The following is a 243,793-nucleotide window of genomic DNA, read 5'->3' on the forward strand; positions in this document are numbered from 1 at the left end:
GACTGGAAGAATTGGATCAGCCCACGACTGAATGGCGAAGCAGACTCGATGGGCCGAATGGCCTACTTCTGCTCCTATATCTTATGGTCTTCATTATGATCATTGAGTCATCGACTGTATCCACACCGATCATCAGCAACCCAGGTACGTTAATCCTATACCGATCCCCCATAGTCTCCCTGTACACCCAGCATCAACTATTCCCAGATTCCACTCCTTCACCCGCACACTAGGGGCAATTTCCATACCAATCTGTATCTTCTTAGGATGTAGAAGGAAACCACGTAGCATAGCACCACGCTATTACAGCTCAGGATGTCGGAGTTCGGAGTTCAGTTCTGGAATCCTCTGTAATAAATGTTTCTACGTTCCTCCCTGTGAATATATGGGTTTCCTCCAGGTACTGCTGTTTCCTCCCACAGTCCAAAGACGTACCAGTTAGTAGATTAATTGGTGATAGTAAATGTCCTGCGGTTAGGATAGGGTTAAATAGGTGTGTTGTTGGGCAGTGCAGCTCGTTGAGCTGGAAGGGCCTGTTCCACTCTGCATCTCTAAGTAAATAACTAAGAACCAGGAGCATCCGAGGGAAGCCCACGTTGTCATAGGGGAGTATGCAGACTCCACATTGATGTTAGCGGTTAGCACTCAAGTCTGGGACTCTGGTTCTCTGAGGCAGCTTCTCTGTTAGTCCCTGTGTAGTTACCTGTCACAACCATGGACTCTGCCCTGGGGTGTGGGTGCTCTCGCAGGCAGACTGTGGAACGGGGTCAGCAATCACGCTCCTGGGTACGCATGTACCAGCCAATTGTGGTGGCACTTAACTCTGTTCCTCTCATTTCAGTCTTGTTGAAACTTAACTAAAAGCACAGCAACATCAACGCTTCCTGCTTACCCTGGTCCAGGTTCCAGGATAGAAGACTACATTTTACACTGATGCTGTTAGGAAGTGAATTTTACGTGGGCATGTGGCCAAGTGGTTAAGACTAGCGACCTGAAGGATGTGAGTTCCAGCCCCAGCCGAGGTAACGTGTTGTGTCTGTGAGCAAGGCACTTAATCACACATTGCTCTGCGACGACACTGGTGCCAAGCTGTATGGGTCCTAATGCCTTCCCTTGGACAACATCGGTGTTGTGGAGAGGGGAGACTTGCAGCATGGGCAACTGCTGGTCTTCCATACAACCTCGCCCAGGCCTGCGCCCTGGAGAGTGAAGACGTTCTACACGCAGATCCATGGTCTCGCAAGACTAACAGATGCATTATTTATTTATTTATTTATGTATTATTTTATAATTTATATATTTATTTATTTATTTATTTATTTATATCCTTTACAAAAGGATTGTAAGGGATAAAATTGGTCCTCTTGAAGATCAGAGTGGTCGGCTTTGTGCGGAACCAAAGGAAATGGGGGAGATCTTAAATAGGTTTTTTGCGTCTGTATTTACTAAGGAAGCTGGCATGAAATCTATGGAATTGAGGGAATCAAGTAGTGAGACCATGGAAACTGTACAGATTGAAAAGGAGGAGGTGCTTGCTGTCTTGAGGAAAATTAAAGTGGATAAATCCCCGGGACCTGACAAGGTGTTCCCTCAGACCTTGAAGGAGACTAGTGTTGAAATTGCAGGGGCCCTGGCAGAAATATTTAAAATGTCGCTGTCTCCGTGTGAAGTGCCGGAGGATTGGAGAGTGGCTCATGTTATTCCGTTTGACCAATCTGTTGGAGTTTTTCGAGGAGGTTACCAGGAAAGTGGATGAAGGGAAGGCAGTGGATATTGTCTACATGGACTTCAGTAAGGCCTTTGACAAGGTCCCGCATGGGAGGTTAGTTAGGAAAATTCAGTCGCTAGGTATACATGGAGAGGTGGTAAACTGGATTAGACATTGGCTCGATGGAAGAAGCCAGAGAGTGGTGGTAGAGAATTGCTTCTCTGAATGGAGGCCTGTGACTAGTGGTGTGCCACAGGGATCAGTGCTGGGTCCATTGTTATTTGTCATCTATATCAATGATCTGGATGATAATGTGGTAAATTGAATCAGCAAGTTTGCTGATGATACAAAGATTGGAGGTGTAGTAGACAGTGAGGAAGGTTTTCAGAGCCTGCAGAGGGACTTGGATCAGCTGGAAAAATGGGCTGAAAAATGGCAGATGGAGTTTAATACTGACAAGTGTGAGGTATTGCACGTTGGAAGGACAAACCAACGTAGAACATACAGGGTTAATGGTAAGGCACTGAGGAGTGCAGTGGAACAGAGGGATCTGGGAATACAGATACAAAATTCCCTAAAAGTGGCGTCACAGGTAGATAGGGTCGTAAAGAGAGCTTTTGGTACATTGGCCTTTATTAATCGAAGTATTGAGTATAAGAGCTGAAATGTTATGATGAGGTTGTATAAGGCATTGGTGAGGCCGAATCTGGAGTATTGTGTTCAGTTTTGGTCACCAAATTACAGGAAGGATATAAATAAGGTTGAAAGAGTGCAGAGAAGGTTCACAAGGATGTTGCTGGGACTTGAGAAACTCATTTACAGAGAAAGGTTGAATAGGTTAGGACTTTATTCCCTGGAGCGTAGAAGAATGAGGGGAGATTTGATAGAGGTATATAAAATTATGATGGGTATAGATAGAGTGAATGCAAGCAGGCTTTTTCCACTGAGGCAAGGGGAGAAAAAAAACAGAGGATATGGGTTAAGGGTGAGGGGGGAAAAGTTTAAAGGGAACATTAGGTGGGTCTTCTTCACACAGAGAGTGGTGGGAGTATGGAATGAGCTGCCAGACGAGGTGGTAAATGCGGGTTCTTTTTTAACATTTAAGAATAAATTGGACAGATACATGGATAGGAGGTGTATGGAGGGATATGGTCCGTGTGCAGGTCAGTGGGACTAGGCAGAAAATGGTTCGGCACAGCCAAGAATGGCCAAAGGGCCTGTTTCTGTGCTGTAGTTTCTATGGTTCTATGGTTAGTATTAAGCTACTGCTGTATGGGAATTGGCTTTAGTTTGAAAATTCTAGCTAATGGCCTTGTTGGCTTAGCGTTTATTGTTTTTTCCTTTAGTTCTGTACAGCTCCTATTAAGTTAGAGAACTGTTGATCTTCTTCAGTCTCTCCCTCTTGGCACTTGGGCCATAATCACACACCCTTGTCATTACCAAGTGCAGTCAATTGTTGCCTGCAGTGCAGGAAATGGACAAAATTGGAGAGATACCTGAAGCAGAGTGGAACAATCAATCCTGTCCATGAATCTATGAACACTACCTCATTATTCCTTTCTATGTATTATTTATTTAGTTACGTAACTAAAAGTAGTTTATATGTCTTGCACTGAACTGCTGCCACAAAACAACAAATTTCACGACATACAAATGTCAGTGATAATAATCTGATTCTGATTTTGGGACTGCAGATGCTGAAATTCAGAGCAACACATCAACTACCAGAGGAACTCAGTGGGTCAGGCAGCATCTGTGGAAGAGAAATAGACAGTTGATGTTTTGGGTTGAGACCTTTCATCAGAACTAGAAAGAAAGAGGGGAGATAGCTGGAATGAAAAGGTGGGGGGGAAGGGTGGAGCAAGATTTGTTGGGTGACCGATGGATCCAGGCGAGAGGGTGATAGGCAGGAGTGGGAACGATGTCAAAAGCTGGGAGGTGATAGGTGGACTAAGGACTGGGGAAGATAGAAGACAGCAGACCATGGAATAAAGGGAAGGAGGTGGGGAGGGGAATGATTTGGAGAAAAGTGTGGGTGATGGGCAGATTGAGAAGGTGAGTGAGGGGCAAGAGATGGGGTTGGGTGGGATTAGGGAAAGAAAGGGACAGAGTGGTTACCAAAAGTTAGAAAAGGCAATGCTCATGTCATTAGAGTTGAAGACTTCCAATGCAGAATGTGAGGTAAGAGGAAGGAGTCTGTTGTTCATTGCAGATACTGAGTTTGTACAGTGTACCGAACTTCATCTGAATTTCTCATGTGCATGGGGAGAAATCTCCCCATCGTGCCTTAAGTAAGATGCTGACTGTCACCCAATTTTTAACCAAGGAATCCCCCCTGCTCCCAACTTCTGAAACTATTTGGTTTATCCTAGCGCCAGTTTGTCCACAAGTCTGAGCGGCGAGAGCTTCACTTTAACCATCTATCGTCCATCTTTACTCATCTGAATGAGTAGCACGAAGGCCCTTCTCCGTGTGAGTCAACAGGTAGGTGAAACCAACGTCCATCTTTGGCAAGGACAGTGGATGTTCACCCCTGGAGAACCAGAGGGGTTACTAATGACAATCCAGTGGTATTATAGTCACGGATACTAATACAAGCATTGTAGTCCAGATTTACACTCAGGGGCCAGTTTGTTAGGTAGAGGAGGTACCTAATGTATGGAGTGTATTTCTATATGTTCGTAGTCCTCTGCTGCTCTGCTACTCTCTTCAGCCTTTACGTTCTGAGGAGGTAGAGAGAGCTAGACGATGCACATCTATACTCACATCCTTCTACAGATGCACAGTGGAGAGCATCCTAACATGCTGCAAACCTGCATGGTATGGAAACTGCACCGCGGCTGACAGGAAGGCTCTACTACGGTAATCAATGCATCAAAGCTGACAGATAAAGGATGGCAACATCATGAAGGATCTCACCCACCCTGCTCATGGACTGTTTGTCCCACTCTCATCAGGGAGGCGACTACACATCATCTATGCCAGGAACACCAGATTCAAAAACAGTTACTTCCCCCAAGCAGTAAGTCTGACCAACATAGAGCCTGGCAGCGATGACAATGTGGGCGTCACTGAGACACTTCAGAAAGAAGATCATAGTTGGGAACTTAACCTCCAAGGATACACCTTGAATCAAAAGGACAGGGAGGTAGGTGGGGTGGGGGAGGGTGGCTCTGTTGATAAAAAGTGAAATCAAATCCTTAGAAAGAGGTGACACTGCTGTTATAGAAAGAAGATGTAGACTCCTTGTCAGTAGAGTTAAGAAACTGTGAGAGTAAAAAGCCCTTATGGTCCCCAAACAGTAACACGATGTGGGACATAAATTTAACATATATAATACTTGGGATATAATTTTCAACAGGAACTAGAAAAGGCATGTAATAAGGGCAATGTCACGATTAGTCATGGGGGAATTTGAAAATGCAGGTAGATTGGGAAAATCAGGTTGTTGCTGGATCCCAAGAGAGAGAATTTGTAGAATGCCTACAGGATGGCTTTTTAGAGCAGTTTGTTCTTGAGCCCACTAGGGGAAAGGCCATTCTGGGATTGGATATTTTCTAATGAATCAAATTTGATTAGGGAACTTAAGGTAAAGGTAAGGGAGACAATGATTATAATATGATAGAATTCACCCTGCAGTTTGAGAGGGAGAAGATCAAGTCAGATGTATCAGTATTACAGTGGAGTAAAAGGAATTACAGAAACATGAGCGAGGAGCTGGCCAAAGTTGATTAGAAGCGACACAAGCAAGGATGACAGCAGAACAGCTGGAGTTTCTGGGAGCAAGTCAGAAGGCACAGAGATAGATCTATCCCAAAGAAGAAGAAGTATTCTAAAGGGAGGATGAGGCAACCGTGGCTGACAAGGAAAGTCAAAACAACATAGAAGCAAAAGAGAGGTCATATAATACAGCAAAAATTAGTGGGAAGTTAGAGGATTGGGAATTGTTAAAAATCATCAGAAGGCAACAAAAAAAACATAAGGAGAGAAAAGATAAAATATGAAGAAAAGCTAGCCAAAAATATCAAAGAGAATACCAAAAGTTTTATTCAGATGTATTAGGAGTAAAAGAGAGATTAGAGTGGATATTGGACCGCTGTAAAATGAAGTGGAGAGGTAGTATTGGGGGTGGGGAGGCAAGGAAATGGCGGATGAACTTAATAAGTACGTTGTGACAATCTTCACTGTAGAAGACACTAGGTAGTATGCTGGAAATTCAAGAATGTCAGGGGGCAGAAGTGAGTGTAGTTGCTATTACTAAGGAGAAGGTGCTTGGGAAGCTGAAAGGTCTGAAGGTAGTTAAGTCACCCGGACCAGTCCTGTCCTGTCCCACCTTGAAAATGGGGTCTCATATGACAGACTGCTGTTATAGACTTTAGTTTGGATTCAACACCATTATACCCCAGAACTGGTGGGGAAACTGTCCTCACTGGGTCTCAACACTGGATTTCTTAACAGTAAGGTCAAAGTCAGTCCTTATGGACAGCAACGTCCCTTGTCCTATTATGCTGAGCACTGGTGCTCCCCAAGGCTGTGTGCTCAGTCCACAGCTGTTCACACATGAGTGTGTCACAGGATCCATCTCAAACCATGTCATCAACTTTGTGAATGACAGTAGTTGGTCTTATCAAGAATGATAATGAGACGGAGAGTAGTGAGGAAGTGGAGCGGCTGGAAGATTGGTGTGAGAAGACAGCTTAAGCCTGAACAAAGAGAAGACCAAGGAAGTCATTGTGGACCTCAGGAAGGTGCAGATGAGCCACCCCCTCTGCAAATACATGGCTCCTCCATAGAGAGAGTTAAGTGTACAAAGTTCACGGATGACCTCACTTGGTCGCTTCATATCATCTCCCTGAACAAGAAGGCACAGCAGCGTCTCCACTTCCTAAGAAGATTGAGGCGAGCAAGCCTCCCTCCCACCCCACCCCGCCAATTTTACAGGAGCACCATTGAGAACACCCTGACAAGTTGCATCTCCATCTGGTCTGGGAGCAGCTGAGCATCGGACCATAAGTCCCTACGGAGGACTGTGAGAACATCTGTGAGAAGTCTCCTTGCCATCCATCGGGGACATTTATCAGGTGCGCTGTGTACACAGGGATCTTACTGTTATTAAAGATCCCACCCATCTATCTAGCATCCTCTTTGACTTTCTACCATCAGGCAGGAGACTACAATGCATAAAAACAAGAACAGTCAGGATTAGAAACAGTTTTTTCTGCCAGGTTATTAGGCTTCTGAACTCTAGCCACATCGTTTTCGAAGTGTCACACTTCCATACCTTACAATATTTAATATTAATGCACTTTAGTTTATTATTTATGTGTGATTCATGTGGAGATTTTATCCTTACCTTCATAAATTATTATGTGTTATGTGTGTTACTGTGGTTTACACCCTGGTTCACAGAAATGTCTTGTTTTTATATACATTATATGGTTATATAGATGTACATAGTTGACTTGACTTGAAGAGATTGTGGAGGCATTAATAATGATGTTTCAAGAACTTCTAGAATCTGGAATGGGTCTGGAGGACTGGAAAATTGAAAATGTCACTCCACTCTTTAAAAAGGGAGGGAGGCAGAAGAAGGAAAATTATAGGTCAGATAATCTGACTTCAGTGGTTGTGAAGATATTGGAGTCCATTATTATGGATGAAATATCGGGATACCTGGAGGCACATGATAAAGTCGGCCAGAGTCAGCATGGTTTCAGTGAGGGGAAATCTTGGCTGACAAATTTGTTAAAATTCTTTGAGGAAATAACAGGCAAAGGAGAATCAGTGAATGTTGTGTCCTTGTTTTTCAGAAAGTCTTTGACAAGGTGCCGCAGATGAGGATTGTTAAACCAGATAAGAGCCCGTGATATTACAGAAAAGATACTAGCATGGAGAGAGGATTGGCTGATTGGCAGGAGACAAAGAGTGGGAATAAGGGGGCCTATTCTGATTGGCTGCTGGTGACAAATGGTGTCTGCAAGGGTCAGTATTGGGACTGCTTATTTTCATGCTATATGTCGACAATTTGGATAACAGAATTAATAGCTTTGAGGCCATGTTTGCAGACAATACAAAGATAGGTGGAGGGGCAGGTAGTGTTGAGGAAGCATAGAGTTTGCAGAGGACTTAAGATAGATCAGGAGAACTGACAGATGGAATATACTGCAGTGAAGTGTATGGTTATGTGCAGTGGTAGAGGGATAAAGGTGTAGACTATTTTCTAAACCGGGATAAAATTCAAAAATCGGAGGTGCAAAGGGAGTTGAGCAGGATTCCCTAAAGGTTGACTTGCAGGTTGAGTCTGTGGTAAGGAAGACAAATGCAATGTTAGCATTCATTTCGAGAGGACTCGAATATAAGAGCAAGGATGTAATGCTGAGAATTTATAAGGCACTGAATAGACCACACTTGTGAGTGTTGTGAGCAGTTTTGTGCCCCTTATCTGAGAAAAGATGTGCTGGCAAAGCAGAGTGTTCAGAGGAGGTTCACGAGGATGGCTCCAGGAATGAAACGGTTAATGTATGAAGAGCATTTGGGCCTGAACTTGCTGGAGTTTAGAAGAATAAGGGGGAGGGGGGGATGGAATCTTATTAAAACCAATCAAAAATTGAAAAGCCTAGACAGTGGATGTGGAGAAAATGTTTCCTATAGTGGGTGAGTCTAGGACCAGAGGGCACAGCATCAGAATAGAAGGACGTCCATTTAGAACAGTAAAAATTTCTTTAGCCAGAGGGTGGTGAATCTATGGAATTCATTGCCACAGATGACTGTGGAAGCCAAATCATTGAGTGTATTTAAAGCAAAGGTTGATAGGTTAGCCAGGGCACCAAAGGGCACATGGAGAAAGCAGGAGAATGGGGTTCAGTGGGAAAATAAATCAGCCATGATGGAATGGGAGAACAGATTCGATAGGCCAAGTGGCTTAATTCTGCTCCTATATCTTATGGTCAAATAGTCCAACAGCCCCACCCACTAATCCACCCCTTCACAGCGCCCCCCCCACCACCATTACTTTATCATTTCCTGTCAGTCACCTTCCGTACAGACATTCCTGTGCCTAGTGTCACTTTATGGACATACAATCAGTTTATATATGTAAGCTATCTTATGCATTTATATCTATTGTGGTTTTTTATTGTTGTATTCTTTACCTTAGTGTATGTTTTATTTTGCGCTATATCAGGGTAACAATGACTTTGTTCTCCTTTACACCTGTATACTGGAAATTACATTAAACAGTCTTGAATCTTGAATCCTGCCGTGGTAACCCACTTCAAGGTTTGATGTGTTGTGTGTTCAGAGATGCTCTTCTGCACACCACTGTTGTAACATGGTTTGAGTCACGGTTGCCCTCCTGTCAGCTTGATTCAGTCTGCCCAATCTCCTTTGACCTCTCTCATTAACAGGGTGTTTTTGCCCACAGAACTGCTGCCCACTGGATGTCTTTTGTTTTTTGCACCATTCTCTGTAAACTCGAGAGACCGTTGTGCATGAAATCACAGGAGATCAGTAGTTTCTGAGATATTTAAACCACCCCGTCTGGCACCAACAATCATTCCACGATCAAAGTAATTTGGATCACATGTCTTCCTCATTCTGATGTTTGGTCCGAATAACAATTGAACCTCTTGACCATGTCTGCATGCTTTTATGCATTGAGTTGCTGCCACGTGATTGGCTGATTGGATATTTGCATTAATAAGCAGGTGTACAGGTGTACCTAATAAAGTGGCCACTGAGTGTATGTAACCTGGATTAAATTCCTCAGTGACTTGCTGGGATTCAAGTTCATACCTCATCTTCTTCATCCAGATCTGCCAACATAACAAGACCATAAAAGCCACCATATTGCCTGAATTCTGATGACAACCCAGTTTTACTCAGTGTAGCTGAGAAAGAAGTTCTCAGTCTCTTCCTTTACTCCCAGCCACCATTTCATGCCTTGCTCAATAGCTTGTCCTGAGTTTTCACTTTGGTTTCAGTCACTTTCCTAATCCAGTTTACAAACTTTGATACTTTAGTGTAAACTCCAGGAGAATCTCTTCTTCCACAACCATATCCCCAGGAGGTAACCCCCAGAATAACCCAGCGCCCCTCTGTTCGCTGACACACCAGGGGACCACCACTGTCTCCTTGGCAACTGTCCACGCGTTTGTGTTCGGACAGATTGCCAGCACAGAGCATCCGGGACGTAAACTTGCTCCTGTAGCGCCTTTGACAGATGTCCTTTGGTAGTAAGGGAACAGCACCTTGAAGTAATGTCCTTGAGTAGGATTGTCCTGAAAGGAAGAAAAATGATAAGTTACTGTATTAATTCAAAGTTGAAAATAAATTTATTATCAAACTGCAAGAGTAAAATGGCAATTATATACTGGCCTCCCAACAGTAGCAGGGAAGTGGACCACAAATTACAACAGGAAATAGAAAAGGCATGTCAAAAGGACAATGCTATGATAGTCATGGGAGATTTTAACATGTAAATCAATTGGGAAAATCAGGTTGGTAATGGATCTCAAGAGAGTGAGCTTGTTGAATGCCTATGAGATGTTTTTTTAGAGCAGTTTGTTATTGAGCTGACGAGGGGATTAGTTATACTGGATTGGGTGTTGTGTAATGTACCAGAGGTGATTAGGGAGCTTAAGGTAAAGGAACACTTAGGAAGCAGTGATCACAATATGATGAGTTAAACTTGAAATTTGATGGTGAGAAAGTAAAGTCTGAAGAAGCTGCATTTTTCAGTGGAGTAAAGGAGATTACAGCAAAATGTGAGAGGAGTTGGCCAAAGTAAATTGGAAGGAGATGCTGGCAGGGATGACAGCAGAGCAGCAATGGCATGAGTTTCTGGGAAAAATGAGGAAGGTGCAGGATAGATGTTTTCCAAAAATGAAGAAATATTCAAATGGCAAAATAATACAACCATGGCTGACAAGGAAAGTCAAAGTAAAAGCAAATGAGAGGGCATACAACTATGTAAAAATAAGTGGGAAGATAGAGAATTGGGAAGCTTTTACAAACTTACAGAGAGCAACTAAAAGAATCATCAAGAGGGAAAGGATGAAATATGAAAGCAAGCTCGCAAACAACAACAAAGTGATAGTAAAAGCTTTTTCAAGTATGTAAAAAATAAAAGAGAGATGACTGTGGATATAGGGCAACTGGAAAATGAGGCCAGAGAAATAATAACGGGTACAAGGAGATGGCAGATGAACCAAATGAGTATTTTGCATTAGTGTTCATTGTGGAAGAGACTAGCAGTGTGCCAGATGTTGAAATGAATTGAATTGGCTTTATCACTTATATCCTTCATATACGTGAGTAAAAATCTTTACATCTCTGTTCAAATGTGCGATATGTGCGATGTGTATTATAGTCATTTATAATAAATAATATGTACAACAGGATAGTCAATATAACATAAAAATACAGTTGCATCAGCATGAATTAATCAGTCTGATGGCCTGGCGGAAGAAGCTGTCCTGGAGCCTGTCCATCCTGGCTTTTATGCTGCAGTACTCCTTTCTGGATGGTAGTAGCTGGAACAGTTTGTGGTTGGGGTGACTCGGGTCTCCAATGATCCTTAGGTCCCTTTTTACACACCTCTCTTTGTAAATGTTGTGAAAATGGGAAGTTCACATTTACAGATGCGCTGGGTTGTCCACACCACTCTCTGCAGAGTCCTGTGATTGAGGGAAGTACAGTTCCCATTCCAGGCAGTGATGCAGCCAGTCAAGATGCTCTCAAACATGCCTCTACAGACAGTTCTTAGAATTTAAGGGGCCATACCAAACTTCTTCAACCACCTGAGGTGAAAGAGGCGCTGTTATGCCTTTTTCACCACACAGCTGGTATGTACAGACCACATGAAGTCCTCAGTGGTGTTTTTGCTGAGGAACTTAAAGCTGTTCACCTTCTCAACCCCAGATCCATTGACGTCTCTAGGGGTTAGCCCGTCTCCATTCCTCCTGTAGTCCACAACCAGCTTCTTTGGTTTTGCGACATTGAGGGAGAGATTGTTTTCTTGACACCGATGTGTCAGGGTGATGACTTCTTCTCTGTAGGCTGCCTCATTATTATTTGAGCTTAGGCCAATCAGTGTAGTGTTGTCAGCAAATTTAATTAGCAGATTGGAGCTGTGGGTGGGGACACAGTCATGGGTATACAGAGAGTAAAGGAGGGGATCCCCTGAGGGGCTCCTGTGTTGAGGGTCAGAGGGGCAGAGGTGAGGGAACCCACTCTTACCACCTGCTGGCGATCTTACAGGAAGTCCAGGATCCAGCTGCACAAGGCAGAGTGAAGGCTGAGGTCTTTGAGCTTCTTGTCGAGCCTGGAGGGAATTATGGTGTTGAATGCTGAACTGTAGTCCAAGAACAGCATTCTCACATAAGCATCCCTCTTCTCCAGATGTGTAAAGATGGTGTGTAGAGCTGTTGCTATTGCGTAGTCTGTTGATCGGTTGTGTTGGTAGACAATTTGTAGAAGGTCCAGTGTGGATGGCAGCATGTTGCAGATGTAGTTCTTGAACAGCCTTTCAAAGCATTTGCTTATTATTGAGGTGAGCAAGACAGAACGCCCGTCAGGGAAGAGAAGTGTGTGAGGGAAGAGAAGTGAGTGCAGTTACTATTACAAGGAAGAAGGTGCTCAAAAAGCTGAAAGATCTGAGGGTACATAAGTCAACCAGACCATAAGACATAGGAGCAGAATTAGGCCACTTTCTTGCCCATTCTCCTAACCATCTAAGTCTTTCTGCATCCTACCTGTTTCCTCAACACTACCTGCCTCTCCGCCAATCTTCATATCATCTGCTAACTTTGCAACAAAGCCATCTATTCCATCATCTAAATCATTGATATACAGTATAAAAAGAAATGGTCTCAACACTGACCCCTGCGGAACACCAAAATCACTGGCAGCCAACCAGAAAAGGATCCTTTTATTCCCACTTGCTGCCTTCTTCCAATCAGCTAATGCTCTAAGCATGTTAGTAACTTTCCTGTAACTTTCCATGGGCTCTTAACTTGGTAAGCAGCCTTATGTGTGGCACCTTGTCAAAGGCCTTCTGAAAGTCCAAATATACAACATCTTCTACATCCACTTTGTCTATAATAATTGTAATCTCTTCAAAGAATTCCAACAGGTTCTCAGCCAGGATTTGCCCTGAAGGAAACCAAGCTGATTTTGTCCTGTGTCACCAAGAACTCCATCACCTCATCCTTAACAATTGACTCTAACATCTTCCCAACCACTGAGGTCAGGCTAACTGGTCTATCATTTCCTTTCTGCTGCCTTCCTCCTTTCTTAAAGAGTGGAGCGACGTTTGCAATTTTACAGTCCTCTGGCACCATGCCAGAGTCCAATGATTTTTGAAAGGTCATTTCTAACGCCACCACAATCTCTAACATTACCTCTTTCAGAACACTAGGGTGCAGTTCATCTGGTCTGGGTGACATATGCACCTTTAGGTCTTTCAGCTTTTTGATCACCTTCTCTCTTGTAATAGTAACTGCACTCACTTCTCTTCCTTCACACACTACAACTTCAGGCAAACTGCTAGTGTCCTCCACAGTGAAGACTGATGCAAAATGGTCATTTCATCCGCCATCTCATTGTCCCCCGTTATTATTTCTCCTGCCTCATTTTCTAGCGGTCCTTTATCCACTCTCATGTCTTTTTTATTTTTAACATACTTGAAAAAACTTTCACTATCCACTTTGATATTATTTGATTATTTGAAATGATCCCTGGGATGGCAGGACTTTCATATGATGAAAGACTGGATCGACTAGGTTTATATTCGTTGGAATTTAGAAGATTGAGGGGGGATCTTATTGAAACATATAAAATCCGAAAGGGATTGGACAGGCTAGATGCAGAAAGATTGTTCCCGATGTTGGGGAAGTCCAGAATGAGGAGTCACAGTTTGAGGATAAAGGGGAAGCCTTTTAGGACTGAGATTAGGAAAAACTTCTTCACACAGAGAGTGATGAATCTATGGAATTCTCTGCCACAGGAAACAGTTGAGGCCAGTTCATTGGCTATATTTAAGAGAGAGTTAGATATGGCGCTTGTGGCCAAAGGGATCAGGGGGTATAGCGGGAAGGCTGGTACAGGGTTTTGAGTTGGATGATCAGCCATGATCATACTGAATGGCGGTGCAGGCTCGAAGGGACGAATGGCCTACTCCTGCACCTATCTTCTATGCTTCTATTTACTAGCTTGCTTTCATATTTCATTTTTCCTTTTTTTAGTTTCTCTCTGTGGGTTTTTAAAAGCTTCCCAATCCTCTATATCACCACTGTGTCAGGGTGATGACTTCCTCTCTGTAGGCTGCCTCATTATTATTTGAGATTAGGCTAATCAGTGTAGTGTCGTCAGCAAATTGAATTAGCAGATTGGAGCTGTGGGTGGCGACACAGTCATGGGTATACAGAGAGTAAAGAAGGGGGCTCAGTACGCAGCCCTGAGAGAAGGGGGGGGAAGGGCTTTGGGGTTCTAACATTTAACTGTTATTCATTCTTTGGGGCACTTCTCTATTTTTGTGGATGTTTGCGAAGAAAAAGAATTTCAGGATGTATATTGTATACATTTCTTGATATTAAATGTACCTATTGAAACTATTGAAACATCCACTACTTCCTCTGGCAGCATGATGCACACTCGCATCACCCTCTGACTGAAGAAAGTCCCCCTTAGGTCCCCCTTAATTACTTCACCTTTCAGCCTTAACCTCCAGTTCTAGTCTCACCCAACTGCAGTGGAAAAAGCCTGCTGATATTTACCCTATCTATATCCCTCACAATTTTGTATAACTCTATCAAATCACTCCTCATTCTCCTACGCTCCAGGGAATCACGTCCTAACCTACACAACCCAGGTCCCTATAACTCAGGCCCTCAAGTCCTGGCAACTTCCGAGTAAATTTTCTCTGCACTCTTTTAATCTCATGCCATCTTTCCTGTAGGTATGCGACCAAAACTGCACACAATACTCCAAATTAGGCCTCCTATACAGATCCATAAGACCATAAGACAGTGCAGCAGAACTAGTCCATTCAGCCCATCGAGACTGCTGTGTCAATATATCATGGCTGATTTATTTTCCAAGGACTGACAGGGGAAGTGGTTGTGGCAGGTATGTACATTAATGATATTTAAAAGACACTTGGACAAGTACATAGAAAGGAAAAATTTTGAGGGAAATGAGCTCGGCCTAGATGGGAATCTCGGTCGCAAGGGTGAGTTGTGCTGAAGAGCCCATTTCTATGCTGTGTGACTGCATGATCTTCTTTTGTTTTACCCAGTGAGTTGTGAATACATTACCCAAGCTATTCAATAACTTCAGAAAGAGATTTTTCTGTAAAGGATAAAATGACAGAAGTGTACATCATGTTGTCTCTGAAATGGTGTCGCATATTGCCCTGTTCAAGGGTAACTGGGGAACCTGTCAAAACTCCAACCCAGATATGACATCTGTCCTGCTGCTCTGGGTTCGCTGGGTTCACTGGAAATTTCGTTATACTATTGTGTAAACAGAGTGAAATAAAGGTAAGCCGGGGTACCAATCCTCCAAGTGGACCACAAACTTGCCGTAGGGTTTGGAGGCTTGCGTGACTCAAGGACCCAGAGAGCTATGTTAGTTGGAGTCAGGGCTTTGTGCTTTGGCACTTGGTACGGTCACCCACGCTAAACAGGTCAAAGGGTAGAGGCCAAACTAAGAGTGGTCCACCAGTCCTGCAGGTTCGGGGGTTCATCTTAGGGCTAACAACTCTGACCGGTCAAACAAAATTGTTACGGAAACAGCAATGAAGAATCCTTCTACATCTGAGTGTGACAGTATTGCTGTGACTCCACCCAGGACCTGTGTGGCTGGCACTAGTGAAAACCAAGAGGAAGCTACTGACGTGATGAAGGAAGCCCTGAGCACTGCCAGAGATGGAGGACTTAATTGCTGCCCTAAACACCAGCGGTGTAAAGGGCAGTGAGTAAGTAAGAGGTATCAATAGGATTATGCCCAATAATCTGGCTGCATCTTGGCCTGGTCTGCAAACACTAATGCCCAGGAACAGAATACGCCCCAGTCCATTGCAGGCAAAGCTCTCCCCGTCATTGGGCACATTGGGAAGAAAGCAGCTTCCATCATCGAGAACCCCCACCACCATCCAGACCATGCTCTCTTCCCACTAAAGGCAGCACAGGAGCCTGAGGACCCACACCACCATGTTCAGGAACAGTTATACCCACAACCATCAGACCCCTGAACCAGCATGGATATCTTCATTTACCTCAATACTGTACAGATTCTAAACCTATAGACTTGCTTTCAAGGACTCCACAACTTACATTTTGAATACTTTTTTTTGCACACTTTTTTTCTTGAACAAAAGAGGACAACTACACTCATTCCATTTCTGGAATTCCCACAGCCAATGGTTTCACGTTGAAAACTCCTTATCTTGTAATTTCATGTTATTGTTATTTATTGCTATTTATTTATATTTGCATTTGCACAGTTTGTTGTTCATTGATCCTGTTTACATTACTACTGTTTTATAGATTTGCTAAGTATACCCACAGGAAAAAGGATCTCAGGGTTGTATGTGATGACACATATGTACTCTGATAATAAATTTTACTTTGAACTTTGTCTTCTTTTGCATTGGTTGTTTGGCCAACTCCTCTCTCATACCACTGTAATTTCCCTTACTCCAATGAAATACGCTACATTAGATTTTACTTTCTCCCTATCAAATTTCAAGTTAAACTCAATCATATTGTGATCATTGGTTCCCAAGGGTTCTTTTACCTAAACTCCCTAATCGCCTCCAGTTCATCACATAACACCCAATCCAATACAGTATAGCTGATCCCCAGTAGGCTCAACGACAAACTGCTGTAAAAAGCCATCTCTTAGCATTCAACAAACTCACTCTCTTGAGATCCATTACCAACCAGATTTTCCCAATCGACCTGCATGTTAAAATTTCCCATGACTACCATAACATCGCCCTTTTGACTCGCCTTTCCTAATTCCTGTTGTAATCTGTGGTCCACCTCCCAGCCCATGTTGGGAGGCCTGCAAATAACTGCCATCAATGTCCTTTTACCCTTGCAGCTTCTTAACGGAACACACAAGGATTCAACATTTTCCGATCCTATGCCACATCTTTCTACTGATTTGATGCTATTCTTTACCAATACAGCCACATCACCCCCTCTACCTACCTTCCTATGCCTCCAACATAATGTGTAACCATGGACATTCAGCTCCCAACTACAATCATTCTTCAGCCACGATTCAGTGATGGCCACAACATCATACCTGGCAATCTGTAATATTGCAACAAGATCATCCACCTTATTTCTTATACTACGTGCATTTAGATACATCATCTTGAGTACCGTATTTGCTATCCTTTCTGACTCTGCATCCCTAATGATTTGATACTCAGCCTGTTGGCTGCAACTAAGTCCCATCAACTGCCTGCCCTTCCTGACAAACTGTCTAGATGCTATCTCTGCTTTTTTACCATCCGTCCTTTCCTGAGTCCCTTCACTCCAGTTCCCACCCCCCTGCCAAGTTAGTTTAAACTCTCCCCAACAGCTCTAATAAACTTGCCTGCAAGAATATCGGTTCCCCTCGGGTTCAGGTACAACCCGTCACTTTTGAACAGGTCATACTTCCCCAGAAGAGATCCCAGTGATCCAAGGACCTGAAGCCCTGCCCCCTGCACCAGCTTCTCAGCCACACATTTATGATGCTAAAATTATGTCCCCTTGTGTTAGCCTTTTTCACCCTAGCAAAAAGTCTCTGGGTGTCTACTCGATCTATGCCTCTTATCACGTTATACACCTTTATCAAGTCACCTCTCATCTTCCTTTGCTTAAAGAGAAAAGCCCTGGCTCGCTCAAACTACCCTCATTAGACATGCTCTGCAATCCAGGCAGCATCCCGGTAAATCTCCTCTATACTCTCGCTAAAGCTTACATCCTTCCTATAACGAGGTGACCAGAACTGAACACAATACTTCAAGTGTGATCTAACCAGTGTTTTATCGAGATGCAACATAACCTCGTGAGTCTTGAACTCAATCCCCTAATTCTTAATATCCTGTCAACTTGTGAAATATTATAGCAAGGATGTGGAAGCTTTAGAGAGGGTGCAGAGCAGTTTCTACACAGTACATTCCATGTAGGTCGAAGAAGAACTCTGAGCTCAGAAACCATTTACCTGTGTCTCCCCAGCCGGTAATGTAACAGGATTGCCTGTTGATTCTGATCTTCTCCTTTCTGCCTGGTAAGCAGATAGGTGATGCGTACTGATTAAATGTCACACAGTGTCCTTCCCTGCCCCTCATTCTGACCAGTGCTATGTCATTATCGTTGCTGTCTGGCCTGTAGTTCCTGTGCATGACAATTCTCTCCACAGGAATCTCTCGCTCGTATTCATCCTCCACGGCTGTGTGGTAGTCACCGACCCGAATAAAGTAGCGACTTGTGTCATTACCAAACCTGTGAAAGATGGATGAGCAATGAAATTGGCACTTTCAAATCTAAAATATCTCAGGATATTTCAATGGAAGAACATCAGAAGAAAATTGATACAAGGTACAGGATCATCAGGACTAGGATTGCCAGACTGGATTACAGGTCTTTCCCCCAGGCGGTGAGACTCCCTCCACCGACGTCTCATCACGAGGAAAGCGAGCCGATTACTGTATTGTTTACAGTTTACCTGTGCATCAGGAAGGAGGCACAGAAACATCAGGAGCATCAGAACTAGGACTGCCAAACTGGGTAACAGCTTCTTCCCCCAGGCTGTGAGACTAATGAATACCCTGCCACCACCGAGGGCCCGTCACTAGGGCAGCGAGCTGTTGACTGTATTGTTTATTGATTTATTTATTTTTATTTATTGCGATACAGTGCTGAATAGGTCCTTCTGGTCCTTCAAGTCGTGCCACCCAGCGATCCCCTGATTTTAATCCGAGTCTGACCACGGGACAAGTTACAATGACCAATTAACCTACAAACCGGTAGGTCTTTGGGTTGTGAGAGGAAACCAGAGCACCCAGAGGAAACCTTTATGGTCACAGGGAAGAAGTACAAACTCCTTACAGACAGTGGCGGAAATTAAACCCAGGTTGCCTGTACTGTAAAGCGTTGTGCTAACCACTACACCACTGTGCTGTCCCACTCTAGAGCTTGATTTGGCCCATCAGCATTTGTACAGGCAAAGTTATAGTCAAGTTTTGGGTTGAGAACTTAAAGTTTCACTCTAGATTTCAGCATCTGCCACCTCTTGTGTCTTTATTCTCTGCTACATTGGGGGATCCAAGAGATTCTGCAGATGCTGGAAATCCAGAGCAACACACACAAAGTGCTAGAGGAACTCAGCACAGCAGGCAGCATCCACAGAGGGGAATAAACAGTTGGCGTTTTGGTCTGAGACCCTTCATCAGACCAAAAGTAAACTTCATGCATCTTAGAGCTTTGAGAAGAGACCAAACTTTCTTTTTGAATGAAAACAAGGGATTGACTGCTTACAAACCTCTTAAAACAGTGAGCTGCTGTCAGCACCCAGCAATTGCTGATCAATGTGGCTCCGCACAGCAACCGGCTCCCGCGGTGGAACATCTTGAGTCTCAGTGAAGCCTGCCAAGGCCATCCACCCCTGGAAGGAGATCCCACAAACATTTTCACTGCAAAACCTTTAATGCTGTGTCCAGGGGACACAAAAAGGAATTGATTCAAGAGAGTAACCTACTGCTAAAGATTAAAGATTAGCTTTATTTATCACGTGTACATTGAAACATACTGGGAAATGCATCATTTTGTATCAAATCAAATCAGCGAGGATTGTAAGGGGGGCAGCCACAGAAGTCACTACACTTCCAGCACAAACATAAGACTATAAAATATAGAAGCATAATTAGGCATTTGGCCCATCAAGTCTGCTCCAGCATTCAATCATGGGTGATTTATTATCCCTCTAAACCCCATTCTCCTGCCTTCTCCCCCTAACCTTTGACACGTTTACTAATGAAGAACCTATCAATCTCATATCGACAACACAGTACTATAACCCTAACCCATATGTCTCTGGAATGTGGGGAGGAAACGGAAGGACCCAGAGCAATCCTACACAGTCATAGAGAGAACCGTATAGACAGCAATGGGAATTGAACCCCGATTGGTAATTGCTATCGCTGTAAAGTGATCGCACAACTGCTGCACTACTGTCTCGTGCATAGAGCAACCTGCCCCTTTACAATGGTGCCTAGCTTTAGACATTAGGACAGAGTTCAAAAGTACTGAGTAAGACTTAGAACAATTTATTTATTTAGAGTTACACATGGAACAGGCCCTTCCAGCAATCCACCGATTTAACCCTAGCCAATCACAGAACAACTTACAATGACCGATTAACTGGTACATCACTGGAATGTGGGAGGAAACTGGAGCACCCGGAGGAAACCCATGCAATCACAGGGAGAACATACAAACTCCTTACAGATGGTTGGCCACAGTTGGGCAGCATCCATAGAGGGAAATGGACAGTGGAAATTTCAAGTCGAGACTCTTCACTTGGACTGAAAGGTAGAATCAAAGTTCAAAACAAATTTATTATGGAAGTACGTATACTGCATGTCACTAAATACTAACTTGAAATTCATTTACCTGCAGTGACTTACAGGAAAGTAAAAGAAAATACAATAGCATTTGTGAAAAACTATGCATAAGATTGACACACAACCAATGTGCAGAAGAAGACAAACTGCAAATATAAAAAGTGGAAGTGTGTGTAGGCTGTGGAGTCAGTTCACAGCTAAGGAGAGTGAAGTTATTCATGTTGCTTCAGGAGCATTATAGTCATAGGGTAATAACTGTTCCTGAATCTGGTGGTGTGGGACCTAAGGCTTCTTTACCCTCTTCCTGATGGTAGTAGCGAAAATAAAGCATGGGCTGGCTACAGTATGGGGAGATGGCCATACTGTCTGTTGTAGCTTGTACAGCGGTCCCTTCTACTTTCTAGCTACAAAGAGGGATTCCAGATAATACTGAGTACTGTGTCTTCACTCCACTGGTGTTGAGACAGCAGCATTCAGAACTCACAACCTTCAAAATCAGAGGTATCACAAGTCAATAACACACTCTCAAATCTGGAGACACTTCACTCTCTGCCTTGGTCCCAATGATTAGATTAGATTAGATTAGATTCCACTTCATTGTCATCGTGCTGAGTACAGATACAAAGCCAATGAAATGCCGTTAGCTTCTCACCAGAAATGCAAAGAATAGTGTTATTTACAAAATAACTGCGAATAAAAAGTAAGTGCTACAGCACACAAATATAAAAGTACTGAGACAGTACAATATGGGTGCAATACTGCTTGGTGCTGTGATGTGAGGTTCAGCAGGGTCACAGCCTCAGGGAAGAAGCTCTTCCTGTACCTGCTGGTGCGGGAGCGGAGGCTCCTGTAGCACCTACTGGATGGGAGGAGAGTAAAAAGTCCATGGTTAGGGTGAGATGCATCCTTGATAATGCTTTTCACCCTGCCCAGGCAGCGTTTATTGTAGATGTTCTCAATGGTGGGCAATTGGGTGCCAATAATCCGCTGCGCAGTTTTCACCACACACTGGAGTGCTTTGCGATCTGATACGGGACAATTGCCATATCACTCTGAGATGCAGTTGGTGAGTATGCTCTCAATGGTACAGCGGTAAAAGTCTGTCAGTATCCTGGGACAAGAGGTGAGCTTTCTTGATGCTCCGCAGGAAATCAAGGCGCTGTTGCGCCTTTTTGATCTGTGTGTGAAAGCTTATAATGAACCATGATAGTGATGTTTTAGAATAAAGAGGCAAGGAAATACACAGGTATTCACTTGTGCACCAGCAGAGGCAAGGAATTGTACAAGTATTCACCCGTACGCCACAGCACCCAGCAAGCGTCAAGACAACATGAAGGCACCATTTAGTTTCCATCACTTCTTTAGACAGGACGTCAGCCTGGTGGGAACTGGGTCACAAGCTCTCGGAGACCAGCACTAGTTAAGACTGATACAGCCAGTAGTGAGCAGGAAAATAATGAGGGGATCCTGAGAAACCAAAGGAACAGTCCATTCATTACTCCAAAAAGGCAATGACAGCACTAAACGGCAGCCATTACATCGAGCATCTTCTTAAAGTCCAGTGAGAGCCACAAACTCTCTCTGTCACAGAAACAGGCCATTCAGCCCATCTAGTCCATGCTGAACCATTTAAACTGCCTAGTCCCATTGATCTGAACCTGGACCATAACCATCCATACCCTTCCTATCCACGTACCTATCCAAAGTTCTCTTAGACATTGAAATCAAGCTTGCATGAGCCACTGGCAGCTCATTCCACATTCTCATGATCCTCTGAATGAAGATTAAAGATTAACCCTCTTAAACTTTTCACTTTTCACCCTTACCCCATGACCTCCAGTTGTAGTCCCACCTCAGGGGAAAAGGCCTGATTACATTTACCCTATCTATATCACTCATAATTGTTCCTCATGTCCAAATCTTTGTGACCTCTTCTTAATTCACACCAAACCAAAAGACCATAAGATAAAGGAGCAGAATTAAGTCATTTGGCCCATCACATCTGCTCTGCCATTTCATCATGGCTGATCCAATTTTCCTCTCAGTCCCAATCTCCTGCCTTCTCCTATACCCTTTCATGCCCTGACCAATCAAGAATCTATCAACCTTTGCCTTAAGTATACATAAAGGCTTGTCATCTACAGATGCCTATGGCAAAGAATTCCACAGAAACATCCACCAAAATCTTGAGAACACTTCTTACTACAGAAATTGATCCTGTTAATCTTAAAGGTGAGCAACTGACCAATATTGCATGGAACCATAAAGGCTACAGGTAATGGTGGACAGAGCCTAGTCCATCACAAATATAGCCCTCGCACCATTGAGCACATTTACAAGGAGCACTGCCGCAAGAAAGCAGCATCCATCATCTAGGACCCCACCATCCAGGGCATGCTCTGGTCTTGCTACTACCATCAGGCAGGACGAGGAGAAGCCTTAGGTCCCAAACAGCTAGGTTCAGGAACAGTTATAAGATCATAAGATATAGGAGCAGAAGTAGGCCATTTGGCCCATCGAGTCTGCTCTGCCAATCAATCATAGGCTGATCAATTCTTCCAGTCATCCCCACACCCCTACTTTCACCCCATACCCTTTGATGCCCTGGGTAACCAGGAACCTATCTATCTCTGCCTTAAATACACCCAATGACTTGGCCTCCACAACCACTCGTGGCAACAAATTCTACAGATTTACCACCCTCTGACTAAAGTAATTTCTCTGCATCTCAGTTCTAAAAGGATCTCCTTCAATCCTGAAGTCGGTTCCTCTTGTCCTAGAATCCTCTACCATGGGAGATAACTTTGCCATATCTAATCTGTTCAGGCCTTTTAACATTCAGAATGTTTCTATGAGATCTCCCCTCATCCTCCTGAACTCCAGGTAATACAGCCCAAGAACTGCCAGACGTTCCTCATACAGTAATCCTTTCATTCCTGGAATCATTCTTGTGAATCTTCTCTGAACCCTCTCCAATGTCAGTATATCCTTTCTAAAATAAGGAGCCCAAAACTGCACACAATATTACCCTACAACTGTCAGAATCCTAAACTGACGTGAATAACTTCACTCACCTCAACTCTGAATTCATTGCACAACCCATGGACTGATTGTCAACGACTCTATAATTCAAGTTTTCAGTGTTATTTGTTTTTATTTGCACAATTTGTCTTCTTTTACACAACAGTTGCTTGTCAGTCTTTGTTTACATATAGTTTTTCAAAAATTTTATTGTATTTCTTTATTTTCCTGTAAATGCCTGCAAGAAAATAAATCTCAAAGTAAAAGATGGTAACATGTATGTACTTCGATAATAAATTTTACTTTGACTTTGAATATTAACAAATAGTAATCTGGTGGTAAATGGACCTTCACCAAAGACAAGTCCCCAATGTGGCCTCCAATCTCTTCTGCCAGTTGGTTGACGCTGTCTCCACCAAGGAGAGCAGAAAGTGTGAGCCAACATCCCCAGCTCCTACCTGATAGACTTGTTCCCCCCAATGATCCGCTTTTTGCGACGATTCATTGAACGCAGGCCGCACACTGAATGCAAAGAACCTGGAGATCACGCAAGAACAGATAGATTAGTAGTTAGGGTGGGAACGGAGTATGGTAGTTCAGTACCAAATCTGTCAATTCGTTCAAGGATCAAGGTTCAGAGATCATGTTTATTCACCATAAACATTTACATGTATTGTAAATTGGCTGTGGTGTGTTGGATAGGGCATGCATGCAACAAAAAAACAACATTCAACAATTATACAGAATATAGAATTATGTATATAAAAATAAAGTTAGAGATTAAAGCGCAGATATGGAATAAAATGTGTGTAAATACGTAAATACCAGCATGTAATTACAATGTAAGCAGCTTTGTAAAAAGTGGTTTAAGGTGTTTACAGTGCAGTGCAGTGATGGGAGTGATAGATAGAGGGGATGGGGGAGTAATTAGAATGGTTGATCAGATTAACTGACTAAGGAAAAAAACTTTTAAGATAGCATGAAATTTTCGTTTTAATAGGTTTAGAGCACTTTCCAGAAGGGAGACTTTGCAATGTGGATAATGGCCGCAATGCCCACTTCTTTGTCCGGGATGCAGACAAATCCTAAAGTGTCGGTAGACTGCAGTCAATGAGCTTTTCAGCTAACCTGACAGTTCATTGTAGATTTCTATTATTGTGAGAGGATGCTGCTGCAAACCAGACAGTAATGGCTGATGTGAGGATGCTCTCTACGATGGTAATGTGGAATTGCACTGGTATGTCACAGGTAGAAGGATCTGAAGCAACACGCGAAACGCTGGGGGGGATTCAGTGGGTCAGGCAGCATCTTTGGAGGGAAGTGGACAGTAAATGTTTTGGGTTGAGACCCTTCACATGGATCAGGTGGAGTATTTATGAATTTATTTCATTTATTTAGAGATACAGTGTGGAATAGACCCCTCCAGTTCGTCAAGCCATGTCTTCCAGCGATCACGAGGAAATGTGTAGATGCCGGAATTTCAAGCAACACACATCAAAGTTGGTGGTGAACACAGCAGGCCAGGCAGCATCTCTAGGAAGAGGTACAGTCGACATTTCGGGGCGAGACCCTTCGTCAGGACTAACTGAAGGAAGAGCTAGTAAGAGATTAGAAAGTGGGAGGGGGAGGGGGAGATCCAAAATGATAGGAGAAGACAGGAGGGGGAGGGATGGAGCCAAGAGCTGGACAGGTGATTGGCAAAAGGGATATGAGAGGATCATGGGACAGGAGGCCCAGGGAGAAGGAAAAGGGAGGGGGGAAACCCAGAGGATGGATAAGGGGTATAGTCAGAGGCACAAAGGGAGAAAAAGGAGAGAAAGAAAAAGAATGTGTGTATATAAATAAATAACGGATAGGGTACGAGGGGGAGGTGGGGCATTAGTGGAAGTTAGAGAAGTCAATGTTCATGCCATCAGGTTGGAGGCTACCCAGATGGAATATAAGGTGTTGTTCCTCCAACCTGAGTGTGGCTTCATCTGGACAGTAGAGGAGGCCGTGGATAGACATGTCAGAATGGGAATGGGATGTAGAATTAAAATGTGTGGCCACTGGGAGATCCTGCTTTCTCTGGCGGACAGAGCGTAGGTGTTCAGCAAAGCGGTCTCCCAGTCTGTGTTGGGTCTCGCCAATATATAGACCACATCGGGAGCACCGGACTCAGTATATCACCCCAGCCGACTCACAGGTGAAGTGTCGCCTCACTTGGAAGGACTGTCTGGGGCCCTGAATGGTGGTAAGGGAGGAAGTGTAAGGGCACGTGTAACACTTGTTCCATTTACAAGGATAAGAATCCCCGATTTAGCCCTAGCTGAATTACAGGACAATTTACAATGACCAATTAACCTACTAATCGGTAGGTCTTTGGACTGTGGGAGGAAACTAGAATGATTAGGGACAGCTGAACTGCAAAGGGAGGAGAGGGGACATCTGTGGTGCACCATAGGTCCACTAACAAATAGAATTTAAAATTTCTGGTTTCATCAACTCAAAGTAGTTGCAACAGAACAGGGGTTGAACTGTTGAGAGAGAGAAATGAGACAAACCAAGATCATGTATTTGGTAACTCGGTCCAAGTTCTTCAAAGACGCGCACTGGGAGTGTGTCCCACTTATCTCCAAGCTGCCATCATCACTCACCGCTGCTGCCGAGCTCCTCCAGCGCATCCTCCTCGTAATCGCAGATCACGCCTGCATCCTCGCTGTGCCAGCAGTTATGGACGCCGAATCCTAGTGTGTCACATTCATCCAGTGAGCGCTCGTGGCCCGTGCACTTCACATTGTCCAGATGAATGGGTCCGTGACCCTCCCCAAAGTAGGCCATCGTTCTCGCTTTGGACTGGCCACTGGAAGAGCAAGGGTGTTCAGTCAATGCTCAGTGAGGCACAGAAGGAGGACCTTCAGCCCCTCAAGTCTTTATCAAGTATCAACTATCCATTTGCATTAAGCCATTGCTGATTCTCCCCATGATGGTGCAGTGGTTAGTAGGATGATAACCGCTCCAGCAACCAGGGTACAGGTTCACTGCTGTCCATTAGGAGTTTGCACCTTCTCCTCATGGGAACATGACTGACCGCATTCACCCTTGTCCCTTGTCCCTTGTGATTTTACACCTTGATAAGATCACCTCTCAGTGTCTGACTCTGCAAGGAATATAGTCCCAGCCTGTCCAATCTCTCCCTGTAACTCAGTCCCTGAAATCCTGGCAATGTCCTTGTAAATCTTGTCTGCATAGCTTCCATAATATATTTCCTATAGCAGGGCGACCAAAACTGAATACTCCAAGTGTGGCCTCACAAGCGTCCTGTATAATCGGATCGTGACCTCTCAACTTTTATATTTTATGTCTTAATGTAAGAAGGACAATATTCCAAACACCTTCTTCACCATCTTATGACTCAACTTTCAGTGAACCATGTACTTGCACTCCCAGGTCCCTCTGTTCCTCTGTTCTACAACGCTCCCCAGAGCCCTGCCGTTCACTCTGAAAGACCATGTACTTGTGCTCCCAGGTCCCTCTGTTCCTCTGTTCTACAACACTCCCCAGAACCCTGCTGTTCACTCTGAAAGACCTTCCGTGATTTGACTTTCTAAAACACAGCACCTCACACTTACACAAATTCAACTTCATTTGCCATGCCTCGGTCCACTTCCTCAGCTGATCAAGATCTCCCTGTAACTTTTGATAATCTTCTTTGTTCTCCACTGCACCTCCTACATCTGCAAACATATTAAACGTGCCCATTACAGGCTTATCCAAACTGACAATGCACCCATCAGTGATGCCTAAAGCACACCATTAGTCACGGTCCAAGAAACATAGCACATCACAGTACAGCCCCTTCAGCCCACGATATTGTGCCAAGATTTTAACCTGTGCTTTAGGAGCTATGTATCTACTTTCTGTCTGTCAGTGTTGTATTTTGTGTTGCACATTTTATTATGGGTTACAGTAATTTGTCACGTGGGTTGGGGCGTGGTGGAAGTAGTTGAGTGTAGTCACATATTCACCCTTTGTCCTCGTTAGCTTAGTTAGAGGTATACCAAGCAGGGGGCGGATATTTTTGTTAACTGCTTATTATGCTAATTGTGTTATCACTAATATTACTAATGTCTCTCAGTCCAACCCTATGTCCCCGTCGTGAAAGGTGGAAACAGGTAAGGCTGGCCATCAAGGCTCTGGTGAAGCTGTGTAGGTCAATCACTTGTACAGAGGTTGCAGAAGCATTGATGGACTCCAACCATACCATTGACTTCAGAGGACGATGGAGACGGAGGTCGGCAATGGGAGCAAGGGTCCAAGTCAAGTCAAAGTAATAACACTGATAACGTTAATTTCATTATTGCTATGCTAGTTACATTGGTTTTGTCACTATATAAGATCATTGGTCTCTGCTGGTTTCGTAACAAAGAATCAAACATACATTTTTTGACTTGGGATTCAGTTATTTGGAAACGTGTTACAAAGTGTCAATTCCCTCACTCAGACTCTCAGCAGTTTTAGTTTGTTTTTTTAAATAGCCGCTTCATAGTCTAAGATCAAGTTAACCCCCCCATTTTTCTTTCATCTATGGTAGCATAGTGGTGAGCATAATGCTTTACAGTACAGGCGACTGGGGTTAAACTCCTGACACTGCCATGAGGAGTTTGTATGTTCTCCCCATGACCACGTGGGTTTTCTCTGACTGTTCCGGTTTCCTCCCGCAGTGCAAAGACATACCGGTTGGTAGATTAATTGTTCATTGTACTGTCTCCTGTGATTAGGCGAGGGTTAAATCGGGGAATGAGAATCAGAACCAGGTTTATAACTCTTGTCACGTGTTGTGAAATTTGTTAACTTAGCAGCAGCAGTTCAATGCAATACATAATATAGAAGAAAAAATAATAATCAATAAATAAATAAATCAATTACCATACAATTACGGTATATGTATATTGAATAGATTAAAAATCATGCAAAAAGCAGAAATAACATATATTCAAAAAGTGAGGTTGTGTTCACTGGTTCAATGTCCATTTAGGAATCGAATGGCAGAGGGGAAGAAGCTGTTCCTGAATCACTGAGTGTGTGCCTTCAGGCTTCTGTACCTCCTGCCTGATGGTAACACTGAGAAAAGGGCATGCCCTGGGTACTGGGGGGTCCTTAATAATGGACACTGCCTTTCTGAGACACCGCTCCTTGAAGATGTCCTCGGTACTATGTAGGCTAGCACCCAAGATGGAGCCATCTAAATTTACAACCTTCTGCAGCTTCTTTCGGTCCTGTGCAGTAGCCCCCACCATACTAGACAGTGATGCAGCCTGTCAGAATGCGCTCCACTGTACATCTATAGAAGTTTTTGAATGTACTTGTTGACATACCAAATCGCTTCAAACTCCTCATGAAGTATAGTCGCTATTTTGCCTTCTTCATAACTGCATCGATATGTTGGGACCAGGTTAGGTCCTCAGAGATCTTGACACCCAGGAACTTGAAACTGCTCACTCCCTCCACTCCTGATCCCTCTATGAGGATTGGTATGTGTTCCTTCGTCTTACCCTTCCTGAAGCCAACAATCAGCTCTTTCGTCTTACTGACATTGAGTGCCAGATTGTTGCTGTGACACGACTCCACTAGTTGGTATATCTCACTTCTGTACACCCTCTCGTCTCCATCTGAGATTCTACCAACAATGGTTGTATCATCAACAAACTTATAGATGGTGTTTGAGCTATGCCTAGCCACACAGTCATGGGTATAGAGAGAATAGAGCAGTGGGCTAAGCACACACCCCTGAGGTGCACCATTGTTGATCGTCAGGGAGGAGGAGATGTCATCACCAATCCGCACAGACTGTGGTCTTCCGGTTAGGAAGTCAAGGATCCAGTTGCAGAGGGAGATACAGAAGCCCAGGTTCTGTAACTTCTCAATCAGGATGGTGGGAATGATGGTGTTAAATGCTGAGCTATAGATGATGAACAGCATCCTGACATTGTGTTGTCCAGGTGGTCTAAGGCCATGTGAAGAGTTATTGAGACTGCGTCTGCCGTTGACAATTGTGGCCTTAGGCAAATTGCTGGGCAGCGTGGCTCAAAGGGCTGGAAGAGCATCCTCTCTGCTATATCTCAATAAAAATGAGCTAACAACCTTCCACTCTCCCCACGTGCTATCTACCATCAAGCCAATCGGGTATCCAGTTAGTCAACTAATCCAAGATTAATCCCATTTCTTCTCCCAAGATTCCCATCAACCATTCATTTACACACTAGGGACAATTTACAGTGGTCGATTGATCTGCTCAGAAAGTACACAGGACTAGGATTGAATCCAGGTTGCTGGAGCTGTGTGCAGCTTCTTTGCTGGCTTTGCCCTTGCTTTGCCTTCATCTCTAAATAATGTAGTTTTAATTCATGATTCTTCCTTCTCCATTGTGCTCTGGTGTGGTGCTTGGAGGGATATGGGACAACCACAGGCAATTTGGACTAGTTGTGTGGGTATGGCCAGAGTGGAAATATACTTTACTTGTAGTAACAAAATGGAACCTGTATTGTACCAGAGTGCTTTGCTATTGGATCCATGCAACATTATGCTGATGGAACCTGACTCCTTTACAAACAGCAGACCAGCAAACATGTACACTGCCAAGTACACTGATTAAGCAGAAGATTGGAATGCAACCTTTGCTTAAACTTCGTGGGTAGCTGTACCTGTGCATAAAGGAGAGTGACTATTGTGTTTTTTTTTTGGAAGTTATTGCCAGCTCTTGTGTGGAGCGAGTCTTCCCTTGCTGCAAGTAAAATAAATGTGCTTATGATTGATCCACTTTGAATTAATTGTTGTTTGATATAAGATGTAGCAAAGAGTTGATCGCCATCAGCATAGACTCAATGTGCTGTAATGCTCTATACCAATAAAGATTCTTATGAAAAATTTTGAGGATCAGCTGGAAAGACAGACACAGTAACACCAGTGTACTGAAGGAGGCCAACATGAATAGCATCTGCACCACATTAAAGCAACACCAACTCCAACGCAAACAACAGGAATTCTGCAGATGCTGGAAATTCAAGCAACACACATCAAAGTTGCTGGTGAACGCAGCAGGCCAAGCAGCATCTGTAGGAAGAAGTGCAGTCGACGTTTCAGGCCGAGACCCTTCGTCAGGACTAACCTTCTTCCTACAGATGCTGCTTGGCCTGCTGCGTTCACCAACAACTTTGATGTGTGTTACCAACTCCAATGGATAGGTCATGTCATCCAGATGCTGAATTCATGTCTCCCCAAACAGATCCTTTACTCCCAATTGAAGGAAGGTCAGTGAGGCCCTAGTGGGCAAGGGAAACGTTTCAAAGATAACTTCAACATCATTTTTCATTTTGAAATTCAACATTACATCTAAAGACTGGAAAGACCTTGCACTCAACAGATGCACCTGGAGGAAATCTGTTCAAGAGGGAGCTGCGCTACATATGAATGATCTTTGCGGTGCCGTGGAGAACAAGCAGCAGCTGTGAAAGGAGAGACTGAACCACTAACCAAAGCCACTACGTACTCTTGCCCAACTGTACCAGAATATGTGGATCTGGATTGGCTTCCACAGCCTCCTGAGGACCCACCAGTAGACAAGCCATTGGGAGAACATCATATTCAACTCGAGTGATCACAGTACCTACCTACTGGTCTATGAATAAGTGACTATTATTCTTCAGATACGGGATACCTCGAGTAGTACTGACATTCACACCAACACCAATTGACAACTTTGAGCAAAAAAGAACAAAATGCAACTTGCATCATTTTAAAAGGTACTTGTTCAGACAAGTTCTCAGTCTGATTCTGGGCAGTAGAATTCATTTCCACAGTCATTGAGTATATTTAAAGCGGAGGTTGATAGATTCTTGATTAGTCAAAGGTTATGGGGAGAAGGCAGGAGAATGGAGTTGAGAGGGATAATAAATCAGCCACAATGGGATGGTGGAAGCAACTCGATGGGCTGAATGGGCTAATTCTGCTCCTATATCTTATGGATTTAATAAAAGGGTTCCAATACATTACCAGATGTTTCTGAATGCTGCCAATGCACTCACTAATTACTTTAAGATGATCAAAGTCTCCCTGACTCACCTGTAACCCAACTGTCTGCAGACAACCCTCGCATCTACGTCAGTCCAGCCGTCATCGCAGACACTTCCCCACTCTCCACCGAGGTACACTTCCACTCGCCCCTCCTTCCTATTCTCTCCATCCACTAGTCTGATGACTGGCCCTGTGAACACACAAAACCAGCCACGGTCAGAGAGGTTAAAATGTGCACAGAAACCTGAAGCAAAACAAAAGCTTCGCTTGCTGGAAATCAGAAAAAAATGCCAGAAATGCTCAACAAATTAGACAGCATCTGAGGAGTGGGAAGCTGAGTTGTAACCGGTAACATAGAATACTGCAAGTCTGGTTCATTGTTGAGACCAATGGCAGGGGAGCTGCTCTGCCGTGGTTGTTGCATGAACCAGGCCTTCATGAACATAGAACATAGAATAGTACAGCATAGTACAGGCCCTTCAGCCCACAATGTTGTGCCGACCCTCAAACCCTGCCTCCCATATAAGCCCCACCTTAGATTCCTCCATATACCTGTCTAGTAGTCTCTTAAACTTCACTAGTGTATCTGCCTCCACCACTGACTCAGGCAGTGCATTCCACGCACCAACCACTCTCTGAGTAAAAAACCTTTCTCTAATATCCCCCTTGAACTTCCCACCCCTTACCTTAAAGCCATGTCCTCTTGTATTGAGCAGTGGTGCCCTGGGGAAGAGGCGCTGGCTATCCACTCTATCTATTCCTCTTATTATCTTGTACACCTCTATCATGTCTCCTCTTATCCTCCTTCTCTCCAAAGAGTAAAGCCCTAGCTCCCTTAATCTCTGATTATAATGCATACTTTCTAAACCAGGCAGCATCCTGGTAAATCTCCTCCGTACCCTTTCCAATGCTTCCACATCCTTCCTATAGTGAAGTGACCAGAACTGGACACAATACTCCAAGTGTGGCCTAACCAGAGTTTTATAGAGCTGCATCATTACATCGTGACTCTTAAACTCTTTCCCTCGACTTATGAAAGCTGACACCCCATAAGCTTTCTTAACTACCCTATCCACCTGTGAGGCAACTTTCAGGGATCTGTGGACATGTACTTCGAGATCCCTCTGCTCCTCCACACTACCAAGTATCCTGCCATTTACTTTGTACTCTGCCTTGGAGTTTGTCCTTCCAAAGTGTACCACCTCACATTTCCCCGGGTTGAACTCCATCTGCCACTTCTCAGCCCACTTCTGTATCCTACCAATGTCTCTCTGCAATCTTTGACAATCCTCTACACTATCTACAACACCTCCAACCTTTGTGTCGTCTGCAAACTTGCCAACCCACCCTTCTACCCCCACATCCAGGTCGTTAATAAAAATCACGAAAAGTAAAGGTCCCAGAACAGATCCTTGTGGGACACCACTAGTCACAATCCTCCAATCTGAATGTACTCCCTCCACCACCACCCTCTGCCTTCTGCAGGCAAGCCAATTCTGAATCCACCTGGCCAAACTTCCCTGGATCCCATGCCTTCTAACTTTCTGAATAAGCCTACCATGTGGAACCTTGTCAAATGCCTTAGTAAAATCCATATAGATCACATCCACTGCACTATCCTCATCTATATGCCTGGTCACCTCCTCAAAGAACTCTATCAGGCTTGTTAGACACGATTTGCCCTTCACAAAGCCATGCTGACTGTCCCTGACCAGACCATGATTCCCTAAATGCCTATAGATCCTATCTCTAAGAATCTTTTCCAACAGCTTTCCCACCACAGATGTAAGGCTCACTGGTCTATAATTACCCGGACTATTCCTACTACCTTTTTTGAACAAGGGAACAACATTCGCCTCCCTCCAATTCTCCGGTACCATTCCCGTGGACAACGAGGACATAAAGATCCTAGCCAGTGGCTCAGCAATCTCTTCTCTCGCCTCGTGGAGCAGCCTGGGGAATATTCCGTCAGGCCCCGGGGACTTATCTGTCCTAATGTGTTTTAACAACTCCAACACCTCCTTTCCCTTAATATCAACATGCTCCAGAACATCAACCTCACTCATATTGTCCTCACCATCATCAAGTTCCCTCTCATTGGTGAATACCGAAGAGAAGTATTCATTGAGGACCTCGCTTACTTCCACAGCCTCCAGGCACATCTTCCCACCTTTATCCCTAATCGGTCCTACCTTCACTCCTATCATCCTTTTTTTTCTTCACATAATTGAAGAATGCCTTGGGGTTTTCCTTTACCCTACTCGACAAGGCCTTCTCATGCCCCTTCTTAAGCTCCTTTCTTGCTTCCCTATATTGCTCAATAGATCCATCTGATCCTTGCTTCCTAAACCTCATGTATGCTGCCTTCTTCCACCTGACTAGATTTTCCACCTCACTTGTCACCCATGGTTCCTTCACCCTACCACTCTTTATCTTCCTCACCGGGACAAATTTATCCCTAACATCCTGCAAGAGATCCCTAAATATTGACCACATGTCCATAGTACATTTCCCTGCAAAAACATCATCCTAATTCATACCCGCAAGTTCTAGCCTTATAGCCTCATAATTTGCCTTTCCCCAATTAAAAATTTTCCTGTCCTCTTTGATTCTATCCTTTTCCATGATAATTATAAAGGCCAGGGAGCGGTGGTCACTGTCCCCCAGATGCTCACCCACTGAGAGATCTGTGACCTGACCCGGTTCATTATCTAGTACTAGATCTAGTATGGCATTCCCCCTGGTCGGCCTGTCCACATACTGTGACAGGAATCCATCCTGGACACACCTAACAAATTCTGCCCCATCTAAACCCTTGGAACTAATCAGGTGCCAATCAATATTAGGGAAGTTAAAGTCACCCATGATAACAACCCTGTTATTTTTGCACCTTTCCAAAATCTGCCTCCCAATCTGCTCCTCTGTATCTCCGCTGCTACCAGGGGGCCTATAGAATACCCCCAGTAGAGTAACTGCTCCCTTCCTGTTCCTGACTTCCACCCATATTGACTCAAAAGAGGATCCTGCTACATTACCCACCCTTTCTGTAGCTGTAGTGACCTGAGGTGGGGTTGCCTGTTCCAGCCACCTCCTCCAGAGGAGGAGATGCCAGAGGCAGTGTGGCACGGCAGGTATCCATGCTGGGTTGGGGGCTTGCTCTCCAGGGTTCGCTTGGTGGAAGACAAGCTGGATTATGTTTCTCTGCAGCTGCACTAGTATGTGATGCTGCAGGCTTGTTCTTGTCGACAACATCCCATACACCATCAACCTCTAGAACCTGACACTCAGGGACTTGAGATAGATTATTATCTTGTGTGACTCTATATTTACTGTTATCTTATATGCACTATATGCACCCTGCACTGTGTACGACTATTGGTACTGTGTGTTGCACCTCAGTCCCAGAGGAACACTGTTTCGGTTTGGCTGTATTCATGGTGTTTGTGGATATTCGTGGGTACTTATGGGTTCATGGGCATTCATGGGTATGGTTGAATGATAATTAAACTTCAAACTTAAACTTATTGGCAAAGTGTGAACACAAGTTTGCTTTACATTGATGGAATTAAGTGAACAGAATGCACGGTGAAGAGAATAAAGGGAATATCTGCACTTGGATGCAAACCAAGCTTGTCTGGGTAACAATTCCTTTTGATCAAAGAGGGCTTTCATCTATTAACTAGACCCAATCTAATTTAGATTTATCTATTAAAAGTAATAGATTTCACCTAACACCATCCCATTCTGCCATGTTGGTTCATGGCCTCCTCTACTGCCATGATGAGGCCAATCTCAGGCTGGAGGAGAAACACCTCATATTCCATTTGAGTTGCCTCCAATCTGATGGCATGAACATGGGTTCTCTAACTTTAAGTAATTTCTCCCCCCCCACTCTCTTTTTATCCATCCCCAATTCCAGTTACCCTCTCACCCCTTCTCTTCTCCTCGTCTGTCCTTTACCTCCGTCTAGTGCCCCTCCTCCTTCTCTTTCTTCCATGGGCCACAATCCTCTCCCATCAGATCCCTTCTTCTTCAGCCTTAACTTCTTCCACCTATCACCTCCCAGCTTCTTACTTCAGCCCCCTCCTTCACCTGGCTTCACCTTTATCCTAGCAACACACACAAAATGCTGGAGGAGCTCAGCAGGCCGGATGGCATCTATGGAAAACGGTACAGTCGACATTTCAGGCCGAAACCCTTCAGCAGGACTGGAGAAACAAAGCTAAAGAGTAGATTTACCTTTATCCAGCCCCCTCCTTCACACTCTTATTCTGGCTTCTGCCTCCTTTCTTTCCAGTCCTGATGAAGGATCCCAGCCAAAAACCTTGACTGTTTACTCCACTCCATAGATCCTGCCCGACTTATTAAATTTCTCCAGCATTTTGTATGCATTGGCCAAGATTTCTGATATCTACAGAATCTCTTGTGTGTAGATAAAGCAGGCATTAACTTTTAGATATCCAGCAATTCCTATGTTGTATATCTCTGAATGAATTTCTTAAGTTTAGAAGAATGAGGGGGATCTCATTGAAACCCACCAATACTAAAAGGCCTAGATAGAGTAGATGTGGAGAGGATGTTTCCTATTGTGGGGGAGCCTAGGACCAGAGGGAACACCCTCGGAATAGAAGGATGCCTATTTAGAAACAGATTTGAGGAGGAATTTCTTCAGCAAGAGGTGAATCTGTGGAATTAATTGCCACAGACGGCTGTGGAGGCCAAGTCTTTGGGTATATTTAAAGTGGAAGTTGATAGGTCTTGATTAGTTAGGGTGTCAAAGGTTATGGGAAGAAAGCAGGAGAATGGGATTGAGAGGGATAATAAATTAGCTATGATCAAAAGGTGCAGCAGATTCATTGGGCTGAATGGCCTAACTTTGCTCTCACTGCATGTCTTATGGTCTTAGAGTAGGACTTCCTTTCCTGGAAGGAGATTGAGGGCTGACTTGATAAGATCATCAGGGGCACAGATGGGGTGAAAGCACTTAGTCTTTTAGCCAGGGAGGGAACGCTAAAGACATGAAGGCATAAATTTCAGGTCATTGGTGAGAGATTTAAACGGGACATCAGGGCAGCGTTTTCCTACTGCAAAGGGGCTACATTTTAAATTGGAAGGTACCATAGTGGTTGGTGTATTGCTTTATAGCACTGGCTGTAAGATCAGGGATCAATTCGTACTGCTGTCTGTAAGGAGTTTGCACATTCTCCCCATGACTCTCTGGGTTTCCTCCAGGTGCTCCAGTTTCCTCCCACAGCCCAAAGTCATTTGGTATATTTATAGCAGAAGTTGATAGATTCGTGATTAGTCAGGGTGTCAAAGCTTATGGAGCAAGGAAGGAGATGGAGTGGAGAGGGATAATAAATCAGCATTAATGGAATGGTAGAGCAGACTCGATGGACTGAATGGCTTAATTCTGCTCCTATGTCTGATGGTCTTGTGGTCAATGTCTCTTCAAGTTCTGGTGTTTCCCTTCTCTCTCCAATTGTTCTAATAATCAATTAATTAAACAAGTAATATCACTGACATGATTTAACCTGAGCGCTGAGCACTTGAGTTGCTGAGGAACAGAGGGCTCTGGACTAAGTGTTAAATGTGGAAGGGTGCTCACTGATCAACATGGACAGGTGGAGCTGAACGGCCCTTTCCGGACAGAATGATTCTTTCCTAAATCTAGGAGTAGGAAACAACACTATAAAGATAAAAATTAACTTTATTTGTCACATACGCATGAAAACAAAGGATGAAATGCATTGTTTGCATCAAATTAAATCAGCAAGGATTGTGCTGAGCATCTAGTAAGTGTTGCCACACTTCTGACACCATCACAGTACGTCCACAGCTTACTGACCCTAATCCGTATGTCTTTGGAATGCGAGGGGAAACTGGAGCACCTGGAGGAAACTCAAACAGTCACAAGGGCAACATACAAACTCCTTACAGACAGTGGTAGGAATTTAACCCCTATAGCAGTAATGGTGACGTGAAGCACTGAAGTTACCGTGCAGGTACAGGTAGTTTGGAAGATGGGCTGTTCACAAGGGGTATGGAGTCTATAAGTAGGGAAGTTATGACTTGATTTTACAAGACACTGGAGAGACCATCTCACGAATCTCCTGGGAAAGCAGGGCAGGCAGACTCAAGGGCAATAGCAATTCATTTAAAACTCAAAGGAGCTACATTTTAAATTAAAAGGTAGCGTAGTGGTTACTACATTGCTTTATAGTACCGGCTGTAAGATCAAGGTTCAATTCCCTCTGCTGTCTGTAAGGAGTTTGTTCATTCTCCCCGTGACTACGTGGGTTTCCTCCAGGTGCTCTGGTTTCCCCCCACCGTCCAAAGACATAGACTTAGGGTTAATAAATTGTGTACGTATTGTGTTGGTGTCAGAAGCATGGCAACATGGCTGTCCCAGTACAATCCTCACTGATTTGATTTGACACAAACAATGTACTTCACTGTATGTTTTGATGCACACATTGCAAATAAAGCTAATCTCTAACCTTTTATAGAGTCTGTGTGGCAGTAAAGTGGGAACGTTTGGATGGGATTGGCACTGGTCTAATTTAAGGGTGGAGTACACTTGAGAGGCCAGTTGGCCAATTCCTGCTCTCGCTTTGTATGTTCTTTTACAACAATAAGCAAAAATTGTCAGCACTGCCCACACCCTTGAAGAAATAAGAGGAAAAATGAACAATGTAGAAATCAGTCATCGTACCCAATGGTGCACGGTAGTTCGTACTATCCCCATCTAACCCCTCGCTGTATCCTCTCATTCCTCTCCCCATGTGTTTATCCTGGGGAAATTGCAGTAAAGCAAAGGTTTACATGATGTCCAGTCAAGGATGGAGTGCAGATAGTGTGTAGAAAGTCCAGGCAGGAAAGGTCTTTGAAGAGAATAGTTTCTCTTTGCATAGCAGGAGGCCTGGAGCCATTTCGCTTACAGAGCCAAACTCACACTAAGAGACAATTACTTTGCTCACTTCAAAATATCATCTGTTATTAGCTTGAAGTTTCTATTCACTTTTAACGTCTGTGTTGTGAATGGTGATTGATCTTGGAAATAAGGAATTTGAACATACCCAGTTTACCAAATGGACAATATCTGTAACTGCTAGTCTATTCTGTTTAAAAATGGTATTTCTCTGTTCAGAATTCAGAACAGGGAGGGTGACAGGGGCCATGCTGCTCTCCTTGTGCACAAGTAAGATAAAGTATGGTTGAGGAATGAGTGCAGCTAACAACCCTGCTGAACGGTGAAAGGTGAATGGGAAACTGCCTTTCACCTCTTACCTGTATGGGTCACTGTTATTTTGTTGGTCTCTTTCTGTGCACAAATCACACCCACATCTTCATGGTGGGAGCAGTCGTGCTGACCCCAGTTGCTCCGAGCACACTCCAGAAGATCATTTTCAGTTCCCAGGCAGACCACGTCATCCAGGAATATGAAGTCAGTTCCCTGTCCAAATTTGCCCTCTGATGCCACCAGTCCAGGGCCTCTGATCGATGTAAACACAAGCAACCGGGGGGAGTAGAGGCAAATTAGCTAACAGAACTTCGCCACAACACAACCTTCAACTTCAAAGCCATCTTGGGCTGGGAAATCATTTCAATTATCCCAAACAGATTAAGCAATTTAATTAAGCAAGAAATTTATTTTTCTTTTGCATGACTTCAATTTGGATTCAGAGAATATTAGACTTCAGTGACTATGAATTAAGACTGATTCCACAGCCCACAGACTCCCTTTCAAGGACTCTATAACTCACGTTCTCAATATTATCTATCTATCTATATGCATTTAAACATTTATATACAATTTGTCTTCTTTTGTATCTTGGCTATTTGTCAGTCTTTTATATGTATAGTTTTTGTAACTTATATTGTATTACTTTATTTTCCTGTAATTGCATTCAAGAAAATGAATCTCTAGGTAGTATATGATGATATACAGTGTATGCATTTTGATAATAAATTTACTTTGAATTGCCTTTCATTGATGGCACATGGTACTCCCATTTTAAGCACCCAGGTGAGAAGAATCTATTTACTGTGAGAGCCCAATCGTAACTGTGATCACACACAGCGATGACGTTACATTAAAGTGACAATCACCTTTGCAATTCCTGTCACAATCTGCTGTATCACAATTATAACTGCTTTACAAAGAGTGGTGGAATGAATTGGAGCTTTCAATGAGCTAGCACTGTGCTGAGGGGCCAAAAGCCCTCATCACTGGGGAACAGAGCACAGCAATACACCTAGTAAAGCTGCTGGTTCGCAATGGCTGCAATCTGGCATCCAAGCTGACCCTGGGCACTCTCCCTGTGGAGTTTGCATCTTCCCCCTGTGGCCATCTGGGTTTCCCCAGGTGCTCCAGTTTCTTCCCACATTCCAAAGACAAGAAGGTGGCCCAGGTTAACTGGCCACTGGAATAGGCTGTCCCTGGTGTAATTGATGGTGAAACAGAGTCCAGGAAAAGTTAGTAGGGGAAAGGCATCGTTCTCTGAGCTGCCATTAGCTTGAGGGGCTGAATAACTGATTAAGGATATCAGTTCATCGCTTGTTTGTGGCATTGAGATGTCACAGACATTGAAAGAATTTGAAACTACCTGAATCCCAGCTGTCTGCAGACAACCTGCGCGTTCAGTTCAGTCCACATATCATCGCACACCGTGCCCCACACCCCATTCCGATAGATTTCCAATCTTCCCTCAGTGGAATCTCTGCCTCCAACCAGCCGCACAGCACCATCTGCAGTAAGCACCCAACAGACAGTCCATTTTAGTTGCTTGTTTTGTTTAGAGAAGGCCAAAATGCAGAACTGCGGTGAGGAACGGTTGCTGTTAGGCAGAGCAACACACACAAAATGCTGGAGGAACTCAGCAGGCCAGCAGTGCTTCGGGCCGAGACCCGTCATCAAGACTGGACGGGGTACTGTTAGACAGGAACTTGTCATTCCAAAATATCAGAATCAGTTTTTTATCACTGATACAGATGGTGTGGAATTTGTTGTTTTGTGGCAGCAGTACAGTGCAAGGCACAAAAACAATACTGTAAGTCACATTAATAAATAAATTCTAAATCGCAAAAATAAATAGATAGATAAATTAAAAACAGTGCAAAAAAAGGAATAACAAGGCAGTATTCACGGGTTCAGGACTGTTTAGAGGGGAAGAAGCTGTTCCTAAAACAGGCATCTTGAGATCTAACTCCCACAGATACAGGGACGAGCCAGAGTGGGGGTTGCTTGTGAAAACAATGTTTTTGTTGGCTTGGTACATAATGAATATTATCTAGCTTGAACATAGAACAGCACAGCACAGGAACAGGCTCGTTGGCCACAATGTTGTGCCAAACCAAATAAATTAATAATCAAATGGCCAAGTAAGCTAATCCCTTCTGCCTGTACAATGTCCATATCCCTCCATTTCCCTTACATCCATGGCCTATCTAAATCTAAGTATTTCTTAAAAGTCCCCAGTGTTTCTGCCTCTAATACCACCACCCCCCAACCCCAGCCAGTGTGATCCAGGCACCCAACACTCTGTGTGAAAAACTTAACCCTCACATCTCCTTTGAAATTACCCCCTCTCATCTTAAATAAATGCCCTCTGGTATTAGATATTTCAAAAAACATAAACTTTGGGCAGTTTCTTTAATCTTGACGTATAATAACTTTTTTCACATCTGGTTGTCTTCAAGATTTCCTGTTCTACCTGTCAACTTCCACGTTGTTGTCACTGCTGTCTCTCGGCAGTGGTTTGAAAATAATAGAACACCGTGTTTTCCTGGATTTTCTCTAGGCTTTGCAGGTTATGACATCATTGGCATGAATGTTTTCCTTCAACAAAAACCTGACAGAATGCAGGCACTTTCATTGTGAGATGTTTACATGATTGTTCAAAGGAGGGTAATAAAATAAAGACTGAAATTAAGTCAGATGAGATTTGACAAAAGACCAAAATCCCAATCAAACAGGGAGGGTTCAAGGATGGTTCATTAACAAGTAGCCACACTATCTACATGACCTTTTGGTAATCTGATTTCCTTATCTCAGAGGCAGAGCAGCATTTTACCCAAAGACAGCTGGATCACTTAATTTTCAGAATCAAAATAGGCTCCTGTCTAAAGCATGAGTTCCACATTAGTAGCGATCTATTTAAAGAGTTTTAATTTGTCCAGAGGACATGAAGATCTCTGCTGTGGTCATGAAAAGATAGTGTGCTGGTTAAACAGAAGAACAGGAATTTATTTAATTCAGCAGTTTACAAGCAACACAAGTAACTCTTGAGGTACCTCTGAAAGGGTCACAGGAGACACCAGCATCCTCTGTGTGGTCACAGTTGTGCTCTCTCCAGTTACTCTTCCTGCACTCATCCATAGATAACTCATTGCCTGTGCATTCAACATCATCCAGAAGGATTGGACCTGACCCTTGCCCAAAGTGAGACCACATCCAAGACTTGGCTGTCCCACTACGGAGGAAGAAAGAATCCTATAAAGAAACTGGCAGAAACTTTTGTAACGTCCCATTTAGAGCACAGAGAATAGAACAGTGCAGCACAGTAAAGACCTTTTGGGCCACAATGTTGGGCCGAACTTTTAACCAACTCTAAGATCAATTTAACCCTTCCCTCAAACATAGGCCTCCATTCTTCTTCTCCTATATCTTATGGTCTTATTTTTCTATCAGCAAAGTGCCTACCTAAGAGCCTCTTAAATGTCCCTAATGTATCTGCCTCTACCACCACTCCAGGGTGGACATTCCAGCAGCCGCCACTCTGTGTAAAGAACTTACCTTTGACATTCTCTCCATACTTTCCTCCAATCACCTTAAAATTATGCCCCCTGGTTTTAGCCTGGGAAAAAGGCTCTAACTGTGCACTCCATCTGTGCCTCTCATTATCTTATATACCTCTATACCTCTCTAAATAGACCATCAATTATATAATTCCCACTATTGCCTCTAAGAAGCTTGTATGTTAACCCCGTGACCACGTGGGTTTCACTCTGGTGCTTCCGTTTCCTCCCATATTCCAAAGATGCATGAGTTAGTTAGGGTCAGTGTAGTTGCCAGAAGTCTGGTGACATTGTGGGCTGTTCCCAGCACATCCTTGGACTGTGTTATCGCAAACAAGGCATTTCAATGTATATGAAGATAATCTTTATCTTTATGATCACATTTACTTTAGCATTAAATAACCATCCAGATCCACACTACCAAGACATCCTGCTCTTTCCCACATTGTAGTCCACAGTATCCATTATAATCCACACTGCCATAGACACAGAACTCTTTCCCACATTATAGTCCACAGTATCCATTATAATCCACACTACCATAGACACAGAACTCTTTCCCACGTTATAGTCCACAGTAACCATTATAATCCACACTGCTATAGACACAGAACTCTTTCCCACATTATAGTCCACAGTAACCATTATAATTCAAGCAGGATGAAAGGCAGAAGAAAACATCTTGATCCATTCAGAAACTTTAGGCCTGATTTTAATTCCACCAGGTTGACATGGGGAGGTGGTGGGGGGCGGGGTGAGAAGTTAACATAGTGGGCACCCTTGGTACCAACATCATCCTGTTCTTCCAGCAATTCGATCCCCAGAGGGGCTTTTCGGAATGTGTCTGATGTCAAATAGATTGGCAAACAGCCTCCTGTCAGCAGATGTCCAGGTGAGAGAGTTAACAAGCCATGCCTGTTGCTGACACGGCTACTCAGCTGACATGTACAGATGTTTCCAGTGGTAGGAAATCCCCAAATCTAGCAACTGCAAATATAAAGTGGTCATTAAATATATTGTAGCCATTGTAAATTGGGGGACAGCTTCGCTGAGCACCTCCACTCCATTCTCCACAAGCAGAACTTCCCAGTGGCCGAACATTTTAATTCCCATTCCGACATGTCGGTCCATGGCCTCCACATGCCAAAATGAGGTCATCCTCAGTGTGGGGGAGTAACATCTTATATTCTGTCTGGGTAGCCTCCAACCTGATGGCATGAATATCGATTTCTCCTTCTGGTTAAACAAAAATCCCTCCGCTCCCCTCTTCATCTAATCCCCACTTTGGCCTTTTACTTCTTCTCACCTGCCTATCATCTCCCCTGGGTCCCCTGCTCCTTCCCATCTTCCTATGGTCCACTCTCCTCCCCTATCAGATTCCTTCTTCCCCAGCCCTTGACCTTTCCCACCCACCCGCCTTCACCTTCTAACTAGTCTTTTATTGTTTGCACGACTTGTTTTTTCTCTCTTTGTGCTGGTGTTGGTCTTTTCTGTGGCTTCCTGTAAGGTTGTAAAATTTATACATACTTTGATAATAAATGTACTTTGAACTTTGAATTCCTATCCCTCCCCCCCCCAACCTTTTTACTCTGGTGCCTTCCCCCTTCTTTTCCTGACCTGATGAAGGGTCTCGGCCTGAAATATCGACTGTTTATTCATCTCCATAGATGCTGCCTGACCTGCTGAGTTCCTCCAGCATTTTGTGTGTGTTGCTCTGGATTCCCAGAACCTGCAGACTTTCTCATCTTTGTGACATGAAATTTGTTGTTTTGCAGCATTACAAATCATATAAACTACAAATTACAAAAACATATAAATTGTGAAAAACAAAAGAAATAATAATAATTCATGAACCATTCAGCAACTTCAGGGCAGAGGGAAGAAAGCTGGTCCTAAATTATTAGACCATAAGACCATAAGATTTAGGAGCAGAAGTAGGCCATTCAGCCCATCAAGTCTGCTCTGCCATTCAATCATGGGCTGACCCACTTCATCCAGTCATCCCCACACCCCTGCCTTCACCCCATACCCTTTGATGCCCTGGCTAATCAAGAACCCATCTATCTCTGCCTTAAATACACCCAATGACTTGGCCTCCACAGCCGCTCGTGGCAACAAACTCCACAGATTTACCACGCTCTGACTAAAGTAATTTCTCTGCATCTCAGTTCCAAAAGGACGTTCTTCAATCCTGAAGTCTTGCCCTCTTGTCCTAGAATCCCCTACCACGGGAAGTAACTTTGCTGAGTATGGCATGAATTCTAACTGTTGGTGTTGACCTTGTTATGAAATGTTAACAAGCAGACGGACATTAGAAGCACTTTCCTTCAGGCTGGCTTAGCCTTATTTAGATGTTCAATAAAGCCAGTGTGAAATTTTAAACAGACAGTCATCGCACCTTAAACCCAGCTGCCTACAGACAACCTCAGCATCGAGATCATCCCATTGGTCGTCACAGACAGTCCCCCACTGTCCATCATGGAAGACTTCTATTCGTCCTTCATGGTGCTCCTTCCCTCCAACAAGGCGAATGGGCATCACTGAACCTGCACTTGAAGAAAGCAAAGAGAGCATTTTTAAACGTGGTGACTTCAGCATCAACACGTTGCTCATTGACAAAGCCCCACCCAATTCAACCATCACATTTGCCTTCATTACTATCTCAGTGATTCGTGCTTTTAAATGCACTCACTTGTTCACATGACCCAGGAGGTGACTTCCAAATTTTACCTTCTGGTGGTTCACATACAACTCCAGCGTCATGGTGATGTCCACAGATGCCTTCCATGGCTGTGCCATTTCTGCATTGTACCAAGGCTGCCTCGTCCCCATGGCAGTGAACCGCAGTCATGTGTACAGGGCCCTGTCCAGACCCAAAGAATGAATTCGTCTTCCCGACACCGATCTCACTGTGATTGGAAGTGGAAGAGTGGAAAGGGAGGGGGAGTGGGGTGGAAGGGGTTAAAGGGAACAAAGTTCAATGTAAGTTTATTAGCAAAGTACATAGATATCACCCAGAGATTCATTTTCTTGCAGGCATTCACCGTAGATGAATGAATCAAAGGAAAACTACACACAAAGACTGACAAACAACCAATGTGCAAAAGGAGACAAAATGTGTAAATACAATTAAATAACAAAATAAATAATATTGAGAATATGATTTATAGAGCCGCGAAAGTGAGTCTGTCAGTTGTGGAATCAGTTCAGTGTGGAGGTGAGCGAGGTTATCCATGCGGGTTCAGGAGCCTGTTTGTTGAAGGGTAGTAACTGCTCCTGACCCTGGGGGTATGGGTCTCGAGGCTCCTGTACCTCCTGCCTGAGGGCAGCAGGGAGAAGAAAGCGTGGCCTGGATGGTGGAGACAGTAAATTAAAGGAAGAAGGAAAGAATCAAGGCAATGATAGAGCAGGTAAAGGAAGTGATGAGGTGAATTGTTTGTCCTGTATGATATGGCGCTAATTTTCTCTCTATCCTATTTCCAGTGTGCTGATTAACAATTGTTTTGCCTCAGCTGTTAACATTTTTTTAATAAACAAAGTAATGAGCCAAAAAAAGCAGGGGAAAGAAGCCTGATGATTTACCAGGCTAACCCTGATAACATTTCCCTAGGTTATTTTTATTGATTTAGTGGTACAGAGCAGAGTAGGCCCTTCTAACCCTATGAGCTGTGCTGCCCCAGCAACACCACAAGCCAGATTTAACCCTAAACTTGTCACACGACAACTTACAATGACCAAGTAACCTACCCGGTACATCTTTGGACTGTGCCAGGAAACAGGAGCGCACGTTCCATGAGGAGGGTGTACACAGACTCCTTACATAACGGCCCCGGAATTGAACTCTGAACTCCAGAATGCACCAAGCTGCAATAGTGTCACACTAGCCGCTACGCCGCTGCGGAGACCATGATTCTAATCCAATTTTTATCCTGTTGGTGATCACAGGGCTCTGGAAATGAGCACACTGAATGAAGACCCGAAACTTCCATGATTCCACCAAAATTCAAGCACACCACTTTGATTATCCCTGTGGTATCGAGATTAATTTTATTTGTCACATGTACGTAGAAGCATACAGTGAAATGGGTCAGCAAGGATTGTGCTGGGCAGACTGTGGCATCAACATAGCTTGACCACGATTCACTAATCCTAACCCTACGTCTTTGGAATGTGGGAGGAAATCAGAGCACCCGGAGGAAACCCACAAGGTCATGGGGCGAAAAGTCAAACTCCCTGCAGACAGCGGCAGGAATCGACCCTGACACTATAAAGTGATGCGCTAACCCTTGCACTACTGTGCTGTTCAGTAACAACTATTGCAATACCAGAGATCAACAAACCTCTCCCAAAATATCACTGCACCTTACAGCTTCCTAAATCAGGTACTAAAATCTTTAATTCACAATTACTGAAAAATACCTTAAAGAAGGTCAGCTTTAAAATAGTTATAGATTCGACAGTAGAAGATACACTAGCAATGTCATCTCTCTCTGTCACATTCTCCAATTACTTTCTAACAGCTATTAAAGTTTTGCATTTATATAGCTTTTGGAATCTTCAAAGCCGTAAACACCAGAGACTCTGCAGATGCTGAAATCCAGAGTAAAACACACACAAAATGCTGGAGGAATTGATGAAGATTCTGATGAAGTGCCGGAGTCCTGATAAAGGGTCTCGGCCTGAAACGTTGACTCTTTATTCCTCTCCATAGATGCTGTCTGATCTGCTCAGTTCCTCAATGAATCGAAGTGCCCAGAAGCTAATCAGCTTTATTCACTGTGGAAGAAACACAACAGCCACCTTGCGCATAGTAATTCATGCCAGAGCCATTGTGGAATGACCTGATAATGTTTCTTTGTTACTGATTGATGTATCAATATTTGCCAAGACGCTGATGCTCTTCTTAAAATTAAGTGACCTAGAAGCTTTTATGCCCAGAATGCCTCCGTTTAGCTTCTCGGCTGCAATACAGCACCTCCAATATGTAACATTCCTTCCGCTCTGTATCTGAGTGCCAGACCAAACTTCTACGCCCTAGTCTCCAAAGAGGGAATTAATCTCCAGTTTATCATCACCTTTCACACTTCTGTGGCTAGACTCTGAACACGTCTGGAAACGCTGCCAAGTTCTAATGACTATAACTGTGAAAAATTGGTACCTTCAAACAAGGGTGCGTCCTTTATTTGTGCTAATGTAATGATCTCATATATCCAATCTACCTACTTATATCTCGTATGTAAATACATAGTAATGACTCTGCCACAGAAGAGTTTATGGAGCTGTTCAAAAACTTTCCCTCTTGTTCTCTCCTACCTTCTTCACCTTCTCTTCATCGTCTAATGATTGACCTTGAACTTGTTCCTGTTCTGATGAAAGTCATCAGTTTTGTCAAACCTGTGTGCTTGGTGAGTCCTTAATCTCTAATCAAGTCCAATGTAGACTTGCAGACTGATAAATATGAGAATCAAGATTAAAATTTAAGATTCAAGATTGTTTAATGTCATTTCCAGTACACAAGTATACAGGAGAAAGAAATAATTGTTACTCCGGATTTGATGCAGCACAAAAAACACAACAAGATAAAGAACACAATAATAATAAAAAATACAATAAATAGAAATACATAACATAGCTTGTACACATAGATTGATTCTACCCCATAAAGTGACACTAGGGACAGGAGTGTCTATACATAAGGTGACTCTGACAGGAAATGATAAAGTAGTGGTGCTAATGGGTGTAGAGGGGTGGGTTAGTGGATTGAGGTGTTGAGATGTTGCTAGGGGAAAGTAACTATTTTTGAGTTTGGTGGTCCTAGCGTGGATGTTATGTAGCCTCCTCCCTGATGGGAGTGGGACAAACAGTTCATGAGCAAGCAGGGCGCATAGGACCCTTCATGATGTTACAGGCTTTTTCCAACCAGTACAAGCTCAAAGGAAGCGTCCATTGTCTATTCTAGGACTCTTAACAGACCAGCTGTGGGACTGTCTCTGCACGTTGTTGTAACCGAGGATTAGTCTCACAATACATTGTGATAGTTTGACATTTGTAAAGATCAATTAATACAATTACTGATTCCTCTTTATATAAACTAGTTTAACTTAACTTACGAATTTAATTCAGTCACTGTTATTTCCTGTATCTACTTTGTACTCTACTTCAGGCATGTATGGGGGTCTAGGACATCTGATGAAGGGGCATGTTGTGTCCATTCTGGGGCAGCTCACTAACCTTTGGTTTCTACAGACACTCAGCTCTCGTCTGTGCTTCCAAGTGGCTGTTTGCATGTGACAGCAGCCACACCTCAGTACACCGCTTTGACTGGCAGACTACACCAGGAGAGGGCAGCTGTAGGCCCCATACCCTGGTGAGACAGAGACAAGCCCATCCCAGCACATGAAGTCGTGGGCGGGTGAGATCAACTGTCTCATCCAACACCCAGGAAGGTGGTTTTGCAACACTCCATGGAGAGCGGAGAGCATGAATAGGCACAGAAAAAGTCATGGTCACCCACTGAAAACAAGCAAGTATGTGACAACTATTCATACCACCAGACCCAGACTTCCGAGGTCGAGACAGTGGAACTACCCAGTGCAACAGCTTTTCCAATTTAAAAGCTCTCCTCCACAGGTTTCTTGTCATCGATGAATATGATGGACAACCACTATATTACACTACCCAACTTCAAACAGATCTTTCATTTAGAAAGGACGAAGGAAATCACATGACAAATGCTTCAACACTTTAATCAACAGGCGGTAAAGGGTTCAAAATTAACTTAAACACTTCCTGCTGTGGGAGATTTAGATCACATTAGTTAAACAGTCAGTAGTTTGATGCCAAGATCTGTACATTGTTCAGAAGGTTTTGTACAATCGTAGCAACGACCTTATTGAGGGTAATTACTGGATGTGCAGTTCCAACACACACATACCTCAAGCCGAGCTGCCGGCAAACCACACTGGCATCTCTGTTGTCCCAGTTCATGTCACAGACAGTACCCCACTGTCCTCTGCAAAATATCTCCACTCTTCCCTCATGTTGGTTGGCTCCTCCACTCAATCGAACGGTACCTGAGAAATACAAGGAAAGCACAAATTGATTTTTCTCCTTTGAGAAGACAGTTACTTTCCCCAAGTAATAAGTATGATCAACAGCTCCACTCACTAACCCAGCCCTCTTTTTCTGTCCTCCACTCTGGCTTCTTGCCTCTTCTCCTCAGCTCCCTGAGGGCCCCCTCCTCCTACTCTTTCTCCTATGCTCCACTCTTCTCCCCTATCAGATTACTTTCTCCCCAGCCTTTGTCTTTCCCAGCCATCTGGCTTCACCCTATCACCTTCTAACTATCCTACTTTTCCTACCCCCCCCCTACGTTTTCATTCTGGCATCTTCCCCCTTCCTTTCCAGTCCTGAAGAAGGGTCTCCGCCTGAAGTGTCAGCCTGAAAATTCATTTCCATTGATGCTGCCTGACCTGCTGAGTTCCTCCAGCATTTTGTGTGTGTTGCTTTATCATCTCCTGTCAGAGTCACCTTACGTACAGGCACTCCTGTCCCTAGCGTCACTTTATACAATCTCATACAATCAATCTATGTATATAAGCTATATTATGTATTTAGATTTGTTCCTTTTCATGCTGTATTGGAGTCAGAGTAACAATTATTCTGTTCTTCTTTACTTTTGAACTGAACTGAAATATGCCTTTTGATATTGTGTTTGTATTCTGTTTTTGCTCTTTTTGGAGCCATTGTGGTTTTTTTCTGCACAGTGGGAGGGGATTTGATGTTTGATATTTTTCTTTGAACGGATTGGTTCCATGGTTCTTTGTTTTGTGACTGTCTGCGGGGAAGACGGATTTCAGGGTTATTTACTGCATACCAACTTCGATAATAAACGTACTTTGAATCTTGAATTTTTGAATCTTTTAATTTCTGTACTGGAAATTACATCAAACATCAGGGAGGAAGCTAAGTAGCATCCATGCCAGGACCACCAGACTCAAAAACAGGTACTTTCCCCAAGCAGTAAGGTTATCAGCATCTCCACCCACTGACCCACCTCTCCACACCCACAACCACCACTACTTTATCATTTCCACAAGACCATAAGATATTGGAGCAGAATTAGGCCATTTGGTCCATCGAGTCTGCTCCGCTATTTTATCATGGCCGATCCAATTTTCCTCTCAGCCCCAATCTCCTACCTTCTCCCTGTATCCCTTCAGACCCTGATTAATCAATAATCTATCAACCTCTGCCTCAAATATACATTAAGCCTTGGCCTCCACAGCTGCCTGTGGCAAAGAATTCCACAGATTCACCACAGAAATTCTTCCTCATTTTCATTCTAAAAAGACACCCCTCTATTATGAGGCTGTGTCCTCTCTTAGACTTTCCCTCTATAGGAAATATCCTCTCCACATCCACTCTATCAAGGCCTTTCACCATTTGATAGGTTTCAAAAAGGTCACCCCTCATCCTTCTGAATTCCAGTGAATACTGGCCCAGAGCCATCAAACATTCTTCATATGATGAGCCATTCAATCCAGGAATAATTTTGGTGAACCTCTTTTGAACCCTCTCCAGTTTCAGCACATCATTTCTAAGGTAAGGGGCCCAAAACTGCTCACAATGCTCCAAGTGAGGCCTCACTGGTGCTTAACAAAGTCTCAACATTACATCCTTGCTTTTATATTCTAATCCTCTTGAAATGAATGCTAACATCACATTTGCTTTCCTCACCACAGACTCAACCTGCGAATTACCCTGTAGGGAATCTGCACAAGGGCTCCCAAGTCCCTTTTGGCTTTTTGTATTTTCTTTCCATTTACAAACAGTCAAGACTTCTCTAACTTCCGCTAATGCCCACCTCCCCCTCGTACCCCATCCGTGATTTATTTGTATACACACATTCTTTCTCTCTCTCTCTCCTTTTTCTCCCTCTGTCCCCCTCACTATACCCCTTGCCTATCCCCTGGTTTCCCCCCCCCCTCTCTTTTCCTTCTCCCTGGGCCTCCTGTCCCATGATCCTCTCATATCCCTTTTGCCAATCACCTGTCCAGCTCTTGGCTCCATCCCTCCCCCTCCTGTCTTCTCCTATCATTTCGGATCTCCCCCTCCCTCTTTCAAATCTCTTGCTAGCTCTTCTTTCAGTTAGTCCTGACGAAGGGTCTCAGCCCGAAACGTCGACTGTACCTCTTCCTAGAGATGCTGCCTGGCCTGCTGCGTTCACCAGCAACTTTTATGTGTTTTGCTAACCTTTTTATTTCTTCTGCCAAAGTGCATGACCATACACTTCCCAACACTATATTCCATCTGTCATTTCTTTACCCATTCTCCTAATCTGTCTAAATCCTTCGGTAGCCTCTCTACTTCCTCAAAACTACCTGCCCCTCCACCTATTTTCTGCAAACTTTGCAACAAAGCCATCAATTCCATCATCCAAATCATTGACATATAACGTAAAAAGAATTAGTCCCACAAAGACCCTGTGGAACACCACTAGTCACCAGCAGCCAACCAGAAAAGGCTCCCTATTCCCACGCTTTACCTCCTGCCAACCTGACACTGCTTTATCCATGCTAGAATTTTTCCGGTAATACCATGGGCTTGTAGCTGGCTTGCAGCTTCATGTGTGGCACCTTGTCAAAAGCCTTCCTGTCAGAGTCATCTTATCGTACAGGCACTCCTGTGCCTAGAGGCACTTTATGGACATACAATCAATCTATGAATATAAGGTATCTTATGTATTTATATTTATTGTGTTTTATTATTATTATTGCACTATTTATCTTATTTTTTTTGTTCTTCATCGGATCGGGAGTAACATTATTTCATTCTCCTTTACATTTGTGTACAGGAAATGACATAGAACAATCTTGAACCTTGAAAAAGTAACAAATTATGAAGCAAAATATCCTACATTTTAAAATAAATAGCTGCATCATTATTTAACATATGCATCAAAATATGTTAAATAATTACTGAAGGACATTAAGGAACTGGTATTGTTTACAAAACCTCTGGGATTTTAATCCACTAATGTACTGATTTTGTTTTTGTTTTACTTATCCATCTGACACAATGCATTTACACACACGGCCAATGACAATTGACGGGGACAGGAGTTTGCATCTCATCACAACCATTGAACTGAAAAAGAATATCTAAAAGTCAGTGACTAATGACCATGAACCAGGGTAGACCTTACTGTTACGTACCCCGTAACTGGGTTGCCAAACTGGCAGAAATGGATCACTCAGTTAGAGTCTGGATTACTAGAACTAAGAAAGTTTTATTAAAGAAACAAGCAACACAGTACTGTAATCAAAAGGATAATAAATGCAACAGTTCAGCAATGATAAACACACATGCACACAGAATTAAGATAACAGGATCAATCAAGCTCTATCGTTGTCTAGGGGTAAATGACCAGTTTCAAAGTGATGCAAAGTTCAGTTCAATTGAATTCAGTTCAGTTCGCAGTAATCACTGCCGTGGGAGATGGACAGTGGGGGGAAGGAGAGAGAGCGCAAAAACGAATGAATATTCAAACGGCTTCCACACAGACCTTCGATATTCTTCGCAGTCAGCTTTCGGGCGAGCCCTTTGTGATGTCTTCTGAGGTCACCGACCGTGACCCCTCCGTTTCCAGATACGATCGTTTCTCTGCGGTGAACCTGGCACCCAGGCAAAGGCGGACACACACACCAGGTTCCCGCCGATCGTGCCTTTCCACCCTGTGCGTCTATGGCTTGGTCCCGCTACCAGCCTTCCAAAACTTCCCACCGACTTATGGAAGACACACCGCTTCCAGGGTCTCGTTACCTCGGGGTGTCGTGTGTGTCCTGCCTTAGTGAACCTGTCCCTTTTTATCCCCCTGCTGGGGTATCGCCTGTCCATCGCTTCAAACAGTTCAGGGTTCAAAGGGGGAGCCGATCTTGACAGCTCTCCTTCCGTTAAACTCTCCCGTCCCTTCATTAACATCTCCAAATGCTGCTCCATTGTTTTCCTTATCTCTCTTTCTCCTGAAGACAGGTGGCAGACCAACTGCTGATCCCACTGGTGCCAGCACAGGACAGCTAACATCTTAATCTATGTGTATTCTCGTCACATTACACATTTAACGATAGGGCACCAAGGAGTGTGGGAGAACAGAGGGATCTGGGAATACAGGTCTATAGTTCATTGAAAGTGGTGTCACAGATAGGGTCATAAAGAAAGCTTTTGGTACATTGGCCTTCATAAATCAATTTACTGAGTACAGGAGATGGGATGTTAATGTTGAAGTTGTGTAAGACAGTGGGGCCTAATTTGGAGTATTGTGTACAGTTTTGGTCACCTACCTACACGAAAGATGTAAACAAGGTTGAAGGAGTACAGAGAAAATTTACAAGGATATTACTGGGTCTGGAGGACCTGAGTTATAAGGAAAGATTGAATAGGTTATGACTGTATTCTTAAAAACGTAGAAGATATTGCTTTGCACTGTTGTAACTATATGTTATAATTATGTGGTTTTGTCAGTTTTAGTCTTGGTTTGTCCTGTGTTTTCTTGTAATATTATTCTGGAGGAACGTTGTATCATTTTTTAATGCATGCATTTCTAAATGACAATAAACTGAACTGAACTGGGACGAGAGGAGATTTGATAGAGGTATACAAAATTATGAGGGGTACAGATAGGGTAAATGCAAGCAGGCTTTTTCCACTGAGGTTGAATGAGGCTATAACCAGAGTTCATCGGTTAAGGGTGAAAGGTGACAAGTTTAAGGGGAAACTTCTTCACTCAGAGGGTGGTGAGAGTGTGGACTGAGCTGCCAGCACAAGTGGTCCATGCAAGATCAGTTTCAACTTTTAAGAGAAGTTTGGATAGGTTCATGGATAGTAGAGATATGGAGGGCTACAGTCCCAGTGCAGGTCGACGGGAGTAGGCAGCTTAAATGGTTTTGGCATGGACTAGTTTGATTTTGTGTAATTTATGTTTTTCTTGTGAATGTTGCTTATATGATGATATAGCATGGATGTAATGTTGAATCTTGATGAGGCCTCACTGGTGAGCAGTTATGAAGGGTCTCAGCCTGAAACATCGATTATTTACTCTTGTCCATAGATGCTGCCTGGACTGCTGAGTTCCTCCAGCATTTTGTGTGTGTTGCTTGCATTTCCAGCATCTGCAGATTTTCTAGTGTTTGTGTCATTAACAAGGGGATCGCACCCCAGATGAGAATCTCCTGGGAGGCGAGTGGTGCTGCTTTAGTCAATAACCCATGAAGCAAGCCCATCCATCACCGGTCTAGCAGGAAGGCCCAGAACAATGCATTGTTCCAATGCTACACACAATAACTCCTTTCCCAGTCTGTTCAGAATCTACTTGGCTGCCCTTTGGATGTTATAATGCTTCTTGCTCTTTCCAAGTCACGCTCCACACACTTGGCAGAGAAGGAATGTTAGCCTTACTCACAGAACGTGCTAAAAAATTTTAATTCCTTCATGAAAGAGAGAGACTGGAGGCCAGAAGTGTACTCTCTAGTGAACGTACCATTCATATCAAACTTTGCTTAAATTCATGGCTATCAGTGTATCGCAGAATCTAGACTCCAATCCATGGACTCTGTCTGCACGTCTCGCTGCCTTGCTAAAGCAGGCGACATAACAGACAAGACCCTGTCCATCCTGGACGTTCTCTCTTTGCCCCCCTCCCATTGGCCAGAAGATACAAAAGCTTGAAAGCATGTATTATCAGGCTCAAGGTGTTACATGGTTCCCTGGTATGATAAGATGAACTCTTGACTTCACAATCTACCTCATCGTAGCCTTGCACTTTCTGGTCTGCCTGCACAGCGCGTTAACACTTTATTCCCTATTCTGTTGTTGCTTTCTCTTGTACTACCTGGCAGACCACAGTATGCGCGGCTTCAGAGCTGTGTATCAGACATGGCTATAAGCCGCACTGGGGTCCCACAGGGATCTGTACTGGCTTCCTTCCCTGTATACCTCAGCCTTCAGATACAACACTGAGCCATGTCATCTGCAGAAATTTTCTGATGACTCAGCAATAGTTGGCTGTATAAAGGGAGGACAGGAGAATGAAGTGCCCTAGTGGAGGACTTTGTCAAATGGTGTAAGCTGAATCATCTGTGTCTAAGCCTGCATTGCTCCCTGATACTATTGATGGTGAGGATGAGGACCTACAAGTACCTGGGGCTGCACCTGGATGACTGACTTGAGTGGACCACCAACACAGAGGCTGTGTACAAGAAGGGCCAGAGTTGCCTCTATTTCCTGAGGAGACTGAGGTCCTTTGGAGTATGCTGGCCTCTCCTTCACATGTTCTACCAGTCTGTTGTCGCCAGTAAAATCTTCTATGCGGTGGTGTTCTGGGGCAATGGCATCAACATGGGTGATGCCAACTGACTCAATAGACTGATTAGAATGACTGGCTCTGTTATAGGAGTCAAGCTGGACACACTGGAGGCTGTGGTAGAATAAAGGACCCTACAGAAAATCCTGGTAATTCTGGGTGGTGTTTCTCACTCCCTGCATGCCACCTTAGCTGAATGGAGGAGCACTTTTAGTAATAGACTAAGACAACAGTGCTGCTCCAAAAAGTGCAATATGAGGTCATTCTTACCCTCGACCATTAGGCTCTAAAATGAGCCAACCTATAGCCGGGGAAGTGATGACCCCCTCCTGTTAGACTGTTTGAGGCAACTTATTTTTTATTCTTTCTTACTTCTCTTCAAATATTTGTATACTTGCATATCTGTACACTTGTAATGCTGCTGTGACACTGTAATTTCCTTTGGAATCAATAAAATAGATCTATCTACTTGATGTACAAATGTGATGAAATTATATGTGTGGATGGTATGCAAAAACAACATTTTTCACTCTACCATGGTACATGTGACAATGATAAACCAATTTACCAATTTAATTAACACCAATAGAAACCTCCTACATTAAACTTAATGTTCACCCAGTGGCCACTTTATTAGGTACACTTGTACACTTGCTTGTTATTACAAATACCTAATCAGCCAAACATCTGGCAAGAGCTTCGATGCATAAAAGCATGCAGACCAGGTCGAGAAGTTCAGTTGTTGCTCAGACCGATCATCAGAATAGGAAAAAAATGTGATCTAAGTGACTGACTGTGAAATGGTTGTTGGTGCCAGATGAGATGTTTGAGTATCTCAGAAACTGCTGATCTCCTGGGATTTCCACACACACAGCAGTCTAGAGTTTACAGAGAATGATATGAAAAACTAAAGACATTCAGTGAGCGGCAGCTCTGTGTGGGGGAAATGCCTTGTTAATGAGAGAGGTCAGAGGAGAATGGCTGGACTGGATCAAGCTGACAGGAAGGTGACAGTAACTCAAATAACCATGTGTTACAACAGTGGTGTGCAGACAGCATCTCTGAATGCACAGCACATCAAACCTTGAAGCGGATGGGCTACAGCAACAGAAGACCACACTGGGTCCCACTCTGTACTAATAAAGTGGCCACTGAGTGTACACATTACTGTAAAACATTAAGTAGGTGTGGTAAACCATGTATATAGGTTGTAAGTGGTTTCCCTGTCTGGACACACCCCTCTGCTGACTGCTGCTGTGGCTCCTCCCACAGACCCCTGAATAAAGGCAATTGTGTCACTGTTCCTCCCACAGTCCAGGACAGACATACAGCACGGACATGGATCCATTTTACTGTTAATAAAAGCCTTTCAGTATTTACTCTACCTCCAGTCTTTTGGAGTAACTGATAGTGCATCAATAGGGATTAATTTCAATCATGGTTCTCAAATTTATTGTGTTGTCATCTTAAACAGAGCCCAAATTTCAGTCTTAAACCCTCACCACCTCCTACACCTGACATCTTGGAAGATCCTGGTGGGGAGAGCTACAGGCAGAGAGCTGAGGCTACTGATCTCTGAGGATGCCATTGCTCGGCACCGTGCAGCTGAACTGACATAATTGTCCACAACGAGTGAACGGGAAGCAGAGCCCCTCACCGTGATTACAGTCGCACTCCGCCCAGCTGATTGAACCACTCTTCCTTCTGTAGAAACACCACGGCATCCCCGCGCCATCGGGGCTGCGGCACAAGTTGTGGTTGCCCAGACCCTTGTTGGGATACTGCTCAATGTAGTCTGGGAAATCTGTCCACTGCAGACACTCCTCGCCCGTCACAGTGAACGTTGCTGCCCCGGTGTAGTGGCCCAGCTTTGTGACACTGGCTGAACACTGGCCAGAAACTGTGGGAGCAATGCAAAAAGACAAAGAGTAAGCTGTTGTTCCTCCTCTACGAGTGGCCTTTATTTGTTAAATGTATGCATTATTGTCACATGTACCGAGGTAGAGTGACAATCTTGTTTTGTGTGTCATCCCTACACATCATCTCATCACATCAGAATTAGTACACAGGAAAACAATAACAGAATAACCAATCAAGTGTTACAGTCAAAGAGAAAGTGCAGTGCCGGCAGAAAATAAGGGGCATAATGAGGTAGATCGAGCGGTCAGGAGTTCATACTTTCATTCTAGGGGATTGTTTAACAGTGAAATAAAAATTGCCCTTGAGCCTGGTGGGAAGTGCATTCAGACTTTTTTACCTTCTGCCTACCTGTGATACTGTGGCAGAGAGCGGAGATGGGAGTAACAGTAGGAGTCAGACACAGCTTTATCCCGGCCTCAGTGAGTGGTCAAAATACAAGAGACAAGCACACAAGGCCACAGCACCTACAGCTCTGACACACCAACACACACCACCTACACCTCTGACACACCAACACACATCCCATACCTCTGACACACCAACACACACCACCTACACCTCTGACACACCAACGCACATCCCATACCTCTGACACACCAACACACACCATCTACGCCTCTGACACACAAACACACACCACCTACACCTCTGACACACCAACACACACCACCTATACCTCTGAGACACCAACACACACCGCCTACACCTCTGATACACCAACACGCACCACCTACACCTCTGACACACAAACACACAGCACCTACAGCTCTGACACACCAACACACACCACCTATACCTCTGACACACCAACACACACCACCTATACCTCTGACACACCAACACACACCGCCTACACCTCTGATACACCAACACACACCACCTACACCTCTGATACACCAACATAAACCACCTACACCTCTGATACACCAACACACATCCCATACCTCTGACACACCAACACACATCCCATACCTCTGACACACCAACACACACCACCTACACCTCTGACACACCAACACACATCCCATACCTCTGACACACCAACACACACCACCTACACCTCTGACACACCAACACACACCATCTATACCTCTGACACACCACCTACACCTCTGATACACCAACGCACAACACCTACGCCTCTGATACACCAACACACACCTACACCTCTGACACACCAACACACATCCCATACCTCTGACACACCAACACACACCACCTATACCTCTGACACACCAACACACACCACCTACACCTCTGACACACCAACACACACCACCTACACCTCTGACACACCAACACACATCCCAAACCTCTGACACACCAACGCACAACACCTACGCCTCTGACACACCAACACACATCCCATACCTCTGACACGCCAACACACACCACCTACACCTCTGACACACCAACACACATCCCATACCTCTGACACACCAACACACACCACCTACACCTCTGACACACCAACACACACCACCTATACCTCTGACACACCAACACACACCACCTACACCTCTGATACACCAACGCACAACACCTACGCCTCTGATACACCAACACACACCGCCTACACCTCTGACACACCAACACACATCCCATACCTCTGACACACCAACACACACCACCTACACCTCTGATACACCAACACACACCACCTACACCTCTGATACACCAACACACACCACCTACACCTCTGACACACCAACGCACATCCCATACCTCTGACACACCAACACACACCATCTACGCCTCTGACACACCACCTATATCTCTGATACACCAACATACACCACCTACGCCTCTGATACACCAACACACACCACTACACCTCTGATACACCAACACACACCACCTACACCTCTGACACACCCACACACTCCCCCTACACCTCTGACACACTAACACACACCTCCTATAGTGCTGGTATCTCCAAATCGCACATAGAATATCTGTACAAAATATTTTTTTTTCCTGAACATGTAGTGTTTAAATTTAATGAAAAATGGGGATTTAAAAGATACCACTTTCAACTCCAGACACATCCTGTACGAGGTATCAGATTACTGAATTAGAGAAATGTCAAATCACATCAAGCAGCCTACAAGCAATCTCTATGCTCTGGCTGTTTGACTTACAGAAATTCGTCCTTATAGAATTCACTAAATCAAGAATCTGAGACACAGAATCAAATTTGCTCTCACAGTTTTTATGTAAAGATGTAAAGAAATACACAAAATAAATTATTTTTCCTCCTTTTTCTTAACACATGCACAGACAATGGCAATGTGGAAATGAGATATAGACCATTTTCAAGAAGCACCACATCGCTCTAATATCAGGGTTACAGCTATAGAATGCTTTTAAGATAGAATTTACATTGACATTGGATTACTGTACCACATTGTCAGGGTACTGTAAATTAAATTCAATAAAATACATAAGAACATGCATTAAAATTGATACATATCTTGCCCAAGGATTCAATATGATTATGGTTGATCTACCCCAGGCACCAGCTCCTCTTCTGTGCCTGTGGCCCATTATTTCCTGAAAATATAGTCAGAGGGAGAGAGTGGATAGGCTAGGCTTGTTTCCCTGGAGCAAGGGGGGCTGAGAGGTGACCTGATTAAAGTATACCAGATTATGGAAGGCATAGGTAAGATAGAGAGTCAACACTTAACTCCCATGCTAGTGGAGGAGTCTAGGACTAGAAGGCACAGCCTCAGACTAGGGAAGTCCATTTAGAAAAGGGATGAAGGGAAACTTATTTAGCCAGAGTGATAAATCAGTGGAATTCATTGCCATGGATGGCTATGGAGGCCAAGTCATTGGGTATGTATAAAGTGGAGGTTGATAGGTTCATGATTAGTGAAGGCATGAAAGGTTAGGGGGAGAAGACAGGAGAATGGGATTGAGAGGGATAATAAATCAGCCAGGCAGGAATTGTGGAGTAGACGTGATGGGCCAAATTGCCTAATTCTGCTCCTATGTTTTATGGTCTTCTTACAAAGATGGGGAAGTTTTGTGTTTCTATGCTACATGATGCTAGGAGTTTGGTGAAGAGAGAGGTAATGCATTTTGAAAGGTGGAACAGAGAAACAGGGGCATCCTGGAGGTTACACCTTCAGCTTTCTGAAGGAAGCAGGTCGGCAAGGTGCTCAAGACAACAGATGGACACTTGCCTTTGTCGGCAAAGGTGGAGATCAATGGCATAACTGAGGACAGTCAGCAAAGGATTTTTGTGGGAAGGTAAAGTGTTTGATTAAGTTAGCTGAAGTGTTTGGGGATATAATGAGGGTCAATGAGGGGAAAAGGTCAGAATCAGGTTTAATATCACTGATACACGTCGTGACGTTGTTTTGTGGCAACTGTACATTGCAATACATTATAATAACAAAACCATAAATTAAATAAGAAACATATTTTAGAAAATTAACTAAGTAGTGTGAAAAGAGAGAAAAATTACTAAGGTAGTGTTGATGGGTTCATTGTCCATTTAAAAATCTATTGACGGAGGGGAAGAAGCTGTTCTTGAAACTTTGAACGTGAGTACCTTCACTCACTTCATTGCAATGAGAGGAGGGCATGTCCTGGGTGATGGGGATCCTTAATGATGGATGCCGTTTTTTTGAGGCATTGCCTTTAGAAGATTACCTCAACGTTGGGGAGGCCGGTGCCCATGATGAAACTGGCGGAGTTTACAGCTTTCTGCAGGTTTTTCTGATCCTGTGCAGCAGCCCCTCCATACCAGAGGGTGATGCACCCAGTTAGAAAGCTCCCCATGGTAACAACCACAAATACTGAGACATGGGGACATCTGCCCATCGTCAGGTCAGTGTGTTCTGACATGGCTGACCCTCTGCCATGATCCGGAGGTCCCCAGAGATCCCAACTTCCGAGTGCAACCTGGTTACCTCTGTCAGAGGTTGCCCTCACCACCGGCATTCCAGACAGCTACTCTGCTTTCACTTTCATACTGAGTAAAATAATCACTTCCGGTTACAGAGTCATAGAGAAATATTGCGTGGAAACAGGCACTTCGGCACATCTTGTCCATGCCACGCAAGTTGACCATTAAGCTAGTCCTATTTGTCTGCCTTTGACTCATATCCCTCTAAGCCTCTGGTTCCCAACCTGAGGTCCACAGTGCCCTTGCTTAATGATATTGATCCACGGCATAAAAATGTTGGGAACCCCTGGTCAAAATGTTTCCTATCCATGTACCTGTCCAAATGCACTTTTCTGGTTAAAGAATGTTTTCACATAAAATTCAATTATTCAGGAAAAAAATTGATTAGCATTGAAGGTGTACTAATACAGTGACTTCAGAAATCTGAAGATATATCAAGAATGTCAAGATTGTTTCATGTCATTTCCAGTACACAAGTGTAAAGGAGAACAAAACAATTGTTACTCTGGATCTGATGCAGCACCGAAAAACACAATAAGCATAAAGAACACAATAATATATAAAAGTACATAAGATTACATATACATAAATAATGGCTTAACTTTGTTATTGAAAGGTGGGTTAAAATCCAGCGATCCTAGAACAGCCTAGGGAAATGCTGCTTATTTATTCAGAGGTACAGTGCGGAACAGGCCCTTCGACCTCTTTGAGCCGCACTGCACAGCAACCCCTGAGAACCCCTGATTTAACCCCAACCTAATCGCAGGACAATTTACCAATTAATCTACTAACCGGTAAGGTCTTTGGAATGTGGGAGGAAACCATAGCACGTGGAGGAAACCCACACATTCCACAGGAAGAACATACAAACTCCTTACAGAGGACACTGGGATTGAACTCTGAATTCCAGCGCCCCAATCTGCAATAGTGTCACACTAACCGCTACACTAACATGGCACCCTCAGTGCTTCAGGAAGATACTCCACCCTCAAATTTACCTAGTCCATTTCCGACACTTCTTGCCCCTTTCTCGACCTTTCTGTCTCTATCTCTGGAGATAGTCTATCTACTGATATCTTTTATAAACCCACTGACTCTCACAGTTACCTGGACTATACCTCTTCCCACCTTGTCACTTGTACAAATGCTATCCCCTTCTCTCAGTTCCTCCCTGTCTCCACCACATCTGCTCTCAGGATGAGGCTTCTTATTCCAGATCAACTAAGATGTCCTCCTTCTTCAAAGAAAGGGTTTCCTTTCCTCCACCTTCTACAATGCCCTCACCCACATTTCTTCCATTTTGTGCACATCTGTCCTCACCCTGTCCTCCTGTCACCCCACCAAGGATAGGGTTCCTCTTGTCCTCACCTACCACCCCACCAGCCTCCGCGTCCAGCACATAAATCTCTGTAATTTCCGCCATCTCCAACAGGATCCCAACACCAAGCGCATCTTTCCCTCCCACTCCCCCCCCCCCGACTTTCTGTTTTCAACAGGGATGCCATTCGTCTCTCCCCATTGGTTTCCCTCCTGGTTCTTATCCTTGCAAGTGGAACAAATGTGCACCAGCCACTACACTTCCTCCCTCACTACCATTCAGGGCCCCAAACAGTCCTTTCAGGTGAGGTGACACCTGTTGGGGTGATATACTGTATCCGGTGCTCCTGGTGTGGCCTCCTGCACATCAGTGAGACCCGACATAGATTGGGAGACCGTTTCATCAAGCACCTTTGCTCCATCTGTCACAAAAAGCAGGATTTCCTGGTGGACACCCATTTCAATTCCACTTCCCATTCCGACATGTCAGTTCATGGCCTACCCTACCACCACAATAAGGCCACACTCAGGTTGGAGGATTAATACCTCACGTTCCATCTGGGTAGACTCCAATCTGATGGCATGAACATCGATTTCTCAAACTTCTGGTAATTGCCCCCCTCCTCTCCTTCAGCATCCCCCATTCCTGTTTCCCTCTCACACCTTCTTTCCCACCTCCTTGTGGTGCTCTTCCCACTTCTCTTTCTTCCATGGTCTTTTGTGCTTTCCTATTAGCTTCCCCCTTCTCCAGCTCTTTATCTCTTCCACCAATCAACTTCCCAGCTCTTTACTTCATCCGGTCCCCTCTGCCACTTTCACTTATCACCTACCACCCTGTGCTTCTGCCTCCCCTCCCCCACTTTCTTAAGCTGACTCCTTTCCCCTTCATTTCCAGCCTGATAAAGGGCTTCAGCCTGAAACTTCGACTGTTTACTTTTTTCCCTAGCTGCTGCCTGACCTATTGAGTTTCTGCAGTATTCTGTGTGTGTATGGGAAATGGAGAGTAGATATTTCAGAGACACAACACATTGCTGAGTTCCTGCAGGGTTTTGTGTGCGTTGTTGCAGTAGATCCTTCATCTATGTCGCTGCTGCTGTAAGGCATCAACACTACCTGTAGCACCACTGTGGTGACCTTGAAACTTCCTATAACCACATCTCAAGGTCAGTTCACCACCGCCTTCACAAGGGCAACTAGGGGCAGGCAATTAAATACTGACTCAGCCTGTGAGGCCCACACCCCTTGAATGAAAAAAGAATTAGAAAACTAAACAGGTGGCACTGCCCAGTTTATGGACGCACACACAAGATGAGTCACCTGTATCAACACGAGCAGAATACCTAATGTCTTCAACTCATCAATAAATATTGTCTACTCTCCAGAGATGGTGAGCAGACAGGCTGATCATTTTTTTAGGAACATCAGTCACTTGAAAGGATTAATGTATGAGAAGTGAACATCTGATAGCTCTGGGCCTGTACACACTGATGGTTAGGAGAATGAGGGGGGATCTCATTGAAACTTTTCGAATATTGAAAGGCCTAGACAGAGTGAATGTGGAGAGGATGTTTCCTATACTGGGACAGTCTAAGACCAGAGGGCATAGTCTCAGAATAGAACAGAACAGAGATGAGAAAGAGTTTGTTTAGCCAGAGGGTAGTGAAGCTGTGGAATTCATTGCCACAGGAGACTTTGGCGGTCAAGTCTTTGAATATATTTCAAGCAGAAATCAACAGGTTCATGATTTGTCAGGGTATCAAAGATTACGAGGAGAAGGCAGAAGAATGGGGTTGAGACAAATAATAACTGCCATATTGGATTGGCAGTGCAGACACGATGGGTCGAATGGCCTAATTCTGCTCCTATGTCTTATGGTCTTATAGACATAGTCCAAACATTGATTTAAAATTCCAGCTGTTGCTGCAGCATCTCTCTCTGTAAAACTGGGGTAAGGAGTCCGAAAGATTCTCAGCAAAATATCATCATGCAAAGAATTGAAATACCTTTGTAATTTTTTCTTGGCAAAATCTACCCTGCCACAAAATGCTACACCTTTAAACAAAAAAACATAAAGCCAACTATGGTTGATAAGGGGAATGTTCTCTGTATTTGAATATGCATGTCCTCAGTGCTCCCATGCCTGCCACTCAAGGGTACCAGCTCCATCATGGGCACGAGCCTCCCCACTACTGAGAACATCATCAAAAATCAATGCCTCATGAAGGTGGCATTCATCATGCTATACCCTCACCATCCAGGACATGCCCTCTTCTTATTACTACCACTGTTAGGAGGTACAGGAGCCACAAAACACACTCTCAATGTTTCAGGAACAGCCTCTTCCCCTCTGCCATCAGATTTCTGAACGGTCCGTGAACCCATGAACACTACCTCACCATTCTTACTCTCTTTTTTTATATTCCCTATTGTAAATCTATTGTAATTTATCTTATGTGTTGCACTGTACTGCTGCCACAAAACAATAAATTTTACAATATGTCAGTGATAATAAACCTGATTCTGATTCTGAATATACTAAAATATGTGGCCAATGCACATTGTGTTTCCATTTGACATGGAAAGAAGCCATTCAGTCCATCAAGCCAACCTATTGTTTATTGCACAGAAACCTAATCTCTCACACATACACAGAAAAATCCCTCACCCATCCAAGTCGACTCCACCATGGATAATTCTGCTCCAAGCCCGACTGTGAAAAGAAGAGAGTTGGGCTTTCAGCTAGCAACCCCATCCCAAAAAATCCAGTGCTATAGAAACAGCAACAAAGGCTCCAAAGACCTCATCCCTGGGAGAGGAAGGACCATTGCCTAGAAGAGGTATGAAGTTGTGTGGTGAAGCCACTGGGTCGATCCACCTTCTATTGACCCAGGACAGAGGACATTGATGAGGTGCTGTTGGCGGCCTATGCCCTAGTAGGGGTGATAGGCTTAAGAAGAAGGTGGTCCTTCCAACTCCCTGGTTATCTACCTACACAAGGGGCAATTTACAGGAGCTAGCTCACCATCAACAAGGACATTTTTGAAATGTGGAAGGAAACCTACTCAGTCATTGAGAAAATGTCTAATCTCTGTGTAATGAGCACCAGTGGTGTGGCTTGAACCTGTGTCACTGGAGCGATAAACAAACCAGGAGCTCGGCATGTGGGTCAAGCAGCACCTGTGGGAAGAAAGGCATTTGAGTGGAAACCCTGTCTATCTGTGCTGTTGTCCTTAAGGAGCCTTGCACACGTGCACCATGTCCCTCTGCTCCACACTACTCCCCCAGGTTCTACCATTCACCTTCTATATTCCAGCCTTATTAGCCCTTCCAAAAAGAACCAGCTTGCATTTTTCTGGATTACATTTCTTCACTATCGCAAACTAGCCATGGTATCCGTGGCTGAGTGTTAACCTGAGTGGACAGGGAATATTCCTCAGGAAAATGGCATTTGCAGGATTTTCATTTCCCAATTTGCATTGGGGAAGACCATAAGACAAAGGAGCAGAATTAGATCATTCAGCCCATCAAGTCTCCCTGTCTCCTTTGACACCCTTACTAATGAAGAACCTATCAGCCTCCACTATAAATGCAGCAAATGACTTGGGTTCCTCAGCCAAGGTTCACTACCTTCTCACTAAAGAAAATCCTCCTCTAGTCCTGGACTCATCCACTGTAGAAAACATCCTCTCCACATCCACTCTGTCTAGGCCTTTCAATATTCAATAGTGTTCAATGAGATCCCAACCCCCACCTCACTCTTCTAAACTCCAGTGAGTACAGGCCCGGAACCACCAAACGTTCCTTATATGTTAACCTTTTCGTTCCTGGGATCATTCTCATGAATCTCCTTCGGACCCACTCCAATGCCAGCACATCCTTTCTCAGATAAGGAGATAAGATAATGGAAATCCCCTTCTTGCCCAAGTTAACCTCTCCAACCCCTACCAACCCCAGTTTCAACCATTCCATGATCAGGCAGGGACATTTCCCCATTGGGGTGGAGAGGGAGAGTGGAAGGTGTGGGTTAAGGAGTTTAACCCAAGTAGTAAGGGCCATTACCAGGTGTCAGTGTGATCATGATGTTCCATAAATGGGCTCCTGGTCAGGCTGCATCTGGGAAATTTAAGTCTTAGGTTAAGTTTGAATTGATGAAGGTCAGTCCAGCTTTCAATTTTAGAGTCAAGAGTCCAAACATCTGAGTTTCACAAAATGTGGACACAAGATTCTGCAAATGCTGGGATCTGGTGCAACATGCGGATGCTGGAGGAACTCAGCCGGTCAGGCTGAATCTATGGGGGGAAATGGATGGGCAATGGTTTGGGTTGAGATTGGGTGCAGATTGGGCACCATGGTAGCGTAGCAGTTAGTGTGACACATTTACATCTTGGCGCGTTAGAGTTCGGAGTTCAATTCCAACATCTTCTGTAAGGAGTCTCTATACGTCCTCCCCATGGAATGCGTTGGTTTTCTCCAGGTGCCATGGTTTCTTACCATAGTCCAAAGACCGTATCGGGTAGGTTAATTGATCATTGTAAATTGTCCCATGATCGGGTTAGGATTAAATTGGGTTTGTTGGGAGGTTTTTGGGTGGTGCAGCTCGAAGGACTAGAGGGCCTATTCCATGCTGTATCTCTAAATAATAAAAAAATAAATAAGACAAGGGGCTTCAACCTGAAACACTGACTGAAAAACTGAACATCTACGCTCTGTCCGCCAGAGAAAGCAGGATCTCCCAGTGGCCACACAGTTTAATTCCACATCCCATTCCCATTCTGACATGACTATCCACGGCCTCCTCTACTGTAAAGATGAAGCCACACTCAGGTTGGAGGAACAACACCTTACATTCCGTCTGGGTAGCCTCCAACCTGATGGCATGAACATCGACTTCTCTAACTTCCACTAAGGCCCCACCTCCCCCTCGTACCCCATCTGTTACTTATTTTTATGCACACATTCTTTCTCTCACTCTCCTTTTTCTCCCTCTGTCCCTCTGAATATACCTCTTGCCCATCCTCTGGGTCCCCCCCCCCCCTTGTCTTTCTTCCTGGACCTCCTGTCCCATGATCCTCTCGTATCCCCTTTTGCCAATCACCTGTCCAGCTCTTGGCTCCATCCCTCCCCCTCCTGTCTTCTCCTATCATTTTGGATCTCCCCCTCCCCCTCCAACTTTCAAATCCCTTACTCACTCTTCCTTCAGTTAGTCCTGACGAAGGGTCTTGGCCTGAAACGTGGACTGCACCTCTTCCTACAGATGCTGCCTGGCCTGCTGCGTTCACCAGCAACTTTGATGTGTGTTGCTGAAACACTGACTGTCTATCTCCCTTCACAGATGCTGCCTGACCCACTGATTTCCTCCAGAATCTTGCGTGCTGTTTCACAGAATGAACTTCTCAATTTCTAACTCATCAGTTTCTTGCTCTGTCATTAAACTTCATAATTCCTTCTAGTTCATTAGCATTTAAGAAAGCTCTTTCATTGCACTTTACCTTCTGTCTGCTATCATCTACGTCTTCTTCTTCTGGTACAGCACACAGCAGAGTTCAGCTCTGCAGTAAGCATGCCGCAATGTGCGGTACATCAGTTTAAGGCACAGCTAGGTTCCTACTTATTAAGCAGGAGAGTGAAAGACTACTCGAGTAACACACACAAAATGCTGGAGGAACTCAGCAGGTCAGGGAGCATCCATGGAAATGAATATATAGTTGACTTTTAGGGCTGAGACCCTTCTTCAGGACTGAAAAGGAAGGGGGAAGATGCCAGAATAAAAAAGTGAGGGGAGGGGTTAGAGGCCAGCTACAAGGTGATAGGTGAAGCCAGGTGGGTGGGGAAAGTCAAGGGCTGGAGAAGAAGGAATCTGATAGGAGAGGAGAGCGGGCCATAGGAGAACGGGAAGGAGGAGGGGGCCCAGGGAGAAGTAACAGGCAGGTGAGAAGAGGTAAAAGGTCAGAGTAGGACTAGAGGAAGGGGGGGGGGGAAGAATTGTTTACCGGAAGGAGGAATTGATATTCATGCCACCAGTTAGAGGTTATCCAGACGGAATATGAGGTGTTGTTCCTCCACCCTGAGGGTGTAGGTGGATATACAGAGTTGAGATTAAAGTCAGACCAGTTGTGATCTGAATGCTACCTGATGGAGAGGTGATGAGTTTCGAGAAGGTGATTGTCCTACTCCAGCTCCCTATCTGTATATTCATAAATGCAATAGATGATATCCTCCCTCTGGACATACAGTACCTCCCGCATTTACAACCAGGGTCTGTGTGTCGCGTAGATTCCTGACTTGCAATGCGCCGTATTGTGTCTGTCGTTTAACCCCTCTGACAGGCTCTGAAGATTTAGCATATGTGATCATTTCCTGATGTGAAAATTCTCTCCAGCAGTTAGTGTAGCCGAACTCTTGGGAACTCGTGTGTGTGTGTGTGTGTGTGTGTGTGTGTGAGTGAGTGACTTGGGAAAAACAGAGAACTATTCAGCTCCTAAAATCAACTGCACTTTCTGCTAAATTGCATCCAGAATTATAACCAATTTAAACCACTCTGTCATTTAATCTCACACTTGGAAGCGCAGGTCTCAGCCAGTAAACACACCCACACAAGTCCAGTTTCCTGCTCCGAGCTTGCAAGAAGCGTGGCAACACGTTGTGTTGGAGTGAATAATGAACGCGTATCATCCCAACCTGGTTTGTTTAATTCAACCAACTTGCACTTTGAAACTGAAAACTTAATTACGTAGATATTCAGTCCACCTTCAGTAATTCATGAATCGTTTTAGATTAAAAACAGGCAATAAAATAAACGTACAACCCTGTCTCCAAGTGAGTTTTACTAGGAAACATTCTATGAGGTCAAAATCCAAAATGCAAGTACTTTTATGCTGTGGGATTTTCTTCCCCATGTTGAAATTTTTTGGAGAGGTTGTAGAAAGTATCATTTAAATACAGGTCTATTTACACACGGGTACCAGAATTGCCCTATAACGTTTAAAATGAACCCTTTTGGAAACGACTACCTGATAGATGGTTGTCCTTGGTTTGATGGGTTGATCCGATCTCCTGTTATATAGAAAACAGTACAACACGTATTAATCAGGGAGGCGCAGAGGCTGACAGAATACACGAACAGAATCGCTGTTTCAAGCTAACTTCAGATCCAACTTTAAAGATTCAAAACAGTTCAAAGCATCCGAATTAGAACCGAAGCAATAGTAATGATAAAGACTGCTACATGCATTGTTAACATTTTGTTTACATTTTAAATTATGGAAAGTTTGCAGATGAAACTAATCTCTAAAAGTATGGAAGAAACACTGGCATTACCACAGCTCCCGCCGGAGTAAAATAAAGCAATGCCCAGACAGCAACAGACAACACCATCCTGCAGTTACATCCTAGTCTCCGTCCACCCTCTTAAATCTGCCGGAGTCTGAAGGGAGCGAGGGGAAAGGCAGGCTCGTCCCGAGATCGGAGACGAGAAATCTCCCGACCTGCGGTGTGTGTGGGAGCCGAGTGAACGCGCTGGGAGCCGCCTACGGAGCGAGAGATCATCTCACTGCAGATTATCTCTGCACATCGGCACATTTCATTACGCCCCCTTGGGCACGATCCGATCGCACGGCTACACGTCTCCACGCCGGGTTTAATAACTCTCCCCGGACGGGTGCCAAGTCTCGCAGTGATTCATGTGCCCCTTGGACCCGGAGCAGAAAGCTGTCAGAGAACACCTTCACGTCAAAACGTGAATAACTTCTGTCGGTCAGCCAGTCCGAGCAGGCAGACAAATTTTCTTTTCTTGTCTCTCAACGTAACTGACCACCCTTCTCCCGCATATAATTAATATTAATACAAAATATAGGAGCTAGAATTAAACCGCTTCAAACCTGGAGACTGATCTGTCATTCATTAAGATCGGGGCTAATCTCATTATAACATACTGTGTTGGTGAGGCCTCACTTGGCGAATTGTCTGCAATTTTCAACATTCAACATTGTTTAATGTTATTTCCATTACACAAGTGTAAACGGGAACAAAATAATTGTTACTCTGGATCCGATGAATCATAAAAAACACAATAAATAACACAATAATAATAAAAGCAGAATAAATATAAACACACAAGATAGGTGTATATACACCAATTGCATGTCCATAAAGTGACACTAGGCACAGGAGTGCTTGTCAATATGGTGACTCCGACAGGAAATGGTTGGGGTGTAGGTTAGTAGGTGGAGATGCTAAGTAGCCTTCTCCCTGATGGGAGTGAGATTACATCCGTGAGCAGGATGGGTGGAATCCTTTACCATGTTACTGCTCCTTTTTTCCATCACCTTTCTGTATATTTATCGTTGATAGGTTGATGTTGGTGATGCGTTGGTTATCCTGTTACAGAAAAGATGTTATTAAATTAGAAAGAGTGCAGAAAAGATTTGACAGGATGTTGCCTGGATTTGGGAGTTACAAGGAGAGGCTGCATAGATTACAACTTTATTATCTGGAATGTAGGAGATGGAAGAGTAACCTGTCTCTTACAGTCAAAGCACTACCCACCATTCAGCACATTTACAAAGAGCGCTGTCACAAGAAAACAACATCCGTCATCAAGGACCACCACCGTCCAGGCTGTGCTCTCTTCTTGCTACTTCCATCGGGAAGGAGTTGCAGGAGCTTTGGGTCCCCCACCACCAGGCTCAGCAACAGTTACTACCCTTCAACCATCAGGCTTCTGAAAACCAGTGTGGATAACTTCACTCACCTCAACACATTGGTTACTTGTCAGTCCTTTTTCATAAATCCTATTGTTTTTCTTTATTTTCCTGTTAATGCTTGCAAGAAAAGGAATCTCTAGAGTATATGACAACATATATGTACTTTGACAATAAATTCACCTTGACTTTGAAAGAGAGACATATAAGATCATGAGGAGCATAACGAGTGTGAAAGCACAATCAGATTTCCTGGGGGGCGGGGGTGCTAAAACAAGAAGGTATGGGTTTTCAATCAGTGGGGAGAGATTTAAAAGGGGCACCAGGGGCAGCTTCCTCATGTACAGGGTGGCATGTCTTTGGAATGATCTGTCAGAAATAGTGGTGAGGTGGGCATAATTGTAAGGTTTAAAAGCCATCTCTAAGTACATGGATAGGAGAGGTTTAGAGGGCAACAGGCCAAACGTGGGCAGATGGAACAAGCTGGCTGGGCAACACAGTCACACGGATGAGTTAGGCTGATGGGCACGTTTCCATACCGTATGATGACTATCGCCTCATTCCAGTCAACTCCCAGTAATCCTCCACCACATGAAAATCAAAAATCTATTGACTTTGACCTTAAAAATAGTCAAAGATTCTGTTTCTCTGTCATTTGCAGGAAGAGAGTTACACCGATTCGAAAAGGTAAAGAAAATAATCTCATCTGCTTTGAATGGCTGACTCCTTGTTCTTGTACTGTGATTCCTAGTTCAATGTTCTCTGCAAGCAAAATATTCTCTCCACATCATTCTTGTCAAAGCCCCCAAGGACCTTGTGCCTTTCTGTCACTCATCTCTCACTCAAGTACATGGATGTGAAAAGTTGGGAGGGATCTGGGCCAAATATAGGCAAATGGGTCTGGTTTAGATGGGCATGGAGTCATGGAAAACTACAGAATGGGAACCAGTGCTCTGATTTATAAAGGCCAACATGCCAAAAGCTCTCTTTACAACCCTATTTACCAGTGATGCCACTTTGAATCTTGGCTGGCATGGATGAGCTGGGCCAAGGGGACTGTTTCTGCTCATTGAAGCTTTGTGGATAACAGAGGTGAAAATCTGCTTTAAGTTGTGTCCTTTCTGAAATGCCACCTCACCAATGCTCTACATGACAGAAGCACAACTATACAGTACTATATTTGTATTCAATTGCTCTCACAAAAAAGATAAATTTTTCTTAACTTTTTCATAGAATCAAAGAGTTATACAGAATGAAACAGGCCATTCAGCCCATCTGTTCTATACAGAACAAAATGCCCAACCTAGCTATTCTCATTTGACAGCATTTGGTCCAAAACTATCTGAACCTTTCCAATCCAAGTACCTGTCCAATTGTCTTCTAAAAGCTGTTGTTGTAGCTGCTACTGGAGACTGATATCACATGGACACTGCCCTCTATGTAATGGGGCTACCCAGCAAGAAATTATTAAATATTTTCCTGCTCACTTTAGACCTATGCCTGCTATTTCTTTCACAAGAATGATTCTGGGAACAAAGGGGTTAATGTATGAGGAGCATTTGATGGCTCTGGGCCTGTACTAGCAGGAGTTCATTGAAACCTATTGAATATTGAAAGGCCTAGATAGAGTAGCTGAGGTGAAGTTGTTTTCTATAGTGGGGAGTCTAGGAGCAGAGGGCATAGCCTCAGAATAGGGGGACATCCCTTTAGAACAGAGATGAGGAGGAACTTCTATAGCCATGAGGTGGTGAACCTGTGGAATTCATTGCCACAGATGGCTGTGTAGGCCAAATCATTGGGCATATTTAGAGTAGGGGTTGATAGGTTCTTGATTAGTGAGGGCATGAAAGATTATGGGGAGAGGCAGGAGAATGCGGTAGAGAGGGATATTAAATCAGCCATGATGGAATTGCAGAGCAGACTTGATGGGCCGAATGTCTTAATTCTGCTCCTATACTGTATGGTCTGTGGCCTTCCTGACTCACCAACTCTGGTGAAAAGACTGATTTGATTCACCCCATATACGTCTCTCATGATTTTATACCCTTCAAAATGAAAGAAGAATGGAAGGCTATGTGGGAGGACAGGGTTAGCTTGCTCTTACGAGTAGGAAAAAAAGTTAGCACAACATCTTGGGCTGAGAGGCCTGTACTTTTCTCTGTTCTTAATACTTGCTGTGCTTACATACTAGTCCCTTGCAAATGCTGCCCACTGACTCCCAGATCTACACCTCAGAGCACTGCCATCTCTCACTATTTAGATTTTTGATGAGTTGCCTGTCCTGCCAAAAAGAATGACTTCACACTTTCATACTTAATGCCTCATTTGCGGAATCTTTGCCGACTCACCAAATCTATCAATATCCTTTTGTCTCACAATTCACTTTCCCAACTTCCTTTATGCCATCACCAAAGTTAGAAGACCGTAAGACATAGGAAGAGAAATAGGCCACATAAACTGGACAGGAACCAGCAGATATCCTTGTGGCGCATCACTCGTTGCAGCCTTCCAACCAAAAACTTAATTTTCATCATTCTAAAATTCCTCTGTGGGTGTTATGCTTCACAGCACCAGTAATCACAGTTGGTGTCTGTAAGGTGTTTGTACATTCTCCCTATGACCACATGGGTTTTGTCCTGCTTTCAAAAGACACACGTTATTAGGGTTAGTATGATTTGGGCAAGCTATGTTGATGCCAGAAGTGTGGGAACACTTGTGGGTTGCCCCAGCACGTCCTCAGACTGTGTTGGTTGTTGAAGCAAAACGTCACATTTCAATGTAGATGTGATAAATAGAACTAATCTTTATCTTTTACTTTGTCTCCAACTCCATAGCCTTTTTCAGTCCTACATTCTCCAATAACCTGTACTCCTCCAATTCTGATCTCCTGTCCATTTTCACTACAGTCTGCCATCACTTCAGCTCTTAAATTTGGGAATTTGTTCCCTGTCATCTTCCACGAAACCTACCTTCTTGGTCAAGGTGTTGGTTATTGACTCTAGTATTTGCTTACGTGAGTCAGGGCCAAATGTTCTTCTTTTTACCAGATTGAAGCTGTATTGGAGGCCTAAATTGGAGTATTGTGTTCAGTCTGGTCACCTACCTACAGGAAATGTATCAAAAAGATTAAAAGAGTACAGAGAAAATTTACAAAGATGTTGTCAGGACGTGAGGACCTGGGTAATAGGGATAGATTGAATAGGATAGGACTTTATTCTATGTAAGAGAATGAGGGGAGATTTGAAAGAGTATACAAAATTATAAGGGGTATTGGAAGAGTAAATGCAAGAGGCTTTTTCCATTGAGGTTGGGTTGGGCTACAACTAGAGGTCATGGGTTAAGCATAAAAGGTGAAAAGTTTAAGGGGAACATGAGGGAAAACCTTTTGCACATAGTGGGGAATAGAAGAAGAGGGAAGTGGGGTTAGGGTGAAATTAGCCGAAGGAGAAACCAATGTCCATGCAATTAAGTTGGAGGCTACCCAGATGGAATATAGTCCTCCTTCCTTTCCAGGTCCTGAAGAAGGGCCTCATCCTTAAATATCAACGGCTTATTCACTTCCGTAGATGCTGCCTGACCTGCTGAGTTCCTCCAGCATTTTGTGTGTGTTGCTTTTTCCACTGAAATTGGGTGAAACTGGAACTGGAGGTTACAGGTTAAGTGTGAAAGGTGAAAAATTTAAGGGGAACATCTTCACCTCAAAGAGTAGTGAGAGTGTGAATGAGCTGCCAGTGGAAGTGATGCATGCGGGGTTGATTTCAACATTTAAGAAAAATGTGGATAAATGCATGAATGGGAGTGGTATGGAGAGCTGTGATCTGGGTGCAGATTTATGGGACTGGGTAGAATAATAGCTTGGCATGGACTAGATAGGTTGAAGGACCTGTTTCCGTGCTCTGGTATTTTACGAAAGTATAAAATCTCTCAAAGTGTGATATAATTGCCAGTTGCTGCTTATCCAGCTTCACCTTCAATGTATTCTGCTCTTCCTTGTGATTACTCCCTGTGGTAGTGAGTTCCATGTTCTCAGCTCAATAGGTTCAACTTTTTCTCTTACCCATTTATGCGGGTAACTCCCTGTTCATGCCTTTCAAGCATTTTATAATGTTGAATCTTTTTCACTAGATCCCTGTCAACCTTGCCTTTTCAGCACTGAAGAGAAGGAAGTAGAAAGAAACCAACAGTTTCTGTCCTTCTATTGTTCAACATTTGTCAGCATGGCAATAGGGACCAGGATTTAATGCCAGGTACAAAGATGACAAAACATGTAAACAAAATGCAATTTTTGTCCAATTTTTAAAATACTAATGGCATAAAATTAAGAGTATCTCATGGCTCAGATGGCAAGAGGAAATCCACCCATTTGAACACAAACAAGATCAAACATTAGGAGGCAACTTCCACCCCTTTCTATATATAGTGTAGATTTTTGTGAAACACGCTGGTTTCTTTCTGCAGTATGCTCTCACTAATTGCATCCTCTCGTTTCACTGCCAAGTTCACCCAACACAGGAAGGGATAGAGACAATACTCCTGAATAGCCTGTTCATCAGGCTTTGTTCAGAGTGAATTCATTATCAAAGTACATATATTTCACCATATACAACCCTGAGATTCATTTTCTTGTGGGCATACTTAATAAATCCAGTAACCACATGAAAGACCCCACCAACAGGGAGGATAGCCAATGTGCAAAAGACAATAAACTGGGCAAATACAAATGAAAGAAGACAATAAATAAACCAATAAGCAGTAAATACCAAGAACATGAGATGAAGAGTTGTTGAAAATGAGTTCATAGTTTGTGGGAACAGTTCAGTGATGGGGCAAGCAAAGAAATCCCCTCTGGTTCAAAAGCTTAATGCTTGTAGGGTAATAATTGCTCCTGAACCTGGTTAAGTGAATCCTGAGGCTCCTGTACCTTCTTCCTGATGGCAGTCGTGAGATCATGACCTGAGTGGTTGTGAGCCCTGATGATGGATGCTACTTCCCTGCAACAGCGCTCTGTGTAGATGTGCTCAATGGTGGGGAGGGCTTTAGCTATGATGGACTGGGCCATACCCACTACTTTTGTAGAATTTTCTGTTCATGGGCTACTTTTGTACAACTCCTCCATCTGGGTTTCCTTCAGCTGAGTAGGGTTTGCATATACTTATTAAGCTAACATGGGTTTCCTTAGAGTGGTCTGGATTCTGCTTACATCCCAAAGAACTTGCTGTTTACTTGGATTTCTGTAAGAACACACCCCTCCTGTATTTGGGTGAACAGACATCTGGAAGTTGTCAATGAGCAATGCGTTAAGTGTATAAGCTGCAGGGAAATAAGTGGAGGTTGGGCTGAGAACTGGCACAGATTCAGAGTTCGATAGCCTCCTTTATTAGAAACCTGAGCAAAACAATAGGCAGCTGTGCTCTCTGGAATCAGTCTTGTTGCTATATAATTTAGATAAATTTCTGAATGACATAAATGGGAACCTGTTAGGCACTTATGAGAGTGTAACACGAAGGACTTCGGGGAACATGTCAGAAATGCCTTACTTGGATCCAGCATACATCATGCAATTCTAACTTTGATCTACATGCACAGTACATCCAATTAACTATACCAGCATACTGCTGCGGTGTAGAAAAGTGTGACAATCAAACACATAAAGCACACAGGAAAAGATGACCAAATTAACTATTTTTTGTGAAGTTGGCAGAAGAATAAAGATGGGAAGCAACCCCTGCATAAATCTTTTTAAAAATTATGTCAGAGTCTTTTAAATCTTTCAGGAGGGTGAACTCTCAAAAGGTGGCAGGCTCTAATGCAGTACTTGATAAAGCTCTGAAAGCTTGCACCAACTGGTGGGGGTATTCAAGGACTTTTTCAACCTCTTACCGCCAGGGTTGGAAGTTCCTGTTTCAAAAGGGCAACAGTTATACCAGTGCCCAAGAAGAATAGTGCGAGCTGCCTTAATGACTATCACGCAGTAGCACTCACATCTACAGTGATGAAATGCTTTTAGAGGTTAGTCGTGGCTAGAATCAATTCCTGCCTCAGCAAGTACCTGGATCCACTGCAATTTGCCAATCGCCACAATGGGTCCGTGGCAGACGCAATTTCAATGACTCTTCAACTGGCCGTAGATCACCTGGACAAAACAAGCACCTATGTCAGGATGCTGTTCCTCAACTATAGCTCAGTGTTTAACACCATCATTCCCACAGATCTGACTGAAAAGCGACAGAACCTGGGCCTCTGAACCTCCCTCTGCAATTGGATCCTTGACTTCCTAACTGGAAGACCACAATCTGTGCAGATTAGCAATAATATCTCCTCGCTAACAATCAACGTTGGTGCACCTCTGGGATGTGTGCTTAGCTCACTGTTCTACTCTCTCTATACCCATGATTGTGTGGCTAGGCTTAGCTCAAGTGCCATCTATAAATTTGCCGATACCATTGTTGGTAGAATCTAATGGAGATGAGAGGGTGTACAGGAGCGAGATTTGCCAACTAGTTGATTGATGTTGCAACAACTTTGCTCTCAGCATCAGCAAGACCGAAGGGCTGATTGTGGACTTCAGGAAGGGTAAGGTGAGCAAACATGAACCAATCCTCACAGAGGGATCAGAGGAGTGGACAGTGAACAGTTTCAAGTTCCTGGGTGTCAAGATCTCTGTGGATCTAACCCGGTCCCAACATATCGATACAGCTATAAAGAAGGCAAAACAGCAGCTATATTTCACTATAAGTTTGAAGAGATTGGTTTGTCACCCAAAAGGGGTACTGTGGAGTGCATTCTGACAGGCTGCATCACTGTATGGTATGGGGGGTGGGGGTCTATTGCACAGGATTGAAAGAAGCTACAGAAAGTTGTTAAGTCATTTCCACCTTGGGTACTATCTGAAGGCACAGAGTCAGTGATTCTGGAACAGTTCTTCCCCTCTGCCATCCGATTCCTAAATGGACATTGAACCCATGAATGCTATCTCATTTTATATCATTTGTTTTTGCACTATCTTTAATTTATTTATTTAATATACACAACATATACATATCCAGATTTACTGTAATTAACTTATTTTTTTTCTATATTATCATGTATTACATTGTACTGCTGCCACTAGGTTAACAAATTTCACAATATATGCCGGTGATATTAAACCTAATTCTGATTGTGATATATCTGTTCTACTCTCTCTACACTCACGACTGTGTGGCTAGGTACAGCTCAAACACCATCTACAAATTTGCTGATGACGCAATGATGGCAGAATCTCAGGTGTACAGGAGTGAGATAGATTGGCTGGTTGAGGGTTGTTGCAACAACAGCCATCCTCAGTGTCAGCAAGATCAAGGAATTGATTGTGAATTTCCTGATGAGGAAGTCATGAGAACACACACCAGTCCTCACTGAAGGATCAGCAGTGGAAAAGGGGGAACAGCTTCAGATTCCTGGGCATCAATAACTTGGAGGATTTATCCTGGGCCCAACACATAGATGCAATCACAAAAAGGCATGGCAGCAGCTCTATTTCATTTGGAATTTGAGGAAATTCTGTATGTCATCACGAACTACTCAATATCTTCAATTTTAATCAATAATCTGCAACCATCTAATTACCATTGAAATTGTAACTCCCGAAACAGGTTCTTTCACAGATCATAATTCCCTTTACTCTCAAAAGTGGAAGATCTGAGTTTGATGAATGAAGTTGTTTAGAAGTATAACTTTCATTTCTACATTTGTTCAGAGGAGGAGGCAGCATCAGTGGAAAGACCAACAGTTAGTGTCTACAAGTACCACTTTATTAGCTCCCTCAGACACCGAATAAAGTGGCCACTGAGTGGTTTGTGGTTTCTTGCTGCTGAAGACCCTCCACTTTAAGGTTCGATCTGTTGTACTCAGAGATGCTCTTCTGCACACCACTTATGGAACATGTGGTATTTTGAGTTACTGTCACCTTCCTGTCAGCTTGAAACTGACTTCTGACCTCTCTCATTAACAAGGCATTCCCCCATCCCCCACAGAACTGCCGCTCCCTGGATGTCTTTTGTTTTTCACATCATTCTCCGCAAACTCTAGAGGTTGTTGTGTGTGGGGAAATTCCAGGAGATCAGCAGTTTCTGAGATACTCAAACCATCCCATCTGGCACGAACAACCATTCCATTGTCAAAATCATTTAGATCACATTTCTTCCCCATTCTGATGTTTGATCTGAACAACTGAACCTCTTGACCATGAATGCATGCTTTTATGCATTGAATTGCTGCCACATGATTAGCTGATTAGATATTTGCATTAACGATGTGCACATGTGCCCCTAATAAAATAGCCGCTGAGTGTAATTCGGTTTGACCTGAACACCTTGCCTGGGCATTTTGAAGGGCAGGCAGAAGTCAAGTGTATCTGGTGGGTCTGGAATAACAGACAGTCTGAACTGAACTGAATATTAATGAACCAATAAATCTGGTACCAGCATTGTTTAAAGCTTAGCTCCCCAAATTTATGTGGACAGTTTCTAGGTTTTTGGCACAGCAACATTTCTGCAAATGCCAGCATACTTCAGTTGCTTGATACTTTGACAGTAAGGAAATATGAAAATGTGTGAAGTGGTTTGGATGGAATATCCCAGCAAAGAGATTCTGATCAGCTAATGAGACATAAGTGGGGTGTGAACAAGGATAGAGTAACATCAGTCTAGATAATTCTTATGCATCTTTACACAGGAGCCGAATTAGGCCATTTGGTCCATTGAGTCTGCTCCACCATTCCATCATGCATTCGGAGAATGATCAAAGAGGCAGACAGAATATAACGTGCTGAAGTGTATCGTTGTACACTCCGCTAGAAAGAACAAAGGTATAGACTATTTTCTAAGAAGGATTAGCATACAAGGAACATTTGATAGCTCTGGGCCTGTACTCACTGGAATTTAGAAGAATGAGGGGGATTTTATTGAACCCTACTAAATATTGAAAGGCCCAGATAGAGCAAATTTGGAGAGGATGCTTCCTATAACGAGGGAGTCTAGGACCAGAGGGCACAGCCTCAGAATAGAAGGCTGAAATGATTCCTCAGAGGAGGAAGAGGAATTTCTTTAGCCAGAAGGTGGTGAATCTGGTTAATTCATTGCCATAGATAGCTGTGGAGGCCAAGTTATTTAAAGCGTGGGTAGAAAGGTTCTTGATAAATAGGGGTGTCAAAGGTTACAGGGAGAAGGCAGAAGAATGTGTTGAAAGGGATAATAAATCAGCCATGATGGAATAGCAGGGAAGACTCGATGAGCCGAATGGCTTAATTCTGCTCCTGTATCCTATAGTCTTATGGCTGATTCACCTTCCTTCACAACACTATTCTCCAGACCTCTATCAGCTTCTACTCTGCTATTATAACACTATTGAATGCTTACCTAGTACAATCAGATAGTTGACCTTACAATGTACCTCAAAGGGACCATCATAAATGGAAATTATTCTTGGGAGTTTGATTAAAAAACTGTGAACTAATTCTCAAATTAAACTGTGAAGATAATTATAAATAATCCCCATGTGTAATCAACAAAACTAACAGATTTAAAATAATTTAACTTGTATTTCATATATTACAATAAATTTATCTTCTATCCAACAAGACCCACTTTCTTGAATATTTATACATTAAATATCCAACAGACTCAGCTGGGTACATGCCCAGACCTTGTTCATCAATTAGTTCAAAGAAAAAGGTAAAATGTTGATGCAGTTCCCAGATCTAATAGCCTTTGGGTGCAAACCTGTCAAAAAGACAAGAGTATAAAGGCCTTTCCAATCCCAGTGTGGTTCCCTGCAGAATACTAGGTGACATGTGTTTTGTTTGGAAATCTCTGCAACAACTTTGTGGCTTGTTTAGGTGTCAGAAATCCCATCTGCGTCACACCATCCATGTTTGCTTTTGCTCTCCGTTCAGCCTGCAAGACAGATTATTTCCATTAGACACCTAGATGATCACATTAGGAGCTTTAACTTGTATAACAAACTGGCAAGAATAAATCTTCGCCATTGCTTGCTCTTGGAATGCTAAAGAAAGCATTTGATTTGCAAGTGTGCAATTATGTCCAACAGTATAACTAACTCATATAAGGTACACTGTGCAAGTCAGTTTGATACTATTAGGACTTCCCATTACAAATGAAAACTCCAGGTAAAAGATATCTACCTAGAAATGACCTGACTTAGCACCAAAAGCATTTGTATTGTTTGCACACTCTACCTAGCCCTGAAACACCCTGGATTAACATCAACAGAATAACTTTCAAGTGAAGAATGTGAGGCTATTCTCATGTTGGATGAGCAACACCTCATTCCTTCTGGGTAGCCTCCAACCTGACAGAAGGAACATCGATTTCTCCGCTTTCTGGTAATTTCTTCCCCTCTCCCATCTCTCTTCTCCTCACTTCCTCATTCTGACTCCTCTATTCTCCTCACTTGCCCAGTACCTCCCCCTCACTCCACTCTTCCTTTCCTTTTTCCTATGGTCAATTCTCCTCCCCATCAGATTCCTTCTTCTTCAACCCTTTACCCTTTCCACCTATCACCTCCAAGCTTCATATTTCATCCTCACTCCCACACCCACCTTTCCTTCTCCTAGTCCCACCTAACAGCTGCCAGCTTGTACTGCTCCTCCTCATGTTCTTATTCCGGCTTCTTTCCCCTTTCTTTTCCAGTCCTGATGAAGGTCTTGGCTCAGAAAATTTAATTTATTACTCTCATATATGCTGCCTGAGCGGCTGAGTGCCTTCAGTATTTTGTGTGTGTTTCCCTGGATTTCCCTCATGTTTATGATGTCACCATATTGCATGATTAGTGCTCAATGACCATAGGTGAAACTCTGAGCAATCCTCACCATGGTTCCACCCAAAATCCCCATAAATACTTTCATCAGTTCATTGTAAATTGTAGGAGCCATACATCTGTTCTCTAATCTGCATTGTATTGTGTTGCGCATATATTTTGGTAACTAGTCAGTATGACATTGTGGGCATCACCAAGTCATGGTCGAAAGCAGGCCACAGTTGGGACTTTAACATCAAAGGATATATTTTGTAGCAAAAGGACAGGCAGGAAGGTATAGGTGTGGCTCTATTGGTAGGAGATAGAATTACATCTTTAGAAAGAGGAGACAAAGGGTCAGATAAGGTTGAATCTTTGTGGGTGCAGTTAAGAAACTGCAAGAGTAAAAAAAATCATTACGGAAATCTTATATACACCTCTAAATAGTAGCCAAGATATGGGGTTAAGATTGCAAAGGGAGCTAGAAAAGGCATGTAATAAAGGTAATGACACAATTGTAATGGGGGACTTCAGTATGCAAGGGGATTGGGAAAATCAGGTTGGCGTTGGATCGCAAGCAAGGGAAGTTGTTGAATACCTACGAGATGGCTTTTTTGAGCAGCTTGTACTTGAGCCTACTCAGGGAAAGGTTATATTAGATTGAGTGTTGTGTAGTAACCCTGATCTTATTAGAGGCTTAACGTAAAGGAACCCTTAGGAGGCAGTGATCCTAATATGATTGAATTGATACTGCAATTTGACAGAGATGCATAACTCACATGCATCTGCATCGAAATAGGATAAAGGGAATCATAGAGGCATGAGAGAGGTGATTGAACAGGTAATTGGAGGAGGATACTGGTGGGGATGACGGCAGAGCAGAGATGGCTGAAATTTCTGGGAATAGTTCACAAGGCGCAGGATTGATATGTTCCACAGAGGAGTAAATTCTCAAATGGCAGGGATAGGCAACTGTGGCTGACAAAGGAAGTTAAGGACTGCATAAAAGCCAAGGAAAGGGCACATAAGATAGCCAAGGTGAGTGGGAATTTGGATGATTGGGAAGCTTTTGAAATCCAACAAAAGGCAACTAAAAAACCTATAAGGGAAAAGATGTAATATGAGGGCAGACTAGTCAATAAAATAAAGAAGGATACTGAAAGTTTACTTCAGTTATATATAGAGTAAAAGGGAGGTAAGAGTTGATATTGGACCACTGGAAAATGACGGTGGTGAGGTAGTAATGGGGGACAAAGAAATGGCAGATGAACTTTGCATCTGTCTTCACTGTGGAAGACACCAGCAGTGTGCCAGAGAGCAGGAGTGAGTGCCACTGCAACATAAAGGACAAAGTGCGAGGAAAACTCAAAAGTCTTAAGGTGGATAAGTCACCTGGGCCAAATGGACTACATCCCAGAGTCCTGAGAGAGGCTGCCAAAGAGATATGGATGCATTGGTCATGATCTTTCAAAAACCACTTGGTTCTGGTGTGGTCCCGGAGAACTGGAAGATTGCGAATGTCACTCCACTCTTTAAGAAGGGAGGAAGGCAAAAGAAAGGCAATTATAGGCCAGTCAGCCTAACCTCACCACTGGGAAAGTGTTGGAGTCTATTATCAAGGATGAAGTTTTGAGGTACTTGGGGACTAATGATAAAAAAACTCAAAGTCAGCATGGTTTCTGTTGAGGGAAATCTTGCCTGACAAATTTGTTAGAGTTCTTTGAGAAAGTAACAAACAGGGTGGACAAAGGAGAGACAGTGGATGTCACTTACTTGGATTTTCAGGAGGCGTTTGATAAGGTGCCACACATGAGGCTGATTAACAAGATAAAATCCTACGGTATTACAGGAAAGATACTGGTATGGATATGGAATGGCTCACAGGCAGGAAGCAGTGAGCGGGAATAAAAGGGGCCGTTTCTGATTGGCTGCCGGTGACTAGTGGTGTTCCTCAGGGGCCAGTATTGGGACTGCTACTTTTCAAATTGCTTGTTAGTGATTTGGATTATAGAATTGATACTTTTGTGGCAAAGTTTGTACATGATATGAAGATAGGTGGAGGGGTACATAGTGCTGAAGAAGCAATGCAACTGCAGCACGACTTTGACAAATTGGAAGAATGGGCAAAAAAGTAGCAGATGGAATACAGTGTCGGGAAATGTATCAAAATGCATTTTGGTAAAAGGAATGATAGTGTGGACTATTATCTAAATGGGGAGGAGTCCTCGTGCAAGACTCCTAGAAGGTTAATTTACAGGTTGAGTCTGTGGTAAAGAAGGCAAATGCAATGTTGCTATTTATTTCAAGGGGAATAGAATATAAAATCAAAGAGATAAATGCGGAGCCTTAATAAGGCACGTCAGGCCGCACTTTTGAGTATTGTCAATAGTTTTGGGCCCCATATCTCAGAAAGGATGTGTTGTCATTGGAGAGAGTCCAAAGGAGATTCACAAGGATGATTCTAGGAATTAAGGGGTTAACATATGAGGAGCATTTGACAGCTTTGGGACAGCAGAATTGAGGGGCGACCCTTCAGAACAAAGCAGGCCAAGTCCGTGTGCATATTTAAGGTGGAAGTTGATCATTTCCTGATCGGTCAGGGCATCAAAGGACCCGGCAAGAAGTAAGGTATATGGGTTTAAGTGGAATCCATGATGGAATGGCAGAGCAGGCTCAATGGGCTGAATGGCCTAATTCTGCTCCTATGTCTTATGGTCTTTATAGTTACATAAGTGTGGTTGTGATAAAAGCAAAGAGAATAAGGCACATACTTGAGCTTTGTACGTTGCAGTTTGTACTAGCTAGGGGACGAAAGAGGTCATATCTTTCGTTGACTGTTCAGTTACACTTAGCTTACAGTTGGGTACACGTAGGCTTCATCACTTCCAAGATTGTATGTTTGCTAATTGCTAATAAAGGATTGAATACACATCCTGACTTATGGAACAAACACTATTGGAGTCATGCAGATATAACAAATTCATAGGGTCACTAACAGCGCCAACTCTTTTGGTTTGGCAGCTACATTAACGGAGCTACCATTATGTAAACAAATAGCTCGCAGATTTAGACCATAAGGCATAAAAGCAAAATTAGGCTTTTCAGCCCATCGAGTCTGCACCATCATTCCATCAAGGCTGATTTATTATACCTCTCAATCACTATGCATTCTTCTGCCTTCTCTCCATAACGTCTGATGTCCTGACTATTAACCTCAGCTTTAAATATACTTAATGACTTAACTCCACAGCCGTCTAGGGCAATGAGTTCAACAGGTTCAGCACCCTCTAGCTAAAGAAGTTTCCCATTTCTACTCTAAATGGACGTCCCTCTATTCTGAGGCTGTGCACTCTGGTCCTAGACTCACCCACCATAGGAAACATCCTCTCCACATCCAATCTGTCTTGGCCTTTCAATATTCAATAGAATACAATGAGATCTCTCCTCCACTTAACTCCAGTGATGGTGTTCACTTTAATTTTCAATGACATGGAGAGCAAACCAATGGATGAGACTAGATAAAATACACCAGTAAGTTACACTGATTGTGAGGGGGTTTGATGGGGCCTTTCTTTGTATGCGAGATCACTGTGGACTCTATATGGTACTATAGAACTATAATATGAACAATAAAAAAGACAATAAAAATGCTAATACAGCTCAGAGCGTCAGGGATCCAATGTCATCTGTAAGGAGTTTGTATGTCCTCCCCGTGATATGCATGGGTTTCCTCCAGGTGCTCTGGTTTCCTCCCACAGTCCAGAGACGTACTGGTTAGTAGGTTAATTAGTCATTGTAAATTGTCCTGTGATTAGGGTTAAATAGGTGGGTTGCTGGGCAGCGCGACTCATTGGACTGGAAGGATCTGTTTCATTTTGAATCTCTAAATCAGGGCTTCCCAATCTGGGCTCCACAACCCCTTGTTTAATGGTATTGGTTCATGGCATAAAAGGGCTAGAACCCCTGTAATCTAAATAAATAAATTAGAAAAGGAGCTCCATAAAGCATGATGCAAAGAATGCTAGGTTTTTACATAGGAGTTGTTCTGAACTCTCTCTAATGTCGAATCCTATCCAGCTGGGGTTGATCCATATTACAGACCCTCAAGCTCTTCGCTCCTTATAGCAGTATCACCAGGAGAGACCGGAAGGACGTTTGTACCAAACCCACTTCTCCCAGTGAAATTAGGAGTTACTGACAGCTTTACTCTAAGCTCACATACATTAAATGCAGCATACACAATCTAAAATTAGCTTTACCTCTGCTTTGGCTGCACACTGGTGGAATGCCTGGATCTCCTTGGCACAGGCTACCTCACTGAAATCATTCTGTTTCCAGCACGCCATCATTATCGTCATCTCCGTTAGACATGTTGCCTCTGAAAATTATTAAATTATAATTTCATTGAAAATGAATATCTAAGGAAAATGTAAAAATGTAGAAGGGTCATTACTTTAGATGGCAGAGCACTGGAGGTGATCATTAAATGATGCCGTCTTTTAAGTGAATGCGGACAACTTAATTACAGAATAATGGAGAGACAATCGTATGTTTATACAGTACAGGGTAAGACCATAAGACAGAGGAGCAGAATTAGGCCATTTGGCCCATCGAGCCTGCTCTAACATTTCATTCTTTTTCCCTCTCAGACCCAATATCCTGCCTTCTCCCCGTATCCCTTCATGCCTGACCAATGAAGAATCTATCAACCTCTGCCTTAAATATAAAGATTTGGCCTTCACAGCTGCCAGTGGCAAAGAATTCCACAAATTCACCACTCTCTAGCTAAAGAAATTCTTCCTCATATCTGTTGCAAAAGGACACCCTCTATTCTCTAGTCTTAGATTCCCCCACTATAGGAAACATCTTCTCCACATCCACTCTATTAAGGCCTTTCAGCATTCGCTAAGTTTCAATCGGGGTGTATGGGGTGTCAGGGAGGGGTAGCGCCTCTGGTGGGGGAACATGTCGCGTCCTCTTCAGGGCAGTTAGTCCACCTTTGGTCCCCACCTGGCACTCAGCTCTCACCTGTGGCTCCCCGTAGCTGTTTGCATGTGACAGCGGCCACACCCTGGGCAACAGCTTCGACAAGCTGGCTAAACCAGGTGAGGGTAGCCGACGGGTCTCAAACCCTCGGTGAGATAGGGAGTTGTCTATCCCAGCATGTGAAGACAGACCCTGGCGGATTGAGCGGACAAGACCAATGGAAGGTCCAACAGTCAAGAAGGCAGTCTCTGCAAGCGTCATGGAACGTGTAGAGCAGGACAAGACACAGAAGATGTCCTGGTCATCCACTGCGCCTAGTCCCATCTCCAGCCGTCTAGACTCTGTCTTGCCACTGGACCCAGATGGGAATTGGGAAGAGAGAGTGAGGCTGACGCTGCGCAACTCTCCCTCACTTAAATCCAAATCACGCGCTAGTCTCGACACCATCAATAATGGTGTCGAGGTCCTCATCGACGTCAACGATGGACGAACAACTGAACTAAGTTTCAATCAGGTCACCCCTCATTCTTCTGAATATCAATGAGTAGAGACCTTGAGCCATCAAAACGGTCCTCATATGACAAGTCTTTCAATTCTGGAATCATTTTCGTGAATCCCCTTTGAACCATCCCCAGTATCAGCACATCCTTTCTTAGATAAGGGGACCAAAAATGTACACAATACTCCAAGTGAGGCCCTGCTGGTGCTTTATAAAGTCTTAACAATACATCCTTGCTTTTATATTCTAGTCCTCTCGAAATGAATGGTAACCTCACATTTGCCTTCCTCACCACCGACTCAACCTGCAAAATAACCTGTAGGGAATCCTGCACAAGGACTACCAAGCCCCTGTGCACCTCAGATTTTTGAATTTTCTCTCCATTTAGAAAATAGTTTACATCTTTCTTTCTTCTACCAAAGGGGGCTCTTCCCGACACTGTATTGCATCTGTCATTTCTTTGCCCATTCTACTAATCTAAGTCCTTCAGTAGTTTCTCTTCTTCATAAAAACTATCTGCCCCTCCACCTATCTTCATATCATCTGCAAACATGGCCACAAAGCCATCATCAAAGTCGCTGGCATATATCGTAAAAAGCAGTCCCAACACAGACTGCTAATCACTGGCAGCCAACCAGAGAAGGTTGTCTTTATTCCCACTCTTTGCCTCCTGCCAATCAGCCAATGCTTCAACCATGCTGGTGTCTTTCCTTTCACACCATGGGCTCTTAATTTGTTAAGCACTCATGTGTGGCACCTTGTCAAATCCCTTCTGAAAATCCAAGTACACAACATGCACTGATTCCCCCTAGTCTATCCTGCTTGTTATTTCTTCAAAAAATTCCAACATATTCGTTGGGCAAGATTTTCCCTTGAGGAAACCATGCTGACTACGGCCTATTTTATCATGTGCCTCCAAGTATCCTGAAACCACATCCTTAACGATTGAGTCCAACACCTTTCCAACCAATAAGGTCAGACTAACAGGCCTATAATTTCCTTTCTTCCGTCTCTCTCCCTCCTTGAAGAGTGGAGTGACATTATCCCTTTCAACCCTATTCCTTTCCCTTCTCCTCATAACCTTTAACACCTGACTAAACAAGATCGTATCAACCTCTGCTTTAAATATACCCTGTGTCTTAGCAACCACAGGATACTGGAGTGTGAGACAGTTAGAGATCAGTTCAGGTAAAAAAAACTGAAAGCCTTTACATATGTATGAAATTTTCCATAATAGACCTAATCCAAATACAGGCATAAAAATCTCAAATAGGCTATTGTCCAGAATCTGGTCCCAGGGAGACACTTGGACCAGCCATACAAGGTATTACATTTCGCCCCAAGCAAACACACGTTAGCAGTTTTCCCATCTCCTCTCCCAGACAATCCCACCAGCTTTCCATCCCTTAGACATCACCTGCCCCTTTCAAGCATCACCTTCTCCCATAGCCACTGACAGCAATCCTTCATCTCACCTTATGCTTGGTAACACAAACATGGCATCAAAACTATCAAGTCCTGAATCAGCCTGACCTAAGGACTTGCCATATTTTTCATAACTGACCAGAAATGGCAAACATTTTTACATCCTGCATGCTGTAGAGACAGGCAGATGCACAGGAAAAGAACTTACTGTTGTAACATGGAAGACCGCACAACAGATTAAACAGAAATAAGCAGAGGCCCATTCACCGGGTATGTTCAAACCAGAGGTTGATAGGTTATTGATTAGTCAGGGCATCAAAGGTTATCACAGGAAGGTAGGAGAATGGAGTTGAGAGAGGAAATGAATCAATCATGATGGAATGGTGGAGCAGACTCAATGGGCCGAATGGGCAAATTCCATTCCTACGTTTTATAGCTTTATAATCTAAGTGATCAGAAAATCTGATTTTTAAGTGAAGTTGAATAACCCAGAATCCAGATTCTTCAGGTGGAATGCACTTTCAATCACGTCTCCTCCTCCTCTTCTTTCACCCTCCCTTGCACCACCTCGGGAATGCTGTAATTGTAAACCTACCACCTACATTCAGCTTCAAGTCATCTATCCTAGTAATCTTGGGGTTAATTTTGCTTGAGCCTCCCCCCATCTTCCCCTTAACTTACTCCCCTCCCCTGCTAACCTCACCCCTCTACCCAATCCCCTGTTCTCCACCCTACACCCACTCTCTATCCCTCTATCCGCTCCTCCTCTCCCCCTGCATCGCCATCGCCATCCCCATCCCATTCCCTCCCCACTACCCCTACCGTTGTCCTTCCCCTCTCCCTCTTATTCCGGGCCCACTCACCGCCCAGACGGCTCCGTCGGTTCGCCACCTCGTCGGCGAGTACCAGCGGTCTACTGGGCCTCAGCACGGGCTTCCCCCCGCCGCGCCCGCCGCCCAGCAGCTGGGCCACCCGGGCCTGCATCCCTCCGCTCGCCGCCATCTGCCGACACACTGCCGCAAAACGCCCCGGACGGGCCCTCGCCCCGCTGCCGCAAAGCAGGATCACGATCGTAAAGCACCGTCGAAAAGAAACAGCCAAGGCAACGCTCGCGGGCGCTTCACCCCAGCGGAAGTAACAGGTGTTCTCGGAACTAAAGTGGGAAGCCGGCACAGAAGCAAACAATGCAAACTTTTATTAATTAATGCAACCCGTATTTATTAATGCAAAGGTTATTTTATTCGAACATCGTTGAATTTTAATCCAATCCCTAGGGTAGTTAACATTATTTGCGTGACGCAAGATTCAAGATTTAAGATTGTTTAATGTCATTTCCAGTACCCACGCATAAAGGAGAACGAAATAATTGTTCTTCTGGATCCGGTGCAGCACAAAAAAAAGATAAAGAACACCATGATAGTAATAAAAACACAATAAATATAACTACATGAAATATTTTATTTACATAGATTGTATTTCTATAAAGTGACGATGTAATATGCGTAAGGTGACCGGAAAAAATACAGTAGTGTTGGTTTGAGGGTGTGGAGGGGCTGCTCAGCCTTACTGCTTGGGGAAAGTACGTAACTGTTTTTGAGTATGGAGGTCCTGGCGTGGATGCTATGCAGCCTCCTCCCTGATGGGAGTGGGACAAACATGAGAAGGGTGGGTGGGATCGTTTGTTGCTGCTTTTTTCCTGGTACCTTTCTGTATGTACGTCCTTGATGGTGGATGGGCTGGTGCTGCTCATGCATGGGGCAGTTTCGATCACCCTTTGCCGAGCTGTCCTGTCCGGTGCAGTGCAGTTTCTGATGCAGCTTGTCAGGATGCTCTCTACTGCAAGCCTGTAGAAGGAGATGGGCAAAGTCCAGCTCTCTTCAGCCTCCTTAGAAAGCAGCGGCATAAGACCATAAGACAAAGGAGCAGAAGTAGGCCATTCGGCCCATCGAGTCTGCTCCGCCATTTTATCATGAGCTGATCCATTTTATCCTATTTAGTCCCACTGCCTCGCCTTCTCACCATAACCTTTGATGCCCTGGCTACTCGATACCTATCAATGTCTGCCTTAAATACACCCAATGACTTGGCCTCCACTGCCGCCCGTGGCAACAAATTCCATAGATTCACCGCCCTCTGACTAAAAAAATTTCTTCGCATTTCTGTTCTGAAAGGGCGCCCTTCAATCCTGAAGTCATGCCCTCTCGTACTAGACTCCCCCATCATGGGAAACAACTTTGCCACATCCACTCTGTCCATGCCTTTTAACATTCGAAATGTTTCTATGAGCTCTCCCCTCATTCTTCTAAACTCCAAGGAATACAGTCCAAGAGCGGACAAATGTTCCTCATATGTTAACCCTCTCATTCCTGGAATCATTCTAGTGAATCTTCTCTGTACCCTCTCCAACGTCAGCACATCCTTTCTTAAATAAGGAGACCAAAACTGCCCACAGTACTCCAAGTGAGGTCTCACCAGCACCTTATAGAGCCTCAACATCACATCCCTGCTCCTATACTCTATTCCTCTAGAAATGAATGCCAACATTGCATTCGCCTTCTTCACTACCGACTCAACCTGGAGATTAACTTTAAGGGAATCCTGTACGAGGACTCCCAAGTCCCGTTGCATCTCAGAACTTTGAATTCTTTCCCCATTTAAATAATAGTCTGCCCGTTTACTTTTTCTGCCAAAGTGCATAACCATACACCTTCCAACATTGTACTTCATTTGCCACTTCTCTGCCCATTCTTCCAATCTATCCAAGTCTCTCTGCAGACTCTCCGTTTCCTCAGCACTACCGACCCCTCCACCTATCTTCGTATCGTCAGCAAACTTAGCCACAAAGCCCTCTATTCCATAATCCAAATCGTTGATGTACAATGTAAAAAGAAGCGGCCCCAACACAGACCCCTGTGGAAAACCACTGGTAACCGGCAGCCAACCAGAATAGGATCCCTTTATTCCCACTCTCTGTTTCCTGCCAATCAGCCAACGCTCTATCCAAGTATGTAACTTTCCTGTAATTCCATGGGCTCTTATCTTGCTAAGCAGCCTCATGTGTGGCACCTTGTCAAAGGCCTTCTGAAAATCCAAATATACAGCATCCACTGCATCTCTCTTGTCTAGCCTACTGGTAATTTCCTCAAAAAATTGTAATAGGTTTGTCAGGCAGGATTTTCCTTTAAGGAATCCATGCTGAGTTCTGCCTATCTTGTCATATGCCTCCAGGTACTCTGTAACCTCATCCTTGACAATCGACTCCAACAACTTCCCAACCACCGACGTCAAACTAACAGGTCTATAATTTCCTTTTTGCTTCCTTGCCCCCTTCTTAAATAGCGGAGTGACATTTGCAATCTCCCAGTCCTCCGGAACCATGCCAGAATCTATTGACTTTTGAAAGATCATCGCTAATGCCTCCACAATCTCCACAGCTACTTCCTTCAGAACACGAGGGTGCATGGGTGAGCTTTCCTGACATTTGAAAAATGCCACAGTAAGGGAAATCTTTTTACTAAACATCGGAGCATGGAATTGATTGTTCAAACTGCATTTGCAGTTTGTTCCCACACATGGTGTGACCAAACTTGGGATCTCTGGTTCTAAAGTGTGGACTGTTGGAGAGTTGGGCAGAGAAGTGACAGCTGGAGTTTTAATGCAGACCAGTGGAAGCTGTTGCACATTAGGAGGTCAAATGCATGAGGAAAGAGGATAGTAAATGGTGGGACCCTTCGGAGTACTGCTGCCCAGAAGGATCTGGGGTGCAAGGGCATAACTGCATCAAAGTGGCTAACGTGTATTGAGTGGTAAAGAAAGCATATGGCATGCTTGTTTTCATCAGTCATGGTGTAGAGTATAAAAGTTTGCAAAGTTATGGATGCACCTGTATCAATTGATAAGGCCATATTCAAATTCAGATTCAAGTTTATTGTCAACTGACTATACATGAATACAACCAAATGAAAATGGACTATGGTGCACCCACAAAATGTATATCCCACACAGCACAAAAACAAAATATTACCATAAATAAGTTAATGAAATAGAATTCAAAATGCACGTAGTGCACAGTACAGTAAACATTAAATGGCTTGCTGTCTTAGTGACGAGACCTCAGTCTCACGAATTGAGGGAAGAAGCTGTTAACCAGTCTGGCAATCCCCGTCCTGATGCTCCTCTACCTCCTTCCTGACGGCAGTGAGTCAAAGAGATTGTGGGATGGGTGGTAGGGATCCTTAACAATGTGTTGCAACACTCCCAGTAAATGTCTGACCTAGTGGGTAGAGACACCCCAGTGATCCTCTTGGTGGTTTTTGCTATCCTCTTAAGGTCTGATGCCTTGCACTTTCCGTCCCATACAATGGTGCACCCAGACGTTACCATGTTGCAGTTTCTGTCCCACAAAATGGTGCAGCCATGTTGTTGCCTGCATTGGCGAGTATTCGTTATAAGGAGAGATTGGAGAAACGTGGTTTGTTTTCAAAGGAGCAGTAGAAGCTGTCAGACAACCTGATAGAACTATATAAGGCACTGAGAGACACAGGTAGCGCTTTTTTTTCCCCAGGGTAGAAGTGTCAAGTCCTAGAAAGGATAGGTTTAAGGTGAGAAGGGGTAAAGTTTAAAGGAGATGTACAGGGAAAATTCTTTTACACAGAAAAAACACATGAGAAAAGCCCAGATGAGGGTAAATTTCTATAGCTGTACCATGGAGATCACTCTAACTGGCTGGATCACCATCTGGTATGGGGTGAGGTGGGTGGGTGGGTGGGTGGCTACTGCCCAGGATCGAAATAAGCTACAGAAAGTTGTAAACTCAGCCAGCTCCTTCAATGGCACAAACCTCACCAGAATCAAGGACACCCTCAAAAAAGGCAGCATCCATCGTTAAGGAACCCCATCACCTAGGACATGCCCTCTTCTCATTAGGAGGAGGTACAAGATCAGGGAAGAGATGAAGAATATAGATAAGGGGAATGCATGCAGGAGAATGTGGGGAGATTTTATAAGGCGTGCTATATTATGATGGACACAGACAGGGTGAATGAATTCAGGCTTTTCCCCATCAGATTGGGTGAGACTAGAACTAGAGTTCATAGGTTTAGGGCGAGAAGTGAAATACATATTTTTTTTTTATTGAGATACAGTGGGGAACAAACCCCCCCAGCCCTTTGAATTGTGCCACCCGGAAATGCCCCGATTTAGTCCTAGCCTAATCACAGGACAACTTACAATGCCCGATTAATCTACCAACCAGTATGCCTTCGGAATGTAGGAGGAAACCAGAGCACCTGGAGGAAACCCATGCAATCCCAATGAGAATGTACAAACTTCTTACAGGCAGCGGTGGGAATTGAACACAGGTCACCTAGTGTAAAGCGTTGTGCCTACCACTACGCTACTGTGCCCTAGATATATAAAAGGGGAAACTGGGGGGGATCTTTACTTATTCTGTTTGCGCTTCTTATTTATACTGTATACAGTGGGTTCTGGTTAATGGGGATGTACTCGGATCATAGAACATAGAAACATAGAAAACCTACAGCACAATACAGGCCCTTCGGCCCACAATGCTGTGCTGAACATGTACTTACATTTTGGCACAATTAAGCAGCTGCCCATTTTGCTTGCAAGTTTCATGGAAATAGTTAAAAAGGTATAACAAAGACATACTACTGTTTAACTGAGTAACAAATTGTGTATTTAAATGAAATACAGATCAAATTAGAACACTACCAAGGCCTGCACATATGATAAAATGGTGTATTAGTTCCTAATAGTTATTGACAGAGCATTTCATCCAGTGTACGTTGCTGTATTCTTTTGATTGACTTAAGTAAAGTAAAGGCATCCGTTAGTCTTGCGAGACCATGAATCTGTGCCTGGAAAGTCTTCACTCTCCAGGGCGCAGGCTTGGTCAAGGTTGTATGGAAGACCGGCAGTTGCCCATGCTGCAAGTCTCCCCTCTCCACGACACCAATGTTGTCCAAGGGAAGGGCAAAGGCCGATACAGCTTTGGCACCGGTGTCGTCGCAGAGCAATGTGTGATTAAGTGCCTTGCTCAAGGACACAAGACGTTGCCTCAGCTGGGGCTGAACTCACGACCTTCAGGTCGCTAGTCCAATGCCTTAGCCACTTGGCCACGTGCCCACGATTGACTGTAGATGAACAAAATCTGTGCAGATAAAGGACTAACTTCGTACAATGCTCTTGATGATTGCATCCTCCAAATCTTTATTTTCATTGTAACATTCAAGATGATTGTCGATACCGTCAAATTCTTCGTAGTTCCTAACTTGTTGAAGTAGTGAAATCGTTTCATTTTCACTCCCGGGCATTCTTCTCCAAGCCCGAATTCTTAAAACCACAGTTAGTGAAACAGTTCAGAATTGTCTTGCTGTTTATTTCTCACCAATTATCAGTGACAAAAATCAGTGGTTTTTGAATAGAAATGCATGCAACTGATGCTATTTAAAAATGCTCACTTTAAGCAAGTAGTGTCTAATGGCCACACAAGTGTATTTGACAGACACTTGTTAGAAAATGTTTCACAACAGGCTCCTGTCCCAATGAAATGGCATGGGTCCCAATAAACAAAGGGAATCCTTGCTATTTTCTTGATTAGTTTTTGTTTTTTAAGAATTGTTCCAAGTGAGTGGCTGCCTCATTTAACCGAAGGTCCAATTAAAAATCCATTGTATTTTTTAATTGTAATTTAGAGTGTATTTTATGTATTGCACTGTACTGCTGCCATAAAACAACAAATTTCATGATGTATGTCAATGAGCAAAAACCTTATTCTGATTCTGATTCACTCTGAAGGTTGTGCAAGTGAGGAAGGATCTGCCAGTAGAAGTGATTGATCAAAGTTCAAAGTCACTTTATTTTCAAAGTACATATAATAGGCATCTATTAGTCTTGTGAGACCATGGATTTGCGCCTTGGAAGTTTTCCAGGGCGCAGGCCCAGGCAAGGTTGTATGGAAGAACAGCAGTTGCAAGTCTCCCATCTCCATGCCACCGATGTTGTCCAAGGGAAGGGCACTACAGCTGATAACAGCTTGGCACCGGTGTCGTTGCAGCGCAATGTGTGGTTAAGTGCCTTGCTCAAGGACACAACACGCTGCCTCAGCCAAGGCGCAAACTAGCGACCTTCAGATCACTAGACAAACACCTTAACCACTTGGCCACGCGCCAACACTAAGTACATATATGTCACCATATACAGCCCCGAGATTCATTTTCCTGCAGGCATACTCAACAAATCTATAACTATAATAGAATCAATGAAAGACTGTCAAACTAGGGTTTTCAACCAGAGTGCAGAAGACAACAAACTGTGCAAATGAAAAAAAAAGAAACAATAATATAAATCAATAAGCAATAAATATCAAGAATATGAGATGAAGAGTCCTTGGAAGTGAGCCAATTGGTTGTGGGGACACTTTAATGATGTGGGTTCAATTGTAGCATTTAAGAGAAGTTTGGATAGGTTTGGATAAGTTTGGATAGATGGATGGGAGAGGAATGGACATCTATGGTCTGGATACAGGTAGATGGGACTAAGCAGAGGACCAGGCTGGTATGGACTCGCTGGGCTGATATACTTGTCTCTGTGCTATAATGCTTGATTACTCTATAACCTCTACCAGAAATAATTGACATTATTTTACAGTTCCGACTGCCAGAACATGGGTGGAATGGTAGTGTAGTGGTGCGCATAATGCTATGACAGTGCGAGCAACCTGAGTTCATTCCCAGCTGCTGCCTGTGAGAAGTTTGTATGTTGTGTCTGTGGGTTTCATCTGGGTGCACCGCTTTCCTCCCACGTTCCAAAGACATACGATATGAGTTGGTGTTTTGGTCTCATGGATGTAACTGGGTGGTGCAGGCCTGATGGGCCAGAAGTTCCCATTACCATCAAAAATAGAACAGGGACAAGAGAGCAGTAAATCCTTCAGTCAAGACCACCAACAACACATATGTGCAATTACGAAGAAACCACTACAGCGCCTCTATGTCCTTAGGGGTTTGCAAAGAGTCGACATGGGAACTAAAACTTTCAACTAGCTTCCATAAATGTGTAGTGGAGAGTATATTGACTGGCTGCATCACCAACTGGTATGGAAATTCCAATGCCCTTGAATGGAAAATCATCTAAAAGTAGTGAATATGGCCCAGTCCATCACGGGTAAAACCCTGCCAGCCATTGACCACATGTATATGAAACGCAGTCACAGGAGAGCAGCATCCATCATCAGGGACCCTACCACCCAGAAATGCTCTCTTCTCACTGGAAGAAGGTACAGGAGCCTCAGGTCTCACAGTCCTACCCCTCAGTGACTATCCCTCGACCAGCAGGTGGAATACTTCACTCAGCTTCACTTGCCCCTTCATTGAAATGCTCCCACTAACAACGCACTCACTTTCAAGGACTCTTCATCTCATGTTCTTGATATTTATTACAGATTTATTTATAGTATTGTTTCTTCTTTCTGTATTTGCACAGTTTGTTGTCTTCTGCACCCTGGCTGAACACTCTAGTTGGGCAGTCTTTCATTGATTTTATTATGGTTACTATTCTACAGATTTATTGAGTATGCCTGCAGGAAAATGAATCTCACAGTTGTATATTGTGACATACATTTACTCTGATAATAAATTTTACTTCGAACTTTGAACTCATGTGTTTCTAGCTCTGGTGGGAATAGTCACTTCATGTCTAAAAATATTCCCAAATCTGTGACACCGCATATTTCTCCTGTAAGTCCATGAGGGTTAGAAATTGTAAATAAAGCTGTTTAGTGCTATGCATTTGTCAATGCTGGGTCTATACCAAGAGAGTTACTGCCAAATATCACCATTTATAACGTTGATGAATGCATAGCATTGAATAGCTTTATTTAAGAGTATTGTAACAAATAACAGATGTCAGCACTCACGAGATCTAATCTAATTTCATCTACAGACATTCCTAATTCCAATTTTACTAACTTCAAAATGGAAAGAATTTCCAAACAGCTGCCTGCTGACATTCTTGGCCTGGAGACCTCAGTGTCATACAAGATTCAAGATTGTTTAATGTCATTTCTTGTGCACAAGTGTGAAGGAGAACAAAATAATTGTTACTCCGGATCTGATGCAGCACAAAGAAACACAAAAGACAAAGAACATAATAATAATAAAACACACAATAAATACATATTCTTAAGATAGCTTATATACATAGGTAGATTGTACCCATAAAGTGACGCTGGGCTGTACATAAGGTGACTGATGGGAAATAATAAAGTAGTGGTGGAGTTAGTGCGTGGAGGTGTTGATCAGCATTACTGCTTGGGGAAGGTAACTGTTTTTGAGTCTGGTACCCCTGGATTGGATGCTATGTAGCCTCCTCCCTGATAGGAATGGGACAAACAGCCCATGAACAGGGTGGGTGGGATCCTTCAAGATGTTACTGCCCCTTTTCTGGCACCATTCTGTATATATGTCCTTGATGGTGAGTCGGCTATCATAATGGACGTTAGATACAGTACCACAGTCCTTGATTCTGGTTGAAAAAGAAGCTGGAACTGCACACTGCAATCTGGAGCAAATGATCCACACTGATATTGAGTGTGAGGCTGTTTTATTAAAAAAAATACATCCACCAAATCATGTCAAAATAACAAAATACTCCTCAGCATTACACACAAAATGCTGCCTGGCCTGCTGAGTTCCTCCAGCATTTTGTGTGTGTTGCACGGATTTCCAGTATTGGCAGATTTTCTCTTGTTTGTGGTTTGAAAATTCTCCTCACTCCCGATGCAGCAGTGGAATGAGTGAGCAGCTTCAAGTTCCTGGGTGTCAACATCTCCGAAGCTCTACCCTGGGGCCAATATATTGATGCCATGACAAAGACAGCATTACAGTAGCTATATTTCATTCAGAGATTAATGAGATTTGATAAGTCACCAAAGACTCGCAAATTTCTTCTGATGTACTGTGGAGAGCATGCTAACTGGTTGCATCACTGTCTGGTATACGGGGACTGTGGGGATCCGTCACTCTCTGGTGTACGGGGACCGTGGGGATCCGTCACTCTCTGGTGTACGGGGGACCGTGGGGATCGGTCACTCTCTAGTATACGGGGACCGTGGGGATCCGTCACTCTCTGGTATACGGGGACCATGGGGATCCATCACTGTCCGGTCTACGGGGACCGTGGGGATCCGTCACTCTCTGGTATACGGGGACTGTGGGGATCCGTCACTCTCTGGTATACGGGGACTGTGAGGATCGGTCACTGCCCGGTCTACGGGGACCGTGGGGATCGGTCACTCTCTGGTATACAGGGACTGTGGGGATCGGTCACTCTCTGATATATGGGGACTGTGAGGATCGGTCACTCTCTGGTATATGGGGACTGTGGGGATCGGTCACTCTCTGGTATACGGGGACTGTGGGGATCCGTCACTCTCTGGTATACGGGGACTGTGGGGATCCGTCACTCTCTGGTATATGGGGACTGTGAGGATCGGTCACTGCCCGGTCTACGGGGACCGTGGGGATCGGTCACTCTCTGGTATACAGGGACTGTGGGGATCTGTCACTCTCTGGTATATGGGGAGCATGGGGATCCGTCACTGCCCGGTCTACGGGGACCGTGGGGATCGGTCACTCTCTGGTATACAGGGACTGTGGGGATCGGTCACTCTCTGATATATGGGGACTGTGAGGATCGGTCACTGTCCGGTCTACGGGGACCGTGGGGATCGGTCGCCCTCCGGTCTACAGTGAATGCTGCTGAGGATCAGAAAGAGCTGCAGAGGGTTGGAAACTCAACCATCTCCATCATGGCACCTGCCTCTCCACCATCGAGGACATCTTGAAAGCTGAGTTGGAATGAGGGGGAGGAAAGAAAGCAGAGCTTATAGATAAGGCTGAGTAACAGAGAAAGAAAGCCATAATGGTTATGTTGATGGGATGAGATGTGAGGAGAGGGAGGAGATTCCTGTAGATCATGAAATAACCAGGACCATTTGGGCTGAATAGACTGTTCCTGGCTGTGCTCTCCCACAGCTTTTACTTCACACTTCTGATAAGATTATCTTCATTTGCCGCATGTACTGTACATCGAAACATACAGTGAAATGTGTTATTTGCATCACAATCTGAGGAATGAAAGGGTTACCGTATGAGGAACGTCTGGCAGCTCTTGGACTGTATTCCCTGGTGTTCAGGAGAATGAGGGGGGATCTCATAGAAACATTCCGAATGTTAAAAGTCCTGAACAGATTAGATATGGCAAAGTTATTTCCCATGGTAGGGGACTCTAGGACAAGAGGGCATGACTTTAGGATTGAAGGATGTCCTTTTAGAACTGAGATGTAGAGAAATTTCTTTAGTCAGAGGGTGGTAAATCTGTGGAATTTGTTGTCATGAGTGGCCGTGGAGGCCAAGTCATTGGGTGCATTTAAGGCAGAGATAGATAGGTTCTTGATTAGCCAGGGCATCAACGGGTATGGGGTGAAAGCAGGGGAGTGGGAATGACTGGAAGAATTGGATCAGCCCATGATTGAATGACGGAGCAGACTCGATGGGCCAAATGGCCTACTTCTGCTCCTATATCTTATGGTCTTACGATGTGCCGGGGACAGCCCACAAGTGTCATCATGCTTCCAGCACCAACATAGCACACTCATGGTTGTGTATTTAATATTTCAGTAACATTTGAGTAAATTTGTACATATGCTGTTGATTATGCATTCCTGTTTGTTTAAAATAATTCAATATGTGTTATATGTAAAAATACATTAATTGCATACATCATCATGCTGCCCATGTGATATGTGCACACTTTGCCTTAAGTAAACTCAAAGTTAGGCTGCATTTTGGACTCCCGTGTCTTTGTTTGAAGTTGTTTAATGTTTTGAAGTTACAAAACATAACACCCACAACTTAGTAACCCTAACCCGTAAGCCTTTGGAACATGAGAGGAAACGAGAGCATCTGGAGAAACCCACGTGGTCATAGGGAGAACATATAAATCGATTGCCAGTGCTGTAAAGCATCACGTTAATCGTACATTACCATGCTACCCCATCGTTTACAGCATCTGGGATATGGTGCCTTTGTTTGTTATAAGTGACGTGGGAAAGCTCTTTGCCTGATGCTGTACACATTGCACAGACTAAAACTCGATTATCTGACAGTGACATTCCTCACAATGACAAGCCATTGTCATAATGACAAAAGGAAAAGAAAAATTTGCCATTGAGAATCAACTCATAACTTCTCATTTCAGGACACTTTGGCTAGACACCCACAGATTTAAAAATATAGTTTCTCACAAGAATCATCCTTAAAAGCTATGACAGTATGACATTGAGCATAATTTCAGATTCTGTCCAAGTACTGCACCATTAGCTAATTACAGCAGCTGAGCTAAATGTACAGTGGCAGACACACACGTCAGCTTGAAGCTCTAATTCAATTAGTATTCTGACATGTTTAAACTCTTAAATATTAATAGTACTGGAGAAAGATCTGTAGCTCCAGCAAAGCATGACATTGTGAATAAAAATGAACTGCTTTTGGCTTCCGGAGAATGATAGTCCTCAGTTATACAGTAGTGTTGGCAGGAGGAGACGAGTTGCTTTCCCTCCTCAAAGGCCTCAGGCACGTCTGGGCTGATGTGTGACTTGTTTAAGAGCTACCTTGATACACCCTGACTGTCCTTCACTGATAGGAATAAAATGTGTGGACTGTTTTCCCATGCTAAAGGTACTTTGCCAATTTAGTTCAAGTTTCTTGCCATCTGACTGGACATATCTACAAGCAAATGAAACAGTGTTGCTCCGGACCTTCATGCACCCACAGCACACATATCACAAACAGCACAAAATATTACCACAACTATGTAAGTTAATAAAATATCATTCAAAATGCATGTGAAGAGTGCAGCACAGGTAAAGACTAAACAGTAAAGAGTTCGCTGTCCTAGTGACGAGACCTCGGTGGTGGCAGGGTATTCATTAGTCTCACAGCCTGGGGGAAGAAGCTGTTACCCGGTCTGGCAGTCCTCGTCCTGATGCCCCTGTACCTCCTTCCCGATGGTTGTGGGTCAAAGAGATTGTGGGGTAGGTGGTAGGGATCCTCAAAAATGCTTCCGACTGTTCATGTACAAATGTCACAAATAGCGGAGAGGGAGACCCTGAGGAACTTCTTGGTGGTTTTCACTGTTCTCTGTAGCGCCTTGTGGTGCGAAGACTTGCAGCTTCCATACCACACAGTGCTGCAGCCAGACAGGACACTCTTGAAGGCATTATAGGGTCATAGATTAATAGAGCACATCTGCGCAGGAACGGGCCCTTCAGCCCATCTAGTCTATGCTGAACCATTATTCTGTAGTCCCATCGACCCATGCCTGGACCATAGACATCCAAAACCTCCCATCCAAAGTTCTTTCAACCAGGTGGTGGTGAATCTGTGGAATTTGTTGTGGAGGCCAAAACATTGAGTATATTTAAAGCAGAGGTTGATAGGTTCTTGATTAGTCAGGGCGTCAAAGGCTATGGGAAGAAGGCAGGAGAATGAGGGTTGAGAGGAAAAATAAATCAGCCATGATGGAATGGTGGATCAGGATTGGTGGTCTGAGAGGCCTAATTCTGCTCCTGTGTCTTATGGTCTTACAGTCTAAGTTTTGCAATCGAACTCTCATCCACCAATTCCGCTGGCAGCTCATTCCACAATCGCACCATCCTCTGAGTGAAGACATTCCCCCTCAGTTTCCACTTAAGTACTTCATCTTTCACCCCTAACCTATGACTTCTAGCTGTTGTCTCACCCAACATGAGTGGATAAAGCCTGCTAGCATTTATCCTATCCATACCCCTCATAATCTTGTTAATTACGATTCCCTCTCCCTCATTACCCTATGCCCTGGGCAATAAAGTCCTAACCTATATATCCTTTTCCTATATCTCAAGTCCTCAAGTCCTGGCAACATCCTTGTAAATTTCCTCTGTACTCTATCAATCTTATTTACATCTTTGCTGAGGGTAGGATACCAGAACTGAATACAATACTCCAAATTAGACTTCACCAATGTCTTCAACATAATCTCAACATAACGTCTCAACTCCTGTACGAAATATATAGATTTATGAAGGCCGACGTGCCAAAATCTTTCTTTACAACTCTCTCTCAGCTGTGACACCACCTTCAAGGAATTATGAATCAGTATTCCCAGATCCCTCTGTTCTACTGCACTCCTCAATGCCCTAATGTTCACTGTGTCAGACGTTCCAAAGAAGATGTACTCAATCCCAAGGAATATTCAAAGTTCAAAGCAAATTTATTATCAAAATACATACGGTATATATCACCATATATAACTCTGAGATTCATTTTCTTGCAGGCTTTCACAGTAACTACAATGAAACACAATAGAGTCAATGAAAAACTACACACAACCAAGACAGACAAACAACCAATGAGCAAAAGACAACCAACTGTGCAAATACAAAAACAGAAAGAATAAGGAAATAAGTAATAAATATTGAGAACATGAGATGAAATGGCCTTCATGGAATTCATAGGTGTGGAACCCGTTCAGTGTTGGGGTGAGTGAAGTTGTCTCCTCTCGTTCAAGATCCTAATGGTTGAGGGGTAATAACTTTTTCTGAACCTGGGTGGTGTGGGATCTGAGGCTCCTGTACCTTCTTCCTCATGGCAGCAGCAAGAGAGAGCATTGATGAAGACCTTCAAGCCAACATCAAAGGGTCTTTCCAGCATACTGATGGATCTGAAATGTGGACTGAAAGTGGCTTTCCCCCTGATGTGCACGAGGCATCATTCTCTGCAAGTAGCATCAGGAGAACAAGATGGCAAAAGTCGAAAGATGATACTTCGTACAGTTGGCAAGCTAGCGCTGATTGGACAATTCTTGCAGGTGTCATCACGAGTCCAATCTCTAACTGTCCCATGCTGTTCTCTTATTGATCAGTTAATACATCCAATCACACGGTAATTAGAAAACAAATGGACACTCCAACATCCGCCTGAACAGTTGTTTAAAAAAAGATGAAAATTAGCTTTATTTGTCACATATACATTGAAACATTGAAATATACTATGAAATAACAAATATGAGAAAATCTGCAGATGCTGGAAATCCAAGCAACACACACAAAATGCTGGAGGAACTCAGCAGGTCAGGCAGCATCTATGGAAAAAAGTACAGTGAACGTTTCAGGCCGAGACCCTTCAGCAGACCTATGTGTGATACCGTGAAATATGTCATTTAGTTCAACAGCCAACAGTCTGAGGATGAGTTGGGCAGACCCCAAGTGTCAACATGCTTCTGATAGAAACATAGAAAACCTACAGCTCAATACAGGCCCTTCGGCCCACAAAGCTGTGCTGAACATGTCTTTACTTGAGAAATTACAGTACCTAGGGTTACCCGCAGCCCTCTATTTTTCTGAGCTCCATATACCTGTTCAGGAGTCTCTTAAAAGACACTATCATATCCGCCTCCACCACTGTCGCTGGCAGCCCATTCCATGCACTCTCCACTCTCTGTGTTAAAAATGTACTCCTGACATCTCCTCTGTACCTACTTCCAAGCACCTTAAATCTGTGCCCTCTTGTGCTAGCCATTTCAGCCCTGGGAAAAAACCTCTGACTATTGTCATGTGTGACACCAAGCAGAGCTACCGGACGGATGATGCTAATGAGAGAGATAACAGAAGACAATGGAGAAACATTCAAAATGCTAATAAGAGAGAAGCGTGAGATTAACACGAAAGAAACACAATTCAGATATTGGCGTCTGCGACAGACCGTTTGCTTTGAACCTAAACTGTTTGAAGTTTGATGGACAGGTGATACCCCAGTAGGGGGATAAAAAGAGCAGGTTTGCTAAGGCACAGGACACCCCACGAGACCCTGGAAAGAGCAGTGTGCCCCCACAAGTTGGTGAGAGTTTGGAGGACCAGTTCGCGGGAATTGGTCAGAGGCTCACAGGGTGTAAAGGTACGATCAGTGGGAACCTGGTGTGTGTCCGTCCTTGCCTGGATGCCGGGTTCACCACGGAAGAACGATCGCATCCGGAACAGAGGGGTCACAGTCGGTGACCACGGCTGGATCAGAAACCATCGAAAGGTTTGCCTGAGACCAACTGCATCTCTCACTCTCTCTCTCTCTCTCTCTCTCTCCAACGGTACAACAACAGCGATTACTTCGAACTGCACTAGACTGAACTGAACTCTGCTTCACTTAAGACTGATCATTTTACCCCTAGACTGCGATAGAACTTGGTTGATTCCTATTACCCTATTTCTGTGTATATGTGTGTATTATCATTGCTAACCTGTTACATTTATATCCTTGCGATTAGTGTACTGTATTACTTATTTCTTTAATAAAACTTAACTAGTTCCTAGTAATCACAGACTCCAATGAGCATTCCATTCCTGCTGGTTTGGTAACCCAGTTACGGGGTACGTAACACTATCCACACGATTAATGCCTCTCATGATCTTATACACCTCTATCAGGTCACCTCTCATCCTCCATCGCTCCAAGGAGAAAAGGCCGAGTTCACTCAACCTGTTTTCATGAGGCATGTTCCCCAATCCAGGCAACATCCTTGTAAATCTCGTCCGCACCCTTTCTATGGTTTCCACATCCTTCCTGTAGTGAGGCAACCAGAACTGATGGTAATATAACATCCCACAACATACTAACCCTAACCGGTACATCTTTGTAATGTAGAGGGGAATCAGATCACCTGGAGGAAACCCACAGAGTCACAGGGAGAACAGACAGTGATTAAAACTGATTCCCAATTGCTGGCACAAAAAGCGAAACACTAGCTCCTATGCTACCATGTTGAAACTGACCCCTTCACTCCACCCTCACGTACCAAAATTTTAATATTTGTAAGGAATTCAGATCTGTTTTTTGAGAAAGAAGCATATCTTTTCTCTGTAAGGGCTTGAGTAGATTACAGTAATGTGATTAAAGACAAATCTAGAGAGCTGGTTCCCCCTGATCAGTCAATAAGAAGCTGTACTCAGTCCCTATTTTTTCCAGCTATAAAGGTGGGGCTGAGATAGTCAGCCTGGTGGTGAAGTGCACTGGGGTGGTCCTGTGTTACTTTGCTGGGTGACGGGACTTTGTGAGACTCAGACTGAGAATCGGAATCAGGGTCATTATCACTGGCAAATGTGAAACTCATTGCTTTGCAGCAGCAGTATGGTGCAAGACCTAGCATATGCTATAAATCGTAATAAGAAATACATAAAAAATTAAATAAGTTGTGCAATAAGTGAGCAAATGGTGAGGTAGTGTTCATGGACCATTCAGAATTCTGATGGCGGAGGGGGAGAAACTTTGAGGAGAGGTCTCTGAGTTCATTGTCTTGATGCCCTAAATCTTCTTCAGATATGTCGATGACACCTTGGCAGTGTGGCCTCATGGACTCCAGGCACTCCAACAGTTCCACCATCATCTGAACGGTAGGCATCCAAACATTCAATTTACGATGGAGATGGAGAAGAATGGTTGCCTCCTGTTCCTGAACATTCTAATACAATGGAAACTGGATGGTAGCCTCAGAAATGGCGTCGATCGGAAACCCACTCACAAGGATTTATGCTGTACCACAACAATAACAGCCACCATCACGCCTCCCAATGTAGAACGGTTCTTTCTACTTAGATTAACCGTGTGAAAACCATTTCGGACCATGAGAGTCTCCCGAGGAAATAAGCTGATGACGCGTGGCGTTGCTGCTCTCACTGCTACAGTCAGAAGTTCCCACATGTTTCAAAATACCAGTGCCCAAGAAGAGACGTGTGAGCTGCCTTAATGACTATCATCCAGTCACACTCACACCTATGGTGATGCAATGCTTTGAGAGGTTGATCATAGTCCTACAATCTGCCACTATTGGAAACATCCTCTCATGCTATCAAGGCTTTTCAATATTCGATAGGCTTCAATGAGATCTCCCCAGCCCCCCCGCCGCCATTGTTCTGAACTCCAGTGAGTAAATGCCCAGAGCCATCAAACACTTCTCATACATTAACCCTTTCATTCCCAGGATCATTCTCATGAACCCCCTCTGGACCCTCTCCAACATCAACACATCCCCTCTTAGACAAGGGGCCCAAAACTGCTCACAATGCTCCAAATGTACGTCTAAACAATGCCTCAGCAAGCCACATGGAGACCATAAGTCGGGGACATGGAGCCCATGGTTGTTATTACTGAAGTTCCACCACCAGGCTCAAGGACAGCTTCTCAGAATCAGGTTTACTATCACCGGCATGTGACATGAAATTTGTTAACTTAGCAGCAGCAGTTCTATGCAATACATAATATAGCAGAGAAAGAGAAAAATAATAATAAGTAAAATAAAACATAATAAATAAATCAGTAAATCAATTACATATATTCTCTCCTATTGAATGGACTATTGAAATGGACCTCTATTGAAACTGTTGAATGGATCTCTTATACAATAAGACTGTTGAACACACCATCGACCTCATCATGGCCTTTGCACCTTGTCCACCTGCACTGCACTCTCAGTCTATACCTTTTAAAAACGCAAACAACAGGAATTCTGCAGATGCTGGAACTTCAAGCAACACACATGAAAGTTGCTGGTGAACGCAGCAGGCCAGGCAGCATCTATAGGAAGAGGTACGGTCGACGTTTCGGGCCGAGACCCTTCGTCAGGACTAACTGAAGGAAGAGCTAGTAAGAGATTTGAAAGTGGGAGGGGGAGGGGGAGATCCAAAATGATCGGAGAAGACAGGAGGGGGAGGGATGGAGCCAAGAGCTGGAGCTTTCAGTTAGTCCTGACGAAGGGTCTCGGCCCAAAACGTCGACTGTACCTCTTCCTAGAGATGCTGCCTGGCCTGCTGCATTCACCAGCAACTTTTATGTGTGTTGCTCCGTCTACACCTGCTGGCTTTAGTCCCTGTACCCTTTGTTGACATGTTACACTGCAGAAGCAGAAAATTAAAGGGCTCCCTGAAGAACTTCACACCATTTACTCATGGGATTTATCACAGCAAGCACGGAGACACTCAATTAAGTCTCCATCTTGTTATTATAGTCCTTAAAAATATTTTTGTTAAATGAGTGACTGATCTTTAGCAAGGTTTCAGATGAGTGAAATCAAGAGTGACTCAGAGATTGGAATAAATGATTTATGTTTCAGTCAGGAAAAAACATTACGTCAATACTTACCAACTGGCTATTAGAAGATATTAACAAGTCAATCCCTTCTGAACCACCATTTCATTGAAGGATTAGTCATAGACACTGCAGTGCTAAGCCAGACTAACTCAGATAGAGTATTCACCTCCACAGATTTATTATTTCTAAAATTTTGAAACTGCTATACAACCAAAAAATAAATTTGAAGTGTAAATGCTGTAACATGGACACTTAGTTTGTGCAATGAAAGCTTCCACAGTCAGTAATGTGATTATTTATTTATTTACTTACTAAGATACAGAATGGAATAGGTGCTTCTGAAATTGGAATTGAAATATTGAAATATCTGTATTGTCATTGCATAGTACAATTTGTCATGCACCAATACAGTGAAAATGAGTTTGCAACTCTCATACTCAACGTTATAAAGCAGGGGTCCCCAACCTTTTTTGCACCGCAGACCAGTTTAATATTGACAATATTCTTGTAGACCGGCTGACTGGGGTGGGGGGGGTGTTGTCCAAGTAGGGTTAAACTCCCTCAACATGTCTTTTACAGTTAGGGAGCCAACTTTCTCACTCCCAAATAAGGGACAAAAGTAGCAGTCAAATCCCGGGACCCTATACCCCAGGAAAGACTACCATGACCATGAAGCCTAGCGCGGGCACCTGTGTGCGCATGCGTGATGTGCGCATTCACGTACGGGCCAATTTCTTTCCCCCCACAAATCGGTTCTGCTTTCATCTTCCTGACTATACTGTATATACATTATTTCTACTTTATATAGGCTGTGTATTTACCATATCATTCCTGCTATTACTATATGTTAGTGTTATTTATTTTCGTTTTTATGTGTTATTTGGTATGATTTGTTAGGTTATTTTTTGGGTCTGGGAACACTCAAAAATTTTTCCCATATAGGTTAATGGTAACTGCTTCTTCGCTTCACGCCATTTCAGCCCGAAAGGTTTCATAGGAACGCTCTACCTTAGCGGGGGAAATATTGGACAAACCAATTTAGCCCAATATCCGGAATGTCCTGGCAAATACGTGACAGTTGGCAACCCTATGTTCAAGTTCAACAGTGTGTGACAGGGAATGAGGAAAGGTGCAGCTGACTCATGTTGTTTCCTCGCGGCCCGGTAGCACATGCTCTGTGGCCTGGTAGCGGTCCGCGGCACTGTGGTTGGGGTCCGCTGGGATAAAACAACAAATAAAATAAATAAACAATAAATAAATCAAGTAACCAGCCAGTACAAGCAATGTCCAGCAGTACAAAAGGGCAACTCAGATACATGACAGCCATAAAACCAATATTAAAGTAGCAATATGACAATTTATGGATGATGGATTTCCGGTCCTTTGACCCACACTGCCCTACAGCCCTCAGTTTAACCCTAGCCTAATCATGGGACAATTTACAAAGGCCATTTAAACTAATAACTGCTACACCTTGGGACTGTGGGAGGAAACTGGAGCACTCGGAGGAAACCCATGGGGAGGACGTACAAACTCCTTACAGATGACACCCAGAATTGGACTCTGAACTCTGACTTCCTAAGCTGTAATAGTGTCTACCACTACCATGGTGCCTAGCTTATTTCATCACAGAGTGGTACGGCAAATTCCCTGTCTGGAGCTGCAAAGACACAGCAGAACATTGAGAATAAATCAGTACATCATGAAAGCCAGCCTCTCCTCCATCGAATCTGTATACACTTCTCGATGCCTCCGTAAAGCAACCAGCGTAATCATAGACCCTGGACGTCCTTTATTCTAGCTCAGCCCACCGCAGTCAAAGTCTCCCCACCCACCATTGAGCACATCTACATGGAGTGCTGCCACAAAACTGCAGCATCCATCATCAAGGACCCCAACCATCCAGTCCAGGCTCCCTTCTTGCTACTAACGTTAGGTCCCATACACCAGGTTCAAGAAAAGTCATTACCTCAAGATCATCAGGCTCCTGAACCAGAGTGGACAACTTCACTCACCTCGACACTAACTGATTCCACAACCTATGGACTTGCTCTCAAAGACTCTACAATTCTTGTGTTCAGTATGTACCGTATGCACATACAGTATCTATTTCTTTATCTGTTTATTTATTCATTACTTATTTATCTCTCCTACTTATTGATTTATTTACCTATTTATTTATTTATTTATTTATTTTTGCAGGATTTGTCTTCTTTTGCACATTGATTGTCAGTCTCTGTTGATGAAAAGCTTTTAATAAATTCTATTTTATTTCTTTATTTTCCTGTAAATTCCTGCAAGAAAATGAATCTCAGGGTCATACAGTATATGGTGACATTGAGAAATACAGCACAGAAATAGGCCCTTCAGCCCATCTAGCCCATACTGAAACCATTGAAACTGTCTACTTCCATCAACCTGCACTGGGACCATAGTCCTTCATATCGCTAATATCCGTGTACCTATCCAAACTTCTCATAAATGTTGAAATCGAGCTTGCGTGGACCACTTGGGCTGGCAGCTCATTCCACATTCTCACAACCCTCCGAGTGAAGAAGTTTCCCCTCATGTTCCCCTCAAACTTCTCTTCTCACCTTTCACCCTTAAGCCATGACCTCTGGTTGTAGTCCCAACTGCCCTCTGAGGCAAAAGCCTGCTTGCATTTACCCTCATAACTTTGTATACCTCAATCAAGTCTCCTCTCAATCTTCTATATTCTAATGAATACAGTCCCAACTTATTCAATCTTTCCTGATAACACAGGGTCTCTAAACCCAGCAACATCCTTGTACGTTTTCTCGGCATTCTTTCAACCTTGTTTACATCTTTTCTGTAGGTAGATGACCAAAACTGCAAACAATACTCTAAATTCAGCCTCACCAATGTCTTATACAACCTCAACATATCCCATCTTCTGTACTCAGTACATTGATTTATTAAGGCCAATGTGCCAAAAACTTTCTTTAGGACCCTATCTACCTGTGATACTAGTTTCAACAGATTATATACCTGTATTCCCAGATCCCTTTGTTCTACCACACCACTGTTCACTGTGTAAGGCCTACCCCGGTTGGTCCTACCATGGTGCAAAACCTTACACTTGTCTGCATTAAATTCCAACTGCCATTCTTCATCCCATTTTTTTCAGCTGATGCAGATCCCTCTGTAAGCCATGAACGCCTTCCTCACTGTCCACTACATCTCCAGTGTTGGTGTTATCTGCAAGCTTACTGATCTAGTTAACCACGTTATCATCCAGATCATTGATATAGATGACAGACAACAATGGACCCAATACCAGTCTCTGCTGCACACCACTAGTCATAGGCTGCCAGTAGGAGAGGCAACCCTCTACTACCACTCTCTGATTTCTTCCACTTGCTGAATTCCTCCAGCATTTTGTGCGTGTGTTTCTCTGGGTTTCCAGCAACTGCAGAATCTCTTGTGGTTTCTAAAATACCTTCATTTTGATTAACACTCCCCGTTATAAATGCGTGCATCAAAATTAACTTCAGTAAAACTTTCTTGAATTAGCACAGTGAGCCACCATGAACTCATTGTGTAAAAGCCTGCAGGAATTATAATCATTCCGTAATCACTTATCTTGCAGTTCATATCTGCTTACGGCTGCAGAATGCCAAAGTACCAATACATTTTAACTTAATTTTGGTCTATGTTATGCAATGGTAGGATCTATGCATTCTATTTAAAGGAACAAGAGCTAGTTTAATAATCAGAGCAGGAATTTAACGGAGACCTGGGGTTAATCCTTGTCTGTGTCTAGATCGTGTGTGTGTGTGTGTGTGTGTATGTGTGTATAGTGTGTTTAAGAGAGAGAGAGAGGGGGAGAGAGGGAGAGAGGGAGCTATGTCTAGGCTATAGAATTTCTCAGTGACTTTCTATGAACACTCTGGTATCTGTAATTTCCACTTCGGTGTTGCTTCTTCCAGTACAAGGGTGAAGGTAGGCAACCTAGTCAGCTTTATGATTAATATCCAACCTTTGAGATATATGCTTCCACGTTAACTATTGTGAAACAAGACCTGCATATCTGTCATATTTATATCTCTTTCAAGAAGATGCAATAAAGTCCTGTTGCAATAAACACAGTGATTTTCTAGCCCAGTTTTCTATCAGCAGCCAATTTACTAAGAGTAACATCTAAGAATTTACTAAGATGGGGATTAGAACGGGAGCAGGCCAATTGGCCTTTCGAGCCTGTCCTGCTCTTCAATAGGATCAGGGCTGATCTGATTTATACCTTGTAAGTCCTCACTCCTCATCACAAGAGATTCTGCAGATGCTGGAAATCCAAGGCAACACACACAAAATACTGGAGGAACTCAGCCAGTCAGGCAGCATCTACGGAGGGGAATATACAGTCGACATCCTTCATCAGGACTAGAAAGGAATGGGGAAGAAGCCAGAATAAGAAGGTGGGGGGGGGGTGAAGGAGTACGAGCCAGAAAGTGATAGGTGAAGCCAGTTGGGTGGGGGACGGGGATGAAGTAAGAAGCTGGCAGGCGATAGGTGGAAAAGGTAAAGGGCTGGAGAAGAAGGAATCTGATAGAAGAGGAAAGTGGACCGTGGGAAAAAGGGAAGGAGGAGGGACACCAGGGGGAGGTGATAGGCAGGTGGGGAGAACAGGTTTGAGGTCAGAGTGGAGATTCCTCCCCAGTAACCCATCACCCACTTGTTCATCAACAATCAAGGTCTAATGGCCAGTACCTGGATCTGCAAGTCTGCTGGGTAGGCTGAAGGCCCAAAGTTTGCAAGTCTGGAGACTTGATGCCTAGGGAGAAAGAAAGGGGGAGGGGAGCCTACCTCCCTTTCATACCCCATCCCTTATTTATTTATTATTATTATTTTTTTTCTCTCTTTTTTTTCTCCCTCTGTCCCTGTCACTATAACTCTTTGCCCATCCTTTGGGTTCTCCTCCCCCTTTCTTTCTCCCTAGGCCTCCCGTCCCATGATCCTCTCCTGTCTCCAGCCTCGTATCCCTTTTGTCAATCAACCTCCCAGCTCTTAGCTCCATCCCTCCCCCTTCTGTCTTCTCCTATCATGTTGGATCTCCCCTTCCCCCTCCCACTTTCAAATCTCTTACTATCTCTTTTATCAGTTAGTCCTGACGAAGGGTCTTGGCCCAAAATGTTGACTGTACCTCTTCCTATAGATGCTGCTTGGCCTGCTGCGTTCTACCAGCATTTTGTGTGTGTTGCTTGAATTTCCAGCATCTGCAGATTTCCTTGTGTTTGCGTTATTATTTCTCTTAATTTTTTGATGCCCTAACTAATCAAGAACCTATCATCTTCCGCTTTAAATATACCCAATAACTGGGCCTCGACAGCCGTTTATAGCAATGAATTCCATAGATTCCTCACTCTCTGGCTAAAGAAATTCCTCCTCATCTCTGTTCACACAAGTCCCAAACCAACAGTGCTGTAGGAGCACCTTCACCAGAGGGGAAGCAGTGGTTGAATGAAACATTTCACCACCACTTTCTCAAGGGCAAATGGAGATGGGCAATAAATACTGCTCCTGTCAGTGACACCCATATCCTGAACGACAAAGAGATCACAAAAACTGAGGCGGTGAATCTTGAAATTGATGCATAATTTATCAGGGAACTATGTTCTTGTGCCAGATATGTTTACATCAGAGTTGTGTCATAACTCAATTGACCTCTGGTTTGTCAGAACTTTTAACACTCACAGAAATAGGGACAAAAAAGTTTTCTCATTAAGCACGAGAAAAAAATAAAACAATTAATAAAAGTCTTGTCAGATTCAATGAAGAGGTGTTCTTCACAGATCTTGACCCTGCACAGAACCACAAATCTTTCTTTGTCATGTGAGTTCTTTGTTCTAACCTCTGTGTTTTCTGAACAAACCATGCTTCCCCAGTGACAAGCTTTGGCTTGTGGAGACTGTGTTTCTCCACATTTGGACAATATTATGATTTTCAGCTTGTTGAAGCCTTCCTCGGCAGTACTTAGATGCATGTGATCTTTCATCTTCTATAGACAAACAGATCACATAAAAATGACCAAAGAAAAATGAAAAATATCATCTTATTTTATTTAATTAGAGATACAGATATTAGGGATTCATACATTTTTTGGAGATATTAACAGGCCCTTCCAGCCCAACAACACCCATGTGACCAATTAACCTACTAATCTGTATGCCTTTGGAATGTGGGAGGAACCCGGGGCACCCGGAGGAAACCCACTCATTCACGGGAGAACGTACAAACTCCTTACAGAGAGTGGCCGGAATTGAACTGGGGTCACTGGAGTTGTAATAGCATTACACTCACCAATATTATTAATCCGAGGAGGGGGATCTTCTCTTCTGTGAACAATTACGAATGCTTTAATGATAGAGGTAATTTTGTTAGAATGTTCACAAAAAGTGAAAGATAAATAGGAATACACTTGGCCCTCTGCCTACCCTCACTGTGTGTGTTGTGAGCAAGGTGCAAGGAGGATTCAAGGTTTATTTAGGGAAGTTCTGAAAGTGGGAAAATTCATATGGCGTGCTCATGTAGATTCCCTCCAGATGCTCTGGTTTCCTCCCACAGTCAATAGAGGTACCGGTTAGTAGATTGTAAGCTAACCTGTGACTAGGCCAGTGTTAAATAGACGGGATACCGGGCAGTGTGGCCCCCTGAGCCAGAAGGGCCTAGTCCACACTGTATCTCTAAATAAATAAAGATGGCACCACTTTCAAGTTTTGCACTACCCTGACCTTGTTTTAGAGGATTGTGGTTGAGGTTTGTTACTCTGATCCTTGCCTGCAAGAAGGATTTATCGCTGTTGGAGTTTCAGAGTTCCCTACTGAACCCACGGCCACAAATCAGCGGCTCTTTGAGTGTGGGGGGAGCTCCAATTGTCCAATGCCTCTTCCTAACTGAGTGGTGGCACACCAGCCCGAAATGTGTCTGTGAGCGAATATAAGCCGACACTTTATCATAGCGATTAGCGTTTACGCTAGTACGGTGCCAGCAAGCCAGGCTCAATTCTGCCACTGCCGTAAGCAGTTTGTGCTTTCTCCCCGTGAACCGCATTGGGTAGTGCAGCTCGTTGGGTTTGAATGGCCTGTTCCCTGATGTATCTCTAAGTAACAAATAAATAAACAGATACATAAATAAATGGACAGATAAATAAATAAATTTAATTGTAATCATCTTTCAGAATGGTATGCTTTAATCTCATATTGCAGTTAAATTTTGGGTCTTACAGAGGAACCAGTTCCCATGATTCAGGTGGACCTCAGTGAACGGGGGAGATTGTAGTTACCCAATAAATATTTTGCAACTGCAGGACATTAAAAGTGATGCAGACTAGTTGGGCCAAATGGCTCAATTCTGCTCCGATGTCTTATGGTCTAAAACTTAAGGATCTGCTACACATATTAACATGAATTCCAACAGTAACATGAGCTTATTGGAAGTACTTTTAAATTGCGTTTCAACACTGTAATCTTAAATCAGCCAGCTAATTAAAGTAACTTTCTTCAACAGCTTCAGCTGTTTCTTCACACATTTGATTTATATCTAAATAAAGCACTTGACACACCATTTAAGTGTAATTTTATCTCAGATTCGAACTATTGATTATTTTTACCTTTTGAGTGTTTAAAGAATTATGTTTTGACTTTCTATTTCTGTAGAAAATTCCTCATTCTAATTATCTAATCTCATCTCTTTGTGAAGAACAGCTGATTCAGCTAGTTTCTTATAAATTAACAGTGGTTCATTTTTCAAAGTTCAAAGTTCAAACTAAATTAATTATCAAAGTACACATATATTAATATATACTACCTTGAGATTAATATTCTTGCAGGCATTTACAGGAATTTATGGAAAATGACACATGAACAGTCAACGAGTGACAAACAACCAATGTGCAAAAGAAGACAAACTCTGCAAATAAAAAATAGTATTGAGAATATGAGTTGTAAATATTCTTTGAAAGTGTGTCTGTAGGTTGTAGAATCAATTTTGAATGTGGTAATTGAATTTATCCATGCAACTCAGGAGCCTGATAGTTGTAGGGTAATAACTGTTCCTGAACCTGGTGGTGTAGGACCTAAAGCCCCTGTATCTTCTTCCCAAAGGCAGCAGTGAGAAGACAGCATGGCCTGGATGGAGACGGTCCTTGATGATGGATGATACTTTCTTGCGCAGCATTCTTTGTAGATGTGCTCAACGGTGGGGGTGGCTTTGCCTGTGACAGACTGGGCCGAATCCACCAATATCTGTGGCCTTTTCTGTTCCTGGGCTTTGGTGTTTCCATACCAGGTGGTGATGCAGCCAGTTAGGATAATCTCCACTATACATCTATAAAAGTTTGTCAGCATTTTTGGTGACATTCCAAGTCTACACAAAAAATTAGAGAAATTAGAGGCATCTGGGACTGCCTCCTTTTCCTTCTTATTCAGACGGAAACAGTTAGCTATAACATGACCAGATTTCCTACAATAGTGACAAATAGGACCAAAATATTTTTCCTTCACTTGCTTCCCTTCATCCCTACCTTTTTCACTAGTTCCCGATTTAATTTCTGGTTTACCATGACTATCCACACTACTGTTTTGGAAAGTTTTATTCAGAGTAAACTTACCCTTGTGGGTTAGAGCAAACTCGTCTGTTAATTTAGCAGACTTCTGCAATGTGGCAGTGTCCTTCTCATCCAAATATGCCTTTATGTCATTAGGGTCGCACCTTTTAAATTCCTCAATTAAAACCAACTCTTTCAAGTTGTCGTAACCTCCATTCACACTTTTAGATGTGCAGCATCGCTCAAAACACAGAGATTTGTCATAGGCAAATTCCACATAAGTCTGGTTCACAGATTTCTTCAGATTTCTAAATCTTTGTCTATAAGCTTCCGGAACCAACTCATAAGCTTTAAGTATAACCTGCTTCACAGTATCATAATCAGCTGCCTGTTCAACAGATAAGGCCATATAAACTTGTTATGCTTTACCCTTAATTACACTTTGTAAAAGGATAGGCCAGCTATTTTTCAGCCACCATGAACTCTGAGCAACTTTCTCAAAATGTTGGAAGTATTTATCAAATTCAGCCTCATTAAATGGAGGGACCAATTTTACTTCCTGACTGGCAACAAACTTAACACCAGAGTCTACCGCTAGACCTCTTTGCTTCAATCTCTCTATCTTTTCTAGTGCAACCTCCCTCTGTTTGTCTGCTTCTTCCCGCCATTTCTCTGCTTCTCTAGCATCAAGCTACCTGTTTTACTGCAGCTTCTGATCATTTTTGTTCTAAATCAGCTTCTAATTGTTTTTGTTGTAGGTGAGCCTCTAATCATTGTCGTTTCACTTCAGCCTCTATTTTAAATTTCTCTAACACTATTTGTCTTAGCTGTAACCGGATCACATCTTTACTTACAGGAAAGTTCTCTAACACCCTCTCATCAAATTCCCCTTTAGTTATATAGTACTCAGCTATTTCCCTCTGAAACTCAGGCTTTGTCATAGCCGGCTTTATCTCAGTAAGCTCCAGCTCTTTAGCAATTTCCAGCACTTCACCCTTTTGGGCTTTTGCTAATGCCTCAGGAGTTGGCAATGCCAGAAATTCCCAACATCCATTGCTGCTGATTTCCACGCACACGCCAATTAAACGAAAGGAATTGGGTATTTCCCTTTTTCCAATTAGATCGATAATTAACCAATAAGCTCCAAGTTGTTCTGATTGCGGGCATGCCCCCAATTTTTATGCTACAGACCAGCAACAATAGATGTAGAATGGAGTTGGGGAATTAATGCAAAACAACTAAATTTATTAATATTTATGCAGAAATATAGAAAATTAAACAAACGAAAAACTTAAACAGAAGTTAATGGCATTATGCATCTTTAGTTCCCAAACAGTCCTTAACAAAGTCTTAGTCAAGCACAGACTTAGAGTGGCAGTTTAGAACATCCAGGTGATTCATGAAATAAGTGAGAGGCGGGATTTGTATATTCACAATGCAACGAAGAGGCGATCTTGGTAATTCACAATACAGCGGAGAGGCGATCTTGAAGAAACAGTTACCGGAGTTTGCAGCCGTGGAGTACCTTTTTTGATGAGTCTAAGAGGAGCGAGATTTCACAGAGTAACTGACAGGGAATGTCCCTTTTGCCAAAATGGTCGCCACACAACACCTGAGTGTTGGGGGTAGGGTACTAATGTGGATAGAAAATTGGTTGGCAGACAGGAAACAAACAGTGGGGATTAATGGGTCCTTTTCAGAATGGCAGGCAGTGACTAGCGGGGTACCGCAAGGCTCGGTGCTGGGACCGCAGCTATTTACAATATACATTAATGATTTAGATGAAGGGATTAAAAGTAACATTAGCAAATTTGCAGATGGCACAAAGCTGGGTGGCAGTGTGAAATGTGAGGAGGATGCTATGAGAATGCAGGGTGACTTGGACAGGTTGGGTGAGTGGGCAGATGCATGGCAGATGCAGTTTAATGTGGATAAATGTGAGGTTATCCACTTTGGTGGCATGAACAGGAAGGCAGATTACTATCTGAATGGTGTCAAGTTAGGAAAAGGGGAAGTACAACGAGATCTAGGTCTCCTTGTTCATCAGTCACTGAAAGTAAGCATGCAGGTACATCAGGCAGTGAAGAAAGCTAATGGCATGTTGGCCTTCATAACAAGGAGAGTTGAGTATAGGAGCAAAGAGGTCCTTCTGCAATTGTACAGGGCCCTGGTGAGACCACACCTGGAGTACTGTGTGCAGTTTTGGTCTCCAAATTTGAGGAAGGACATTCTTGCTATTGAGGGAGTGCAGCATAGGTTCACGAGGTTAATTCCCAGGATGGCGGGACTGTCATATGTTGAAAGATTGGGGCGACTGGGGTTGTACACACTGGAATTTAGAAGGATGAGAAGGGATCTGATTGAAACATATAAGATTATTAAGGGATTGGACACGCTAAAGGCAGGAAACATGTTCCTGATGTTGGGGGAGTCCAGAACCAGAGGCCACAGTTTAAGAATAAGGGGTAGACAATTTAGAACTGAGTTGAGGAAAAACTCTTTCACACAGAGGGTTGTGGTTCTGTGGAATGCTCTGCCTCAGAAGGCAGTGGAGGCCAATTCTCTGGATTCTTTCAAGAAAGAGTTAGATAGAGCTCTTAAAGATAGCAGAGTGAAGGGATATGGGGAGAAGGCAGGAAAAGGGTACTGATTGTGGATGATTAGCCATGATCACAGTGAATGGTGGTGCTGGCTTGAAGGGCCGATGGTCCTCAATAGTCTATTGTCTATTGAGACCATGCAGGGGTTAACCAAAAGTGTGTGCCACAATCCATGTATGGATTATACGAAATGTCAGTCACTTTCGAAATGCACAGGGTGCTGCCGGCTAACCCAATCCTTTGGGTTCGTTCGAGGGTTGCAATCTTCACTCTCACTCTCTTCCCATTGATTTCTTAATGACTCCTTACCGAGTGACTCCTTAATGAGTGACTGCCCACTAAATGACTGCGACTCTTATTATACCATCCGGAATATGTTATCACGTGATTCTCACAGAAACAAAGTCATGGATTCCCAGTAAACCACATGGCACCCCCAGGAATCGAAATTACAAGCTTCCAGCAAAACAAGACTATAGATCCATCACACTTAGTAAATGAAACTATTATCACATGACATCCATTGGAATCGAAACTGTGGACCCATAACAGAAGTTAATAACTCATCTCCTTCTACCTTAGGCCACGAACGTATCAATCACCCCTGCTGTGGACCACTTCTACAAAGAGGGATCCGTATGCTCCACGACTGCTGGACTAAGTGTGTACATGTAGGAGGGGACTATGTTGAAAGATAAATGTGTTAAGTTTTCTAAAATTGACTCCTTCTACCTTAGGTCACGAACTTATCACTCACCCCTCGTATAACAACTCAAACACGAGGAATTCTGCAGATGCTGGAAATTCAAGCAACACACATCAAAGTTGCTGGTGAACACAGCAGGCCAGGCAGCATCTCTAGGAAGAGGTACAGTCGACGTTTCAGGCCAAGACCCTTCGTCAGGACTAACTTTTTCCCTCAGTTAGTTCTGACGAAGGGTCTCGGCCCGAAACGTCGACTGTACCTCTTCCTAGAGATGCTGCCTGGCCTGCGGCGTTCACCAGCAACTTTGATGTGTGTTGCTCGTATAACAACTCCATGGGGTTGCAGACTGGTGGAAATAGTTTTGTTTTGATTTTGGATCTAGTTTTTGCTGCTACAATGTCTTTGCGCTGTGCTGCTGCCTCAAAACAAACAACTTTATGTCAAATAAGTCAAAGATTGTAAATATGATTCTGATTCGGTCTGTATTGCCTTTGAGTTGGGTGGCGAGCCAGTTCATTTCAGAGGATAGTTAGAATCAGAATCTGGATAGTGGGGGTCTTTCATGATGGATGCCTCCTTCCTGAGGCATTACCCTTTGAAGATGTCTTCGATGCTGGGGAGACTTTTGCCCATGATGGAGTTGGCTGAGTTTGTAATTTTTTGCACCTTTTTCCTATTCTGTGCAGTGGCCCCTCCATACCACATGGTGATGCAACCAATTGGAATGTTCTCCATTGTACATTTGTAGAAATTTGATAGTCTTTGACGACATAGCAAATCTCCTCAAACCCCTGATGAATTACAACTGTTGGCTGCCTTCTTTATGAATGCATCAGCATGATGGGCCCAGGATAGAGCTTCAGAAATGCTGACACCCAGGAACTTGAAGCTGCTCACACTTTCCACCACTGACTATTCAGTTCTTGAATCAACCTGCACGACATTGTAATCACTATCTTAGTATAGTGACACTACGACAACCTTGCATTACAATGAACTACCAACAGGGAAGAGGTACCGGAGCCTGAAGCCACACACTCGCTGTTTTAGAAGCAGCTCCTGATACACTCCACCATCAGATATCTAAACGGACCATGAAACCATGAACCTGATGTAAATTGGGGGACTACTTCATCGAGCACCTCCACTCCATCTGGTCGAAGCGGAAATTCCCAGTGGCTAAACATTTTGATTCCTATCCCCATTCCCGTTCTGACCAATTGGTGCATAATTCCCTCTGGGTGGAGGAGCAACAGCTTATATTCTGTTTGTGTAGTCTCCGATCCAATGGAATTGATATCAATTTCTCCTTCTGGTAAAAAAAATTTCCTCCTCCTCCCCTCTTCTATTCCCCACTCTGGCCTCTTACCTCTTCTCACCTGCCTACTACTTTCTCCTGTATCCCCTCCTCCTTCCCTTTCTCCTGTGGTCTACTCTCCTCTATCAGATTCCTTCTTCTACAGCCTTTTATCCTTCATACCCACCTGGTTTCACTATCACCTTCCAACTATCCTCCTTCCCCTCCCTCCACTTTTTTATTCTGGCATCTTCCTCCTACCTTCTCGGCCTGAAACGTTGATTCACTTTCATAGATGCTGCCCTACCTGCTGAGTTCCTCCAGCATTTTGTGTGTGTTCCCATGATCACTACCTCACTCTTTGCACTAATTTATTTGTTATATTTCTTATTGTAATTTATAGTAGTTTTTTATGTCTTGTACTGTACTGCTGCTGCAGAGCAACAAATTTCATGAGATACATATGTTAGAGATCATAAATCTGATTTTGATTCTGATTCTGGCGGAAACAAAGTAGCTTTTCTTGAACCTGGTGGTGTAGGACTTTAGGGTTCTGTGCCTTCTGTCCCATGGCAGTTGTGAGCAGATGGTGGGGATCTTCGACAGCTGATCTTGAGACAGTGCCTCATACCAGGTACTTTTGATTGTGAGGAGAGAGGTGCCTGTGATTGTGCCTATTGAGCTGAGCCCACTACTCTTTGCAGTTACTTATGCCGCTGTGGTTTTGAATTGTTGTGATGCAGTCAGTCACATTTCTCTTTACGTCCGTTGTATCAATTCAACACAATCACCTGCAATGTGCCAAGGTCACTCTGCCAGCATCTCCTGCGAAGTCCTGTTGTCAACTGTCTGATGCTGCCTGACCTGCCGAGTTCCTCCTGCATTTTGTGTGTGTTGCTCTGGATGTCCAGCATGTGCAGAATCTTCCTGTGTTTATCTCCTGGGAAGTGTCAGGTTTCCTTCTTATTGACTGCAGCGACTTTATGAATGACGCTTTGTCCGCCAGAGAAAGCAGGATCTCCCAGTGGCCACACATTTTAATTCCACATCCCATTCCCATTCTGATATGTCTATCCACGACCTCCTCTACTGTAAAGATGAAGCCACACTCAGGTTGGAGGAACAACACCTTATATTCCGTCTGGGTAGCCTCCAACCTGATGGCATGAACATTGACTTCTCTAACTTCTGCTAATGCCCCACCTCCCCCTCGTACCCCATCCATTATTTATTTATATAAACACATTCTTTTTCTCTCTGTCCTTTTTCTCCCTCTGTCCCTCTCACTATACCCCTTGCCCATCCTCTGGGTTTTCCCCCTCTCCCCCTTTTCCTTCTCCCTGGGCCTCCTGTCTCATGATCCTCTCATATCCCTTTTGCCAATCACCTGTCCAGCTCTTGGTTCCATCCCTCCCCCTCCTGTCTTCTCCTATCATTCTGGATCTCCCCCTCCCCCTCCCACTTTCAAATCTCTTACTGGCTCTTCCTTCAGTTAGTCCTGACGAAGGGTCTCGGCCCGAAACGTCGACTGCACCTCTTCCTACAGATGCTGCCTGGCCTGCTGCGTTCACCAGCAACTTTGATGTGTGTTGCTTGAATTTTCAGCATCTGCAGAATTCCTCGTGTTTATGAATGAGAGGTCCCAATTTCAAGGTGAAAGCCCATTGATGAGAACAGTGGAACCCTCGGATTTCCCTTTGATCAAACAATGTTTACACACTCCTCCTCCCCTGTTACACCCCTTGTTCTTTGTTAACAATACTTCAGCCTTACCCCCCACCCTCACACCCTCACGCCAGTCCACACACACACTTTTTCTTGGTGCAGCTGTTATTACAAACTTAATGATGCCACATAATCATTAAAAACTGTATGCCAGGTGATCAAATACAATATTTAACATTGGTTAAATAATTTCAGGAAAGAATAGAATACACAAAGGTACTTTTAAGTGGTAAGAGAGATTTGAAACTTCAGACAACTTTGTTGAAACAAGGGAGTTCATGGCAATAGCTTAAAAGTATCTGATGGCAAGACCAAGGCATCTAAGGAGCTTCTGTTTTCTGACATTATTTTAAAGGTTAACTCTCTGGCTACACAAATATCTCAGGTGATTTGGACTTGCTGCTGCCCAAACTCTTTGTTTCTCACAGTGCACATTCCCAGCCTTCTGAAACACTGCTCTCTCGCAAGGAGGGAAAGGAAATGTTTGATCAGTTATTGAACTGAGCACTCAAACTTTCTCTTGTTCTACACTGCCTGCATTACTGTCCAACCCCATTAATGTAGATGCAGACAGTTAAGTTTTACTGTAGGTATTTTTTCAAACCCCATTCTCTCCAAAACCCTTAACCCCTTTGAGAACCCATCTGTTACAATGGGCATTGGCAATATCAAAACCCAAGTGCAGAGAAATGACAGGCTCTGATGTAGAGAAAGTGATGATGGTTTATTCATAATAATTCTAAAAGAACATCGGTGGCTTAGCTGAGCGACACTAGGAGAAGTAACACTTTCTGTACGCTGGATGAACTCAGCAGGTCGGGCAGCATCAGTTAGAAATGATGAGTCGACGTTTCGGGCCAGAACCCTTCAGCAGGACTAAAGAATGAAAGATGGGGAAGGATTTGAAGAATGCTTGTAGTTTCAGTTGAAAGACCAGTAATTTGAGACAAAAGGGTGGGGGAGGGGAAGCATTGACGTCATAGCCCTGAAAACAATGGGTGGTAGAAGGAGGTGGAACCATGAAGGAGCTGGGGGAGGGGGTAGAGTGAAATAGGGATAGGGGAAGGGAGGGGGAGGGAATTACCAGAAGTTAGATTTTTCGGGGCTATGACGTCAATGTTTCCCCTCCCCCACCCCTTTGACTTTCAAATTACTGGTCTTTCAACTGAAGCTACAAGCATTCTTCAAATCCTTTCCCCTCTTTCATTCTTCAGTCCTGACGAAGGGTTCCAGCCCGAAACGTCGACTCATCGTTTCTAACTGATGCTGCCCGACCTGCTGAGTTCATTCAGCATACAGAAAGTGTTACTTTGATCACAGCATCTGCAGATTATTTTGTGTTTACTAAGAGAAGTAAAATTCTCAAAACTAGGACCCTGTGATTAGTGCTAATCAGGCATCAGTTTAAATAATACAAGTAACATGTAATCCCTGAGCCTATCAAAATAAACTTAACAAGCTAAAACAGAAGGTTCCAGGAGACTGCATTATAAAGAATGAGTCATTTGAGAAAAGCACAAGGTACTCTAAATGATTAACAACTCTCATGAAACAACAATTAACCAATTCAGGTGCTCTAAAAACCTTGGAGCCCACTGCTCTCTGGTACCCCACACAGGCCAAAGAACTCATTACATTATCAATCTCTGCCTTAAATACATCTAATAACCTGGCTGCTACAGTCGTCTATGACAACAAATCCCACATATTCACCATCATCTGGTTGTAGAAATGCCACTAAAAATATAAAAGAGATTAAATTGTCCAGAAACCTACTATTGTCCAGTTGTGCTAAATCTGGTACATATTAATGGCACTGTTACTCTACTGCTGTTAGGAACTGTGGAAAGAGGGGATTTCGTAATTCTAATTCCTTATAACACCAGCCTCTCCTTCATGGACCTTGTCTAAACCTCTCAATACCTTGGTAAAGTAGCCAGCATAAGCAAAGAATACATCCAACCTGGCTAAAAACCTGAAAGTACGTACCACCAGGCACAAAGACAGCTTCTGCCCTTCTGTTGTTTCCTTAGTACAATAAGATGGACTCTTAACCCCACAATTTACCTCATTATGACCTTGCACCTTATTGTCTACCTGCACTGTAATTTCTCTCTAACACTTTATTTTGAACTTTGTTATTGTTTTACCTTGTTCTACCATAATGCACTGGTGTAATTAATTGGTCTGTATGAACGGTATGCAAGACCCTGTACCTTGGTGCATGTGACAATTTACCACCAACCAGGGCTAGGTTTCAGGTAGCTTTATTTGAGTGATATTGGTTAGGGGTCAAAACGTAGACACAAAATGGTGGTTATATCTCAGTCCATCACAGGCAAAGCCCTCCCCACCATCGGGCACACCTGCAAAGAGCACTGCCACAAGAAAGTCGCATCCATTATCAAGGACTCTTACTATCCAGACGACACTCTTTTCTCACTGCTACCATTAGGAAAGTGGAACAGGATTCTTAAGTCCCACACCACCAGGTTCAGGAACAGTTATTACCCTTCAACCATCAGGCTCCTGAACCGGTGTGAATAATTTCACTCACCACAACACTGAACAGATTCCACAAGCTACAAACTCATTTTCAAGGACTCTACAACTCCTGTAATCAATATTATTTATTTAAAGTTATTTGTTGTTTTTGTATTTGCAGCTTGTCTTCTTTTGAACATTGTTGTTTGTCAGTCTTTGTGTGTGGCTTTTCATTGATTCTACTGCATTTCTTTGTGAATGCCTGCAAGAAAAGGAATATCATGGTAATATTTCATGACATATACATACTTGGATGATAAAGTTAGTTTGTACTTTGAAACCGTGGGTTAGACAATCAGAATGATCTGCTACTCTTCTTTTTCTGACGTATGGAATCTTATCCGTCCATCTGAGCAAGTCAAAATCTGGCAGTGTAACATCACTGCAGAGAAGTACGCAAGTATCACCTAATCTGGTGTTCCAGTTCTCATGTTTATAGACATAGACATAGAAAATAGGTGCAGGAGTAGGCCATTCAGCCCCTCGAGCTTGCACCGCCATTTATTATGATCATGGCTGATCATCCAACTCAGAACACCGCCCCAGCCTTCCCTCCATACCCCCTGACCCCCGTAGCCACAAGGGCCATATCTAACTCCCTCTTAAATATAGCCAATGAACTGGCCTCAACTGTTTCCTGTGGCAGAGAATTCCACAGATTCACCACTCTCTGTGTGAAGAAGTTTTTCCTAATCTCGGTCCTAAAAGGCTTCCCCTCTATCCTCAAACTGTGGCCCCTCGTTCTGGACTTCCCCAACATCAGGAACAATCTTCCTGCATCTAGCCTGTCCAATCCCTTTAGGATCTTATACGTTTCAATCAGATCCCCCCTCAATCTTCTAAATTCCAACGAGTACAAGCCCAGTTCATCCAGTCTTTCTTCATATGAAAGTCCTGCCATCCCAGGAATCAATCTGGTGAACCTTCTTTGTACTCCCTCTATGGCAAGGATGTCTTTCCTCAGATTAGGGGACCAAAACTGCACACAATACTCCAGGTGTGGTCTCACCAAGGCCTTGTACAACTGCAGTAGTACCTCCCTGCTCCTGTACTCGAATCCTCTCGCTATAAATGCCAGCATACCATTCGCCTTTTTCACCGCCTACTGTACCTGCATGCCCACTTTCAATGACTGGTGTATAATGACACCCAGGTCTCGTTGCACCTCCCCTTTTCCTAATCGGCCACCATTCAGATAATAATCTGTTTTCCTATTTTTGCCACCAAAGTGGATAACTTCACATTTATCCACATTAAATTGCATCTGCCATGAATTTGCCCACTCACCCAACCTATCCAAGTCACCCTGCATCCTCTTAGCATCCTCCTCACAGCTAACACTGCCACCCAGCTTCGTGTCATCCGCAAACTTGGAGATGCTGCATTTAATTCCCTCATCCAAGTCATTAATATATATTGTAAACAACTGGGGTCCCAGCACTGAGCCTTGCGGTACCCCACTAGTCAACGCCTGCCATTCTGAAAAGGTCCCGTTTATTCCCACTCTTTGCTTCCTGTCTGCTAACCAACTCTCCACCCACACCAATACCTTACCCGCAATACCGTGTGCTTTAAGTTTGCACACTAATCTCCTGTGTGGGACCTTGTCAAAAGCCTTCTGAAAATCCAAATATACCACATCCACTGGTTCTCCCCTATCCACTCTACTAGTTACATCCTCAAAAAATTCTATGAGATTCGTCAGACATGATTTTCCTTTCACAAATCCATGCTGACTTTGTCCGATCATTTCACCGCTTTCCAAATGTGCTGTTATCACATCCTTGATAACTGACTCCAGCAGTTTCCCCACCACCGACGTTAGGCTAACCGGTCTATAATTCCCCGGTTTCTCTCTCCCTCCTTTTTTAAAAAGTGGAGTTACATTAGCCACCCTCCAATCCTCAGGAACTAGTCCAGAATCTAACGAGTTTTGAAAAATTATCACTAATGCATCCACTATTTCTTGGGCTACTTCCTTAGGCACCCTGGGATGCAGACCATCTGGCCCTGGAGATTTATCTGCCTTCAATCCCTTCAATTTACCTAACACCACTTCCCTACTAACATGTATTTCGCTCAGTTCCTCCATCTCACTGGACCCTCTGTCCCCTACTATTTCTGGAAGATCATTTATGTCCTCCTTAGTGAAGACAGAACCAAAGTAATTATTCAATTGGTCTGCCATGTCCTTGCTCCCCATAATCAATTCACCTGTTTCTGTCTGCAGGAGACCTACATTTGTCTTTACCAGTCTTTTCCTTTTCACATATCTATAAAAGCTTTTACAGTCCGTTTTTATGTTTCCTGCCAGTTTTCTCTCATAATCTTTTTCCCCCTTCCTAATTAAGCCCTTTGTCCTCCTCTGCTGAACTCTGAATTTCTCCCAGTCCTCAGGTGATCCACTTTCTCTGGCTAATTTGTATGCTTCTTCTTTGGAATTGATACTATCCCTAATTTCTCTTGTCAGCCACGGGTGCACTACCTTCCTTGATTTATTCTTTTGCCAAACTGGGATGAACAATTGTTGTAGTTCATCCATGCAACCTTTAAATGCTTGCCATTGCATATCCACCGTCAATCCTTTAAGTGTCATTTGCCAGTCTATCTTAGCTAATTCACATCTCATACCTTCAAAGTTACCCCTCTTTAAGTTCAGAACCTTTGTTTCTGAATTAACTATGTCACTCTCCATCTTAATGAAGAATTCCACCATATTATGGTCACTCTTACCCAAGGGGCCTCTCACGACAAGATCGCTAATTAACCCTTCCTCATTGCTCAAAACCCAGTCCAGAATAGCCTGCTCTCTAGTTGGTTCCTCGACATGTTGGTTCAAAAAACCATCCCGCATACATTCCAAGAAATCCTCTTCCTCAGCACCTTTACCAATTTGGTTCACCCAATCTACATGTAGATTGAAGTCACCCATTATAACTGCTGTTCCTTTATTGCACACATTTCTAATTTCCTGTTTAATACCATCTCCGACCTCACTACTACTGTTAGGTGGCCTGTACACAACTCCCACCAGCGTCTCCTGCCCCTTAGTGTTACGCAGCTCTACCCATATCGATTCCACATCTTCCCAGCTTATGTCCTTCCTTTCTATTGCGTTAATCTCTCCTTTAACCAGCAACGCCACCCCACCTCCCCTTCCTTCATGTCTATCCCTCCTGAATATTGAATATCCCTGAACGTTGAGCTCCCATCCCTGGTTACCCTGGAGCCATGTCTCTGTGATCCCAACTATATCATAATCATTAATAACAATCTGCACTTTCAATTCATCCACCTTATTACGAATGCTCCTTGCATTGACACACGAAGCCTTCAGGCGCTCTTTTACAACTCTCTTAGTCCTTTTACAATTATGCTGAAAAGTGGCCCTCTTTAATGCTTGCCCTGGATTTGTCGGCCTGCCACTTTTACTTTTCCCCATAGTACTTTTTGTTTCTACCCTCACTTTACACCCCTCTGTCTCTCTGCACTGGTTCCCATCCCCCTGTAGTGAACTAACCTCCTCACGCCTAGCCTCTTTAATTTGATTCCCACCCCCCAACCATTCTAGTTTAAAGTCACCTCAGTAGCCCCCGCTAATCTCCCTGCCAGGATATTGGTCCCCCTAGGATTCAGGTGCAACCCGTCCTTTTTGTACAGGTCACGCCTGCGCCAAAAGAGGTCCCAATGATTCAATAACTTGAATCCCTGCCCCCTGCTCCAATCCCTCAGCCACGCATTTATCCTCCACCTCATCGCATTCCTATTCTCACTGTCGCGTGGCACAGGCAGTAATCCCGAGAATACTACCTTTGCGGTCCTTTTTCTCAACTCCCTTCCTAGCTCCCTATATTCTCCTTTCAGGACCTCATCCTTTTTCCTACCTATGTCATTGGTACCTATATGTACCACGACCTCTGGCTCCTCACCCTCCCACTTCAGGATATCTTATGTTTGAAACTCTCCATAGTCTCGTTCATCCTCTTTGTAGCTTTATACTTACATACTGCTTGTTATGCCTGCTGGCACTTAGGGCAGCCATGAAGGTCCTCTATCTCTCTTGGTGGTGTCCAAGGACTCCTTCATCGTGGCAGTAACTTTCTCTTCTGTCAGTCATGCAAGGCCCAGATGGAGTCTCAGGAATACTGTCACACTCCGATGTAGAAGTGATTCTTCAATGCTGTTTCATAAGGTTTGTTTGAACAAACTGAACTGAACCCCTGAACCTGGAGGACTGGTAGATCACTTTTAGTCTGGCTTGACCTGTTTGGCATGGGTGACCCTACCAAGAGCCAAAGCATAAAGCCCTGACTCCAGCCAACATAGCTCTCTGGGTCAAACCATGGCAAGGTTGGACCATTCTTAGATGTTTTGTAGCTTCATACAGCCCTACAACAAACACCCTGCATTCTCTACTCAAGCCCATTTAAACCCTGTTTGATGGGAAGGATTAATTAAAGCAGGGAAGTGCAACACTGAATCCAACACTGAGAGTTTAACCTGAAGGTGGCTGTGTGGAGTGGTATTGTCAAAATTTAGGAGGAATAAATGACAAGAGTTTTATGGTTCAAACTGAAAAGCTATGAATCTGAAAAACAACATAATCTCTTTAATAGCATGTGAAGAACTCATTTTTGAATTGTAATTTTTATTGATCTTGTATCCAACATTATCTGCATTACAAATAAAAACTACTTTCTTTTACCTCATATAACTTGACTAAAATAATAATACGACCCCTGCCACTGGGATTGAGAGGGTTATTTTGAGGAAGCGTTCTGCATGTTCAGAATAAGACCCTCACAAGCAATTTAGATTCAAATATATAGAAGTTAAATGGAAAGAACAGATAAAAATAGAAATTAGCCATATTTCTGACCAAACAGTCATAGTATTTCTGATTTTTTTTGTAACAACACTGCTTTTCTTTTATTTGTGCAAACAAGGTTGAATACTGCGTGTTACAATTCAGAAAGTACAATCAGAATCAGGTTTAACATCACCTGCATATATCGTGAAATTTGTTGTCTTTGTGGCAGCAGTACAATGTTGCTGCAAAGACAACAAATCTGACCATTGTTCAATTATAATTACTGGAACGTATTTCATGAGTATGGCTATATCTTTCTTCTAGTTTATTGAAGCACGCAATGAACTACAGTGATTATCCTTAACAAATTCTGTAACAGTTAAGCAATGAGTTTGCTGGGCCCTACACCTGACATTTAACATTGTATTCTGCAGACAGAAAGACTGGGGAATTTCGCAACTGGGGAATGCTCTTTTCCCCTAAATAAGCTCTTGGATGCAACATTGGGTGGCAATTTATTACTAACTGCTAATTCTACCTATTTGAGCAGATGTTAAGTGTCAATCTGGAGTTATTTATAGCTGGACTTAAACAGGAGAATGTTAAGTTTTTTTATTGGGATGCAATATAGAATAGGTCTATCCAGCCCTTCGAGCCGCGCTGTCCAGCAATTCCCGATTTAACCCTAACCTAATCACTGGACAACTTACAACTACCAGTTGAGCTACTAACCAGTATGTCTTTGGACTGTGGGAGGAACCTGGAACACCCAGAGAAAACCCACGCATTCCATGGGGAGGATGTACAGACTCCTTAGAGATGATGTTGGATCTGTACTCTGAGATCTGAAGCCCCAAGCTGTAATAGCGTTGCACTAACTGCTACACCACCGTGGTGCCCAACTGTCTAACAATGTATAGTGCTGTTGCTGCAAAAAGCTCATTTTCATAGCATGGAAATTCGTTATCAGACCAGCCGTCTGTATTTGAATATTCAAATGAGTTTCTGCTAGTTGGGATGCACTACTATTGTAAATATGTAATTCTGCAAAGCTACCGTCCAAAATGTTAAAATAGATAATTATAGATACTGTAATCTTTTATTGTTATTTTTATGTTCAGAAAATAAAATACTGTGTCAGGAGAGGAGAACGAGGTTCTCTCCAGCAGACCTTTTCTGTTTGTTTCTCATTAGGAGTTTGAGAAGACTTGGTATGTCACCAAAGACTTTTGCAAATTTCTGCAGATGTACCATACAGAGTATTCTAACTAGTGGAGTTATGGAGGGGACACTGCACAGGACTGGAAAAGCTACATAAATTTGCAAACTCAGCCAGCTCTAACATGTACTAACCCTAACCCTCCCCAGCATCCAGGACACCTTGAAAAGGCGATCGTTAAGGACCCCTATCTTCTCATTGTTACCATCAGGAGGAGCTACAGGAGCCTCAAGGCACAACTCACCATTTTAAGAACAGTTTCTCATTCTCTGCCATCAGATTTCTGAACAGACAATGTTCCCATGAACACTATCTCAGTACTTTTCCATCTCTTTTTGCACTAATTGAATTTTCATTTTTGGATATATTTATTGTAATTTATAGTTTTTATTATTATGTATTGCAATGTACTCTCACCACAAAGCAACAAATTTCATGACATATGCCAGTGATATGAAACCTGATTCTGATTAGAGATTTTTATACCACTAGTTTGTGTCTCTCCAGTGAGTCAGGCAGTCACAACGCATAGGTATGCATTTAAAACATAAACCAACCCACTCTAACCATGGTAAAACCTCACTCAACCTTCGCCTGAGGATTGATTTTTTTCCCCTATCTTGCACCAACCTGCCGTTCATTGGAAATGTAACAACTTGAAACATGCTCTGGATCTGTCTGAGATTAACAACAGGGAATGCAGGCAGTAATACAAAGCAAAACATTCCGAGCTGGATAAAACACAGAGCTGAGCTGGAATGGCAAGACAAGAATCAAATAGCATACACAGAGGTGAGTTCTGTCAGATTTGGATGAGGTAACCAGGCTCTACAATGTAGTGAGAAATACCAAAGCAACATGTAGCAATAAATTCCTTTGGTTATGCTCAACAAATTCTGTTTAAATAGCACCACTTGAACAGGTAGACAAAAAAAAAAATTCCTTGCTTCTTCCATGTTAACCTCACTGAGTAGGTAAGGTTGAATGATGTACAATACTCAAAAAAAAATGTCCATAAGTAGAAAGAATCCAGGTAAACAACTTGAAACAATCCTTTGGCATCCATTTTAAATTAACATAATAATATAAAGATTCAAATTGCATTGAAAGGCTAAAGTGCAGTTCTTCCAAATCTTAGGTTACCAGACAGCGGAGTAGAAATATATTAGTCAAAACTCCTCAATTGGGTTACTACACTCAGTGGCCACTTAATTAGGTACAGGAATAGAATCCAGTGCAGTCTGCTGGTGCTGTAGATTTGACGTATTGTGCGGTCAAAGATGCTTTTCTGATATCACTGTTGTAATGCGTGGTTATTTGAGGTACTGTTGACTTCCTGTCAGCTTGAACTAGTTTGGCCATTCCCCTCCGACCTCTCTCATTCACAGGCGTTTTCACCTGCAAGACTGCCACTCTCTGGATGTCTTGTTATTTTTCACCATTCTCTGTAAACTCTAGAACTGTTGTGCGTGAAAATCCCAGGAGATGAATAGTTTCTGAGATACTCAACCACCCTGCCTGGCACCAACAATCATTCCATGATCAAAGTCACTTAGATCACATTACTTTCCCATTCTGAGGTTTGGTCTGAACAACAACCGAACCTCTTGACCATGTCTGCATGCTTTTATGCATTGAGTTGCTGCCACATGATTGGCTGATGAGATATTTGCATTAGGAGCAGGTGCACAGGTGTACCTAATAAAGTGGCTACTAAGTGTATTCTGCAATTAACAACTGCATCTCAACCCACCAACAGCAGTAGAGAACAGTGGATCAACAGCTCCTTTCATGTGTATTTGATATCCAGTGTTTTCCCAGAGTAATGTTCGGCCACTGTTTTCACTGCTGTAGAATGTAGTGGAAAATTTTAAATAATCATTTTATCTATAAAGGTTGGACTTCCATTTTGACTGTGGAATAGTTCTATTGATGAACTGATTTCCGATGTAAGATAATCTGCAGAAGGAGTACACTATTTCACAATCCCAAATGAATCATGTGCTATAAGTCTTGTACTCATACACTTGTTAGGCAGGGGTACTTTTAGTGATTTAAGTAAATCCTACACCTATATAACATTGTACAGTATCTTAAATTATCTTGCTGAATAATCCTCCAATATTTTTCCTGGTCATGAGTCAGTTTTGTCAAAAATCGTTAAAATCAACAACGCACCTTTGTTGGTAATAAATCTATATCTCAAGACTACGTCATGTTTCATACAAACTCCATAAAGCTTCAGCAACAACTGAAAACTTAAGATAATTGAACATCTGACAGTTCTCCAGTGGAGCTTTGCTCTCCCTCCGGCATCAATTAACCCTGCTTGAACATCGCTGCTGTCAATCACCACAAAGCAGACAAGCAAACCTGCAGTAACGAACCTCCCATGACCAAAAGATAAATGAACAAGTAACCTTGGACAGACAGAGGAAGAAATTGCAAGTTGCCACATAATGGATCTCCTGCAAGGTCTGCAGTGGTGGCCCCTAAAGTACAAAGATTGAAGGCATGCATTCAAAATACTTTTGTGCACATTTTTTATAACCTCCTGCCACCCTCTAAGTGAAAGCCAGACGTTTTATTTGCTTTGGTTAAGAAAAATACTAAGCACTTCATTTCAAGGCTGTAAGCTTCTTTATATCAAAAACTCACTTGAAGCTGAGCTCCCTGAACACACACAGCACCCCTTAATCTTTGTGCTTTCTAGCTCCTGTGAAATAAATTCCTCCACCCAATTTTCAATGCAAACACTCTTCACTATATCACAAGCACTCACTTGCATGAACTTTACGTAAGCAGGTATTTGGGAGTTACATCTCTCTTGAAATCTGTTTTGGTTGAAGCCAAATTAAGCCACAGGAATCAAAATTTTGGGAGTGTTGAATAACTCACCTAGAGCCATAGAAAAGTACAGCACTGAAACAGGCCCTATGACCCATCTAGTCCATGTCAAACCATTTAAACTGTCTACTTCTGTCGACCTGCACGGGGCCCATAGCCTTCCATACCCCCACCATTCGTGTACCTACCCAAACTTCCCTTAAACATTGAAATCAAGCTTGCATGCACCACTTGTACTGGCTGCTTGCTCCACACTCTCATGACCTTCTGAGTGAAGATGTCTCCCCTTAAACTTTTCATCTTTCACCATTAAGCCATGATTTCTTGTAGTCCCTCCCATTCTCAGTTGGAAAAAAGGGTATCATATTACCAATTTTGTACTTCTAAATATTTATATTGAAAAACAAGGGCAAAAAAATCAAATTTAAATAAGGATTAAACTCCATTTACGTGTCTTGGTTTATCCAAGGCTGGGAAGCTTGGACTCTTTTTTCAGGACCATTGGAGAGTGAGGGGTGATCTCATATAGGTTTATAAAATCATGAGGGGCATAGATAAGATGAATAGTCAAAGTCTTTTTCCCAAAGTAGGGGGGTTCAAAACTAGAGGGTACAGGTTTAAGGTGAGAGCAGAAAGATTTATAAGCGACCTGAGGCACTACTGTGTTCATTCAGAGGGTAGTGAGTATACGTCAGTGGAAGTGGCAATTATAATTTTGACATTTAAAGAGTACTTGGACAGGTACACAGACAGAAAAGGTTCAGAGGATATGGGCCAACACAAAGAAAAGGGACCAACTTAGATGTGTATTATGGTGAGCCTGATGAGTTGGGCTGAACTAGGCAGCACGGTAGTGTACTAGTTAGCACAATGCTATTACAGGTCAGGGTGTTGGAGTTTGGAGTTCAATCCTGACATCCTCTGTAAGGAGTCTCTGTACATCTTCCCTGTGGAACACGTGGGTTTTCTCTGGGTCCTCTGGTTTCTTTGCACAGTCCAAAGACATACACAGGTCAATTGGTCATTGTAAATTGTCCTATGATTGGGACATGGTTAATCAGGGTTGCTGGGGCGTCATGGCTGAAGGGCTGGAAGGGCGTTCTCCACGTTGCATCACTAAAAGAAAAAAATAAATAAATAGCCTGTTTCAAGCAACACACATCAAAGTTGCTGGTGAACGCAGCAGGCCAGGCAGCATCTCTAGGAAGAGGTGCAGTCGACGTTTCAGGTCGAGACCCTTCGTCAGGACTAACCCCTTCCTAGAGATGCTGCCTGGCCTGCTGTGTTCACCAGCAACTTTGATGTGTGTTGCTTGAATTTCCAGCATCTGCAGAGTTCCTGTTTCAGTCTGTTTAGCTCTGTGACCGTAAATCTTTAATCTTGGTTCACTCAAAAACTATATGTGGTCCTGGCTTCAGACCAGTTACTGGAGTTCAGAAGATGAGAGTTATGTTAAAATGACATAGAACATAGGTTAGGTAAGGGGGAACAATATGCACAGATCTGACCCCCATATTACAAAATGGATTAGGAAACACAATGATAATATGCAAGATCGTACTATTGCTAAGAGTGGAACTGTGGTCAAGAAGTACTGAAGCCCAGAAAGTCAGGCAAATCCAAGACAGCCCAGTGCACCGCGAGGCGGCAGAGATCAGGGGTGGAGTGCGTAGATTAAGGATCAGGAGAGTCAGGGCAAACTAATAGGTCGAGCGGTCAGGAACAAGAGGAATGCGAAGAGGTTGGGTGTGTGTTGGCTTCTGGAGATCTGTGGGGCAGATGCTATTTGGAGTTTGTGTGGATAGTTGGGGGAACTAATTGGATCTTGGTGAAGGATTAGTAGTTGGTGATTATAGTCAAGATGATACTCAGGGGTGGGGGGGAGATCACATGGCAGGCTAGAAGACTTGGGGCACTGGGGAACGTGGAGATGTGAGGTTACTTCCTGAGACTATCATTGGGAGGGAGGTGAGACTCCGGAGCTAAATGGCTTTTATCTGCTTTATAGTTTAATCCAAACTTACTTTGCAACCCCTTCATGAAAGACAATAATTAGACCAAAAGGGTTAAGGAATGGAAGAGAAGGTGACATCTAAACACCCCTCTGTAATGCCCACAGCATAGTGTTACTTCCTGATGAAGGGTCTCAGGCTGAAACATCTCAAGTCCACACTAGCAGGTTCAGGAACAGCTATTACCCATCAACCAAAGGCTTTTGATCCAGAGAGGATAACTTCACTCACCTCAACAATGAAATGATTCCAATATCTATGGACTCACTCTTAAGGACTCTACAACTCATGTTCTTGATACTTATTACTTATATAAGGAAAGGAAATTGCCTTTTAAACTCATGAGAGAGCATAGGCCATCAGTTTTTTGCTGTTGATGTTTCTGTAGCAGGCAATTTCTTTTTTACAAGGTTGAGTTGCTAGCTCGAGGCTCAACCCAGCATGGATGGAAAGCGTGCCTGGGGAGCTGGCTGGGTTCGAACCCGGGAGCCTTCGCTCCGAAGTCCAGTGTGATGCCACTACACCACCAGCCTTTTTTTGTATTTGCTCAGTTTGTTGTCTTCAGTGCATTGGTTGTTTCTCGTCTTTGTTGCACGACGTTTTTCATTGACTCTATTGTGTTTCTTTGTACTGTGACATAATCTTAGGGTAGTATAGTATATAGTGAGATTTGTGTACTTCGATAATGAATTTACTTCAAATTTTATATGTCAACTCCTTATTCCTCTCCGTAGATGCTGTCTGACTTGCTGAGTTCCTCCAGCATTTTGTTTGTCACTCTAGATTTCCAGCTTCTCAGAATCTCGTGTTTACCATTTAGAATTTCTTATCTTCTTGTACAGTGCAGCTGAGGAGATATCCACAAGTAATGTTGAAACTTTATAAAACACTAACTAGTGAGGCCTCACTTGGAGGATTGTGAGCAGTTTTGAGTCTCTTAGCTTAGAAAGGATGTGACAAGACTGGAGAGGGTTCAAAGGAGGTTCACAAAAATGATTGCAGGATTGAACGGCTTGTCATATGAGGAGAGTTTGATGTCTCTAGGCCTGTATTCAGTAGAATTCAGAAGAGTGAAGGGTCACCTCATTGAAACTTATAGAATGATGAAAGGCCTTGATAGAGTGGATGTGGAGAAGATATTTCCTATGGTGGGAGAGTCTGAAACCAGAGGGCACAGCCTCAGAATAGGACTGTCCTTTTAGAATGGAGATGAGGAGGAATTTCTTTAGCTAGAGAGTGCTGAATCTGTGGAATACTTTGTCACAGTCAGCTGTGGAGGTCAAGCCTTTATGTATATTTACGGAAGAGGATGATAGATTCTTGATTGCTCAGGGCATGAAGGAATACGGGGTAAAGGCAGGAGACTGGGGCTGAGAGGAAAATTGGATTAGTCATGATGAAATGGCAGAGCAGACTCAATGGACCAAAGGGCCTAATTCAGCTCCTACATCTGATGGTCTAAGTCCATAAAAGGGAGAGACCAGCATGTGTCAGAGTCATAAAACATGAAAACAGGCTCTTCAACCAGCTCGAACTGTGCCAAACATCGAACACCCACCGGCACCAATCCCACTTGTATTGTAAAGGGTTTTGACTGTCTCACCACCACTGTGGCCTTGAATGTAACAGAAGTGTCTGTCAGAGCACTGATTACTATGATGGGAACAGAGCATGAGAATGCCATACTTGGAGCCAGCATGGGAACAGGAGTGTTAGTTAAACACGGGCTGGGACTCATGAAGAGTGTTGACAAGTGATGATTGGTTCCGACCCGGTGGTTTGAGATAGTGCGAGGTACTTGTTCGCTTACTGCAGCATTTCAAATCAGTGCAAAGGGTATAACAGTAGAGCAGTCAGGGGGCTTGGGGGTAGTTTTTTGGGGCTTCACTGACGGGCTGGTCATGAACAAAGCTGCAGATCGAGAGAGGTGCTGCAGTCAGGTGCTGCGCATAGAAAAATGTTTTAAAACTTGCTCTGTTCTTTTCTATCCTAATAAATGTACAGTAGTTTTGTAGTTCTAAGTAGATAATTGGAGTTTGTGGCTTTCTTCGCATTAAGCCAAATCCAAGAAGCTATTGTTTTAATGAAACACCACTCGAATGCCATTCTATTCATCCCACACTCCCTTTAACTCTTTCAAGACTGAAATGGAAGTGTACCATTTCTACCTTCCTGTTAGCACTGAATAAGGTACAAGTCTGAATGAATGTTAAAAGCAGGTTAAAGTCAGTGCAAAAGATTTGTTTAAAATTACAGGAAAGGTTTACAGGGTTATGCGCCATATATGATTAATTTAGATAGGAACCTTGGTCGGCATGGATGAGTTGGGTCAGTTTCCGTGCTGTATAACTCATGAACCACTGATTCTTCCATTCACCTACACAGCAGGGGCTTTACTGTGACCAGTTAACCTACCAACCCAAGTGAGTGCAACATGTACAGCTTAGCACCATCTTTATAACATAAAATGGAGGGCTATGAGGGAGGGAAGAGTTAGATTGATCGTAGAAGGTTAAAAGGTCAGCACAACATTGTGTACCGAAGGGCCTGTACTGTGATGTAGTGTTCTATGTTTTACAACAGACAGTATAATGTATGTGCTGGACCAATGGATTCCTGCAATCAGTTCAACGAGGGTGAACATTTCTTTCCTTACACCCCCATAAAGTTTAAAAAACTGCATATTTTTGGCCTTTTAAGCAGAATGAATGAACTTACAAAAATATAAAATCGTAAGAAATTATTCTCAATGAAAATAGATCTATAGATAAGTCCACATGACCATTAAATCACACACACGCAGTAGGACTTATCCACTTTTGGCATGATTTTCAAGTCAGATTTGTGAACGGTTTTACTCCCAGTATTAGTGTTTAGTCCTCTTCATTAACAGTTGATGAACATAATCCCACAGTTTACTTGAGTCGGTCTCATTCCGGAGAATCATGGTTGTCAGGGCTTCAGCTTGGTCAACACTCTGCCAATAATCTTGCTGCCACATTTGTTTCCAACTGTGAAAAAGGATGAAACAATGTCAGTGAATCACCAATGATTACGCGGGAGAGTAACTACCGGGAGGAGGGTGTATGATGTTGAAAGACTTGAAACACCCGATGATTCCAGGAACATCACTGAAGATGTGTCCAGAAGCATCAGTAGATGTATGTACACAGCATGAAAGATCTCACCCGTTCTGCTCATAGACTGCTTGTCCCACTCTCATCAGGGAGGAGGCTACGTAGCATCCATGCTAGGATCACCAGACTCAAAAAACAGTTTCTTTCCCCAAGCAGTAAGGATGATCAACACCTCCACCCACTAACCCACTTCTCCACACCCTCCCTCCCAACTACTTTATTTATTTATTTATTGAGTATAGTGTGGGATAAGCCCTTCTGGCCCTTCGAGCCACACTGTATACATGTGACAATAATAAGCCAATACCTGGAAATGGTTCTGGTTAAAAAATAAGGATTTGCAATGTTGCAACATTGCTACTGATCTAGAACAGTAAATCATCCTAGATTAAGTGCTGAACAGAGTTAACATGGCACAGCCAAAACCAATACAATCTCAGACACTTTAAAATGCATATGCAGTGAAATGTGTCATTTGTGTCGAGGATGTGCTGGGGGCAGCCTGCAAGTGCTGCCACACTTCCGGCATGTCCACAACTTACTAACCCAGTCTTTGGGATGTGGAGGGAAAACAGAATACTTGGGAGAAAACACACATGGTCACAGTGAGAATGTACAAACTCCTTACAGACAGCAGTGGGAATTGAACCCTATCTTATAACTGGTGCTGCAAAGAGTTATCCTAACCACTGCACAATAGTGCTGCCTCAGTGTTTTAGCAGAACATGTGTAGCAGATCTGACCATCAACACAGAGATCTGTCCCACACTGTATCCCTCTTAACATCTCATTTTCCAGGCTAAGAACATCGCACGTTATGTCTTCAAACACCATAAGACATAGCAGCAGAATTAGGCCACTCAGCCCACCGAGTCTGTGCTGCCATTCCATCATGGCTGATTCATTAACCCTCTCAGCCTTATTTTCCTGCCTTCTCCCCATACCCCTTTATTCGCTGACTAATCAAGAATATTTCAACCTCTGCCTTAAATATACCCAATGATTTGGCCTCCACAGCCAACTGTGGCAATGAATTCCACAGATTCACCTCCCTCTGGCTAAAGAAAATTTTCAATGGATATTTCTCTATTCTGAGGCTGTGCCCTCTGGTCCTACACTCACCCACTATAGGAAACATCCTCTCCACATCCACTCTAGCTAGGCCTTTCAATATTCAATAGGTTTTAATGAGATCCCCCTCATTCTTCTAAACTCCAGTAAGTACAGCCTCAGAGCCATCAAACACTCCTTATATATTAACTTTTTCGTTCCTTGGATAATTCTTGTGAACATCCTCTGGACCCTCTCCAAAGCCAGCACATTCTTTCTTAGATACGAGGCCCAAAACTGCTCACAATACTCCAAGTGCAGTCTGACCAATGCCTTATAAAGCCTCAGCATTATATCCGTGCTCTTATATTCTAATCCTCTTGAAATGAATGCTAACACTGCACATGCCTTCCTTCCCACCAACTCAACATGCAAGTTAACCTTTAGGGAATCCTGCACGAACACTCCTTGCACCTTGATTTTTGAATTTTCTCCCTGTTTAGAAAAAATTCTATGCCTTTATTTCTTCTACCAAGGTACATGACTATGCACTTCCCTACACCATATTCCATCTGCCACTTCTTTGCCCTTTCCCCCAATCTGTCCAAGTCCTTCAGCAGACTCACTGCTTCGTCAACACTACCTGCCTCTCCACCTTTCTTTGTGTCGTCTGCAAACCTGGCCACAAAGCCATCAATTCCTTCATCCAAGTCATTGATGTACAATGTGAAAAGAAGTGGTCTCAACACCTACTCCTGTGGCACACTTCTCGTCACTGATAACCAACCAGAACAGGCTCCCTCTATTCCCACCCTTTGCCTGCTGCCAGTCAGCCAATCTTCTCTCCGTGCTAGTATCCTTCCAGTAATCTCATGGGCTCTTATCTTGTAAGCAGCCTTGTGCGTGGCGCCTTGTCAAAGGCCTTCTGAAAATACAAATAATCACCATCCACTGCCTCTCCTTTGTCAATCTTGCCTGTTATTTCCTCAAAGAATTCCAACAGATTTGTCAGGGAAGATTTTCCCTTATGACTTAATTAGCAATAATAATAAAGAAAGCATATAAAACCGCAAACATATTCAGTACATAATTAGATGAGTTTAAAACCCACTTATCTTTTCTCGGGTACACACAAATCTTGGGGAAGATTGGAATGTAATCAGTAACTTGCTGAAGTGGATATTTTGAGTTTTAGCACTGTGAATCATCCACTTTGTTTAATTTGATGAAAATGTAGATTAGTTTTAAACTTGGATGAGTAGAATTGCTTGATGTAAACAAGCACAATGTTATGATCAATCACATTAAAATACAGTTTTGTGTTATGACAATGTCCAGTTGCAAGGAAACATCATGTTACTCCCATGTGAACAATGATAATAGAAACATAGAAAACCTACAGCACAATACAGGCCCTTCGGTCTACAAAGCTGTGCCGAACATGTCCTTACCTAGGATTACCCATAGCCCTCTATTTTTCTGAGCTCCATGTACCTGTCCAGGAGTCTCTTCAAAGACCCTATTGAATCCACCTCCACCATTGTCGCTGGGAGCACATTCCACGCACTCATCACTCTCAGACATCCCACCTCTCCTGGAAGTTCCGGGAGTCTCCCGCATATCGATAGTGGTTCCCTGATGCCCGGAAATTATATACAATATCCCAGAAATAGATTTTTTTGAGAGGGAGAGGGAGAGCAAGCATCCTGATTGGTCTCTCTTCATGTTAATAGTGGTCCTCAACCACCGGGCCACGAGGAAACAATATGATCTGGCGATATGAAAGATATGAGTCAACTGCACCTTTCCTCATTCCCTGTCACGCACTGTTGAATTTTAACGCACGTGAGGTCATCAGTGACCCAACACGTGCAAAGGAATGGGTCCGTGACCCATTTGTGAATGTCCCTGGTGAATTATCCATGTCAGCGTGGGAAAAAGATCAACTCCTCGAGCTTGCAAATGATGACGGGCTGAAAAGTATGTTTTTTTTTGGGATTATGAGAACACTCAGTCCTCTTTTATTGTCATTTAGAAATGCATACATGCATTAAGAAATGATAGAATGTTTGACATAACATCTCTGCCAGCATTCTGGATCAAAGTCAAGGTTGAATATCCTGAGATAGCCACGAAAGCACTGAAAACGCTGCTTCATTTCCAACATATTTCTGCGAAGCGGAGTTTTCTGCAATGAATGCAACGAAAACTAAATTACCCTAAATTACAGAATAGACTGGACATAAGGAACCCCCTTCGAGTATCGCTGTCTCCCATCACCCCTCGATAGGACCGTGTTGTTGCAAGAAAACAAGCCCAGGGCTCCCATTGATTCAGCGATATTGGTGTGTTGCAATGATTTTATATGTTCATACGAGGAAAATATGCACTGTGTGTTTAATATCCAAACGTTACTTAAAATGTTGTGATGCTACTGACTTACAAGTGACTTATAATTCAGTGGTTCCCAAACTCTGGGCTGCGAAGAATACAGCGGTACAGCGGTGGCCGGAACGCACCCAGCACATCTTTAAGAAAAAAGGCGAAATAAACAAGCTAATTAATTAGGTGCCGCCTGGCACGTAACTGTTGGCCCAGATCAGAGGGAATTGCCAATTGCTGGGCGGCACCTAATCAATTAGCTTGTTTATTTCGGCTTTTTTCTTAAAGATGTGCTGGGTGCATTCTGGCTACCACTGTACCGCTGAATTCTTCGCGGCCTGGAGGTTTGGGACCACTGTTGTAATTGACTTATCACTACATTCATGCGAGGAAAATATGCGCTGTGTTTAATATTAAATTCATTAGATAAACCCCTTTAGAAATGAAATTTCTATGCTATTGATGTCCTACGTGATGAGGCCAAACTCCCTGTAGACTTGCTTAAAGTTGTAATAGAATAAACATGATAACATAAGTACATATTTTAATGTCACATTTGCTACGTATACCCAACTTGGTTTACAGATTAGACAAAATCACTAAACAAGGTATTACATACACCCTTGGAGGTCAACGGAGGGGGGGATATGGGGTTGCGGGGGGTGGGGGTGTTGCCTCCCTGAAATGAGTTTTTGCAGGGTGGGATGTCTGCACTCTCTACGTAAAAAACTTATCCCTGACATCTCCTCTGTACCTACTTCCAAGCACCTTAAAACTGTGCCCTCTTGTGGCAGCCATTTCATCCCTGGGAAAAAGCCTCTGACTATCCACATGATCAACGCCTCTCATCATCTTATACACCTCTATCAGGTCACCTCTCACCCTCCGTCACTCCAAGGAAAAAAATGCCGAGTTCACTCAACCTATTCTCATAAGGCATGCTCCCCAATCCAGGCAACATCCTTGTAAATCTCCTCTGCACCCTCTCTATGGTTTCCACATCCTTCCTGTAGTGAGGCAACCAGAACTGAGCACAGTACTCCAAGTAGGGTCTGACCAGGATCCTATATAGCTGCAACATCACCTCTTGGCTCCTAAACTCAATCCCATGATTAATGAAGGCCAATGCACCATATGCTTTGATTTTTGATTACAGATTTCCTCTCCTTTCCAGTCACCATCCTGCAGATTTGCTTTCAAGGACTCTACAATTCACGTTCTCAATATTTTTATTACTTATTTATTATTATTTGTATTATCTTGTATTTGCACAGCTTCTTATATTTACTGTGAATGCCTGCAAGAAAACAAGTCTCAGGGTTGTTTATGGTGACATACATGTACCTTGATAATAAATTTACTTTGAACCCTGAGTTTGTCTTCTTTAACATGTTGGTTATTTGTCTGTCTCTGTGTGTAGTTTTTTTTACTGATTCTATTATGTTTCATTGTATTTACTGTGAATACTCACAAGAAAGTTCATCTCAGGAAAGTTAGTATTTGGTGACATATACATACTTTGATAACAAATATACTTTGAACTTTGACCCCACCGGCTGTACTACCTTTACAAACTGCTGTCAGGTTTTTGACGAAGAACTGATACATACATCCTCAACCCACGCCCTTCTTTCCCTTTCTGCCCAGGTGCTCCTGCCTATACCACCTATACCCCGGTACAGAACACTAACATACACTTGATGTTAATGAGATCGGCAATAAAATGAAAGGGCGAACTTCGGGCATTGAGAGAAGTTATGGATGCAGTGATGAGCATTTGAATCCCACCATGCCATCTGAGCAATTTAAACTGAATTATAAACACAATAGATTCTGCAGATGTTGGAAATTCAAAGGATTTAAAGTATATTTATTAGCAAAGTATGTATTACTTATACAACCTTGATATTTGTCAGGCAGCCACAAAGCAAGAAACCTGAAAGAAATCAATTAAAAAAAGACTGACATCCAATGCACAGAGAAAAAGAGAACAAAGTAAATTGTGTAAACAACAGAGGTGAGCAACATGATTCCAAACCAAATTGAGTCCACAGGCCTGAATCCCCAGGGCAGCTGAGTAGACCCAAAGCCTTGGTCTCAGTTCATCATACAGTGGGGCAAATTGCCACGAAGCTCACAGACACAAAGCACATAGCAGCCGGAGCCGTCTCACAGCCTCAACACTGCAGAGAGAGGAGTGAACATCACAGGAGAGTGAGTGGAATCGGCCCGACCCTCGCCTCCGGTCCCGACACCCTGCCTGTCTTTCCAGTCTATCTGGGCTGGCGTTTAATTTGTCCAAACACAGGGTTGTCCCCCACACTAGGACCTAGACCCTGCCGCGGCAATACGCTTTGGGCCTAGACCTTGCCGCCCAGCCCGAAGCCATTCTTAACCTCTTCAAATCGGCTTGGCATCTACTGCGATCCAACCTTGCACCCGGTTTAGGTGGACCATCACTGAAACTCCTCTGCCTCAACTCTATCTCCATCTCTGACACCATCTTGAACACGATAAGCTCAGACTTTGCAATGCACCAGCACGGCTCATTCCTCGAGTCAGCCTCACTGTCGCTCACCTCTTCATTGTTTGTGGTGATAGTTTGCCACAATTTATCTCAGAAAAAATTTCATTAATTATGTTTTTAGTCTTATTTCTTGCCTTTTAGACTATCGATACGCTGTTGCTCAACTTCAGCAGCGCCATCTTAAACTGGAACACAAAATGCTGGAGGAATTCAACTGGTCAGGCAGCATCAATGGAGAGGAATTAACAGTTGAAATTTCAGGCTGAGACCCTTCAGAACTGCAACTGAATTAAATAAATTTGGAAATTTAAAGGAGAGGTGTTGGTTACATGGAACTTAAGATTGTCTGGGTGAAAATAAACATCAGTTCTTTATGGTAGGCACTCATCTAAAATAGATTTGCAAGCCATTCAGTCACAGCAGATCACGTCGTAGAGTCATATAGCACAGGAAATGGCTATTCGGCCCACATGGTCCCTGCTAACCCTAATGCATTTGTCAGATGAAAGCGCCAACAGCAGCATAAGGACTGCAAACATCTTTCAACTTGAAACTAGAATACTGTTTCTATCTTTTTAGATGCCAACTCACATCCTGAGTATCTTTAGCATTTTATGTTTTAATTTGAGAACTGCAGTAATTCACTGAGGCCAATTTGATCTTGGCAGGGTCACCCGTGTCTCATGGGATTAAAATTAATCTTCTCTTTGGTCTCCAGGCTGCTCTTGTACAGAAACTCATCCCCATTGGGGCTGAACAATAGCAAAGGTCTACTGCTTTACCTTTCTGTCAAATCTATACAGGGCCAACAATCACCCATTGTGGTTTGATTCCCACTGCTGCCTGCAAGGAGTTCGTATGTTTTCCCCATGACCGCATGGATTTCCTCTGGGGTGTCCTGGTTTCCTCCCACATTCCAAAGACGTAGAGTCAGGGTTAGTACGTTGTGGGCATGTAATGTTGGCACCAGAAGCATGGCAACACTTGCGGGCTGCCCAGCACAATCCTCGCTGATTTGATTTGATGCAAACAACACAGTTCACTGTATGTTTTGATGTACATGTGACAAATGAAGCTAATCTTTGAAGAGCTTCCACATCTATCAGTTTCTTCAGTGACTTAGTCACAGTCAGAAAGCCAAGCATAACCTAGGTTCTTTAGTGAAAATGAACACGTTTAATGCTTTTCTAACCAACATTATCATCCAATGACATCACCTCTGAAGATACGTGTTGGCAAATACACGGTTACAGATACTGCAATCATAACAACATTTTAGTGATAGAACTCTTCATAGATGCACCAACCATGAACATGATAAGATCACAATTAACCAGGCAGCATGCACAGTTAGCACAGGTCTGTTAACATGTTCAGGCAGTGATTTTACATCAGAGTAAAGGGCAGCCTTGTGCCCTGTAATGCTTAATAGAACACTGATATATTAATGCATTCTCTTTCGTAACTTATACTTTATCCTGGATAAATATTTTACCATCCTCTCACTTCCTCCTTTGGTAATTATAAGACCATAAGATACAGGAGTAGGCCATTTGGCCCATTAAGTCTTTTCCAAGGTTTGACCATGGCTGATATACTAACACTTTCAACCCATTCTTCTGTCTTCTCTTGTAACCTTTGACACCCTTTCTAATCAAGAGTCTATTCAACTACCACTTTAAATATACCCAATGACTTGACCTCCACTGTTGTCTTTGGCAATGCATTCCACAGTTTCACCACCTTTTAGATAAAGAATTTCTCATCTTTGTTCTAAAGAGATGTCCTTGTATTCTGAGGCTGTGCCTTGTTCAGATCTACAGAAAGTTTGTGAACCCTGTAGAATTTTTTCTATCTCTGCATAAGTATGACGCTTAAAATGTGATCAGATTTTCACGCAAGTCCGAAAACTAGCTAAAGAGAACCAAATTAAATAAATAACACCAAAACATTATACTTGCTCATTTATTTATTGAGAAAAATGATCCAATATTACACGTATTTGTTGGAAAAAGTATGTGAACCTTTGCTTTCAGTAACTGGTGTGACCTCCACCCCCTGTACAGCAATACAAACCGACAGTTTTCGGTAACTGTTGATCAGTCCTGCACATTGGCTTGGAGGAATTTTAGGACATTCCTCCTTACAAATCTGCTTCAACTCTGGGATGTTGGTGGGCTTCTTTGAATGAACTGCTTGCTTCAGGTCCTTCCACAACATTTCCATAGAATTAAGGTCAGGACTTTGACTCGGCCATTCCAAAACACAGATTTCCTTCTTTTTAAACCATTCTGTTGTTGATTGACTCTTGTCTTTCAGATCATTGCCTTGTTACATTATCCAACTTCTATGAAGCTTCTGGTGACGGAATGCTACCCTAACATTCTCCTGTAAAATACATTGATATGATTTTGAATTCATTGTTCCCTTACTGAATGCAAGCTGTCCAGGCCCTGAGGCAGCATAGCAGCCCCAAACCATGATGCTCCTTCCACCGTACTCACAGTTGGAATGAGGTTTTGGTGTTGGTGTGCAATGCGTTTATCCCTCCAAACATAGCAAAGTGCACTTTTGCCAAAAAGTTCAACTTCTGTCTCATCTATTTTGGAGAGCAGTGGTTTCTTCCATGCTGTCCTTCCATAAACACTATTCTTGTCCAGTGTTTTTCTGATAGTGGGCACATGAATAGAGACTTTAGCGAGTTCTAGAGATTTCTGTAGGTCTTTTGTTGTTACCCTTGGGTTCTTTTTCACCTCCTTCAGCATTACATATTGTGTTCTGGGTGTGATATTTGTAGGACGCCCACTCCTAGGGAGAGTAGCAACAGTACAGAGTTTACTCCATTTGTAGACAATTTCTCTTACCGTGGACTGATGAACACTCCGGTCTTTAGAGATGCTTTTGTAATCTTTCCCAGCTTCGTTCTTATCTACAATTCTTCTTCTAAGGTCTTCTGAAAGTTTTGATCGAGGTATGGTGCACACATAAAGGTCTTTCTTGAGAAGAACAGCCTCTATCAGTAACCTGAGTTTGTGTGTCTGTTATATAGGGCAGGGCACCTCTACAAGCCACACCTCCAATCTCATCTCATTGACTGGAACACCTTACTCCAAATAGCTGTTGTAGAAGGCATTACCCCAGAGGTTCACATACTTTTCCCAACAAACACACGTAATGTTGTATCATTTTTCTCAATCAGTAAATGAACAAGTATAATGTTTTGTGCTATTTATTTAATTGAAATCTCTTTATCTAGTTTTAGAACTTGCGTGAAAAACTGATCACATTTTAAGTCATATTTATGCAGAAATAGAGAAAATCTACAGGGTTCACAAACTTCCTAGCACCACCGCATATCCTTCCAATGTGAAAATCTACTGATGTGACTCGAAGTGGTTGGCAAGGCTACTTATTTTCATGGCAAACAGACAGAATGAAGCAGCTACATCTGTAATGGTCTCCAGGTCTATCGGAAGGTCACATCGGAAACCTGTTTATCAGCAAGGCAAGCTCAAGGAGTAGGATGGCTCAATTTTGCTCTTAAAAAACACAGAACATAAGACATAGGAGCAGAAATAGGCCATCTGGCCCATCGAGTCTGTTCCGCCATTCAATCATTGCTGATCCTTTTTCAAATCTCCTCCTCAACCCCAGTACCGGCCTTCTCCCTTTGATGCCATGTCCAGTCAAGAACCTATCAATTTCTGTCTTAAACACACCCAACGACCTGTCCTCCACAGTTGTATGTGGAAACAAATTCCACAAATTCACCACCTTTAAGCTATGGAAATTTCTCTGCATCTCTGTTTTGAAAGGGCACAGCCTCTATTGTGAGGCTGTGTCTCCTTTCCACATCTACTCTGTCAAGGCTTTTCAACATTCGAAAGGTTTTAATGAGATCCCTCCTCATCATTCTGAATTCCAGCAAGTTCAGACCCAGAGCCATCAAACGTTCCATGTATAATAACAATAACCCTCTCATTCCTGAATCAAGCTTGTTAACCTCCTCATGGACCCTCTCCAATGCCAGCACACATTTTCTAAGATAAGGGGCCCAAAACTGTTCACAACACGTACTCAAGGTGAGGCATCACCAGTGCCTTATAAAGCCTCAGCATACATTCTTGCTCTTGTATTCTTGACCTCTTGAAATTAATGGTAATGTGACATTTGCCTTCCTCACCACCGACTCCACCTGCAAGGTAACTCTCAGGGTGTTCTGCACAAGGACTCCCAAGTCCCTCTGTATCTCAGATTCCTGGATTTTCTCCCCGTTTCGAAAATAGTCTGTACATTCATTTCTACTTCCAACATGCATAACCATGCATTTTCCAACATTGCATTTCATTTCCAACATTGAACATTGCAGCACAGTACAGGCCCTACAACCTGTTGATCTGACCTTACAACCAAGTCCAAAATCAATTTAACCCTTCCCTTCCCTCCTACATAGCCCTCCATTTTTCTTTCATCTATGTGCCTATCTGAGTTTCTTAAATCTTCCTAATGTATCTGCCTTTACCACCACTCCTAATAGTGCATTCCACGCACTTACCACTCTGTATAAAAACCTACCTTGGACATCACCCCTATACATTCCTCCAATCACATTAACACTGCACTCAGTGGCCACTTTATTAGGTACAGGAGTGTAGCTAAAAAAGTGGCCACAGGAGTGGAACCCAATGTGGTCTTCGGTCTTCTGCTACTGTAGCCCATCCACAATGTATTGTGTGTCCAGAGATGCTCTTCTGTACACCACCATTGAAACGCATGGTTAATTGAGTTACTGTCACCCTCCTGTCAACTGAACTGGAATAATCTCTCATTAGTTAATCCATATCTCCGTCATGGACAGTCCCAAGCACGGATGTGAAAGAAAGAGGGTTGACATGGGGTTAGCAACCCCATCCTGTGAAAACCCAGTGTTACAGAAACACCAACAGAAGCTGCAAAGACCTCATCCCTGGGAGAGGAAGGATCTTCACTGTATGATGGGCTATACCTGGGGACAACGTGAAAGACTGGCCCAGGACTGAGGACTCTGGTGAGTTGCTGTCGGCAGTAGGGTGATGGGCTTAAGTAAGTAAGTGTGAAGTTAACAGTCCCCTTGTAATCATCAAGGTAGCAGTCAATTTCAATACTGTATAAAACACTTCAATTTAAAATGTCATAATAGCTAATGGTACGGCACAAATAATACCATCCTTTCTAAAAGAAACAAAATTCTTTTTAAAAGCTGAGAATGATATATTCAGTATTAATACTGTATAATGGAACAAAACTTAAACTGAATGATAAATAACATACTATTACTGCAGTCCCTGAAGAGGCACTGAAGTGTTTGTTTATTCTGTCACTTGTTTCAGCATTTTGAGACATCACCCAATTTTTGCAATAGGGAAGGGACAGACAGTCATTACTTTTCTAAAAAAATTGGGAAGAAGTATTCAAATTGACGGTTCTGTTACCACGTACTTGAGATAGTCTTTATGGGCTTTTCCTGCACCTTCTCGTCAGAATCAGAATCACGTTTGTTATCATCGGCACATGTTGTGAAAATTGTTTTGTGGCAGCAGTACATTGCAATACATGATAATAAAAAAACTATAAATTACAATAAGAAATATATAGATATGATCTTAATTAAATAAATGGTGCAAAAAGAGAGCCTAAAAGGTAAAAAATAGGGAGGTTGTGTACATGGGTTCATTATCCATTGTCCAACCTAGAGGACAAATTTACCATGACCAATTAACCTACTCAGCAGTACAATTTTGGACTGTGGGAGTAAACTGGAGCATCCAGGGGAAACCCATGTGCTCAGGGGATAGAATGTGCAAACTTGCTGACAGAAGACTTCAGAATTGAACTCTGAACTCCGACGCTCTGAGCTGTCATAGCGTTGTGCTAACTGCTACACTACAACAGCACTCCTAATGTCTCTACCACCTCTGCAGGCAGGGTGCTCTGCTCCCACAACACGACCACATAATCTGATGCTCTTTCCTCATTACGGTTTGTACAAAGTGATATTTTGATTTCTCAGAATATTAAATTCTCTCAAGAGAGATCTACTGGGTAAGTGAATCATACTTTTAAGACTGGATGTTCAAAACGAGTGAAACATTTTACTTTTATTTAGATGACTGTAAAAGCAGTGCATCATGAAGAATCTAAAGATTGTCCCTGTCTCCTAATTATATGATAGCAAGTGAAATGCATCTTTCAAAGATGCAATAACTCACCATTCTGTACCATATGTCACTGAACTTATTTCCTTCTGAAAAAAAACGCCCTTTAGACACTTTAAAGTGACTTAATGCTGAGGCTTTATAAGGCATTGGTTAGACCTCACCTGGAATACAGTGAGCAGTTTTGGGCCCGTTATCCAAGAAAGGATGTGCTAGAAATAGAGAAGGTCCAGAGGTTTACGAGAATGATCTGAGGAATGAAAGGGTTAATGAAGAGTGGCTCTGAACTTGCACTTGCCAGAGTTAAGAAGAATGAGAGCGATCTCATTGAAACCTACTGAATATTGAAAGGCCTAGATAGAGCAGATGTGGAGAGGAAGTTTCCTATAGTGGGTGCTTCTAGGACCAGAGGACACAGTCTTGAAAAAGAGGGAGGTTCATTTGGAACAGGGATGAGGAGGAATTTCTTCAGCTAGGGGGCAGTGAATCTGTGGAATTCATTCTCACAGATGCTGTGGAGGCCAAGTTATTGAGTACTAGACAATGGGGTGACCTGTTGGGGCACCCTTTGAGAGAAGGGTAGTGCAGTCTGACGTGACCAGAATGAACACTAAATTTTCCTGACTGCTATTGGTATCGCTTTGCTTTGGAAACTGAAGTAGAAAACCTCAGTTTATTAAAAAAGAATGACGCATGGCAAAGCAAATATAGCTGCTCCTCATTTAATGAAGGACACTTTTGATGGCATCATTTCTGGTTTATCTGCCACCCTCGTGCGTCTTGTTGTCATTCTGGAGCCATGCAGCCCTTTCATCCTGCATTTCTTCTGCTGTTTGTTGTTTCTCTCTGATCCTGGAGATGTGCATGCCTCTCCTCCTCTGTCTCTTCTTCTCTCATCTTTTTTTGTCCTGACCCTTTGATCCTGGAGTTGTGTCGCCCTGGCTTCATCTGATTCTTGTTCTCTCCATCTCCTTGCCGCTTCCCAACGACGTTTGGCGTCATCTCTTGACCATAATGTCCCCCTTCCCTTTCCACGCGGCATAATTAGGCTGACCATTTTTGTTTACCCTAATGCTGGATAGAGGATACGAAGCAGTAACACCAAACAATGCTGATTATTCTTGATGATGTGGTTGGCGCTCTCCTAAATGGACGTGATATAGTCACCGCTGTCCTTTGACTGCAGCAAAGGGTTTTATGGGTGTCTCGGAGTACGTCATTACAATAAGATTTAATTATCTCTTATTGATGGGTGGCAGTTAGATCTTTCCCATTCCTGCACATGCTGATGTGACCCCTTGAAATAGAGCTGCCCTGCCCTTTTGCTCCGGTAGGTGTTGCTGCTGAGGTTGGCTGTGCGCATGCGTCGGGCTGTCGCGTCCCGATTTCCATGATGGCAGATTGGCTCTCGGGTTAAAAGGGAGCCTGCTGATTTTTGCGAATGAGCAATTTTATACAAATATATAACCCTGAACTTTGCCTGCATTCTGTAAGTTAGCGCATTTTAATTTGATGTAGCCAAGAAAAGTGCTGTGATGCACCGTTTACGCTAATTGGAGGTCACAAACAGACAAACAGAGCATGAGAGTTTTAGTAGTATATAGATATTTAAGGTGGAGGTAGTAGATAGATTCATTATCGGTTAGGCATCAAAACATATGAGGAGAAGACAGGAGAATGGAGTTGAGAGGGATAATAAATCAGCTATGCTGAAGTGGCAAAGCAAACTTAATGGAGCAAATGGCCTAATTCTGTTTCTAGGTCTTATGGTCTGATGAATATCAAACCTATGATATAATTGGATTGCATTTAGATAAGGCATTTTAGTAGATAAACTGGTTTAAGTACCACTTAGGGCAGTGTAATTGCACTACAGACTGGAAGAGGGTTAGACAAAGTAGGCAGAATATATAGTACAGAAAAAGGCCATCCAGCTCATGTATTTTTATCCTAGTTTATATTTTTTCCAAGTCAACTTTTGTTTATCTATCAAAGAATTGCCTCTGTTCCCTTCTCTCTCATGTGTTTATTCAACTTCCTCTCGTGTGTATTTAAGCCACTCACTGCCACTGGAGACCTGCACTGAACCGTTCATTCTTTTGCTGAAGAAATCTTTCTTGCATTTCTATTATTAATGAACCCTTGTATTGATCTTACTTACACTAATGTTCACAAATTACATTTACTATTTAGATGCGTATTCTGTAAGTTGATAATTGACTTCTTATACTTTGTTGTTGTACTTGCTGAATATTAGCTACTCCAGTCTGAGCTTATCCACAAAGTTGGTAATCTTGTGATTCCCGAATACCAACTGTTCAAGTAACTGGCAAATGACAAAGGTCCCATCATTAGTTCTTGCTGAGTATCACTTCATGTCTTGAGAGAATCACCCTTGCTCCAAGTCCTGCTTTTCAGTTTCCATAAGCTCATTAGACATTCGAGAATTATGCTATTCAGACCATCGAGTCTGATCCACCATTACATCACGGCTGATTTATTAGCCCTCTCAACCTCATTCCACTGCTTTCTCCCTGTAACCTTTGACACTCTTACTAATCAAGAACCTATCAACCTCTGCTTTAAATATACCCAATGACTTAGCCTCCACAGCCATCTCTGACAATGAATTCCACAGATTCAGCACCCTTTGGCTGAAGAAATTCCTCCTCATCTCTGTTCTAAAGGAACACCCTTCTATTCTGAGGCTGTGGCCCCTGGGCTTAGTCTCACCCACTATTGGAAACATCCTCTCCATGTCCACTCCATTAAGGCCTTTGAAAATTCAATAAGTTTCAATGAGATCCCTTCTCAGTCTTCTAAACTCCAGTGAGTACAGGCCCAAAGCCCTCAAATCTTCGTATATTAACTCTTTCATGCCCTAGATCATTCTCGTGAGTTTCATATCTGCATGTAATCATTCTCTTTCCTGATAACACACATCAAAGTTGCTGGTGAGCGCAGCAGGCCAAGCAGCATCTGTAGGAAGAGGTGCAGTCGACGTTTCAGGCCGAGACCCTTCGTCAGGACTAACTGAAGGAAGAGTGAGTAAGGGATTTGAAAGTTGTAGGGGGAGGGGGAGATCCAAAATGATAGGAGAAGACAGGAGGGGGAGGGATAGAGCCAAGAGCTGGACAGGTGATAGGCAAAAGGGGATACGAGAGGATCATGGGACAGGAGGTCCGGGAAGAAAGACGGGGGGGGGGGGACCCAGAGGATGGGCAAGAGGTATATTCAGAGGGACAAAGGGAGAAAAAGGAGAGTGAGAGAAAGAATGTGTGCATAAAAATAAGTAACAGATGGGGTACGAGGGGGAGGTGTTACTTATTTTTATGCACACATTCTTTCTCTCACTCTTTTCTCCCTCTGTCCCTCTGAATATACCTCTTGCCCATCCTCTGGGTCCCCCCCCCTTTGTCTTTCTTCCCGGACCTCCTGTCCCATGATCCTCTCGTATCCCCTTTTGCCTATCACCTGCCCAGCTCTTGGCTCTATTCCTCCCCCTCCTGTCTTCTCCTATCATTTTGGATCTCCCCCTCCCCCTACAACTTTCAAATCCCTTACTCACTCTTCCTTCAGTTAGTCCTGACGAAGGGTCTCGGCCTGAAACGTCGACTGCACCTCTTCCTACAGATGCTGCTTGGCCTGCTGCGTTCACCAGCAACTTTGATGTGTGTTGCTTGAATTTCCAGCATCTGCAGAATTCCTGTTGTTCTCTTTCCTGATTCCTGGTTCCTTGTGCACAGGACTAATTCACCAATCTATGTGCTAAATTAAAAAAAAACAGTTGAAAATCCAAATACCACCCATCTCTAAAGACAGAGATGGGAAGGGCCAGAGTTAAACATCATGATCACAGTTTTAAATTTGGGGTAGTTGGGGACCAGGAGCCAAAAGCAAGGAAGCAAGAAATTTCTCATCTCTGTTATAAAGGGACATCTTGCATTCTGACGCTGTGCGCTCTGGTCCTAGACTCCAATAGAGAGGGAGTCTAGGGCCAGGGGTTCAACCTCAGAATATCAGGACGTCCCTTTAGAACAGAGATACAGAGAAATTTCTTCAGCCAGAGGGTGGTGAATCTGTGTAATTTGTTGCCACGGATGGCTATGGAATCCAAGTCATTGTATTTAAAGCAGAGGTTGATAGCTTCTTGATCAGGAAGAGTGTCGGAGGTTATGGGGAGAAGGCAAGAGAACGGGGTTGAGAAGGATAATAAATCAACCATGATTGAATGGTGGAACAGACTCCCATGGGCTAGAGGCCTATTTCTGCTCCTGTGTTATGGTGTTATTTTCAAATTTATAGCTAACTGGTAAATAGGAGATTGTGTGAGCTAGAGCAAGTGTACAGAGGGTGAAAGGCTGACCTGGAAAACAATGGAATACAGGTCTGAAAGTGACCTGCATCACACTGAGCTCAATGTAACTGACAGGCAGCCTGTGGTGCTGCACTCCTGATATTCGGTTCGAAAGACTTTAATGAGTTGGCTTACACTAAAACATCCATTCAGCATCAGTGACCAGGGTGAATTTTAATCCTTTGGAGATCTTCAGTGCACTGAGGCATCATTCCCCTGTTTAGCAAGGGCAGGGGAAGTCATAATTCTCCATCAGAATATAAATGTGTTGTCACCTTGATGACAGATCTAACCAGGTTGATACTAAATTCATTTTCCTTAACTTTCTCCTTCACTCTTTCCTAATAAGAATTGAATAGTTTGAATATTTGACTGGAGGGGTTTTGAAAACTATTTATTAGACTGGTGATGTGGATAATAATATTTCAAATGTACTCTACACCCAAATCCTGCTCAGTCAAGTACATAGAGTCAATAGCACTGTGTCAGCAGTACCTGTCAAGGACAAGTTAAGTTTATCTACTAGCATCCTTAATATAGAAACATTTTACAAACATTTTGAAACAGTATTTTGCAGAGGTGCAGTAGCATAGTTGTTGGCATAGTGCCAGCAATACGGACAATTCCTGCTGCTGTCCGTAAGGAGTTTGTAAGTCCTCCCTGCGACCATGTGTGTTTCCTCTGGATGTTCTGGTGTTCTCCCACATTCCAATGATATATGGGTTCGTAGCTTAAATGGTCACATGGGTGTAACTGGGTGGGCCAGTAGGGCCTGTAACTGTACTGTATCTCTAAATAAATAGAAATTGGCAGTGCACTATACAAGCTGCTCACAGACAGGCAACCAAAAAGTCAGATCTTTTTTCAGTTCAGTTTCCGTTTATTGTCATTTAGAAATGCATGCATTAAAAAATGATACAACGTTCCTCCAGAATGATATCACAAGAAACACAGGACAAACCAAGACTAAACCTGACAAAATCACATAATTATAACATATAGTTACAACAGTGCAAAGCAATACCATAATTTGATAAAGAGCAGACCATGGGCACAGTAAAGAAAAGTCTTCAAAGTCCTCATAGACTCATCATCTCACGCAGGCGGCAGAAGGGAGGAACTCTCCCTGCCACGAACCTCCAAGCGCCACCAACTTGCCGATGCAGCACCATTGGAAGCACCCGACCACAGTGGACTCTGAATCTGTCCGAAAACTTTGAGCCTCCGACCAGCCCCTCAGAAACAGCCTCTCCGAGCACCATCCTCTGCCGAGTGCTTCGACCTCACCCCGGCTGCCGAGCAACAAGCAAAGCCGAGGACTCGGGGCCTTCTCCTCCAGAGATTCTGGACCACACAGTAGCAGCAGCAGCGAAGCAGACATTTCAGAAGTTTCACCAGATGTTCCTCCGTGTTCTCACGTCCGTCTCCATCAAATCAGGATTGTGTACGGCACCCTACTTGACAAATAACAGACATCACCACCAGAGTGGCCGCTGCGAGCTGCATCGTGCCGCTATCTTCCTCCTGCACACTTGCCACCTTACAAGAAGCAGAGAAAGCTGCTGAGTGGGGAGATTTTGGGAAGGAGGTCCTGAGCTCTGGTTCTTGGACAGTTCACTAACAGGGAAGGAACCAATGAAACTCACGGATACATAAATGTCAGAAATGGAAGAGTGCAGAATCTGGGAAAGCTGCAGTATTGAAAGAGGTTTGAGAGAGAGGAGCTAGTGAGTCCATGTGGAGTTTTCCACATCATTTGGCTGCACGGACTGCATTGCCACATGTAATCAGCAGCTGAGGACAATGATTCAATTTACCTACAGCGAGGTCCTCACACTGGCAAAGTTCAAAGCAAATTTCTTATCAGGGTAGTATATGTACGTCACCATACACCACCTCGAGATTCATTTCCTTGCAGACATTCATGGTGGAACAAAGAAATATGGCAGAATCAATGAACACCTAAAACAAAAATACAAGAGATTCTGCAGATGTTGGAAATCCAGAGTAACACACACACAAAATATTAAAGGAATTCAGAAGGTCAAGAGCATCTATATAGAGGAATAAACAGTCTATGTTTCAGGCTGAGACCCTTCATCAGGACTGAAAAGGAAGAGGGAAGAAGCCAGATTAAGGAGGCGGGGGGAGGGAAAGGGGCACAAACTGGAAGGTGACAGGTGAGACCAGGTGGGCGGGGGAGAAGGATTAACGTGAGAAGCTATAAGGTGACAGGTGGAAAAGGGTGAGGAAGGAGGAATCTGGTAGGAGAGAGGACCATTGAAGGAGGGGGAACAGGGGGAGGTGAGCAGAAGAGAAGTAGTAGGAGGAGATAAGACTTGAGAATGGAAGCCAAGGGAAGGGGGATGGGGAAAATTTACTGGGGGTTAGAGAAATTGCTGTTCATGCCATCAGGTTGGAGACTATCCAGAGGGAACATGAGGTGTTTCTGCTCCAATCTGAGAGAGGCCACACCATGGCAGTAGAGGATGCCACGAGTTGACATGTTGGAACAGGACTGTGGATTGGAATTAAAATGGCCGGCCAATGGGAAATCCTGCCTGTTGCAGATGGAGTGCAGGTGCTCAACAAGGAGTCTCCCAATCTACCTTGGGTCTCACCAATAAAGAGGAAGCCACATCGAGAGCACCAGATACAGCAGATGACTCCCAAAAGATTTGCAGGTGAATTGTTGTCTCACCTGGATGGACTGCTTTGGGACTTGAATGGAGGTGAGGGAGGAGGTGAACGGGCAGGTGTAGTACTTCTTCCATTTGTAGGGATAAGAGCCAGGAGGGAGATTATTAGAGGAGGACAAATGGACAAGGGAATCACAGAGAGTGATCCCTGCGGAAAGCAGAGAATGGGAGTGGGGGGGGATGTAAAGATGTGTTTGGAGGTGGTATCCTGTTGAAGATGGCGGAAGTTGCGCAGAATGATGTGCTGGATCTGGAGGTTCATGGGTGGTGGGTGAGGACAAGTGGAAGTGTATCCCTGTTAGGGAAGCAGGAAGCTGGGGTGAGGACAGATGTCCAGGAAATGGAGGAGATGCACGTGAGGGCAGCATCAATGGTGGACCACTTACCTTTTACAACTATCACCTCTCAGCTTCTCACTTCATTCTCTCTCCATCGGCCACCCACCTACCCTTTCACCTGGTTTCACCTATCACCTGCCAGCTTGTACGCTCCTTCCCCTCCCCAATCTTCTTATCCAGGCTTCATCCCCCTTCCTTTCCTGTCCTGATAGGACCTCAGCCTGAAATGCCGACTGTTTATACCTCTCCAGAGATGCCTGACCTGCTGAGTTCCTCCAGCATTTTGTGTGTGTTACTCACATAAACAAAGACTGACAAACAAACAACGTGCAAAAGAAGACAAATCATTCAAATAAATAAATAAATAATCAATCAATCAATCCCAAACATTAGTTGTAGAGTCCTTGAAAGCAAGTGTATGGGTTGTTAGTTTAAAAGCAAAATAAATAAATAAATAACACTGCAAAAAATGTTGTAAGTACTCTCTGACATTAATTCTGTTAAGTGCTTCTTGAAGAAACCACTCAGTATCCTATCTTTTTGGGAGAAAAAGAAAGACAAAATTAATGCTTCAATGACTTATGGTAACAGGATGCCTTCACATTGACAAAAGAAATTATAGGGAAATAATACTAAGCAGGAAAAATGCAAATATTTATGAGTTAGAAAGAACAATTTCTTCAATGGACATTTAAAAGAAATCAAATCTGGCTGAGGCCCACTTCCTTCCACAGATGCTGCTTGATCCACAGAGTTCTTCCACATTGTCTTTGCTGAAGTTTTGTAATGAAGCAATAACAAACTTTAATCTGAAAAAAAGCTTTCTTCACAAAAGTAAATTCAGTGTATTTTAGCAGCTATTGCATAGCTACATTATTGCAAATAAAATCAATTTGAATTTAATCCCCTTCCTTTCATGTGTATCAGAATCAGAATCAGGTTTAATATCACTGGCATATGTTGTGGAACCTGTTGTATTGCCGCAGCTGTACAGTGAATTACAATAAGAAACGTTATGCATGTGTGTGTGTGTATATATATATAGACACACACACACACACACACACACACACACACACAAATTAAGTAAGTAGTGTAAAAGAGTGTAATAAAAGTAATGTACCTGGATTTATTGTCTGCTCAGAAATCTGATGACAGATTCCTAAAACATTGGGTGTAGGTCTTCAGGTTCCTGTATCTCCTCCTTGGTGGTAGCAATGAGAAGAGGGCAGGCCTTGGGTGGTAGGAGCCCGTAATGATGGATGCTGCCTATTTGAGGTATCGTCTTTTGAAGGTGTCTTTGATGCTGGGGAGGCTGCTGCCCAAGGTGGAGTTGGATGAGTTCGCAACTCTCTGCAGCTTTTTCTGATCCTATGCAGTGGCCCCTCCATACCAGATGGTGACAAAACCACATTTAGATCTGTAGTTGTACTTTGTTTCTTTATTAAAACCAAAGGTTCCTATAGTTCTGATCTACAACCTCAAAAAGACTTGAATTTATATGATGGCTTTCAAAAACAGGATGTATAAAGGTACGTCACAGTCAACAAGGTACCCTGAAATATTTCAGTGGCAGGAAGGCAATATAAAGTTGAATAAATTGGACAGCAAATCATCACAGCCTACAGCGCAACACACACTGCACAATGCAATACTATAAATGATCACAGACAGGACCTCAGAACGAACGAACTCTTCCTCCTCATTCATCACTTCCGTTCAAAATCTAATCCTGACCTACACCTGACACACTGTAAATAAGTTATGCTTTCAAACTTTGTCAGCTTCTTGCACTTGGAATTCTCAACCAGGCCTCACAAGGTCACATTGAAAGTTACTGTACACTTGACCTTGAGGATTCGTGGTCAAAACCCTTCACCCAAACAATCCCCAAATCTGCCATCCACCAACAGATCCTCTCAGAACACCGTTATCTATAGTCAGCCAATTATATCTCTGACCATTAGTCAACCCAAGTGCTTCACTTATGGCATTTGACTAGTTCTGGGCTGGTTTCCAATTTAATAAACTTTAGTTACAACCTTAAATGGCAGTCTACCAAAATTCCGACACACAAAAATCGATCAATTATTTTCTTCTATCCACTTCCAAGTCACTTTGCACAGTGTGGGAACTGCTTATCCTGCACTGTAATTCTCTACACTTGTCAAAGTGGTTGACCACCAGTGAAACAACCCTGGGCTATTTATTTTAAGCTAAGTAAATCTGTGTTGGGTTTCTCAACATCTTTTGCAGTGAATCAGAATCAGGTTTAATATCACCGGCATTATGTCATGAGTTATACAGATCTCGTTACATGCATGTGCAGTTCAACACTTTCAGTGATTATGCAGAAAGCCTGAAGATAGTAACTCATCTCCTTCTACCTTAGGCCACGAACATATCAATCACCCCTGCTGTTGACCACTTTCTAGAGGTCCAAGATGCCGACTTCTACAAAGAAGGGATCTGTATGCTCCACGACCGCTGGACTAAGTGTGTAAATGTAGGAGGGGACTATGTTGAAAAATAAATATGCTAGGTTTTCTAAAATTTACTCCTTCTACCTTAGGTCACGAACTTATCAATCACCCCTCATATAAAGTAAGTTGTGCAAAAAGAGATGAAAAAATAGTGAGGTTGTGTTCATGGGTTCATTGTCCATTCAGAAATCTGATGGCAGAGGGGAAGAAGCTTTTCTTGAATCATTGACTGTGTGTCTTCAGGTTCCTGTACCCCCTTCCTGATAGCAGCAATGAGAAGAGGACATGTCCTGGGTTATGGGGTCCTCAATTGATGGATGCCTTCTTCTTTGTGGCATCGTCTTTTGAGGGTATCATCAATTCTGGGGAGGCTTGCGCCTGTGATAGAGCTGGCTGAGTTTATAACTTTCTGCAGCTTTTTCTGATCCTGTGCAGTGGCCCCTCCATAACCAGACGGTTAGAATGCTCTGTAGTTGTACTTGGTTTCTTTATTAAAACTATAGATTCCTATAGTTCTGGCGGAGGGGACGAAACTGTTGAAGAAATTCCACTTAGCTGAAGGTGATATTGCCAGTAACTTTGAGAATACATCTCTTATGATTTTTTAAAAATGAAATAACTAAATAAGAAATATTTAGGACCACATTCTATGATCTGAAGTCAATGGGCAAAAGGCTTTTGCATTGATGTGGTAGTGACAAACTACAATTGACAGGTGGTAGCAGAGACAGATACATTAGGAACATTTAAGAAATTCTTGGACAGACACATGGATGATAGAAAAATGGAAGGTTATGTAGGAGGGAAGGGTTAGATTGATCTGAGTAGGTTAAAATGTCAGCATAACATTGTGGGCTAAAGGACCTACACTGGGCTGACAGCATCTGCGGAGAGAAAGGAATTGTTGATACTTTCAGTTGAAATCCTGCACAGGACCCTTTTCCATATCCAGCATCGTCAGCTTTGTGACTCTATTGATCATCAAGGTATAATTGAGCTTCAAAGCTGATATTCAGCTTACGCTGCATTTTCCATTTATCTCAACATGCATCTACTTGGTAAATGATTTGCATCTGTAATGTAATCATAATATGATGGAAAATATTTAGCTAATTACCTCTTTTGTATTTTTTTTGACAATGTTGCTGCTGTAATTACCAGTTCACTTTTTTGTTCACTCATGTGCTAACGATGACTGACCTGACACCACAAAGCATGAGTTGGAAATACGACAAAATTTACATATAGGGGAAAAGTGGCAGTTTTATAGGACCTTCCTTTGTTCTGTAACAACACTAATGCTACTTTGTACCATCCCAAAGTCCTACTCACAAAAGTATATCAACAACATCTTTCTTTACCCAAGTAGAAACATCGATTTCTCCAACGTCCAGTAAATTTTCCCCTCTTCGTTTCTGCACCCTGGCCTCTTACTTCTCTGCACCTGCCTTTCTCCTCCACCTGGTGCCCCTCCTCCTTCCGTTTCTCCCATCATCCTCTCTCTCCTATCAGATTCCTTCTTTTCTAACCCTTTACAGTTTCCACCTATCACCTTCCAGCTTCTTACTTCATCCAGCCAACCAACCCGGTTTCACCTATCATCTTCTAGCTTGTCCCCCTTCCCCTTCTCCCCACCTTTTTCATTCTGGCACCTTCCCTCTTTCTTTCCACTCCTGAGGAAGGGTCTTGGCCTGAAACGTCAACTGTTTATTCCTCTGAGCTGTTCAGTTCCTTCAGCATTCAACAAGATCCAAAATTAGATGTTTTTAAGTTATCTCGGTTGAAGGAGTCATTGATGGCAACAGAAGTTTGTTGCTCTTCGCCTCCTTTAAGGTACTTTTTTGAGATTCTTTAAGCCATGTGAATGAGTAGCTAAGTTGTCTGTTTAATGCAGAAGTTTCCAACTGTTTTCATGCCATGGACCCCTACCATTGACCAAGGGGTCTGTGGACCCCAGGTTGCGAACCCCTGGTTTAATCAGAATCAGATTTAATATCACCGGCATATGCCATGAAATTTGTTAACTTTGTGGCAGCAGTACAATGCAATACAAGATAAATAAACAGAAACAGTTAAATTAAGTAGTTCAAAAAAAGAAATTTAAAAAGTAGTGAGGTAGTTTTCATGGGTTCAATGTCCATTTAGAAATAGGATGGCAGAGGGGAAGAAGCTCTTTTTGAATTGCTGAGTGTGTGCCTTAAGGCTTCTGTACCTCCTTCCTGATGGTAACTATGAGAAGGCACCGTGCCTTGAAGATGTCTTGGATGCTATGGAGCTGACTAATTTTATAACTCTCTGCAGCTTGCTACAATCCTGTGCCCACCCCCCTCATACCAGACAGTGATGCAGCTAGTCAGAATGCTCCCCACAGTATATATGTAAGAGTTTGAGTTTTTCAGGTGACAAACTAATCTCCTCAAACTACTAACCAAATAAAGCTGCTGTCTTGCCTTCCTTACAGCTGCATCGATATGTTAGGACCGTGTTAGATCCTCAGAGGTACTGACACCCAGGAACTTGAAATTTCTCACTCTCTCCACTTCTGATCCCTCTATGAGGATTGGTTTGTGTTCACGCATCTTACCCTTTCTGAAATCTTTGGCCTTAGTGACATTGAGTGCCAGGTTGTTGCTGTGGACACTCCACCAGTTGGCATATCTTGCTCCTGTACACCCTCTCACTACTATATGAGATCCTGCCAACAGTAGTTGTATCATCAGCAAATTGATAAATAGTGTTTGAGCTATGCCTAGCCGCACAGCCATGGGTATAGAGAGAGTAAAGCAGTGGGCTAAGCACACACCCCTGAGGTGTGCTGGTGTTAATTGTCAGCGAGGTGGAGATGTTAATACCGATCTGCACAGATTGTGGTCTTCCGGTTAGACAGGTGAGGATCCAGTTGCAGAGGGAGTACAGAGGCTTTTCAATCAGGACTGTAGGAATAATGTCTCATCCTAAACAAATCCCCCAGAAACAAATACAGCATTTGCCGGGTAACCACCAAAAAATCAAGTCATTGGTTTGCTGTCACGGGATGCACGAACAGGAAAAGCTCAAAAACAAAATAATTAAAGCTAAGTCAGTACAGACACACAAATTAGAAGCAGGTATAGGTCCTGGTCTGTTGAATGTTACCACTATTTAGTAAGATTATGATTGTTGTTAGCTGATCAATGCTGAATACACTACTGTTTAGTCAGTTTCCTTGAAGAGAGTAGACATATTTACCTTTACTGAATAATGTAAGAATATCTAACATATACACTGATATTGGGGGATCTGGAGTTGTTTCATCGACAAAGGGCCGGTCATGACAAGAAAGGTTCACATCTTCCTGTATCTGTCTGGTGTGGTGGGGCCACTGCACTGGATCAGAAAAAGCTGCAGAAGGTTGTAAACTCAGCCAGCTCCATCATGGGCACGAGCCTCTCCAGCACTGAGGTCATCTTTAAAAGGTGATGCCTCAGAACAGCGGCATCCATCATCAAGGACCCTTACCATCTGGGATACGCACCGTCTGGAAGGAGATTATATGTTCTCCCTGTGACCATGAGGGCTTCCTCCGGGTGCTCCGGTTTCTTCCCACATTCTAAAGACGTACGGGTTCGTCGTTTAATTGGTCATGTGGATGTAATTGGGCGGTGTGGAGCACATTGGGCAGGAAAAGTCTGTTACTGTGCTGTATCAGCAAATCTAAAAAAAATTCATAAAGCACGTGCACCTGAGTGACTTACCTGTCATTGTCAGGTATGTCATCGAAGTTTCCATACCCCGGCTCTGGAAGTGGACACCCCATGTGTTTATAAGCAGCTATCCTGGGGGCTGGTGATGGAAATTTGTCTGGTTGTTCTCGATGCGCCTTCTCTGCCCAAAGGCGTACGTTCTCCTGATCGCAGACGTAGCATTCAAATCCATTCAAATAGTTGGGTTTGTTGATGTCGTTCACGCCCCATTCCCGCTTCTCCAGAGTTTCTAGCAGCAGTGTGTTGGTGATGCCTCCTGGCTGTTTATACTCCAGATATTTCATGTACTCCTCGTCATTCTGATCCAGAAAATTGATGTAGTCTGCTAGGTCCTTTGGAGATTTGAAATCATCGATCAGAATTATAGAGTGGGAATTGGGCATCCAGTCCTGCACCACAGGGGAACCGCGGTATATTGGAACCACTCCCAAGTGCATGGGGCGCCACAGTTTCTCTGTCATGTAATCATCACAGATTGCATTCTCCATAGCGAGGTGGAACTTGTACTTGCTAATAAAATCCATGAATTCTGAATCTTCTGTTGTTGCCGTCAGAGTGTCCACAAGCCGGTGACTGGGCAGCTCTTTGTTCTGCAGGCACTGGCCATAGGAGTCAATCTATGAGTGAAAGAGAGAATAAAATTAAATGCCAGTCAATGTGTGTCCTGGTAGAGGTTTCAAAGCAGCTGTTTACAATACTAGGCCAGAGATACAAAATCCTAGACAGATTTTTAGATTACTGTCATACACACCAGTTACTGTCCGTTACATCACAGCATTTAGGGCAGCAATGAAGGTCCTCCAACTCTGTCTGTCCTTGGCCATCTTCTCTATTGTACTCCAGGTGTGTTCAGGGTTCTTATCGTGCCAGTAGCTTCCTCTCGGTTTTCACTACTGTCAGTCACTCAAATCCAGGGTGGAGATTCAGGAACACCATCGCATGCAAATATAGGATTCTCCATTGCTGTTTCTGTAATAATTTTGTTTTGATCAGGCAGGGTTGTTAGTCTTGAGCTGAACCCCCAAGCCTAGGGGACTGGTGCACAACTAAGCCTGGCCTCTATTCTTTCACCTGTTTGGCAGGGGTGACTCTACCAAGAATCAAAACACAAGGCCCTGGCTCCAGCCAACATAGCTCACTGGGTCACTGAGGCACGCAAGCCTCCAAACCCTGTGCAAGGTTGTGGTCCTCTTGGAGGAGATACACCAAGAAGCAACTAAATTCCTTGTTCCTATGAAGTCACGGATTAAACAGTGTGCATGATAAATATAAATAAGCACACAAAACAGCAGATTGATGTAAAGAAGCTGAAATAGTACAAAAAATGCTAAGGTGGCAAAAGGAGATTAACTGAGAGAAACATAGAAAGCTACAGTACATTTCAGGCCCTTCGGCCCACAATGTTGTGCTGACCATGTAACCTACTCTAGAAACTGCCTAGAATTTCCCTACCGTATAGCCCTCTATTTTTCTAAGCTCCATGTACATAAGAGTCTCTTAAAAGATGCTATTGTATCTGCCTCTACCACTGTCACTGGCAGTGCGTTCCATGCACCCACCACTCTGTTTGAAAAACTTACTTCTGACATCCCCTTTGTACCTACTTCCAAGCACCTTAAAATCATGCCCTCTCGTGTTAGCTATTTCAGCCCTGGGGAAAGCCTCTGGCTATTCACACAATCATTGCCTTGCATCATCTTGTACACCTCTATCAGGTCACCCCAAGGAGAAAAGGCCAAGTTCTCATAAGGCACACAGAGTTAAGAGTACAGGAACAAGGCAGCACCATTGAGAAGAGGGTGTACAACTGGTCATTGGTTTAGCAGTCTGACCAGGCAGGTTTTCGAGCTCCCGTATCTTTTCGCAGAAGGTAGAAGATTGTAAAGGAATGTCCAGTGTGGCAGGTGAATCAGAGTCAGGTTTATTTTCACTGTCACTGACATGTCAGGAAATTTATTGTTTTGCCACTGCAGTACAGTATGGTACACACATTAAAAACTATAAACTACAATAAGAAATATGAAATACTAAATAAGTAGTGCAAAAAGAGAGCAGTGAGGTCACAAACAAGAGAGAACCTGCAGACGCTGGAAATCCAAACCAAAGACACACAAAATGCTGGAGGATCTCAGCAGGCCAGGCAGCATCCATGGAAAAAAGTGTAGTCAACGTTTTGGGCGGAAACCCTTTGGCAGGACTGGAGGAAAAGAAGATGAGCAGATTTAAAAGGTGGGGGCGGGAGAGAGAAACATAAGGTGATAGGTGGAACCAGGAGGGAGAGGGATGAAGTAAATAGCTGGGAAGTTGATTGGTGAAAGAGACACAGGGGGATCTGATAGATGGGAATGGACGGCCATGGAAGAAAGGGGGGGGGGGGTGAAGAGGAGGAGAACCAGATGGAAAAATGGGATGGGAACTGGTGAAGGAGAGGGCAGGGGTGGGGGGGGGGCAGGCATTACCGGAAGTTTGAGAAGTCAATGTTCATGCCATCAGGTTGGAGGCTACCCAGACAGAATATAAGGTGTTGTTCCTCCAACCTGAGTGTGGCCTCATCGTGCCAGTAGAAAGGCCCATGGATTGACATATCAGAATGGGAATGGGAAGTGGAACTAAAAATAGTGAGGTAATGTTCATGGATCATTCAGAAATCTGATTGAAATGTTGAGTGTGTGTCCTCAGACTCCTGCACCTCCACCCAGAAGGTAGCAATGAGGGGGTATGTAGTGGGTGATGGGAGTTCTTAACGACGGATACCATTTTCTTGAAGCATCACCTTTTGAAGATATCCATGGTGCTGGGGAGGGTTGTGCCAATGATGGAACAGTCAACACTTTTACCCTTAATGAAATTGCCAACATTGAAAATAAACTCTTAATGGGGGGGGGGGAGAGGACAGGATAAAAAGAATGATGCTTATTTTTTTCCTGTAAGAAGTTAAGGTAATTTGAGCAAATGTGGCAATTTAAATGGCAGTATAGTTTGTCACTGCAAAACAGCATGGTAACCAAAGCCTGTAATATGCATCATAGACTTAATTAGCTTGCCATTTTAGCAGGAAAGACATCCCATTGATGCAGCTAAGTCAGAACAATTAATTTTGGTCACTGTGGAAGCAACAAACAAGATTACTGTTAGTGTCTAGAACAAGGGTTCCAGCCCGGGGTCCACAGACCCCTCTGTTAATGGTAAGGCTCCAGGGCATAAAAACGATTGGGAACCCCTGATCTAGAAGTATGCTTGGATATTAACTCATTGTGATTCCTAACACAGCAATGAGAGAAGTGGTAGAAAACTGGGGCAGCCAATTTATACACAGCCAACTCCCACAAATAGGAATATGTTAATCACTGGTGACATTCATTGAGAGTTAAACTTTGTCAAAGATGTCTTTAAAGTCGTGCCAGGAAATTTAAGCACATGGGGCTCATGAAAAAATGCACAGAATGTATCAGCATTGATACACTATCCATACTTTATTTAGAGATATAACACAATAACAGGCCCTTCCAGCCCAAAGAGCCTGTACTGCCCAACTATACCCATGTGATCAATTAACCTACTAACCCATATGTCTTTGGACTGTGGGAGGAAACCGGAGCACCCGGAGGAAACCTGCGGTCATGGGGAGAATGTACATACCCCTTACAGACAGCAGCTGGAATTGAACCTCGATCATGAGTAGTGCTGAAATAGCATTATCCTTGTGTGAGATTTAATTAATCATTCATGGAACCTGAATTTCAAATTAAATGCTATACTTTGTTGATAGCTTCAGTAAGGGAGCCAGTGTAATGAAGATTACTTGAAGCAGATTTAATCCAGTGTTAAATCCAATTCTGCGATATTATGGCCAGCTCTCACACTTTGCTTGTGGGTTTACACTGCAGAATCTTGTCATTATGACATACGCTGCCCCCTGCTGGAGAAGTGGAAGCTGTACTTCACAGAAATCCAAAGCAATCAATGGATTCCATTCATTCTCTTCTGATCCCCACTGTTTAAACATACTGGATTAGATGTCAATATTTTGAGTAAATATTCATTCATCTGCATAGAACATTATACTCTAATATGGACTGAGAAAGTAATACTGAACACCATCTAATTTTCTCTAACCTTCCTTCACATTTGACAACATAGTTGTCAAATCTGAGTCATGGATTAATAGAACACTTCAGCACAAAAACAAGCCCTTTGGCCCACCTAGTCCATATCAAACTGCCTAGTTCTATCAACCTAACACATTTCAATTTTAATCTTGGACAGGATTCATCTTTTTGTCCAACTCTTGTTTCACATCAAATTTAAAACTCCACTCAACATTTATACAAAAGTTTGCCAGAAATTTCATCACATATAATCTCAGAGACAGAGCAGAATAAAAGATGAGTATCCTGCCATAAATGACTTCTTTCTTGACAATGTATTGGCTTCTCCGAGGTCAGCCACCTTGTCGTGGTGGAACAAGTTAAAGAACGATGCCATTTGGGGCTTAGCTCCTGGTAGTGTCACCTATGGTGGTAAGGGTCAAGGGGTAGGGTCCAGACCAAGACCGCAACGGTGGAGCTTTTAGAGCAGCCTTTCTCAACCTTTTTGCTCCAGGGGAACCCTTGAAATAATTTGCAGGTCTCAGGGAATCCCTGCATAAAAATTATTATGGTATATCAGTGTGATCAGTAACCTGTAGAGATAATAATCCAAAAATAATTGTCAGTACTCTTTTGAATAGAAAATGAATTTTTAGCCAACCTTCCTTGAAAAATAGTTAAGCTTAGCTTACCTTTCTTGAAATTAACCTTTCTTTCCCTTTGATAAATTTAAAAACTTATAAGGCAAACATAATACATTTGAGTCAAACTTGGGATAAGCACACATGGATTTCATCTTCAACTGAAATGAGAAGATTTCTACCCTTACTCTGATGTTCCTTAAACAAGAAAAAGCTTGCACACACATATATAAGTTGAAAATTGCAGCAAAATGTTAATTGCTTTCATATAAATGGCAGAATACTCTTCTTTCACATTAGTCTAGCACTTGTCCAGGAGCAGGTCAGTAAACCTCATCGAGTGCACAATCAGACTGCAGCTCACAAAGTTCTTCCTCTTCTCTCAAAGTCAAGTTCTCAGGCTGAGCAGAAGATTCAGAGAAAGGGTCACTCACCCAGTCACACATTTTGTTGGAAGGGAGGAAAAATACTGTTCAATTTTGCTCTGCAGTTCTTCCAGGTGGTTTTCAATAAGACCCGAGACTTACTGATATCCTTCCTCACTCTCAAGCTCAAGCAGCAGTGGAAACGTTTCAAGATTTCCTTTTGCAAAATGATTTTTCCAAAGATTCAAAGCATTTTCTGCAGGACTTTGCAGAGACTTGTTCAACTGGTTCATATAAGGAAAAATGTCTGTTAAGTAGGCTAGTTTCTGCAACCATTTTTCATCTTCAAAGCACTCAGCAAAATCTGGCCTACTATTTTCTTGAAAGTACTCCTGTAATTCATCTTTCAGCTCAATTGAAGATGGCGGCGCACCTGTGTGTGCGCAGTCCCCCGGTGAAAAATGATATCGTATCTGTTAAATAGGGGCCGTGGACAATTCTGATTTGATGGAGAATGGACGTGAAAGCACAGAGGAACACCTGGAGAAATTTCTGAAACGCCTGTTCGCTGCTGTCGTTACTGTGTGGTCGGGAATCTTTTGGAGGGTAGGCCTCAAAATCCCCGGCCTTGCCTGCTTTTGGCGACTGAGAAGGAGGTCGAATCGTTCGGACAGACATGACGCTCAGTACTCGGTGTCGGATAGCTGAACTCGAAGTTTTCGGATGACTCAGAGTCGGATTATGGTTGGCATGGCAGGGAGAGTTTTTCTTCCTTCTCCCGCTTGCGTGAGATGTGGGGCATTTGAGAAACTTTGAACTTTACTGTGCTCACGGACTCCTTCATCAAGTTATGGTATTGTTGCACTGTTGTAACTATATGTTATAATTATGTGGTTTTTGTTAGTTTTTCAGTCTTGGTCTGTCTTGTATTTTGTGATATCACACCGTAGGAAAAAATGTATCATTTCTTAATGCATGCATTACTAAATGACAATAAAAGAGACTACGTGTCTTCATAATCTAAAATTACTCTGTTGAGAACTCTTCCTCTGCGAAGCCACCAGATTTCTGTATGTAGCAGGAGATTGGTGTGCTTTTTGTCCAGGTTTTCACATAGTTTTTTAAACATTCTCCAATGAACTGGTCTTAAATTTAATAAATAACTTGCTTCCTGAGTCTATTTACTGACTGTGACTTTATTTTCAAAAGCTTTAATCTGTTTGCTTTGAGATTCCAATAGTCATTTAAAATAATCAGCACTTTCACATGTCATTTGGCTGGTGATTTGTAGTTAAGTGTCTTTTCAATTTTGCTGGAGCCATTGCTACATTTGTAAGTTGTTTGCCACAGATTAGGCACAATGGAATAGGCCAACTTGGATCACTAGTCCATGTAAAACCCACTGATAAGTAGCTTTCATTGTAAAGACAGACTTTTTTGTGTCTGTTGTTGCACAAGTGTAGTGAAATGACTCAGAGGATTGTAATCTTCATCATTAACTTTATCAGAATTGTCCGTAGGCCTGGGCCTAGAATCCTTCTCTTCCATCTCACAGCTCCTCTTCAAAAACTACCACACTGGACTGTCTTTAGTATGAAAATTATCCTCCGATTTTCTAGTACACTGGTAGTTTGTTCACTCCCATAAGTCAGTCAGCAGCACGCAAGGGGAAGTTGGAAGGGGTAATTCGGGAGGGAGAAGCTGACGTCACTGCCCAGGTTGGGCGAGACCATTCAATGCTCAGAAAATGCATTACATGCTCCTCATCAGCCTACCATCCTTCCCTCCGTGCAATACAGTGCTCACCAATTATTAGCCTATGGTCCTCCCCTCCGTGCAATACAGTGCTCACCAATATCAACAGCCTCCCCTATCTTGTGTCAAAAACTGAGAAGTGACTCAATCAAATAAACCCAGTCCTACTGCACACTGCCATACTGGGCTGAGATTGCTAACGTGGCTGCTTGGTAACTACCCACTATTGTGAGCGCTAGCATTGTGCATTGCGCAAAGTTCAAAAAACGATGTTTATTTTTTAAAAATTGCAATGTCTCACAGAACCTCTAGCAATCTCTCATTGAACCCCAGTTAAAAAACCCTATTCTAGAGGATAATGACACATCATAACGCCAGTGAAAGCGGAGGAATGTTGCACCAGTGAAGGGTCCACAGTCGTTTTATTCCATGCCACTAGACCCTGACCCTGATTTGTCAAGGACTGTGTGGTGGCTGTCTGTCCATCAGCCTCCCCACGTTAAACAAAGTGACACACAGACATTCTCCATTAAGGGACTATCCCCTTGGGAGAACATCATACTCGACTCGAGTGATTGCAGGAGAGAAAGAGAGACAGAGCCTACAATGCCTTTCACCAACTACATGCTAGGAATATGTTAGAATATTCTTCACCTACTTGAGTAAGTGCACCTCCAACAACTCAAGAAGCTTTACACAGACATGGCAGCCTGCTTCATTGACGTACTATTCGCCACCTCCACCCTATGCATAGTGAATCCATGGTAGGTACTTGTCTCACCTACTTCAAAAGTGGACCACCAAGCTATGATCTACCACCAAGAACCATCGAAAGTGTCCTGAATAGTTACATCACCTGCTAGTACGGAAATTGCAAGGCATCTGACTGCAAGATCATACAAAGGATTGTGAAGACTGCTGGGAGGATTATCAGGATCTCTCATCCGAGATATTTATCAGGAGCGCTGTATACGCAGGACCCTTAGCATTGCCAATGAGCCCTCTCATCCATCCAATAATCTCTCTGACTCCCTACCGTCAGGAGGTACTGTAGCATTAGGACAAAGACTGTTAGGATGGGGAACAGCTCCAGACCATGAGAATACTGAACTTCCTGCCACCACCCACATCTCATCAAATATGAAGCACCAGTAGTGTTATACCATTACTTTTTAACTTGTGTCATAAATACACCTTATGCAAAATGTCAATCTTCTGGAAAATATTTTATTATTATTTATTAGTTTATTTGTGGTAATATTACTTTTTGAGTTGTGTGTGAGTTAAATGTACTATGTTGTGCACCTTGGTCCGGAGGAACATCGTTTTATTTGGCGGCATATATGTATATGGTTGAATGACAATAAACTTGAACTTTTAGGACAATAAGACCACCTGCAAGTTTCCCTCAAGTTGATTTGGAAATATGTATCTGTTCCCTGTCACTGTGACTAAATCCTGGATCTCACATCCCAATGTTAGTATTAAAGTGGCTCAAGGCAGCAACGACTGCTGCCTTCTCAATGGTAAGTAGCTGTGGGTGTATTGGGTGTTCAGGGAAAGTGAAGAGGATTGTCATGTCCATTCCAGGGCAGTTCGCTCACCTTTGGTCCCTACCAGACACTCAGCACTCACTGTGGCTCCAAGTACAGTAGCTGTTTGTATGTGACAGCGGCCACAACCTGGTTCACGTTCGACAGGTGGGCTAAACCAGGTGAGGGCAGCTCTCAGCCTCATACTCCGGTGAGTTAGGGACATGCCTGTCCTAGCAAGTGAAATCAGCTCTGGCGGACTGAGCGGATGAGATCTACAATGAGATCCAATGGCCAGGAAGGTGGTTCTGCAATGCCATGTGGAGAGCGAAGGGCATGACGAGGCACTGGAAGTCATGGCCATCCACTGCAACCAAGGAAGACCCAAGTTTGTGATGACTATTCGCATCACTGGAAAAGGACTTTCAAGGTGAAGAGAGTCGAACTGCTCCAGCGTAACGGCTTTGACACTTTAAAAACTCTCCTGCACGTTTCTAGTCGTCGTCCGATATGACCGACAGCCGCCAATAAAACCTCAAAAACTAAAAAGGACCTTTTCCTTGGTGATGTTAAACCATCCTCATGAACATACAGAGCATTCTTTAATGTACATGCAGACCTTCTCAGTCAATAACCCCTGGGACTTGCCTGTGTAATTAACATGCACGCCTCTCTTGCCATTAACACAAGACCTCTCTCATTACCCTGTGGGACCTGCCCTAGTATTTAACATACAGGGCTTCACCTTGATTACCACATTGATTCAACCCTTGTAATTACCAAATAGGTCCCTGTCCACATTCACATACAGAGCCCACCAATATAATTAACGCACAGACTCCTCCCCTAGGAGCTCCTCCATTGGTGAGGACGACCATGGATGCTGTGTCCTAGCTGTCTACATGATGCACAAGCCAGGACAGCAAACTGTTTTCCTTCCACCAGGCTTGCCCTACTCCCAAAGGAACGGCAGAGACCGATACAGTTGGGCAACAGCAGTGTTGCAGGAGTTCCCAGTCAGCATTGAACTCAACGTAGGACTGCCGTAGGGATTCCTGCTCTGGATTTTTCCTCTGGGTTTACTCCGGAAGCCTTCCCCATGAGTGGGTATAGCTGCAAGGCAACAAAGGTTTGAGATATGAATTTTCCTTCTCCTGGATGAGCCGCCAACCACGGCTGACGAGCCCCATCTGCCCGAAGCGACTGGTTTTAAGGTACCAGTAACTCGCCTTTGCCCTTTCTCCTGTCAGTAGAAATAGTTCTGCTGGGCTTAGTAACTAAGCCACACGTGATGGCCAGGAGTTGGACTTGGTTGTCAGAGGCTATTTGAGACGTACGCCATTGGGAGCATTTAATAGCTAGTGGGAACTTATCCCTACTACATCCCTGGCTATGACTACCTTAAGGAACCACCCTTCTTCTAATTAAAAGCAAAAAACAAGATTATCAGTGGTCCGTTGTGGAAAATGGACAATCAGCATTTTGGGTTGAAACCCTTCATCTGGATATCTTTTTCTAAAATTTCGTAATAAAATAAATACAAAGGAAGAAAGGGTGCAAAAACAAACTCAACACTGTCAATACATTCAGTAGTGTAAACTTTAAAGAAAAAAAAAACAAACACACAGAGCATCCTGCACCACATGTGGCTCCCTGAGTTAACATCTCTTGTTCGAGGGTCTCCCCACCCAACTCAGCCCCTCCATGTATAGCAAAGGAAGCCTAGACTGTGGTCCTTCCTCATGTAGTCCCTGAGATGGCTGTACCAAGCTTCAGAGCATCCCTCAGCACCTCTTGCTGCAGCCTGCACGAAGCAAGTCAGCAGCATTCCCTCACGGGCATCTCGCTGTGCTGGCAGACCAAATGATGCCCTTCACTGAGTTAACGCCATTCAGCAGCACTTAATGTCTGTCTCGATGTGTGTCCTGGGAACAGCCCATAGATCAGAGAGTCCTCTGTTACGCCGTAACCGAGCATGAACTATGCCGTGGACCCTTGCATCCATGTCCACATCCTCTTCGCAAATCCAATCTGCAAGGAGGTGGGTGACCGTTTCTTCCCTACTGCAGACATCTTGAGGGGAGCATAAACCGAGTGATACACGTAGAAGCACTGACATGCATGTCACCTCCTCTATTAACTTGTTGCCCCCTCTTCTCATTAGCCTGATGACCCACCCCTGATTACCCTACATACCCCACTTCCACGAACAAAACCCACCTTCTGATTAGCCTGATCTGCCCCTCAAATTATCTTCTTCTTCTTCTAGCAAAGTTTAGTGGCAGGTGGCAGACCAACGTAAGGTGCATTACCGCCACCTACTGAGCATCATTTTTGCACACCAAATACTTAAAGTCTTCAATCGTCCCTTTCACATTTGCGTCACGACAACCTCACATAGTACTATCGACATTAAAATCTGCATACTATTAGCTAACAAACTTCTAACCTGTAGATTTAAAAAAAATTAACCCCTTCTCTGTTAGCTAGCAAACATCTAGCATTCTATTGTAAGAAAACAGAAAAAAACATTAATAACCCTTCTTTGAAGTCCGAACATTATTCACTCCTCCTTGCAAAGCATCTTTAATAACTTCTAGAGTTAAGTCTTTTTTCCTGCAGCTTTTAATATAATTTTATATTTTTCTGTCCTACTTTTAGTTTGTTGTACAACTTACATTTGCCAAGAAAGTGATAAACTTTAGTTTATCAACAATCAGAGAATCATTTGTTTTACAGTCATGCACTTTACACACTGAACTTTAATCTGTCTGTATTCTGGATATTAATAGGTCCCATTGACACCGTCCTGTACTTTCTGCAGAGCCTCTGCACATGACATGCCCATTTCCACTTGAACATGCTGCACTTCCACAGCTTTCTTCTACAGTGTACAGGACACCCTGCATAAGGTGAGCTATGTTCCCCTCCACAGTTGCTACAATCCAGCATAATGCCTTCTCCCCAATTGTGATGATCATGTTCTTCACCACTTTTTACCCTTACGCAGCTGCTACATGACCAAAAGTCTGGCACAGAAAACATCTGAGGGGGCACACAGACTCGAACCATGTAACTCATCTAGCCTAAATTAACCCTATCTGGCAACTTTTTCCATCCAATTTAAACAACACCAATAAGCTACCTGACATGACAATTTGAATGCCAAACTGTTCAAAGTGGAACCAAAAGTTACAGAAGCCCTCCTGCAATCACTGTTTACTATAATCTGGGAATGGGGACAAGCACCCAAGCACTGGACAATGACAAAGCTATTGTTAGGATCCCCAAGAAAGGAGCCCTGTGATTGCAACAACTGGTGTGGGGGCCTCACACTTTTGTCAGTACCCAGCATGATTCTCACCAAAGTCATTGCCCAATGGATTATAGATACTGTCAATATGAGCTTGAGGAAAGAGCAAGCTGGCTTCAGCAGACAAAGAGGCTGTGTTGACCAGATCTTCACTCTGCATAACACCATAGAACAGTGCAGAGTGGTGAATTTTGTGAACTTTAAAAAGGCTTTTGATAGCATCTACAGGGAGAGCCTCTAACGAATTCTCAGATCATACGGAATCCCTTCCAAAAGTGTCCAGCTTATCCACAGTTTCTATGCAGTTTCACCTGCACAGCTGGTGACTACAATTTGAGCTTTGAAGTTGAGACAAGAGTCAGGCAAGGCTGTGTGATGTCGGTGATATTACTTAACCTGGTGATTGACTGGGTTATGAGGCAAACAACGAAAGGTAAGCAGAGAGGCATTAGGTGGACTCTATTCTCTACTTTAGAAGATCTTGATTTTACAGACCCTCGATGTAGAGTCTCTTCCTCCCGTCAAGGCATATGGCGTCCACTTACCCAGCATCTGCCGATTCACCTATCTGGGCAGCATCATTCGACAGGATGGTAGGACCAAGGACAACATTCAGTGCAGACCCAGCAAAGCTGGAAACATCTTCAGATCAATGAGCAACATATGGGGATCAATCAAGTACAGCGCCCACACCAAGGTGAAGCTGTACCAGAGCTGTGTCCTGTCCACACTCTTGTACGATTCAGAATGCTGCCGTACGACAGAGAACTCCCTTGCCAAGCTGTCTTTATTCTACACCATTAGCCTCCGGAAGGTCTTCTGTATTTTCCGGCGAAGCAAGCTCCCCAACCATGCCCTACTCTTTGAGTGTCACCAAGAGGACATGGCCACAACTATCATGAGGAAACGTTAGAGTTGGATTGGGCATGTGATGAGAAGAGAGGCCAACTCCATCATCAAGGCAGCACTCATTCGACCTCTGAAACGTGGGAGACCAAAGACAATTTGGAACCGTACTGTAAAGGCAGAGATGAGGATACTGAACCAGACCTGGGCACAATAGAAAAGATGGCCAAAGACAGACACAGACAGAGGATCTTCACTGCTGCCCTAAACACCAGCAGTGTAACAGGCTTTTGACGATGATGATAAGCTATCTATTCTAACTCCACCGTGAAATGCTTTTAAACATTTAGCATCCACAACTTTTCCCCTGACTAAATTATTTTTTAACCTGGTCCATGGATACATCTAGAGACACTGATGGAACAAAGAAGGTTAGTGAAGAATAATGAAGTGCAATACAGAGAGCTAGACAGACAGACCAGACAATTGTGCAATATTGCAAAGGGTGATGAAAAAAAAACAGAATATATAAACTGTAAGTCTGAAAAAGTCCACAGTCCATAAATGCAATAGTCCCATCCATAAACGCAGAAGAACGATAGCAACCTATGATATCACCAATACTCATCAAAAGAGAGGGACACCACACGAGGCAGTCAGCGCTGAAACTCGCGTAATAAACAGACGGGAAAACCACGATCTCCAACGTTGCACAGTAGATTGTTTCACGAGAATGGGTCCTTTTTCTTTTTTGTTTTCCTTACTAACCCTATAGTCAAATTAAGAATTATAAAGCTCAATCGTTTAATTGTATATTGTGTACTATTTGTTATTTCGTGCTACTGATTTGTAACAGGGTACACATCGCGCAGCATCCACCCAAACAAGATTTCTCAAGTTTGGCCGGGCCAGGGGCTGTCTTCCCCTAGATTAAGCCGGTAGCCGAACCTAGGGTTACACTTGCAAATTTATGTGGTCTATTTCTGACACCTCCCTCCTTTTCTCAATCTCCCCGTCTCAGTCTCCCGAGAGAGCTTATCTACTGATGTCTATTATAAACCCACTGACTCTCACAGCTACCTGGGCTATACTTCTTCCCACCTTGTTACTTGCAAAAATGCCATCCCCTTCTCTCAACTCCTCATCTCTGCTGCATCTGCTCTCAGGATAAGGCTTTTCATTCCACAACTAAGGAGATGTCCTCCTTCTTCAAAGAAAGGGGCTTTCCTTCCGCCACCATCAACACTGTCCTCACAACTCTTCCACTTCTTGCACATTGGCCCTCACCCCATAAGGGATAGGGGTTCTCTTATCCTCACCTACCATCCTATCAACTTCCACATCCAGCACAGAATTTTCCATAACTTCTGCCATTTCCAAAAGGACGTCACCACCGAGCACCTCACTTTCTGCTTTCCGCAGGAATCACTCCTTACACGACTCCCTTGTCCATTCGTCCCTCCCCACTGATCTCCCTCCAGGCACTTATCCTTGCAAGTGGAACAAGTGCTACATCTGCCCCTACACCTCCTCCCTCACTACAATTGAGGGCTCTAAACAGGCGACACTTCACCTGCGAGTCTGTTGGGGTCATTTACTGTGTTCAGTGCTCCCGGTGTGGCCTCCTGTATATCGGTGAGACCCAACATAGATTGGGAGACTGCTTCGCTAAGCATCTGCCCTCCGTCCATCAGAAAAAGAGGAATCTCCCAGTGACCATCCATTTTAATTCTACTTCCCATTCCCATTCTATTATGTCAATCCATGGCATCCCCTACTGCTGCAATGAGGCCACACTCAGGTTTGAGCAGCAACACCTCATATTCCGTCTGGGTAGCCTCTAACCTGATGGCATGAGCATCGATTTCTCAAACTTCCAGTAATTGCCCCCCCCTTCCTTCACCATTCCCATTTTCCTCTCTCACCTCATCTCCTTACCTGCCCATCAACTCCCTCTGGTGCTACTCCCCTTTCCTTCCTTCCATGGTCTTTTGTCCTCTCCTATCAGATTCCCCCTCTACAGTCCTTCATCTCTTTCACCAATCGAGTTCCCAACACTTTACCTCCCCCTCCCCCATTTCCCCTCTCACCTTGTACTTTTTCTTCCTCTCTCCCCACCTACTTACTCTGACTTCTCATCTTTCTTCTCCAGTCTGATGAAGAGTCTTGGCCCAAAACATCAACTGTTTACTCTTTTCCCAACTTGTTGCCTGGCCTGCTGAGTTCCTCCAGCATTCTGTGTGTCGTTCAATATCATTTCTTGGTGTTACTTTCCTCCCTTCCACAGCTTTCACACCTAAAGCTTTCTCACATTGCTTACTATCTTTACAAAACACTGTGTGCCTCATCTCTTAAATGTTTTGCACTCACAATATCGCATAAGGATTTTTTCAAATCCTTCGTCTAATTGGTTTAATATCAGAAACCGGTCCACAATCAAAACTCAACAAAACCTTAAACTCAGCCTTCCACCTTTCGTGTAAATCCCGTGTACTGCAGTCACCACTGGTTGATAAGCTACTACAATCTTAAATCAGTTTCCCAGAAACCCGCCATTTGCCTTCTTCCATACAACTCCTATCACCCAATACCACCTCCCATTCACTAGGTCCAACTTGTTCATTGCTTCCCGCCATCTCTACCCACCCTCCCTTCCTGTCTGAGAGCAGGCTCAGTCCTTTGCTCCACTCAACTGTTCCTGTCAAACTCATCTCCTGCGTCAGGCAAACCCCCCTCAAATGATCACACATGCCCCCTCCCCTTATTAACACAGCCCATTTTCTAACTGGCATATGCGAACCTGCCTCTAAAATTCACACTACCATCCCCAATCGCTCTGGGCATCTTCCTGTAATTAACATGCATGCCCGTCTCCTATTAACATAACACCCCTCTCGTTAGCCTATGGATCTGGCGCCTGTAATTAACATGCGTCCCTTTCTATTAATATCACCCCCTCATAGCTATGGGCTCCACCTCAGTAATTCACATGCACACCCTTCATTAGTTATTAACACTGCACCTTAATCAGTCTGGGGCCCGCTGCTGTAATTAACATGTATGCTCCTCCCCTTTTATATACGATATAGAACTAATCATGAGAGATTTTAACTCCAAAGTTGGACAGGAAAGGGTTGATAACATCATTGGACCTTTTGGATTAGAGGCGAAAAATGAAAGTGGAGAAAGGTTTGTCAGAAACAACCAAGTGATCACCAATACTTGGTATAAAAACCATCCACGTAGATTGTGTGCTTGGACTAACCCTGAAGGTAGAATAAGGAATCAAATAGATTTCATTCCCATCGATGAACACTTTAGAAATAACATCACAAATTCTAAAGCCTACCCAGGAGCAGACTGTGGTTCAGATCACCATCCAGTAGTAGCTACCACTAAAACAGAATTATAGAAACTGAAATGTGGAAAAGAGAAAGAAGTATATGTTGGGAGAACTTAAAAATGATAGCTTACTTAAGCAACAATTCAAAACAGCTGTAGAAGAACACCTCAATGTAAACCAAGCAACACCTATTTGGGGAGGGAACACCTTGACTCAGACCATGAGAGGCCTGCGTCAGGCACTTTCATGCCCTACAAGGCACAGATTGGAAGTCTGTGTGGGGCGCCACTCCTCGCTCAGACTAGAGCAATGAGTGGTTAAGTGCCTTGCTCAAGGACACAAACACGCCGCCACAGCTGAGGCTCGAACTAGCGACCTTCAGATCACTAGACAAACGCCTTAACCACTTGGCCACGTGCCCAACACCTATATGGGACAGATTTAAATATGCTATACAGCAATCAGCAGAGGAGATAATCCCAGTACAAGAAATCCAACACACCAACAAGGGGTGGATAACCCAAGAAATTCTAGATCTGATGAAACAAAGAAGGTTAGTGAAGAATAATGAAGTGCAATACAGAGAGCTAGACAGACGGACCAGACAATTGTGCAATATTGCAAAGGAAGAATGGCTGAATCAAAAATGCAATGAAGTAGAAGGCCACATTAACAACAGCAAAGAAATGCACAAAAAAATTAAGGAAATTACTGGAATTAAGAAAACCTCCTCTACAGGATGCATAAGATCATCAGATGGATCCATACTAACAGATCCAGAGAAAGTATGTGAGAGTTGGATTCAGTATATAGAGCAGCTGTTTGAGGATAATAGAGGGGAACCCCCAGAAATTAAACGCCCTAATTTTGGCCCACCTATTACCAAAGAAGAAATAACTAAAATAATGAAAAGCATGAAACATGGTAAAGCCACAGGACCTGATGAAATTTCAGTGGAAATGATACAAGCCCTAGAAGATCTGGGCATAGATATTGTTTTTGAACTGTTTAATGGCATATAGGAGTCTGGTATATTGCCTGACGATCTCTTGAAATCAGTATTTATAACTCTGCCAAAAATTCCTGGAACTATTGACTATGAAAATTATAGAACAATCAGTCTTATGAGTCACATAAGAAAGATTTTGTTGAGAATTGTTCTAAGTTGAATCAAAAACAAGTTAAGCCCAGAAACTTCTAAACTGCAATATGGGTTTATTGAGGATAGAAGAACTAGGAATGCAATTTTCATACTACGAATGCTTTCGGAAAGGGCAATTGAATATCAACATCATATCTTTTTATGTTTTATTAATTTCACTAAAGCATTTGACAAAGTGCAACATGAAAAATTATTTCAAATTCTCGCTAAACTAAACGTTGATGGAAGGGACCAATAACTGCTTCAAAATTTATATTGGAATCAAACAGCGGTGGTAAAAATTGATGATAATATAAGCAGTTGGACTAAAATTCAAAGAGGAGTTAGACAGGGATGCGTTGCCTCACCAGAATTATTTAATATCTATAGTGAAATGATTCTCAGAGAAATAGAAGACCTAGATGGGATAAAAATTGGAGGTGTTAACATCAACAATAAGATATGCAGACGATACCACCCTAATAGCAAGTGCTGCAGAAGACCTACAAATCCTCCTGGACAAAGTAGTACAAACAAGTGCAGATTCTGGTCTAACCATCAACTGTAAAAAAAAGAAATGTATGGTAATATCAAAACAGTAGGATACTCCCAACTGCCAATCGTACATCGGTAACCAAGAGATTGAACAAAAGACCAGCTTTACTTACCTTGGTAGCTTTATATTACAAGATGCTAGAAGTACAGTAGAAATAAAAAGAAGAATTGCCATTGCCAAAACTAGCTTCCGAAAAATGAAACCCATTTTTACCAACACACACATTTCTATGACAACAAGTCTTAGGCTACTAAAATGTCACATCTGGTCAATCCTGCTGTATGCTTCCGAAACATGGACTATAACACCAGAACTCCAAAGAAACTTAAAAGCAACAGAAATGTGGTTTCTTAGAAGAATGCTGAAAATATCATATAGAGATAGGGTAACTAATGAGACAGTACTCCAACGTGCCCACATAAAAAAATCTTTAATGAGAACATTAAATGAGAGGAAACTTAAATTCCTGGGCCATGTCATCAGAAAGGGAGAAATAGAATGCCTTACATTACAAGATTGTATGTCTGGGAAACGCGGTAGGGGAAAGCAAAGAATAAAATATATGGCCACTGTGAAAGAACTAACAGATCTAAGTGTGCGAGATATCATTGACGCTGCGAGGGATCGTTTGATGTGGAGAGCCATGATCACCCAAGCATGTAACGCGCAAGCCACATGAAGAAGCTCTTCCCCAAATAACATAAGCCTCCTCTCATTAGCCTATGAGCCTCTGCACCCAAAGTTAACATGCACACTCCTCCTCCATATTCAGCCAGGCCCACCCGTCCCTGTAAATAACATACAGTTCTACGTATTCAAGTGGACACGACGCCTAACTAACATACACACACTTCCTTCTTCAGCCAGGCCTGCCCCTCTAATTAACATAAATACCCCTCCCCCAACTGGGCCTGTCACTCTAATTAACATAAATACTCTCCTCTTTCAGTTAGGAAACGTGCATGCCCCACCTTCAGCAAGGCCCGCCTCTTTAATTGCCATACATACTCTCTTCATCAGCCCACCACACTAATTACCATGCCTCCTCTCCTCCTCCTTCAGCGAGCCCGCCCCTCTAATTACCATACACGCCCCTCCCCGCCGAGCCCCGCCCCTCTAATTACCATACACGCCCCTCCTCCCCGCCGAGCCCCGCACACCTGCAGGTGCTCCATGAGGCGGCGGACGTAGCGGTCCCTGTCGGAGGCGACCTCGCAGTGGGATTGCAGGTAGAGGACAGGTGCGCGGCCTTGGCCTTTCTGGGCGAGCGGCAGTGGCGGTCTGAGCAGATAGTCGAGGCTGGGCAGCCACTGCAGGGCGAGCGGGTAGTCGGAGTGGCGGCGGAAGGTGGCCGTGTAGTTGAAGAGGCGGATGCCGGCGGCGTGCGACAGCAGGTAGTTGTTCATGGGCGACTCCTCGTGAAAGAGGGCCCAGGCCTGGCGGGCCGGCCGCGGTAGCGGCGCCTCGTACGCTCGGAAATCGGTGCCGTAGAAAATGAGAGCGTCGGCGGCGGGGGCGGCGCGGCGCCGGCTGGTGCTGAGGCAGGAGCCGGCGGCACAATCGATGCGCTGGCGGCGGCGAGGGAAGTGAGGGAACAGCTGCTCGCTCCACCACACCAACAGCGGCATTTCGGCGTCCGAGCTCTCCGCGCCACTGTAACTGCTCCTCGCCGACCCGAACTCGAACTGGGTGAGCGCCGATGCCGGCTGGAACGGCTTGGCCTCCTGCTGGCCGCCCACTGGGGCCAGGAGCAGTATCAGGAGGAATAGCGGCAGCAGCCGGCGGCCCGCCATAGCGGCGGCTTGACCGCTCGCTTCCCGACGCTTAGCCTCTACCGCCTCCCGCATTTACGGCAGGAGGTCGGAGGGGGGCACTGATGGGTTGGTATGTCTTTACGGCAGGAAGTCGGAGGGGCTACTGATGGGTTGATTTGACTTTACGGCAGAAGGTCGGGGCTGCTGATGGGTTGGTGTTAACTGCTTAAAGGTTTTGACACATTTGAAGGAAGCTGAGCATTTCCTAGTCACTCACATTTTAGAAGTATGTCGGAGTACAATGTCCACTGATGGCTGGTTCTTTGCTTGAGAAGATGAGGAGGGAAGAAGAGTCCTCAGGAGCGATGGCATGATTGTTGGTGACTGTAGAAACCAATTCTGGTTCTGCAGACTCTGGCGCAGTAGGGACACGGGAACAGCTGGAATGTGGGTGCTTGGGTAGCAGGATCCTTCCTGTGGCTCTTCTTCAGCAGTTGCTCTTCTGGATTCCTCAAAATTCTTGGCTGCGCTGTGGATCAGTGTTCTCCAGCAGTTTCTGTCACAAGACAACTGCTGCCACTCGTTGACCTTGATATTTGCCTGAGAGAGCTGCCACTTATGTTGGGCTTTGTGCTCCTTGCTCAAGGCACCACGATCTCTCTTGCCCTGAGAGAGTAACTTGAGCCTTCTCCAGGACCTCATTGTTGGAGACAAGATCCTGCCAGCTGATGCCCATGATGGAGCGGAGGCAGCACTGATGGAAGCACTCGAACAACTGAATTTCCTTGTGGTACAAGACCCAGACTTTGGAGCTGTACAGCAGTGTTGTGACCTGCATTTTTGTGGACAAACACAGCTGGTGCTCTGCCACACGTTTCTGGAGGCGCCCACTGCTGGCTCTGGCAAGTCGATTGTCAACGCCCTTTACTACTGTAGCGTCTTTGGAGATGACGCTGCCCTGTTTGGTGAACAGCTCAGCCATGGTGAGAAGGTGGTCATCAATGGTGATCCGAGGTGGGCTGTAAATGCCACAAGGGGGCTTCGGATGGAGGATCATTGTTTTCTTCAGACTGACCGTTAACCCAAAAGCCCTTACAGCCTTGGCGAAATGAGTGACTGCAGTCTGTAGTGCATCATTTGTGTGAGAAGAGCACAGTCATCTGCATAGTACCTTGAGAATAGGCTCTTACATGGTCTTTGTTCGGGTGAGAAGGTGGTGGAGGTTGAAATTATTTTCATGAGTGCTCTTTGAGGTGGTCTCTTTTGCTTCCCATAGCATCATGGCAAAGAGTGTTGATGCCAAAGCACAGCCTTGTTTCACGCCGGTACTGACAGCGAATGGGTCAGACAGCTCGCTGCTTTGTTTAACCTGACCGCTTTGGCTGTCATGGAGCTGCTGTAGGATGGTGAGGAATTTTGGGGGACAGCTGAACATCGACAGAATCTTCCAGAGACTTATCGCGGCTGACTGCATCAAAGCCAATGGCCAGGTTAATGAACACTGCGTACAGTCCCATGTTCTGTTCATGACACTTCTCTTGTATCTGATGCAGGATGAAGATCATGTTGGATGTGTCTCTGTTCACTCTGAATCACACAGACTGTCTGTGAGGTTGCCTTCGGCAATGGTAGGGATGACTGGCCAAGAGAATTCTGGTGACGACCATCCTGATCGTGGACAGTAGGGTAATGCCTCTGTAGTTTGAGCAATGGAATTTCTCCCCTTTATTCTTATACAGGGAGACAATTACAGCATCATTTGGGATTGAACTTTTCTCCCAACAGAGTGTGAACAAGTTTGAGAGTTTGCTCAGGAGAATGTCTCCGCCCATTTTGTACGCTTCTGTTGGGATCCCATTAATGTCTGGGGCTTTGTGGCATTTTTGCTTGGAAGTAGTGGCTTTGACCTCATACAAAGTTAGCTGGCCATCAAGCTTAAGCCTGATTGCGTGCTGGGGGATCATACCGATGGATGCTGCTTGTTCTTGACGATTATTCCCGAAAAGGCTCTCGTGGTGCTCTGTCCATCAACTCATGATGGCTTTCTATCAAGGAAGTCAACATATCTCAAAATCGCCTGCTGGAATGTACGCACATTGTAGGACTCCACAGAAGGTGACTGACGCCAAAGGTGCTCAGCGCCTGTGGCTCGAGAACTAGCTTGACTGGATATTGACATCGCTGCTACAAGTAAAGTATATTTTGCAGATCAAGGATCTTTGATGAGCGTGGTGCAGGCTACACTCTCTCCTGGTCAGGCAGAAGGAGCAATGAGAGCAGACTCTCTGGTGGGCTTCATGATCAGAAGCACCATCTTCAATAAGCTTCAAAGCCTATTGGACACTTGGATTGATTTGTGTCCCTGTGACTCCTGCTGCAACACAACCAAAATGTGGTTGTAGGTGTCTATTCCCCCACACTGCAAGCAGACCATGCTGTCAAAGAGGCGTTCTATGGGGAGCTGAAATCCCTCCTATTGGAAACAAACAGGGCAGACAAGATCATCGTCCTAGGTGACTTTAAGGTATGCCCGGGGTCTCGGGTCATCATGGTGGCAGAAACTGCAATGACAACGGGTGGATGCTGCTGGAGTTCTGCACAGTATTAGGCCTGGTTATAACAAATACACTGTTTCAACAGAAAGCCAGATTCAAGATGACCTGAAACACCGGTACCTACTGACTACAACCTGTGCGCCAAAAAGATGTGTCGGATGTTCTACACACCAGACTGCTATACGGATCACAGACTGGTCAGGGCGGAAGTTAGACTGGCTATCAAGCCAGCAATAAGGAAAAGGGGACCATGGTTGAAAAGGCTCCAGGTGGATAAGCTCTTTGGCCTCAGTGATGCATTCCAGATCAAGCTAAGGGAGAAGCTGGACAGCAAAGACACCCCAAGCGCAGACTCTGACACAGAAAAGAAATGGGAGCACGTGATGCTATCCAAGATGCGGCTGTCGAGGTAGTTGGGTACTCTTCAAGAAGAAACAAAGTCTGGTTTGATGAAAACAACATTGAAATCTGGAATCTGCTCCTGAAGAAACGCTCCCACCATCAAGTGGTGCTGTCTAGACCCAATGCCTAAGTGGCCAAGGCAGAATACAGAGCTGCATGCAGCATCGTCCAAGCCAAACGGAGACAGATGCAAAACAATTGGTATTCTGCCCTAGCAGAAAGAATGCAGGACTATGCAGACACTGGTAACACTTGAGCCATGCATGGTCCGACTCGTATGCTCATCTGATGGGGTCCAGCCTGCTGACAGATGATGTCCAGTAAGCCTTCACTAACTGACCTGTATAAAACTCGTTAGCTCTACATTTGGAATTTACACAGTTCAAGACACTGAACAAGGAAGGTATTGGACGTGAAGAGAGGTATATTGTATCAGACTCAATGTCGTGTGAATACTAGGAGAAATCGTAGATCCTTCGATTGTTCTTGCCTTGCAGAGATGTAGAAAGAGACGAATGTCAAAAAAAGATAACAAAGCTATTCTCTGGGGCTGAGAAGCTAACATCAGGACTTAATGTGAGTTTGCAAGTTGCAGCAGGTTCTGGAAAGAGTCATAGAGCAGGGAAACAGGGCCTTTGGCTTAACTCTTGAATACTCACCGAAGTGCCTTCCTGAGCCAGTTCCATTTGCCTGCACTTGGCCCATCTCCTAAATGTTTCCCATTCATGTTCATGGAAGTTCATAAATTCTTGCTCACATCTCTGGGCTCCACAAGCGGTCCCAAAAGAAACTCTCCCTCTCCCTGGCTGCTTTATTTATGGAATTCCTTGAGATGCAACTAATCTTGTATTATGGCCTTTTTTTGCACCCTATTTGTTTTGTAAACACCCCCCTGTACTATTTTCCTATAGGGATTCTCCCACTGTGTTGCTTATGACTCTGCTTTTTTCTTCAACTCCACAACATCTTGTCACCTGGGGTTTCCTAACCTTGCCATCCTTGTCTTTCAGCCAAGACTCTGATCTCTCACCATCTCTTTCACTTGTTGCATGTTGTTTTACCCACATGTTGGATTCATTTCTGGTGTCCTCTGTTTGAAAGTTTGTATGTTCTTCCCGAGATTGCATTGGTTTCTTCCGGGTGCTCAGATTTCCTCCCAAGGTCTAAAGATGTACTGGTTAGTAGGTTAATTGGTCATCGTAAATCATTCTACCTAGAAGAGTTTCTCTTGCCAAGAGTCACTTTGTCATACTATCATTTCCTGTCAGAGTCACCACTATAGATACTCCTGCACCTAGTGTTACTTGTGTGTATATATAATCAGTTTCTGTATGTCAGCTAATCTGTGTATGTATAGCCCCACTCAAGTTACTTCTGCATTGTTTTATAGAATTGCTTTTATATTTATTGTGTTCTTTATGTAACTTTCCCTAACCTCCACCCATTAACCCACTCCTCCACACCCCAATCACCTTTATCATTTCCAGTCAGTCACCTTATGTACAGACACTTCTGTGTCTAGCATCATCTTATGGACATATGTACATTGATTGTAAGCTATCTTATATATTTATATTTATTGTTTTTTATTATTATTGTGTTCGTTAACTCAGGGTTTTTTTGTGTTGCATCAGATCCAGAGTAACAATTGCTCTGTTCTCCTTTACATTTGTGTACTGATGAATGACAGTAAACAAGCTTGGGCCTTGATCTCCTGAACGTACTTTACAAATCCTTCCCCTTACACTAAGACATCCTGGTCAATATGGGGAGGCTAATAATTTGTCAATCAGCCTGTTATGATTCTGCTCCCACTGACTGCTTGGTGGAGGAGGGTGCGGTTGGAGGATGCTAGGATATAAACCCAGCACACAGTGATCACCCCTTTTGTATTTGTAAGTTCTATCCATATGGATTTGTAGGAAGGGCTTTCCAAGCGATCCTGAGAGCTGCCATAATGTTCTGGAACACTGAGCCACTGGTCCTGCTTGTTAAAGTTCAAAGTACATCTATTATCGAAGTATATATGCATTATACTGTCTTGAGATTTGTCTTCTACCAGGCAGCCATGAAACAAAGAAACCCAAAATAACCCATTAGAAAGATGGTCAAACACCCAATGTGCAGAGAAAAAGAAAGGAAAAAAAAAACAAATGCAAGCAATCACTGTAAACAAAATAGCTTCTGAACTGAAGTCCACCAAGAGAATCCAAGACTCATAGTTCAGCCCAGAGCCGAGTAAACATCGTAGAGCAACGAGCTGAACTGGCCCATCCCTCGCCTCTGGCATCAGGTTCAGTCACTTCAATAGGCTCTGTGGCCTGGAGTCCGCTGCCTCGATTCAGCCTGGCACTTAAGTTGATTGTGTCGGGATTTCCTCGTTCTCTGTGACGGCCCTGCTGCCTCACCTCGCCTCGGTTCTGCCACATCGAATTGCCTTCAACTCCAAAGAGAAGTTAGACTATTGAAGGATGGCGCCTCCAGGGGTGTAGTCCTGTGGATGACCAATTTCAGGCCGGTGTTTCTTGCCGAGGCATTGTGGCAGATGGAACATCGGGATTTTGCTGCAACGGGTGTATGGAAAGGTAATGCGGCAGACTAACATCGTGACAGTCAGTCTCCCCTTTCACTGTGAAAATGGGTGATATCTCTCTGTGCTTGTGCCATGTCGAACTGTTGGGTAAACAGTAGTTTGTGTTGACTGCAGATCGTAGTCTCTCTTTCGGTGTTTTGTGTTGCATGAGGGGTGGTGGGCGCTGACACTTTTTGCTGAAACGGTTGGGGGTGGGAACTTGGTTTACATTCTGAGTTTGACACCATTCCACTTGTGTCCCATCTCTTGCCAATCTGCCTGAAACCAAAGGTTAATAATATAGTCTTAAATGAAAACACTGCTCTTTTGTATTTCTTAAGGAAATGTGGAGAGTTTGATGAATTTCTAAAATGGGTTACAATTAACCAGGAGTCTTTGTAGGAGGGTAATTCCTCAAGGTTGTTATAGCAACGGTGGTAGTGGGGATAAGTGAAAGCTTCCAATGGCGTGTATCTCGAGTAGCAGCTGACGGTTCGTGACGTAGCATGGCCTTCACGTGTGGCTTAGCTACTAAGCCTGGTGCACTGTTTCTATGGACAAGAAGGGTCAAAGGTGGCTTACTGGTGCCTTAAAACCAGTTGCTTTGGGCAGACGGGGTTCGTTGGCAGCTCATCAAGGAGAAGGAAAACTGATCTCAAACCTCTGCGGCCTTGCAGCTATACCTACTCATGGGGAAGGCTTTAGGTGTAAGCCCTGAGGGAAAAATCTGGAGCTGGTGTCCCACCGTTGAGTTCAACACTGAACGGCAACTCCTACAACTCTGGTGCTAAACCGTATCAGTCTCTGCTGTTCCTTTGGGTTGATTAGCTGCATGGAGAGAGGGTGCCTACTGTATGGGCAACTGCTTGTTCTCTATATTGTACTGTCCCGTCTTACATATCTATGCAGCTTGGATGCAACATTCTTGGTCGACCCTGACCCATTGGAGGCCTCGGGTGAGATGTATCTCAGGTTCCTATGGGAAATGAGGGAGAAAGGTCAGGCAATGACTTAAGAAATGTGCTTGAAGGATGGTGCTCAAATATTTTGTGATCAGTCCACTAGAGGGTAGCATTGCAATGCAATACAGTACAGCCCCAAACATAGATGCAGCAGGGACTTCCACACAAGGAATTGAAAGCGGGTTGCAGGCCCTGGGGTCGTCTAATGAATATGAACCAGCCACCACTTTCTTCTCCCTCCTCTCACCCTCCCCCTCTTCTCCCTCCTCTCACCCTCCTAAAGTGGGGAGAAAAAAGTTAAGTTACTGGCAACAACAATAAAGGTTGCTGGTGAACGCAGCAGGCCAGGCAGCATCTCTAGGAAGAGGTACAGTCGACGTTTTGGGCCGAGACCCTTCGACAGGACTAACTGAAGGAAGAGCTAGTATGGGTTTCTTCCACCTATCATTTCCCAGCTTATATTATCCCCATTCTCCCCCTCCTTCACCTGAACTAGTTCACGAAAACTCTGATAGGCCAATGGTTCACTGCTGCTCAGCGATAGAACATAATAAAAATCATGTGTACAATTAAATATCAAAGAATAGTAGAAATACTGGAGTCATGATGATCATGATAAAAAGAATCATGTGTCAAATATTAAAGAATAGAAATACTGGGGTCATGATCACGAGGTTTATGATCATTGTTGTGAAATTTTGGTTTATAGCAATGGTACAGTGCAATAAATAACTTGTAATAACATATATTAAAAAAATTCTACTCAGCCCTCCCCACACCTTTATCTATTACCCCATCACTGCACTGTAAGCACTTTAAACCACTTTTTATAAAGCTGTTTATATTGTAAATAATGCTGGTATTGATGTATTCACATTTTATTCCATATCTGTACTTTTTTTATGTAATTTTTTGTTTATAGTTGTTGAATATGATTTTTATTACACTTTGAGCCAGCCCACGACAGCAAATGACTAATACGTGCTCAGTACAATACTCGGCAGAAGCCTTGAGGATATGTATCATCTCTATCTTGGTGGGCCCAAGACTTTTGCACAATACTGTAGTGGTTTTATGTATTGCCCTGTATTGCTGCACCATTAAAAAAAGGATTTCATGACATACGTGAGTGATGATAAACCTGATTCTGATCTGGGTCTGTATTGTGGACTGAGATTGGGAAGTGGGCTGGGAGAAGGGGAATCACAGTTGGGAAAAGGGGAAGGGAGAGGGATAGACCAGAGAAACATTCTGTAATGATCAGTAAACCTATTGTTTAGAATCAAATGACCTTGTATGCTGTTTCAGGACTGGGTATGTCTGCACTTGCAGCCCCCTCACCCACGGCACGCCTCTGCCACCTGTCCTGCACCTCTCCCACAACACTCCACCCTCATTTCTACACTATAATCATGAATGGTCTTGCATATCTCTTTCCTTCACCTCCGCACATGCTCTGTCTCCATTTGTAAGGATGGAATTCCTCTAGTCCTCCCCTGAAACCCACCAACCTCAGTATTCAATATATCATTCACAGTTTGAAGTAAATATATTATCAAAGTACGTATGTGTTAAAGCAAATGTGGATAATGCAGTCTCTCAAGCATCACACTAAAGGGAAGGAAGTTCAAAGTAAATTTATTATCAAAATACATATGTCACCATCTACAATCCTGAGATTCATTTTCTTGTGGGTATTTACAGTAAAAACACAGAATCAATGTAAGAGGGCATCAAGATGGACAAACAGCCAATGTGCATAAGACAATAAACTGCAATACAAAAAGAAAATAATAATTAAGTAATAAATATTGTGGGAACAGTTCAGTGATGGGGTGAGTGAAGTTATCCGTTTTGGTTCAAGAGCCTGATGGGTGAGGAGTAATAACTTCCTGAATCTCCTTGCAGTTTGCACCACTTTCAATAAGACTCCATCAACGGCAACATCTACTTTTCCTCTAGTTTTAGTATTCTTCAGGACTATTTCCTACACAATTCCCTGATCTGCTCTTTCATCTCCCCCACAATCACACTCCTGATGTCATTTCCCCACATTAAGCAACTGGACTTCTACTGCAGTTGGTACTCACAATGTGCTTTCCTCTACATTGGAAAAAGTGATTTGGGTGACCACATTGAGAAGCACCGATGTTCAGTCTGAAGGTGTAAGCCTTGTTTCTAGTTGTATGTTGCTTTGAATCATTATCCCAATTCCAGTCTGATATCAGGAACATCTATCTGGACGCTACTATCACATGGATCACACAGTGTATCAATTTGGCCTCCTACATGTGGGAGACACACACTATTGGGCATAGGCTTTCAAGTAGGCATGTCTTTATCTTGGCAGGCCTTCTTCATAGCTCCCACAGAGTAAGTTGCAAGGTGCATACCATTACTAATATGACTCAGTAAAAACGTTTAATCATACTACCCTGTGGATATGTAACAGACACATTCAGCCTTTCAGACTCAGTATTGAATCCTATAACTCAACAGTGAGATGTCCTTCCTGGCCTCCCCAGCATCGGGGACATCTTCAAAAGGTGATGCCTCAAAAAGGTGGAATCCATCATTAAGGATCCCCCTCCCCTCCCATCATCCAGGACATGGCTTTTTCTCATTGCTACCATCAGGGAGAAGGTACAGGAGCCTGAAGACATTCAACATTTTAGAAACTGCTTCTACCCTTCGACTATCAGATTTCTGAATGGACAACGAAACCATGTACACCATCTCACTAATTTTTTTGCTCTTTATCCACTAAGTTTTTAAAAATATATTTCTTATTGTAATATATAGTTTATTATTATGCATTGCACTGTACTGTTACCATTAAATAACAAATTTCACAACTTAATGCGTTATATTAAACCTGATAATGACTGTGAAGTCATTGCTGTGTGTGCATCAGAACTGGCCTCTTCGCTGGGTCATCCATTTGTAATATTGTCTCCAGTTTTCTGTCCACCAGCACAGGCAGACCTGCTGAATGTTTCCTACAGTGCTACATTTCATGACTATGTTACTTTGTGTTTACTATACATCCATGTCAAGTTTTGGTCACCTACCTACAGGAAAGATATCAATAAGATTGAAAGAGTACAGAGAAAATTTTACAAGGATAGTGCCAGGAATTTAGGACCTGAGTTATAGGAAAAGGTTGAATAGATTAGAACTTTATTCCCTGGAGTGTAGGAGAATGAGGGGAGATTTGACAAAGGTAGATAAAATTATGAGGTGTATACAGTAGAAAGGGTAAATACAAGGAGGCTTTTTGCATTCTTCCTTCACTGGTTCTTTTCAGTAAAACAAAAATGGATAATGTAGTAATAAAACTGTCTCACATGAAAGAGAATGAAATTAAATAATGAAGTAATTGGGTCTCATTGTTGACTGCAGTATAAACACATATCAGCCACTTTACCCAAATACATGAAGTATTGAGTACAGGAACTGAGATGTTATGTTGAAGTTGTTTAAGATGCTGGTACGACCAAATTTGGAGTATAGTGTGCAGCTCTGGTCACCTACCTACAGAAAGATATCAGTCAGATTGAAAAAGTGAAGAGAAAATTTACAAGGATTTTACTAGAATTTGATGACCTGAGGTATAGGGAAAGTTTGAATAGTTAGACTTTATTCCCTGGATTGTAGGATCACATAACACTCAACTGATGTCTGACCAGACAGTAAATGGAGGAACAACAGTTGTGATGGATAGGCCCTACATGATTTCTGAGAGCTGTGGCTGGGAGACAGACAGTAAGACAATGCAGAGGACCTATGTGAAAACTTGAACAAGCACTAGTGAAATGGGACATTCCTTTCTGGTGCTCTGGTCCAACTCCTACATCTGTTCCTCTTCTCACAGCATCTTCACAGAGATGCATCACCTGGCCTTCGACCTCTTCTCTCTCCAGGAACAGAAGCACTTCTTTTAGGTGAAACAGCCACTCAGTTCTACCCATTCCATCCTACACTTTGTGGACACTTTACTGGGCACCTCCTGTACCTAATAAAGTGGCCAACCGAGTGTACATTCATGGTCTTCTGCTGCTGTAGACCATCTACTTCAGGGTCTGATATGTGCATTCAGAAAGATGCTCTTCTGCACACCACTGTTGTAACGCACGGTTATTTGAGTTACTGTCACTTCCCTGTCAGCTTGAACCATTCTGGTCATTCTCCTCTGACCTCTCTCATTAACAATTGTCTTTGCGCACAAAACAGCTCACTGGACTTTTTTTTTGTTTTGTTTTCCACACCATTCTCTGTAAACTGTTGTGAGTGAAAATCCCAGGAAATCAACAGTTTCTGAGATACTCAAACCACCTCGTCTGGCACCAACAATCATTCACTGTCAAAGTCGCTTAGATCACATTTCTTCCCCATTCTGATGTTTGGTCTGAACAACTGAACCTCTTGAGCATGTCTGTATGCTTTTATGCATTGAATTGCTGCCCAAATGATTGGCTGATATTTGGATTAATGAGCAGGTGTACAGGTGGCCACTGAGTGTATGTGTAGTGCACTCAGTGCTAACAGTGTGGTCTCCTCCATGCTGGAGACATGTGGGAATCCCTGCCTTCAGCCTACATGAGTGTTCCAGTTGCTGCCACTTTACCTCTCTTCCACTCTGACCTCTGGCTTCAGCCGAACGTAAGCCTAAGGAACAACCCTCAGGACCTAGCATGAATTCAACGATTTCAGAGAAACAGCCTTTACAGCTTGTTTTACAAATGGCCATTTTGGATGAAGTGTCCATGGAGGGGTAGCATCACTAGTGGAAGGGCTTGTCGTGTCCATTCTGGGCAGCTCATTCACCCAGTGGACACTCCACTCTCACCTGTGGCTCCAAGTAGCTGTTTGCATGCAACACCCTTCAATAGATGGGTTAAACCAAGTGAGGGTAGACAGTGGGTGTCATACCCAGGTGGGAGAGGGCTATGCCTGTCCTAGTGTGCAAAGTCAGCTTCAGTGGACTGGCTGGATAATATCTGCAGTGAGATCAGTCAAGAAGGTGGTTTTGCAGTGCTCTGTGGAGAGCAAAGGACAAGATGAGGCCCAGAAAAGTCAAGGTCATCCACTGTAACTAGGGATTACCCCAGTTTGTGATAACTACTCATACCACTGGACCCAGATCTCCAAGGTTAAGAGAGAGGACCTGCCCCAGTGCAATTGCTTTTCCATTTGAAAAAGTCTCCCACGTGGTTTTCCTGTCATTGTTGGATATGCCAGACAACCACCAACTATCTGAAATGGTGACTCTCCTTCTTTGCACCATCTCACTGGAGCAAAGGAGGCCAACATGAACTTCTGCCCAATCTCCTGAGTTATTTTATAATTATTATATAGAGATGCAGCACGATAACAGGCTTTCTGGCCCAGTGAGCCTATGCTGCTCAGCTACACCCATGTGACCAATTAATCGCCCAACCTGCATGTCTTTGGAACGTGGGAGGCAACCGGAGCACCTGGAGGAAACCCATGCTGTCACGGGGAGAACATATAAACAGTGGCGGGAATTGTATCTGGGTTGCTAGTGTTGTGAAACATTACAGTAACTACAATGCTACCGTGCCACCTGCACATGAGTTATGTTTGTACTTCAGAGTTTCAACATCTACTATAGGGGTTCCCAACCTGGGATCCACGGACTCCATGCTTAATGGCATTGGTCCATAGCATAATAAAGGTTAGGAATCCCTGATCTACTGTGCAGGCTTGATGGATTGTTAGCCACTGCAAGTTGTTCCTAGTGTAGGTGTAGTTGTGTTGGAGGAAGATCCGGGACAGGTAGCATATGCGTGACAGGAAAGAGAATAAAGAAGTGGGGTTGATGGGATTGTACTGAGAGCTGATATAGGAGGCCATTCAGCTCATTGAATCTATGTCATAAGGGCACAAGACATAGGAGCAGAATTAGGCAATTTAGCTCATTAAGTCTGCTCTGTCATTTCATCATGGCTGATTAATTATCCCTCTCAACCTTATTATTCTGCCTTCTACCTGTAACCTTTGACATCCTTACTAATCAAGAACCTATCAACCCTTCATTTTAAATATACTCTATCACTTGGCCTCCACAGCCATCTGATTCACTATCCTCTGGCTGAAATAAATTTCTCCTCATTTCTGTTCTAAAGGGAGGTCCTTTTACTCTCAGGCTGTGCCCTCTGTTTCTAGGCTCCCACATTATAGGAAATATTTTCTCCACATTCACTCTATCTCAGCCTTTCAATATTCAATAGGTTTCAATGAAATCCCCCCACATTCTTCTAAACTTCAGGAAGTGCTAGCTCAGAGCCATCAAAAACTCCTCATACATGAACTTTTTTCATTCCTAGGATCATTCTCAAGAACCTAAGAGTGCTCTAAAAAATTTTTGCTGCTTTCTCCTTTCTTTCTCTTTTATACCTTGCCCAAATAGATCAGCCGTGATTCACCTCCCTCTCTTAGTCAGCATCACCACTTGTATTATTCAACCTTGGTCTCCACCCCTCTCCCTTAAGATACACTCGGATTCAGCTGTTTAAAACTGGGATGAGAGAACTTTGCTGCTGCTCTGGGGCCTCTTGCCCAGGACGAGGAAGACTGTGATGTTTCTCAAAAGGTGTCTCCATGTAGAGGCCTTGTTGTCCACCCTATCCCTGCACGTTGTAGTGGAGTTAACAGCGATTGCCGCCAGCTGACTCTTCAGCAAGACCAGCTCCCACAAGACAGTGGCGATGTTCATCAGCACCAGTCCCATCACCCAGGGCTGATCGTTGAAGACTTTCGGGAACACCTCAAAGTTCAGTCCGTACCAAAGGTATAAGGAGTACAGGCTTGATGTTATGAAGGTCAAGTGAGATATGATGATCTCCAGCAGGAACAGAATGAAGAGTCTCTGATTCTTTTTTGCGACACATTTCATTAGGAAGAGACAGTGGTGATCGAAGTTCTCCATGCAGCAGTTGCAGAGTCTACAATGCTTTGTTCCTTCTGGTCGAACCATCTAAAAAAATAAGTAGACAGAATTTTAAGAAATAAGAAGGACTCCAATAGACCTTCCTCCAAATAATAAAAGAACAGTTCAAAACATGCACAAAATGTCGAAGGAACTCAGCAGGTCAGGAAGCATCTATGGAGAAGAATAAAAAGCCGACATTTCAGGCCGAGACCCTTCATCAGGACTGGAGAAAGGGGGAAGAAGCCAGAATAAGAAGGTGGGGGGAGGGGAAGGAGTTCAAGTCGGTAGGTGATAGGTGATACTACGTGAGGGGGAAGGTAGGTGGGTGGAGAAGTAAGAAGCTGGAAGATGATAGCTGGAAGTGGTAAAGAGCTACAGAAGGAATCTGATTGTGGAATGGCTTATTTCTGCTTCTTTAGCTAATGGAGTTATAGATCAAGAGTTCTGTCAAAGTGGAGCAAACACTGTTTTATTGCTTAGGATCTGTGCGACAAGATGCACAGCATTCAAGGGTATGCTTTATCTGGGCCTGGCCATTCTTCTCACAGCTACCATCAGGAAGATGGTACAGAAGCCAAGTCCCACCCACCGGGTTCAATAACCATTACTTCCTTTCAACCATTGTGTTCTTGACAACTGCCACAACTCATAAGACATAGCAGCAGAATTAGGCCATTTGGCCCATCGAGTCTGCTCCGCCATTCAATTATGGCTGATCCTTTTCTTTCTCCTCCTCAACCCCATTTCCCACCTTCTCCCTGTAACCTTTGATGCCATATCCAATGAAGAACCTATCAATCTCTGCCCTAAGTACACCCAACGACCTGGCCTCCACAGCTGCACATGGCAACAAATTCCACAAATTCGCCACCCTCTGGCTAAAGAAATTTCTCCGCGTCTGTTTTGAATGGATGCCCCTGTAACCTGAGGCTGTGCCCTCTTGTCCTGGACTCTCCCACCATGGGAAACATCATTTCCATATCTACTTTGTCTAGACCTTTCAACATTCGAAAGGTTTCAATGAGATCCGCCCTCATCCTTCTGAATTCCAGCGAGTACAGACCCAGAGCCATCAAATGTTCCCCGTATGATACCCTTTCATTCCCAGAATCATCCTTGTGAACCTCCTCTGAACCCTCTCCAATGCCAGCAAATCTCATCTAAGATGAGGAGACCAAAACTGTACACAATACTCAAGGTGAGGCCTTATCAGTGCCTTATAAAGCCTCAGCATCACATCCTTGCTCTTGTATTCTAGGCTTCTTGAAATGAATGCTAACATGCCATTTGCCTTCCTCACCACCTACTCAATCTGCAAGTTTGTCTTTAGGGAGTTCTGCACAAGGACTCCCAAGACCATTTGCATCTCAGATTTTTGGATATTTTCCTATTTAGAAAATAGTCTGCACATTTATTTCTACAACTAAAGTTCATGACCATGCATTTTCCAACATTATAGTTCATTTGCCACTTTTTTGCCCATTCTCCTAATCTAAGTCCTTCTGCATCCTATCTGTTTCCTCAACACTACCTGCCCTTCCACCAATCTTTGTATCATCTGCAAACTTGGCAACAAAGCCATCTATTTGATTATCTAAATCATTTATATACAGCATAAGACACCAACTCCAACCCCTACGGAACACCACTAGTCACTGGCAGCCAACTAGACAAGGATCTTTTTGTTCCCATTCGCTGCCTTCTTCCAATCAGCCAATGCTCTAACCATCTTAGTAACTTTCCTGTAATACCACGTGTTCTTAACTTGGTAAGCAGCATCATATGTGGCACCTTGTCAAAGGCCTTCTGAAAGTCCAAATATACAACATCCACTGCATCCCCTTTATCTATCCTACTTGTAATCTCTTCAAAGAATTCCAACCAGTTCATCAGGCAGGATTTTCCCTTAAGGAAACCATGTTGACTTTGTCCTATCTTGTCCTGTGTCACCAAATACTCCATGAACTTATCCTTAACAATTGGCTCTAACAGCTTCCTAACCACCGAGGTCAGGCTTGCTGGTCTATAATCACAACATGTTGGAGGAACTCAGCAGGTCAGGCAGCATCCGTGGAAACGAGCGTTTCCACGGATGCTGCCCGATCTACTGAGTTCCTCCAGCATGTTGAGAGTGTTGCTTTGACCCCAGCATCTGCAGAGTATTTTGTGTTTACCGGTGTATAACTTCCTTTCTGCTGCCTTTCTCCTTTCTTTACGAGTAGAGTGACATTTTCAATTTTCCAGTCTCTGGCACCATGCCAGAGTCCAATGATTTTTGAAAGATCATTTCGAATGCTGCCACAATCTCTAATACTACCTCTTCAGAGCCCTAGGGTGCAGTTCATCTGGTCCGGGTGACTCATGTACTTTTAGGTCTTTCAGCATTTTGAACACCTTCTCCCTTGTAACAGTAACTGCACCCACTTCTCTTCCTTCACACACTACAACATCTGGCATTCTGTGTGCCTTCCACAGTGGACACTGATTTATTATCCCTCTCAATCCCATTATCCCTGATCCCTAATCATTAGTTTATCAAAACTACAACTTTGCACTAAAATGGGTATTTTTTTGGTTTCATTTTGTTCTTTCTTGTAAAAATTGTTTAAGTTAAGATTTTCTGGTGAATGTTGTTAATATACTATGTGCCTGTGATACTGCTGCAGGGTTTTCGTTCCACCTACGCTTATATGTACTTATACAGATGATTACGACTTGTTTTAGTACTGACTTGAAACTTAATTAGTGCTAAAAACAACAGAGTCCTAATGAAAATAAATTCAAGTCATAAAATTAATGAGGAACATGGCCGATGAAGAATGTGCCACGATTGTTCAAATTCTAAAATTGAATTAAAAATTCCAAAGAACTTATGCAGACTTTGAAATTACACACATCAAAGTTGCTGGTGAATGCAGCAGGCCAGGCAGCATCTTTAGGAAGAGGTACAGTCGATGTTTCGGGTCGAGACCCTTCATCAGGACTAACTGAAGGAAGAGCTAGTAAGAGATTTGAAAGTGGGAGGGGGAGGGGGAGATCCGAAATGATAGAAGACAGGAAGGGGAGGGATGGAGCCAAGAGCTGGACAGGTGATTGGCAAAAGGGGATATGAGAGGATCATGGGACAGGAGGCCCAGGGAGAAGGAAAAGGTGGGGGGGGGAACCCAGAGGATGGGCAAGGGGTATAGTCAGAGGGACAAAAAGGAGAGAGAGAGAAAGAAATTGTGTATATAAATAAATAACGGATGGGGTATGAGGGGGAGGTGGGGCATTAGTGGAAGTTAGAGAAGTCAATGTTCATGCCATCAGGTTGGAGGCTATTCAGATGGAATATAAGGTGTTGTTCCTCCAACCTGAGCATAGCTTCATCTTTACAGTAGAGGAGGCCATGGATAGACATATCAGAATGGGAATGGGATGTGGAACTAAAATGTGCAGCCACTGGGAGGTCCTGCTTTCTCTGGCGGACAGAGTGTAGGTGTTCAGCAAAACGATCTCCCAGTCTGCATCGGGTCTTGCCAATAAATATAGAAGGCCACATCGGGAACACCGGACGCAGTATATCACCCCAGCCGACTCACAGGTGAAGCGTTGCCTCACCTGGAAGGACTGTCTGGGGCCCTGAATGGTGGTAAGGGAGGAAGTGTAAGGGCATGTGTAGCACTTGTTCTGTTTACAAGGATAAGTGCCAGGAGGGAGATCAGTGGGGAGGGATGGGGGGGACGAATGGACAAGGGAGCGTTGCTTGAATTTCCAGCATCTGCAGAATTCCTTGTGTTTGCAGACTTTGAAATTTAAAGCTTTACAGGGTATGGCTGAAAATAGTAGTGATGCTGGAGGTAATACAGTGGTGGAATGTTGGGCGCAACAGCACTGGTGTCTTCCTTTCTTAACTCCATACTTCTGGACAAATCTAGAATACCTGGAGTTATCTCTTGGAAACAAATAATACCAAGAGAAAAATGTCTGCATGGAACCAGCCAGTACCTCACAATAAATGCAGAATCTGGATGGCTTCTCATTTGTTTCAATCAGCTGAGCGATCGTTAAATACTTTGTCGCAGAGTCAGATTCTCGCAGATTCCCAGGGTCTCTCGTTAGCAGTTTCACGAACATCCAGAACAGGAGGGTTGCCAACATTGTCATGAAACACAGCAGCATCTTTGCCGGCCAGAGAGGTGTAATTAGTCAAGGAATAGTCTCACCCTTTTTTGGCTCAGTTTGGGAATTATCTTTGAGATCTACTTTCTGCATAATGCAACAATTTAATTAGATCATAGTCGTGGAGCATTACGTAATTGCAAACGGAAATATGCAACGCTGCAAGAAAGAGGAAGGGTATTTAGAGCCACAGAACACTACAGGACATAATCAGGCCCTGTGACACATCTAGTCCATGCTGGACTGTTATTCTATCTAGTCCCATCAACCTGCACCTGGACCATAAACATCCATACCCCTCCCATCCAGGTACTTATTTAAGCCCCATGTATTTAAACTCAAAGCCCTCCAAGCCATGAAGCACATCTACACAGAGCAGAGTCACAGGAAAGCAGTATCCATCATCAAGGGCCCCCATCCATGCCAGGTTCTCTTCTCGCTGCCGCCATTGGGAAGGAGGTGCAGGAACCTCAAGTTCCACACCACCAGTTTAAGAACAGGTATTACCCTTCAACCATCAGACTCTTGAACCAATGTGGATAACTTCACTCACCCCAACATTAAACTGATTCCACAACCTATGGACTCACTTTCAAAGGTTCTTCAACTCACGTTCTTAATATTATTTATTTATTATTATTATTTTGTTTTTCTTTTTGTAATTTCCGATCTTGTCTTTTGCACATTGCTTGCTTATCCATGTACTTGTGTGTAGTTTTTCATTGATTCTATTGTTTCTTGGTATTTATTGAGAATGCCTGCAAGAAAATGAATCTCAGGGTAGTATATGGATATGGTGACATATATATACTTTGAACTTCATTCTCTTTAATGTAACTGCAATATCCACATTTATTTCACTGAAAAGCAGCAATGATGGAGGAATACCAAGGCATTGGAAAGGCTGTGGGGTTTGCAAGGAAATAAAAGGAATACAGCCTCACTGAAGGGCCAAGGGGATGGCTGAAGGCTCATTCATTTCAAATGCCCAACGAGAAACACACAGTGAGGTTTGATGGGGTGTTCACAATCCCAAAAGGTTTCATAGAACATAGAAATCTACAGCACATTACAGGCCCTTCGGTCCACAATGTTGTGCCGACCACGTCACATACTCAAGAAACTGCCTAGAATTTCCCTAGCGCATAACCCTCTATTTTTCTAAGCTCCATATACCTATCTAAGAGGCTCTTAAAAGACCCTATTGTATCCACTTCCAATACTGTCGCTGGCAGTGCATTCCACGCGACCACCACTCTCTGTGTGGAAAAACGTACCCTGACATCCTCTCGGTACTTATTTCCAAGTACCTTAAAACTATGCTCCCTCGTGTTAGCCATTTCAACCCTGGGGAAAAAGCTTCTGGCTATCCACAAAATCAATGCCCCTCATCATCTTACACACCTCTATTAGGTCACTTCTCATCCTTCATCGCTCCAAATAGAAAAGGCCAAGTTCACTCAACCTATTCTCATAAGGTATGCCCTCCAATCCAGGCAACATATTAACAGAAACCATAGAAAAACTACAGCACAGAATCAGGCCTTTTGGCCCTTCTTGGCTGTGCCGAACCATTTTCTGCCTAGTCCCACTGACCTGCACACAGACCATATCCCTCCATACACCTCCCATCCATGCATCTGTCCAATTTATTCTTAAATGGTAAAAAAGAACCCACATTTACCACCTCGTCTGGCAGCTCATTCCACACTCCCACCACTCTCTGTGTGAAGAAGCCCCCCCTAATGTTCCCTTTAAAGTTTTCCCCCCTCACCCTTAACCCATGTCCTCTGGTTTTTTTCTCCCCTTACCTCACTGGAAAAAGCCTGCTTGCATTCACTCTATCTATACCCATCATAATTTTATATACCTCTATCAAATCTCCCCTCATTCTTCCTAATAAAGTCCTAACCTATTCAACCTTTCTCTGTAACTGAGTTTCTCAAGTCCTGGCAACATCCTTGTAAACCTTCTCTGCACTCCTTTCTGTAACTTGGTGACTAAAACTGATCACAATACTCGAGAATCGGCCTCACCAATGCCTTATACAACCTCATCATAACATTCCAACTCTTATACTCAATACTTTGATTAATAAAGGCCAATGTACCAAAAGCTCTCTTTACGACCCTATCTACCTGTGATGCCACTCTTAGAGAATTTTGTATCTGTGTTCCCAGATCCCTCTGTTCTACTGCACTCCTCAGTGCCTTACCATTAACCCTGTATGTTCTACCTTGGTCTGTCCTTCCAAAGTGCAATACCTCACACTTGTCTGTATTAAACTCCATCTGCCATTTTTCAGCCCATTTGTCCAGCTGGTCCAAGTCCCTCTGCAAACTTAGAAAACCTTCCTCACTGTCCACTACACCTCCAATCTTTGTATCATCAGCAAATTTGCTGATCCAATTTACCACATTATCATCCAGATCATTGATATAGATGACAAATAACAATGGACCCAGCACTGATCCCTGTGGCACACCACTAGTCACAGGCCTCCACTCTGAGAAGCAATTCTCTAGTACCACTCTTTGGCTTCTTCCATTGAGTCAATGTCTAATCCAATTTACCACCTCTCCATGTATACCTAGCAACTGAATTTTCCTAACTAACCTCCCATGCGGGACCTTGTCAAAGGCCTTACTGAAGTCCATGTAGACAATATCCACTGCCTTCCCTTCATCAACTTTCCTGGCAACCTCCTCGAAAAACTCCAATAGATTGGTCAAACATGACCTACCATACACAAAGCCATGTTGACTCTCCCTACAAAGTCCCTGTCTATCCAAATGCTTGTAGATTCTGTCTCTTAGTACTCCCTCCAATAATTTACCCACTACCGACATCAAATTTACCTGCCTATAATTTCCCGGATTACTTTTCGATCCTCTTTTGAACAACGGAACAACATGAGCCATTCTCCAATCCTCCGGCACCTCACCCGTAGACACCGACATTTTAAATATATCTGCCAGGGCCCCTGCAATTTCATAACATCTTTGTAATTCTCCTCTGCACTCTCTCTATAGTATCCACATCCTTCCTGCAGTGAGGTGACCAGAACTGAACACAATACTCCCAAGTGAGGTCTGACCAAGGCTATATTACCTCGTGGCTCTTGAACTTAATCCCATGGTTGCTGAAGGCCAACACATCATACGCCTTCTTAACAACACTGTCAACCTGTGCAGCAGCTTTGAGTGTCCTATGGACACAGACCCCAAGGTCTCTCAGATCCTTCCCTCACTTCCCACAGTAGCCTGGGGTACATCTCGTCCAGTCACTGTGACTTATCTAACTTAACACTTTTCAAAAGCTCCAGCACATTCTCTTTGCTAATGTCTATATGCTCAAGCATTTCAGTCCGCTATAAGTCATCCCCACAATTTCCAAGGTCTTTTTCCCCCTACCCCAATTAAATGTTTTTCCAAATTGTCTGCTCCTATTCCTCTCCAGTGCTATGATGAAGATAGAGTTGTGGTCACTACCTCCAAAATGCTCTCCCACTGAGAGATCTGACAGCTGATCAGGTTCATTTTCCAATACCAGATCCAGTACAGCCTCTCCTCTAGTTGGCTTATCTACATACTGTGTCAGAAAACCTTCCTGAACACACCTAACAAACTCCACCCCATCTAAACCCCGTGCTCTACAGACATGCCAATCAATATTAGGAAAGTTAAAAATCTCCCATCACAACAACTCTACTACTATTGTATAACTCCAGAATCTACCTCCCTATCTGTTCCTCGATATCCCTGTTACCACTGGAGGGTCTAAAAAACACCCAGTAGAGTTATTGTCCCATTTCCTGTTTCTGACTTCCACCCACACTGACTCAGTAGACCATCCCTTCGTGACTTCCTTCTTTTCTGCAGCCATGACACTGTCCCTAATTAGCAATGCCACTCCCCCACCTCTTTTGTCTCCCTCTGAGTTCTTTTTGAAACATCTAAAGCCTGGCACACTTAACAGCCATTCCTGCTCCTGAGATATCCCACTCTTTGTAGTGGCCACAACCTCATAATTCCAACTTGTTTATGCTATTCCTTACAGTAAAATAGACACACTTCAAACCATCTGGCTAACCCTAAATTAGCAAATTCCACGACACATGCTGGTGATAATAAACCTAATTCTGCGTGCACCTTTGCTCTAACATCTGCCTAGCCTTCCTCACAATCTCCCTACAAGCTGTCAGTGGCCACTTTATTAGGTACACCAGATACAGAGCAGGTATTAGGTGACCTGCTCATTAATGCAAATATCTAATAAGCCAATCATATGCCAGGAACTGAATAAATAAACACACGCAGACATGGTCAAGCGGTTCAGTTGTTATTTCAACCCAGCATCAGAATAGAGAAGAAATGTGATCCAAGTGACTTTGACCGGGGAATGATTGTTGGTGCCAGTCGGGTGTTTTGAGTATCTCAGAAACTCCTGGGATTTTTACGTAAAACAGTCTCTACAACTTACAGGGAATGGTGCGACAAAGAAAACACATCCAGAGAGCAGCAGTTCTGTAAGTGAAAGTGCCTTGTTAATGAGAGGGGTCAGAAGAGAATGGCCAGACTGGTTCAAGCTGACAGGAAAGTGACAGTAACTCAAATAACCACACGTCACAACAGCAGCGTGCAGAGGAGCATCTCTGAATGCACAACATGTCAAACCTTGAAGCAGCAGAAGACCACACATAGTTGCACTTCTGTGGCCACTTTATTAGGTACACTCCTGTACTTAATGCCAGGGGTCCCCAATCTTTTTTGCACCGCGGACTGATTTAATATTGACAATATTCTTGCAGACTGGCCGACCCGGGGCGGGGGGGGGTGTTCAAGTAGGGTTAAACTCACCTCAACAAGTCTTTTACAGTTAGGGTTGCCAACTTTCTCACTCCAAATAAGGGACAAAAGTAGCAGTCAAATACAGGACACTTGTGTTTACCCCAAGAAAGACTACCACGGCCATGAAGTCTTGCGCGGGCATCTGTGTGCACATATGTGACGTGCGCATACGTGTATGTGCCGTTTTTTTCCCCACAAATAGGTTTTGGCTTAATCTTCCCGACTATACTGTACATACATTATTTCTACTTTATATAAGCTGTGTATTTATCATATCATTCCTGCTTTTACTATATGTTAGTGTTATTTTAGGTTTTGTGTTATTTGGTATGATTTGGTAGGTTTTTTTTTGCGTCTGGGAACTCTCAAAAATTGTTCCCATATAAATTAATGGTAATTGCTTCTTCGCTTTACGCTATTTCAGCACGAAAGGTTTCATAGGAACGCTCTACCTTAGCGGGGGAAATACGGGACAAGGGCGGTCCCGTATGGGACAAACCAATTTAGCCCAATACAGTATACAGGATGTCCTGGCAAATACGGGACAGTTGACAACCCTATGTTCAAGTTCAACAGTGCGTGACAGGGAATGAGGAAAGGTGCAGCTGACTCATATTGTTTCCTCGCGGCCCGGTAGCATATGCTTTGCGGCCCGGTGGTTAGGGACCACTGCTTAATGTGACCACTGAGTGTACAGTGAATGAGGAGAATGTTTCCAGTCAAACATCATAGGGACACAGATTTAAAACATGTAAAAGAACTAAAAGCAACATGGAGCGTTTTTTTTTTATCTGAGCTGCATCAACTTAGATGACATTCTGAATAAGTCAGACGATATTTTAAACGTAGCATTGTGTTTTTGGTAATTGAAATACCAGTTTACTATTTTGCATTGAATGGATTAACACTATAATCTTGTTGTCCTCAGCAATGACAATAAAGCTCTAACTAACTAATCAACTGAAAGGTCTATCTAAACAAAGTACCAGGACATCTTCAGGGAGCGGTGTCTCAGAAAGACAGCGTCCAATATTAAGGACCCCCAGCACCAAGGGCATATTGTTTTATCACTGTTACTATCAGATAGGAAGTACAGAAGCCTTAAGGCTCACACTCAGCGATTCAGGAAGCTTCTTCCCCTCTACCATCCGATTCCTAAATGGACATTGAATCTGTGAACACTACCTCATTTTAAAATATATATTATTTTTGTTCTTGCACGATTTTTAATCTATTCAATATACATATACTGTAATTGATTTACTTATTTATTTACTTTTATTTATTTTATTTTTCTTATATATTATGTATTACAATGAACTGCTGCTAAGTTAACAAATTTCACACCACCTGCTGGTGATAATAAACCTGATTCTGATTCTAAATAGTTCAAGCTGATAATACTTAAGTACAGGGCCATGGGGAAAACATGGGACTATTCAGAAGATTGAATTGAATGCTTCCCTGCACCATGTGGATAATAATTAATGCATTTGCTCTGAATCACTTTGGGACATTCTGAAACAGAGGTGAAAGGAGCCAGAGGAAGGAAGACTTTCTTCTGTATTCTCTACCACAGAGCCACTTTTGGCTATCCAAAGTTATAAAGTTCAATGTAACACACACAAAATGCCGGCGGAACTCAGCAGGCCAGGCAGCATCTATGGAAAAGAATAAACAGATGGCGTTTCGGGCCAAGACCCTTCTTCAGAACCTATTATCACAGTACATATACGTCTTCATATACTACCTTGAGAATCATTTTCCGTAGTGTTTCGTAGGAGAAAAAAAACAGAATCAATGAAAAACTACACACAACCAAAGTGCAAAAGACAAACTGAAAATACAAAAAAAAATTAAAATAATAATAAATAAGTAATACTGAGAAGGAGTTGTCCACTCCTTGAAAATGAGTCCGTAACTTGTGGAATCAGTTCAGTATTGAGGTGAGTGAAGTTACCCACACTTGTTCAACTCCGAACTGATTTGACAACTAATGTTCAGCACAGCATTGCGGGCCTATGTTTCTTTGTCTCTAATGGCGTCACTTTCAAGGACTCTACAACTTTATGGGTAGGTACAATCCATTATGGGTAGATAAAATCGTATGGCAGTATAACTTATGCTAAGCCATCGCTTTAAGCCTGTTAAATACAACAGTGCACAGAAAGGATATCTGGCAGGATCTTGCAGTAGAAGCAATACAGAGAATGGATGATCCCTGCAGTAAACGTGCCAAGGTACATGGGGTTGGGTGACCTGTGACAGGGGTAAAAGAAAGTGTTAATGTTCAGCTGGGTAACCAGTGTTAATCCAAGAACCCTGGTTGGTACAATGGCAAAACCACTGCATTTATTATTACAATTAAATTTATAGTGCAAACAGCATGGTAGTTCCTTCGGCCCTACCAATCCATTGCTGACCACCCAACTAGTTCCAATTACTTGCCTTTGGCCCATCTCATTCTAAACCTAATTTTCTCCCTAATTTTGGACTCTCCTACCCTGGGGAAAAGACTCTTCCCATCCAAGTTATTAAGCCTCTCATAACTTTAAACATTTTCTACAGGGCAGGAGTGTGTGGCAGTGGAGAAGATAAAAAAGGCCTTGATCAAAACTATTGTTGGTAAATCATTTTTTGCTTTGGAGTGAACACTTGATATATCTGTATCCATCAATCGAACTGCAATAGCAGAGTTTAATCTGAGAAAACTAAAGAAATTTGGCCTGTCCCCTAAAACCCTCACTAATTTTTATAGATGCACCGTAAAAAGCATTCTTCTAGGGTGCATCACAACCTGGTATGGAAGTTGTCCTGTCCAAGACTGGAAGAAGCTGCAGAAGATCGTGAACATGGCGCAGCACATCACACAAACCAATCTTCCATCCTTGGACTCACTTTACACCGCACGCTGTTGGAGCAGTGCTGCCAGGATAATCAAGGACACGACCCACCCAGCCAAAAGACTTTTCATCCCTCTTCCCTCTGGGAGAAGGCTCAGGAGCTTGAAGACTCGTACGGCCAGATTTGGGAACAGCTTCTTTCCAACTGTGATAAGACTGCTGAACGGATCCTGACCCGGATCTGGGCCGTACCCTCCAAATATCCGGACCTGCCTCTCGGTTTTTTTGCACTACCTTACTTCCTATTTTTCTATTTTCTATTTATGATTTATAATTTAAATGTTTAACATTTACTAATTTTTACTATTTTTAATATTTAATATTTGTAATCCAGGGAGCGGGAAGCGCAGAACCAAATATCTCTGTGATGATTGTACATTCTAGTACCAATTGTTTGGCGACAATAAAGTATAAAGTATATAAAGTATCTCCTTAAGCTGTGATCTTGTTTGCCATTTCAAACACACTGGATAAAATTCCCTGTGTTCGGAGTGGATGCCTCAAGAAATCAAATGGATGTGCACATCTGACACCTCATCGCAAACCTACTTCATTCAAAGTTCTACTACATTTGTATATATTTTTCTCTTTTCTATTTATCTACGGGAGGTACTGCCTCAAGAAAGCAATATCTATCAGAGATTCCCACCATTCGGGCCAAACAACTTCTCGTAGCAACGTTCAGGAAGGAGGTGCAGAAACTTGAAGTCCCACACCAGCAGGTTCAAGAGCAGCTACTTCCCTTCAATCATTCAGTTCTTGAACGAACCAACACATCCCGAATTACTACCTCAGCATAGCAACACTGTTCATTTTGTTTTTTCAAGTTCTAATTGTGCTCTTTCTCGTAAAAATACATAATTTATGATTTTTTTCCCTGGTGAATGTTGCTTATATGATGCTATGTGCTTGTGATCCTGTCACAAGTAAGATTTTGCACTTCTGCATATAATAACTAGACTGGATTTATTTTTCTTTTATTTCATCTCAACAGACTGACAACGATGTTGCTATGGACTGGATTCAGCCCACACACCAGTTGCTGAGAAAACTGGCATAGACTGCAAAACGAGGGCTGAGCTGGAACTATATAAAGTCCTAGTTATTTTATTTATTTATTTATCGAAATGCAGCACAGAACAGGCCCTCTTGGCCCTTCAAACTGCGCTGCCTGATTTAATCCTAGCCTAATCTTGAGACAATTTACAATGACCAATTAACCTAATTTAATTAGATTACAATTGGTTTACAATGACTTAACAACCTGTACGTCTTTGGGCTGTGGGCGGAAACCAGAGCACCCTGAGGAAACCCACACAGTCACGGGGAGGACATATAAACTCCTTACAGGCAGTGGCTGGAATTAAACCCGGATCTCTGGTACTGTAAAGCATTGTTCTGACCACTATGCTACTGTGCCGTTAGGCATGGGCTAAGTGCTATGTGGAGCTCTAGTCAACAGATCAGAGAGAAAGACCAGAAGACACAAAGAGCACAATTAGGATGTTCGGTCCATCAAATCTGCTCTGCCAGCCAGTCATGGCTGATATATTTTTCCCTCTCAACCCCATTCTCCGACTTTCTCCCCATAATCTTTGATGCCCTGACTAATCAAAAAGCTATCAACCTTGCTTTAAAGATACTCAATGACTTGATCTTTACAGCCACCTGTGGCAGTGAATTCCACAGATTCACCACCCTCTGACTAAAGGAATTCCTTCTTATCGTTGTTCTAAAGGGACGTCTTTGTACTCTGAGGCTGTCCCCTCTGGTTCTAGGCTCTCCCACTCGGACAAGAAGGTACAGCCTCAGAACACCAGGAACATCCCCACCATCTCCACTCAGTCTAAACCTTTCAATATTCAATAGCTTTCAATGAGATCCCCTTTCATTTTTCTAAAATGCCCAGAGCCATTCAACACGCCTCATGCAGTAACCCTTTCATTCCTGGGATCATGTAGATATGGACAAGATGTGGTAAGACTAGGGAGGGTGCAGAGATCAGCAGACACTGGTGTAAATGACCTTACCTGGAGTAATGAGAGATTCGGTGGTACTGGCAAAACACTATCCTGGCCAGAACTGCAAAGGCAATTGTGCTGAAAACGCCTCCATATTTCCCAATATGACTGGCAATGAAGAATATGATTGAACTCAGGATGCCTGGGCAAAGCAGACTGCTGAAGTACAGGCCTAAACAAGAAAGGTACAGGAGGTGCATTAGTGAGCTAATCATTTCACAGAATCTCCTGATGGACAGATGGAGGGAACCAGACATTCATGTCCGAACCACACTCAACAGTTATTTTTTAATTATTATTTAAGGATACAATGCAGAATGGCTCCTTACATCCTCTTCAGCCGCACTGCTCAGCAACTATCCCGATTACCCTGATTTAACCCTAGCCTAATCACGGGACAATTTACAATGACCAAGCTAATCTACCTTTTTGGACCGTGGAAGGAAACTGGAGCACCTGGCGGAAACCCATGCACTCACAGGAGGGATGTACAGACTCCTCACAGAGGACACTGGAATTAAACTCCAAACTCCAACGTCCTGAGCTGTAATGGCATTGTACTAACTGCTATACCACCATAACTCTCCAATTAAATCCAACCCCAGAGTCCTCCTCATATCTTACAGTTCCTTTTGAAAGTTTTCTTTCTTTTCAAATCTTTTTAATATTATCCAAAATTAACACGAGTACATCGAAGTAAGCAACACAATGTCTGAAGAAAATTTTAGAGATTTTAAAGATTGAAAAAATTTTGGTGATTTAAAAAAACCTCTACTAAGCAAGAAAAAGTGAGGGAAAAAAACGTATTAGGTGTTCAACCCCAGAGCCATGCGTCATACAAAAAGCTTCTAAAGATAAACATCAAACTGCCAGCAAGAAAAAAAAGTACCAAAAATTTACAATTAGATCGTGGAGGAAATCTATCAATTAACTCAAATGATAATAATGAGCAAATGAACCCCATCTTTTCTCAAAATCAAACATAGGTTCAAAGATTCTACTTCTAATTTTCTCCAAACTAAGACATAACATCACTTGAGAGAACCATTGTGACAAAATGGGAGCTGATGTAGCCTTCCACTTCAACAAAATGGCCCTCCTAGCTATCAATGTAACAAATGCAATAACATATCGGTCAGACACAGAAATACCACGGATATTTTGAGGAATTATTCCAAAAAGCACAGTTAATTTGTTAGGTTGTAAATTAATATTAAGTGCTCTAGAAATTGTCAAAAAAACTGACTTCCAGAACTGTTCCAGTATGGAGCAAGACCAAAACATGTGTGTCAGTGTAGCTGTTTTACATCTGTCACAATAACTATCAACATTAGGGAATATTTTAGACAGTTTCTCCTTCGTCAAATGGTAACGATGTACAATTTTAAATTGAATCAGTGACTAGCACAGATCGAAGAAGAGTTAACCGGCTTCAGAATCCGCGTCCAATCCTCCATCATAAAAGTCAAATTGAGTTCTTTTTCCCAATCTTGTTTAATCTTAAATAAAGGAAGCTTATCCCATTGTAATAGTAAATTATAAATTCTTCCAATGGAACCCTTCATCAAAGGGTTTATACTCATAGTAGCATCTAACAGGTCAGCATCCAATATGTAAGGAAAATTATTTAAATATTTTCGTAAGAAATGTCTAACTTGAAAGTATTGTAAGAAGTGTGGGTATGAAAGAGGATATTTATCGACTAATTGTTCAAAAGACATCAGTCTATCTTCTTTAAATGAATCCAAAAAAGAATTAATACCTTTATTTATCTAAAGTAAAATTTTTGAAAGTTATTAATGAACTTTCCTCCACTCAATGTATTTTGGGACATTACTCAATGTACCAAACAAATGGATTCATATTTTTCCTGTCATAAATTTGAAAGTTATCCTAAATCTATGACTTCTCATTACTGACACTCTGGCCTGTGGAAATAGTTTGTCCTCACCCACTGAATCCAAACTTTTTATACTTTTAGAATCAAAGTAAACTAAAGCACAGGCCCTTCAGCCCATTTAGCCCATGCTGAACCATTTATGAAGGCCAGTGCGCCTTCAAAATTCTGATAAACCCCCAAAGGTAAAGATAAAGATTAGCTTTATTTGTCACATGTACATCGAAGCATACAAATGTTGCCATGCCTCTGCAGAAGTTGCGGTAAGGCAAAGGTTAACATAAATATACAAGCAAGGATAGAATGCAGCCTGCCAGGGCAAAGTCTAGAAGAACATAGCTTCCCATTGCACAGCATGGGTCTGGAGATGAAATAAACAATCCAAGGCACAGATACCAACTAATACAATTGCCTTACTAATATCAAAGTGATTGCGTCACCTCTGATCTGGGCCGACATTTATGTGCCAGGCGGCACCTAATTAATTAGCTTGTTTATTTCGGCTTTTTATCCTTAAAGATGTGCTGGGTGCGTTCCGGCCACCGTTGTACCGCTGCATTCTTCGCGGCCTGGAGGTTGGGGACCACTGGATAAGAGTACAGACTGTCGCAAACATCAATATACGGCACTCGCTCATGATATCCTGATAGCATAGCGGAGGCTCCACGAAAGAAGGCGAAAACATACAAATTCCATCCAGAATGGGAAGAGGAATTTCTATTTACCTTGGTGAAAGACAAGTGTGTATGTATGTTGTGCCACCAAACACAAGCACTGACTAAAAGAGGGAATCTGGAGCGGCACCACAACACCAACCACCAGAAATTTAAAGACACCTACTACCCCGCAAAGAGCGCAATTCGTGCCAGGAAAGTTGAGAAGCTGAAATCAGGGTTGAAGGCCCAGCAATCGTTTTTCACAAAACATGCTGCTCAAAATAAGGCTGCTATTGAAGCATCATTTCGTGTAAGTCACCTTTTGGCTATACACAAGAAGCCTTTTACAGATGGCGATTTATTCAAGAAAGCAATGGCCATTACTGCAGAGACTGTTTTTAATGACTTTAAAAACAAAAACGACATCACAACCGCAATACATAATATACCGCTAGGCCCTGCAACAGTGGCAAAGAGGGTAGAGTCACTGTCAGAGGACGTGGATATTTTTCACTGCAATTCGATGAATCCCTGGACATAATGCAAACAGCTCAGCTTGTTGTATTTGTCAGAATGGCTTTCCGGGATTTTACAACAAAGGAGGACTTCCTCACTCTTTTGCAATTAAAGGAGAGAATGAGAGGTGAGGATATTTACAATGAGTTTAAAAAAATATGTCCGTGAAAATGACAACCCCGTTCATAAACTGGTGGCAATTACTACTGATGGTTTTATAGCACTAAAAGTCAGTACCTACTTCGGGTCAACTTATCTCTGTGAAATTGCATTTTCACAGATGAAAAATTATTAAATCTAAGTACAGGAGGTGTCTTACTGACAGACACCTCACAGACTGTCTCAGACTGGCTGTCTGTAGTTATGAGCCAAATTTCAGGGAACTAGCAATAAGTATTCAGCCCCAGTCATCACACTGAGTGCAACAGTCAATTTTTATTCATTATTTTTCGTGTTGAAATAAAATTAAATAATGAAACTTAGAATTAAAGGTGAAAGAAAGGTATGCTAGTTAGTGTTTTCTTGTTTGAATTAATTTGAAAGTTTGACAAAAGTATTTTGTGTAATTCAAATACAATTAGCCCAAATAAAAGGCCTCAAATTGGCAGTGCAATCTGAGCTGTTTTTTCTCTAAACAATTTAGTAGGTAGATCTTGCCTTTCACTAAGGTCGAGGTAGGGGATCTTGGGCTTAAAAAGGTTGGTAACCACTACTGTACGTCATCCCTGTGGAATGTGAGGGTTTTCTCTGGGTGCTCTGGTTTCCTCCCACAGTCTGTAGATGTACTGGGTAGATTAAATGGTCATTGTGAATGGTTCGGTGATTAGGCTGTAGTTAAATCAGAGTTGTCGAGGGTTGCTGGGTGGTGCGGCTTGAAGGGTTGTAATGGCCTACTCCGCGTTGTATCTCTAATCAAGTAAATAAACAAAAAAAATTATACATTGTCCCACAACTAGGTCAAAGTTAAATTGGGGGTTGCTGGGCAGAGCATCTTGAAGGGTCTGTTTCACATTGCATCTCTACATTTAAAAAAAAGACATAGGAGAAGAATTAGACCACTTGGCCCATCGAATCTGCTCCAGAATTCCATCATGGCCAATTTATTCTCCCTTTCAGTCCCATTCTCCTGTCACCTCTCTGTAACCTTTAAACCCTCCCCCCCCCGACTAATCTAGTTTACTTTTTAGTAGGGGCCAATGAATGGAAATGACATTTTGTGAACTTTCTCTGAAATAGCCCCTCATCAGCTGGTTAATTTGGGGATAATAGCATCAATATGCTGCTCACACGGGCTGGTGTTGTGATGTGATGAAGATGGTCAGCCAATGGAACCTGGATGGGTTGTGTTACTGGTTGGTAGAGATTACTGAACTCACGATCCAGATGACTATTAACATATGGAATTATTCCATAATCAGCCATTTCACCCTATTTCATAGAATTCAATGGATTCAAAGTCATTTATTATCGAAGCATGAATGCAGTATACAACCCTGAGATTCACCTTCCCACAGGCAGACATGAAATATAGGAAACCAAGAAAGAGAACCATGGATAAAAAAAATCGTGCAAATGGCAACAAGAACATCAACCCCCCCCCGCACAAAAACAAATCATGCAAATGGTAACAAGAAAGAATGAACAAAAACAGGATATAAAATACAAAATGGGAGAATCCATATTCAGTTCAGCTCAGTAGTCATTATTAGCAGGCTGTTCAGAATCAAAATCGCTTAAAAATAGCAACAGAAAAAAGAAACACCTTTCTTGGTCAACAGTGCTCTCTCGATTATGGTATGTCATTAGATGTTGACTATTTTGTGTTGTGCTGTTGTCAATAGAATGCAACTGAATTTACCACAAAGCACAAACACTAGGATTCAAAATTCTTTGTTTTATGAATGGTTTAGACATTGGACACAAAAGCTGGTATTACTGGCCTGCTTAATTCAACTTCTAATAAACAAAACGTTTATTGCATCAGTTTGTAACGAATTAAAAGAACACATTAAAACAATTACCAATTGGCCTTCTGGGCTTCCGATTCTGTATTTCTTTGCTGTAGTCTGTCAAAAGCTTTGCTACTTCTTGGTGTCTGTAAGAAACAGATATTAATGACTGAGGTACAAATATGAATAACATTTTCTAATTTCTATAAACTGAGGGAATAGGAGGAGGAGTACACCACCAGCGAAAACACAGCTACTACATTCAATGAACACGTGACTGAGTTCTGCTGCTAATTAAATATGAAGACAGGATAAGAAGGTGTGGGGGGTGGGGGAAGGAGTGTAGAGTGTCAGGTGATAGGTGAGGAGGAAGCTAGGTGGGTGCCAGCTTGTCCTGCTTCCACCCCATCTTCTTATTCTGGCTTCTGCACCCGTCCTTTCTAATGCTGATGGTTTTCAGTCCAAAATGTTATGACTATAACAGAATTAGGTCACTTGGCCCATACAGTCTGCTCCACCTTCCCATCATGGCTGATTTATTATCCCTCTCAATCCCACTCTTCTGCCTTCTAATGAGCAAGTCTTAATTCAGAAGCTGGTTTTTAAATTGCCAGTGCCTCCTTCTCATTTAGGAATTAATTGGCCACTGATGAAATGGGTAAATGAAGGTTTATCTGGTCACCTGATAACCCACGACTAACTATTTTAATAATGGCTAACTCAAATGAGTTGATAGTGCTAAAGTAAATAGGTGAACAAATATGTCAGTGTTTTATAACTGGCCAGTTTTTAGTCAAACAATATACCAGGTCAATGCATTTTGTGCAATTTAAATCTCTGTTGCCGTGGATTAAAACCACTCTCAATGGCTTTTCTGTGGAGCCACACGGCAGCACAATGGAATCCAATTTCACTTTACCCCTCAAGGTCACCAGGGTCTCCCTTCCTCCTCTTTGTGATATTTCCCAGGAGTATTGCAGATGAAAAGCCCAAAGCATTGTTGAGGATCCCTACTACCCATCCCACAATCTCTTTGATCCACTACCACCAGGAAGGAGGTATAGAAGCATCAGAACTGGGACTGCCAGACTGGGTCAAAGCCTTTTCCCCTCAGGCTGTGAGACTTCTTTACTCAGAGGGTGGTAAGAGTGTGGAACGAGCTCAATTTCAAAGTTTAGATAGGTACATGGATGGTAGGAGTATGGAGGACTGTGGTCCCGGTGCAGGTTGACGGCAGTAGGCAGTTCAAATTGTTTGGTATGGACTAAATGGGCTGAAGGGTCTGTTTCTGAGCTGTACTTTTCTATGACTCTAAGAATGCGGACAAACCTGTGTGATTTCCCTCGCTTGGCTAGATCCAATGGGGTAAGTCCATCTTTATTTTGCAAATGCAAGGTAGGGATCCCAGCATCTGTCATCAGCAGCCAACAGATGTTCACTGACCCTGTGTGAGCTGCCACATGCATGGGAGTCATACCCCAAGTGTCAATGGCTTCCACACTGCACCTCTGTAAATACACACAATATTAGTTACACAGTATTTGTTTATGTTAATTGTGTACCTCTGTAAATACACACAATATTAGTTACACAGGATTTATGTTAACTGTGCACCTCTGTAAATACACACAATATTAGTTACACAGGATTTGTTTATGTTAATCATGCAACACTTTGGCTGATTTCAAATTGCCTGATTACAAATCTTTAATCTGATCAACCATTCTCGTTAACTCCTCCCCATACCTCCTCTATATACTATCCCTGTCACTGCACTGTAAACACTTTAAACCACTTTTTATAATGCAGTTACATTGTAAATGCACAGTGATATTTCTGTATTTACACACAACTTCTAACTTCATTTTTACTCCATTTTTTACTCTCTTAAATTGTTGAATGTTTGTTTTTTTTTTATTGCATGTTGTGCCAACACACCACAGCAAATTCCCAATACACGGTGAATAAAGTTGATTCTCAATTGTTGATCCTTTATAATCAGAATCAATTTTAATATCACTGGCATGTCATGAAATATGTTTCACAAAGACGAGAGATTCTGCAGATGCTGGAAATCCAGAGGAACACATACAAAATGCTGACAGAACTCAGCAAGTCAGGCAGCATCTATAGAAAGGAATAAACATCATCAGGTCTCAGCCTGAATCATTGACTGATTATTCCTTGCCATAGATGCTACCTGATCTGCTGAGTACCTCCAGCATTTTGTGATTAATAATTGTGGAAATATCTGTAACCCTGAAGTCTTCATGAATTTATAACTTCTATAAAATGCACTGTAACAAAATGGAACCAGTGTGCTTCCAGAGTGCTTTGCTGGTTTGTTGATATGTTTGTATGGGAAGTTTACAAGGGTATGTGATTTATGGCAGGAAGTGTTTTAACATTACATGATTGAAAGTAGAGATAAACAAGATACAGCTGTTGGAGGGAGAAGCCTAAGAGACAAATGCAACTCATTCATGACAGATACAGATAAGACTGGAATGCTATTAAGGGATGAATTACTGGACTCTGTAAACATATAAAAATGATCTGTTTTGAGCTGTAAGATTGAAGCTACCTATACTTAATACATGGAGGTAGCAACTAATAAACATGCTTACAATTTGATGGACTCTGAGTTTGTTGTAACCTGTTACCGTATATTTGAAAGACCTAGCCGAACGGTACACAATATAACACTGCTTTTTATTCTTCAGACCTTATTCCTCTCATATTTACAAGAATCAGGTTTATTTTCCGACATACAGAATGTTGTGAAATTTGCTGTTTTGCAGCAAGATATCAAATTATAGAAAGATACATGAATAAAGAAATAGTGTAAAAAGCAAATAACAAGGTAGTGTTCATGGAACATTCAGAAATATGATGGCAGAGGGGATGAGGCTCTTCTTAAAATGTTGGGTCTTCAGGCTCCTGAATCTCCTCCCCGATGCTAGTAACATGAAGAGGACATGTGCATGCTTGTTTGGGTGGATGCTACCTTCTTGAATAGATCAAGAATCACAGTGAAAGGTACCTTAACTTTTCATGCTGGATTTCTAGTTCCTGTGTCCTAGTTCACATCATCTCATTCTCCATCATGTTAAGCCAATTGCTTAATTATAAAACTTTCATACTTTACAACCTCATTACAGGTAGATAGTGTCATGAAGAGAACTAATGGCACATTGGCCTTCATATATCAGGCACTGAGTATTGGAATTGGTGTTGCTGAGGCCAAATTTGGAGCATTTGTGCGCAGTTCTGGTCACCTACCTACAGGCATAATATCAATAAGCTGAAAGGCCTCGATAGAGTGGATGTGGAGAGGATGTTTCCTATGGTGGGAGCGTCTAAGACCAGAGGACACAGCCTCAGAATAGAGGGGCATTCATTTAGAAAAGAGGTGAGAAGGAATTTCTTTAGCCAGAGTGGTAAACCTGTGGAATTCATTGCCACAGGTGGCTGTGGAGGCCAAGACATTGGGTATATTTAAGGGAGAGGTTAATAGGTCCTCGATTAGTCAGGGCATGAAGGGATATGGCGAGGAAGCAGGAGATTGGGGTTGAGTGTGAAATGGAATAACCATCTTGAAATGCTGGAGCAGACCTGAAGGGCAAATGGCATAAGTCTGCTCTTAAAAATTTTCTCTGTACCCTTTCATAAGATATAAGGAAGTTGCTGGCACTTGAGAACCTGAGTTTTAGGGAAATGTTGCAAACTTCATTCACTGGAGTGCAGAAGAGGGGAGATTTTATAGAAGTATACAAAATTATGAGGAGTATAGATAAAATGAACACTTGCAAGCATTTTCCCCTCAGGTTGGGTGAGACTAGAACTGGAGGTCATAGGTTAAGAATGAAAGGTTAACTATTTAAGGGTAATCTGAGAGGAAGCTTCATCACACAGAGGATAGTACAAGACCAGATGATTCAAGCTGAAAGGCTGGTCTAAAATGAATGGCCCTTTCCCTCCATTGATGTTACCTGACTTGCTGTATTCCTCAAGCATTTTGTGTGAGTACAACTCAGGGAACTCAGCAGGTCAGGCAGTATCAATTGAGAGGAACAAACAGTCAACTTGTGCTATTATTCAGGAAAACATCCTGGTCTGGATTACGTGCTGAGCAGAGCTCACACAACATGAACTGACCCGATACAAATTCGGATATTTTATCACAACTTACAGCTGACCTGACCTAATCCTTTACAAACAGCATCAGGTGCCACACAGTAGCCCTCTTAAAATCACTTCAACTTCACACATGTGGCAGCGATAATCATGTACGATTCTCTAAAAGTTGCAGTTTGAGTTGGTAGTAAGGAAGGCAAATGCAATGTTAGCATTCATTTTGAGAGAATTAGAATATAAAAGCAAGGATGTAATGCTGAGGCTTTATAAGGAAGGCATAGGTTAGACCACATTTGGAGTATTGTTAGCAGTTTATTCAACAGTGAATTAACAGTGCTCGTATCCATTTGTATGACAGTACTGCCTCTGAAATTCGATATGACATAAATGAGAGAGATCAAAGTTCAAAGTAAATTTATCATCAAAGCACTCTACACCACCATATACTATCCTGAAATTCATTGTCTTGTGGGCAGTCACAATTTCCCCGGGATTAATAAAGTATGACTATGACTATTCACAATAAATACAACACAATAGAATCAAAGCAAAACTACACACGACAAGATGGAAAAACAACCAATGGCAAATGACAACAAATTGTGCAAATACAAAAATCAAAGTATTATATTAATAATAATAATAATAAATAAGCAATAAATATTGAGAACACAAGCTGTAGTCATTAACAGCGAGTCCATAGGTTGTGCAATCAGTTCAATGTTGGGATGAGTGAAGTTATCACCTCTGGATCAACAGCCTTATGGGTGAGGGGTAGTAACTGTTCCTGACTCTGGTGGTGTGGGACCTGGGGCTCCTGTACTTCCTTCTTGATGGCAGCAGTGAGATGACAGCAAGGCCTGGATGGTAGGGGTCCGTGATGATGGATGTTGCTTTCCTGCAACAGTGCTCCATGTAGGTGTGCCCACTTGTGGGGAAAGCTTTACCTGGGCCTAACAACTACGAAAGGGTGCACTAGCATTAGACAGAGTCCAGAGGAACTCCACAAGAATGATCCTGGGAATGACAGAGTTAATGTATGAGGAGTGTTTACTAGCTCTGTGCCTGTACTTGCTGGAGTTTAGAAGAATGACAGGTGATCTCATTGAAACCTATCGAATATTGAATGGATGTGGAGAGTATGTTTCCAATAGTGGAGGATTTCAGGACCAGAGGGGAGAACCTCAGAATACAAGGATGTCCCTTTCGAGTAGACAGCAAAGGAATCAATGTGGAAATGATCAGCATTGTGCACAACAAAAAGAGAATTCCTGATAAATCAGTGCATTTGAAGGAGTCTCCTGTGCTTGGTTGTGGAGCCCCTTTCTCATCAAAATTTCACTCACCATGCCTCTCAGTAAATATTTAACAACATCCTCATTGCCGATGGAAATTGCGATGTGCAGAGCAGATTGCAAAAACCTGTCCGAGTCACGGAAACTGTAGTGGCCCATCTCCTCCAGGTAACGGATGGCAACTCTAGAGGCAAAAGGACCAAAATGATGAGAGAGACAGACTGAGAACATATTCTGCAGCCTTCAACCCCAGGGAGGTCAAAGAAGACGGCCTGTCCTGGGGTTAAAGATCTACTCATGTACATGGGTTGGAGGGAGAAACAGGGATTATTTTGCTGTTGGTGCTTTGTTGCTTGTTGTGTTCTGTGCTGTTCTGCCAGGCTTTGTGGGTATGATATGTTGACTCCGGAATGTGTGGCAATACATGTGGGCTGCCCCCAGTACATCCCTGGATGTGTTGGTTGTTGATACAAATGGTGCATTCCACTGTATGTTTTGATGCACACATGATAAATGACCTTGATTTTGAACCTTGCTGCTGCTGGACAACCTGGGAGAAATCAGTATCCCCCTATACTGAAGCAATTTTAGTGCTGCTTTAGATATTTAAATTTTGTGTGAGTCACTGTTTCCATCACCGCTCCTGATTCCCAAGGTGAAAAATTCCTCATATCTCCTTTAAAACCTTTCCTCTAAACTTATGTCCTGTTTCAGACACCTGTTGTGGAGAATGTTTCCTTCTAGCCATCTTATCTATTCCTCTTTTATATATCTGTCAGTCCCCCTCAGCTTACTCTGCTCCACAGAAAAAAACACTAGTATTTGGGTTTGATTTCATAATGTAGAGTAAAGCACAGTACAGGCCCTTCAGCCCACAATATTGTGTCAACCTTTTAATCCACTCCAAGATCAATCTAACCCTTCTGTCCTACATAGCCCTCCATTTTTCTATCATCCATGTGCCTATCTAAGAGTCTCTTTAATGTCCCTATGTATCTGCCTCTACCAGTACCACTGACAGGGTGTTTCACATACCCATCACTCTCTCTGTAAAAAAAAAAACTTACTTCTGACATCCCCCATTCCCCCCATACCTTCCCCAATCACCTTAAAATCATGCCTCCTTGTATTAACCAATTCTGCCCTGGGAAAAAATCTCTGGGTATCCTCTTGATCTATGCCTCTTATCATCTTGTACACTTCTATCAAGTCACCTCTCATTCTTCTTCGCTCCAAAGAGAAAAACCTAGCTTACTTAACCTCTCCTCATAAGACATGATCTCTAGTCCAGGCAACATCCTAGTAAACAAATCACAAACAAAAGAAAATCTGCAGATGCTGGAAATCTGATCAACACACACAAAATGCTTCCAGGCCTGCTGAGTTCCTCCAGCATTTTGTGTGTGTAGCATACTAGTAAATCTCCATTGCAGCCCCTCTAAAGCTTCCCCAATCTTTCTAGAACAAGTTGGCCAGAACTGAATATAATGCTCCAAGTATGGTCTAACCCAGGTTTTATAGAACTACAATATTGCCCCACAGCCTTGTTTTTCTAAAGTTCCAGCACATCCTCTTCCTTGACGACATGTTCCAGCATATCAGCCTGTTTTGCACTGTCCCTACGTCAATTTCACTCTTACTAATAAATTCTGAATCAAAGTATTCATTAAAACCTCCCTACCTATCTGAATTAAAGTACGTTTTCTCTTCTGTCCCCTCACTCTAGTCACCTTCCTATTCTGCACATACGTGTAGAACACCTTGTGGTTTTCCTTAATCCGACTGACCAAGGCATTCCCATGCCCTTTTCTAGGTCTCCTTAGTCCATTCTTCAGCTCCTTCCTGGCTACCTTGTAACTCTCTGGAGCCCTGTCAGACCCTTGCCTCCAAAACTTTAGGTAAGCTTCTAGAACATAGAACATAGAAAGCCTACAGCACAATACAGGCCCTTTGGCCCACAAAGCTGTGTCGAACATGTCCTTATCTGAGAAATTACCCATGGTTACCCATAGCCCTCTATTTTTCTGAGCTCCATATACCTGTCCAGGAGTCTCTTAAAAGACCCTATCGTATCCGCCTCTACCACCGTTGCCGACAGCCCATTCCACGCACTCACCACTCTCTGTGTAAAAAATTTACCCCTGATATCTCCTCTGTACCTACTCCCAAGCACCTTAAAACTGTATCCTCTCGTGCTAGCCATTTTAGCCCTGAGAAAAAACTTCTGACTATCCACATGATCAATCATTATCTCATCTCATCATCTTATCCACCTCTATCAGCTCACCTCTCATCTTCCGTCACTCTAAGGAAAAAAGGCTGAGTTCACTCAAACTATTTTCGTAAGGCATGCTCCCCAATCCAGGCAACATCCTTGTAAATCTCCTCTGTACCCTTTCTATGGTTTCCACATCCTTCCTGTAGTGAAGCGACCAGAACTGATAGTAATATAACATCCCACAACATACTAACCCTCCCTCAATTAAATACTTTCCCATACTGTCTGTTCCTATCCCTATTAAAGGCTATGGTAAAGGTCAGGGAGTTGAGATTACTGTCTCCCACCGAGAGGTCTGACACCTGACCTGGCTCACTGCCCGGCACCAGATCTAGTATGGTTTCTCCCCTAGTCTGCCTGTCTACATATTGTACCAGGAATCCTTCCTGGACATACAGTACATACCTAACAAATTCTGTCCTTCCACTCTTTAAGAAGGGAGGAAGGCAAAAGGAAGGAAATTATAGGCCAGTTAGCCTAACTTCAGTGGTTGGGAAAGTGTTGGAGTCTATTATTAAGGATGAGGTTTAGGGGTACTTGGAGTCAAAGTCAGCATGGTTTCTGTTAAGGGAAAGCTTGCCTGACAAATCTGTTAAGAGTTCTTCGAGGAATTAACAAGCAGGGTGGACAAAAAGGGGGCAGTGGATGTCATTTACTTAGATTTTCAAAAGGCATTTGATAAGCAACCTCATGTGTGGCACCTTAACTAGATAAAATCCTATGATGTTACAGGAAGGATACTGGCATGGATGGAGGAATGGCTGACAGCCAGGAGGCAGTGAGTGGGAATTAAAGGGGCCTTTTCTGGCTGGCTGCCAGTGACTAGTGGTGTTCCTTAGGGGTCAGTAGTGGGACTGCTACTTTTCACATTGTTTGTCAATGATTTAGACAATGGAATTGATGGCTTTGTGGCAAAGTTTGCGAATGATATGAAAATAGGTGGAGGGCTAGGTAGTGCTGAGGAAGCAATGTGATTGCAGCAGGACTTAGACAGATTGGAAGAAAGGGCAAAAAATGGCAGATGGAATACAGTATTGGGAAATGCATGATAATGCATTTTGGTAAAAGGAACGATACTGCAGACTATCATCTAAATGGGGATAAAGTTCAAACATCAGAGGTGCAGAGGGACTTAGGAGCCCTTGTGCAGGACTCTCAGAAGGTTAATTTACAGGTTGAGTCTGTGGTAAAGAAGGGAAATGTAATGTTGGCATTTATTTCAAGGGGAATAGAATATAAAAACAAGGAGATAATGCTGAGGCTTTATAAGGCACTAGTCAGGCCGCACTTAAGAGTATTGTCAATAGTTTTGGGCCCCGTATCTTAGAAAGGATGTGTTGTCATTGGAGAGAGTCCAGAGGACAATCACAAGGATGATATTCTGATTTCCACCTACACTGACTCAGTTGACAATCTCTCCATGATGTCTTCCCTTTCTGCAGCAGTGATACTATAACCCAGTAATCTAAGTTACCAATTTAATTCACTAGTTTGCTTCCAGGAAAGGTTGCAACATGTTGAGATAGACTTTAAACAATGAAACGCTTTTCATTGCAGACGTACGTGCTGCCACCAGAGACGGCATGGTGAAGCGCAGTCTTCCCTTGATGATCCCGGGTCAGAATGTCTGCTCCTCTCTTCATCATCTGGTCCATTATGTAGACTTCCCCACGTCTAAAGGATGATAATAATACTAATAATAGTTTAACTCAATCTGATTACTTACACAGGCACGATCAAGTGGCAAACATCATTCATCAAAATCTTGCTTTAAAATACAAACTCATAAAAGACACCATATCTTACTACAAGTACGAGCTTGATGCAGTTTTAAGAGTCGGAGTCCGACAAATTATACGAGTCCATTATTACAGATAGGACAATCCATTAATAACCGTCTGGATATAATATTACAGGATAAATAAGAACAATTTACTTAATAGATACAGCCATTCAAAATACGCATAACATACAAAAATCATTGTGAAAAACATTAGAAATATGCTGAATTAAAAGAGGAAATTGAAAGACTATGGAACATACCTTGCCCCAGTAGTCATATCTACAACTGGTATCATCCCAAAGTTACTACTTACTTACTGCCTGTTACAATGCTGCCGCTGGAGGTGTTCAGGGCTTCGTGTCAGTAGCTTCCTCTGGGTTTTCACTACTGTCAGTCATGTAAAGTGCGGGTGGAGACTCAGGAATACTCTTGTACTCAGATGTAGAAGGATTTTTCATTGCAGTTTCCGTAACAATTTTGTTTGACCAGTCAGGGTTGTTAGTTTCCTCTGGGATCAATAAAGTATGACTATGACTAGTCCTGAGCTGAACCTGAACCTGGAGGTCCAGTGGACCACTCTTAGTCTGTCCTCTACCCTTTGACCTGTTTGTTATGGCTGACCCTACCAAGAGCTAAAGCATAAAGCCCTGACTCCAAAGAGCTCTCCAGGCCATTGAGGCATGCAAGCCTCCAAACCATAAGGTTGTGGTGCTTTTGGAAAGTCACTGCACAATAGCATTAAACAATTACGCCTACACAGCAATATTTACATAGATCTCCAGAAAGCTACACTACTAAACGCACTAGAAGTGTCTGAAAGTTCCTAGCAATTGAGAAATGAGTGTGCTTAGCTGCGCTCATACCTCAGGTTTTACCAGCCTGAGCTGAGAAAAAAATAAAAATACAGTAATAACTTATTTATAGAGCACTTTTCATACAGATAATGTAATTCAAAGTGCTTTACAATGAGATAAAGTGCAAACATGAAAATCAAAAACAAAAAGATTTTATTTAACTTAAGCTTTTAACTAAATAGTTTTGAGTTGGCATTTAAGAGTCAACTGAATCTGCATCCTTTATAGTTTTAGGTACTGAATTCCACAGGTTAAGAGCATAGTTCAAAAAGGCTGACCTGCCCATTACCTTTCGAAAGAGATTGTTTAAACTGGAGACTGGCGGAAAAAGACCTGAGAACTTGCACCAGATTAGAGGGAATTAGAAAAGTCAAGACCCTAACACTTTACATCCACTTTAAATGGTATAAAAGGCTGAGGCTTAATGTCTCATTGCAGCCCAGTTCATCACAAGCTAAGCCCTCCCTGCCACTGAGCACATCTACAAGGTGCACTACCACAAGGAGGCAGCATCCATCATCAAGGGCCTTCAATGTTGAGGCCATGCTCTATTCTCACTGCTGCTACTGGGGACACCACTAGGGTCAGGAACATTATTGCCCTACAACCAGCAGGCTCCTGAATCAACATGGATAAAAGCAGCACTTCTGAATTCTGAAGTGTCAACTCAGATTTTCGCGTGTTCAGCACCGCAGACTAAATCTAGAATCCCAACTTTCAGATTCGTCCTCAGTCACAGTAGTAGAGTATATTCAATGGTACAAATTTCTTCAAGAAACTACCTTGAAGATTTATCCTGAGACCAGTACACAAGTGCCATTACAAAGGCACAGCAGTGCCTCCACTTTCCTAGAAATTTGCACGAATTCGGCATGTCATCTAAAACTTTTGACAAACTTCTAGAGGTGTACGATGGAGAGTATCCTGACAGGTTGTATTATGGACTAGTATGGAAATACCAATACCCAAGAACAGAAGTCTACAAGTGGTGGATACAATCCAGTCCACCCCAGGCAAAGCCCTCCTCACCATTGTACACATCTACAAGGAGTGCTACCAGAAGAAAGCAGCATCCATCATGAAGGACCTCCACCATCCAGACCACGCTCTCTTCTCGCTGCGGCCATCGGGCAGGAGGTACAGGAGGTACAGGAGCCTCAGGTTCCACAGGTTCCACACCACCAGGTTCAGGAACAGTTATTACCCCTCGACCAACAGGCTCTTGAACCGGCATGAGAGCCGGCATGAATATCTTCACTCACCACAACTCTGAACCGCCTCTACAACCTATGGACTCACTTTCAAGGACTCCACAGCTCATGTTCTCAGTACTTATTGATTTATTTACTATACACGTTTGCTTGTATTTGCAGAGTTTGTCTTTTGCACATTGGTTGTTTGAAAGTCTGAGTTTGTGTGCAGTTTTTCATCAATTCTATTGTATTTCATTGTCCTACTCTGAATGCCTGCAAAAAATGAATCTCAGGTATGTATGTATTTTGAAAATGAATTTACTTTGAACTTTGATCTCATGTACGTCACAAATCGAATTTCAGAGGCAGAGTTGTCATACAAATGGATGACAGCTCTGTTAATTTCATGCATGACTGCCAGCTGGCCAAATTTAACCTCATATTTCTATCATAGATAAAAGGATTCCTATCTCACCTGCAGGCAAAGTGAAAGGGTGTCTCTCCTGCATCATTTGGGAGGTTGGTATCTGCGCCATGTTCGAGCAGTAGGTAGACCAGTTCCTTGTGGCCGCATAAAGCAGCGTGGTGAAGTGGTGAGAATCCATTCCAGCCTGTGGAGGTGGGGGGGGGGGGGGGGGGGAAGAATGCAACGGAAACATTAACAAATGCATGATCTGTGAGCACCGGGATTCAGTCTGATCAGTTCCTCTGCTCAGACAACAAGTGACTGACTGATCAGAGCCAGGAGAGCAGAGCCTCGACCTTGCCCAATACCAGGCAGCAGGGGTGGTGCTGCTGTTCACAACGGTCGGACCAAAGGGGGATTCGGAGCCAGCTGAGCATAGGGCGTGGGGTGAGAGAGTGTAGAGAGGGAGGGGGGAATGGATTCAGTGGCTCAGTGGTTAGGGAGTGGCGAGGACAGATTTGGGCTCTGGAGAAGAATGGAGTGCTGGTGAGGTTGAGGGTTGAGGGGACAAACCTAGACTGGCGGAGTTGTTGTGGTGATGATGGATCAATGGGGGGGGGATTAAGGGAGTGCCCAGGGAGTGGGGGAGGGCAAGATGAGGTGGGGGACAAGGAGGTAGGGAAGAGAATTGGGGGAAGGAACGTGTTGGGAGGAGTAGTGGGTCAGGAATAAGGAGATGGTCGAGGCAGGAGAGAGAAGGGTGGTGGGAGAGGGTGGTGGGAGAGGAGGGTGGGGGAGGGGGATGGGGCAAGGAGGGGAATGGATCCTCATGGAGCAGGAAGGGGTGAAACACACGGATCCTAGAGGCAATGATGGATATGTACTTGGGGTGTGTTTCCAGCAGGGAGGGGTTGTGATAGGGATGGATTCTTAGTGAGGGGCGTATTTGGGCATGGGTTCCCAGGGAGGGATGTGATGGGAATGGACCTGGGGAGTGGGGGTGTGTGATGGGGATGGACCTTGGGGTGAGTTCCTAGGGAGGGGGTGTGATGTGGACAGACCTGCAGGTGGGTGGTTCCAGGGCAGAGTTGGGAGGAGGTGTGAGAGATGGGGATGGACCTGAGGGTGGATTCTCAGGGAGGGTGTGCTGACGACAGACCTGGGGGGGGGGGTATCGGGGAAGAGGTGTGATGGGGACGGACCTTGGGGTGAGTTCCCATGGAGGGGTTGTGATGGATGTGGACAGACCTGGGGGTGGGATCCGGGGTGTGGAGGGGTGATGGGTCGGACTAGGGTGTGGGTTCTGGGGAGGGGGTGTGATGCAGGTAGACCGGGGGGGGGGGGGAGAGAGGAGAAGAGGATTCCTGGGGAGGGGGATAGCCCTGGGGAGAGTTCCTGGGGAGGGGGTATGATCGGGATAGACCGGTTGGGGGGGAGGAAGAGTATGATGGGGACAGCCTTAGGGTGGGTTCTCGGGGAGGGGGGTGTGATGTGGATAGACTGGGGTGGGAGGTATGATGGGGACAGCCCTGAGGTGGGGGTGTGATGGGGACAGCCCTGAGGTGGGGGTGTGATGGGGACAGCCCTGGGGTGGGGGTGTATGATGTGGATAAACCGGGGGAGAGAGGATTCCTGGGGAGGGGGTGTAAGGCGGATAGACGGGGGGGGTATGATGGGGACAGCCCTGGGGGAAAGGGTCTAATGGACGGACCAGAGACGAGGACGGCCCCTCCCCAGGCGGGTACACACAGGGGCCGGGTTACCGCTCCTACCCGTGGAGTGGATCAGGCTCGGGTCGTGCTTCAGCCAGCGAGCGCACTGTTGCAGGTCGCCCCTTCGCAGGGCCTGGACCAGGGCTGTGCTGCTGGGCCGCGTCCCGGGGCCGGAGTGGGGCGGAGAGGCCAGCAGCGGCATCGGGACGAGCGGGGAAGCGGGCCAGCGGGCCAGGGAAGCAGCGCTCCGCCCCGCCACTGACGTCGGCGCGGTCATCATCAGCAACAGGCCTGCCTGACTTCAGTCCCGCTAGAACATCAGCTGGTAAACCAAATATTGGGTTTATTATCACTGACCATGTCCTGAAATGTGTCGCTGTGTGACAGCAGGCAGGTGAATTATGTAAAATATACTATAAACTACCAAAAAGATAGTGCAAAAGAGTATCAGTATCCAAAACGCGCTTGAGCTGCCAGTCGGGATCAGGTTTGATATCACTGATACACGTCGTGAAATGTGTTATTTTGCTGTAGCAGTACAGTGGAATACATGGGAGAATAGCTATAAATTACAGGAAGAAAAATATTGAAATTAATTGCAAAAATTGTGAGGTAGTGTATCACCGAATGTTGCAGACTAGCACATCCGTATTCCAGGAATATGTGCTGATGGATGCATTGAGATATACATCGGGTGTGGGGAGAGTGCACAGGAGCTGGTCTAGCTGGATTGCTTTAAATAGAATCAGTGTTGAAATGATGGGCCAAATGGCCTCCTTCTGTTCTTTGATTCCATAAAGGAACATGAGGCCAATTTTAATGCCTCGACGATTACTTGAACTTTTGGATAACACTGAGAGATGAAGAATAATCCACGGTCACAGATATAGAGGTGACGTGGCTCCCTAAGTCTTCTCTGCCAGCTGTTAAGATTCTGGCTGACCTTCTATCTCAGCACAATTTTCCATCCCAATCCTCATTTCCCTTCAGTTGGGACTGAGCTTCACAGCCATCTGATGTGGGGAAATACACTTTCTGAGGAAATTGATGCGTACAAGTCTCCCTGCCCCCATTCTAACAACTTTCTGCTGGAGCACATTGAGAGTGTCCTGTCGGGCTGCATCATTGTGTGGTACTGAAACTGCAAAACATCAGACCGTGAGACCCCACAGAGGACAGTAAAAACCACCACGAGGATCACCAGGGTCTCCCTCCCTCCTATTGCATTTACCAGGAACATTGCAGACAAAGGACCTGAAGCATGTTGAGGATCCCTACCACCCATCCCACAATCTCTTTGACCCACTACCATCAGAAAACATCTGGACAAATAATATAAACAAACACACAATAAATATGAATACATTTGATAGCTTGTATACCGAGATTGATTATATGTCCACAAAGTGACATCAGGCTCCACGTAAGGTGATTGACAGGAAATAATGAAGTAGTGGTGGAGTTCGTGGGTGGAGGAGCTGATCAGCCTTACTGCTTGGGGAAAGTAACTGTTTTTGAGTCTGGTGGTCCTGGTGTGGATGCTACGTGGCCTTCTCCCTGATGGGAGTGCGACCAACAGTCCATGAGTAGGGTGTGTGGGATTTCATGATGTTATTGCCCCTTTTCCGGGGGACTTTTCTGTATACAAGGCCGTGTGCTCAGCCCGCTGCTGTTCACACCGCTGACGCAGGACTGTGTCACAGGATTCAGCTCAAACCATGTCATTAAGTTTGTGGATGACACAACAGTGGTTGTCCTTATCAAGAATGACGACGAGACGGAGTATCAAGGAAGTGGAGCGGCTGGTAGATTAGTATGAAAAGAACAACCAAAGCCTGAATGTGGAGAAGACAAAGGAAATCATTGTGGACTTCAGGTTGTGAATACATGGCTCCCCCATAGAGAGAATTAAGTGCACCAAGTTCCTGGGAGTTCACATCACAGATAACCTCACCTGGTCCCTTAATATCACCTCCCTGAATAAGAAGGCACAGCAGCACCTCCACTTCCTAAAAAGATTAAGGCAAGCAAGTCTCCCACCTCCAATCTTAACTGTGTTTTACAGGAGCATCGTTGAGAGCACCCTGACAAGTTGCATCTCCATCTGGTCTGGGAGCAGTCGAGCATCGGACCATAAGTCCCCACGAAGGACTGTGAGAACCCCTGAGAGGATCATAGGGGTCTTCCTATCGTCCATCGGGGACATTTATCAGGAGCACTGCGTATTATCAAGGATCCCACCCATCCATGCAGCGTCTTCTTTGACTTTCTACCATCAGGCATGAGGCTATGATGCCATAAAAACAAGAATGGCCAGGATGGGAAACAGTTGCTTCCCTCAGGCCATTAGGCTTCAGAACTCCCGGCCACATTGTTTTCAAAGTGTCACTGGTTAATCTGTACTGTACCTTACAATATTTAACATTAATGCACCTTAGTTTGTTATTTACGTGTGATTCATCTGTAGATTTTATCCTTACCTTCATGAGTTATCGTATGTTATGTGTACTACTCTGCCTTACACCCCGGTTCGGAGAAATGACTCATGTCTATATACATTATATGGTTATATACGTTATATAAATGACAATAAATTTCACTTGACTATATACGCCCTTGATACAGGTGGGCTGGTGCCAGTGATGCATTGGGCAGTTTTGACTGCACATTGTAGAGCCTTTCTTTCCGCTGCAATGCAGTTTGAATGCCGGTGTATGGCTGTCGTAAATCTGCACACATCAAATAATTTCCCTAAAATGGAAAGGGTAAAATTGCAAACACGAGGAATTCTGCAGATGCTGGAAATTCAAGCAACACACATCAAAGTTGCTGGTGAACGCAGCAGGCCAGGCAGCATCTCTAGGAAGAGGTACAGTGGACGTTTCGGGCCGAGACCCTTCGTCAGGACTAAATGAAGGAAGAGCTAGTAAGAGATTTAGACATAGAAACATAGAAAATAGGTGCAGGAGTAGGCCATTCGGCCCTTCGAGCCTGCACCGCCATTTATTATGATCATGGCTGATCATCCAACTCAGAACACCGCCCCAGCCTTCCCTCCATACCCCCTGACCCCCGTAGCCACAAGGGCCATATCTAACTCCCTCTTAAATATAGCCAATGAACTGGCCTCAACTGTTTCCTGTGGCAGAGAATTCCACAGATTCACCACTCTCTGTGTGAAGAAGTTTTTCCTAATCTCGGTCCTAAAAGGCTTCCCCTCTATCCTCAAACTGTGACCCCTCGTTCTGGACTTCCCCAACATCGGGAACAATCTTCCTACATCTAGCCTGTCCAATCCCTTAAGGATCTTATACGTTTCAATCAGATCCCCCCTCAATCTTCTAAATTCCAACGAGTACAAGCCCAGTTCATCCATTCTTTCTTCATATGAAAGTCCTGCCATCCCAGGAATCAATCTGGTGAACCTTCTCTGTACTCCCTCTATGGCAAGGATGTCTTTTCTCAGATTAGGGGACCAAAACTGCACACAATACTCCAGGTGCGGTCTCACCAAGGCCTTGTACAACTGCAGTAGTACCTCCCTGCTCCTGTACTCAAATCCTCTCGCTATAAGTGCCAGCATACCATTTGCCTTTTTCACCGCCTGCTGTACGTGCATGCCCACTTTCAATGACTGGTGTATAATGACACCCAGGTCACGTTGCACCTCCCCTTTTCCTAATCGGCCACCATTCAGATAATAATCTGTTTTCCTATTTTTGCCACCAAAGTGGATAACTTCACATTTATCCACATTAAATTGCATCTGCCATGAATTTGCCCACTCACCCAACCTATCCAAGTCACCCTGCATCCTCTTAGCATCCTCCTCACAGCTAACACTGCCACCCAGCTTCGTGTCATCCGCAAACTTGGAGATGCTGCATTTAATTCCCTCATCCAAGTCATTAATATATATTGTAAACAACTGGGGTCCCAGCACTGAGCCTTGCGGTACCCCACTAGTCACCGCCTGCCATTCTGAAAAGGTCCCGTTTATTCCCACTCTTTGCTTCCTGTCTGCTAACCAACTCTCCACCCACACCAATACCTTACCCCCAATACCGTGTGCTTTAAGTTTGCACACTAATCTCCTGTGTGGGACCTTGTCAAAAGCCTTCTGAAAATCCAAATATACCACATCCACTGGTTCTCCCCTATCCACTCTACTAGTTACATCCTCAAAAAATTCTATGAGATTCGTCAGACATGATTTTCCTTTCACAAATCCATGCTGACTTTGTCCGATCATTTCACCACTTTCCAAATGGGCTGTTATCACATCCTTGATAACTGACTCCAGCAGTTTCCCCACCACCGACGTTAGGCTAACCGGTCTATAATTCCCCGGTTTCTCTTTCCCTCCTTTTTTAAAAAGTGGAGTTACATTAGCCACCCTCCAATCCTCAGGAACTAGTCCAGAATCTAACGAGTTTTGAAAAATTATCACTAATGCATCCACTATTTCTTGGGCTACTTCCTTAAGCACCCTGGGATGCAGACCATCTGGCCCTGGGGATTTATCTGCCTTCAATTTACCTAACACCACTTCCCTACTAACATGTATTTCGCTCAGTTCCTCCATCTCACCGGACCCTCTGTCCCCTACTATTTCTGGAAGATTATTTATGTCCTCCTTAGTGAAGACAGAACCAAAGTAATTATTCAGTTGGTCTGCCATGTCCTTGCTCCCCATAATCAACTCACCTGTTTCTGCCTGCAGGGGACCTACATTTGTCTTTACCATCTTTTCCTTTTTACATACCTATAAAAGCTTTTACAGTCCGTTTTTATGTTGCCTGCCAGTTTTCTTTCATAATCTTTTTTCCCCTTCCTAATTAAGCCCTTTGTCCTCCTCTACTGAACTCTGAATTTCTCCCAGTCCTCAGGTGAGCCACTTTCTCTGGCTAATTTGTATTCTGCTTCTTTGGAATTGATACTGTCCCTAATTTCTCTTGTCAGCCACGGGTGCACTACCTTCCTTGATTTATTCTTTTGCCAAACTGGGATGAACATTTGTTGCAGTTCATCCATGCAACCTTTAAATGCTAGCCATTGCATATCCACCGTCAATCCTTTAAGTGTCATTTGCCAGTCTATCTTAGCTAATTCACGTCTCATACCTTCAAAGTTACCCCTCTTTAAGTTCAGAACCTTTGTTTCTGAATTAACTATGTCACTCTCCATCTTAATGAAGAATTCCACCATATTATGGTCACTCTTACCCAAGGGGCCTCTCACGACAAGATTGCTAATTAACCCTTCCTCATTGCTCAAAATCCAGTCCAGAATAGCCTGCTCTCTAGTTGGTTCCTCGACATGTTGGTTCAAAAAACCATCCCGCATACATTCCAAGAAATCCTCTTCCTCAGCACCTCTACCAATTTGGTTCACCCAATCTACATGTAGATTGAAGTCACCCATTATAACTGCTGTTCCTTTATTGCACACATTTCTAATTTCCTGTTTAATACCATCTCCGACCTCACTACTACTGTTAGGTGGCCTGTACACAACTCCCACCAGCGTCTTCTGCCCCTTAGTGTTACGCAGCTCTACCCATATCGATTCCACATCTTCCCGGCTTATATCCTTCCTTTCTATTGCGTTAATCTCTTCTTTAACCAGCAACGCCACCCCACCTCCCCTTCCTTCATGTCTATCCCTCCTGAATATTGAATATCCCTGAACATTGAGCTCCCATCCCTGGTCACCCTGGAGCCATGTCTCTGTGATCCCAACTATATCATAATCATTAATAACAATCTGCACTTTCAATTCATCCACCTTATTACGAATGCTCCTAGCATTGACACACAAAGCCTTCAGGCGCTCTTTTACAACTCTCTTAGCCCTTATACAATTATGCTGAAAAGTGGCCCTTTTTAATGCTTGCCCTGGATTTGTCGGCCTGCCACTTTTACTTTTCTCCATAGTACTTTTTGCTTCTACCCTCACTTTACACCCCTCTGCCTCTCTGCACTGGTTCCCATCCCCCTGTAGTGAACTAACCTCCTCACGCCTAGCCTCTTTAATTTGATTCCCACTCCCCAACCATTCTAGTTTAAAGTCACCTCAGTAGCCCCCGCTAATCTCCCTGCCAGGATATTGGTCCCCCTAGGATTCAAGTGCAACCCGTCCTTTTTGTACAGGTCACGCCTGCGCCAAAAGAGGTCCCAATGATCCAAAAACTTGAATCCCTGCCCCCTGCTCCAATCCCTCAGCCACGCATTTATCCTCCACCTCACCGCATTCCTACTCTCACTGTCGCGTGGCACAGGCAGTAATCCCGAGATTACTACCTTTGCGGTCCTTTTTCTCAACTCCCTTCCTAGCTCCCTTCCCTTTTCCTACCTATGTCATTGGTACCTATATGTACCACGACCTCTGGCTCCTCACCCTCCCACTTCAGGATATCTTGGACACGATCAGAAATATCCCGGACCCTGGCACCAGGGAGGCAAACTACCATCCGGGTCTCTGGACTGCGTCCACAGAATCGCCTATCTGACCCCCTTACTATCGAGTCCCCTATCACAACTGCCCTCCTCTTCCTTGCCCTACCCTTCTGAGCTACAGGGCCGGACTCTGTGCCGGAGGCACGGCCACTGTCGCTTCTCCCGGGTAAGCTGTCCCCCCCAACAGTACTCAAACAGGAGTACCTATTGTCAAGGGGCACAGCCACCGGGGTACTCCCTATTACCTGACCTTTCACCTTCCCCCTCCTAACCGTGACCCACTTGTCTGCCTCCCGTGGCCCCGGCGTGACCACCTGCCTGCAACTCCTCTCTATCACCTCCTCACTCTCCCTGACCAGACGAAGGTCATCGAGCTGCAGCTCCAGTTCCGTAACGCGGTCCCTTAGGAGCTGCATCTCGATGCACTTGGCGCAGATGTAGACGTCCGGGAGGCTTGTAGACTCCAGGGCCTCCCACATCCGACACCGAGAACAGCAAACTGCCCTCACACTCATACTGCCCCTCTCCTCAAATAACAACAGAAAATGAATGCCAAACCTCCCTCGCCTCGCCCGTTTCCACCCAAGCCCGTTGAGCTGAAGCCCTTAAGTCTTCACTCTGCTCCCGGCTCACTCCGCAGCCCGCAAACTCCGCTGCCCGCTCTATGAGGCTCTGTTCCTTTTAAATCTGCCGCGCTGCACAGCCCGACGTCACACGCCTGCGCAGTCCCGCCTCTCAGAACGCTGTTGGAGAAAAAAAATAACGAAAATTTCAAAAATGTCTTTCTCGGCACTCCCACTCAGACTCTCAGACTCTTTCTTCAAATCAAACCAAATTTGAAAGTGGGAGGGGAAGGGGGTAAAATTGCTTGGGTTGCTGATCCTGCATTTCCTCTGTGAAGTACAAGTCCCCTTTCCCTGCTTCCTTCCCACATCTTCAGAGGCATGGACCAGTCAGTCATAAGTCATTCTACTGGCGTGCCATTGGAAGTGTCCTGTCTGGCTGCACCATTGTATGGGACGGAAACTGCAAGGCATCAGGCCACAAGACCCTACAGAGGATAGTAAAAACCACCGAGAGGATCACTGGGATGTCCCTCCCCACTAGGTGTGTCATTTACCGGAGCATTGTATGTGAAGGGTCTGAAGTATTGTTGAGGATCCCTACACCCCACAGTCTCTTCGACTCACTGCCGTCGGGAAGGAGGTACGGGAGCATCAGGACTAGGACTGCCAGTCTGGGTAACAGCTGCTTCTCTCAGGCTGCAAGACTAATGAATACCCTGCAAACACCGAGGTCTTATCACTTGGATAGCGAGCTGTTTGCTGTTTACTGTTTACTTGTGTACCCACATGCATTTTGAATTATATTTTATTAACTTATATTTTATTATATTTTGTTTTATGTGCTGTGTATAATATGTTTTGTGGGTGTTCTGTGGTCTGGAGGAACACTGTTTTGTTTTACTGCATATACAGTGGCATGCAAAAGTTTGGGCACCCCTGGTCAAAATTTCTGTTACTGTGAATAGCTAAGCGAGTAAAAGATGACCTGATGTCCAAAAGGCATAAAGTTAAAAATGATACATTTCTTTAATATTTTAAGCAAAATTACTTTTTTATTATTATATTATTCTCTGTAACTTCCGCCACCTCCAATGGGATCCCACCACTAAGCACATCTTTCCCTCCCCCCCTCTCTCTGCATTCCGCAGGGATCGCTCCCTACACAACTCCCTTGTCCATTTGTCCCCCCCATCCCTCCCCACTGATCTCCCTCCTGGCACTTATCCGTGTAAGTGGAACAAGTGCTACACATGCCCTTACACTTCCTCCCTTACCACCATTCAGGGCCCCGAACAGTCCTTCCAGGTGAGGCAACACTTCACCTGTGAGTCGACTGGGGTGATATACTGCGTCCGGTGCTCCCGATGTGGCCTTTTATATATTGGCGAGACCCGACGCAGACTGGGAGACCGCTTTGCTGAACATCTACGCTCTGTCCGCCAGAGAAAGCAGGATCTCCCAGTGGCCACACATTCCCATTCTGACATGTCTATCCACGGCCTCCTCTACTGTAAAGATGAAGCCACACTCAGGTTGGAGGAACAACACCTTATATTCCGTCTGGGTAGCCTCCAACCTGATGGCATGAACATCGACTTCTCTAACTTCCGCTAGGCCCCACCTCCCCCTCGTACCCCATCTGTTACTTATTTTTATGCACACATTCTTTCTCTCACTCTCCTTTTTCTCCCTCTGTCCCTCTGAATATACCCCTTGCCCATCCTCTGGGTCCCCACCCCCCCCGTCTTTCTTCCCGGACCTCCTGTCCCATGATCCTCTCATATCCCCTTTTGCCAATCACCTGTCCAGCTCTTGGCTCTATCCCTCCCCCTCCTGTCTTCTCCTATCATTTTGGATCTCCCTCTCCCCCTCCAACTTTCAAATCCCTTACTCACTCTTCCTTCAGTTAGTCCTGACGAAGAGTCTCGGCCTGAAACATCGACTGCACCTCTTCCTACAGATGCTGCTTGGTCTGCTGCGTTCACCAGCAACTTTGATGTGTGTTACTTTTTTATTTCCATCTTTTACAGTTTTAAAATAACAAAAAAGCAAAAGGGCAGGAAGCAAAAGTTTGGGTACCCTGCGTGGTCAGTACTGAGTAACACCCCCTTTGGCAGGTTATCACAGCTTGTAAATGCTTTCTGTAGCCAGCTAAGAGTCTTTCAATTCTTGTTTGGGGGATTTTCACCCATTCTTCCTTGCAAAAGGCTTCTAGTTCAGTGAGATTCTTGGGCCGTCTTGCATGCATTGTTCTTTTGAGGTATAATGTTTAGGTCGGGGGACTGTGAGGGCCATGGCAAAACCTTCAGCTTGAGCCCCTTGAGGTAGTCCATTGTGGATTTTGTGGTGTATTTAGGATCATTATCCTGTTGTAGAAGCCATCCTCTTTTCAATTTCAGCTTTTTTACAGACAGTGTGATGTTTGCTTCCAGAATTTGCTGGTATTTAATTAAATTCATTCTTCCCTCTATCAGTGAAATGTTCCCCGTGCCACTGGCTGCAACACAAGCCCAAAGCATGATTGATCCACCCCTGTGCTTAACAGTTGGAGAGGGGTTCTTTTCATGAAGTTCTGCACTCTTTTTTCTCCAGACATACCTTTGCTCATTGCAACCAAAAAGTTCTATTTTAACTTCATCAGTCCACAGGACTTGTTTCCAAAATGCATCAAGCTTGTTTAGATGTTCCTTTGCAAACTTCTGATGCTGAATTTTGTGGTGAGGACGCAAGAAAGGTTTTTTTCTGATGACTCTTCCATGAAGGTCATATTTGTGCAGGTGTCGCTGCACAGTAGAACAGTGCACCACCACTCCAGAGTCTGCTAAATCTTCCTGAAGGTCTTTTGCAGTCAAACGGGGGTTTTGATTTGCCTTTCTAGCAATCCTACGAGCAGTTCTCTCGAGCAGGTCTTCCAGACCTCAACTTGACCTCCACCGTTCCTGTTAACTGCCATTTCTTAATTACATTACGAACTGAGGAAACGGCTACATGAAAATGCTTTGCTATCTTCTTATAGCCTTCTCCTGCTTTGTGGGCATCATTTATTTTAATTTTCAGACTGCTAGGCAGCTGCTTAGAGGAGCCCATGGCTGCTGATTGTTGGAACAAGGTTTGAGGAGTCAGGGTATTTATAAAGCTTTGAAATTTGCATCACCAGGCCTTTCCTGACGATGACTGTGAACAAGCCATAGCCCTAACAAGCTAATTAAGGTCTGAGAACTTGGTAAAAGATATCTGAGAGCTCAAATCTCTTGGGGTGCCCAAACTTCTGCATGGTGCTCCTTTCCTTTTTTCACTCTAAAATTGTACAAAACAAAAATAATACACTAATCTTGCTTAAAATGCTGAAAAGAATTTTTCATCTTTAACTTTATGACTTTTGGAGATCAGTTCATCTTCTACTCACAGTAACAGAAATTTTGACCAGGGGTGCCCAAACGTTTGCATGCCACTGTATATGTGCAGTGAGATGACTATGAATTTGAACTCCGAAGATTCACCATATCCTCCACACCATGACTTTACCATTTCCTGTCAGTCACCTTGTGTACGGACACTCCTGTGCCCAAGAGTTTTTTTGTACATACAATCAATCTATGTATAAAAGCTATCTTATGTATTTATATTTATTGTGTTTATTACCGTGTTGTTGACCTTATTGGTTTTTTGGTGCTGTATTGGATCCGGAGTAACAATTATTTCGTTCTCCTTTATACTTGTCTACTGAAAATGACATTAAACAATCTTGAACTTGAATCTGAGTGAAAATACTTCTCCTCAATTCTGTCTTCAACAGCCCATCTTTTTTAAAAATTGTGTCAGTTGTTTCAAGACTCAACGTTCCCTCTAATTTTCTTTTTGGCTGCACTGCTCTGAGCAGGAAATGTTTACACAGCCCGAAAACTGCGCAGCACTTTACATGCTATTTTTCCTAATATTCTAATTATGAATATTTATAATGAAAGGTGAAATATCACATACTTTTAATTTTATTTATTAGTTGAAGGGTATAATGAAATACAGTACAACAAAGAAAATCTTTCACGTTTTGTAAACTTTTATCGTCTGTCTTTATTCCAGCTGTGTGGCAACAAAAATTCTGTGGCAAGAGCTTTTCAGTTACTGCGCAGATACACACCCGTAGCTGCACAACTGAAAGGGAACAGTGACTGATCTTCTCATAGGGAAACATCCTCCTTGCATCCAGCCTATCAAGAGTGTTGTAATGAAGGACTGTCATCATGCAGGACATACCCTCTTCTCATTCTCAGGACATGTACATCATCAAGGCAGAGATACAGGCGCCTGAAGACACACACTCAATGCTTTAGGAGCAGCTTCTTCCCCTCCACCATCAGATTTCTAAACGGTCCCTGACCATGAGTACCATCTCACTTTTGTCCTATTTATTTATTTATTATATTCTTAATGTATTGTATTCTCAGTGGGTGAGCATCTGGGGGACAGTGACCACCACTCCCTGGCCTTTAGCATTATCATGGAAAAGGATGAATCAGAGAGGACAGGAAAATTTTAATTGGGGAAGGGCAAATTATGAGGCTATAAGGCTAGAACTTGCAGGTGTGGATTGGGTGATGTTTTTGCAGGGAACTGTACTATGGACATGTGGTCGATATTTAGGGATCTCTTGCAGGATGTTAGGGATAAATTTGTCCCAGTGAGGAAGATAAAGAATGGTACGGTGAAGGAACCATGGGTGACAAGTGAGGTGGAAAATCTAGTCAGGTGGAAGGCGGCAGCATACATGAGGTTTAGGAAGCAAGGATCAGATGGGTCTATTGAGGAATATAGGGAAGCAAGAAAGCAGCTTAAGAAGGGGCCGAGAAGAGCAAGAAGGGAGCATGAGAAGGCCTTGGCGAGTAGGGTAAAGGAAAACCTCAAGGCATTCTTCAATTATGTGAAGAACAAAAGGATGACAGGAGTGAAGGTAGGACAGATTAGAGATAAAGGTGGGAAGATGTGCCTGGAGACTGTGGAGGTGAGCGAGGTCCTCAATGAATACTTCTCTTCGGTATTCACCAATGAGACGGAACTTGATGAGGACAATATGAGTGAGGTTGATGTTCTGGAGTATGTTGATATTAAGGGAAAGGAGGTGTTGGATTTGTTAAAATACACTAGGATGGATAAGTCCCCGGGGCCTGACGGAATATTCCCCAAGCTGCTCCACAAGGCAAGGGAAGAGATTGCTGAGCCTCTGGCTAGGATCTTTATGTCCTCGTTGTCCACGGGAATGGTACCGGAGGACTGGAGGGAGGCGAATGTTTTCTCCTTGTTCTAAAAAGGTAGTAGGGGTAATCCGGGTAATTATAGACCAGTGAGCCTTATGTCTGTGGTGGGAAAGCTGTTAGAAAAGATTCTTAGAGATAAGATCTCTGGGCATTTAGAGAATCATGGCTTTGTGAAGGGCAGAGCACGTCTAACAAGCCTGATAGAGTTCTTTGAGGAGGTGACCAGGCATGTAGATGAGGGTAGTGCAATGGATGTGATCTATATGGATTTTAGTAAGGCATTTGACAAGGTTCCACACGGTAGGCTTATTCAGAAAGTCAGAAGGCATGGGATCCAGGGAAGTTTGGCCAGGTGGATTCAGAATTGGCTTGCCTGCAGAAGGCAGAGGGTCGGGGTTCTGGGACCTCTACTTTTCTTGATTTTTATTAACAACCTGGATGTGGGGGTAGAAGGGTGGGTTGGCAAATTTGCAGATGACACAAAGGTTGGTGGTGTTGTAGATAGTGTAGAAGATTGTCGAAGATTGCAGAGAGACATTGATAGGGTGCAGAAGTGGGCTGAGAAGTGGCAG

General features: G+C 43.5%; 3 protein-coding genes across 13 annotated transcripts; all 3 read right to left on the reverse strand.

Annotated features, from left to right (window-relative positions):
• Nucleotides 1-8,813: 8,813 nt before the first annotated feature.
• Nucleotides 8,814-78,109, reverse strand: LOC140212193 (neurotrypsin). Of its 4 annotated transcripts, none has more exons than XM_072282870.1 (16): nucleotides 77,468-78,109; nucleotides 71,017-71,095; nucleotides 69,730-69,772; nucleotides 57,224-57,466; nucleotides 49,141-49,279; nucleotides 44,937-45,115; nucleotides 44,605-44,752; nucleotides 41,703-41,881; nucleotides 40,016-40,157; nucleotides 38,697-38,902; nucleotides 31,455-31,596; nucleotides 25,991-26,196; nucleotides 23,813-23,891; nucleotides 19,253-19,375; nucleotides 17,933-18,213; nucleotides 8,814-9,987 (listed from the first exon to the last, which is right to left on the reverse strand). In XM_072282870.1, the coding sequence occupies exons 2-16, from the start codon at nucleotides 71,038-71,040 to the stop codon at nucleotides 9,644-9,646; spliced, it is 2,478 nt and encodes an 825-aa protein (XP_072138971.1). In that variant the 5' UTR covers nucleotides 71,041-71,095; nucleotides 77,468-78,109; the 3' UTR covers nucleotides 8,814-9,643. The 4 variants fall into 4 exon arrangements, with proteins under 4 accessions (XP_072138971.1, XP_072138970.1, XP_072138967.1 ...); XM_072282869.1 differs by having other exon boundaries at nucleotides 69,727-69,772; XM_072282866.1 differs by lacking the exons at nucleotides 71,017-71,095; nucleotides 77,468-78,109 and adding an exon at nucleotides 70,037-70,431 and having other exon boundaries at nucleotides 69,727-69,772.
• A 2,869-nt stretch (nucleotides 78,110-80,978) lies between these two features.
• LOC140212194 (alpha-(1,3)-fucosyltransferase 11-like) lies at nucleotides 80,979-184,996 on the reverse strand. Of its 8 annotated transcripts, XM_072282871.1 has the most exons (5): nucleotides 184,295-184,996; nucleotides 165,546-166,171; nucleotides 89,989-90,278; nucleotides 86,475-86,593; nucleotides 80,979-81,353 (listed from the first exon to the last, which is right to left on the reverse strand). In XM_072282871.1, the coding sequence occupies exons 1-5, from the start codon at nucleotides 184,979-184,981 to the stop codon at nucleotides 81,240-81,242; spliced, it is 1,836 nt and encodes a 611-aa protein (XP_072138972.1). In that variant the 5' UTR covers nucleotides 184,982-184,996; the 3' UTR covers nucleotides 80,979-81,239. The 8 variants fall into 8 exon arrangements, with proteins under 8 accessions (XP_072138972.1, XP_072138974.1, XP_072138975.1 ...); XM_072282873.1 differs by lacking the exons at nucleotides 80,979-81,353; nucleotides 86,475-86,593; nucleotides 89,989-90,278 and adding an exon at nucleotides 108,864-109,538; XM_072282874.1 differs by lacking the exons at nucleotides 80,979-81,353; nucleotides 86,475-86,593; nucleotides 89,989-90,278 and adding an exon at nucleotides 125,772-125,958.
• An 8,005-nt stretch (nucleotides 184,997-193,001) lies between these two features.
• Nucleotides 193,002-231,188, reverse strand: LOC140212196 (palmitoyltransferase ZDHHC17). The gene is made up of 10 exons (XM_072282879.1): nucleotides 231,006-231,188; nucleotides 229,303-229,438; nucleotides 226,561-226,671; nucleotides 222,771-222,903; nucleotides 218,617-218,795; nucleotides 217,360-217,433; nucleotides 212,279-212,441; nucleotides 209,522-209,604; nucleotides 202,322-202,512; nucleotides 193,002-198,379 (listed from the first exon to the last, which is right to left on the reverse strand). The coding sequence occupies exons 1-10, from the start codon at nucleotides 231,145-231,147 to the stop codon at nucleotides 197,915-197,917; spliced, it is 1,677 nt and encodes a 558-aa protein (XP_072138980.1). The 5' UTR covers nucleotides 231,148-231,188; the 3' UTR covers nucleotides 193,002-197,914.
• Nucleotides 231,189-243,793: the final 12,605 nt, after the last annotated feature.

This window comes from Mobula birostris, chromosome 18 (assembly GCF_030028105.1).
Source record: "Mobula birostris isolate sMobBir1 chromosome 18, sMobBir1.hap1, whole genome shotgun sequence".
Classification (NCBI taxonomy): domain Eukaryota; kingdom Metazoa; phylum Chordata; class Chondrichthyes; order Myliobatiformes; family Myliobatidae; genus Mobula; species Mobula birostris.

Excerpts from the sequence above, each read along its gene's own strand:
- LOC140212193 (XM_072282866.1), bottom strand. The coding sequence starts at position 70,093 with ATGGTGTTGTCTGTTGCTGTCTGGGCATTGCTTTATTTTACTCCGGCG. Across the intron at positions 41,882-44,604 it reads TGTAGGCAGCTGGGTTTAAG|TGGGACAGCCAAGTCTTGGA; the intron begins GTGCGATGACTG and ends CTTCCTCCGTAG. Across the intron at positions 31,597-38,696 it reads AATAACAGTGACCCATACAG|GGCCAGTCATCAGACTAGTG; the intron begins GTAAGAGGTGAA and ends GTGTGTTCACAG.
- LOC140212194 (XM_072282871.1), bottom strand. The coding sequence starts at position 184,981 with ATGCGGGAGGCGGTAGAGGCTAAGCGTCGGGAAGCGAGCGGTCAAGCC. Across the intron at positions 166,172-184,294 it reads GCCTCATGGAGCACCTGCAG|ATTGACTCCTATGGCCAGTG; the intron begins GTGTGCGGGGCT and ends TTTCACTCATAG. Across the intron at positions 81,354-86,474 it reads AGTGTGCAGCCAAAGCAGAG|GCTGAACGGAGAGCAAAAGC; the intron begins GTAAAGCTAATT and ends TCTGTCTTGCAG.
- LOC140212196 (XM_072282879.1), bottom strand. The coding sequence starts at position 231,147 with ATGCCGCTGCTGGCCTCTCCGCCCCACTCCGGCCCCGGGACGCGGCCC. Across the intron at positions 212,442-217,359 it reads GAAGCCCAGAAGGCCAATTG|GCCTGTACTTCAGCAGTCTG; the intron begins GTAATTGTTTTA and ends TTTCTTGTTTAG. Across the intron at positions 209,605-212,278 it reads CGAATCTCTCATTACTCCAG|GTCACCCAACCCCATGTACC; the intron begins GTAAGGTCATTT and ends CCCCTGTCACAG.